The sequence below is a fragment of the Ovis canadensis genome, chromosome 3, assembly GCF_042477335.2.
Source record: "Ovis canadensis isolate MfBH-ARS-UI-01 breed Bighorn chromosome 3, ARS-UI_OviCan_v2, whole genome shotgun sequence".
Taxonomy (NCBI): domain Eukaryota; kingdom Metazoa; phylum Chordata; class Mammalia; order Artiodactyla; family Bovidae; genus Ovis; species Ovis canadensis.
In genome coordinates, this window is record NC_091247.1 from 153,690,733 (window position 1) to 153,978,082 (window position 287,350).

Here is a 287,350-nt window from a genome sequence, read left to right on the forward strand (position 1 = left end):
ACGTCTTGAGATAAAATTCTTTCTTTTCATGGAAACCTGGGTTTTCACTCTTAAGACTTCTAATTTAAGATTGGATCATGTCCACCCACATAAATAATGATGTATCTTCTTTATTTAAAGACTAATAATTGTAAGTGCTGATCACATCTACAAAATACCCTCTTGCGCTTTTTACTCATTTGTTATGTGAGGAAACCAAGGTTTGGTAAAGTTAAGTAACCTAAGTAAATCATACAGGTATTGAGAGAAGCCACATTAGATTTCATGTTCCACCTGCTAGATTAGGATTTCACCACTCCACTCTATTCAGTTTAGTCGCTCAGTCGTGTCCGACCCTTACCAGCATACCAGGCCTCCCTGGTCATCACCAACTCCCGGAGTTTACTCAAACTCATGTCCATTGAGTCAGTGATGCCATCCAGCCATCTCATCCTCTGTTGTCCCCTTCTTCTCCCACCTTCAATCTTTCCCAGCATCAAGGTCTTTTCAAATGAGTCAGTTCTTTGCATCAGGTGGACAAATTATTGGAGTTTCAGCTTCAGCATCAGCATCAGTCCTTCCAATGAATAGTCAGGACTGATTTCCTTTAGGATTGACTGGTTGGATCTCCTTGCAGTCCAAGGGACTCTCGAGTCTTCTCCAACATCACAGTTCAAAAGCATTAATTCTTCAGCACTCAGCTTTCTTTATATTCTAATTCTCACATCCATGTATGACTCCTGAAAAAACCATAGCCTTGACTAGTTTTTCCAGTGGTTAGGTATGGGTGTGAGAGTTGGACTATAAAGAGGGCTGAGCACAGAAAAATTGATGCTTTTGAACTGTGATGTTGGAGAAGACTTGAGAGTCCCTTGGACTGCAAGGCGATACAAGTCCATCCTAAGGGAAATTGGTCCTGGGTGTTCATTGGAAGGACTGATGTTAAAGCTGAAACTCCAGTATTTTGGCCACCTGATGTGAAGAGCTGACTCATTTGAAAAGACCCTGATGTTGGGAAAGATTGAAGGCAGGAAGAGAAAGGGATGACAGAAGATGAGATGGTTAGATGGCATCACCGAGTCAATGGTCATGAGTTTGGGTAAACTCCAGGAGTTGGTGATTGCCAGGAGCCACCATGGGAGATCCTACCCATGACAAAGGTCATGTGAAATAGAACTGTTAAGCAAGGCTTCAGAACTCAAGGGGCTCTTTAGGCTTTCTCAAGCATCTACCCCAAAACCAGAATCTGTCTGTTTTACTATTTCATGACTTCCACCAACTCCTCTGACATTAAGAGGGGGCTATTCCTGACCACCTTTCTCTGGAGAAAATTAACTTAGGGCTATAGCTAATAAGTCTCTTGGACATGAGAGGAATATTTCAAATCAAACCCCCTCTGTTAGCATTCTAGCTTACTTGGCAGGTATATCCAGACTCTTGCAGCTACGCATATGATTATTTACAGCCTCCCAACTGTGAGAGGCACAAGAAGCCTAAACCACAGAGCCTTTCAAAGAGTTAAAAGTTATTAGAGTAGTGCTGGTGTAGGATTTCATTATTGGGCCAATGCTTGTTGCTAAGTTCCCATATCTCTTATCCACTGTGCACCTGGGAGTGCATTAGTTAACATAGTTGGAAAATAAGAAAAATAAGTGTGTAGCCTTGAAATTAACCACATCAGACTTTTGAGCTAATTGGTTCTTTCTTGTAACTCACTGCACCTTTGCTCTGTGAGAAATGTAACTTGTTTAATACTTTCTGAGGCTGACATAGATTAGAAATATAAGAAAAAACATTTCAAGGGAAAATAAGTTTTCTGGTTGAACAGCCTTTATCAAAAGAGGGTCATAAAATGTTCACAGGCCTCCAAGGCCAGAAGATAATGTACACGATATTGTTTTGGGGAAAGGTTTGCAGAAAAAATCCTGGTTTCGATAAAGACAAAACAGATGTAATGTTTGGGCTGACTCTGTATGACTTTGCATCTTTCATTTCCCTCTATGTATAAGACAAGGTATAAAAGTACCTTTTAAAATAAAGCTAGAAGAAGCTTGGTTACCCCGTGTTTTTCTTTTTTTCCTCTTTTTTTCTCTCTTACTTTCTTTTTCAGGCTGATCCCTTGGAACACAGAGTCTCTCTGCATTCACTTTTCTGCCTAGGCTTCTAAGACTTTATTAGCTTTCTATGTAAATCAAGGAATATCAGCCTCTTTCTCTTCTCTATTTTCTTACCTTCAACATTCTTTCCTTATCTCTCTCTAAATCAATCGCTGATGCCATTTTTCCTTCAGGTTCCCCTGGATCCTGCAGGGGCTGGACCCCGGCAGGTGATGGACAGGGAGGCCTGGCGTGCTGCAGTTCATGGGATCGCAAAGAGTAGGACACGACTGAGCAACTGAACTGAACTGAACTCACTAGACGGACCTTTGTTGGCAAAGTAATGTCTCTGCTTTATAATACACTGATAGGTTTTTCATACTTTCCTTCCAAGGAGTAAGTGTCTTTTAATTTCATGGCTGCAGTCACCATCTGCAGTAATTTTGGAGCCCCCCCAAATAAAGTTTGTTACTGTTTCCACTATTTGCCATGAAGTGATAGGACCAGATGCCATGATCTTAGTTTTCTGAATGTTGAGCTTTAAGCCAACTTTTTCACTCTCCTCTTTCACTTTCGTCAAGAGGCTCTTTAGTTCTTTGCTTTCTGCCATAAGGGTAGTGTCATCTGCATATCTGAGGTTATTGATATTTCTCCCGGGGAATCTTGATTCTAGCATGTGCTTCATACAGCCCAGTGTTTCTCATGATGTACTACTCTGCATAGAAGTTAAATAAGCAGGGTGACAATATACAGCCTTGACGTATTCCTTTCGCTATTTGGAACCAGTCTGTTGTTCCATGTCCATTTCTAGCTGTTGCTTCTTGACCTGCATATAGATTTCTCAAGAGGCAGGTCAGGTGGTCTGGCATTCCCATCTTTTGAAGAATTTTCCACAGTTTGTTGTGGTCCACACAGTCAAAGGCTTTGGCATAGTCAATAAGCAGAAATAGATGTTTTTTGGAACACTTTCTTGTTTGATGATCCAACGGATGTTGCCAATTTGATTTCCAGTTCCTCTGCCTTTTCTAAATCCAGCTTGAACATGTGGAAGTTCACAGTTCACATACTGTTGAAGTCTGGCTTGGATAATTTTGAGCACTATTTTGCCAGTGTGTGAGATGAGTTAAATTGTGCAGTGGTTTGAGCATTCTTTGGCATTGCTTTTCTTTGGGATTGGGATGAAAACTGACCTTTTCCTGTCCTGTGACCACTTTTAAGTTTTCTAAATTTGCTGGTATATTGAGTGCAGCACTTTCACAGCATCATCTTTTAGGATTTGAAATAGATCAGCTTGAATTCCATCACCTCCACTAGTTTTGTTCATAGTGATACTTCCTAAGGCCCACTTGACTTTGCATTCTGGAATGTCTGGCTTTAGGTGAGTGATCACACCATTGTGATTATCTGGGTCATGAAGATCTTTTTTGTATAGTTCTTCTGTGTATTCTTGCCACTTTGTCTTAATATTTTCTGCTTCTGTTAGGTTGATACCATTTCTGTCCTTTATTGTGCCCATTTTTGCATGAAATGTTCCCTTGGTATCTCTAATTGTCTTGAAGAGAACTCTAGTCTTCCTCATTCTATTGTTTTCCTCTATTTCTTTGCATTGATCCACTCTATTACCTCACTTGAATGCCTTCAACAAAGCTCATATCTAGTATCTACAAAGGAACTTATTTCCTCCATCACAAGGATTTTTTTTAAAAATTGAAATGTAGTTGATTTTCAAGGTTGCCTTCATTTCAGGTGTACAATAAAGTGATTCAGTGATACCTATTTTTTTTTTCAGATTCTTTTCCTTTACAGGTTATTACAAAATATTGAATATAGTTCCTGTGCTATATAGTAAGTTCCTGTTCATTATTTGTTGTATATATAGTAGTGTATTTATGTTAATCTCAAACTCCTAAATTATCCCATCCCCCACTTCCATTTTGGCGATCATAAGTTCATTTTCCTAGTCTGTGGGTCTACTTCTGTTTTTTATTTAAGTTCATTTGTATCAGTTTTTTTAGATTCCACATATAAGTGATATCATATGATATTTGTCTTTCTCTGGCTTATTTCACTTGGTATAGTAAACTTAGGTCCATCATTCTGCTGTGATGGCATTATTTCTTTCTTTTTATAGCTGAATGATATTCCATTGTGTATATATACCACATCTTCTTTATCTATTCATCTGTCAATGGGCGCTTAGGTTGCTTCCATGTCTTGGCTATTATAAAAAAGTGCTACAATAAATATGCATATATCTTTTTGAATTATGGCTTTCTCCAGTTATATTCTCAGGAATGGGATTGAAGAATCATTGTAGCTCTATATTTAGCTTTTGAAGGACCCTCCCTACTTTTCTCCATAGTAGTTGTACAAATGTGTATTCCCACCAATGTTTAGGAGGGTTCTTTTTCCTCCACACCATCTCCAGAATTCATTATTTGTAGACTTTTTGATGATGGCCATTCTGACTGGTGTGAGGTACCTCACTGTAGTTTTGATTTGCATTTTTCTGATAATTAGCAATATTGAGCATCTTCTCATGTGCCTTTTGGCCATGTCTATATCCTCTTTGGAGAAACATCTATTTAGAACTACTATCCACTTTTTTTATTGAGTTTGATTTTTTTGATATTGAGCTGTATAAGCTCTTCATCTATTTTGGAGATTAATCCCTCACCAGTTGCATCATCTGCAAATATTTTCTCCCATTGTATAAGCTGTTTTTTCATTCAACTTATAGGCCTTTTTGCTGTATAAAAGCTTTTAAGTTAATTAGCTGTCATTTGTTTACTTTTGTTTTTATTTCGATTACCCTAGGAGATGAATTTGTAAAGATATTGCTGCAATTTATGTCGAAGAGAGTTCTATCTGTGTCTTCTTCCAGGAGTTTTATAGTATCCAGTCATACATTTATGTCTTTAATCCATTTCATAAAGGTCATCTAAAAGAAATCCATAGCTAACATCATTCTGGATGATGAAAACCTGAAAGCATTTCCTCTAAGATCAGGAACAAGATAAGGATGTTCACTCTCATCACTATTATCCAACACAGTTTTAGAAGTTTTAGCCATAGTAATTAGGCTTCCCAGGTGACTCAGTGGGTGAAAAATCTGCTCACAGTATGAGAGACACTGGAGACATGGGTTCAACTCCTGGGTTGGGAAGGCCCCCTGGAAGAGGCCATGGCAACCCTCTCCAGTATTTTTGCCTGGAAAATCCCATGGACAGAGGAGGCTGGTAGGCTACAGTCCATAGGGTTACAAAGAGTTGGACACATCTGAGTGACAGAGTACATGCACACACACAGCCACAACAATCAGAAAAGAAAAAGAAATAAAAAGAGTCCAACTTGGAAAGAAAGAAGTAAAACTGTCACAGTTTGTAGGTGACATGACGCTATACATAGAAACATTCTAAAAATGCTACCTGAAAACAACTGGAGCTCATCAATGAATTTGGTAAAGTTGCAGGATACAAAATTAATGCACAGAATTCTGTTTCATTTCTATACTCTAACAATGGAAGATCAGAAAGAGAAATTAAGGAAACAATTCCATTTACCATTGTATGAAGAAGGAGAAAATATCTAGGAATAATCTTACTGAAGAAAATAAAAGACATATACACCAAAAATTTTAAGACAGTGATGAAAGAAGTCAAATATGACACAAATTGATGGAAAGATATCCTTCATTCTTAAATTGATGAAATCAATATTGTCCAAATGACTGTGTTACCCAAGGCAGCTGCAGATTCAATGCAATGCCCATCAAATTGCCAAGGCATTTTCCACAGAATTAGAACAAAAAAGTTTTCTAATTTGTATGGAAACACAAAAGACCTCAAAGAGCAAAAGCAGTGTTGAGGGGAAAAAAAAAAACAAGCTGGAAGAATCAAGCTTCCTGATTTCAGACTATACTACAAAGCTATAATAATGAAAACAGTACGGTACTGGCACAAAAACAGAAATAAGTATCAATGGAACAGGGTAGAATGGTCAGAAATAAACCCACAATCTCTGACAAAGGAGGCAAGAATGTACAATGGAGAAAAGACAATCTCTTCAATAAGTAGTGCCAGGAAAATTGAACAGCTACAGGTAAAATAATGAAATTAGAACATTCCCTAACATCATACAGTGACTTTTATTTAAAAGTTTCATGAATATTTGGCTAACATAAATGTTTTGTTCTTAATTGAAAAGATTATCTTCTTGGCTCATATATTTCCTCATTTACTCACTTCACCTGAAAAATGTAATCCCAAAGAATCCAATAGAACCTACAATCTTATTTGTCACAGAGGAAATTGTTGTTGTTGTTCAGTTAATAAAGTGAAAGTGAAAAACATTCAGTCATGTCCAACTCCTTGCAACCCCATGGACTATACAGTCCATGGAATTCTCCAGGCTAAAATACTGGAGTGGGTAGCCTTTTCCTTCTCCAGAGGATCTTCCCAATCCAGGGATTGAACTCAGGTCTCCCGCATTGCAGGTGGATTCTTTACCAGCTGAGCCACAAGGGAAGCCCCAATCAATCACTAACTCACGTCCAGTTCTTTGTGACCCCATGGAATGCAACATGCAAGGCTTCCCTGTCCTTCACTATCTCATGGAGTTTACTCAAATTCATGTCCATTTATTTGGTGATGCCATCCAACCATCTCATCCTCTGATGCCCCATTCTACTCCTGTCTTCAATTTTCCCAGCATCAGAGTATTTTCCAGTGAGTTGACCCTTCACATCAAGCGGTCAAAGTATTGGAGCTTCAGTTTCAGCATCAGTCCTTCCAATGAATATTCAGGGTTGATTTCCTTTAGAACTGACTGGTTTGATCTCCTAGCTGCCTAAGAGAACTCTCAAGAGTCTTGTCCAGCACCACAACTTGAAATCATCAGTTCTTTAGTTCTCATTCAACAGTAGCCCCCAAGTATACTACCAGACAAGCTATCTCAGTATTCAGAAAGGTCCCTGTGTCCCATGGAAGAGAAAGAATCTTAGAAAAGAACAAAACATAAGTGCAAGTTAAATTTAATTAAATAATTTTAAAATATTAATGTGAAACCAGATAAAAGAGATGGACTAAGTTAGCACACTTAGAAAATGTTACAAGGGGGAATACCACACTACATAAATCCCTTTTGCAAAGTTCTTATGGCTGTTCTCTCTCTCTTTGCTGCAGCATGTCTCCCAGCTTAAGATACAATTATGAGAATCATAGCTGAGGTTTGAATAAAGGGGCCCACAGATGAGAAATGTCTAGGGTAATGATACACACTTGCTGTATCAGAAAATGAAGGTCAATTAGCCTGATGAGTAACTACAATTTTTATTTGTGTTTCTTGGATTGAGAAGAAAAACAACTTGGGACCAGAATGGGACCATACTGTGTGCTATCATTGTCCAGAGCAGTCATGTTCATTAATTGGTTTTTACACTTATTTCTATTTTAAAGTAACAATTTTTCCATCACCATATTCTCTATTGATTCTACCCATTTGGGGCATGACATAGATTATTAATTTACTCTTGATAATTCTATATATGAGTTTGCATATATCAACATACTCTATTTAACATATCCTAAATGAAGATCATGGCATCTGGTCCCATCATTTCATGGGAAATAGATGGGGAAACAGTGGAAACAGTGTCAGACTTTATTTTGGGGGGCTCCAAAATCACTGCAGATGGTGACTGTAGCCATGAAATTAAAAGACGCTTACTCCTTGGAAGAAAAGTTATGACCAACCTAGATAGCATATTCAAAAGCAGAGACATTACTTTGTCAACAAAGGTCCATCTAGTCAAGGCTATAGTTTTTCCAGTAATCATGTATGGATGTGAGAGTTGGACTGTGAAGAAAGCTGAGTGCTGAAGAATTGATGCTTTTGAACTGTGGTGTTGGAGAAGACTCTTGAGAGTCCCTTGGACTGCAAGGAGATCCAACCAGTCCATTCTGAAGGAGATCAGCCCTGGGATTTCTTTGGAAGGAATGATGCTCAAGCTGAAGCTCCAGTATTTTGGCCACCTCATGTGAAGAGTTGACTCATTGGAAAAGACTCTGATGCTGGGAGGTATTGGGGACAGGAGGAGAAGGGGACAACAGAGGATGAGATGGCTGGATGGCATCACCGACTCGATGGATGTGAGTCTGAGTGAACTCTGGGAGTTGGTGATGGACAGGGAGGCCTGGTGTGCTGCAATTCATGGGGCTGCAAAGAGTTGGACACGACTGAGTGACTGTACTGAACTGAACTGAACTGAACTGATACCACACTATCTGAATCTTTTATGCAATCCCTTGGTTTACATCATGTGAGCTTCAACTATATACTGTAAACTAATAATTTATTTACTACCTATGCTTGACATTTTTCATGAATTTCACCATTTTTCTTATCTTTTATAGAATAATTGCACGTTCTTAAATAGTTTGCACATTATTAGGAGAAATAATCACAAGTTTTATAAACCAAAAGATCACTGAAGAACCAATTTGCTGTAAGAGTGGAGCTTTGATGTTCTCATTATAAAAACAACAAAATGGTAATTATGTGGGGTGAAGGATATGTTAGGCTGCCCTGGTGGCTCAGTGGTAAAGAACCCACCTGTTAAAACAGGAGATATGGGTTCAATCCCTGGGCTGGGAAGATGCCCTGGAGAAGGAAATGGCAACCCACTCTAATATGCTTGCTTGGGAAATCCCATGGATAGAGGAGCCTCTCAGGCTATATTCCATGGGGTTGCCAAACAGTAGGACTTTAAGTGTCTAAACAACAACAACAACAACAAAGGATGTAACTAACCTTATTGTGGTAAACATTTCACAATATATATGTGTATCAATTCATCACATTGTACACATAAAAGTTCTGATGATTCTCACACCCAGTTCCAATGTCTGGGAGGAGGGATCCCACACACCAAGTAATTCTTAAACATCTGGGTGTCCTACAATTTAATGAAATTCAAACACTGTATAGCATCAGATTCTATAGGTTAAGGGATCAATCCTTCAACATTTCTCATCCCCTCTTCAAGAATCAGTTGCAAGTCCAGGTTGTCACTTGTGCCTCTCACTAACTAGCTGTAAGATCTGAGGTTCCAAAATCTCCCTCCCCAGGTTTGATTAATTTGTTAGACTGGTTCACAGAACTCAGAGAAACATTTCACTTAGCAGACCACCAGTTTGTTATAAAAAAAAGTTTGCACCTCAGGAACAGCTAGATGGACGACATGCATAGGGCAAAGTATGTAGGAAGAGCTTGTGCCACTTTCCCCAAACCTCCACATATTCATCATCACAAAAACTCTCTGAATATCATCCTTTCCAGTTTTTCTGGAGGTTTCATTACATGGGCATAATTGATGAAATCATCAAGCCATTGGCTATTGATTCAACTTCCAGTTCCTCTCCCCTCCCTGAAGTCGGTGGGGTGGGATGGAATGTTCCAGTGCTCTAATTTCAGAGTTGGTTTCCTAACAATGAGTCTCAATTTTTAACTGTGTTCTGAACTTACCTCATCAACATAAAAAATGACATTTTTATGTTCTCATTGCTTAGAGAGTTCCAAGGATTCAATGAACTCTGTTAGAAACATAGAGACCAATTATATATTTCTTATTATAACTCACAATGTCACAAATTCTTAAACTTATACAATGCTATATATCAGTTATGACTCAATAAAGTTTGAAGATAGAATAAATAATATATTATAATTCCATTTTAGAATTTTGCCTTTAATATCACATCAAATTAGATTGTTATATTGAGGAGGGCTTGTACCATTAGACTAGCAGAAGACAGTCGGTCCTGCCTTTGAGACTTACCTTAGGAGAATCCAAGTTATAAATACAGCTTCTCATGGACTAATCCAATTTCTCTGATATTTGTTTTTTTTTTTTTAAGGGGAATATTATAACTACCAATACAGAGCTCTTTCTATCATATGACTTGGATCTAAAATCTATAGAAATACAAACATGAATATGATGTGGTATCTGAGTTTGAGTAGCTCTAAGTAGATGGGGAGGAAGGTCCATAAAAAGTAATTACTGGGACTTCCAGGGTTTTCTGGGAAAAACAATCCACTTTACAATGCAGGGGACACCAGTTCAATCCCTGGTGTGGGAAGATCCCACATGTCTCAGGGAAACTAGGCCTTTGAGCCATGATACTGAGCCCATGCACTACAGTCCACTAGTTGAAACTACTGAGGCCATGTGCCACAACTACTTAAGTCCACATGCCTGGAGCCTACACTCTACAACAAGAGAAGCCACTGCATTGAGAAGCTCATGCACCTCAATGGAGAGTAGCTTGTACTCACCACAACTAGAGAAAGCCTGCATGCAGCAAGAAGATCTAGGGTAGCCAAAAATAAATGTAAAAATAAATGTAAAAAATTTTTAAAAAGCATTACTACCAGAATGAACACTGTCACAAAATAATGGAAGAGGAAATGTTATCATAATAGCATAAACTTTCCAAGAGGAGCCATTAAAGTTGGATTTGATGAAATGAAGGTTGCAAAAATTGCCAAGATAAAAGCAGACATACAAACTATGCAGGAAAAACATGGAGGAATAAAAGAACATAGCATGGACAAGGCATGGAGCAAATATGGAATGAATGGAGTACAGGTTTTCTTAGTATTAGAAGATAAATACAGTAAGGTTACTTGTATCCATAGTATGAAGGACCTCATAGGACTTTTTTATGGAGTTTGGAATTCATTATCAGACAGTAAGGAGTTATAAAAGAAGTTTAAACTTGGGTATGAAATAATTTGATTTGTCTTCCCAGATACCACCCAATTTGGGTCAGACAGCTCAGATTCTGATTTTGGTTTTCACTTCAGGGCTTTGAGTAGCCACTCTTTGCCTCCAGCCTCTATAGTTTGGCCTCCATGACCTGCCAACACCTTCATGTAATCCCTTCAGCCTTCTTCCTCCAAACACACAGAAAATCACACTTTCTACTTTTTGGTTGTACATTGAACTGAAGCTTTCTCCTGTAGTTTTCCATGTGTGTAAGTTTCAAGTATCCCTTTACCTATCCTAAATTCTGTTTTTCTATAAACCCCTCTTTTCTTTTCTGTGCTGCCAGACCTGTGGGTTCTTCCCTGACCAGGGATCAAGCCTAAAACCCTTGCAGTGGAAGCACAGAGTCTTCTATTTGCCAAGGAAATCCCTATAAAATTCCCTTGAATTAAAAAAAAAATTGTACAGCATCAGGTTAGAAATCATTCAGTTCAACCTCCTCATTTCATTCTATACTGATTTACTATAAAACTTTTGAAACTGTTTTGCCCTATTTAGCTCTTAGTTGTATGACCCATTATTATGCACAGTTCCCTTATAGATTCATTTCCAAATCTTATTGCCATGAAGATTTTTTTAATAACTATATGTCTTTAATACAATTGTTTAATTTTAGAAGCAAAACTCTGAAAAATGGTATCACTAACTGCCTATGGAGTTCAAAATGGCATTATTAATAACCAAAAGTCAAACTATATTTTTGTAAGAGTAATTCCAGGGTTTTGGATATATGATCAAGAGTACAGAAAAATGTCTGTTGTTATTTGTGACACAATTTTGCAGACATAAAAGTAAGTCACTCACTCATTTCCAACTCTTTGCAACCCCGTGGAATTCTCCTGGCCAGAATCCTGGAGTGGGTAGTTGTTCCCTTCTTCCCAACCCAAGGGTTGAACCCAGGTCTTCCACTTGGCAGGTGGATTCTTTACCAGCTGAGCCACTAGGGAAACCTGTTGTAACAAAAAACAGCAAAGAGACTTAGTAGAGTTCCAGTAATAGTTAAACTAATTGAACTCCAAACTGAAGACACTTCTGTTCATTACTAAAAAGTTTCTCCAGTTAATCTCTTGCCTGAACATATTGAAACTCTCTTTTTGCTGTGAATGATATATATTCAGGTTTCACTCATTTTTAGAAAACACCCTTTTGACTGATGCCTAGGAACCTTTGAGGACTTCTGGAACTAAAGAGTTCTCTCCAAATATGAAGGTTCAAATATCACAGCTGAGTTAAAGAGCCAAATAATTGATGCTTTTGAACTGTGGTGTTGGAGAAGACCCTTGAGAGTCCCTTGGACTGCAAGGAGATCCAACGAGTCAATCCTAAAGGAAATCAGTCCTGAATATTCATTAGAAGGACTGAAGCTGAAGTTCCAATCCACCTGATGTGAAGAGTCAATTCATGCAAAAAGACTCTGATGCTGGAAAAGATTGAAGGCAATAGGAGAAGGGGAGGACAGAGGATGAGATGGTTGAATGGCATCACTGACTCAATGGACATGAGTTTGAGCAAGCTCTGAGAGTTGGTGATGGACAGGGAAGCCTGGCATGTTGCAGTCAATGGGGTTGCAAAGTACATGAGTGAGCGACTGAACTGAATTGATACATATATATATATCACTAGAGATAATTTGGTAGTACTTCTCGACATTTTAAGTGCAAACACTCTTTAAACCAACACTCTTATAATTAGAAGTACACTACATGTACACATATGTATATAATAATATACACATTTTTAGGAATGTTTGCTCTAATAGCAATAAGTTGCAAAAAACTAAAAGTCCATCAATGAAGAAATTGTTAATTACAGCCATAAAATGATAATCTGAAGTCTTTAAAAATATATATTATAGATAAAGAGATAGAGATGACAAGGAGGTAGAGAGATATGAAAAGATGCCCAAGAATTATGGAGACATAACGAGTTGAATAATTCTGAGTATACTATGGTTTTACTTGTGTGGTTTTTTTTTTTTTTAAAGATAGTGCAAGCAATGAAAGAAAAAAATACAGACACAGAACTTCATCAAAATGAAGAGATTTGGGGTTCCAAAGGACATCACAGAGAAAGTAAAAAGGCAACACATAGAATGGGAGAAAAGACGTGAAAACTATCTATATAATAAGGGATTGGCATCCAAAATATATAAAGAACTCTTACACCAATAATAAAGGCAACCAGTTAAAAATGGGCCAAGGACCTAAATAGACATTTCTCCAAAGAAGATATATAAATGTCTACTTAGCACACAAAAAGACATTCAACATCATTAGTCATCAGAGAAATGCAAATCAAAATCATAATGAGATACTGCTCCCAGTAGAATGCCAAAAATAAAAGATGAACAACAAATGTTTGGGAGAATGTGGAGAATTGGAATTCTCAAACACTGCTGATGAGGTTGTAAAATTATACAGTCACATGAATTGTTAAAAATAGTTTACCATACGTTACAGTAATTCCACTCTTAGGTATATACAAAAGAGTATTAAAAGTAGAAGTTCACACAAAACCTTATGAATTTTTGATCATAGTGGCATTATTCGTAATGGCCCAAATGTGGAAACAGAAATGTCTTTCAACAATAACTGAATATGGTATAGCTGCACAATGATATCCTATATAGCCAGGGAAAGGATAGAACATGATGGATATTCTATAACATCGGTGAACCTTGAAAACACCTTGCTAAGTAAAAGAAGCTAGACACACAAGGCTGCATATTGCATGATTCCATTTATATGAAATGTTCACAATAGACATTTTCCATAGAAATAGAAAATAGATTAGTGGTTGTCACAGGTGGAATTGATAATTTTATAATGTCTTTTTGGGGGGTAAGAAAATATTCTGGAATTAGATAATGATTATGACTTTACAACTTTGTGAATGTATTAAAAACCACTGATCTTTTTATACTTTAAAAATTGAATATTAAATTATATGAATCCTATTTCAGTAAAGCTATTATTTTAATAGGTAATGGGATAGTGATTTATGTATTATTCAAATTTGTTAGTTTATTGAACTTGGTAAAGTGCAAGAAGGAAACAAATTTATTTATTCTCCCCAGTAGACTTCAAACAAGCACTGCAAGATCTTCCATTTTGGAAAATATCTCAGACAAAGCCCCTTAACTTTTCCCTGTCATTAGCTTGAATTTCCAAAAAGCCTCACTTGTAAGCATCATAAAGTCCAGGCCAATCTAATATCAAAAATAATCTTATCCAGTTCAAAGCTTCTCTCCTCTGCCTTCAATTCTTTACTCTTCTGCCTTATGCTTCTACCTTCATCTCTTCTCTCTTTACTACCTCTGCCACCTGGTTTTGTGATGCGGTTATAGTCTGGCAGAAGTTCAGATGCCGGCTCTTCTCTCTCGGGCTGTCTTTGTGAGCTCTCTGGGCACCTCTCCCTATTCCAACTGCCCAGTGCCCTCATTACATTGTCTTCCCTCAGACAGGCCACAGCTTCTCCTATCCTACCCACTCACCCTCTTTCTGTTGGGGTTCCCTCACCTTGCATGGCTGTCCTCTTGGGTAGGGTTCTTTCAGGATAATTCAGTCTTCTTTGGCAAAGGCTTAACTCACAGAAAAGTTCTGAAAGTACAGATTTCTACTTCACTTCAAGGACCCTCTGTTCAGGATCAACCTCTCTCTTTTAACCTTTTTTAAAATTGAGAAGTATGACATACTGAGAAATACCATATATAATGTATATGTATAGTTCAGAGAACAGTAATAGTAATAATAAAATTGACAACCATATACACACCTCCCAGATGCTCTCTTAAGAAACAAAATATTGCTACAAGTTTTCACCACAAGGAAAAAAAATTCTTTTTCCCCCCCTTTTTTTTCATATCTGTAAGAGATGATGTGTGTTAACCAAACTTATTGTGGTAATCATTTAAGTAACATAAGTCAACTGATTACACTGTATATGTTAAACATATTACACTGTAAATGTCAAACATATTAAACAGTGTTGTTATGTCAATTTTACCTCAATAAAACTAGAGGGAGAAAAGGAAAGAGAATATTGACAACTTCCTTGACTCTCTTAATGTTTTGTGTTAATCTTTCTTTTAACATTTTGAAATAGTTATATATATATATTATATATATACATATGTATATATATTATATATATAATACTCATACTCTATTTAGCTGTACCTGCTTTTGAATTTTTCATGAATGGAATGATACTCTAGACCCTGGAACCACATTGCCCATTCCCATGACTAGATATGTGATATTGAGTAGTTACTTAACCTTTCCATGCCTCAGTTTCAGCATATGTAAACTGAAGCCAAAAATACAGTTTATACTGTTGAATTGCTTATAGGATTAAATAAATCAATATTCATAAAATGACTAGTCTAACATGGTAATTACATGTTAAAATATTTGTTAAATAAAGTAAAACTGTGTATATTCCACTATATTAAAATTTTTTTATTTGACATCATTGCATTGAAATATTTACGCTATATCCAAGGTAAAGGTTAATTTTTAAATTTCCCTGTTTAACATCCTAGTGTACCACAATTTATCTATTGTACTCTTCATTCATTGCTATTTGAAATGTTTCCAAGACTATTTCCAAGACCAGATGTTTATATTTCAGACATCTTTATATTTACCATGTTCTGGCTTAAATATGCCAGTGGATTTGGAAAACACAGCAGTGGCCACAGGACTGGAAAGGTCAGTTTTCATTCCAATCCCAAAGAAAGGCAATGCCAAAGAATGCTCAAACTACCACACAGTTGCACTCATCTCACACGCTAGTAAAGTAATGCTCCAAATTCTCCAAGCCAGACTTCAGCAATACGTGAACCATGAGCTTCCAGATGTTCAAGCTGGTTTTAAAAAAGGCAGAGGAGCAAGAGATCAAATTGCCAACATCTGTTAGATCATTGAAAAAGCAAGTGAGTTTCAGAAAAACATCTACTTCTGCTTTATTGACTATGCCAAAGCCTTTGACTGTGTGGATCATCACAAACTATGGAAAATTCTTCAAGAGACAGGGATATCAAACCACCTTACTTGCCTCTAGAGAAATCTGTATTTGGGTCAAGAAGCAACAGTTAAAATTGGACATGAGACAACAGACTAGTTCCATTTTGGGAAAGGAGTAGGTCAAGGCTGTATATTGTCACCCTGCTTATTTAACTTATAAGCAGAGTACATCGTGAGAAACGCTGGGCTGGATGAAGCACACACTGGAATCAAGATTCCCCAGGAGAAATATCAATAACCTCAGATATGCAGATGACACCACCCTTATGGCAGAAAGTGAAGAGCTAAAGAGCCTCTTGATGAAAATGAAAGAGGAGAGTGAAAAAGTTGGCTTAAAGCTCAACATTCAGAAAACTAAGATCATGGCATCTGGTCCTATAAATTCATGGCAAATAGAGGGGAAAACAGTGACAGACTGTTTTTTTGGGCTCCAAAATCACTGCAGACGATGACTGCAGCCATGAAATTAAAAGACGCTTACTCCTTGAAAGAAAAGTTATGACCAACCTAGAGAGCATATTGAAAAGCAGAGACATTACTTTGTCAACAAAGTCCGTCTAGTCAAGCCTATGGTTTTTCCAGTAGTCATGTATGGATGTGAGAGTTGGATTATCTGAGTGCTGAAGAATTTATGCTTTTGAATTGTAATGTTGGAGAAGATTCTTGAGAGTCCCTTGGACTGCAAGGAGATCCAACCAGTCAATCCTAAAGGAAATCAGTCCTGAATATTCATTGAGAGTACTGATGCTGAAGCTGAAACTCCAATACTTTGTCCACCTGATCCAAAGAACTGACTCATTTGAAAAGACCCTGATGCTGGGAAAGATTAAAGATGGGAGGAGAAGGGGACTACAGGGAATAAGATGGTTGAATGGCATCACTGACTCAGGGGACATGAGTTTGAGTAAACTCCAGGAGTTGATGATGGACATGGAAGTCTGGCTTGCTGCAGTCCATGAGGTCTCAAAGAGTCAGACACAACTGAGCAACTGAACTGAACTGAACCGAATAAGAATATGTTATGTATACCTACTATTGGAATATGGTATCCTAATTCATTGTCACCTTTATGTGAGCAAGTCACTTTTCCTAGGTTTTTGCTTATCTTTATGTTTCTGATAATGTGTTTGAATTTAACTAGGCAATTTTTAAAAAAACTTTATTTTGAGACAACTACAGATTCACTGATTCTGTATTTTCAGAGAGAAGTTCTATTTTAATGTAGTCAAATTTATCAATATTTACCTTTATAGTTAGTGTGTTTTTAAATTCTTATTTAAGAAATTCTTCCCTGAGATCTTAAATACTGTCTCCTATATAACTTCTAAAATGTTTATAATTTTGCCTTTTATATTTAGATCTTTACTGTGCCTAAATTAACTATGTTTTTTAGTACTGAAGCTGGAGCTCATTTTCCTATTTTTCTTATTCACATTTTTCCAAATGCCATTTATGAGAAAGTTTGTCCTTTCTTCACTTTCTTCCAGTGCCATCTCCAGCACAGATTAAATGTCTACTAACTGTGGGATTTTCTCTGAGATTGGTACTCAAATCATTCTTTCTCTTTAATAAAACTTTATCTGTTACTGGTATGTGGAGATGTGATTGACTTCTCAATGATGATTTCTAGTTGACAGTCATGTTAATACTAATAATTTGCCCAAAGATTATTTTGTTTTCAATAGTGACAGTCATTTTCAAATAATAACAGTTTAATTTCTTTCTTGCCTACTTTGATACATTTTATTTATTTTTCTGTCCGGATTGCAGCTGCTAGGATCTTTAGGACAATGTTGAAAACAAGAGTCATTGGGAGGAATGGCCAAGATGGTGGAGTGTGAAGACCCCTTCCATGGGCACACCAAAATTTCACCTCCAGAGCAACTACTGATGAGAAAAACTGGAATACCAGTAGAAAAGGCTTTCTGCAAGTAAAGCTTTTGTAAAAAGGAACCACAACCTGATGGTAGGAGATGTGGAGGCATGGTATGGTTAAGATGCATACACTCAAGTGGGCAACCCACAAATAGGATATTTACAACTGCAGAGATTCTCCCCAAAGAGTGAGGAGTCCAAGCCCTGCATTGGGCTCCCCAGCCCTGAAGTCTTGCACTGCGGAGTTGAAAACCAAGAATGTTTGTCTTTTAAGGCCAGTGGGGCTTATTTTTAGAAGAGCCAGAGAGCTTTGGGAAACAGAGACTCAGCTCTTAAAGGATACACATGAAATCTCACACACTCCAGGACCCAGGGAAGAAGAAGTAATTTGAAAGAAGTCTGGATCAGACCCACCTGCTGATCTTGGAAAGCCTCTTAGAGAGGTAAGAGGCAAAGGATACTGGCAGCAGTATTTTGGGGAGCTTGTTCTACCAAATGGATATTGGTGCTGCCAAGTGCCATTTGTGGAATTGTTCCTCTAGTTTATTGGTGCCGGACCCTCTCACTAGCCTGTGGGGCACAAGTGCTGGGACACCTCAGGCCCACCTACCAGACCTAGTACTTTTAAGAGCTGTATTGAGACCCAGCCCTGCATACCAGCACCCTGACACTAGCCCCAAGACCATACTCATCCACCAGTGACCCGGCACTAACCTGTAGACCCTTGGGACTCAGCTCCACCCACCAGTGGGCTAACACCAGTTCCAGGACCCACCAACTCGGACACCTGAGGACCCTCAGTCAGCCACGCTAGAATCCAGCCTTATCCACTGGTTGGCTGACACCAGCTCCAGAACTCCCAGAGCCTTGCAGCAAGAGACCCTGGAACAGGGCTCCAATCACCAATGAGCCTACATTGGCTCCAGGACCTGCCAGAACCCAGCCTCACCAAAGAGCAGGCCAACACAAGGGTTAGGACCTTCTGGAGCTCCAGGTCCACCCACCAGCAGTCCAACCCCACCTCTGAGACACCCTGGGTTCTCAGCCCCATCCCAATGTTCAATTTCCCAGCTTTGGGACCTACAGACACCATAACCAGTGGCCTCAGGAACTAGCCCTAAGCACAAGCAGGCAGACACTATATCTGGGACCTCCAGCATTGCAACCACACCAGAACCTGTGTTTGCCCACCAATGAGCCAGCAATAACCCTGGGACCACTGAAACTTCTCAGCCAGCAGTATTGGGATCCTACCCAATCCATCAGTAACCAGCAGCTTTTACACAAGGCAGGGCCTGGAAACCAAAGGGACAAAGCCAGCCATACCTAATAAACTGCCTACAGTAGTCAACCTGCCACGACAGACTCATGCAGCCCCAGTAGGGAGTACCCTTAGAGGTGATAGCTCTGATGACCAGAAGGGAGTATGCTGTTGGGACACATAGGATGCCTCCTACAAAAAGCCACTTACCCAAGGTCAGGAAACATAACTAACCTACCAAATATATGGGAGAAAAACCCAACAAATCAGGCAGAAGGAGGTAACAGAGGAATATGTCTCAAACGAATGAACAAGATAAAACCCCAGAAAAAGAACTAATGACATGAAGTTAGGCAGTCTAGAAACCTTAACAGATCAAGGTGGACATTGTGAAGATATTAAAAAAAAAAAAAAGCTTGGCAGAAAACTGGAATAGAGTGAGAAATTAGAAACTTTTAACAAAGAGTAAGAAAATATAAAGAAGAACAAAACAGATAAAAATATAATAACTGAAGTGGAAAATACAGTAGAAGGAATCAACAGTTCAGTTCAGTTCAGTCACTCAGCCATGTCTGACTCTGCGACCTCATGGATTGCAGCACGCCAGGCCTCCCTGTCCATCATCAGCTCCCAGAGTTCACTCAGACTCACGTCCATCGAGTCCGTGATGCCATCCAGCCATCTCATCCTCGGTCGTCCCCTTCTCCTCTTGCCCCCAATCCCTCCCAGCATCAGAGTCTTTTCCAATGAGTCAACTCTTCCCGTGAGGTGGCCAAAGTACTCGAGTTTCAGCTTTAGCATTATTCCTTCCAAAGAAATCCCAGGGCTGATCTCCTTCAGAATGGACTGGTTGGATCTCCTTGCAGTCCAAGGGACTCTCAAGAGTCTTCTCCAACACCACAGTTCAAAAGCATCAATTCTTTGGCGCTCAGCTTTCTTCATAGTCCAACTCTCACATCTATACATGACCACTGGAAAAACCATAGCCTTGACTAGACAGACCTTAGTCGGCAAAGTAATGTCTCTGCTTTTGAATATGCTATCTAGGTTGGTCATAACTTTTCTTCCAAGGAGTAACCGTCTTTTAATTTCATGGCTGCAATCACCATCTGCAGTGATTTTGGAGCCCCCAAAAATAAAGTCTGACACTGTTTCCACTGTTTCCCCATCTATTTCCCATGAAGTGATGGGGCCAGATGCCATGATCTTCGTTTTCTGAATATTGAGCTTTAAGCCAACTTTTTCACTCTTCTCTTTCACTTTCATCAAAAGGCTTTTCAGCTCCTCTTCACTTTCTGCCATAAGGGTGGTGTCCTCTGCATATGTGAGGTTATTGATATTTCTCCTGGCAATCTTGATTCCAGTTTGTGTTTCTTCCAGTCCAGCATTTCTCATGATGTACTCTGCATAGAAGTTAAATAAGCAGGGTGACAATATACAGCCTTGACGTACTCCTTTTTCTATTTGGAACCCGTCTGTTGTTCCATGTCCAGTTCTAACTGCTGCTTCCTGACCTGCATACAGATTTCTCAAGAGGCAGGTCAGGTGGTCTGGTATTCCCATCTCTTTCAGAATTTTCCACAGTTTATTGTGACCCACACAGTAAAGGCTTTGGCATAGTCATTAGATGAAACAGAGGATCAGATTGGCCTGATGAAAGAGAGGGAAGTGAAAATCACTGAAGCTGAAAAGAAAAATGAATAAACAGAAAATATTCCTCAAAAAATTAAAAATAGAACTACATGTGATCCAGCAATTCCATTCTCAGATATTTGTCCAGAGAAAACAAAAACACACTAGTTTCAACATATATGTGCATCATTATGTTCATTGCAGCTCTATTTAGGATAGCCAGTATGGAATCAACCAATGTGTTTATTTACAGATGAATGAATATGGAAGAGGTGGTATACATATATAAAACAGAATATTACTGAGCCATAAGAAGAATGAATTTTTGCCATTTGTGATAACGTGAACGAACTACAAGGCATTACACTAAATGAACTAAATCAGACAGAAAGACAAATTCTGTATGTTTTCACTTACAAGTGAAGCCTAAAAAAATAAAACAAACAGACAAACATAACCAAACAGGAACAGAATTATAGACACAGAGAATGAAACAGGTGGTTGCCTGAGGAGAGTGCAATAGGGGAGGAAAGAAATAGGTGAGAGAGTTTAAGAGATATATACTTCTAGTTGCAAAATAAGTGAGTCACAGGTATGTAATGTACAGTGTGGAGAATATAGCCAATAACTATTTCATGTCTTTGTATGGTAATATATCCTAACTAGACTTATTCTGGTCAATAATTTGGAATGTATAGAAATACCAAATCACTCTGTTATATAACAGGAACTAACGCAGTGTTGCAGGTCACTATTTCAAAAATGAATGAACAAATAAACTGACAAGAAAAGAGATCAGATTTGTGGTTACCAGGGTTAGGAGAGGTGAGATCAGGGTGAATTGAATGAAGACAGTCAAAAGGTATAAACCTGCAGTCATGAGATAAATAAGTATTAAGGATGTAATGAACAAAAAGATAAATACAATTAACTTTTATATATGTTAGATGTGAAGTGAGAGTAAACCTTAAGAGTTCACATCAAGAGAGAAATTTTTTTCTTTAATTTTGTAGCTATATCATATGATGGGTTTCACTAAACTTATTGAATATGATAATCATATTATGATGTGTATAAGTCAAATCATTATATTTTAAACTTACACAGTGCTGTATGTCAATTATATCTCAATAAAACTGGAAGAAAAAATAGAAAAAGGAACCACTTCTTGCTTCTGAGGCATCACTGTTAAGTAGGATACTTGTTACATTTTGTGTGTTTGTGTGTATGTGTGTAGATATCTTTCATAAAATTAAAGAAACTCCTATTTCAATAAGAACATTTATCAAGAATTGTTGTTAAATATTATGCAATGCTCTTTTCTGCATCTATTGCAATAATAGTTTTTCTACATCAAAATTTTAATGCAGATGTTTAGATATTCTAATTCTGAACAAACTTTCTATTCCTCTAATTAATCCAATTTCAATTTGATATATTGCCTTAATAGTATGCTAGAGGGCTAATCTGCTGATATCTCAGTTAGAATCGATTCTTTAGTCAGCAGAGAGATTCTACTATAATTATCTTTTTTTTGTGTTCTTGTCTGAATTTGATATAAAGCTCCTTTCATTTTTATTAAAGAAGTTGGCAAATGTTCCTCCCTTTATACTATCTGAAAATAGATTAAAATCAAAATTATATGTTTCTTAAATTATTGGTGGGACTCATAAAACTATCTGGGCCTAGGGTTTTATTATAGTACCATTTCAATCTAGGGGTTCAATTTCTTTTATTCCTAATGGGCATATAGATGCTCTATTTCTTGCTTTATAAAGATACAGATTTCTATTTTACATTGATAATTTCTATTTTTCTAGAACTTTGTCTATTTTACATATATTTAAATCTTTTGTGATAAGATTTTTGGAATATTTTAAATATTTGCTGTTTTTATTATTCATTTATTCACTCCTATTATTTTTCAATTGTGAGTCTCAGCTTCAGTCCTTCTAATATTCAGGACTGATTTCCTTTAGGATTGACTGACTTGATCTCCTTGCTGTCCAAGGGGCTTTCTAAAGTCTTCTCCAACATCACAGCACAAAGGCTGATGCCTTTTCATTGGCATTCAACCTTTTTTATGGTCCAACACTCACATTCAAACATAACTACTGGAAAAAATATAGCTTTGACTAGATGGACCTTTGCCAGCAGAGTAATGTCTCTGCTTTTTTAATAGGCTGTCTAGGTTTGTCAGAGCATTCCTCCAAGGATCAACCGTCTTTTAATTTCATGGCTCCAGTCACCATCTGCAGTGATCTTGGAGCCCAAGAACATACAGTCTGTCACTGTTTCCATTGTTTCCCCATCTATTTGCCATGAAGCGATAGGACCAGATGCCATGATCTTAGTTGTTCAAATGTTGGATTTTAAGCCAGCTTTTTTACTCTCCTCTTTCCCTTTCCTCAAGAAGCTGTTTAGTTCCTCTTCACTTTCTGCCATAAAGGGTGGTATCATCTGCATATCTGAGGTTATTGATATTTCTCTTGGCAATATTGATTCCAGCTTGTGCTTCATCTAGCCTAGCATTCTGCATGATGTGCTCTGCATATAAGTTGAATAAACAAGGTGACAATATACAGCCTTGTTGTACTCCTTTCCCACTTTTGAACCAGTCCATTTTTCCATATCTGGTTTCTAACTATTGCTTCTTGACCTGCATATAGGTTTCTCAGGAGGCAGGTAAAGTGGTCTGATATTCCCATCTCTTTAAGGATTTTTATGGTTTGTTGTGACCCATAGAGTTAAAGGGTTTAGTGTAGTCAATGAAGCAGAAGGAGATGTTTTTCTGGAATTTGTTTGCTTTTTCTATGATCCAACAAATGTTACCAATTTGATCTCTGATTCCTTGGCTTTTTCTAAATTCAGCTTGAACATCTGGAAGTTCGAGGTTCATGTACTGTTGAAAACTAGCTTGGAGAATTTTGAGCATTACTTTCCTAGCGTGTGAAATGAGTGAAATTGTTTGGTAGTCTGAACATTCTCTGGCATTGCCTTTCTTTGGAATTGGAAGGAAAACTGACCTTTTACAGTCCTGTAGCCACAGCTGGGTTTTCCAAATGTGCTAGCACATTGCATGCTGTACTTTAGCAGCAGCATCTTTTTGGATTTGAAATAGCTCAGCTGGAATTTCATCACTTCCACAAGCTTTTTTCATAGTAATGCTTCCTAAACCCACTTGACTTTACACTCCAAGATGTCTGGCTCTAGGTGAGTCATCACACCATCAAGGTCATCTGGGACATTAAGATCTTTTTTGTACAGTTCTTCTGTGTATTCTTGCCACCTCTTCTTAATATCCTTTGCTTCTGTTATGTCCATACTGTTTCTGTCCTTTATTGTGCCCATCTTTGCATGACATGTTCCTTTGGTATCTCTAATTTTTTTGAGGAGACCTCTAGTCTTTCCCATTCTATTGTTTTCCTCTATTACTGTGCATTCATTGTTGGGAAGCTTTCTTATCTCTCCTTGCTGTTCTTTGGAACTCGACATTCAGATGGATATATCCTTCCTTTTCTCCTTTGTCTTTAGCTTCTCTTCTTTTCTCAACTATTTGTAAGGCCTCTTTAGACAACCATTTTGCCTTTTTTTCCCTTGGGGATGGTTTTATTCATGTCCTCCCATACAATGTCACAAACCTCCATCCATAATTCTTCAGGCACTCTATCAAATCTAATTCCTTGAATCTATTTCTCACTTCCACTGCATAATCGTAAGGGATTTGATTTAGGTAATACATCTATGATCTAGTGGTTTTCCCCACTTTCTTCAATTTGTCTGAATTTTGCAATAAGGAGTTCATGATCTGTGTCACAGTCAGCTCCCAGTCTTGTTTTTGCTGACTGTATAGAGCTTCTCCATTTTGGCTGCAATGAATATAATCCATCTGATTTTGGAATTGATTTGATGAAGTCCATGTGTAGAGTCTTCTCTTGTGTTGTTGGAAGAGGGTGTTTGCCATGACCAGTGTGTTCTCTTGGCAAAACTCTGTTAGCTTTTGCCCTTCTTCCTTTTGTACTCCAAAGCCAAACTTGCCTGTTACTCCAGGTGTCTCTCGACTTCCTACTTTCGCATTCCAGTCCCCTATATTGAAGAGGACTTTTTTTTTTTTTTTTTTTTGGTGCTAGTTGTAGGATGTCTTGTAGGTCTTCATAGAACCATTCAATTTCAGCTTCTTCAGCATTAGTGATTGGGGCATAGACTTGAATTACTGTGATATTGAATGGTTTGTCTTGAAAATGAACAGAGATCATTCTGTTGTTTTTGAGATTGCACCCAAGTACTGCATTTTGGACTCTCTTGTTTACTATGAGGGTTACTCTATTTCTTCTACAAGATTCTTGGGCACAGTAGTAGATAAAATGTTCATCTGAATTAAATTCACCCATTCTGGCCATTTTAATTCACTGATTCCTAAAATGTCGATGTTCACTCTTGCCATCTCCTGTTTGACTACTTCCAATTTATCTTGACTGATGTACCTAACATTCCAAGTTCCTATGCAAGCTCTAGCTATGGAGGCATCTGCCAAGCCCCTCTGCAAGAGTGGGCTTTGTAACATCTCCTGCCCTGTCTACCAATAATTATTTGGCTCCTATGCCAATAATTATACATTTTATTATTTATTTAGCTTTAATTATATCTACTTTTTTTCTTTGTTCATCATTCCTCTAGCATCTCTGGGATATCTGGGATTATTTCCCCCCTCAAATTTCTTTATTGAATTTCTGTAGAATACCAAACAGATGATATTAAACATATAGGAAAGAGAGATGGGTATGGAAGTAACATCACAATGGCTGCTCAAGGAGAACCCCAAGTTCAGCTCAAGCTTGTATTGATTGATGATGGTGGTACTGGAAGAACTACATTCATGAAACAGCATCAGACTGGTGAATTTGAGAAAGTGTATGCAATAGCTACCTTGGGTACTGAAGTTCATCTCTTTGTGTTCCATTCCAACAGAGGACCTATTAACTTCAATATATGGGTTACAACTGGTCAGGAGTAATTTGGTGAACTGAGAGATGGCTATCATATCCAAGCTCAGTATTCCATTATAATGTTTGATGTAACATTGAGAATTACTTGCAAGAATGTGCCTAATTGGCACAGTGATGTGATAAGACTATGTGCAAACATCCTCAGTGTGGTGTATGGAAGCAAAGTGGATATTAAGGATGGAAAGATAAAAGCAAAGTCAATTGTCTTCCACTGAAAGAAGAATTTTCAGTACTATGACATTTCTGTCAAAAGTAACTACAACTTTGAAAAGCCCTTCCTCTGGCTTGCTAGAAAACTGATTAGAGACAGTAACTTGAAGTTCATCTCCATGCATGCTCTTGCCACACCAGAGATAGTCATGGCCCCAGTCTTGGCAGCACATGAGCATGAGCTGGAGGTTGCTCAGAAAACAGCTCTCCCAAATGAAGATGATGACTTGTGAGAAAGTAAAGCTGGAGCCCAGAGTCAGAAGTTTAGTTTTATGGCACTCCAGCATTTGCCACATTATTGAATAGCTAAATAGAACATGTGCTTAATCTTTGGGATGCTAAAGGAGATGAATGGGCTTCAGAGTGAATGTGGCAGCTAAAATACCTTCATTTTTTAGATCTGCATATTGAGCTACTTTGGAACAGCGTTTCCTCCTTGCTACAGTCACATCACCGTATTCAGTGGTGGAGTCTTGTTTGTTACTGCTATTCCTATTCTTTTTTATTTAGAATCAAAATAAAGTTGTATTTCAAATATCTTTAAAAAACAGAGGAAAGAAAATTCAGTACACCTGCAAAATTCAGCACACCATTAGATTGACAGCTGCCCCAAGAACAATACTAGTTATGAAAAAATATTGAAATGACATTTTCAAAATGTTGAGAAGAAATACTAGCAAATTTAAAATTCTCTAACTCAATGAAACACTCTTTTAAAAGGAAGGAAAAACATTTTAAGCAAATAAAAACTGAAAATATTTACTATCATCATGCTGAAATTTGCTGTCATGTCTGACTCTTTGTGACCCCATGGACTGCCAGGCTCTTCGGTCCATGGAATTCTCCAGGCAAAAATACTGGAATGGGTAGCTGTCCCCTTCTCCAAGGGATCTTCCCAACCCAAGGATCAAATCCAGGTCTCCTTCATTGCAGCAGGCAGATTCTTTACCAACTGAGCCACCAGGGAAGACCACTATCAACATAAGCAATATTTTAAAAGATGAAAAACATAATTTTCATGAATGATTGACAGTCATACATTATGAGATTCAGGAAGCTGAAAGGTTATAAGCAAGATAAGTAAAAGTCAATCCATAACTTTCTCGTTCTCTTTAATCATTCTGGGCCTTAGAATGAAACATATAAAAGGTCTTTTCACCATGTCCTTCATACATTTTTAAGATCTCTTTAACTTTGTTTCATCTTTTGTCTTTCTGTGCTACATTTGTGTTCTTTTTTTAGATTTAATTTCCAGGTACATACTTTTATCTTCAGTTCAGTTCAGTTCAATTCAGTTGCTCAGTCATGTTCGACTCTTTGTGACCCCATGAATTGCAGCACGCCAGGCCTCCCTGTCCATCACCGACTCCCGGAGTTCACCCAAATTCATGTCCATCGAGGCGGTGATGCCATCCAGCCATCTCATCCTCTGTCGTCCCCTTCTCCTCCTGCCCACAATCCCTCCCAGCATCAGAGTCTTTTCCAATGAGTCAACTCTTCGCATGAGGTGGCCAAAGTATTGGAGCTTCAGGTTTAGCATCAATCCTGCTGCTGCTGCTAAGTCGCTTCAGTCGTGTCCGACTCTGTGTGACCCCATAGACGGCAGCCCACCAGGCTCCTCCGTCCCTGGGATTCTCCAGGCAAGAACATTGGAGTGGGTTGCCATTTCCTTCTCCAATGCATGAAAGTGAAAAGTGAAAGGGAAGTCGCTCAGTCGTGTCCGACTCTTATCGACCCCATGGACTGCAGCATAAGTCTATATGCCTAACAAGTTTCTGAAAGACTAAGCATAAATCAGCTAATCTGGGAAATGGAAATCATGAGATGATGAAGAAAGATTTGTTTTCCTTTATATTGTTTTATATTTTCCTCTTTTTTTTTACCATGAAAATATATTCCAAATATATTATTTCCAATATCTTGAAAAATTCTTGGCTTTTCAAAATTAGTGTTTACGAAGAAATGGATCAGTTTTATTCAGGATATAGGAGAAATAAAGGAGCAAATGTAGATTTTCAATACATGTTTTACTCATAAAAGTTTACATAGCAGACATCTGTTGTCTACGTACTAGCATATTCAGTTCAGTTCAGTCACTCAGTTGTGTCTGACTCTTTGTAACCCCATGAATTGCAGCACGCCAGGCCTCCCTGTCCATCACCAGCTCCCGGAGTTCACCCAAACTCACATCCATCCAGTCGGTGATGCCACCCAGCCATCTCATCCTCTGTCGTCCCCTTCTTCTCCTGCCCCCAACCCCTCCCAGCATCAGAGCCTTTTCCAATGAGTCAACTCTTTGCATATTAAGCACTGGCAAATGTAAAGATAAATAAACCTTTCAAGGACAACTGTAATTTAGTAGGAGAAATAGACATGTACATAAAAAATTGAAGAGAGTCAACCAAGGCACTGAAAATGGAAAAAATTGTGTGTCTGAGATTCTAAATTAGAAAAAAAATAAAAATCTATTCTGCACTAAAATTCTATTCCACTAGCAAACTTCCTATATCATAAATATGTTGAATGACAATTTCCACAGCAAAAGGAAAATCTCTCCACTAGTGGTATAGGTTTTCCATAACAAAATAAAATTATCAAGCCTTTCTCTCTCATATATGTACCACACAGATATCAATATTTGCTTTGTATTCAGCACATAACTAATTTTACTTGGTTATCCAAATCCATGTTCATTCAGGGCTTCCCTGGTGGCTCAGATAAGAAAGAATCAGCCTGCAATGAAGGAGGCCTGGGTTTGATCCCTGGGTTTGGAAGATCTCCTGGAGAACCTACTTCAGTATTCTTGCCTGGAGAATCCCTTTGGACAGAGGAGCCTGGTGGGCTACCGCCCATGCGGTCACAAAGAGTTGGACATGACTAGGTGGCTAAGCACACATGGCACATATTCATTCAACTATATATCCTTTTCCTTTGTGATAATATTGATGTTAAGTGACAAATATCTTTGTTATTCATAAAATAATTTCCCAGTATTTCAGTGTTTATTGTAGCTAATTTTAGGTTTCTCAGCCAAGGTGTACACAAATATTTTGTTTTAAAAAAGGCAACTTTATGAAAGAAGCAAAACTATGAAGGCAGTTATGAAAAACTAGCCATTCCTATGGGTTTATAAAGGGTAAAGATGAGTATGTGAGAGATTTTGAGGGCAGATAGAGTACTCTGTATGACATTATAATGGAGACACACATCATTATACATTTATCAAAATGCATAGAATATACAATACAGAGAATGAATCCTAATATTGTATAAACTCTGTACTTAATAACAATGTATCAATACTGGCTCATTGATTTTAACAAATGTATCCCACTAATGCCAAATGTTATTAATACAGGAATCTGGGGAGGATTGAGGAGGTATGTGGGAACTCTGTACTTTCCACTCAATTTCCCTATAAACCTAAAAATGTTAAATAAATAACATCAGTTAATTAAAAAAACACAAAACTTTGAATTCAAGTTTCATCTAAAGTTTTACTTGGGTCTTCACTTGTACATACAAATAAATGAAAGACATGGATGCCTGGAGTGCAGCAGTTCATGAGGTCACAAACACTCGAACCCAACTTAGAGACTGAACAACAACAACTTCAGTTAAATAATGGAAGATGTCACTGTTGCCTTTTTTTCTGTAAAACATGATTTTTTTTTAATCAGAGAGGTTGCTATACTTTTTCATAAAGTGTGACAAATTTTGTATATCTATTTTTTAATTAGAAATTAGCATTCTATTCATACTAAGTCAAAGTAGTGGAAACAAAATGTCATAGAAATTTTAGGCAAAAATTCATAATTTTTCTAATATATATATATAATACCTACTATTTACATATATGCATACAAAAACTTTACTACTACACTTGATAAAGGCTTGAGAAAGAACGTCAAAAAAAAAAAGAAGAAACAGAGAAATTGGAGAATATAAAGTAAATGAAATGGAAGCAATGAATATCAAATAGAAAAAGTGAAAGAAACCGGATAAAAGTAAAAGATCATCATAACTCAGTTGTTTTTAAAAATGGCTGCTTATTAGAAACATATCTGGAACTTTGGAGAAAGAAAACAATACCTGGACATTTGTATTTTTCAGAAAATTCCAAGATAATTTTGATATGCATCTGGATTTTAAAAAGTGATTACAGGCTTTCCTATTAAAAGGTAGTTTTAGTGATATAGAATTCTATTGTTTTTCTGTTGACCAACCATATACAATTGTATTAAGTGAATAACAGTTACATAGTCACAATAGTAAAAGATGTTTACCAGTTTTCACAATCAATAGTCAGACAAAAAATAAAAGATAATTATAATTGCAAGCTATGATAGGAATATGATTAACCTAACAATACAAAATAATTACATACAGTTTGGGGGATAGTCAAGCAGAGTGATGTGGTATGTTTTCATTTGCCTAGCCAGTCTATGTCTTTTGGTTGGTGCCTTTAATCCATTTATATTTAAGGTAGTTATCCATATGTATGATCCTATTACCATTTTCTTAATTGTTTTGGGTTTATTTTCTGTAGATCTTTTCCTGCCTAGTGAAGTTTCTTTAGTATGTATTGTAAAGCTGGAGTGATGGTGCTGAGTTCTCTTAACTTTTGCTTCTCAGGAAAGCTTTTGATTTCTCCATCAGAAAATTTCTCTTTGGTTGTAGGTTCTTCCCTTTTATCACTTTAAATATATTGTGCCATTCCTTTCAGCTGATAACATTATGGGAGTTCCTTTGTATGTTATTTGTCATCTTCCCTTGCTGCTTTTAATATTTTATCTTTGTCTTTAATTTTTGTCTGTTTGATTACTATGTGTTTGATTACTGTGTTTGATTCCTCCTTGGGTTTATCTGCCTGGGACTCTCTGTGCTTCCTGTACTTGACTCACTATTTCCTTTCCCATGTTAGGAAAGTTTTCAACTTTTATTTCTTCAAATATTTTCTCAGGTCCTTTCTCTCTCTTCTACTTCTGCTGCTGCTACTGCTAAGTCACTTCAGTCGTGTCCGACTCTTAGCGACCCCATGGACTGCAGCCTACCAGGCCCCTCCGCCCATGGGATTTTCCAGGCAAGAGTACTGGAGTGGGGTGCCATTGCCTTCTCCACTGGGACCCCTATAATGCAAATCTGGTGCATTTAATGTTATCCCAGAAGTATTGTAGGCTCCTTTTTTTTTCATTCTTTTTTCTATATTTTGTTCTACAGCAGTAATTTCCACCGTTCTATCCTCCAGATCATTTATTCATTCTTCCGCCTCAGTTTTTCTTCTATTGATTCCTTCTTGTATGTTATTCATCTGTGTTCACTTGTTCTTTAGTTCTAGATCTTTGGTAAACACTTCTTGCATTTTCTTCATTGTTTTTCTGAGTTCCGGGGTCATCTTCACTATCATTATTCTGAACTCCTTTTCTGGAAGGTTGCCTCTCTCCACTTCATTTAGTTGTTTTTCTGGGGTTTTATCTTGTCCCTTCATCTGGGACATAACTTTCTGCTTTTCCATCCTGTTTAAGTTTCTGATGTCTTTTGTTCTAACCACTGTGGAACTGCGGTTCTTTTTGCTTCTTTGTATGCCCTCTGATGGATGAGGCTAAGGGGCTTGTATACGATTCCTGAAGCGAGGGACTGGCATTGGGAAAAACTGGGTCTTACTCTGGTGGGCAGGGCCTTGCTCAGTAAAGCTTTAATCCAATTATCTGTTGATGGTTGGGTTGCACTCCCTGTAAGTTGTTTGGCCTGAGGTGACCCAGCCTTGGGGTCTACAGGCTGTATGGTGGGGTTAATGGTGGCCTCCAAAAGGGCTAACACAAAAGGAGTCCTTCCAGGGCTGCTGCTGCCAGTCCCTTTGTGCTGTGCTATGCCTCTGCTGACAGACGCTTCCATAGGAGACCCTCCAACACAATTAGGGTTTTTTTGATTCAGTCTCCTATGGGGTCATTGCTCCTTTCCTCTGGGTTTTGGTGTGAGCAAGATTTTGTTTATGTCTTCCAAGACCAGAGTCTCTGTCTATTCCAGTCCTGTGGAAATCCTATAATCAAATCCTACTGGCCTTCAAGGTTAATTCCCTGGGGATTCCCAATCCCTTAGCCAAATCCCCAGGCTGGGAAACTTGATGTGAGGTTCAGAAGCATCACAACTGTGGGAGAACTTCTTTGGTACTATTGTTCTCCGGTTTGTGGGTCACCACCTCGTGGGCATGTGATTTGATTTTATCATGACTGCACCCCTCTTACCGTCTCACTGCAACTTCTTCTTTGTCTTTGGACATGGGGTATCTTTCTGTGTGTGTGTGAGTGTGTGGTGGATTCTAATGTTGTCTTGCTGATTGTTCAACAGGTAGTTGCAATTTTGGTGTTCTCACAGGAAGATATGAGCACACATCCTTCTACTTGGCCATCTTAAACCAGAAGCCTAAAGTGTGAGAAATTTTGTAACAGCTTATGCACTGCGATCTAAATGTAAATGAATAGGTGGAGCAATATGATTTTATATTTTCTATTATTCACCAAAATTGCAATTCTCACATTTAAATTTTAGCTGCTGGTGCTGTCTTCACATTCTCAGATTCATTTGTTCCAGTATGTAAAAATTTCCATTCTAAATGAGAGTAGCATTTTGAAAAATATTTCTACTTTTTCTTTCTTAAAGAATATTTTAAGCACATTTCTTCTAGAATACCTTTTTTGAAAGTACACTTTACTGAATCCCTATTTGATTTTTGAAGAGTGCTCATTCTTCTACTTTTATTTCTGACTACTCTTTGAAGCTAGAATTAATAGCATAGACACTTACTTTATGCCAGGGACTGTGTATAATAAGCATTTTACTTATGCTAAATAATCTTCAAGATAACCCTTCCTTGTAGGTGGTGCTATTTCTATTTTAAGAAACTAAAGAAAACTAGATATGAATTAGGCCTTGTCTGACACCAAATAACCTTTTACTTTCAAGAACTTTACTGTAATTTTGTCTTAATGTTAACTCCAATATTTTGGCCAAGTCATGTGAAGAGTTGATTCATTGGAAAAGACTCTGATGCTGGGAGGGATTGGAGTCAGGAGGAGAAGCGGACGACAGAGGATGAGATGGCTGGATGGCAATACCAAGTCGGTGGACATAAGTTTGAGTGAACTCCGGGAGTTGGTGATGGACAGGGAGGCCTGCTGCTGCTGCTGCTGCTGCTGCTGCTAAGTTGCTTCAGTCGTGTCTGACTCTGTGTGACCCCATAGATGGCAGCCCACTAGGCTCCTCTGTCCCTAGGATTCTCCAGGCAAGAATACTGGAGTGGGTTGCCATTTCCTTCTCCAATGCATGAAAGTGAAAAGTAAAAGTGAAGTCGTTCAGTTGTGCACGACTCTTAGCGACCCCATGGACTGAGGAGCCTCCAGGCAAGAGTACTGGAGTGGGGTGCCATTGCCTTCTCTGAGGGAGGCCTGGGGTGCTGCAATTCATGGGGTCGCAAAGAGTCAGACACGACTGAGCGACTGAACTGAACTGAACTGAATGTTAACTCTGTTACATGTTGCTGTACTATTTTGTAAATGTTCATTCACAAAGGTGCAGGTTAAGTAATCCTAAGGCAAAGACAAGTTTTGAAGTGAAATCATTGTGAGTCCTTTTCCTCTGTTTGCCACTTCTTGTTGCAAGTGAATTCTCATGTTAGTATTTAGTTTTGAATAAATACTGATGACCAAGTCCAAAAAATTTTTTTAATTAAAAAAGAAACTATAGGAATCATCAAACAGGGAAAAACTACTAGTTTTCCATGAAAATATTTTTATTCAGCAAACTCAAACACTCAAACACCAAGAAGAGATGCTTCCCTAAAGAACAAAAAATCAGTAAAATGATGAGAACATCTTACAATGCTTTCAGTTTGAAAAATGCTTTAATATACATTATGTGCTTTAATTCTCACAATACACTTACATAGGAAAAGTTATATAACCATTTTAAAGATAAAAATTCTAGTACTCAGATATGTAAACTGACTTGTTTAGTAATTAGTGGGGTTCAGATTCCAACCTAAGTTGGAATTTAAGTTGGAATTTAATTTAGTTTCAGACCCCAGACTACTCAAGACTCAACAGTTTGTGTGTCCATTTAAAAATATTCATTACAGCCAAACTGCCATCCAGAGAAACCACTACCAGCTTATAGGAAGTCTAGTCTAATGGTCAGAAGTGTTGAATAGAGAGGCACTTACAAACTCTGAGATCTTGGTATATGTCACTAAAACGTGTTCCATCAGGTAGATAGCACTTACAAACTCTGAGATCTTGGTATATGTCACTAAAATGTGTTCCATCAGGTAGATAGCATCACTGACTCAATGGACTTGAATTTGAGCAAACTCTGGGAGATAGGGGAGAACAGAGGACTCGCATGCTACAGTCCATGAGGTCACAAAGAGTCAGATATGACTTGGCAACTGAAGAACAACATGTCCCTCAGTTCAACTGTAAAGTGAAAATGATAATATGACAGTTACCTACAGGGTTCTTATGCGAATTAAATGTTTTGATATAGGTAAAATACTAGAAAGAGAGCGTGGTACATTGTAAGAAGTCCTTAACAGCACCAAACCTTTGTTGGCACTGAATATTCCACCAGAATGTCATTATTATTATTGTTAACAAACTGAAGGATAAAAAATGCTATTGACTGTTTTACTTTGCGTTTTCCTAATTATTAGTAAGGGTATCTTCTTGAGTGTGTTTTTTTGTTGCTGTTGTTGGTAGTGTTGTTGTTTTGTTTGTTTATTTGTTTTTTGGTATTATCTCATCTGATGGGTCAATTCATATCCTTTGATCACTTTATACATTTTCTGGGTGTTTTTATGATTTATAGAAGTTTTATAACAACCTGGATATGAACCCATTGTAATATAGAGCAGTATTTTCCCTTAGTTTTTATTTATCTTTTAAATTTGTTCAAGCTATCTTTTTGTTCTAGTTTAAAATTTTTATGTACTCAAGTTTGTCAAGATTTTTCTTTATGGCTTTTATGTCACATGTTTTACATTTTCATCTGATATCTACATACTTTTGGTTTTTATATGTGGGTATTTAATATCCTAGAAGTTTATTTTTCTGTATAGAATGAGAAATGGGTCTCCCTTTTTGTTCCCATAAGAATAGGAATCTTCACACGAATAATCTGGAATTTGGTCATCTGTCCAGGTTTGAGCACTTGCACTTCACATCCCCTCAAATTTGCCTCTTATCTATACTCTGGCCTCTTAAAAAAATAAGAGTAGATAATCTGATTAATTCTTTTCCAATCTTAGTTTTCTACCCTGCATATGGAAGCTAACCCTGGGGCAGTACATGGACATCCAGATGAGTACCATTGAGAGGCAGTGAGATGGAAGAGTGGTAATCCAATGGATAAGCGGGTTACTTTCTTATGAAAGTGGCTCAGCTGCCATAACAAAATGCCACAGACAGGGAGGCTTAAACAACAGCAATTTATTTCTTACGTTTCTGAAGTCCAAAATCAGTGTGCTGGCTGACTTATGTGCCTGGTGAGAACTCTTCCTGGCTTCCTATGGCTGCCTTCTTGCTGCTTGCTCATATGACCTCCTCTTTGCGCACACTGGAAAAGAGAATGCTTTCTGGTGTCTCTTTTTAAAAGTCACTAACTCCATACTTTGGCCACCTGATGCGAAGAGCTGGCTCATTTGAAAAGACCCTGATGCTGGCAAAGATTGAGAGCAGGAGGAGAAGGGGATGACAGAGGATGAAATAGTTGGATGGCATCACCAGCTCAATGGACATGGGTTTGGATGGACAGGGAGGCCTGGTGTGCTGTGGTTCATGGGGTCGCAGAGTCAGACACGACTGAGCGACTGAACTGAATCTCATCATGGGTGTCCCAACTTTGTGAGTTCATGTAAACCCAAACTTCTTCTAAAGCTCCATCTCTGAATACTGACACACTGGGGTCTAGGACTTCAGTATATAAATTAGAGGGGGACACAATATTCATCCTATAACAGTCACTATTCCTGGGCATTAGGTCATATTTTCCTCCTAAATAACCTTCAGGGCTGGGTTGAGCAGAGATGGTGTCATCATCTGCCTTTCAGAGGCTTGTTGTTTAGTTGCTAAGTAGTATCTTGCAACTCTGAGGTTAGCCCACAATAAAGCAGAAGCTGTGCCACTTCAGTGTGTTCACAGTGGTTGGCCCAGTGCAGGCAGTAGCAGCCCAGTGTATTGGGGCACACCATTTGCCTACCCTTTCTAGAAAGAATGATACATAGAATAGTGCCAATTATCGCTGGGATGACAAGGAGCCTTATAGCCATTGTCATTCAAGGTTATCAACTGGATTCTTCTTTCAAAGTCTATGTCCTTCAGCATCTGATGCATGCTGGATACCACAACTCTGGTGATGGCAGCAAAGACTTCATGCACGTGGTCTTGGTACTACTGTCCTGGCCTTGGCCTTACCTTAGGCTTGGAGTTCCACATGGGAAGTGCAGAGCCTGGACTTGGAGAAACAAGACATTTTAAAAGCATTCCACCCACTAGGAAAAACCAAACAAAATAATTTTGTATTTAGATTAACTAAGAAATTAAAATTATTTTAAATAATCAGATAGTGTTATTATGTGTTACTAAATAAAAGCATCAAATATGTATTAAGGAAGGGTATAAGAAAATATGAGAAGCAAAAAATTACTAATGCACCATAGTACACATGTGAGTGCTTTTTTCCTATGAAAACTCACAACATTTTGTTTATATTTAGCATCTGAGTCCAACCTCTCAGTTCAGAATATGAGAGATATTTGGCATAATAAAAAACACCCCACATCTTTTTTTGTATGTTGTCCTGAGCTGTTTTTCAAATTAAAAAATAGCAAGATCAAAATAAAACCCCTGGGCACATCTGCATACCCTGGATGTTCAGTAAAAGTGCTGCAACTTAATTGGTATACCTATGCTCCATGAATAGCAGCTTTTCCTTAACTAAAGTTTGTATCAGTTAATGTTTGGGCTTAAAGAAAGTGGTGTTCATTTATCCTTTTATTGAGTAAATATTTCTTGAACATCTACCTTGTGCTATTGCACCATGGTAGACATTGGATGCAAAGGAGTGAATAAGACACAGGATTTGCTGGAAATTACAGTCAAGTGGAAGAATACTGGCGTGGGTATCCGTTTCTTTCCCCAGGGGATCTTCCCAACTCAGTCATTGAACTTGGGTCTCCTGCACTGCAAGCAGATTCTTTATGTCTGAGCCACCAGGGAAGCCACAAGTAGAGTTTTCAGTCAAATGATAAGGAACAAAATACATGAAGAAGACAAAGATTTGATAGAGAACATGTAACATGGATGTGATCAAGGTGGAAGTTTGAACAGGAGGCTTAAACTGTTAAGAGGACAGAGAACTCTGAAAAGGGCAGGGAAATCTCCGGGATGAAGATAACAAATAATGTGTCTTAGAAACATACATATAAAACTATTCTTTGATTTTCTTTTTATTTATGCATAATTATAACTGATTGATTTATTCATATGCCTGCATCAGGTTTTACTTGCAGAATGAGGAATCTTTGTGGCAACATGTGGCTCTTTTGTTGTGGTGCACAGACTGTCTCTAGTTGTGGCATGCAGGCTTAGTTGCTCCAAAGCATGTGGGATCTTAGTTCCCTGACCAGGGATAGAACCCTCATCTCCTGTATTGCAAGGCAGAGTCTTAACTGGATCATGAGGAAAGTCCCCCAGACTGTTCTTTGATCTTAATTTGGAAACAACACTATTCTGTGGAATCTTTATCAGGTTCATAGACATAGTAAAAAATGATTATTTGGGGAAGTATTCTTTTAGAAAAATGCTTGTGTATACATCACATTACACTATTAATGTTTTGATTTGCTATGTTAATTTTTTTAACTAAGCACTCAAATATTTCCAAAATCTTAATAACAAATTAATTTGAAGATAATTTGACAGCTGTTTTGGTGTTTCAACAGTGTTGTGTGGAATGAATTGCTTGAGGTTGATTTTGTAAATCTTTTTCTTTCTCTTGTATTTCTTGACTATATAAGTCCCTTCAACATTTGTTGTAAAGCTGGTTTGGTGGCACTGAATTCTGTTAACTTTTGCTTTTCTGTAAAGCTTTTTATTTCACCATCAATTTTGAATGAGATCCTTGCTGGGTACAACAATCTTGGTTGTAGATTTTTCCCTTTCAGTACTTTAAATATAGCCTGCTATTTCCTTCTGGCCTGCAGTTTCTGCTGAAAGATCAGCTGTTAAATGTATGGGGTTTCCCTTGTATGTTACTTATTGCCTTTCCCTTGCTGCTTTTAATATTCTTTCTTTGTGTTTAGTCTTTGTTAGTTTGATTAGTATGTGTCTTGGAGTGTTTCTCCTTGGGTTTACCCTGTATGGGACTCTTGGACTTGATTTACTATTTCCTTTTCCACGTTGGGAAAATTTTCAACTATAATCTCTTCAAATTCTTTTCCCATATCCTTTCTTTTTCTCTTCTTCTTCTGGGACCCCTATAATTCAAATATTGATGCATTTGATATTGTCCCAGAGGTCTCTGAGACTATCCTCAATTCTTTCCATTCTTTTTACTTTATTCTGCTCTTCAGAAGTTATTTCCACCATTTTATCTTCCAGCTCACTGATTCGTTCTTCTGCTTCAGACATTCTGCTATTGATTCCTTCTAGAGTGTTCTTAATTTCAGTAATTGTATTGTTTGTCTCTGTATGTTTATTCTTTAATTCTTCTAGGTCTTTGTCAATTGATTCTTGCATTTTCTCCATTTTCTTTTCAAGGCTTTAGATCATTTTTGCTATCATTATTCTGAATTCTTTTTCAGGTAGTTTGCCAATATCCTCTTCCTTTATTTGGACTTCTGTGTTTCCCATTTGTTCCTTCATTTGTGTAGTATTTCTCTGTCTTTTCATTATTTTTTTTTAAACTTATAGTGTTTGAGGTCTTCTTTTCCCAGACTTCAAGGCTGAATTCTTAGTTCCCTTTGGTTTCTTCCCTCCTAAGATTGGTCCAGTGGTTTGTGCAAGCTTTTTGTGCAAGATTTATGCTGAGTTCTTGTTTGTTTTCCTTCTGATGGGCACGGCTTAGTGAGGTGGTAATCCTGTCTGCTGATGACTGGGTTTGCATTTTTGTTTTGCTTGTTTTTTAGTTGAGGCGTCCTGCACAGGGTAATACTGGTGGTTGGGTGATGCTGGGTCTTGTATTCCAGTGGTTTCCTTTGTGTGAGTTCTCACTATTTGATACTCCCTAGGGTTATTTCTCTGATAGTCTAGGGTTTTGGAGTCAGTGCTCCCACTTCAAAGGTTTAGGGCTTGATCTCTGGTCAGGAATGAAGATTCCACAAGTGGTTTGTTATGGCATTAAGTGAGATTAAAACAAGTACCCAAAAATGAGAAACCAAAGATGAACCCCAGAAAAATGGCAGTTACAAAATCAAGCAAATAATAATTAAAATAATGGAATATACACATATACATGTATACCCATAAGCAAAGTCAAAGAATCCAACAAAAAGTGCAGTAGATTGACCTGATGAACAAAGGAAATCAAATATTATATTTACCAGTTAAGAATAAAACTAACTAAAGCACAAACTGGAAAACAAAACTAAAGCAAGGTGCCAACTGGGGAATAAATGAAAGAAAACAAAACTAACAAATATGTTGAGAGGAAAGGAAAGAAAGAAAAGAAAGCAAGAATAGATATGCAAAGTTAAACAGAGGTAGATGAAGAAGACATATACATTAAAGATTAACTGCAAGGGAAAAAGAACAGGAAAGGCAAACAAAGGAATAAATGTAGAAAAAATGTAACGGTTAAAAAATTAAAATTATAAAAAAGAGAAAAGAAATAAAAAATAAAGAAGAAAGAAAAATAGGAAAAAGAAAAAGAAAACTCCACAGAACTGCAAAAAAGCCCAAAATAGAGGCAGAGTTTTATAACAACAATAAAAAGTGTGACCGAATATACACATATACATATACACCCATAAGCAAAATCAAAGCAGTACAACAAAAATAAAGTACCATAGGTTGGCCTGGCTAACAAAGGATACCAAAAATTATACCTACCAGTTAAGAATAAAAGTAACTAAAGCACAAACTAGAAAACAAAATTAAAGCAAGGTGTCAATTGGGGAATAAAGCAATGAAAATAAAACTAACAAGTATGTTTAAAGGAGAGGAGAGAAAGAAAAGAAAGAAAGAATAGATATGCAAGTTAAATAGAGGTAGATAAAGAAGCTTTATATACATTAAAGATTAGTTGCAAGGGGAAAAAGAAGAGTACGAAAAGCAAACATAGGCATAAATGTAGAAAAAATAATAACAGGTTTTAAAAATTAAAATTAAAAAAAGAGATAGAGGAAAAAAAGGAAAAACACAGTACTGCAAAAGCCCAATGTAGAGGCAGAGGTTCATGACAGTACAAAATGTGAGTGGAAAAAAAAAATAAAAAGCTCAAAAGCTTAATCAGATTTCATAGTGCCAATAAAATCGACAACTACAACAGGGGTGGGGCAGGGGGAGGAGGGAGGAAAAAAAATCCAAAAGAATATACAGAACAAATGAAAACAAGAATAATAAATATTTTTCTTGAGTCACTGCTGTCAGAGTCCTTTCCTTGCTGAGAGTCACAGTCCACCTCACCTCCCTAAGATGCCCTCCAACACTGTGCTGATCTCTGGACCTGTTGTGGGGGCAGCTCAGTTTCTAATCTGGTCCTACCCCTATCTGTTCTTACCTCCAGTGTCCACAGCTATCTGAACTAGTGTGTTTTCTTTTGTGGGAGCTCTCAATGTCCTTTTATATATTCCATAGACACAGAGTCTGCCTAGTTGATCATGTGGATTTAATCTGCAGCTTGTATAGCTGGTGGGAAGGTTTGGGGTCTTCTTCCTTAGCCACATTGCCCCTGGGTTTCAATTGTGGTTTTATTTTCACCTTTGCATGTGGGGTTTGCACCTGAGGCTGCCTTCAAGGACTTGGGTTTGCCCCCGTGAGGGCCAGGAGTGGAGGTGGTGAGGGTTCTGGGTCACAGGGGTTCTGGCAGCACCAGGTACTCAGGGGAGTCGGTGGCTAGGGCAGCAGGAAATTTAGTGCTCTAGAAGGGTATGGCAACCAGTATTGGCCAATACACTCCTGTATCTTTGCCTGGAGAACCAACCTGACAGAGTAGCTTTGCAGGCCACACTCTACAGGGTCCCATAGAGTTGGACATGATGGAAGTGACCCTGCACGTATAGACACAAGAGTTGTGGTTTTTTGTGTTTTTTATTGCCTATGGCAGCTCTGCCCCAGTGAGAGTTGAGCATGAAGGTGGCGTGGCTGCTTGGCTTCTGGGGACCCTGGCAGCACAACGTGTGCAGGGACACGGACTGCCTCTGCCCCAGGAGTTATGGCCCTATCTAAGTCTATTTTTCAAGCCTCTTGTATCTGGCGATCAAAAGGCCTCTTTGACGAGTCTTTCTCTGTAGCTCTGTCCATTCAGGCAGAGCTCCCTTAGAAGGTTCCCTTTCCCAGGGTCCTTCTCTGTTGTTCGGTGCATCAGGCACATAGAGGTCTCCCCGCCCCCACCCTGACTGGGGTCCTACTCTGTAGACTGGCGCATCAGGCACTTAATGGGGCACCCTGGGTAGGGTCCTACTCTGTAGCTCTACGCATCAGTTACTTAAAGGAGCACCCTTGGTCATGTCGCACCCTGTAGTTCAGTGCGTCAGGAGTTGATGGGCCAGCCTCTCTATTGTTCAGCTGCCAATGCTGGCATGTAGGGAGAGAGAGGATATAGTGATGGGTCCACTCCCTACATGTGACTCAGCAGTATTATCTTGCGTCCATGGCTCCCTGACTTTCCTCCACAGGCATTTCACACCACAATCTCCTCCCTCACATCCCTTTGATTTGTCTCTCCGCAGTCAACAGCATCCCATCTCTCTCTCCACAGTCAACAGCAGCCCTCACCCTGGGATTGCTCCACAATTCCTAAATTCCAGCTCCTAGCTGCTGCGCCTTCCAGAGGACCTGCATCCCTGTTTGGGATATATATGGCTGCAGCAAGGACTGTCTGATTCTTATTCCATTGAGGCTTACACAGATCAGCTGTTTCACTCCCAGCCTTAAATGTTTCTCTTCTGACTCAGACAATTGCTCCAATGTGAGGATCGGACCCCTGCTTCAGTTCCCCCACCTGCTGAGGGCAGGCCCAGTCCTACTAATACTCCTGTTTCCCCCCACCCTGTCCCAGTTCCTTCATCCTACTGAGTTTTGCATGGTTCTATATATTCGTTTCCACTGGTCAGTTACTCCTGTCCATTCTCAGCTGGTGTTCTGCATGCACTTCTGTGACTGAAGGTGTATTCCTGATATATCCATGGAGAGAGATGTACTCCATGTTCACCTACTCCTCTGCCATCTTGTTCTCCCTAACTTATTTTAAAAAGAGTATTTCAAGTATGTAATATGTTAATACTCTGGTTTGATAATTATGGGATATTTATCAGTTAAGTTCAGTTGCTCAGTCGTGTCCAGCTCTTTGCGACTCCATGGACTGCAGCACAGCAGGCTTTTCTATCACCAATTCCCAGAGTTTACTTAAACTCATGTCCATTGAGTCGGGGATGCCATCCAACCATCTCATCCTCTGTCGTCCCCTTCTCTTCCTTCTCCTTCTCCTCCTGATCTACAGGGATATTTATATATGTTATTGTATTAAGGGAGCTGAACGTAAGGGAAATCTTTCTTCTACTTTCACAACTCTTTTTAGGCCTAAAATTATTTCAAAATAAAAAACTATAAATGAAACGGACATTCATGTGTGTATGTGTATATCTCCAGAATCTGACCAGTTCTCACTCCCTATACTGGTACTGGTCAGATCATCTCCTGCTTAGATTACAGAAATAGCTGCCTAAACATCTCCCACATTCTATTGCTAGCTTCTCTCAGTTTATTTCCAACCCACTGTTCATAGTGACTCTATTTTTTTATATATATACATTTATTTATTTTAATTGGAGGTTAATTACTTTACAATATTGTATTGGCTTTGCCATACATCAACATGAGTCCACCACAGGTATACACGTGTTCCCCATCCTGAACCCCCCTCCCTCCTCCCTCCCCTTACCATCCCTCTGGGTCGTCTCAGTGCACCAGCCCCAAGCATCCAGTATCATGCGTCAAACCTGGACTGGAGATTTGTTTCATTTATGATATTATACATGTTTCAATGCCTTTCTCCCAAATCATCCCACCCTCGTCCTCTCCCACAGAGTCCAAAAGACTATTCAAATCATCTGTGTCTCTTTTGCTGTCTCGCATACAGGGTTATCGTTACCATCTTTCTAAATTCCATGTATACGCGTTAGTATACTGTATTGGTGTTTTTCTTTCTGGCTTTCTTCACTCTGTATAATCGGCTCCAGTTTCATCCACCTCATTAGAACAGATTCAAATGTATTCTTTTTAATGGCTGAGTAATACTCCATTGTGTATATGTACCACAGCTTTCTTATCCATTCATCTGCTGATGGACATCTAGGTTGCTTCCATATCCTGGCTATTATAAACAGTGCTGCGATGAACATTGGGGTACATGTGTCTCTTTCAATTCTGGTTTCCTCGGTGTGTATGCCCAGCAGTGGTATTGTTGGGTCATAAAGCAGTTCTATTTCCAGTTTTTTAAGGAATCTCCACATTTTTCTCCATAGTGGCTGTACTAGTTTGCATACCCACCAACAGTGTAAGAGGGTTCCCTTTTCTCCACACCCTCTCCAGCATTTATTGCTTGTAGACTTTTGGATCGCAGCCATTCTGACTGGCGTGAAATGGTACCTCATTGTGGTCTTGATCTGCATTTCTCTGATAATGAGTGATGTTGAGCATCTTTTCATGTGTTTGTTAGCCATCCGTATGTCTTCTTTGGAGAAATGTCTATTTAGTTCTTTGGCCTATTTTTTGATTGGGTCATTTATTTTTCTGGAATTGAGGTGCATAAGTTGCTTGTATATTTTTGAGATTAGTTGTTTGTCAGTTGCTTCATTTGCTATTATTTTCTCCCATTCTGAAGGCTGTCTTTTCACCTTGCTTATAGTTTCCTTTGTTGTGCAGAAGCTTTTAAGTTTAATTAGGTCCCATTTGTTTATTTTTGCTTTGATTTCCAATATTCTGGGAGGAGGCTCATAGAGGATCCTGCTGTGATGTATGTCGGAGAGTGTTTTGCCTATGTTCGCCTCTAGGAGTTTCATAGTGACTCTATTAGAACATAGTGAGTTATGTCATCGCTTAGCTCAGTGTGATCCTATGGCATTCTATCTCACTCCTTTATTTTAGTGGCATACAAGATATACCTTGCATGACAATTTGATGACACTTTGGCCTTTTCTACCTTGTACTATCACCATCCTCCACTTCTGTAATCTCATTTCCCATTCTTCCTGGATCCAGTCATATTGGCCATTTCATTGCCCCTTAAAGAAACATCAGATGTGTTTTCACTTGCAGGTCTTTGCATTTACTGTTCCCTCTACCAGGGATGTTATTCTGGTTTCCTCATGTGTCATCCTTTCACTTCTTTTCAGATCTTTACTCAATGTCATCCTCTTATTGAGATTCTTCCTGATTATTTTCCTTAAAATACAAAACATTACCATCACCCATGCATTCTGTATACTCCTTTTGTTTGTATAGCATTAATCATCATTAAACATGTATTGTGTTGTGTTTATATTGTTTATTGTCTTTCTCTCTCCTAAAAATGCAAGCTGCGTGAAGGCAAAACTTTTTGTGCATTTGTTTTCTGTTGTATTTCCAGTGTGTAAAACTGGTTTACACACTATAGATACTGAATAAATGGTTGCATGAATGAGTAGTAATCACCATACAGATTGAATTTAAGCAGTGGAATAAAGTATAAAAAGAAAAGAGAAAAGGGCCCTGGACCAAGACTTTCGAGTTTCAAACCTTACAAGCTGGGAAGTGAAGGCCTGTAAAGAAGTCCAAAATACAGTCATCTGAATTACTGGTTTAAATGTAGCAAGTATTTCAGGAATAAAAGAGCACAGTCAACTATTAATTGCTATTTGGAATTCAAGAACAATAAAGGTGGATGTTTAGTCATTTATGAACATTTACTAAGCATCAAATAATATGTATTTGGAGACACAAATATAGTGAGCTTATAATCTAGTGGGAGAAACACTGTTAAACAGATAAATTCAAAGAAAATTAATAACTTTAATAATGCCCATGTTCAATGTGAATATATAAAGGGGGTCTCTTTGATCTAATTTAAGTGTGAGGGTTTTTAAAGAAGAGCCTCAGAACACTTTCAAGATTGGGCAGAATTTGGCCAAAAACATAAGGGTTAAAATGGCGATAAGCTAATGAAAGTCGTTTTAAATATGATGTCATTTAAGTACTAAAACACTTTTTTAACTGATTTAATGACTTATAAGTAGAAATAAAATTTAGTTCAAATTCTTTTTTATCTTCATTACAAGCTCCTCAAGAGAATAACTGTCCTCTTGCCTTCCTGTCAACAATCCTTAGCTCCCTGGACAGCTAGCTCTCCATTCCCCTGTCCTTCTAAAGCTACCCTCTATGTTTACAACTAGCTGTGTTGATCTGATAGATCCATTGATTGTTCCTCTGTTCTCTTTCCCTGTATATCTCCACTGCTTTTATGCTTGTGTTCTGCCCACCATTTGACATTGTCTCTACATTTATTTTTGTCATATTTCTTCATCCCAAGTCTTTTGACTATTCACTTTTTCTTTCTGCTTTCTTCTACCAGATGAGCTCTCTCTTCCTTCCACTCAATTATTAATAACACTGCAATTATTATTTCAGCTACCTAGGATGAAATAAAAACTCAACTATTAAGGCAAGACAAGAAAAATTTAAACATAAAATATTTTCTTTGTCCTTTGTCCTTTCCCTCCCTTCTAATGTGCATTATGATTCTGTATTATGTATTAACCAGACTTCGCCAATGGCAGAAATACCTTCTCAACCATAAAGATCAATTTTTCTACTTCTGGTGCCAGCCATGTAATTCCTCAGAAGGTGACTTTCCTTTCTCAATCTTATGAAGGTAGGAGCCCGGCAGGCTACAGTCCATGGGGTTGCCAAGAATACGCATGCACACAACATGACCTAGTCCAGGAATAGAACACTGAGTGTCCTATTATTGAAATTCTTCCCTAATTTGAGAATAAGCATTCTTAGTGCCTTGGGAAAAATTGGTTGTGAGATGTCTCCTAAAGTTTGATCGAAATTAAGATAAAAAGGGAGGGGAATGTAAAATAAAGAATGTTGCCCACCATCCAGTTCTACAAGAATCCAGTCATTAGGCACTGCAGTTGCTGACCTACAATACCTCCTGAAAGGAATTCAGAGTGAAGATCAGGATGAGACACTCTGTGCTCTGTGAAAAATGACAGAACTGGCCCTCAGATAGATATTTTTCAGAGAAAATTTTTGATCGTGCCTCTTCCCAATATTTAGAAAACACTAAAACCATTAACTAACGTGAATGTTCCTTTCAAATAACTGTGACATTCTAGCAAGATATGTGCTTTATTGCCCATTCAGTTCAGTTCAGTTGCTCAGTCATGTCTGACTCTTTGTGACTCCATGATTGAACATATTCCCTTCACAAAAATCACATACACACTGGCCTCTGCTTTACCTCTTCAGAACAATTCTCAGAGCTCTCTGTTAGACTGTCTCCTCAGTTATAATCCTGAGGTTGGAGTAAATAAAATTTTCCATTTCCTTCTAAGACTATTAATTTTTCATAGACACTGGCATTTATTGATATTTTTGAACTACTTTATAAATTCACAGTATTTGATTGAAGGACTCTCTTGTTCAGTCGCTCAGTCGTGTTTGACTCTGTGACCCCATAGACTGCAGCATGCCAGACTTCCCTGTCCTTCACTGTCTCCTGGAGTTTGCTCAAATTCATGTCCATTGAGTCAATGATGCCATCCAACCATCTCATCCTCTACATCCCCTTCTCCTCCAGTCTTCAATCTTTCCCAGCCTCAGGGTATTTTTCAATGAGTTGGCTCTTTGCATCAGGTGGCCAAAGTATTGGAACTTCGACTTCAGCATCAATCCTTCCAATGAATATTTGGGGTGGATTTCCCTTAGGATTCACTGAATTGATCTCCTTGATATCCAAGGGACTTTTAAGAGTCTTCTCCAGCACCATGGTTTGAAAGGATCAGTTATTCGGCGCTCAGCCTTTTTTATTTTTTTTTATCTGTGCATGACTACTGGAAAATTGACATATCTCCCTTGTTCTATCCAGTTGATGCATTTTTTTGGCAATCTCTTTATCCAGTCTTTTTCTTGCTTATGCTGGACATTTAATATCAAATCCACTTTTATTCCTCAATATTGCTAATTCCTATTATCCTTCCCTAAGGATGTCTTTCAATTCTAAGTCCTACTTCTGCATTTTCACCATAGTTTATTAAGATGCCTAGTTTAGGTCCTTACCATATCATAATTTATTTAGTATGATATCATTTATTTAGTATGAGTAAGCCTCCCAAATTCATCTCACAGACTTGGGTCAGACTCAGAATACTTTTTAAAATTTTATTTTACATTTTATCTATTTAAAAATTTTAATTTTAAAAATAAAATAAATGTTTATTATTTTAAAATACTGCTTCTGTCTTATTCAGTGCAGTCAGTTCAGTTGCTCGGACCACATGACTGAGGTCTTTGTGACCTCATGGACTGCAGCACACCAGGCTTCCCTGTCCATCACCAACTCTCTGAGCTTGTCCAAACTCATGTCAATTGGGTTCGTGATGCCATCCAACCATCTCATCCTCTGTCATCTCCTTCTCCTCCTGCCTTTCAATCTTTTCCAGCATCAGGGTCTTTCTAAGAGTCAGCTCTTCTCATCAGGTGGCGAAACTATTGGAGTTTCAGCTTCAGCATCAATCCTCCCAGTGAATATTCAGGACTGATCTTTAGGATTAACTGGTTTGGTCTCCCTGAAGTCCAAGGGACTCAAGAGTCTTCTCCAACACCACAGTTCAAAAGCATCAATTCTTTGGTGCTCAGCTTTCTTTATAGTCCAACTCTCACATCCATACATGACTACTGGATAAACCACAGCTCTGAGTAGATGAAACTTTGTCAGCAAAGTAACGTCTGCTTTTTAACATGCTGTCTAGGTTTCTCATAGCTTTTCTTCCAAAGAGCAAGCATCTTTTAATTTCATGGCTACAGTCACCATCTGCAGTAATTTTGGAGCCCAAGGAAGTAAAGTCTGTCACTATTTCCATTGTTTCCCCATTGATTTGTCATGAAGTGATGGGACAAGATGCCATGATCTTAGGTTTTTCAATGGTGAATTTTAAGTCAGCTTTTTCACTCTCCTCTTTCACTTTCATCAAGAGGTTCTTTAGTTCCTCTTTGCTTTCGCCCATAAGGGTGGTGTCATCTGCATATCTGAGGTTATTGATATTTCTCCTGGCAATCATGATTCCAACTCTTGCTTTGTTCAGCCTGGCATTTCGTATGATATAATCTGCATATAAGTTAAATAAGGAAGGTGACAATAAATTATATAAATAAGTATATAATTATATTAAATCTTGTCATACAGATTTAAATGTCATCTTATATTCTACTTTCATCAGTCTAAACTCCTCTGCTTTCCAGATCCTACCCATGTTATTTCTCTTTGATATTGAAACATACTTTTTTATGCTGAATGCATAAGCAAATGTATTTAGGGGCTGCCATTAACTCGCTGCTAATTTACTGTCCATTGACATCTTACTGTGTACATATCTCTGTTGCCAATGTCAGAAGTAGAAAGAAGTCTTTTAAATTCTTATGTTTGGCTAAAAAGAAAGTTTAACAACAATTTTCTTAACAGAAATAATTTTTCCCTTTTGCACTTCTGCAAAAATTGAAGAGGTGGCTTGGGAACATAAAATAAATACAAATGTCACCAGTTCCTCCTGTCTGAGAGGCTTTTCTTGGTGGAGTCTACTGTGAAAACTGATCAAATCAAGGAAATAAAAACAGAATTGATATTGATTTAGGTAAAGTTTCATGACATTTAACTTGTGTGTTTTCCCTTAAAAAGCTCTAATTCTATCAAATGGATACTTTTATTGAGATAAATCTAAGCATTTTTTTTTGCAAAAGTTGATAAAATATTTACCATATAGCTATAAATTATAATTAACTTTAATGTTATATTTTTAATTGCTTTCAGTTCAGTTCAGTTGCTCAGTCGTGTCTGACTCTTTGCGACCCCATGAATCACAGCACATCAGGCCTCCCTGTCCATCACCAACTCTCGAAGTTCACCCAAACTCATGTGCATTGAGTCAGCCTTCTCATCCTCTGTTGTCCTCTTCTCCTCCTGCCCCCAATCCCTTCCAGCATCAGGGTCTTTTCCAATGAGTCAACTCTTCGCACGAGGTGGCCAAAGTATTGGAGTTTCAGCTTCAGCATCAGTCCTTCCAATGAACACCCAAGACTGTCTCCTTTAGGATGGATTGGTTGGATCTCCTTGCAGTCCAAGGGACTCTCAAGAGTCTTCTCCAACACCACACTTCAAAAGCATCAATTCTTCAGTGCTCAGCTTTCTTCACAGTCCAACTCTCATATCCATACATGACCACTGGAAAAACCATAGCCTTGACTAGACGGACCTTTGTTGGCAAAGTAATATCTCTGCTTTTGAATATGCTATTTAGGTTGGTCATAATTTTCCTTCCAAGGAGTAAGGGTCTTTTAATTTCATGGCTGCAATCACCATCTGCAGTGATTTTGGAGCTCCCCCAAATAAAGTCTGCCACTGTTTCCCCATCTATTTCCCATGAGGTGATGGGACCGGATGCCATGATCTTCGTTTTCTGAATGTTGAGCTTTAAGCCAACTTTTTCACTCTCCTCTTTCACTTTCATCAAGAGGCTTTTTAGTTCCTCTTCACTTTCTGCCATAAGGGTGGTGTTCTCTGCATATTTGAGGTTATTGATATTTCTCCCGGCAATCTTGATTCCAGCTTGTGCTTCTTCCAGACCAGTGTTTCTCATAATGTACTCTGCATATAAGTAAGCAGAGTGACAATATACAATCTTGATTAGGTCTTTTAAAAATAGATTAAGGACGAAAACACAGAACTTCATTAATCTTTTGGTTTCAGGGTATTCAGAACTATGAGAATTTGAAAAATAAACATGTAGAAGTATAAGAAAAGAAAATGTTTAGAAAACAGAAAATAATCTACCAACAATAAATGCTGGAGAGGGTATGTAGAAAAGGGAAGCCTCCTGCATTGTTGGGAATGTAGATTGATACAGCCACTATGGAGAACAGTATTAGGGTTCCTTAAAAAAATAAAAATAGATTAATTAATTAAAAATATAAATAAATAAATAAAAACAGAACTACCATATGACCCATGGAAATACCCTGAGAAAATGCTAATTGAAAAGACACAACACATCATAATGTTCATTGCAGCACTGTTTACCATAGCCAGTATGTGGAAAAAATCTAAATGACCATTGACAGATGAATGGATAATGAAGATATGGTACTTTTATATACAATGTAATATTACTCAGCTATAAAAAGAACAGAACTGGGTCATTTGTAGAAACATGGATGGATCTATAGTCTGTCATATGGTATGAAGTAACTCAGAAAAACAAGTATCATATATTAATGCATGTATGTGGAATCTAGAAAAATGATACAGAAGAACCTGTCTGGAGGGCAGGAGGAGAGATGCAATCATAGAGAATAAACATGTGGACAAGGGGGAAGGTAGAGGGTGATGAACTGGGAGATTTGGGATTGATGTACGTGCCTGCCATGTGTAAAACAGAGCTAGTGGGAACCTGCTGTATTGTGCAGGGAGTTCAGCTTGGCGCTCTGTGGCAACCTAGATGGATGGGATGGGGGTGGTGGAGGGAGGTCCAAGAGGGAGGGAGTATATGAATACACATAGCTGATTCACTTCATTGTACAGCAGAAACTAACACAACATTGCAAAGCAACTGTACCCCAATAAAAATTAAATGAAGGCAGTAATTTCAATCAACAGATATGGGGTTGGTGGTATTGATGAATAAGTAAAAAAGGATGGGCTAGTAAATAGTGGAATGTTTACAATTAAAAACTAATAAAATTATCTTTTGGTGATTGAGTTCTATATTTCCAAATTTAAAAACACACACACACACAAAGAATGAGGTTTTAGTGAATGATGATCCAAATAGCTTATCAAGTTCTGTCCTGCACAGTTAGAAAAAACACACTCCTCTTACTAGCTTGGCACAAGATGTTGGCTCAAGACCAGCATGACTTAATAGCTGTAATTTGCATTTGAATGCAATTAACTGGGCCAGTACTTTGGGGTAATCAAGTTGCATGCAATACACATATGCTGAAAACTCAACGAAAGTCCAAACCCTGGAGAGACTGGAGAGAAGAGTCTTTATTTGAATTTCTCTTAGATTTGGAATTCAAGTCCAAGACTTTAAATGCAATTTTAGATTTCAAATTCTGATTTAAAGTGTAAACAATGAAATATAACCTCTATCTAATCGTTTATTCTTAATAAAGAGAAGTTTACCTACTTGCCATTTTTTTCTTTTAGAAGAAAAATTTCACTGTTTCTGAAAAAGTGATTTATGTTATTTTTAAATTTTCAAGCAAGATACAAAGAAAGAAAAAAATCACTTAAAACTTTGTTTTCCACGCAGAAATAATTCTCACCAATATTTAAAATGAACATACATGGAAAAAGTGTATACAGGTAAAAGTTTGATCTTTTAGTCATTAAAATAAGTTTACAAGATATTAAACTTCTTTTATCATGAGGGAAACTACTATGATAAGTATTTAAGCTCTCCTTGTGTCACTTTTCAATAATATATTCTTCATATGCAAACACTTGTAGTTTAGGCTGAGATTTTCTAAGTCTCCAAAATAAAACGTATAATGAAATCAAGAGTGAAAACCAAAGAGTCCAGAACAGAGAGTGAAGATGCTTGGATTTTTATTTAGCTCTGCTAGTAATTTACTGTGTAATATGTGTTTGTGTTGGGAACAGGGGGAACTGGTGTGGTGATCAATTCTCTCAAGAACTGTTTCCTTATTTGTAAAATGAAAGAGGCGAACTAGAATTGTAAAGTGTCCTCTGTTTCCAAAATTAACGAAATCTTGCTTACATTTTCTCTGCTCAGGTGCTCTAGTTTCCTTCCTGATAGTTTGCATGCCACTTCTAATAGACACTATGGTCAGGACACAGTCTCTCTGAGGACAGTTACCAATGGGCAGCAGGTGATCTACAGTGAAAACTTGTTCTGTACTGATGCATACCATGTCCTTCTGGGAATCACTGATTTATACAAGGAAGCATTGGCTGCACTCTAGAATTTTCCACAAACTCCACCCATTAGGAATTCATGATTTAGTTGAGGAGTTAAAAAGTAATGATTACAACAACAACAAAGATATATATGAAGTACAAAGGAGATATGGAAGAAGAAAAATAATATATATCTGGTCCAGAGGAGGAGTGAAATCAGGAAAAGTCTAAAGAAGGAAGTGATTTTTGAGTTGGGCCTGACACATGGACAAGATTTTAATAGAGATTTTTGGGGAAGCTTCTGTTTACTCATTTGCAAAATGGAAGTGATAATTGTACCCATCTACTAGAATCATTGAATCAAGTGAAATAATGCATGTCAGTCACTTAACACATTCCACTAGCATGGTGGAAAAGCCCTATACATGCTTAGCATTGTTATTAATAGGGACAATGTATAAAAAATCTAATCATTGAAGGAAAATTGATATTTCTGATTATGGTATTAAGGATTAGTCTTCTAAAGGTTTTTTCCAAAAATATTTCTGAGGAGATATTTGTCTGGGCATGCTCTTCCAAAGCCTGCTGTTTGCACATAGAGTTGTAATCAGTAGTAGTTCTTTTAATCTTTCTGCTAGAAGCAAATAAATTTTAATGACTGATTAGAATGTGGAAACCAAAAAAAAAAAAACAAACAAACAAACACAGAGTAGACAGTCTAGAAGGAGAAAACTGTTGATGGTTGTTCTCAGGCATGTTGTAGCTTTCTTTTGGATGCTCGTTTAGGGTGTGCTGGGCTTCCCTGACAGCTCAGCTGGTAAAGAATCTGCCTGCAGTATAGGAGACCTGGGTTCAATCCCTGGGTCAGGAAGATCCTCTGGAGAGGTGAATGGCTACCCACTCCAGTATTCTTGCCTGCAGAATTCCATGGACAGAGAAGCCTGGTGAGTTACAGGATACTGGAATGGGTTGCTATGCCCTCCTCCAGGGGATCTTCCCGACCCATAGTCTCCTGCGTCTCCTGCATTGGCAAACAGATTCTTTACCACTGTGCCATCTGGGAAGCTTGAAGGTGTCTTTCATCCAAATACACCTCAGGCAGGTGCAGCTAAAGCATCAGTACCTGCTTTGTAAAACAATTTATATTTATAAATATATTTACATTGTATATTAAATATGTATGTAGCCCTTTTTATAGCTAACTTTATTGTGCGCTTATTGTGTTAGTGCTGTGATTAAGATGTGATAAGCAAAGCTCTCAATCTACAAGACAACTTCATAAGGCCAAAAATACATTCAAGAAGCATCTTGCCCAAAGTCACATAGTCACTCAGCTAACATTTAATGACCTGTACTATATGTCAGACACTGTTGTAGGAGCTACAGATACAGTAGTGAATAAAATAGAAAAGATCTCTGCCATCTTAGAGGAATTGTATAATTTATAATTCCACAAGTGTGTTAAGTGCTTTCCTATTCACATTTAAAAGTTGGCATTAATATAAAGATGAATAGTAAATTTTGCCAATAATTAAAATTTTTAATTTTTCTTTATGGAAAATAACATTAAATACTAAGTTAAAAAAAAAAAAGAAAAACCATGACAAGTTGAGTGGGAAAGCTCAGAAGAAAAGAAAAAGCTTTTATTTTTTACTAACATTAATAACATTATTGCATTGCTTTTATAATAAGATACTCTGCATTTTCACTTTGCACTGGATCATGCAAATCATGTGAGCTGGCCTTCTGGGAGTGCTACTTTAGACTGAATTATCAGGAGAGGTCCCTCTGAAGAGATTGCACTTAAACTGACATCTAAAAGACCAAAAGAAGCCAACCATAGGAAGATTCAGGGAAAAACATTTCAGGTAGAGGGATCAGTTAGAGCAAATGTCCTAAGGCAAAGAAATTGTTTTCAAGAAACAGAAAAAAACTAATTTCACCAAAAAGCAGTTTTTAAAATTTGGAGTGGCATAAGATAAGGTTAGAGTTTGGAGAGGCCAGAGTGTGAAGAGCTTTGAATCTAGAAGAATTCATGCTATTTGTGTTAGTTAGCTATTGGTATGTTTCAGGCAGAGGAATAACATAGATGACTTATGTTTTAAGCGATCTTTTTTTTTTTTTGCAGTGCAGATACAATAGTGGACTCAGGGAGATCATCCTGAGTGGTCTATACCTGAGGAACTCTTCACCCTTCCAGATGGAATTTGTCATAATTTCTATTATTGCACTTCAGTTCAGTTCAGTTGCTCAGTCGTGTCCGACTCTTTGCTACCCCATGAATTGCAGCACACCAGGCCTCCCTGTCCATCACCAACTCCCAGAGTTCACTCAGACTCACGTCCATCGAGTCAGTGATGCCATCCAGCCATCTCATCCTCTGTTGCCCCCTTCTCCTCCTGCCCCCAATCCCTCCCAGCATCAGTCTTTTCCAATGAGTCAACTCTTCCCATGAGGTGGCCAAAGTATTGGAGTTTCAGCTTCAGCATCATTCCCTCCAAAGAAATCCCAGGGCTGATCCCATTCAGAATGGACTGGTTGGATCTCTTTGCAGTCCAAGGGACTCTCAAGAGTCTTCTCCAACACCACAGTTCAAAAGCATCAATTCTTCAGTGCTCAGCTTTCTTCAACAGTCCAACTTTCACATCCATACATGACCACTGGAAAAACCATAGCCTTGATTAGACGGACCTTTGTTGGCAAAGTAATGTCTCTGCTTTTCAATATCCTCTCTAGGCTGGTCATAACTTTTTTTCCAAGGAGTAAACATCTTTTAATTTCATAGCTACAGTCACCATCTGCAGTGATTTTGGAGCTCCCAAAAATAAAGTCAGCCACTGTTTCCACTGTTTCCCCATCTATTTCCCATGAAGTGATGGGACCAAATGCCATGATCTTCGTTTTCTGGATGTTGAGCTTTAAGCCAACTTTTTCACTCTCCTCTTTCACTTTCATCAAGAGGCTTTTTAGTTCCTCTTCACTTTCTGCCATAAGGGTGGTGTCCTCTGCATATCTGAGGTTATTGATATTTCTCCCGGCAATCTTGATTCCAGCTTGTGCTTCTTCCAGCCCAGCGTTTCTCATGCACTTACAGCTTTTCAAATTTGTCTTTCTGAACTAAACTGTTAGACAGTCTTAATTCTCTCCATATAACTAGTGCCCAGCATGGCGTGCATATTGTAGTCACTTATTAAATATTTGTTGAGTGAATCATTAGGAAAAATAACTACTCCTATGGTAGAAGCTGTTTCCTCAGAATCTTTTTCAACTTAAGATAATTAGAAGATTCAAAAGGAAAGGGGTTATAGCAGACATAAGGAATCTGAAGCAAATAAAAAATATATAGTTGATTTAAAAATGTTGAAATTTGGGAGAAAAATACTGACTCAATTACAATAGGAATTTCAATTTTTATGTTACCTCTTCCTGAATCCATATGCAACATGTATCCAAAGACACAGCTATTACAGGTGTTAATATTTTCACTGCAAGTTCCAAACTGATGTGGGCTTCCCTGATAGCCCAGTTGGTAAAGAATCTGTCTGCAATGCAGGAGACCCTGGTTGGATTCCTGGGTTGGGAAGATCTGCTGGAGAAGGGATAGGCTACCCAGTCCAGTATTCTTGGGCTTCCTTTGGGCTCAGCTGGTAAAGAATCTGTGAAGTGGGAGAACTGGGTTTGATCCCTGGGTTGAGGAGATCCCCTGGAGAAGCAAAAGGCTACACACTCCAGTATTTGGCCTGGAGAATTCCATGCACTATAGTGACTTTCACTCTTCCAAACTGATGGTCTGGGATTGAAGTTGGCCCCAGACCTATTTTGATTGATTTGCATAGAATACAAATATAGTGCTGAATTAGTTATTAATGTTTAAAACTAAGGACTTTTCACAAAAAAGTCTTACTTTTCTCTATCTCTTGAGAAGTAACAAACATGTAAGCAAACACAAAGCTTGGCAACATTGGGTCTGCATTCCAGTTGACCAGAGCCAAGGAGGGTCGTTGCCTTTGTAAGAAGCCTATGTTCTCTGTTTTAGCACAGTTCTCACTCTGCTTGCTAAACTCACTTAAATTATTTGTCTGGCTCCTGGTGACACTTGTGTATGTGATATGAATGTACTACTGCTATTTTAAATGAGAATTTTTTTTTAATAAAAAATTTTAAATTATACTTTTTTTTCTCAGTTTTCTTGCTATATTTGTTTGGCTTTACTTGCCTACCTTGTAGCTTTTAGAAGCAAGGTGGCCAGACCAGATCCACCCAAATGTGGGACTGACAGGGAAGGAGGAAACTGTGCTCTGATTTGTTGACAGACAAAACAGTGAAGGAAAGGAGGCTCTCCAGAGGGCAGCCATTGGAGAGCTTTGCCACCAATTTGACCTGCACAAGATACCACTTCTGCCCTCTTTACTTCCTACTTATTAGTCTGTTAGGACTCAGAAGAGTATTGAGGTTAAGGGATGGAATAAATTTAAAACTTCTATTATTACATATCACATAGGCCTTCACTTAAGATCACTGAACATTTATTGTATGTCCCAATGTGTGCCACTGCCCCTGACCCACACTGCTGTGTCTCTGATATGGATGATTACAAGTGCCATTGTTGGTACTTGGGTCAGTGTCTTTATTTGGATGGAGCCATTTAGTGTATTATACTTTCACATGAACACACACACACACACACACACACACACACACACACGGGGCAACCCACAAAAGATACTCTGTGGCAAAGTTAATAAAGAGCTAACTGAGCAAAGTTTCCACAGAGCTATCTGAAGGCATGGCGAAGAACAATAGCCGCAAGCAGAAATCACAATGGGTCAATGTTGATATAATCACGGGGTTTGGAGGTGCTTTTTGAAGGCCAGAAGGGAAAGTCAGTTGAGAAGGATGTACTACACAGCAGGTCTTGGTGGATATACAGTTCTGGGGAGTCTTGGCAGTACCAGGGTGCGGTTGATTTACCAGTGTACAAATGATTTAACAGGAAGGCATTCAAGGGTCTCAAGAGTCAATCATTACCACATCCCACAGGCGATGGACTGCAGAACAACCCAGCTGCCCAGAGGCAGTGGCCAAACCAGGGAGCTGGGTTTGGTATGAATGGCTGACTCCTGGGAAGGAGGGCGTTCAGAGGGGGCTGGGGATAAGGGTCAGAGTCCAAGCTGGAGAGAGGACAATAAGCTAAGGGTGGAAACAAAGGCGAACCAGAGCGGCAGCGGGCAGACTGCAAGCTCTGCACTGGGGAATCAAGCTTTGCTTTTAGAAGGCTCAGGCTGCAGCAGGGCGGGCACTAGCCGCGGCGTTCTCACAGCCTGGCAGGGGTCCGGGCTCGTCACCCCGGGGCGTGGGCAACCCGCGGCCAGCATCCCTCCCCCGTGCGCCTCCCGGCAAGCAGCGCCTGGCAGTGCCCACCGAGGGCAGGGCGGGGCGCAGGCTGGTCAGCGCTATAGGTGGGGCCGGCAGCTCGGCTGCCGCTGACGCAGTGCGGGCCAGCAGCGGGAGAGTCCAGGCAGGCGTGGAGGGTTCAGCCCGGCCGCCCGCAGGCCGCGTTCCCATCGGAGGGGGCAGGGCGCGCTCACCCGGCCAACAGCAGGCCGCCGGCGGCCTGCTGGCTCCGCCGCCACCGCCGAGCTCGCCATTCAGCGCGCCTCGTCTCCGCCCCAGTCTGGGGGCTGAGCTGGGGAGAAGGGGCGGGCGCCCGCGAGCAGTGAATCACCACCTCCTCCTCCTGCCTCAGCCGCCGCCACCTTTCCATTCAGTCGCCCAACATGGCTGGAGTGCGGCGGAGGTGAGCCGACCGCCCCCTGCAGCTCCAGCCTCCTGAGCGCGACCGCCGCGGCTCCAGCGGCGCCTCAGTTCTGCGGTGCAGAGGCCCAGGGACCCGGCTGTCGCCCGCCGCCGGCATGTGGGGCGCCCCGGACGAGAGCTCCGTGCGGGTGGCTGTCAGGTAAGGACGGACGCGGCGAAGGGCAGGCTGCGGGCTCCCTGAGAGGATCTGCGCTGAGCTCTGGAAACCGAGCCCGCGGGTCCCCGCCGGCCTGGCGCGCGAGGCCGGGTGCTGGCCGGGAAACCTGGCGCCCTCGGCCCCCTGGCGTTTGCAGGTGACGGGCGGCGCCGGGTCCCGGGGGGCGTCCTATCTCCTCAGCGGGAGAAGCCATCGCCTTCTGCCCGCTCCGGGTCGCGCACGTGAGGAACAGTTGCCTCAGGTTTGGCCGCCTTGGGCGATCGTCTGTCGGGCTTTGCCCAGAGGAGCTGCCTCTTTCCAAGGGTTGTGGTGCGCTTCTTGTATTTGTAACGTGACTGTCTGTAAGGATACCTGCAACTCCGGCCTTCGTAGGCAGGAGACAAAGCCTCAGCACAGCGCTGCCAACCGCGGGGGTCTAGATCTCTGTGCAAATAAATGGACGTATTGTTAAGCACTGGCGGGGACTAGATAGCAGCAGCTTGTGGGTGATGAAGACATTTCTGGCGTTGCAAGAGATATTATATTTTAGGGAAACTTCATTGGTGATCAGTCTGTAGAAGCAAGAAGACTCTTCAGTAAGTGGAAGGGTTAAATGAGGGAGTGGTGAAAAAGAAACATCCTGCGGTTCAGCAGGGTGGTTACAATATAATATTACACATTCCCGAGTGTGAGTTTTTAAATACTAGATACATCAAAATTGTAATTTGGTCAAGGACAGATACATGAGAATCGAACGTAGTTTGGATTGTTTTGATACGTATCGAGAAGCGGAGCTCTGACAGTTGCTCATGGAAAATTGCAACATCATCACTGAAATATTAATGAAGGCTTCATGGTAGAATAAGTGCGTTTCTTTCATAGCTCTGATACTTTACTGTGAGTTAATTTCTCTTTATGTACACCTTATAGGATTATAAAAATAATCGGTTTTCTCTGAGAAATTATTTTTTTAAAATTCTCCACCCTTGTAGTCTTTCTGAAAAGCTGTTCTTACCCTATCATGTCAGCATTTCAATATAGTGACAAACTAGTGACAATTAATTTTCTGTGTTAAACAATATAGTGACAATTTAGTGACAAATCTTGTTAGTTATAGAAATGGTAGTTTTATATATACTTTGTATTTTAATCACTCTAAAGAATAAGATTAATTTCAAAGATATTTGTCATTCCCTTTACAGACCAGGAGATAACCACCCATGGAGGTGACATTTTTATGACTGTTTAGAATCACCTATTATAAAACTTTTGAAGTTTTAATTTGGCCTCTCTGGTTATTTTAGGGCTATTTATTCTGTTGTTGGATTAGCTGTTTCTCCTGTTTACTGTTGCTATCTCTCTTTTAGCCTTTTAACACTTACTAGTGACTCTACCACCACAGAGGAAGGGAAAGGAAAAAGCAGAAACTCAATAAGAAGCAGTCTTGTTAATTAGCAGATCTGGTCAAAGAAGGTGAAGGAGCATAAAATAGTAATGAAAATTTAAAAAATTGGCTATCAGAGAAAAAAGCTGTTGTTACAAAGTTAATATTTTTATCTGTGAATTCTGTAGAATATCATAGGGTAGTTTATTGACCATGCAGTTAAAACTGATGCTGCTTGCAATGGAGATAAACAGAGTAATGAATCACCGCAAAGTGATATTGACGGATAAATAACTTATATTTGCTTTTGATATGCATATTAGCTTTTTAAAAAGGAAATATGTGTGGGTCTGTTTGTTGGAGAAAGGCTTTATAAAAACACGTTGTGAAGTAAGCCATATTTTGAGGGTCTGTTTTATTTTTATTAAATACATTGAATAGATTCACTGGTTAAACTTATTTTGCATAGGATAAGAATAGCTTAGATAGCACTTCTGTATTTATAAAATATATGGGCATTAATTTCCATTTACAACAGATACTTATTGAAATTAAGTTCTATCTTTTGTCCTAACCTCTGAGCTAAAAATAGAAATAATTATTGGACACACAGTATGTGCCAGGATCAGTGCTGTGTGTTAAGATGTTTTATATGCTGTGAATTTGCATTTATTTCTCATAACAATCTTTGACTTAGATCTGTTATTACTATGGCCATTTTACAGGTGAGACACAGAAGGATTAGGTGATCTTCCCCAAGTTAAACTGGTAGCAAGTGGCAGAAATAGCGTTCTAACTCTAGACAGCTTGATTCTAGAGCTCAAATTCTTAACCATTAAATCTATACAGGTGAGAGACAAGAACATCCTTTGCAAACCTTTACTTAGCTTAAGGTCGCTTGCCTCTTCCTGGTTCTGAACTAGTTTAATTAAAAATGAATGACTTTGACAGGATTTTTATGCCTTATATTTCTAGAAAAGATAGAGCTCAGAAAGGGAAACCTGAACTTACCTAAACTGTTCTCCTGATTTTTAAATCTCTGCAGTGACCTCCAGTCTTACTTTCCAGTTTGTGATAGACTTTATCAGCAGGGTAAATAAATCAACACATAGACACAAATGTTCAGAACAGTTGATTAACTTTTACCCTTCAATGAATGTAATGACAAGTAATAGAAAGTTGGCTGTACTTGTGTAAATGCACAGTGTCCTAGAGGTCTTTGTATTTTATCAGATATGGAGATTTACCAATGTGTTAAAGTTGATGACTGTATTTTAGGTTTCTCAAAATAAGCGCGTGGGTCATATTATATGACCTTTGGAAAAAGAAGTTAAATAGAAAATTTCTTATTTCAGGAGAACATTTTAAATTCAATTTCTAAAAATGCCTTTGGGTAGAGGATATCTGAGATGTTGGTGGCACTGGTGATAAAGAGCCTGCTTGCCAATGCAGGAGACCTAAGAAATACAGGTTCAATCCCTGGGTCAGAAAGATTATCTGGAGAAGGAAATGGCAACTCACTCTAGTATTCTTGCCTGGGAAATCCCATGGACAGAGGGCCCTGGCGGGCTATAGTCCATGCAGTCGCACAGAGTTGGATACAACTGAAGCAATTTAGCATGCATGGAGGTGTTCTGTAGGGTATCTCTCATTGTGTAGATGTGGATTTAGGACCCCCCTCCACCACTATGCAACCCCATGTGACTGTTGAGCACTCAAATGATGATTAATGCTGTAACCAAACCAAACTTGGTTTCACTCTCCCATCATACAGCAAAGCCAATCTGTTGACACCAGGCTGTGGTAAAGTAAAGGATAGCTTATTGAAGGCTACCCACTGTGGGGCCAAGCAAGGAGAATGGGCAGTTCATGCTCAAAAGATGCAAATTCCCTGATGGCTTTGGGGACGGCTAAAACTTTTCTGCAAACAAGAGCTTGGTGACATAGGGTGGGGTCCCCAGGATGTCCCCCATCTGTTCCCAGGATGACCCTGAAGGGTTGCTTGGTTTCAGCACTACTAAGAAGATAAATTTTAAATTTTATTTAATGTTAATTAAATTTAAAAACTATCCATTTAGTTTTTGGAAAGCTTGTAGGTATGTCTGAAACAATGTAGTTATATGGACCTATTTTTTAACTGTAAAGTTTATCAAATCTAAATACTTATGAAGTATTTCTGATGGAAATTTAGTCTCCAGATTGACATGTATTTTCTGTGTTTTACATATATATATATATATTTGACTTTAAAAACAGTATGAGAAAATGGATGTAAATATATCAATGATTTTTATATTGATTATATATTAAAATGATGGTATTTTGATATGTTGAGTTAAATAAAATATTAACATTATAATAATGTCATCAACTTTTCCTTTTTTAAAACGTGGCTACCAGAAATTTTAAAATTAAATATAATGTTGTTGCCATGATATTTCTATTGAATAGTGCTGCTCTACAGGTTTTTAAAAATGTGAGAAAGAGTATAGAAAAAAAATTGTTCACAAATATTACTTAGCCATAAAATGGAATGAAATTGTGTCACTTGCAGAGACATAAATGGATTAGAGGCTGACTTCATACAGAGTGAAGTAAGTCAGAAGAGAGGAAAACAGATATCACATATTAATGCATATATGTGAAATCCAGAAAAATGGTACAGATAATCTTATTTGTAAAGCAGAAATAGAGACATAGATGTAGAGAACAAGTATATGGATACCAAGGGGGAATTAGGGGGTGGGATGCATTGGGAAATTGCGACTGACAAATACACATTGCTATGTATAAAACAGATAACTAATGAGAACCTACTCTATAGCATGGGGAACTGTACTCAGTGCTCTGTGGTGACCTAATTAGGGAAGGAAATCCTCGAAAGAGGGGATTTATATGTATGGCTGATTCACTTTGCCGTAGAGCAGAAACTGATACAGCAGTGTAAAGCAACTAGGCTCCAATAAAAAAGTGAAAAACCAAAAAACTGTTCATAGCCACCATCTGGTATTTTCTGTAGATTAAAAAAATACCAAAATATTGGGTGTCTGTTTTAGAGTGGTTGTATATATAAATACACATACATATGTATCTATGTATGTACGTATATCCATGTAAGATTTGATTTAACAGTAACATTTTTCCCCTCTGGGTTGCATAGGTATAGAAAGTTATGGGTAGTAGGTTGATGGTAACTGACTTCCTAGAAAATGTAGTAAGCTGATAGATGCCATCTACAAAAATGAGCAATGAGGTTTAGTGTATATTCTATTCTTATTACCTAATAGTATACTGAATTGAACCATTCAGTTCACATTTTAAACTCAAACATTTTGAATTCTAAATCGGGAACTTTATGAAATGATGTGAAGGAAAGTACAGTGCTTGCTGCAAGGCTCCGTTCATACTTTCCAGGTCTGATGCTGATATAATATTTGAAACTTTTTCCCCAAGAATTTTAGCTTTCAAAATACGAGAGGAACTGAAGGAAAATGGAGATGCAGAAAGGACCATTGTGTTTTTATGTCATTGTCTATGTGGTTGTGAGCTAAGATTTTTTGCTTAGCTTTGGCAGAGAACAGGATGTATCCTTGACAGCAAGTTCGGATTAGTGTGTAATGTTGTTTAATTTGCTGTGTTTTTTACCTTACTACAGCATTTTTAAGAAGTGACATTGCTCAGCTAGCTTAAGTGCTGATTGGATTGTAAATGCTGTTTTGAGTCCTTCACTGGCACTGATTTGCAATGTGACCTCCTCGAACTTTTCTTTTTCCTCATGCTGAGGTATTAAGGGTTGTAAGAACTTTCCATATGCAGTATATTAAATGTATGGTTTTTTTTTGTTGTTAGCTAAACTGTTGGCACTAGTGCTGCCTCTTTATTGATAGGAAGGAACTATTTTAACATTTTAAACTTGACTTTCCCATAATATATTTATTGTAGGTACTGCTCTTACTTAAGAGGAAACTTTTCAGCTTTTGTGGTCTCTTTGTCCAGTTCTGGCTGTAATACAAATATGCAATATTTTATTTAATATGCATTAAAACCATATGAGATGGGCTGGACAGATATTATCCCTATCTTACAGATGGAGAAATGAGTCTCAAAGATACTAGGTGTCTGTCCCCAGGAAGGCCCTGAAGTGTTGCTTGGTTTCAACACTAGAAGATAAATTTTAAATTTTATTTAATGTTAATTAAATTTTAAAACTGTCCATTTAGTTTTTGGAAAGCTTGTAGGTATGCCTGAAACAATGTAGTTATATGGACCTGTTTTTTAACTGTAAAGTTTATCAAATCTAAATACTTATTATTTAGATTATCTAAATTATTTCTGATGAAAATTTAATGTATTTTCTGTGTTATATATATATATATATATATATATATATATATATTTGAAAAATGTTCAAGGTTTCTCAGCCACTAAATACCAGAAATGGAACTGAAACTCAGGCCTCTGGTACCTGTTTCTTTATTCTTAAACATATTTCCAAATGTTTTCAAAGTATTTCACATATTAATGTCAGTATAATAAGGATCTTTCCAGCTAAAATACAAATATACATGTGATGTAACTTATTTGAAACAATTTAATGTCTAAAGAATGTGGAGGCAGATAAGCAAGGCTTTTAGAAATATTTTGTGGAAACAGATGGTTATCTGCTGTTCGATCATTTGTTTATTCCTTCCTTCATGCATGAAGTATTTATTATGTGCCTACTATGTGCAGAACACATCCCTACTACTGAGGATATAGAACATACATGAGAGATGTGGTTCCCACTTTCATGGAGCTTAGACCTAGCAATGTGAGGCTCTAATTTTAGTGCACAAACTCTTGAATCTAACATAAAACATATCAGTAACACAAACTAGAAATTAAAGAAAGTTGTTGCAGTTTAATTTTTATCTGTCACTTATTTTCTTCAATAGCATTTTTTTAGTTCATACTTTCCTGAAGGACAGTGACTTAAAAAACAGAAATTGTGCCCCGCTTACAAGCACATGTCATACAAAGTTTGGACTCCAAAGCCTGTGCATTAGAAAGATATTTCCATTTTTGTATGTGTGGCAGGTGTACCCTACTTGTATGCCTTTGTATTTGGATCATAAAGTAAAGGAAATGAAACAGAGGAGACTAAAGAGCTTGTGGATGATATGAGCTTAAAGTCAGTGAAATTATTTATTTAAATATGAGTTGATACTTTTTCTTCAGATAAGGTTTATTAAGTTTATAGTGTGGGAGGCCTGATTGTTATTTGGAACTCCACAGAAGTTCAGATTTAATGTCTAATTATTACTACCCCTTGAGCTCTTACCCTCTTACCTGCTAATTAGTTAATATTTTGATGCATAATTATGGGTTTGTAAATGATGCACTAGAAATTCCAGTTTAGTGAAGCCATGAAAGCTTTGTAGTTAATTTCATAATGTGACCAATCTTCCAGTTCTCATCCATTTCTCTTCAAAGAAATGAACTTGAAATATCCATTATTATGGATAGTTTCTCCCAAGACATGTGATAGCTCACCTATGTGACCTTAACTTATAAATTGTTATTTTCTGTCAACATTAGATATGAAACTATCTAAGTTTCAGATTTAGGAAGGAAGACACATCAGTGAAAATGCATGCTAGATGGTATCATTTGTATTTGGTGTGTCATTAAAATGATTTTATTAAAAATAAAATGTATGGTTGTTATTTTTAATGCTTCTCTCTGGAGAGTGGATTTGTGAATTCTGTCTTTGAACTTGGTTTCCCAGTGGATTAACTATTTAATCTTCTCAGGGTGTTAAAATAGTTTTCTCGTGGCTCAGGCTTTATTTGAAGCAAATGACACAGCCAATGGGACCATTTTTATGAAGTTCTACAATTATTATGAGATAGTTCTTAATGTTTAAGAATTATATTTGATTCCTTTGTTTTGAAATTATTAGACATTTATATATTGAGTATAACTTTTCAGTTCAGTTCAGTCGCTCAGTTGTACCCAACTCTATGCAGCCCCATGATTTGCAGCACACAAGGCCTCCCAGTCCATCACCAACTCCCGAAGTTTACCCAAACTCATGTCCATCGAGTCAGTGATGCCATCCAGCCATCTCATCCTCTGTCGTCCCCTTCTCCTCCTGCTCCCAATCTCTCCCAGCATCAAGGTCTTTTCCAATGAGTCAATTCTTCACATGAGGTGGCCAAAGTACTGGAGTTTCAGCTTCAGCATCAGTCCTTCCAATGAACACCGAGGACTGATTTCCTTTAGGATTTAGTACCTCTGTAATTCTTGGATTTGAAATACATTTTAAGACTGAAAGGGACTGTGAAGGAACTAGCTGGTTGAAGCCCCTTCAAGATAATTGAGGTAACAGAGACCCAGAGCAATTGAGGGAATTTCTCAAGGTCCCTGCAGTTATCAGCTCAGGTCTTCTGTAAACTGTTGCTTTGGATTTTTTAGGATTTCATGTTTTGCTGGCAAACATCCCAGAAATATAATAAATTTGTATTTTGTAAACTATAGTTTTAATCCCTCAAGTGCCCTTTTAAAAGTTTAACATTTAAATGAGTGCCTCCAATCTCAGTGCCCTTTATTTTGGCTTTATGATTGCCTCAATTCTAGAAACTAGACCAATGATTCTAAGAAGGACCTCTCTCTCTCTCTCTCTCTCTCGAGAGGGATCCCTAGAGTAGAAATCCAGGTTATATTTTAAGGTTCCTATTATATTAAACTGTGAAAAAATGCCAACAGTAGGTTATAAAAATTGGTAAAACAGACTGATTTCAGCATATGCATGTACCACATTAATGCTTTAACAACCACAGAAATACAATATCCTGGTAGCTTAATTTGGAAATAGTATTAATCATGTAAATAGAATTTTTTTGAATGCTAGGCCTGGGACATGTGACCTCCCTTTGCCGTCACCTTGGTTCTTAAATTTTTTCCCCTACCTCAGTAGATTTGATGATTAGAGCATGTTCCATTAATAGTGACAACCTCACTGTCAGGGGGGATGATTGGAAAGCGGGGAAAGGTGGAGATAGAGTAGGATCAGTGTGGTATATTTACTGGGATCTGAAAGTGGAGCTGGAGGTAGACATCCAAGTGGTTTAAAAATAAAACACTTTGAGAATTACTTCACTAGAAAGGTGGTTCTTAAACTTTCAAATAACATCAGTCCCTTCTATCCTTACTTTAGAAGGATGTAAGGATACAACACATTTTGGCCATACACTTGGCCTTGCATCCAAAAAATACCCTAAATCCCATCTCTGCTTGAAGCCTTTCTAAACTTTATGCAGGGAAACTTCTGCCTTCTGGGGCCTTATTTATTTATTTATCTGATTCTCTCTCTTTCTCTCTCTAAAATTCCGGTGTGAGAGGTATACACAATATGATGATTTTCACTGTTTGGTTTGAAATGTCCCCCAACCTGAGAGAATATTTGACTTTTTTTTTTTTAAAGATGCTAATATACTGAAAGCACTATTAGAACATTTGAAGGACATTGGATTTACTGAATTGAAACAAGGTGGTATTTGCCTGTCCAGATTTGAAATGGAGGCCATTCAGGATTTAATCCTAGGCTCAACTTACTTGGGCACTGTACACTTCCATCTACTTCTTCAATAAGAGCAAGAAAACAAAGAAGTTGTTCAAACTTGGGTGTAGTGAGGTGGGCATCATGAGCCCACCCAGGGGCTAAATCATGGATACTTTAAAGTTTATTCCCTACTCCTTGGATCTTAGTGTGTAGTAAAATTTTAGTTTTTGAGATTGGATTTTACCTTATTCTCAATTTGGGGGAGCTATGTCTGTCACTTAGGCATCACAATATCAGTTCTTCTGAGTAGGATGAATGAATTATATTTTTCACAGTAGCTATTCACATTATTTGACATAGCTCCATAGAATAGAGACTTTTTCTTTCAGCAAACAGAAACAAGGAGCCTTGGAGAGGGTCAAGCTATAGTAACTGTTATGAAGTGGTATGTTGAGCACATGGTGTACTAATAAGGCATGAGGTACCTCTGCTCTAGGTTATATTCTTTATAATGTTATTTACATTTTTAGATCAACATTCATTCATTTATTACATAATTATTGAATGTCTGTTTTGCATTAAAATCACATAAGTTAGAGGCATTAAAGCTGCTGGAAGCAATAGGATGTAATAGAATGAACTTTGCATATTTAGAAAACTGTTTCGGTGTTCAGTTTGGCTCAGTTCAGTTCAGTCGCTCAGTCACGTCCGACTCTTTGTAACCCCATGGATCGCAGCACGCCAGGCTTCCCTGTCCATCACCAGCTCCAGGAGTTCACTCAAACTCACGTCCATCGAGTCAGTGATGCCATCCAGCCATCTCATCCTCTGTCATCCCCTTCTCCTCCTGCCCCCAATCCCCCCCAGCATCAGGGTCTTTTCCAATGAGTCAACTCTTCACATCAGGTGGCCAGAGTATTGGAGTTTCAGCTTTAGCATCAGTCCTTCCAATGAATACCCAGGGCTGATCTCCTATAGGATGGACTGGTTGGATCTCCTTGCAGTCCAAGGGACTCTCAAGAGTCTTCTCCAACACCACAGTAGGCACTCAGCTTTCTTCATAGTCCAACTCTCACATCCATACATGACCACTGGAAAAACCATAGCCTTGGCTAGATGGACCTTTGTTGGCAAAGTAATATCTCTGCTTTTTAATATGGTATCTAGGTTGGTCATAAATTTCCTTCCAAGGAGTAAGCGTCTTTTAATTTCATGGCTGCAGTCACCATCTGCAGTGATTTTGGAGCCCAGAAAAATAAAGTCTGACACTTTTTCCACTGTTTCCCCATCTATTTCCCATGAAGTGCTGGGACCAGATGCCATGATCTTTGTTTTCTGAATGATGAGCTTTAAGCCAACTTTTTCACTCTCCTCTTTCACTTTCATCAAGAGGCTTTTTAGTCCTCTTCACTTTCTGCCATAAGAGTGGTGTCATCTGCATATCTGAGGTGATTGATATTTCTCCCGGCAATCTTGAGTCCAGCTTGTGCTTCTTCCAGCCCAGCGTTTCTCATGATGTACTCTGCATATAAGCTAAATAAGCAGGGTGACAAAATACAGCCTTGACACACTCCTTTTCCTATTTGGAACCAGTCTGTTGTTCCATGTCCATTTCTAACTGTTGCTTCCTGACCTGCATGTAGGTTTCTCAAGAGGCAGGTCAGGTGGTCTGGTATTCCCATCTCCTTCAGAATTTTCCACAGTTCATTGTGATCCACACAGTCAAAGGCTTTGGCAAAGTCAATAAGGCAGAAATAGATGTTTTGGTCTTAACCAGTGATAAACATGGCTTTGTGTATTGATATCCACTTACTTCAGTGGACTTGGGAGAAGATCAGCAGAGACAACCATGTGAAAGCATTTGGAAAATAGTTTTTATACAAACACAGGCAATAATATAATTAGTGATAAGTTGGATGTATAACCAACAATGAGTGTATTGGTTAAATTCAAAGTCTAGCAATTAGATTGCTGCTGCTGCTGCTAAGTCGCTTTAGTCATGTCCAACTCTGTGCGACCCCGTACACGGCCGCCCATCAGGCTCCGCCGTCCCTGGGATTCTCCAGGCAAGAACACTGGAGTGGGTTGCCATTTCCTTCTCCAATGCATGAAAGTCTAAAGTAAAAGTGAAGTCTCTCAGTCGCGACCCCATGGACTGCAGCCCACCAGGCTCCTCCGTCCATAGGCTTATTCAGGCAAGAGTACTGGAGTGGGTTGTCATTGCCTTCTCCCTAGCAATTAGATTAGTCATTCTCTAATATATAATCCATAACTTCAATTTGTGAAGTACATTATAGGTGTTGTCTCTGTTCTTTTGCTTTTTAAGTGCCTATTCCTTATATCACTATGAATAGAGCAGAAATGTATATAAATAGTTAAAAACCTTTCGTTACAACAGTCGCTTAGTTTTCATTTTGTTTTTAACATGTAAATCACATACCATCCCTCTCTAGTTTACCAAATTCCTTTTATATAGTTTAGTATAATCCACCATTTTTATTCTTTCTTTTCCCACACAAGACTTTCAGTTGGCATGGTGTTTAGTGTTTGTAAAGTTACAGTTAATACAACACACTTTGTGAGATTAACAATAATATTGTTGTATTTGCTGTTAGTTGCTTGACCTGATGTAAGACACTGATGACTGAATTGGTTAGTAATAATGTGAATTTTCTTTCTGAACTGGCTTGCACCAGATTTTTGCAAATGTTGCCAGTGCTTGTCTTGCTTTCTCTCATCAACCTTGGCAGCAATACACTAAACCAAGCTGTGGATTAAAGAGCATCTTAAGGGGTAAACTAAGTAAAAAGACCTGAAGTAATAATGACATAGAATTTTGAAAATGAGTTTAAATTTTCTGTATTTTTTTTCTCATACCTAGAGCTGATGGGCAATGCTCCTGCAGAGTTCATTGACAGATCTATATGAAAACTTAGCTGAAAGCATTTTTTTTAAAGGCTAATACTTAGAAGCAGAAAATAGATCTTGCAGGCATAGTCTATCTTCAAAATCAGCTTTTAATTTCATGTTATTTTTATTTGATTTCTTTTCCTGTTAATGAAATAATGTAATCAAATTAGAAAAAAAAATACCTGAGAAAAGATGAGAAAAGCAATCAATTATAGGTTACCACCCTGTTATAATTACTACTAGCATTTTGGTATATTTATTTTTAATCTGTTTTCTTGTTTGTACTTATATATTTTTTTAAATTGCTGCAATGTGTATACACTTTTATAGCTTGATATTTACCACTTTATAAGGTTGAATCTAATATTGTACCTGTGCTGCCAGTGATCAAACCTGGGTCACTCTGGACCTTACTTCACTTCCATGTCACCTAGGCCTCTGGCCAGGCTAGTTGTCCAACCTTCTTTCTCCCTTTATCCATGCCAACCTGGAGGCCCCAGTATGTTTTGAAACAGATTTTACCTGAAATCAACAAACTGTGATTTTGGTAAGCGATTGACATGAAACACATAAACACACATATATACACACCCCTGCCTCCCACAAAAGATAAAAGCTACTAGAAGTTGATGAATCTGGCCAATATAGTATAAAATATATTTATGTTCATAAACAAAATAAATTGATATTTATTTTTTAATCTAAGTTGATGGCAAAAATTCTCAACTTGTCTTTATGATACTTTGGTCAAAAATGATACATTGGGATTGTTAGGAAACTGAAGTTTTGAGTCCTCATTTGTGGTCCTATTGCCATCATTTTGAAATGGAAAATTATAGTCACGCCTGAACTGTACCTACCTTCACATCAATATGAAAATGTTTCGTGGCTTCTGCTGTGGCCATGTAACATATGTACACTGATGGACTGGCATCTCAGTTTGGGTAAAGCTGTCCAAAGACTGTGTGCTGAGCTAGGCCAGGCCACTTGTAGGCACTCTGCAATTGCTCTGTGTGGAACTAGCGAATCTAGGTGAGTCGGCCATTGCTTTTTTTAATAGCAGATTTCCTGACAATGAGATAGGGTAGGCAAGAAGAATAATGTTGAAGGGATCAAGGGCACTGATTCTTGAAATCAAATAGCCGTTCTGGCTTCTGACAGCCCTGCATTCTAGTTTAAAAGCATCATAGCTCTGTGACAGTAGTGCTCTGTCTTATCCCAGTATCCATCAAAGAACTTCTAAAAGCTGGTTTATCTCCAGTCTTTTTTCTGGATTTGCATTCTTTATTATCCCTTTACTCCATCCTTGCCTTAATTTTATTTTCCTTTACAGCATGGCTTATTGAAAAGAGTTTGGATTTTAGTCACAAAGATTGGAGTTCAAAATTTTAGGACAGCCACTTAACCTTTATGACCCTTATTTTTTCATCTGTAAAATGGAGTTAATACATTCTTGATAAGACTATTAAGATTATATGAATGTTATAAATGCCTTGCATTTAAAAGTACTTGGGAGATGTTAGATTCTTTATTTCTTTTTTAGTTATTGCTCCTTCCTTCACTTCCTGCTACCTCTTATCTCTGCGTGTGTGTACACACACACACACACACACACACATACACATCTCTTTAAATCTCACTCTTTCCTCTTATGGATAAGACTTACAGTGACCAACCACAATTTCTGTCTATTCACCTCAAGATCTGGATAATTTCTTTGGTGAGCTCTTGCTCTCCTTAGTTTCTCTATGAGATGGAGAAATAACAGTACTAATCTCATAAGACAGTGAGAATTAATTGACATATTTATAAAGCACTCAGAATAATGCTTGGCATATAGTCATTTTGTGTGTATGCTCACTTGCATCTGACTCTTTGCAACCCCATGGACTGTAGCCCATTAGGCTCCTCTATCCATGGAATTTTCCAGGCAAGAATACTGGAATGGGTTGCCACTTCTTCTCCAGTGGCATATAGTAGGCCTTGATAAATGTCAGTTATAGTCATTAACTTGCAAAAATTTATTTCTTTAGCAGGGATTCTTTTGAGTCTTTACTTGAAGCCCCTTTTTACAATGTATTATATCTGTTTCTAAAGACAAAGCAAAGGGATAATGGGGTATGGAAGAAATAGGAAGAGATCGGTAAAAGGGCACAGACTTTGAGATGTAAGAAGAAGTCTTGAGACCTTAATATATAACATGGCAGTTATAGTTGTTAACACTGTGTTGCATAATTGAAATTTGCTGGGAGAACTTAAATGTTCTTTTTAAAATAATGGCAAATATGTGAGGTAATGATTGTGTGAATTGAAGGGAGGAACCCTTTCACGTGTTTATATCAGGATCATCATAATGTAAATATCTTATGATTTTGTTAATTATATCTCACTAAGGGCTTCCCCATGGCTCAGTGGTAAAGAATGCACCTGCAATGCAGGAGAGATGGAGACTTGGGTTTGATTCCTGGGTTGGGAAGATCTCCAGAGTAGGAAATGGCAAGCCGCTCCAGTGATCTTTCCCAGAAAATCCCATGGACAGAGAAAACCTGGCCGGCTAGAGTCCAAGGGGTCTCAAAAGAGTCAGACACGACTGAGTGACTAAACGAAAGCAACAACAAAATATTTCAATAAAGCTGTAAGAAAAGATGGTAAGAGTACATTTATATTAAATAATAAATTGCCTCTGTGTTATCAGCTGATGTTATCAGCATTGTATTTATATGGTAGAATGAATACCATTGTTTGTCTTTATGAATGTATTGAGTTGTGAAAGTCAAGGCAGATCATTATGCTTTCTTGACCAGGTTAAATAAAATATTTTCTCAATAATCTTTGTTCTCTTTTGTAGATAAAGAATTACATTTCTTTCCTGTTTATCTTTAAGGACATGGGAATACTAATTGATTTCCAACTGCTCACCTGGTAAGGTGAGCTGACTGACACCTTAATCCTTAAACTCTTAAGTATATTCCTTGCTATATTGTTAACGTGAGCACGTTCTATTTATGCCAACAGAAGTTTTACTAAGACCTCAAAAGTGATCAGAAATACACACATGCTCATGTCTTCAGTTCACATGTACATAGGCACACATGCTTATACACATGGATACACACATGCATGCTCATACACATATACACACATATGTACACACTCACTTTATAAATGATCTCTAGGTAAACATCTCACTATTTCCATGCCTGATGTGAGATAATTGAAAAATTTGAGGTGACAGAGTTCCCTTGCTAACTTAAAAAGACATTGGCTTAATTTTAGCCTTCCGTTTTTAGTAATTCATATTATGAGATGTTATTTTGCAAAGTTTTAGTTTAATTACTGTGATTAAAGAAGAAATAAAATCAACTTGTGACTCTTTTTTTCTTAGGACCTTATTCAAAATCCAGGTCTTCTTTTTATATAATAGTAGCCACTGAAACCTTTGAGTAGATGGCTAGTTTGGTTTGCATTGAAAAACAGGTTTCTGAGTGATACAGGATCAACAAACCAAGTCAGAAACAGAAATGATCTTGAAAACAAGTTTCACTTATAGAAACGAACCTATTTAGAAGACAAAATTGATTGAACTGGTGAAATAAATACTTTTTGTGTCCTTCACACATTGGTTTACTGTGAAAGAAAAGCTTCCCTGATACCTCAGTTGGTAAAAAAGATAAAAGTGTGATGAAAATATGTAATAGAAAGTTAAGTGAACTATTGAAGATGATTTAAGACTGCCTTAACGCTTAAGACTAGTCCCACTTGCTGTCTTTGACAAGCAGAAAAATACTACAAATATCAGTTATCAAAATAATAAACACAGCAGTAGAGGATGAGTATTCTGCAAAATCATCCAGTAGATTCCCTGCCCTTGCTTATATGTTTGTTCTCTGTACATTCTGATAAGAACCATGCTCTCTATTTTATGTGAAAAAAGAATGCAGTAACAGGAACTTCTGTTTCTGAAAGCAGTCATCTTTGTGCCTTTTTTTTGACTATCAAATATGTTTATTTACATATTACATAATTTTGCTTTTATGATTGAATCTTTTAAGATAAACTTTGGTGAGGAAAGTAATGCTTTTGGAGTTTGAGTTCAGATCTCTTTTGTTCCACTGACTCACTTTTATGTGGCAGTAATATAAAAGTAATCCTGTGGAAAAATAATATGATGTCTCTCTATGACTCAATTTCATCTATGTATAAAGCGGATTATACTTCTGCTATGTACATTACAGCCTCTTTGTAAAGTATAGATAGTAAAAGTGTAAAAAGAGGGCTAAGCTAAGCTCATTGTAAGTAGAACAGAAGTTACTTACATAAGTATATTTTGGTATCTAAAATGGAAGAATAAAAGTGCATTTGTGAGGGTAATTAATAGTTTCCATTCCTGACCATTCTAATTCAATTTGACTAAGTAAATTCAATGTATCTCAGTTTAGTCCTATTCAATTTGTTAGTTATTGCACCCCTATAATTAAGTACATTCAAACCACTTTGCTAGGCACTGGGAAATGAAAGATGAATCAGATGTGGAACTTGCCCTTGAGAAACTCAGTCCAGTTGAGTTATAAGGTGGCTTTCCCATGAACCGTGCCAACAATTAAGTTTAAACACATTACATGCAAGTTATTAGCGTGGTATACCTCTAGAGACATTGTGATGACATTAGCATACTTTCTAACACAGAAAAATGACTCTTTATTTTGCAAACAGCAACATAAAGTCTTAGTAATCTGTCCCATGACATCTAATCTTTCCATTCTCCTAATCTTTAACTTAGCCATGTTCATCTATTTGCTTATTTTCCCTCTGTTACTTATCCTTTCTCATCTTTCCCAATTTTCATGCTCATTCCATTAAAAAATCCCTTTCCATAAATTTCATCCTATTTTCATCAGATATTAATTGCAAAAGTTTATTGACAACAGCTCATTTGCTCCTAAAAAGACTTGTATACATGCACATCTGTGGATACTCATACATAAACACACATTTTTTTCCTGTATAATTAATAAATAATTCATTCAGAGTGGCTAGCTTGGATCTTAGTGAGGCAGGAAGCTTCTATGGAAAGTTTCCTAAAACATCTCACTTCTAAGGATAGTTTGAATAAAATTTAAAAATCCTTTTGTTAACTGTTAATCTTTTTACTTCATCAGTCCTAGTGTCCTGTGGGTAATAGGCTCTGTTTTTTTTTTTCAGGGAACTGATGATCTGTTTTATATTTCAAGACTCAAGGACTCAAGTCTTTTGGGAATTTAATATTGGTGGAGTTATAGACTTCCAGATGTCCCTGACAGATATTATAGTCTTCTGGTAGATGTATCTTTTGTAGTAGCCAGCTCTTGTTATAAGGACCTGACCGAAACAGGTTCCTATGAGGAGAATGGGTTTTGACATCAAGAGGTGTGTTTGAACTTGACCTCTTTCCTAGTTTTTTTTTTTTAAATTAATTAATTTATTTTAATTGGAGGCTAATTACTTTACAATACTGTAGTGATAGTGTTGTCTTCCCTAGTTTTTAACTTTGGGTGAATTGTTTGAGCTGCCTGAACCTCAGTTTCCTCATCTATAAAATGATATATACTCATATTAATAGAATTATTTTTCCCTAAGGATTCCTCTCTTGCCGATTTCTACTGTGTATACATATGTAAGTCTAACATATGGAACATGATAGTTTGCTTTGTAAATACAGCTGATCCTTGAACAATACCAAGGTTAGAGGGGCCAGCCTTCCCCTCCATGCAGTCAGAAATCCTCATATAACTTTACAGTCAGCCCTTTCATCTGTAGTTCTGCATCCATGGATTCAACTGATCTTGAATTGTTTAGTACAGTAGTACATGTTTATTTTTTTAAAAGTGAATTGACAGGTGTAGTTAAAACCTGTGTTGTTCAAGGGCCAAGTGTAGTATTTTAGTGACATGGGTTAGTAGCTCTTCTTCCTTAAATGGATCTTGAATTATTTAAAAGCAGGGGTATTTTTATTTTTCCTTTCTGTGAAATGCTTAACCCATCAGTAGACATGTCAGTGCATGCTCAGTTGTTCAGTACTGTCTGACCTGTGACAGCGTGAACTGTAGCCATCAGACTCCTCTGTCCATGAAATTTTCCAAGCCAGAATACTGGAGCAGGTTGCATTTCCTACTTCAGGGGACATTCCTGACCCCAGGCATGTCAGACCTGGCCCTCAATACCAGAGAAGAAAAATATAGTCTACTCCTGATTATTATGAGGATTTTAATCAGTCTGTCAAGAAATATTTGACCACCATTGATGTTCCAGAAAGGGTGTCTGGGTGTGGAGGATATAGATATAAGACAAGTGTTTCTACTTTCAGGAAGTTAACATTGGGTAAAGATAGAGATAATAAACATTAAAAAAATAGCCTCAGATGTTGATAAGTGCTGTGGAGAAGATGAGACTGTATGCTTGAGGGTAGTTAGTCATGACTGGAAAGGAGACATTTGAATTAAATGTGAATATAGAAAAGTGAGCCATGAGAAGATCAGAGAGAACATCATTTTATGCAAAAGCAAATGCAGAGCCATGAAAAATAAGGTGATATGGTTAGTGCAATGGTAAGAGGAGCAGGTCCCATCACTTCATGGCAAATAGATGGGGAAACAGTGGCTGATTTTCTTTTTCTGGGCTCCAAAATCACTGCAGATGGTGATTGCAGCCATGAAATTAAAACACGCTTACTCCTTGGAAGAAAAGTTATGACCAACCTAGACAGCATATTCAAAAGCAGAGACATTACTTTGCCGACTAAGGTCCATCTAGTAAAGGCTATGGTTTTTCCAGTGGTCATGTATGGATATGAGAGTTGGACTGTGAAGAAAGCTGAGTGCCGAAGAATTGATGCTTTTGAAGTGCGGTGTTGGAGAAGACTCTTGAGAGTCTCTTGGACTGCAAGGAGATCCAACCAGTCCATTCTGAAGGAGATCAGCCCTGGGATTTCTTTGGAAGGAATGATGCTAAAGCTGAAACTCCAGTACTTTGGCCACCTCATGCGAAGAGTTGACTCATTGGAAAAGACTGATGCTGGGAGGGATTGGGGGCAGGAGGAGAAGGGGACGACAGAGGATGAGATGGCTGGATGGCATCACCAACTTGATAGACATGGGTTTGGGTGGACTCCAGGAGTTGGTGATGGACACGGAGGCCTGGCATGCTGCAGTGCATGGGGTCACAAAGAGTCAGACATGACTGAGCGACTGAACTGAACTGAAATGAAGAAGAGCAGGATAGCCAGATACAGTAAATGAAAAAGAGGATGGAAATAATGACAGAGATATAGGCAGGAGCCAGACTGTTTAGAGCCTTGTTGTCTAGAATGGGAATTTTGGACTTAATTTTAGTGGGAAGGCTTTAGGAAGCTTTAAGTGGAGATATGATTTACATCTTAGTAAGATAACTTGTTGCTATATAGAAGATGGATTGTGTTATAAGAGTTAAAAATGGAGGCGGAAGACCAATGAGAATGCTGTTATTTTGTTCCAGGAGACAGATGGAAGCAGCTTGGACTAAGCAAGAGCAGTACAGGTGGTAAACAGTAGATCTGAGGTATATTTTGGAGGTAGAACTGTTAGGGTTTGCTGATAAAGAGTGCAAGGGAAAGAGAGAAATCAAGTAAATTGTTTAGATGGGTGGTATAAGAAAAAGAGGAGATATTTGTAGGAGTAAAGTCCTTGGGACGGAGAATAGGGATGAGATTGAGGAGAAAAAGTTGAGAGAGTGGCCTTAAATAGAATCAGTGACACTTATATTATAACAGAAAAGCCTCCCAGAATTTGTGAATATAGATGAAATATAGTTTGGATCTGGAAGCATGAAGATGAAGATGGAGTAGATCTCTTCTGACTGCATCATCATCTTCTTCTTTTTCTTTTTTTTTTTAACAAAAATGAAATTGGTTTTAAGGAGGCCAAAGAATTGTGAGAAAATAGTTGGATGTATTACCTAAGGGGTTTGAGGTTACTAAGAATGCTGAAAGAAGTAGTGGTGATAGAAGTAGCTGATAGAGTGGCCCATAGGTGAGATCAGTGGATGAGGCAGTATGGCAAAGAGCAGCTTGTAGCAAGATCTGACTACAGGTGCTTCAAAGAAGATGCGATCTTTGGAAGAGGAACGATAGACTGGAAACTGCACTCAGAAGCAAGAAGAAACCTCATCTCCAGGCAGTGTCTTATACATACATGATGTGAAAGAAAAAAATAGCCTTACTTGGGAGCACTTCAGGAAGAGCCACGTCCTCAGGATGAACATGTAAGGCTTAGGTTGAGAGTAAAGGTGCATTTTCTAATAAAAATAAATGAATTATCAAACACTCATTATGTGGGAGAAGCAAATGTTCTAAACTCTAAATACACATTAACTCACATAAACCTAATGATAATCTTATAGGTACTATTATTAATTCCACTTTATGAATGAGAAAATTGAGAATTTAAGCAATTTGCCTGTGGTCACATAGCTTTAAGTGACAGGGCTGGTGAACTTGGTTTCAGCCAGTGAAAATGAAGTGAAAGTGACCGTTAAAGTCACTTGGTGGTGTCCAGCTCTTTGTGACCCTGTGGACTATACAGTCCATGGAATTCTCCAGGCCAGAATACAGAAGTGGGTAGCCTTTGTCTTCTAGAGGACATCTTCCCAACCCAGGGATCAAACCCAGGCAGATTATTTACCAACTGAGCCCCAAGGGAAGCCCAAGAATACTGGAGTGGGTAGCCTGTCCCTTCTCCAGTGGGTCTTCCTGACCCAGGAATCAAACTGGGATCTCTGCATTGCAGGCAGATTCTTTACCAGCTGAGCTATCAGGGAAGCCCTTGTTCCAGGCTTACTGACTGGTCTATACTGTTGCTGATGGAGTGTAATTTCTAACACACAGCATTTAGAAAGGAAGTGAAGGACAGAGGGTGGGACCAAATTAGAAGCTATGCAAGGTAGTATTGAATGAGCATTTTTATACTGAAGGATGATTTGGAAAGCTTGGACTTCTGATGGCTAGTTTGGTGAACAGAGGTTTGATGATCTTTTTCTATATTTTGGACCAAAGAGCAATTTGAAGATCTTAGATGGCTGGTGTTCCTGGGGGCTGGTAGAAAGTGAGTAATGAAAATTTTGAGTTAGCCAGTGACACCACTGAGAGGAGGTAGAAGGGCAATTGATTATATTCTGGTAGCAGTGCTCTGCCATGTTATTGTCTTGTAGAGAGCTCATTTGACAATCTTGGATGAACATAATATGGACCAGTTTCTCTTCCTGGCCCTGAAATTCAAGCATTGTTGTATTTCTCATCATCTGATATTATTAAAGCAACTGCTCTTGGCTGCAAGATTCACAACAGTAACTAATGACACTGAAAAGAAGATAGAAGTTGATTTTGATTATAATAGCAAAAATTTCCACATTTTTCCACAAAGTTACTTGTAAGCATTTTAATAGTGTATTTTTTCTGATTATAAAAAGTATTTTTGGTTCATTTTAGAAAATTTATAAGAATTTCATTATCCAATAAGAAAATATATCTAGTTATTATATTTTAATATGTGCTGTGCTTAGTCACTTAGTCATGTCCAACTCTGCAACTGCATGGACTGCAGCCCACCAGGATCCTCTGTTCACTGGATTATCCAGGTAAAAATACTTGGGTGTGTTGCCATGCCCTCCTCCAGGGGATTTTCCCAACTTGGGCATCCAACCCAGGTCTCCCACATTGCAGGGAGCCACCTTTATCATCTGAGCCACCAGAGAAACCCATATTTTTAAAATATAGTGTCATATTATTTATATAAAATAATAAAATTATATCTTATTGCATATATAGTTTTTCATCTTTTTTTTTTTTCCACTTCACAGTTTTAAATTTCCTGAGTATTTTCCTAGGTCATTAAGTGATATTCTCAAATCTGATTCTTTAAGCCTATATATCTGATTTGTTGAGTGGGCTAAATTTGGTAGCTTATAGCTAGGAAACTTTGCTTTATGCTTCACTCAAAATTTGCCTTTCAAGGATGAATGTCAGAATTACCTCTAAAAACCTTGTTACATTTTTTCATTCCAATCTCCTTTTTATTAGATCCCATTACTTTTAGGTTTATTTTCAGTTATAAGAATGGCCTCATTTTTAGGAATTAAAGTACTGCCCAGTCTAAACCAAAAATATCCAATTCACTGTTCTGTTTTCATCCATCTCAGACCTGAGTGCTTATTTCCCTTTGGAAAGGGGGACTCCCTTTGTTCACCTTCTTTGCCTCAGTTAGCTCTTCCATTTTTCCTTCCTTCCTTTGCCTCCTCTGCCTCTTCTGGGCCTTCCAAAGAGGGACGGGGGAGACATTTAATGAAGAAGAACAGATGTTTTTAAACTTCGTATTCTTTGTACCTCTCTTCTCAGTGCTCTTTGTAGTTTTGTTTTTTTTCCTTGGTTTTTACTAACTGACCATTATGCCCTTGGGTTCTTTGTAGAGCAACCCCTTGAGGACAATCTCCTTGCTACATCTGTAATGAGAGTTGCACCCTCTGCTTGACCTTTTAAGGGATGCTCTATCTCCTTTTCCCTTCTATCCTCCTCATACACCTATAGTCTGTTACACTGAATGTCCATTTGCCTTGGTGATAGTCAACTTTCCTTGGCAGAATTCCTGTGAAATGAATTATTGTTTGGCTGCTCTTGTTTTTGTCCACTTGAACAATGAAAAATATCATGTATCTGTGACTTGTTAAATAGCAGATGTACAACTTGCATGTTCGATTGCTACCCTCCCATTTTTTTTTTACCTCCTATCTTCATATTTTCCAGGTATTTATATATAACAGTACCTAGATTCCAAAGGACATACATTAGATTTTCCCAGGAATTCTCTCCCCTCTCCTCTCTGAGTGCTCCTGGGCATTCTGAGATGGGCCTGAACTTTAAGATATGGGCATTTTAGATGGGATACTGTGCATTCTGCAGAAGTGAAATGCTACAGTCCTCTTATAGCTCTGTAAGTAAAGAAAACCTTGGATCACTCACTCACTTGTTTTGATAGAGGAGAAAAATTTTGCCTTACTATATTTTGGAAAGGAAAAGAGAAAACAGTGTTCTCTATATCTGTGAATTCTCTTCAAAGTATCTCCACCATGGATCTTGAATCTTATTTTAAATAACCTGAAGATAAGAGGTTAGGACTGATAGTTGATGGGCTGGTTTGGTCAACTCTTCGTAAATGTTGTAGGGATATGTCTAGAAACTTTTCTTGAGGCTTGTAGTTGAAATTATGAGACCACAAGAAAAATTTCATTCTTTGTTATAACTGCTAGCATTTTACTATATGAATTAGTGGAGTGATATCATAGTAAGTATTGCTGGTCAGTATGTCTCCTTCACAAAGGAGCTCCACTCAGCTCCCAAGGGAGTGGTGAAAAAGAGAAGCTGTTTTTACTACAGGAATGAAAGTTAGAAGACCTAAGGCTCAACCCTGCTTCCCCTAGTAAGTAGATGAGTTATATTAGGCAAAACACATATTTTTTTGTTACATTAGGTAAATCACATATTTTCTCATGGTCTTATATTTAAAATGAAAGTTAGACTATATTCCCTCCAAGATTCTGTCTTTAAAATTGATGAGTCAGTTTCCAAAAACTTCTTACCACTATACCACTCTAGTAACTTGTCAACAGATTATCCATGGATGTGGAATTTTCAGAATAGAGCCATTACTGTCCTATCCTAATATCATATTATCTCCAAGACATTTCATACCATCACCATATCATACCATACCATCCAATTACCATATCATGCTGTACTATACCATGGGATTACCTTATCATTACCATAATGTGTGAAATACTGGGCTGGATGAATCACAAGCTGAAATCAAGATTGCCAGAAGAAATATCAATAACCTCATATATGCAGATGACACCATCCTAATGGCAGAAAGTGAAGAGGAACTGAAGAGCCTCTCGATGAAGGTGAAAGAGGAGAATGAAAAAGTTGGCTTAAAACTCACCATTGAAAAAACTAAGATCATGGCATCCCATCCCATCACTTCATGGCAAAAAGATGGGGAAGCAATGGAAACAATGACAGACTTTATTTTCTAGAGCTCCAAAATCCCTGCTGATGGTGACTGCAGCCATGAAATTAAAAGACGCTTGCTCCTTAGAAGAAAAACTACGACAAACCTAGACAGTGTATTAAAAAGCAGAGACCTCACTTTGCCAACAAAGGTCTGTATCATCAAAGGTATGGTTTTGTACAGATGTGAGATTTGGACCATAAAGAAGGATAAGCACTGAAGAATTGATGCTTTCAAACTGTGATGCTGGAGAAGACACTTGAGAATCCCTTGGACTGCAAGGAGATCGAACCAGTCAGCCCTAAAGGCAATCAACCCTGAATATTTATTGAAAGGACTGATGCTGAAGCTGAAGTTCCAATACTTTGGCCACTGGATGCAAAGAGCCGACTCATTGGAAAAGACCCTAATGCTGGGAAAGATTTAGGGCAGGAGGAGAAGGGGAATGCAGAGGATGAGATGGGTGGATGGCATCATTGACTCAATGAACATCAGTTTTAGCAAACTCTGGGAGCTGAAGGGCAAGCAAGCCAGGTGTGCTGCAGTCCATGGGGTCACACAGCATCAGACATGACTGAGCGACTGAACAACAACAACCACACCATACTATACCATACTGTACCATACCATAGCATACTATATACCATACATTCTATATCATACCATATCATTACTATTACCATATCTCCATTCCTTTCCTTTCTTTCCCTTTTCATTATTTTGTAATTAATTGATTCATTTAACAAATACTATTCTATTTACTCATATGAATCCATTCATCGCATTGATTTCACATACAAGGTAGATAATGTATCTTTTCTCTAGAGAGAGGAGAAAGTAACCACAATTGAAAAAGGTAGTTGAGCAAATAGCAAATAAAGTAACAGAAATAGATTCTAAGTATAGTTTCTGATACATAGTAACTCCTTGAAAAGTATTAAGGGCAATTAAGCCAGTTGAACATGTCCTAAGTTCCCCTGTTTGTACCATATTATTGCTAAATTTTTGATGATTCCTGGGTACTCAGAGTGCTTTATTAATAAAATATAATTATGAAATATCATCATCATAGGTACTAAGCAGTCAGTTCTTATTTCAGAATCAGGCCTTTCTTTTACTTTTAATTCTCACTGATGCTACTGTAAATACTTGTGAATACTCACCAGTCATTGAAGAGCATTGGCTTTGGTTGAAGCCATTGAAGAATTAAATGGCTATGGTTCATATTTTTTCTTGCTTCTGTAGTTTTCTAGTATTTCCAAATGCCCTCATGTTTATGTGTTCAGGTCAGGTATTATAATAAGATAGGGTCAACAGACAATGAACTTAATAGAATATCTCCAGGAAACCCTATATTGTTTTTATGTATCAGGTATCTAAGTTAAGAAAAGAAGAATCAATTGAACTGTTGGAGGAGATTGGTCAACATTATACGCTATGCCTCTCATTACTGAATGTGGCACTTCATGTATGTATGTTATTCCTAGAATTACTAACTAGGTGGTCCTCAAAGCTATTACTAATCATCTTTCTCCAGATATATATTAGACCTTACAAAGCCAGTGTTTTCTGGATGTTATTCTGTCTAGTTACACTTTGCTCATTCAAATGATAGAATTAGGCATTGCACAGAAGGGGCACCTAATTGAATTCACACCAGTGTAATCGAGGTGGTAGAACCCTTGTCATTCCATATTCATGTTTAGATGTGTTGTTTTCATTGTCTTATAGCTATACCATTTTTTCCCCATCCCTTTGGCAACAACCTAGTGTTGAGGTTTTAAATTATGTAATTCCTGTATGATTACAGTGGTGTTTTGATTAATGATGTAGACCAATATGATATGAGCATTCTGAAGAGCAGACCTTCCTTCCATGCTGCTCTGACCATAAAATCTAGAGTTATTAAGGATTATTTTGTTGGCTGTAGCCTTTCCAGAACCAAAGAGTTGACAAGATGAAGAAAGCAATACCTTTTCCTTGTTCACTGCATTTGCAAAGTAATATGAAGAAGTATCTCTGCAGTTTCCCTTTATAAGTTAAAACATGTCCAGCTGAGGAGGTTAACCAAGATGGTGGAGGAGTAGGAAGTCATGGACTTCATCTCTTTCCACAAATGCATCAAGAACACATTTACAGATGGAACAGTTCTCACAGAACACCAACTGAATGCTAGCAGAAGATGTTGGACACTGGAAAGGACAAGAAAGATCCCCACATATCTGAGAAGGATGAAAGAAAGAAGGAAAAAAGAAGAGGAGAGGAAATGAGATGGGATCTGTGTCCCGTTTAAATTATGTAATGCCTATATGATTACATCAGTGTTTTGATTAATAATGTGGACCAGTATGATATGACCATTCTGAAGAGCAGACCTTCCTTCCATGATGCTCTGACCATCCATCATGAAAGTTGAAGCAGAGGAGAAGTGCCTGCATCTGGGGAAGCCTTCTCACCAGCAGAGGATTTGTTGGGACTGAAGGAGAGCATCTGAGGCTGTCAGGGGAGTGTGAAACAGCTGGTCTGTGGCAGACAGGACAGAGTGAGACTTGTACAGAAGGTCATGCTACAGCCCTGCATGCCCCAGACTGGGACATGTGTCTGCCAGTGTACATGGAGGCTGAGAGCCGGAATATGAGGATTGAAGAGTAAACCCGGGAAGAAGACTACTGTTGGCTGTGAGGAGATAGCCAGAGGGGATGGGAGGGAGGAAATCTGCAACCAGGAATGCTTGTGGAGGAAATCCAGACTGCCACAGAAGCAAGGTGCTACTGTTGAGTGACACACGGGGATGGAGCCACCATTGTAGACTCTTTCTCCCCACTCATTGGACACCTGCCCTTCCAGGTGCTAAGAAAAGCCCCGGCAAGGGCTGACCTCACTCCTGCTCCCAGGCACTAGGAAAGGCTCCCATTAGTGCTGGATCTCTCATGCTCATGGCCTGTGGCTTTCCTACACACGTGTCATCACCAGGTCCTTGTGACACAGGCGGTTGTGCCACATTTGTACCCTGTCCTTACAGGGTAGAGATAGGGCACAAATGCTCCAGGGTAGCCTTGGGAGGAGGCTCCTGTGGGTGGCCTACATACAGAGGTGCGGCTAAAATCACAACTGAGACCCAGGGTGGGGTGACTAAGGAAGAGAAACAAAAATATTTCTGTGCAGCTACACAAACCAGATTAAATCCCTGCAATTGGCTTGGTAAGCCCTGCATCTATGGAATATCTGAATGGACAATCAGTGTTCTTACAAATGAAACTGGTATAGCAATAGCAGCAGTAGACTTGGGGGTCTAGTACCCATGGGTATTAGGCCAGCTCAGAGTCTGAGCTACCCACCAAGGTGCACACAGAGGAACCAGAGAACTCCCTAGAAGTTTTAGAGAGCATCCTGGGGGGGTGGAGGTGACTCATAATAGAGAAAATGATACTGGCAGCTGAAACCTTAGGAAAATATAATTATTACTATTTTTTGTATTGTTTTGTTTGTTGTCTTTCTCTTGTTATTTTTTATTTTTATCTTTTGTGTTTTCATTTAAAATATTTAATATATTTTATTTTTGTATTTCTATTTCTACCTTAATTTTTTGTTCTGTGATTTTCCCTTGTTTTTCTCTCTTTGTTCTGTGTTTTTACCTTTTTTCCTTTTATTTGTTCTTTTCTTTATCTTTTTAACATTTTAAAAATAATTTTGTGTGTTTTGTTTGCTTTATCCTTCAGTTTGCATTCTGCTTTTGTTTTTTGTTTTTGTTAGTCCCCCCCCCCCCCCCCCCCCCCCCCCCGCCACCCCCGACCCCTTGGGATTCATTTGTCCAGTTATTCTCTTGTTTTTTGTTTTCTCTGTTTTGTTTCTTATTTTGTCTGTGCATGTGTTTCTTTTGTTTGTTTGTTTGGTTTTCTTTGGTCTTTTACCATTTGTCTGGGCTTTTGTTTGTTCATTTGGTTGGTTTTAATTGTTGTTTGCTTGTTTTTGTCTTTGTTATTTGTCTTAGATTTTGTCTGTTTTCATTCTACCTACATTTTTCCTCCCCATCTTCTTTTATCTTTTCTTTTCCTCCCCCTTGCAGAGCCATGTGGCTTATTGGGTTTTAATTATGACGGCAGGGTAGGCCTGAACCTGTGCTGTGTGAGCTCTCAGTGCAGGATTCTGGAATGCCAGAGAATTTCCAGCCCTAGGCAATATTAATTGGCAAGAGCTCTCCCAGAGTTTGATCTCAGCTCCAAGATCTGGCTCCACCCAACTGGCTGTAGGCTCCAGTGCTGAACATCCCACACCAAATACCAAGGAAGATAGGAACACAACGCCATGCTATTCTAAGGTCACAGACAGCCCAAAACACACCAATTGACACTGCCTCTCCATCAAAAGGAAAAGACATAGCTGAACCCACCAGGATGCAGTCACCAATCCCTCCCTTGAGGATGCTTATACAAGTCATTGGACCAACCTCACCCACCTGGGGCAGACACCAGAAGCAAGTGGAACTATGACCCTGCAACCTATGGAAGGAAGACCTCAAGCACTGAAAGTCAGACAAAACAGGAAGACAAAGAAATATGTTGCAGATGAACAAGCAAGGTAAAAATTTCAAGGCCAAATAAATGAAGAGGAAATAGGTAATATACCTGAAAAAGAATTCAGAGTAATGATAGTAAAGATAATTCAAAAACTTGGAAATAGGATGGAGGAAATACAAGAAATGTTTGGCAATGACCTAGAAGAACTAAAGAACAAACCATGATGAACAATACAATAACTGAAATTAAAAATACACTAGAAAGAACAAATTGCAGAATAACAGGCAGAAGAATGGATAAGTGAGCCAGATGCTAGAACTTGTGCAAAAAAACTGCTCAAAACAGAATAAAAAATTAAAAGAATTCAAGACAGTCTTAAAAATCTCTGGGACAACATTAAACATTGATTATAGGAGTCCCAGAAGAAGAGAAAGAGAAGGGTCTGAAAAAATATTTGAAGAGATTGTAGTTGAAAACTTCCTTAACATGGGGGAAAAAAATAGTCAAATCCAAGAAGTGCAGAGAGCCCCATTTAGGATAAAGCCAAGGAGAAACATGCTGAGACACATATTAATCAAACTATCAAGATTAAATACAGAGAAAAAATATTAAAAGCATCAAGCAAAAAGCAACAGATAGAGGGGAATCCCTGTAGGATTATCAGCTATCTTTCAGCAGAAACTCTGCAGGCTGGAAGGGAGTGGCAGGATATATTTAAAATGATGAAAAGGTAAAACTTACGACTAAGATTACTTTACCAGCATTTAGATTTGACAGAAAAGTTAAAAGTTTTACAGACATAAAGAAAGCTTAAAGAATTCAGCACCATCAGACCAGCTTTGCAAGAAATGCTAAAAGAACTTATCTAAGCAAGAAACACAAGAGAAAAAAAACGACCTACAGAAACAAATCATAAATAATTAATAAAATGGTAACTGGAACATCCCCTTCATGGATCACAGCCTTGTCCTGGTGAAGGGGCTTACATAATTCAGTGAAGCTATAAGCCATTCTCTGTAGGGCCACCCAAGATGGATGGGTCATAGAGAAGAATTCTGACAAAACATGGTCCACTGGAGGATGAAATGGCAAACCACTCCAGTATTCTTGCCTGGAGACCCCCATGAACAGTATGAAAAGGTGAAAAGATAAGAAACTGGGGGATGAGGCCCCAGTTAGAAGGGGTTCAATATGTTATTGGGGAATAATGGAGGGCAGTTACTAGTAAGTCCAGAAATAATGAAGCAGCTAGGCCAAAGTGGAGATGACACTCAGCTGTGGATGTGTCTGGCCTTGAAAGTAAAGTCCAGTGCTATTAGAACAGTATTGCATAAGAATCTGTAATGTTGTTCCCTGAATCAAGGTAAATTGGACAAGGTCAAGCAGAGGGTGACAAGATTGAACGCTGACATCTTAGGAATTAGCAAACCTAAATGGATTGGAATTAATGTTCATCTAATTTAATTCAGATTAACATTACACCTGCTACCGTGGGCAAGAATCTCTTAGAGGAAATGGAATAGTCCTTAGAGTCAATAAAGAGTCTGAAATGCAGTATGGGGGTGCAAATTCAAGAACAATAGAATGATTTTGTTTTGTTTCCAAGGCAGACTATTCAACATCACAGTAATCCAAGTCTGTGCCCCAACGACTGATGCCATGGAAGGTGAAGTTGACTGGCCTGATGAAGACAACAAGACATTCTAGAACTAACATGAAATAAAGATGTCCTTTGCATTATAGAGGGTTGGAATGCAAAAGTAAGAAGACAAGATATACCTGGAATAACAGACAAGTTTGGCCTTGGAGTGAAAAATGAAGCAGGGAAAAAGCTAACAGACTTTTCTCAAGAGAACATGCTGATCATAGAAAACACCCTCTTCCAACAACACATAAGATGACTATACATTGACATCACCAGATGATCAATACCAAAGTCAGATTGATTATATTTTTTGTAGCCAAGATGGAGAAGCTCTCTATAGTAAGCAAAAACAAGATAGGGAGGTGACTGTGGCTCAGATCATGAGCTCCTTATTGCAAAATTCAGGCTTATAATGAAGAAAGTAGGGAAAAACCACTAGACCATTCAGGTATGACCTAAATCAAATATTTTATGATTATGGAGTGCAGGTGAAGAATAGATTCAAGGGATTAGATCTGGTAGGCAGAATGCCTGAAGAACTATGGAAGGAAGATTCTAAAATTGTGCAGAAGGCAGTGACCAAAACCATCCCAAAGAAAAACAAATGCGAAGAGGCAAAGTGGTTGTCTGAGGAGCTTTACAAATAGCTGAGAAAAGAAGACCAATAAAAGGCAAGAAACAAATGGAAACGTAGTCGACTGAATGCAGAGTTCCAGAGAGTAGTAAAGAGAGATAAGAAGGCCTTCTTAAATGAACAGTGCATTGAAGTAGAGGAAAACAATAGAATGGGAAAATCTAGAGAGCTTGTCAAGAAAATTGGAGATATCAAGGCAAAATTTCATGTAAGGTTGGGCACGATGAAGGACAGAAATGATAAGGACTTAATAGAAGCAGATGTCAGGAATACACAGAAGAATGTACAAAAAAGGTCTTAATAACCAAGATAACCACAGTGATATGGTCACTCACCTAGATCCAGACATCTTGGAATGTGGAGTCAAGTGGAACTTAGGAAGCATTACTACAAATCTAGTAGAGGTGACAAATTCCAGCTGAGCTATTTAAAATCCTAAGAGTTTATGGTGTTAAAGTGCAGCATTCAGTATTTCAGCAAATGGAAAAACTCCTCAGTGGTCACAGGACTGGAAAAGGTCAGTTTTCATTCCAAACCCAAACAACAGCAATGCTAAGAAATGTTCAAATTGCCATACAGTGGTGCTGATTTCACATGCTAGCAAGGTTATGGCTCAAAATCCTTCAAGCTAGTTTCAGCAGTACATGAACCAAGAACTTCTAGATGCATAAGCTGGGTTTCAAAGAGGCAGAGGAACCAGAGATCAAATTGCTAGAATTTGTTCAGTCATAGATAAAGCAGGAGAATTCCAGAAAAAAATCTGCTTCATGACTAAAGTCTTCGACTTTGTTGATCACAACAAATTGCATAAAATCCATAGAGATGGGAATACAAGACCACCTTGACTATCTCCTGAGAAACCTGTATGTGAGTTAAGAAGCAACACTCAGAATCAGATGTGGAACAGCTGACTGATTCAAAATTGGGACAGAAGTAAGACAAGGGTGTATATGTTCACCGTTCTTATTTAACTTCTAAGCATAGTATATCATGTGAAATGCTGGGCTGGATGTCTCACAAGCTGGAATCAAGATTGCTGTGAGAAATACCATCAACTTCAGATATGCAGATGATACAACTCTAATGGCAGAATGTAAAGAGGAACTAAAGAGCGTGAAAGAGGGTGATGAGGATGAAAGAGGAGAGTGAAAAAGCTGGCTTAATACTCAGCATTCAAACAGAAGGGGAAAAGATGGAAGCAGTGACAGATTTTATTTTCTTGGGCTTCAAAATTACTGAATGGTGACTGCAGCCATGAAAATAAAAGACACTTGCTCCTTGGAAGGAAAGCTATGACAAACCTAGATAGTGTATTAGTAAGCAGAGACATCACTTTGCTGACAAAGGTTCTTATGATTAAAGCTATGGTTTTTCCAATTCTCATGTGTGGATATGACAGTTGGACCATAAGGAAGGCTCAGTTCAGTTTAGTTCAGTTGCTCAGGCATGTCCGACTTTTTCCAACCCCATGAATTGCAGCACCCCAGGCCTCCCTGTCCATCACCAACTCCCGGAGTTCACTCACACTCACGTCCATCAAGTCGGTGATGCCATCCAGCCATCTCATCCTCTGTTGTCCCCTTCTCCTCCTGCCCCCAATCCCTCCCAGCATCAGAGTCTTTTCCAATGAGTCAACTCTTCGCATGAGGTGGCCAAAGTACTGAAGTTTCAGCTTTAGCATCATTCCTTCCAAAGAAATCCCAGGGCTGATCTCCTTCAGAATGGACTGGTTGGATCTCCTTGCAGTCCAAGGGACTCTCAAGAGTCTTCTCCAACACCACAGTTCGAAAGCATCTATTCTTCAGCGCTCAGCTTTCTTCACAGTCCAACTTTCACATCCATACATGACCACTGGAAAAACCATAGCCTTGACTAGACGGACCTTTGTTGGCAAAGTAATGCCTCTGCTTTTGAATATGCTATCTAGGTTGGTCATAACTTTTCTTCCAAGGAGTAAGCGTCTTTTAATTTCATGGCTGCAGTCACCATCTGCAGTGCTTTTGGAGCCCCCCAAAATAAAGTCTGACTCTGTTTCCACTGTTTCCCCATCTATTTCCCATGAAGTGAATGAACCGGATGCCATGATCGTTGTTTTCTGAATGTTGAGCTTTAAGCCAACTTTTTCACTCTCCTCTTTCACTTCGTCAAGAGGCTTTTTAGTTCCTCTTCACTTTCGGCCATAAGGGTGGTGTCATCTGCATATATGAGGTTATTGATATTTCTCCTGGCAATCTTGAGTCCAGCTTATGCTTCCTCCAGCCCAGCGTTTCTCATGATGTACACTGCCTATAAGCTAAATAAGCAGGGTGAAAATATACAGCCTTGACATACTCCTTTTCCTACTTGGAACCCGTCTGTTGTTCCATGTCCATTTCTAACTGTTGCTTCCTGACCTGCACATAGGTTTCTCAAGAGGCAGGTCAGGTGGTCTGGTATTCCCATCTCTCTCAGAATTTTCCACAGTTCATTGTGATCCACACAGGCAAAGGCTTTGGCATAGTCAATAAAGCAAAAATAGATGGTTTTTTGGAGCAACTCTCCATTGAAAAATCACCTCTCCATTGAAAAAGCAACCTTTTCAATGATCCAGCAGATATTGGCAATTTGGTCTCTCATTCCTCTGCCTTTTCTAAAACCAGCTTGAACATTTGGAAGTTCACGGTTCACATATTGCTAAAGCCTGGCTTGGAGAATTTTGAGCATTACTTTACTACCGTGTGAGATGAGTGCATTTGTGTGGTAGTTTGAGCATTATTTGGCATTGCCTTTCTTTGGGATTGGAATGAAAACTGACCTTTCCAGTCCTGTGGCCACTGCTGAGTTTTCCAACTTTGCTGGCATATTGAGTGCAACACTTTCACAGCATCATCTTTCAGGATTTGAAATAACTCAACTGGAATTCCATCACCTCCACTAGCTTTGTTCGTAGTGATCCTTTCTAAGAAACGCTAAGTTCCTAATAACTGATGCTTTTGAGTTGTGGTGTTTAGGAAGACTCTTTTGAATCCCCTTGGCTGTAAGGAGATCAACATAGTCAATCCTAAAGGAAATCAGTCCTGAATATTCATTTGAAGGAATATTGCTGAAGCTGAAATTCTAATACTTTGGCTACCTGACGCGAAGAGCCTATTCATTGAAAATGACTCTGATGTTGGGAAAGATGGATGCAAAAAGGAAAAGTGGAAGGCAGAGGATAAGATGGTTAGATAGTATTACCAACTCAATATATACGAATTTGAGCAAACTTTGTGAGATGGCATGCTGCAGTCTATGGGATTGCAAAGAGTTGGACATAACTTAGGAACTAAACAACAGCAACAAAATAGGAACATATATTTCAATAATTACTTTAAATATAAATTGATTAAATACTTTAACTAAAATCCTGGACTGGCTGAATGGATACAAAAACAAGACCCAAATATATATATATTGTCTATGAGAGACCCAGTTCAGACCCAGGGACACCTACAGACTGAAAGCGAGTGGTTGACAAAAGATATTCCATGCAAAAGGAAATGAAAAGAATGATGGAGTAGCAGTACTGATATCAGTCAGAATAGTCTTTAAAGTAAAGATTGGTAGAAGGGGATAAGGTAGGCCACTACATAATCATTAAGGGAGCAATCCAAGAAGAATATATAGCAGTGGTAAGTATTTATGCACGCTACATAGGAACACCTCAATACATAAGGCAAATGCTATCAGCCACAGAAAGCGAATTGACAGTAACACAATAATAGTGGGCTACTTTAACACTCCACTTACACCAATATCCAGAGAGAAAATAAGAAGAAGCTTTAAATTACACACATTAGAATAGGTAGACCTAATTGGTACAGAACACACTTTCTTCTGAAGTACATGTGGAACGTTCTCTAGTATAGATCACATCTTGGGTCACAAAGCCTCAGTAAATTTAGGAAAACTGAAATCATTTCAAGCATCTCTTTTGACCACAGTACTATGAGATTAGAATCAATTACTAGGGAAAAAATACATGGAGGCTAAACAATATGCTGCTAAATAAGAAATAACTGAAGAAATCAAAGAGGAAATAAAATACCTAGAAACAAAGGAGAGTGAAAACATGACACTCCAAAACCTACAAAAGGCAGCAAAAGCAGTTCTAAATGTGACATTTATAGCAATACCATCTTACCTCAAGAAACAAGAAAAATCACCTATAGACAACCTAACCTTACTCCTAAAGTAACTAGAGAAAGAAGAACAAACAAAACCCAAAGTTGGCAGATGAAAAATAATTATAATGATCATAACAGAAATAAATGAAATAGAGATGAAGAAAATAATTGTGAGCACCAGTGCAACTAAAAGCTGGTTTTTTGAGAAGATAAACACAGTTGATAAGCCTTCAGCCAGACTTACTAAGAAAAAAACGGAGAGGACTCAAGTTACTAACATTAGAAATCAAACAGAAGTTACAACTAACGCCATAGACATACAAAGGATCATAAAAGGCTACTATCAGTAACCATATGCCAATAAAATGGACAACCTACGATGAATGATGTAATTCATAGGAAAGTACATCATCCCAAGACTGAATCAGAAATAGAAAATATGAACAGACAAGTTGCAAGCACCGTGATCAAAAGTCTTCCAATGAACAAAGGTTAAGAACAAGATGCCTTCACAGGTGAATTCTATCAAACATTTAGAGAAGAGTTAACACCCTTTTGAAACTCTTCCAAAAAACTTCAGAGAAAAGAACACTCCCACTCATTCTAGAAGGCCACCATCACCCTGATACCAAAACAGACAATGAAAACACAAAAAAAGAAAATTTCAGGCCAGTATCACTAATGAACATAGATGTTAAAATTCTCAACAAAATACTCCTAAACAGAATCTAACAACACATTTAAAAGGATCATACACTATGATCAAATAGGATTTATCCCAGGGATGCAAGGATCAGTATCTGCCAACCAGTCAGTGTGATTGTTGCTGTTGTTCAGTTATGTCCAACTGTTTGTGATCCCATGGACTGCAGCACACCAGGCTTATACCACATCAACAGATTGAAGAATGAAAACCATATGATCATCTCCATAGAAGCAGGAAAAACTTTGGACAAAATTCAACACCCATTTATGATAAGAACTTTACAGAAGGTAGGCACTGAGGGAACCTATCTCAACATAATAAAGGCCATATATGACAAAGCTATAGCAAACACTAATCTCAGTGGTGAAAAACTGGAAGTAGTTCCTATAAAATCAAGAACAAGACAAAGGTGATTACTCTCACCACTATTATTCAACATAGTTTTGGAAGTCCTAGCCATGACAATCAAAGATAAAGAAATAAAACAATACAGACTGCCAAAGAAGTAAAACTGTCACTGTTTGCAGAGTGCCATGAAACTACACATAGAAAATCCTAAAATGCCACCAAGAAAACTACTAAAGCTAATCAAGGAGTTTAGTAAAGTCACTGCTGCTAAGTCACTTCAGTCGTGTCCGACTCTGTGCGACCCCATAGATGGCAGCCCACCAGGCTCCCCCGTCCCTGGGATTCTCCAGGCAAGAATACTGGAATGGGTTGCCATTTCCTTCTCCAATGCATGAAAGTGAAAAGTGAAAGTGAAGTCGCTCAGTCGTGTACGACTCTTTGCGACCCCATGGACTGCAGCCTACCAGGCTCATCCACCCATGGGATTTTCCAGGCAAGAGTATTGGAGTGGAGTGCCATTACCTTCTCTGAGTAAAGTCACAGGATACAAAATCAAAACACAGAAATCTCTTGCATTCATTATACTAACAATGAAACATCAATTAGTGAAAGTGAAATTAAGGAATCTCTTTTACCATGGCAACAATAAAAATTACATACTTAAGAATAAATCTACTTAAGGAGATGAAAGACCAGTACACAGAAAATGATAAAATTATGCTGAAAGAAATGAAAGACAACACAAAGAGATAAATCTACCACGTTCTTGGAATAGAAGAATCGATATTATGTAAATGACAGTACCACCCAAAGCAAGGTACAGATTCAAGGTAATCCCTATGAAATGATCAATGGTACTTTTCACAGAACTACAACAAAAAAATTAGTATGGAAACAGAAAAGACCTTGAATATCAAGAGCAATCTTGAGGGGAAAAAAACGGAGCTGGAAGAATCAGGCTTTCTGAATTCAGAATATACTACAGGGCTACCATAATCAATCCAATATGGTACTGTCACGAAAACAGAAATATAGATCAGTGGTACAATATAGAAAGTCCAGAGATAAACCTATGCACCTATGGTCACCTAATCTATGACAAAGGAGTCTAAAATATACAACTGAGTAAGGATATCCTCTTCAATTGGTGGTGCTGGGAAACTGGACAGCTTTATGTAAAAGAATGAAATTTAAATACTCACTAACATCTACATGAAAATAAAGTCAAAATGGATTAGCAACCTAAATGTGAAGGTGGACACTGTAAAACTCTTAGAGGAAAACATAGGCAGAACAGTCTTTGACACAAATTGCAGATTTTTTTTTTGATCCTACAGTAATGAGAATAATGCTGCCCACCCCATCGGGGGAAAAAAAAAGGACCCAGTTAAACTTAAAAGCTTTTGCACAGCAAAAATATCATAAACAAGACAAAAAGACAAACCTCAGAAAGGGAGATGATATTTGCAAACAAAGCAACTGACAAAGGATTAATCTCCAAAATACACAAAGAGCTCATGCAGTTCTCTCTCTATATATAAAAGTTAATCCAATCATAAAATGGATGGAAGACCTAAATAGACATTTCTCCAAAGGAGACATACAGATGGCCAAAAATCACATGCAAAGATACTCAGCATCACTAGTCATTGCCTGCATGCATGCATACTAAGTCTCTTCAGTCATTAGAGAAGTGTAAATCAAAACTACAGTGAGGTATCACCTCACACCTGTCAGAATGGCCATCATCAAAATCTATAAACAACAAATCCTGGATAGGGTGTGGAGAAAAGGGAACCTTCTTATGTGGTTGATGGTACAGCCACTATGGAGAACAGTATGGAGGTTGCTTAAATGATGAAAAATATATTGTTATTTTTATATGAAAAAAATTGAAACAGGATGAAAAGTATTAAAAAAGATGAAAAATAGAGATGCTATTTGACTCAGCCATCCTTGTACGGGCATATACCCAGAGAAAACCATAATTCAGAAAGACACATGCACCTGTTTTCATTGCACCACTATTTATAATAGCCAGAATATGGAAAAACCATATATGGACTCATCTATCCAAACCAGGATATGGAAACAGCAAGTCCATCAGCAGAGGAATAGATAAAGAAGATATGATATATAATAGGATAGTACTCAGTTATAAAAAGAAACAAAATTGGGTCATTTGTGGAGGTGTGGATGGACCTAGAGTCTGTCATACAGAGTGAAGTAAGACAGAAAGAGAAAAACAAATAGCATACATTAACTCATATATGTGGATTTGAACAAGCTGGTTTACAATCTTATTTACAAATCAGAAATAGAGACACAGACATAAAGAACAAACATGGATATCAAGAGGAGAGGGGGTTATGAGATGAATTGTGAGATTGGGATTAAGATAAATACACTATTGATACTATGAATAAAATAGATAACTAATGAGAATCTACTGTATGGCATAGGGAACTCTACTGAGTGCTCTGTGGTGACGTAAATGGGAAGGAAATACAAAAACAAGGGGATATACATATACATAGATGGGAAACAGTGGAAACAGTGTCAGACTTTATTTTGGGGGGCTCCCAAATCACTGCAGATACTCCTTGGAAGGAAAGTTATGACCAACCTAGATAGCATATTCAAAAGCAAAGACATTACTTTGCCAACAAAGGTCCATCTAGTCAAGGCTATGGTTTTTCCAGTGGTCATGTATGGATGTGAGAGTTGGACTGTGAAGAAAGCTGAGCACCGAAGAATTGATGCTTTTGAACTGTGGTGTTGGAGAAGACTCTTGAGAGTCCCTTGGATTGCAAGGAGATCCAACCAGTCCATTCTGAAGGAGATCAGTCCTGGATGTTCTTTAGAAAGAATGATGCTGAAGCTGAAACTCCAAAACTTTGGCCACCTCATGCAAAGAGTTGACTCATTGGAAAAGACTCTGATGCTGGGAGGAATTGGGGGCAGGAGGAGAAGGGGATGACAGAGGATGAGATGGCTGAATGACATCACCGACTCAATGGACATGAGTTTGAGTAAACTCCGGAGTTGGTGATGGACAGGGAGGCCTGGCGTGCTGTGATTCATGAGGTTGCAGAGTTTGACACAACTGAGCGACTGAACTGAACTGAATAGCTGATTTACTCTGCTGTACATTAGAATCTAACACAACATTTTATACTTCAATAAAAATTTTAAAAAGCCAACTGATTCATTGATTGCTTCAACAAACATTCACTGTTTGTTGTTTTGTAATATCATAAAAATAGGTCAAAATTAATAAGATTTGAAAAGCTACAGGTGCTAGTATCATATTACAAAATATAATCATGACTGAACAAAATTGTATCCACTTGAGAATCTTATGCCATCCTAACATGATTTTGGTCTTCCCAGGTGGCGCTAGTGGTAAAGAACCAGGCTGCCAATGCTGGAGATGCAGGAGACCTGGAGGAGGAAATGGCAACCCACTCTGGTAGTGTTGCTGGGAAATCCTATGGACAGAGGGACCTGGTGGGCTACAGTCCATGAGGGTCACAGAGAGTTGAACACGACTGGGCAACTAAACACACGCATATGGTTTTAGTATTATTAGATGTTATATTGATGTTTAATATTTTTTCCACAATTTAATACTGTAATAGTTTTTCATTACTCTGCCTGTTGTCATCATGTCTTCTGGTACTTACGTTTTTAAATTTTCTCTTCTTTTCACCTACCTCTGGTTGTTGCCAAATCTTGCTGCTTCTTTCTCATTGGTGTCTCTTATACTTTTCTCCTTGCCAGTCGTTAGTAATTCACATTGTGATTGCTCTAGTTCTGGTCTTTACTGCTTAATGACTGACCTTTTGCTATGGTTTTTTTCTCTAATGATTGTAGTAACTAACATTTGTATGACTCTTTGCAGATTGAGAGTAAATCCTCATTGCTGTATGTGTACTAAGCCACTTCAGTCATGTTCAACTCTTTGCAACCCTGTGGACTAGAGCTTGACAGATTCCTCTGTCCATGGGATTTTCCTGGCAAAGAATACTGAAGTGTGTTACTATGATGTCCTCCAGGGGATCTTCCCAACCCAGGGATTGAACCAGTGTCTCTTCCATCTCCTGCACTTGACAGTCAGGTTCTTTACCACTAGTGCCACCCGGGAAGCTGATTAGGCACCTTGTAATCAGCTTTTTTTTTTTTCCTAAAGATGACAAAACAAAGATTCTGAAAGTGTCAGAATAATAAAAGAACAGGGACTAGAGCCAGGTTTCCTTAGTTCAATTACATGCTCTTCCTATTATGCTCTCTGCCTTATATTACGCCCCTCTCTAATCTGTTTCATTGCCATCAGATTATTCTTTCTTAAAGCACTGCTTTGAACACATTTGTATTTATCTCTGTCTTCTTGCTCTTGTATATCTTGACTCATAGATTATATCATTAAATAACTGACATTGTTATTGAAAAATTAGTGTTTATACATGTGAAATATTTTTAAAATACTTCAAGATAAGAGGAAACTGAAGGCTAAAGGAGACATGGACAATATTTAGTTTGAAAGTGAGGGAAAGTTGAGATCATTAGGAACTGCTTCATGTAAAGACAAGGTTAAAAGCTGCCATGAAGGCAGACAGGAATTGGTGAAAAGGCAAAAGGGAAGGCTTTATATAGAACAGAGCAGTGTTAAGGACAAAGATGAGTCTGAATGAGGGCAGTGACATTTGAGCAAGGAGAATCATTGTCCCCCTCTTTCTTTGTCCTTTCAAGCTTCTGATATACAAGAACTTGGTGCGAGGGGGAAGGGGAGAGGGAGCTGTGTAGTTGAATTTTCCATATTTAGGAGTTTTAGAGTTTTGTGTTGTTTATTTCTAGTTTAGTTCCACTATGGTCAGAGAATATATAATTCGTGTGATTTCAGTTCTCTGAAATTTGTAGAGACTTGCTTTATGACCCAGCAGATGGCCTGTTTTGGTTACATGCATGTATAATAAGTGTGTATTCTATAATATTCACCTTTAGTATTTTATAAATATCAAATAAGTCAAGATAACTAATAGCATTGCTTAAATCTTCTAATTCTTTGAGTGAGTGAGTGATAGCCACTCAGTCGTGTCCAACTCTTTGCAAACCCCTGGACTGTAGCCTGCCAAGCTCCTCTGTCCATGGAATTTTCCAGGCAAGAATACTGCAGTGGGTTGCCATTTCCTTCTCCAGGGGATCTTCCTGACCCAGGGATCGAACTGAGGCCTCCTGCATTGCAGGCAGATTCTTTAGCATATGAGCCACCAGGGAAATCTCTAATTCTGTACTGTTTTTATTTTTTTTAATTTATTTATTTTTTAAATTTTAATTTTTACTTTATTTTACTTTACAATACTGTATTGGTTTTGCCATACATTGACATGAATCCACCATGGGTGTACATGCGTTCCCAAACATGAACCCCCCTCCCACCTCCCTCCCCATAACATCTCTCTGGGTCATCTCCGTGCACCAGCCCCAAGCATGCTGTATCCTGCATCGGACATAGACTGGCGATTTGTTTCTTATATGATAGTGTACATGTTTCAATGCCATTCTCCCAAATTATCCCACCGTCTCCCTCTCCCTCTGAGTCCAAGAGTCCACTCTACACATCTGTGTCTCTTTTGCTGTCTTGCATACAGGGTCATCATTGCCATCTTTCTAAATTCCATATATATGTGTTAGTATACTGTATTGGTGTTTTTCTTTCTGGCTTACTTCACTCCATATGATCGGTTCCAGTTTCGTCCATCTCATTAGAACTGATTCAAATGTATTCTTTTTAATGGCTGAGTAATACTCCATTGTGTATATGTACGACAGCTTTCTTATCCATTCATCTGCTGATGGACATCTAGGTTGTTTCCACGGTCTTATGACCCAGCAATCCCACTGCTGGGCATACACACCAAGGAAACCAGAATTGAAAGAGACACATGTACCCCAATTTTCATCGCAGCACTGTTTATAATAGCCAGAACATGGAAACAACCTAGATGTCCATCTTTACTGTTTTTAAAAAATGTGCTTGTTTTACTAGTTACTAAGAAATGTGAACTAAGATTCTTCAACTGTGATAATGAATTTATTGATTTTGCTTGTTCTGTCAATTTTTGCTTTTTATATTTAAAGTCGTATTATTGGGTGGAGGCATTCATGATCATTTTATTTTCTTGTTTTATAGAGCCTTTTACTAATTTTCTACTACTGCTGTAACAAGTTGCCACAAACTTAGTAGCTTAAAACAATGCAAATTTATGATCTTCCTGTTCTTGGGATCAGAAGTCCAAAATAAGTTTCACTGGGTAGAAACCAAGGTGCTCCAGAGGCACTAGAGGGGAATTCCTTTCCTTGCTTTTCCTAGCTTCTGCTGTTGTAATCCTTATATTCCTTGGCTCATTGCCCTTTCTCCATCTCCAAATCCAGCAGAATAGCATCTTCAGTCTCTGTTATCTTTACATTGCCTTTTGTCTTAAGACTCTTATGATTAATTATGTCTACATGATGTCTGATTCCTGGTAATGCAGGGAAATCTTTCATCTCAAGATCCTTATTCACATTTGCAAAGTCCTTTTTTGCCACATAAGGTACCACTTTCACAAATTCCAGAAATTAGGCATGGACATTTTGGGGTGGCATTGTTCTATCACACTCCTGTAATTATTATGAAATATTCTTATGTATCTTTAGTGCTATTTCTTGCCATAAATTGTCCTTTATTTGCTTAGGGTCCATTGAGTTCCTTAAATCTCTGAGCTTATGTCTTTTAATAGTTTTGGAAATTTTTTGGCCATTGTCTTCTCTAGTATTTCTATGGTCTCATTTTCTTGTTCTTCTCCTCCTGGGACTCCAGTTACATTTATGTGATATATTGAGTGGGTTCCATATCTTCTTGATGCTTTGTTCTCTTCTCACTCTTTTTTCTTTCTGTGCTTCAGATTGTATATTTTCTATTGATATGTTTTTGAGCTAGCCAAACATGTCTTCTTTGTCTCAGTTCAGTTCAGTCGATCAGTCATGTCTGACTCTTTGTGACCCGATGAACTGCATCATACCAGGCCTCGCTGTCTATCACCAACTCCCTGAGTTTACCCAAACTCATGTCCATTGAGTCGGTGAAGCCATCCAACCATCTCATGCTCTGCTATTAAACCTGTTTAATTGTTTTTTTATTTCAGATATTGTATTTTTTTAGTTTCAGATTATTCATCTATTTTTAAAAATTTGAATTCTCCCTTGAAATTCTCTCTTTTAATCTTTGGTAGATCTTTTCTTTCCTCTTTTATATATATATATAAAATAGTTATTTTAAGATATTCCTAGCTAGCTGCAACATCTTGATCATGTGTTGATTTGTTTCCATTATCCACTTTTTCTCTTGATTATTGGCTACATTTTCCTACTTCTATTCATTTCTTGACATTATCGATTTCATGCTAGGCATCATGTATAAAAAACTAGCAGAAGATTTTTCTTTGAAATGGGCATAGAATTAAGAAAGATTGAGAATCATTGTGAATAGTATAGTGTAGGGACACAAGGACACTGGCTTATTGCTTGTGAAGGACCTGAGTAGGGAACATTTATTAAAATAAATAGTAGAGACAAATTGTGGGATTTTGTCTAAACTTGCTGAGAGATTGAGTAAACCGTGACATTGAGTTAGTTACTCAACTTCATGGTGCTTTGGTTTCTTCATTAAAATGACATAATTACAATATCTGTCCCACAGAGTTATTCTGAGGGTTAAATGAGCATGTGTGCAGGACAGTAAGTGTTCAACTTGTTGTTGTTCAGTTGCTAAGTCATTTCCGACTCTTTGCAACCCCATGGACTGCACCATGCCAAGCTTCCCTGTGCTTTACCATTTCCCAGAATTTACTCAAACTTGTGTCCATTGAGTCAGTGATGCCATCCATCCATCTCATCCTCACCTCATCCCCTTCTCATTTTTCTGTCTTTCCCAGCATCAGGGTCTTTTCCAGTGAGTTGGCTCTTCACTTCAGGTGGCCAGGGTATTGGATCTTCAGCTTCAGGATCAGTCCTTCCAATGAATATTCAGTGTGGATTTCCTTTAGGATTGACTGGTTTAATCTCCTTGCTGTCCAAGAGACTCCTAAGAGTCTTCTCCAGCACCACAGTTTGAGAGCATCAATTCTTCATCACTCAGCCTTCCTTATGGTTCAGCTCTCACATTGGTACATGACTACAGGAAAAAGCATAGCTTTGGCTATACAGACCTTTGTCACAAAGTGATATCTGTTTTTTAACATGCTGTCTAGGTTTGCCATAACTTTTCTTCTAAAGACCAAATTCATGGTTATAGTCACCACAGTGCTTTTGGAGCCACCCTCCCTCCCAAATAAAGTCTGTCATTGTTTCCATTTTTTCCATTATGTGTTGGCTATTATTTCCTTGAGAAATGAGGGTGGAATATTGGCTTTGGTTACATGGTAGTCATTAGTGTATTTGTCAAGTGAGTTTTCAGTGCATGGTGGTGACAAATGCCTGAATGGAGGAGATTCAAGGGAGAATGAGGAATTAGAGACTAGGAATTTGCCACTGTTTTGAGATTGCTATAATGGGAATTAGAAAAATGTGGTAGGCATAGAAGGCATGAAGGTAAGGGATGAATTTAAGATATGATAATCATAATGATAATCACAGTAATCTTCACAGCAACTCTATAAAATAGGTACTATTTTTAATTCCACTTAATCTGAAGCATAAAGATAGGAATGCAGTTATAAAATGTTTGTATGCTGAAAGTGATCTAGTAGGGAGGGAAGAATGCAGGAGTTGAAGGGATATTTTCAGGAATAAAGTTTTCAAGTAGGTGGGAAATGATGGAATGCAGCGTGTATGTGGAGAAATTGACCTATGATAGGAACAAGGAATGTGCATTCATTTTAACAGCAAAGTGTGTGTGTAGCTTTGGGATTGGAAAAATGCTTAAGAAATATTCTGACAGCTTGTGTTTCTCATTGAAATAAAAAACAAGAGGATCAACTTAGAGTAGGGTTGGATATGTTGGAGAAGAAATGGTTATTTTGTATAGTACATGAATGAATTAACTTGGGTATGGATGAGCATGCTGGTAGTGCTAAGGGCTTATTTGAAGACTGTGATAATGATTTAAAGTGAGGATTGTGGATACTGGAGAGAAAAGGGAGATAAGCAACCCAATATCTTTAAGAAGGAATAAAAGGTAAATGAACCTGATGAAGCCAAGAAAAGGATAAGACAGTCTTTTCCCTTGAAAGCTTAAAGTCTACCTACAAAGTTAAGTGATCCATACCTAAAAGAATACATAAGAAAAAGATAAATGCTAGATAGATTACCTAGATCACAGGCTTTGTCCCTTCAAGGGAGAGAGTGAACACTTTGGGCAACATGGGTGGCTTTAGTGGGAAGTGATCATAGGGCATTAAAGTGTGTGTTGATGCCAACAGGATAAACATTTAGCATTTCTGGTTTCAGTGAAAGTGAAAGTTGCTCAGGCCTGTCCAACTCTTTGCGACTATATAAGTCCATAGAATTCTCCAGGCCAGAATACTGGAGTGGGTAGTGTTTCCCTTTTCCAGGGGATCTTCCAAATCCAGGGATCAAATCCAGGTTTCCTGCATTGCAGGTGGATTCTTTACTAGCTGAGTCTTAAGGGAAGCCCAAGAATACTGGAGTGGGTAGCCTATCCCTTCTCCAGCGGATCTTTCCAACCAAGAAATTGAACTGGGGTCTCCTGCATTGCAGGAGGATTCTTTACCAACTGAGCTATTGGTTTTAGTACTGTGATGTATTCACCAAGTCTTTGAATTCCTTGTCTGTGGATTGTACTTCCTGTGTAGTTGGGTAGATAGAAACATTGATTTGTACATTTCCTTCTGAAGAAAATACATTTCAGTCATGCTTAAAGGAAATATAATCATATTTTAATGACCTTGAATTATTTTCATGTTATATACCAAATGTATTGCTTGGAGATTTGTTGAAATTAGAAAATATTTTTTAGTTTTTTTTTTTTTTTTTTTTTTTTTTAGGAGGGCAAGATGATGCTAGGGAGTAAAGGAATAATGTTTTTTAACAGGCTATGTTCTGTAACTTCAGGTTTCTGTTAAAACTTTCAGGAGTTTTTTTTAGTATTCTAAGCCTTCTTTGTCACTTGAACAAGAAGAGTAGCCAGGGAAGAAATATTTAGAAATGTACTTTATATATGAAATAAAGAAAATATCTTTGTATACAAAATGAAATATTAATTACAAAATTAAAATGATGTTTGTACCTGTCTTGTTACTGTTTTGTCTATTATTTGAGTAAATTTATTATTTTTCTAATTGCACATTTTTTTCCCCTTATGGCCTACTTAAGAATGACCAACTCCGCGTTGTTAGCCATTTCAGTGAACAGGAGGCCCTCTGTTTCAAACAGAGAAATGTCTGTTAGTGAGAGACATGCAGAAGTAATATAGGGCCTTTCTTCATAGTTTGTTTTGGAACTTTATATATACTTTTATAAAGCAGCTGCAAGGAGAAGTGTGTATAGGTTTTTGTTTCTTAAAAGTTAATGTAAGGAATATCTTAAGAACTGTATGAAGCTTTTTAGCAATGCTTTTATTCAACTATTTAAATTTTTCTGCATTTCAGTTTTATTAGATGGATACAATTTTACAAAACATCTTGCATTGTTTTACTATATAAATGTATGTTTTATACTGACATCCTTAAAAATGTTATAATTGTTTTGGTATATTTTTTGGACAACAAATTCTATATATTTTTCTAATTAATCTTTTCACTTTTAGAATAGCATTTAATATTAAGACAATTTAAAAAGTAATTCACAACTATAATTTCATTGCATAAATAGCTTTAAATTCTCTATTACATATTTGAATAGCATCCACCATGTATTTTTTACTTAAAGAAACAGCTTTTGAAAAATTAGTTTACATAAGCAGAATTTCTTTAACATTGGTGCACTTGAAATTTGTGTTGGTTCAATAAAGAATGTATAATATTTGGAATAGTGAGTTTTCAGTGCATGATGGTGACAAATGCCTGAATGGAGGAGGTTCAAGGGAGAATGAGGCATTAGAGACTAGGAATTTGCCACTGTTTTGAGACTGCTATAATGGGAATTAGAAAAATGTGGTAGGCATAGGAAGGCATGAAGGTAAGTGATGAATTTAAGATATGATAATCATAATGATAGTCATAGTAATCTTCACAGCAACTCTATAAAATAGGTACTATTTTTACTGCAATAGCAGTAGGTATTACTGATTTTGTATTTAATTTACCAAGAAGAGCTCTTACAATTCCATTACTTTCTTTGTGTGTAAGTAAGTAAGTAAGTAAAGTCACTCAGTCATGTCTGACTCTTTGTGACTCCATGGACTGCAGCCCACCAGGCTCCTCAGTCCATGGGATTCTCCAGGCAAGAATACTGGAGTGGGTTGCCATTTCCTTCTCCAGGGGATCTTCCTGACCCAGGGATTGAACCCAGGTCTCCCGCATTGGAGGCAGACGCTTTAACCTCTGAGCCACCAGGGAAGTGCTTTGTGTGTACTTATAGAAAATTCAATTTAGAAACATGTAAGAATTCTCATTTATCATTGAAATTATAGAAAGCATGCTTGCAGAACTATTTTACTTTGTCATCTATATCATGAACCGTGAAGGTTAGTGTGACATTGCAAGGAGTTGGTAGCATTTATGCTAAATTGTTTTCTTTCAACAGAAAAAAAAGACTTTATATTAATGGCCCAAAATACTTATTGTATATTTCCCAGTTGCTTTTGGATGTAGTTTTTATTTTTAGCACTATTTAAGTTGTGAAACTAATTTATTCTTAATATTATTCTTGCTGAAGCATATTATTTAACACATTTTTAAATAAAATATTTTTAAAGAAGCTGGAAAATGCAGCTGTATTTCTATGTGATCTTTTATTTTTTAATCAAAACACTTTTTTTCTTAATCTTATTGGCTAGTAAAGGCAGAAGGATAGGTGATCTTTCGCCATAGGTTAGTGGCTCTTATATTTTGATGTGTGTAAATAATCTCCTGGGTACTTGATAAACTTGTAGATTCCCAAACTCAGCCCTCTAGAAATCAAATTTACAAGTCAATATGTTTAACAGGCTCCTAAGTGATTAGGATATATCTGCTTCTTTGAGAAACTTTGGCCAAGTGGGTTTTCTGTAGCATTGACTCAAATCTCATTACATCTTCAGCATTATTCTTCAAAGGAATTAAGACTTTTCTATTAAACTGAGATTGCTTGAAAAACTTACATGATGGTATTTAGCAGTTTTAAAAGCTTTGGAAGTAGAAATAAAAAGTTTACATACTTGTATTATAATACATTTTAAATTTGAATAGAGTTCTATAATTTAATTTGTTGTTCTTGTTCAGTCGCTAAATCATATGTGACTGTGACCTCATGGACTGTAGCATGCCGGGCTCCTCTGTCCACCACTGTCTCCCAGAATTTGCTCAGATCCATTGAGTTGGTGATGCTATTTAACAATCTCAACTGCTGCTGCCCGCTTCTTCTTTTGCTTGCAGTCTTTTTCAGCATCGGGTCTTTTCCAGTGAGTTGGCTCTTCACATCAGGTGGCCAAAGTATTGGATCTTCAGCTTCAGGATCAGTCCTCCCAATGAATATTCAGGGTGGATTTCTTTTAGAATTTATTGGTTTGATCTCCTTACAGTCCAAGAGACTCTCAAGAGTCTTCTCCAGCACAACAGTTCAAAAGCATCATTCTTTGGCCCTCGGCCTTCTTTATGGTCCAACTCTCACAGTCATACATGAGTATTGAAAAAAATAATAAAACTACAATTGAATATGCACTGTTATATTTTTCCTATTTAATCTTCATAACAAGCCTGTGAAGTAGGTAAAACAAGTATAATTACTTTCATTTTATGTGTTGAGAAACAGGCTGGTGAAAGTTGTGACCTGCCCTAGGTCATGTAGCTAAGAAACAGTTGAGCTAACTAGAATGTAGGTCTTGACTCCTAGAGCAGAGCTCTTTTCATATCATACCATATAAGCTATCTAGAATTGAAGATTTTTTTAAAAAGCATATGTTAGTGTATGTGTGTGTATGTGCACGCACATGTATACATACTTACGTATACAGGCATATAATTTTATTGCACTTTGCTTTATTGCATCTCAGATATTGTATGTTTTATAAACTGAAGATCTGTGGCCACCTTGCATCAAGCAAGTCTATCAGCATCATTTTTCCAATAGCTCACTTTGTGTTCCTGTGTCACATTTTGGTAAATTTTGCAGTATTTCAAACTTTTCCATTATTATATTTTTAATGATGGTCTGTGATCAGTCTGTGATCTTTTATGTTACTACTATAACAGTTGATGGTTAACATTTTTAGCACCAAAATATTTTTAATTGTGATATTTATATTTTTTGATCATAAATGCTATTGCAAACTTTAGTAGACTGTAGTATAGTGTAAACATAACTTTTAGATGCACTAGGAAGCAAAAAAATTGTGTGATATGCTTTATTGACTTTATTGCGGTGGTCTGAAATGAAACCTCCAATATCTCTGAGGTATGCCTGCATATACACATATATATACATCATCAAACATGGTTGGAGTTTTCTAATAATTAGAAAAGTTAATATACTGACTAGATTTTAGCACAGTTTTAGACAGTACATATGCTTTATCTTACAAGCTCTAGACTGGGCAGTATAAGGACATGGATTGTATATATCTTTTTATTCTAATTGCCTACCTACTCATTTACAAAGAGAATCCAGGTGTTTAACAAGTGTTTGATAAATGAATGGATGAATAAATGAAAGACCTTCAGGTGTTTGTGTCAAGAGGTAGTGTTTGAAGAATTTTGGTGTATATTCTTGTCTTAAAATAGGAAAAGCTCACTATTGGGCTCTTGATTTTTAATTTCTGATGACACATATTCTTGAGTCATGAATACATATATTAAGCCAGTTCTCACAAGCAGATGCCAAATAGTGCTTAATGAAGAAACACAACAATCAGATAATGGTTGAGATTTTATTTTGTAATTCTTCATAGAATGTTCTGTAGATTTCAAGTCATATGCACACTTTTTTCAGTAATACAATGTGTGTTACCAGGGTAGAACTAAATTTTCACTAAATATGAAAAAGATTGCATTCATTTTTTTAAAAATCTAGAACCCCTTAGAGAATATCTGAAGAAAATGTTTCTAAACCTAACAAACCTTTAAGTTACTATTATAATTTTGCCTTTCTTTCTAGAAAGAAATGACTGACCTCTTGCTCTATCCAAGTAGTTTTGGTAGTTCAGAAAGATTTCCAATATTCTGGTATATGTCTACTAGAGATTCTTTTGTGTTATATAAAATAAAATGTATTTGGCGTTCCTTCCTAAGTGAGTAAAATTTCCTGAGACATAATTACCTTTCTTTTCCTAGAATCAGATTATTCCTTATGTCAATTGTTTAGAATGTCCCAATTCACAGGTTTTTTTTGTGTGTGTGCCACTAGTTTTGTTTGATTTTGTTTTTGTCTTACCAATATACAAATGATTTTCTTTTTACTGCTCAAATTTGCAATTCATAACTAGTTTGGCAAGAAAGTGTGTTGACTCAGATGTTTGAAAGATGTTCTGGATCAACTGTGACTGACCCAAATACATTGATTTTCATGTGTCTATATAATTCTCTTTGTATTGCATATAATTGATAAGTACATTCATTATTAAATGAATGTCTATCAAAATACTTTTCTTGAAAAAAAATTGAGAAAAATTTAGAGGAAACACTTTATACAGTTCTTGTGAAGACATGGTTTTGATTGATATTCTAGGCACTGATTTTGATTTAGTGTTTGGCACTTAGACAAGTGTTCCTCCAACAAACACTCAAGTTCTTTGACTTGTCTTAGTATCTGTAGAATTATGGGAACTTGCCTTTTACCGTTGTTGATAAATTTTATTATGAGCATCCTTTTAATCCTTGGAATGCTAAATTTTCATATGAAGCATTTTTTTCAGTGTGAAAGTGAAAATGTTAGTTGCTCAGTTGTGTCCAACTCTTAGCGACCCATGGATTGTAGCCTGCCAGGCTTCTCTGTCTATGGGATTCTCCAGGCAAGAATACTAGAGTGGGTAGCCACTCCCTTCTCCAGGGCGTCTTCTCGACTCAGAGATCGAACCCAGGTCTCCTGCATTGCAGGCAGGTACTTTACCACCTGTGCTCTGGCTATGGTGGTAGTGGTTTAGTCACTAGGTAGTGTCTGACTCTTGTGACCCCATGGACTGTAACCTGCCAGACTCCTCTGTACATGGGATTCTCCAGGCAAGAATACTTGAGTGGGTTGTCATTTCCTTCTCCAGGGGATCTTCCTAACACAGGAATCCGATCCGGGTCTCCTGCCTTGCAGGCAGATTTTCTACCAACTGAGCTACAAGGGAAGCTATGCATTGCAGGCAGTTACTTTACCATCTGTGCTCTGGCTATATTGCTTTGTAAAAACTCACTGTTTCATTTTATCCTCATAATAAATGCAAGAAGTAAGTTACTTTACAAATGAGGTAACTATAGTTCAGAATTTGGGTCACATTGCTAAATGTTTTTCAAATTTTATAAATAGAGCAACTTGGCAAAAAATTTGAAAATTTTGTTTTTTTAAACACTCTACTTTCCATCTATTCTTATTTGTTTTGACCCAGAAACAAGTTTATTATCCCATATTATTCTTGGATCTTTTGGCTCTTCTGAAAATTACAGCTTCCTTACTGTAGCAAATATTCTTTACAAATGTTCTAGTTTTCCTTTTTACTGTACCGTAGTCTCTGCCCTTTTTCTGATTTTCTCCCCTCGCCCCAACTTTTATAGTTTAAAAAGTTTAGGTTTTTAAAAAGTATTTTTATTTATTTATTTTTCATGAGATATAGTTGTTGTGTAATATTATATTAGCTTCAGCTATACAACATAGTGATTCAAAAATTTTATAGATTATACTTCTTTTAAAGTGAATATAAAATATTGGCTCCTGATTTCTTTTTAACAGTAATTCCCCTTGATTCCTGGAACATTTTTGATTCTCCTTTTCAGTACTTATTTTGTCTTTTTTTTTTTTAAAAAAAGGTCTGTGTCTATGTTTTCTGAAATGCATGCTTGGTGAGAATGAACTCTTGTCTTACCTTTATTTCTCACCAGTATCAAACATGGGACTTTTCACAAGGTGGATGCTCAATAAATATTTATTCTCTTAAATTAATCTTTTAGTTTGGTTTCCATTAATATAATCCTATAAAGCCACTTGTTTTCATGATACTTGATAAAACTAATACAAAAGATATTTTACTCCTTTGGTATAATTAACCATTTTCTCTTTAGATTATTTTTGGTTCTGGTTTCTGATGTACCGTCTTTACGCATATCTTAGGTGGTTCATTTCTCTTTTGTTTTAGAGATAAGATATTCTTCAGAATTTTGGAGAATAATTATATTGCAGAGGCACTCCCACAGGAGTGAGAATTCTGAGCCCCACGTTAGGCCCCCCTGCCCAAAGGTCTGGCATTGGGAAGAGGAGCCTCTAAAGCATTTGGCTTTGAAATGAGGCTTAATTGTAGGAGTTCCTCAGGACTGGGGAAAGCATGAATTTAAAGGTACACACAAAATATTACATGCACTGGACCCAAGGACAAAAGCAGTAACTTCATAGGAGCCTGGGTCAGACCTACCTGCTGATCTTGGAAGGTCTGCTGGGGAGCCCTGGGGTAGGAGGGTACTGTGGCTCATGCTGGGGTCATAAAAACTGCTGGTAGACATATTGGGGAGAATCCATCTGCGTGAATTCTCCCAGAGTTGGACATTTTGCTTGACTTATTAGGACCAAGACGTGGCCCCACCCAACAATTTGTAGGCTTCTGTGTTGGGATTCCTCAGGACAAAAAACTAACCAGGCAGGAGCCCAGCCCTCCACCCATCAGCTGCCTAAAGACTTCCAGAGCCCACAGCCATCCCCTAGCCATGGCCTTATCTACCAGAGGGCCAGGGCCCAGCTCTGCCCAACAGGGAGCAGACACCAAAGCAAGAAACCGTCAGTCCGACTGGCCTGACACTGTCCTAGGACCAGATAGTCCCTGACCCTTGTACGATGAGAGGGAGGTATATTGCTAGGATGCATAGGACATCACCTACAGAGGGCCACTTCTCCAGGTTGAGAAATGTAACTATCCCCAAAATACGAATAGAAATTTAGACAAAATGGAAGTGTTAGATGAATATATTTCAGATGAAGGAACAAGATAAAATCCCAGAAGAATGGTTTCATACTAAACCATCTTTTCTCTATTTCTATACCCAGTGAGTTAGCAAGAAATTAGCAGCAGTTGAAGACCCTCCTGATCTAGTGTTTAAAAGATTCCCAGACTTTATTTTCCTATTCCATTACCTAAAGTAGGTGCTGAACATCCAGCACTGTAAAGACAGTTATGGATAGAGGAAAACCACAAAAATCAGGCTTAAATTGAAGAAAGTAGGGAAAACCACTAGACCTTTCAGATATGACCTAAAACAAATCCCTTATGATTATACAGTGGAAGTGATGAATAGATTCAAGGGATTAGATTTAGTAGACAGAGTACCTGAAGACCTATGGACAGAGGTTCATAACATTGTATAGGAAGTGGTGATCACAACCATCCCCAAGAAAAGGAAATGCAAGAAGGCAAAGTGGTTGTCTGAGGAGGTCTTCCAAGTAGCTGAGAAAAGAGAAGCAAAAGGGAAAGATATACCTCACTGAATGCAGAGCTTCAGAGAATAGCAAGGAGAGATAACAAAGCCTTCTTAAGTGAACAATGCAAGGAATTAGAGGTAAACAATAGAATGAGGGAAGACTAGAGATCTCTTCAAGAAAATTGGAGATAACAAGGGAACATTTCATGCAAAGATGGTTGCAATAAAGGACAGAAATGACAAGGACATGACAGAAGCAGAAGAAATTAAAAAGTAGTGGCAAGAATATACAAAAGGACTAAACATTAAGGTCTTAATGACCCGGATAATCATGATGATGTGGTCACTCACCTAGAGCCAGACATCCTGGAGTGTGAAGTGAAGTGGACCTTAGGAAGCATTACTACGAACAAAGATAGTGGAGGTGATGGAATTCCAGCTGAGCTATTTAAAATCATAGCAGATGTTGCTGTTAAGGTGCTGTACTCAATATACCAGCAAATTTGGAAAACTCAGCAGTGGCTGCAGGACTGGAAAAGGTCAATTTTCATTCCAGTCCCAAAGAAGGCAGTGCCAAAGAATGTTCAAACTCCCAGATAATTGTACTTATTTCACAGGCTAGCAAGGCAATGCTCAAAATCCTTCAGGCTAGTCTGCAGCAATATGTGAACCAAGAACTTCCAGATGTACAAGCTGGATTTAGAAAAGGCAGAGGAAGAGGAACCAGAAATCAAATTGCCAACATCAATTGGCTCCTAGAAAAACAAGAGGATTCCAAAAAAACCCACATCTGCTTCTGCTTCATTGACTACGCTAAAGTCTTTGACTGTGTGGATCACAACAAACCATGAAAAACTCTTAATGAGATGGGAATACCAGACCACCTTACCTGCCTCCTGAAATTTGTGCAGGTCAAGAAGCAACAGTTAAAACTGGATATGTAGCAATGGACTGATTCAAAATTGGGAAAAGAATATGTCAATTGTATATTGTCACACTGCTTATTTAACTTATATGCATAGTACAGGATGCAAAATGCAGGGCTGGATGACACAAACTGGAATCAAGATTGTGGGAAGTAGTATCAACAACCTCAGATATGCAGATGTCAAAACCCCTATGGTAGAAAGCGAAGAGGAACTAAAGAGCCTCTTGATGAAGGTTAAAGTGGAGAGTGAAAAAGCTGGCGTAAAACTCAACATTCACAAAACAAAAATCATAGCATCCAGTCCCATCATTTCATGGCAAATGGATGGGAAAAAAGTGAAACAGTGACAGATTTTATTTTCTTGGGCTCCAAAATCACTGTGGATGGTGATTACAGTCATGAAATTGATAGACACTTGCTCCTTAGAAGAGAAGCTATTACAAACCTAGACAGCATCATAAAAGCAGGCACATCACTTTAGTGACAAAGGTCCATGTAGTCAATGCTATGGTTTTTCCAGTAGTCGTGTATGGATGTGAGAGTTGGACCATAAGGGACACTGAGTGCCAAAGAACTGATGCTTTTGAATTGTGATGCTGGAGAAGACCCTTGGACAGCAAGGCGATCAAACCAGTCAATCTTAAAGGATATCAACTCTGACCATTCATTGGAAGGACTGATGCTGAAGCTCCAATACACTGGCCAGCTGATGCGAAAGTCAACTCATTGGAAAAGGCTGATGCTGGGAAAGATTGAGTGCAAGAGGACAAGAGGGCAGCATAGGATGAGATGGTTAGGTAACATCATTGACTCAATGGACATGAGTTTTAGCAAACTCTGGGAGATAGTGAAGAACAGAGACACCTGGCGTGCTGCGGTCCATGGGGTTGCAAGGAGTCAGACATGACTTAGTGACTGAACAACAACAAGAAGGAAGTCTAGGACCACATTTCCCTTAATCTTGAGAGACACAGTTTTGTTGTTTTTTCTCTCTGCTTTAACTTCAAAGAGGACCAGACTTGAAGTGAGGGAGAGGCCTAGCCTTGGTAGTACTGGTGCCATATGCTTGCTCTACAAGAGGGCCCCAGGTCTAGTATGCCTGGCCTTAACTGTAGCTTGCCAATGAGATCACTAAGCAGCTGTTTTCTTTGTATTTCTCAGACAAAGAACATGTGGGATAACCAAATTAAGGCCTTATACATAAAGAATACCTCATGTCTTATGATTATTTAGTATTCATGTATACTGTGAATGGATCTGGATCACATTATATCTAGAGCCTCTTGAATATTTAGTGCTTCATGAATTTAGGTTTCTCTTGGTCCTTCTTACATTCCTATCTCTGTTTAGGGACACATGCTTTACTTACTAATTTCATTTGTGTATTCAAGTTGTCTTATGAATTCTAGCTGTGTCTTACAAGCTATTCATTAATTACTTTTCTTTAAAGGCACACCTTTAAAGCTTACCTATGTCTTACAAACTATACACTTTATTCATCTTTATATATTTTTAGAAGCAAGTACTTGTAGAGTACCTTTACACTTGGCTGTTCTCTTTTGTCTGTTAATGCTCTTCCTCCAGATATCTACATGACTTCGCTTTCTTCAAGCCTTTGCTCAATTGTTATATCAAATATTATTTCACTAACCATGAGACCCTCTCTCACGACCATACATAAAAGAGTAACCTGCTTGCTTCCTCAGCCCTGATCCCCTATTCCCTTTTCTGCTTTAGTTTTTTCCTTTTCACTTATCACCATTGGGTATTTGCTGACTTCCTCCTAACTAGAATTTAAGCTACTTGAGGTTAGATACTTTAATCTGTTTTATTCAGTGTTCATTTTCTAGTGGTTGGCACATAGTAGTTATTTAATAAGTATTTGTTTAGTAAATAAATGAATATGGAGCCAAATGATTTTTGGAGTATTCACTTAAAAATAGTGGGATTCTTTTTCTTCTATAAAAAATCATACAAGCATAAGGAATAGTTGTGGTTATAAAGGCCATGAAGCTACTAACCTGGCTGTCAAGCAACATTTTACAATGTGAGAGAGTTAAAAATGTAATAAATATTAACTTTTAAAAAATAAACAATAACTTTCTTAAATTTATCTGATAGCATAAAGATGATTAACTTTATCATTTTTGAACCTGTGTGTACATGATAAATCAACTAAACAATAATTTTTGCAATAGTTACCATGTATTTCAACAAGTACTTATGGAATTTATGCTTTTTCCAAAACAAGTACAAATAGTGGGTTTGGAGATTGAAGATTTTATATTCTATATGGGAAAAAATTATCATTAAAGAAATAGCAAAGGACAGTGTATGACAAAATAGAGTTTAGAATAAGATGAATTAGAGAGCCAATAAATACATGATATAGGAGTTCAGAGAAGGAAAAATTCAGTATGGCCTAGAATGCTAGGGTGGTCACCGTCTGGACTTTGGAGGATGGATTAGGTTTGTAGAAAGACATGCTGAAGTTGTACATAGCATAATAAAGAATTTGAATGGAAAGTTTTACCGTGAGGAGTAATATAATCAGACAATGTTTTAGAAATACAGTAATGTCTGTTGTATGGGAATGTCTCTGAGGAGAGATGATGGCTCCAGCAAGAAAACAATTAAAGAAAATAGAGAATGGAGTGGCTAATATAAAGGCTATCGTAGCAATTTAAGAGCAATAACAGTGTTTGGTACTCAAATAATGTGGGATATTTTTGCTACCGTTCATTAATATTGTCTGTGAAATGTATAACTCTCTCTTTTTTACCAGGTTTATCATAACCTTCATATATGTTTCTGTTATTGCCACATATTGCACAGTATTGCAATAATTCATTTTTATGCTTCGAACCTCTACTAGTTTATAGTCATCCTGTTCCCCATGCATCTAACTCAGTGTTAAAAAAATGTAGGACAAATATATGAGCTTAATGAACTTCTAAGCTGTTTGGTTGATGTGGCATGTATCTAAGCTGGTTTCTTTCTGAAATTTATCTCTCAGGTGTTTCGAAGCTTTCAGTCTTAAACTGAGGGATCATCAGTGGCTAATATAAATATGTTAAAATATTTCAGATGACTGGCACAAAATAAAGACATTAGCATCTTAATAGTGTCTAAAAAGGCATATTCCCCACATTTCAATTCCCTTAGGCAAGTCTGTTCTCCTTTTTTCTCTTATAGTTCATTCATGCATGATTCCATTTCCTTCATCTTGGTTGTCATAATGAGATGAAAACATTCGTATATAGAGAATCTGCAAAACATAAGATTTGTTTTTTAAATATAATGGAATAAAGATAAGCATCTTGCACTGAGAAAAAGACTTTTTAATATTTTGTCTTAGAATTCTTATTCTACTAAAAATGTTTCTTTGATGGCACTGATATATGGAGAACCCTTAGGCATAGTAGTTTGGTAAATGCTTCGCATTTCAGAGCAAAGGTTAGAGTTGCTGTCTACAAGGAATCTGAGAGGAAGGATAAGAGAACAATGTAAAAAATGTATATTACAAGTACAAAATATATACGTATTTCTTTGGGCTCCTAAGTACCTTCTAATAATTTCATTTTAGTCTCACTGCAATCTGAGTAATAACCAAATTAGATACTACTTATTTTTGTTTGACAGATGAGGAATTGTGATATTGTCTTCTATTACAGGTCTGTTTTTCCTTATTTCTTTATATTTCTATGTAAAAACTTATCCATGAGCTATCATTTGATCTTAAAGATGGCCAGTTCTTGGCTTACAAGAATCAATCAATGACCCTTCCTCCTTAAGATGGTTTCTTTAAGCATGGATTGTAAATTTCCCAGAGTCCTCTACAGTGCATATTTTGAATAGTGTGTAAAGTATTGTTGGCACCATGGATAAATAAGAATCTGTCAGTTACTTTGAGTTTACAGCTAAAATTCCAGTTAGAAGAATCCTTTTTAGTTGTTAGTTTGACTTGTGGCTAAATAAAAGCACCTTGGGATACAATTTAAAAATCCGTCTAATAGTAGTATGTTAGATTTGTGTGGGTGGCTGCAGGCTGCAGTTGAGGCAGAACTTTGTATGTCATACTCCAAAACTGAGGAATTTCGTCACTTCACCTAACATTGTGTTAAGTCTATAAGCTCAGTCTACAGCTATTTATATCATTGTGGGCAGTGTTTGCTGCTAGATTATTTTTCCCATCACTCAAGTTGGTATGGCCATGAGTAAAGGGCTGGGCTGCCCATGGGCCAGTAGATCCCAAATGTTAATTTGCCCCCCTTTTTTTTTCTTTTGAGAACTAGGGAAGATGTACACTTCAGGGTGGTCTACTTGGCAGATTTGCAGGAACCTAAATTTCATTTATTCAGCAAATATTTGAGTGACTATAATATAGATGGTCCCCAACTTACAGTGATTTGAATGATTTTTCTACTCTATGATGGGGTGAAATCAATATGCAGTCAGCAGAAACTGTCCTTTATTTTGATCTTTTCCTGGGCTAATAACATGCAGTAGGGTACACTCTTCTGATGTAAGGCAGTGGCGTTGCTGCACAGCTCCCAGTCAACCATTTAATCAGAGGAGGGAGCAGTTGTTATACTTAGAACAATTCTGTTTTTTACTTTCAGTATAGTATTCAATAATTCACATGAGTTTTTCAATAGTTTTCTATAAAGTAGGCTTTGTGTTAGATGTTTTGCCCAACTGTAGGCTAATATAAGGGCTTCCTAAGGTGGTAAAGAATCTGCCTGCCAGTACAGAAGATGCAAGAGACGTGGATTTGATTCCTGGGTCAGAAAGATCCCCTGGAGTAGGAAATGGTACCCTACTTCAGTATCCTTTCCTGGGAAATCACATGGTCAGAGGAGCCTGGTGGTCTTTAGTCACTGGGGTCCCAAAGGAGTCAGACATGACTTAACGACCAAACAGCACTGTAATATGTTAGAAATTATGAAGTGCTATGAAAAAGAGTTGGTTAAAGTGGATTAGCAGTGTTGTTGTTGTTGGTTTAGTTGCTGAATCGTGTCTGACTCTCTGTGACTCCACAGACAGTAGCTCACCCAGCTGTCCATGAGATTTTATAGGCAAGAATACTGGAGTGGGTTGCCATTTCCTTCTCCAGGGGATCTTCTCGACCTAGGGATGGAACCCACATCTCCTGCATTGGGTGGATTCTTTACCACCAAGCCACCAGGGAAGCCTGTTCTGTCTCTAGCTTTGCCTTTTCTAGAAACGTTTAATAAAAGGAATCGTAACATATTTAGTCTTTTGAGGCTGAGGTGTTTCATTTGTAATATGTTTTTGAGTTTCATCCATTTTGTTGCATGTGTTAATAGTTCCTTCCTTTTTATTACAGACTAATAATGTGTTTGCTGGCTATACTGTACTTTATCTCTTTACAATTTGGTTGGATATTAGGATTGTTCTTAAGTTTTAGGCTATTTTGAATAATCCTGCTGTGTATATTTGCACATGTCTTTGTATGGACATATGTTTTTGTTTTTGATGGGTTATAAGCAGAGTACCCTGCTTATTTAACTTATATGCGGAGTACATCATGAGAAACGCTGGACTGGAAGAAACACAAGCTGGAATCAAGATTGCCGGGAGAAATATCAATAACCTCAGATATGCAGATGACACCATCCTTATGGCAGAAAGTGAAGAGGAGCTAAAGAACCTCTTGATGAAAGTGAAAGAGGAGAGTGAAAAAGTTGGCTTAAAGTTCAACATTCAGAAAACAAAGATCATGACATCTGGTTCCATCACTTCGTGGGAAATAGATGGGGAAACAGTGGAAACAGTGTCAAACAAGGTGCAAAAATTTCATGATCTAAAGGTGTTGAAATCATGCAGTCTGTTCTGTTATCACTGTGGAATTGTCTTAGAAATCAATATCAAAAGATGTTTGAAAATAACCCACATATTTTCAAATGCAATGTGACATTTACCAATAGAGATCTTCAACTTAGCCATCAAAAGCCTCAATAAAATTAGACTGAAAAAATAAGAGGGTGATTTCACAGAAGAAAGAATTTAAATAAGCAATGAGTATCAAACTGAGAAATTAATATTAAAGATACTTTAAACAAAAGCCAGGGATTTGGAAATTAAATGTCCACTATTAAATGATGGATGTATCTAAGAAGACATAACAAGGAAAATTAGAAAATAATTGTAATAGAATAAAAATGAAAAGAATTTACCAGAATTTGTTGCATGCAGCTGAAATTGCTCAGTGCAACTAAACACAATGTGAAGTTCTATGAAAACAAATAATGGACATAGCATAAAACTTTGTGAAATTTGAATAGTTAATAAATAATACTGTTGTTGCTCAGTTGTGTCTGGCTCTGTGTGATCCCATGGACTGAAGCATGCCAGGCTTCCCTGTCCTTCACAATCTCCCAGAATTTACTCAAGCTCATGTCATTAAGTCAATGATGCCATCCAACTGTCTCATCCTCTGTTGTCCCCTTCTCCTCCTGCCCTCAATCTTTCCTAGCATCAGTCTTTTCCCATGAGTTGGCTCTTCAAATCAGGTGGCCAGAGTATTGGATCTTCAGCATCAGTCCTTCCAATGAATATGCAACTTTGATTTCCTTTAGGATTTACTGGTTTTATCTCCTTGCTGTCCAAGGAAAGAGTCTCCTCTAACACCACAGTTTGAAAGCATCACTTCTTTGGTGCTCAGCCTTCTTTATGGTCCAATTCATACATCTGTACATGACTGCTGTAAAAACTGTAGCATTGACTATATGGACCTTTGTCAGCAAAATGATGTATCTTCTTTTAAATATGCTGTCTAGGTTGATCATAGCTTTTCTTCCAAGGAGCAAGTGTCTTTTAATTTCATGGCCACAGTCACCATCTGCAGTGAGTTTGGAGCCCAAGAAAATAAAGTCTGTCACTGTTTCCATTGTTTCCCCATCTGTTTGCCATGAAGTGTTGGGACGAGATGCCATGATCTTTGTTTTTTGAATTTTGAGTTTTAGGCCAGATTTCCCACTCTCTTCTTTCACTTTCATCAAGAGGTTCTTTAGTTTCTCTTCAGTTTCTTCCATTAGGGTGTTATCAACTGCGTATCTGAGATTATTGAGATTTCTCCCCACAAGGTAGATTCCAGCTTGAGCTTTGTGCAGCCTGGCATTTCCCATGATGTACTCTGCATATAAGTTAAATAAGCAGGGTGACAATTACAGCCTTGATGTACTCCTTTCCCAATTTTGAACCAAGTCTCTTTCTAATCGTTGCTTCTTGACCTGCATACAGGTTCCTCAGGGGGCAGTTAAGGTGGTCTGGTATTCCATCTATCTCTTTAAAAATTTTCCAGTTTGTTGTGGTCCACAAAGTCAGAGGCCTTAGCATAGTCAGTGAAGCAGATATTTTTCTGGAATTCTCATGCTTTTTCGATGATCCAACAGATGTTGGCAATTTGATCTCTGGTTCCTCTGCCTTTTCTAAATCCAGTTTGAACATCTGGAAGTTCTCAGTTCATGTACTGTTGAAGCCTAGCTTGAAGGGTTTTGAGTATTACCTTGCTAGCATGTGAAATGAGTGCAATTATATGGTACTTTGAGCACTCTTTGGCATTGCCTGTCTTTGGGATTGGGATGAAAACTGATCTTTTCTAGCCCCATGGTCACTGCTGAGTTTTCCAAATTTGCTAGCATATTGAGTGCAGCACTTTGACAGCATCATCTTTTAGGATTTGAAATAGCTCAGCTTGAATTCTATCACCTCCACTAACTTTGTTCATAGTAATGCTTCCTAAAGCCCACTTGATTTCACACCCCAGAATGTCTGACTTTAGATGAGTGATCATAGCATTGTTGTTATCCATGTCATTAAGACCTGTTTTGTACAGTTCTTCTGTGTATTCTTACCACCTCTTCTTAATCTCTTTTGCTTCTGTTAGATTCATACCATTTCTGTCCTTTATTGTGCCCATCTTTGCATAAAATATTCCCTTGATATCTCTACTTTTCTTGAAGAGATCTCTAGTTTTTCTCATTTTGTTATTTTCCTCTATTTCTTTGCATTGTTCACTTAAGAAGGCTTTCTTATTTCTCCTTGTTATTTTTTGGAACTCTGCATTCGGATGAGTATGTCTTTCATTTTCTCCTTTGCCTTTTGATTCTCTTCTTTTCTCAGCTGTTTGTAAGCCTCCTCTGGCAATCATTTTGGTTATTGCATTTCTTTTCTTAGGGATAGTTTTGGTCACTTGTTAATTAATTTTCTGTTTTGTTTTCTTTCTTTCTTTTTTTTTTTTTACAATTTAGTATTTCTTTATATTCTCAGAATTGAATTAGAAATTTCAACCCTCATTTAAGTTTTTTTCTTTAAATCATGAAGGTAATAAATTTTCTAGTTTCTTTAGCAGTAACACTAAGTGTGAAAATACATGGAAGTATATCAAATTTTTTAGTGAATATAAATTAGAAATGTAGCATTCTATTCATACTAACTCAAACAGGTGGAATCAAAATGTCAAAAAGTTTTTTAGCTAGGCAAAAATTGATAAATTATCTAATATATATATGCATATATGCATAGAATAGCTTTTTTGCAGGTTTGATAAAAGCTTGATTAGGAACAACAACAACGAAACAACAAAAAGAGATGGAGAAGTTGAAATACATAAAGTAAATGAAATGGGAGTACTGATTATGAAATAGAAAAAAATGAAACAAGCTAGATAAAACTAAAAGATAATCATATAGTTCCATTGTTTTTAAACATGGCTGCTCATTAGAAACATATCTGGAACTCTGGAGAACTGTAGCAATATCTGGGCATTTCTATTTTTCAAAAAATTCCAAGGTAATTCTATTTTGCATCTGGATTTTAAATAGTGATTGCAATTTTTTAAATTAAATGATAGTATTAATTAAATAATAGAGTTATATTATTTTCCATTAATCATTCATGATAGAATGGTATTTAGTGTATAATAATTACATAATCACAGTAGTGTATGATGTTTATCAGTTTTCACAATCAATAGCCAGAAAAAAATTTAAAGATAATTACAATTGCAGCCATAATGGAAACATTGTTAACCTAACAATATAAAATAATTACATACAATTTGGGGGGTTCAGTAGAGATGCTGTGAGTGGAAGTGCAAACCTGCACGTGTTCTAATCCATGCAGTCAGTCTATGTCTTTTGGTTGGTGCATTTAGTTCATTATAGTTAAGAAAATTATTGATATGTATGATCCTGTTATCATTTTCTTATTTGTTTTCTGTATGTCTTTTCCTTCTCTGTGTTTCCTGCCTAGAGAAATTACTTAAGTATTTGTTGTAAAGCTCGTTTGGTGGTGCTAAAGTCTCTTAACTTTTGCTTGTCTGGATAGCTTTTGATTTCTCCATCAAATCTGAATGAGAATCTTACTGGGTAGAAGATTCTTGACTGTACCTTCTTCGCCCTCATCACTTTAAATATATCATGCCATTCCCTGCTGGCTTGTAGAGTTTCTGTTGTGAAATCAGCTGATAACCTTATGGGAATTCTCTTATATGTTATTTGTTGTTTTTCGCTTGTTGCTTTTAATATTTTAATTTTCATCATTTTGATTATTGTGTGTCTTGGTGTTTTCCTCTTTGGATTTATGCTGCTTGGGACTCTCAGTGCTTCCTGGATTGGTTGAATTTTTTTTTGCCATGTTAGGGAACTTTTCAGTTATTATCTCATTGAATATTTTCTCAGGTCCTTTCTCTCTGTTTTCTCCTTCTGAGCCTCTATAGTGTGAATGCTGGTGTGTTTAATATTGTCCCAAAGGTCTCTTCATTTTTCTTTTCATTCTTTTTTCTAAATTCTGTTCTGTGGCAGTGATTTCCACTGTTCTGTCCTCCAGATCACTTTTCTGTTCTTTTGAATCAGTTAATCTTCTAGTTTCCTTCTAGTGTATTATTCATTTCTGTTTGTTCTTTAGTTCTTCTATATCTTTGGTAAACATTTCTTGTATCTTCCCCATTGTTTTCTGAGATACTGAATCAACTACACTATCATTATTCCGAATTCTTATTCTGAAAGATTATCTCCACTTCATTTAGTTGTTTTTCTGGGGTTTTATATTGTCCCTTCATCTGGGACATAATTCTCTGCTCTGTCATCCTGATTAACTTTCTGTAATGTAGCTTTTTGCTAGCCACTGTGGAATTAGCATTCTTCTTACTTCTGTCTGCCCTCTGGAAGATGAGGCTAAAAGGCTTGTATAAGCCTCCTAAGGGGATGGGACTGCTGGTAGGAAAATCTACATCTTGTTCTGGTAGGCAGAGCTGTGCTCAGTAAAACTGTAACCCAATTTTCCACTAAGGGTTAGGTTGTGCTCCTTCCTACTAGTTGTTTGGCCTGAGTTGACCCAGCCCTGGGGGCTATGGGCTCTATGGTAGCATTAATGATGACCTCCAAGAGGATTTATGCCAAGGGGCCCATTCTAGGAATGATGCTGCCAGTGTCTCAATCCCCATGGTGAGCTGTTGGCAACCCACACCTCTACAGGAGAACCTCCAACACTAGTAGGTAGGTCTGGTTCCTTCTCCTGTACGGTCACTGCTTCTTTCCCCTGTATCTTGGCACACTCAAGATTTTGTTTGTGCCCTCCAATAGTGTCATCTAGATTTCACCCAGTCCTGTGTAAGTCCTGTAACCAAATCTCACTGGACTTCAAAGTCAGATTCCTTGAGGATTCCCAGTCTGTTTGTCACATCCCCAGGCTGGGAAGCCTGATGTGAGGTTCAGAACCTTCACAACTATGGGAGGACTTCTTTGGTATTATTGTTCTCCAGAATGTGTGTTGCCCACCCTCTGGGTATGCAATTTGATTTTATCATGTTTGTGCCTCTCCTTCCATCTTGTTGCAGCTTCTTCTTTGTCTTTGGACTTTGGGTATCTTTTTTTGGTGGGTTCCAGCATCCTGCTGTTAATAATTGTTCAACATCTAGTTGCAGTTTTTTGCTCTTGCAGGAGGGGATGAGCAATAGTTCTATTTTTACTTTTTTTTAGGAAATTTCCAAGTATATGAGAGTTGTCCTTTTCATCATAGGGGACTGAAATGCAAAAAGTTGGAAGTCAAGAGATACCTGGAGTAACAAGTAAATTTGGTCTTGGAGTGCAACATGAATCAGGCAAAGGCTTATAGAGTTTTTGTTAAGAGAATGCACTAGTCATAGCAAACATCCTCTTTCAACAACACAAGAGACGATTCTACACATGGATATCACCAGATGGTCAATACCAAAATCAGATTGATTATATTCTTTGCGGCCAAAGATGGAGAAGCTCTATACAGTCAGCAAAAACAAGACCGGGAGCTGACTGTGGCTCAGATTGTGAACTCCTTATTGCCAAATTCAGAGAAAGTAGGGAAACCCAAAGTAGGCATTCAGTTCGGTTCAGTTCAGTCGCTCAGTCGTGTCCAACTCTTTGCGACCCCATGAATTGCAGCACGCCAGGCCTCCCTGTCCATTACCAACTCCTAGAGTTCAGTTAGACTCATTCCATCGAGTCAGTGATGCCATCCAGCCATCTCATCCTCTGTCATCCCCTTCTTCTCCTGCCCCCAATCCCTCCCAGCATCAGAGTCTTTTCCAGTGAGTCAGCTCTTCACATGAGGTGGCCAAAGTACTGGAGTTTCAGCTTTAGCATCATTCCTTCCAAAGAAATCCCAGGACTGGTCTCCTTAAGAATGGACTGGTTGGATCTCCTTTCCAAGGGACTCTCAAGAGTCTTCTCCAACACCACAGTTCAAAAGCATCAATTCTTCGGCACTCAGCCTTCTTCACAGCCCAACTCTCACATCCATACATGACTACAGGAAAAACCATAGCCTTGACTAGACAGACCTTAGTCGGCAAAGTATTGTCTCTGCCTTTGAATATGCTATCTAGGTTAGTCATAACTTTTATTCCAAGGAGTAAGTGTCTTTTAATTTCATGGCTGCAGTCACCATCTGCAGTGCTTTTGGAGCCCCCAAAAATAAAGTCTGACTCTGTTTCCACTGTTTCCCCCATCTATTTCCCATGAAGTGATGGGACCAGATGCCATGATCTTCGTTTTCAGAATGTTGAACTTTAAGCCAACTTTTTCACTCTCCTCTTTCACTTTCATCAAGAGGCTTTTTAGTCCTCTTCACTTTCTGCCATAAGAGTGGTGTCATCTGCGTATCTGAGGTTATTGATATTTCTCCCAGCAATCTTGAGTCCAGCTTGTGTTTCTTCCAGTCCAGCGCGTCTCATGATGTACTCTGCATATAAGTTAAATAAGCAGGGTGACAATATACAGCCTTGACGTACTCCTTTTCCTATTTGGAACCAGTTTGTTGTTCCATGTCCAGTTCTAACTGTTGCTTCCTGACCTGCATACCAATTTCTCAAGAGGCAGGTCAGGTGGTCTGGTATTCCCATCTCTTTCAGAATTTTCCACAGTTTATTGTGATCCACACAGTCAAGGGCTTTGGCATAGTCAAATAAAGCAGAAATAGATGTGTTTTTTTTGGAACTCTCTTGCTTTTTTGATGGCCCAACTGGTATGGGAAATTTGATTTCTGGTTCCTCTGCCTTTTCTAAAACCAGCTTGAACATCAGGAAGTTCACGGTTCACATGTTGTTGAAGCCTGGCTTGGAGAATTTTGAGCATTACTTTACTAGCATGTGAGATGAGTGCAATTGTTCGGTAGTTTGAGCATTCTTTGGCATTGCTTTTCTTTGGGATTGGAATGAAAACAGACCTTTTCCAGTCCTGCGGCCACTGCTGACTTTTCCAAATTTGCTGGCATATTGAGTGCAGCACTTTCACAGCGTCATCTTTCAGGATTTGAAATAACTCCACTGGAATTCCATCATCTCCACTAGCTTTGTTCGCAGTGATGCTTTTTAAGGTCCACTTGACTTCACATTCCAGAATGTCTGGCTCTAGATTTAGTGATAACACCATCATGATTATCCAGGTCATGAAGATCTTTTTTGTACAGTTCTTCTGTGTATTCTTGCCACCTCTTCTTAATATCTTCTGCTTCTGTTAGGTCCATACCATTTCTGTCCTTTATTGAGCCCATCTTTGCATGAAATGCTCCCTTGGGATCCCTAATTTTCTTGAAGACATCTCTAGTCTTTCCTATTCTGTTGTTTTCCTCTATTTCTTTGCATTGATCGCTGAAGGCTTTCTTATCTCTTCTTGCTATTCTTTGGAACTCTTGCTATTCTTGGAACTCAGATGCTTATATATTTCCTTTCCTCCTTTGCTTTTCATTTCTCTTCTTTTCACAGCTATTTGTAAGGCCTCCCCAGAGAGCCATTTTGCTTTTTTGCATTTCTTTTCCATGGGGATGATCTTGATCCCTGGCTCCTGTACAATGTCATGAACCTCATTCCATAGTTCATCAGGCACTCTATCTGATCTAGGCCCTTAAATCTATTTCTCATTTCCACTGTATAATCATAAGGGATTTGATTTAGGTCATACCTAATGGTCTGGTGTGACCTAAATCAAATCTTTTGTGATTATACAGTGGAAGTGACAAATAGATTCAAGGGATTAGATTTGATAGACAGAGTGCCTGAAGAACTATGGACAGAGGTTCATAACATTGTACAAGAGGCCATGATCAAAACCATCCCCAAGAAAAAAGAAATGCAAAATGGCAAAATGGTTGTCTGAGGATGACTTACAAATAGCTGAGAAAGGAAGAGAAGCAAAAGGCAAAGGAGAAAAGGAAAGATATACCCATCTGAATGCAGAGTTCCAAAGAATTCCAAGGAGAGATTAGAAGGCCTTCATAAGTTGACAATGCAAAGAAATAGAGGAAAATAGTAGACTGGGAAAGACTAGAGATGTCTTCAAGAAAATTAGATTCCAAGGGAACCTTTCATGCAAAGATGGGCCCAGTAGAGGACAGAAGTGGTATGGACCTAACAGAAGCAAAGGGTATTAAAAAGAGGTGCTGCTACTGCTACTGCTGCTGCTAAGTCACTTCAGTCGTGTCCCACTCTATGTGACCCCATAGATGGCAGCCCACCAGGCTCCCCCGTCCCAGGGATTCTCCAGGCAAGAACACTGGAGTGGGTTGCCATTTCCTTCTCCAGGATACACAGAAGGACTGTAAAATAACTATCTTAGTTACCCAGATAACCACAGTGGTGTTATCACTCACCTAGAGCCAGACATCCTGGAGTGTGAAGTCAAGTGGGCCTTAGGAAGTATCACTACAAACAAGGTTAGTGGAGGTGCTGAAATTCCAGCTGACCTATTTCAAATCCTAAAAGATGATGCTGTGAAAGTGTTACAGTCAATATACCAGCAAATATGGAAAACTCAGCAGTGGCCACAGGACTGCAAAAGGTCAGTTTCATCCCAATCTCAAAGAAAGGCAATGCCAATCAATGTTCAAACTACCACACAACTGCATTCTTCTCACACTCTAGCAAAGTAATTTCTCAAAATTCTTCAAGCTATGCTTCAAAAGTACATGAACCAAGAACTTCCAGATGTTCAACCTGGATTTAGAAAAGGCAGAGGAACCAGAGATCAAATTGTCAACATCCACTGGATCATAGAAAAAGCAAAAGACTTCCAGAAAACCATCTCCTTCTGCTTCGTTGACTATGCTAACTCCTCTCACTGTGTGGATCACAACAAACTTTGGAAAATTCTTAAAGAAATGTGAATACAAGGCCACCTTATCTGCTCCTGAGAAATCTGTATGCAAGTCAAGAAACAGTGAGAACCGGACATGGAACAATGGAATGATTCAAAACTGGGAAAAGAGTATGTTAAGGCTGTATATTGTCACCCTGTCATTATTTAGCTTATATGCAGTGTGAAATGCCATGCTGGATGAAGCACAAGCTGGAATCATGACTGCTGAGAGAAACATCAATAATCTCAGATATGCTGATGACAGCACCCTTATGGCCTAAAGTGAAGGGGAACTATAGAGCCTCTTGATGAAAGGGAAAGAGGGGAGTGACAAAGTTGGCTTAAAACTCAACATTCAAAACATGAAGATCATGGCATCCAGTCCAATCCCTTTATGGAAATTAGATGGGAAACAATAGGAATAGTGAGGGATTTTATTTTTAAGGGCTCCAAAATCACTGTACATGGTGACTGCATCCATGAAATTAAATGACGTTTGCTCCTTGGAAGAGAAGCTATGACAAACCTAAACAGCATATTAAAAAGCAGAGACATTATTTTGCTAACAAAGGTCCATATATTCAAAGCTATGCTTTTTCAGTCATGTATGGATTTGAGAGTTGTACCATAAAGAAGCCTGAGCACCAAATGGATGCTGTTTAGTGTTGCAGAAGACTCTTGAGAGTTCCTTGGATTGCAAGGAGATCAAACCAGTCAATCCCGAAGAAAATCAATCCTGAATATTCATTGGAAGGACTGATGCTGAAGCTGAAGCTCCAGTATTTTGGCCACCTCATGTGAAGCACAGACTGATTAGAAGACCCTGATGCTGGGGAAGATTGAAGGCAGGAGGAGAATGGATTGACAGAGGATGGAATGGTTGGATGGTATTACCGACTTAATCGATATGAGTTTGAGCAAGCTCCGAGAGACAGTGAGGGACTGGGAATCCTGGCCTGCTGCAGTCCATGGGGTCGTGGAGTCAGACATGGCTGACTGACTGAACAATAGCAAAGGAAATTCCACATTTTTCCCATAGTAGTTACATAATTTTACCTTCCCACCAACATCCTCTCCAGCACTTATTATTTGTAACTTTTTGATGATAGACCATTCTGACTGTTGCGAAGTAATTTGTGGTTCTGATTTACATTTATCTAGTAATAATGATATTGAGCATCTATTCATATTCTTATTAGCCATCTGTATGACTTCTTTTGTAATATGTCTAGTCAAAAGTTCTCCCAATTTTTTTGTTTGTTTTTGGTATTAGTTCTGTAAGCTCTTTGAATTTTTTTTTATATTAACCACTTGTCTGTTCCATCATTTGCAAATATTTTATCCCATCACATAGGTTGACTGTTTATTCATTATTTCCTTTGTTGTGTAAAAGTTTTTAAGGTTGATTAGGTCCCATTTGTTTATTTTGCTTTTATTTCTTTTGCCTTGTGAGACTGATTTAAGAAAAATATTGCTACTCATTATGTCAAAGATGGCTTTACATATGTTCTTTTCTAGAATTAGGTCTTTAAACCATTTTGCATTTATTGTTGTATTTCATTATTTTATACATAGCTTTCTAAATTTCTCAGCATCACTTATGGAGGAGACTTTTTTCCATTGTATATTCTTACCTCTTTTTTCATAGATTATTTGATCATAGGTATGTGGACTTCTTTCTGGGCTCTTGTCTCTATTCTGTTGGTCTATGTGTCTGTTCTTGTGCCAGTACCACACTGTTTTGATTGCTATAGTTTTGTAGTATAATCTTGAGTTCTGGTAGTATTATAGTCCAGCTTTGTTCTGTTTTCTCAGGGTTACTTTGACAATTCTGGGTCTTTAGTTATTCCATACCAACTTTAGGATTATTTTTTTCTAGTTGTGTGGAAAATGCTATGGGTATTTTGATAGGAATTGCATTACATTCGTAGATTGCCTTGAATAGCATGGCCATTTTAACCATATTCCAGGCAAGCAGCATGGGGTGTGTTTTCAGTTTTTGTTATCTGCCGGAGTCTAGCTCCAGCAGCCAGGGAATCAGCCTGAAGGGAAGAGCGGTGTCGGTGAAGAACGATGTAGCCTCTCACTCGAGGTCCGGGACTACATGTTTATTTTAAACATCAGGTCTTATTTTATACTTTGACAAAAGCATTAGGTCAGAGGTTTGACATTTTCAGTTCCCCCTCACCCAGATTTATTGTCTCATTGTTGCCCTTTAAACAGAGTTTCTGTTTCAGGGATTCTCTCAGAATCATGTTTACTTGTGATTACATTGTAACTCATGTTTATGTCTGGGCCCTATACCACATTTCTCAGTTTATTTTTTAACTTTTTAAATCCTCCTTGCCCCTAGTATCTTAAGCTCATGATCTCTTGAAAAGGTTTTTAAATATTTTAAATTATTTTTAAACCCTAAACTCAGCAAACTTTCTTTGCCATAAACAATTCCCTCACAAACAGGTCTCAGATAACAATCCTTCCCATGGCCTCAAGCTGTGGCCTATGTGCTCATCCTGGAACATTCTTTGTAAAGATCCTTGAACAAATGTCAATGGTTACTTTATAGATTATTTTCTGGGCACAACTGCAGAAGGCTTTGTGTTTTTTCATGTCTCTCTCAGGAACAATAAGCACCTTAGCATACTTTCCAGCCAACTCAACTGAAGAAAGGAAAGAACAAGTCAGAATCACAGGACCTAACTCCTTCATCCTGGGACCGAGCCTGTGGGATGAGGAGAGGGGGTTGGAGCCATGCCTCCATTTTGTCAATAATGCCTAACGCAGCTCCCGACGGTTATCATCTTCAATTTCCTTTATCAATATAACTTACAGGATATAGTTCTTCACCTCCTTTTGTAAATTTATTCCTAGTTATTTTAATTATTTCTATTTTGCTGAAATTTTAAACTTATTTTTACTTTCTGATATTTAATTGTCAATGTATAGAAACACTACAGATTTCTGTATATTAATCTTGTTATTTTGCTGAAGTCATTTATTCATTCTAATAGTTTTTGTGTATGGACTTTAAGATTTTCTATATGAAGTGTCCTGTCATCTACAAGTAGTCACAGATTTACTTCTCTTTCAATTTGGATATATTTTATTTTTCTTGTCTGAGTACTGTGGTCATTCTAGTACTGTGTCAAATAGAAGTGGTTTGAGTGGCCATCCTTGTCTTGTTCCTGAATTTAGTGTGAAGGCTTTCAGCTTTTCACCACTGAGAGTAATGTTTGCTGTGTGTTTCTTGTAAATGGTGTTTGTCATATTAAGATATGTTCCCCCTGTCCCTGTTTTGAGGAGACTTTTTAAAATGAATGAGTATTGAGTTTTGTCAAATGCAGTTTCTACATTTATTGAGAAAATCATGTGGTATTTTTTTCTTTCCTTTTGTTAATGTGGTGTCTCACATGGGTTGATTCGCATATTTAGAACCATCTTTGTGACCCTGGAATAAATTCAGCATGATCATAGTGTGTGATGCTTTTTATGTTTTGTCAGATAACTTTTGGTAATATTTTATTGAGGGTTTTTGCATCGATAATCATCAAAGATATTGGTTTGTAATTTTCTCTTTTGTATTGTCTTGGTCTGTTGTTTACATCAGAATCATGCAGGGCTCATCAAATTAAGGGTGTGTTCCCTTGGGTGTGTTCCCTTATTTCATTCTCTGTGATAGTTTGGAAAAGACAACTTTATCCTTGTAAATGTGTTGAGGCTTGTGTTATGACCTAGGATGTAGTCTCTACTAGAGAATGTTCTGTGTGAGCTTGAAAACAATATGTATCTTCCTTTTTGGGAGATGTAGTGTCCTGTAGGTACCAAGTAAGTCCAGCTGGTCTGTCGTGTCATTTCAGACCTCTGCTGCCTTATGATTTTCTGTCTGGGTGATACGTCCATTGACGTCACTGGGATGGTAAAGTTTCCTTCTATTATTGTATTATTGTCAGTGTCTCTTTATGTTAGTATTTGTTTTACATATTTGGGTGCTCCTGTATTGGATGTATATATGTTAATGAATGAAATACCTACTTTTTGTATTGATTCCTTTATTATTATTATATAATGCCCTTCATTGTCTTTCTTTAAGGCCTGTGTTTTAAAGTATATTTTATCTGATATAGGTATTGCTACCCCCACTTTCTTGTCAATGTCTATTTGCATGAAATATCTTTCTCCATCCCCTCACTTCCAGTGTTGTGTGTGTCTTTTACCCTGAGATGAGTCTCTTATAGGCAACATATTACAGGATCTTTTATTTTTCCATCCAATTTGCCACCCTATGTCTTTTGATCAGAGCATTTAGTCCATTGACAATAAAGTAATTATTGATAGGTATGTACTTATTGCCATCATTTCCCTTGTTTTCCAGTTGATTTTTCCAGTTCTCCTTTCTTCCTTTCTTCTTTTTGTTCTTCCTTTTGCAGTTTGATGAGTTTCTTTTGTAGTATATTTTAGTTCCTTTCTTTTTTTTTTGTGAATCTGTTGTAGGTTTTATTTATGGTTACCATGGAGGTTCATGTATACTGGCCCATAACTGTATCTACTTGCTTCAAACTGATAATCATTCAAGTTCAAACAAATTCTAAAAGAGCTTCATTTCACCCCTCCCCCACATTTTGTAATTTTGATGTCTTGGTTGTTTTTTTTTTTTTTTACTATCTATTGTAGTTATAGTTGCTTTTATTTTTTTTGTTTTCTAATCTACATACTGACTTATATGATCTTTAATCCTTGCCATATATTTGCCTTTCTTAATGAGATTTCCCATTTCCTATAGATTCTTGCTTCTTTTCCATTTAGAGAAAACCCTTCAACACTTCTTTTAGGGTAGGTCTACTATTGCTGAATTCTTTTTGTTATTGCTTGTCTGAAAAATCCTTTATCTCTCTTATTCTAAATGATAATCCTCCTGGGTGGAATATACTAGATTGCATTTTTTCTTTTTAAGGATTTTGAATATATCATGCCACTGCCATGTGGCCTGCAAATTTTCTGCAGAGAAATCTGCTGTTAGCTTTACAGTGGTTCTTTTGTAAACGGTTCTTTTTTTTTTCTTGCTGCCTTTAGAATCTTCTCTTTAACTTTTGCCAGTTTAATTATGATAATTTTTGGTGTGGGTTTGTTTGGTTTTATCTTGCTTAGGACCTTCTGTGCTTTGTATACCTAAATCTGTTTCTATCTTTGGTTTTGAGAAGTTTTCAGCTAAAATTTCTTCAAATTCATTCTTGTCTCCTTCTCTCTTCTCCTTCTTGAACCCTTATGTATTTATTGGGATTTTTATATTATCCCATAGATTTTGTATACTTGTTTCATTTTTCTTCATTTATCTTTCTGTCTGTGGCTCTGAAAAATTGCAAGCTAATAATTTATTTATATCTGATTGTTTGCAAATTGGTTTACCAATAACAGTTATGGAGATTGCTTGGATAGAAACACAGGTTGTTCCTTTAAAGTGAAGTGAAGTAGCTCAGTCGAGTCCAACTCTTTGCAGCCCCTGGACTGTAGCATACAAGGCTCCTCCATCCATGGGCTTTTCCAGGCAAGGGTACTAGAGCAGGTTGCCATTTCCTTTTCCAGAGGATCTTCCCAAATCAGGGATTGAACCCAGGTCTCCCACATTGCAGGCAGATGATTTACTATCTGAGCTACCAGGGAAGCCTTATTCCTTTAAAGACCTTGTTAAAGAAAATGAAGTTGAATTAGTTGAAGCTCAACAGATTCTGTCCTTAACAAAGGCAGGTAGACAAAGACTGTGACGTTTGATATGATGATGACATTTGTATTGCATGCTTTGCTGAATTTACAGAATTGGCTTAGTAAAAGTGCTATTTGGCTACCTCTGAAGGCAATGGCACCCCACCAGTACTCCTGCCTGAAAACTCCCATGGATGGAGGAGCCTGGTGGGCTGCAGTCCATGGGGTCGATAAGAGTCGGACACGACTGAGCGAATTCACTTTCACTTTTCACTTTCATGCATTGGAGAAGGAAATGGCAGCCTACTCCAGTGTTCTTGCCTGGAGAATCCCAGGGATGGCAGAGCCTGGTGGGCTGCCTGCCATCTACGGGGTCGCACAGAGTTGGACACGACTGAAGTGACTTAGCAGCAGCAGAGCTTTGATTAGCATCTGAATAGTGAAATGAAAACGATGAAACCACACATTCAGTATGAGAGGAAAAAGAGGACTAAAGGATTTCCTGCAGTTTGGTTTAGCATTGCAGATTCTCAACTTCTGGAATACACCTGGACTCATCTGAACACTGAACAGTGTTAGTCACTCAGTTCTGTCCGACTGTTTGCAACCCCATGAACTGTAGCTTGCCAGGCTCGTCTATCCATGGAATTCTCCATGCAAGAACACTGGAGTGGGTAGCCATTCCTTCTTCAGGGGATCTTCCCAACCCAGGGATCAAACCCTGGTCTCCTGCACTGCAGGTGGATTCTTTAGTATCTGAGCCACCAAAGCAGCTGACTGACTATTATACTGAATCCAAGCTGTGATGTCTGTACTGCTGTGCTGAACTCAGTATTATATACAAGTTAAAAACTTAACCTCTTTTCTTATATTCCCTTGTTTTCCAGTGATAGAGTTACATGGTATATTGTGAAGATTAAATGAGATTATATGAAATAACTTGAAAATCCATTATAGTTCTAGGTATATTGCAAATGTTCAACCTGTATTAATTCCTTTTCTCCTTACTCTACTCTATGCACAGTGTTAGTTAAACTGCTATTCCTTCCCTCTTATTCCTTTGGGGAAAATGTAAAAAAGATGCCTCCATTAGTTTAATGCTGTTTATTTTACCCTGATTTCCTAGACAACAGAGCTGAGGCAAAGCCTTGTAGCATGCTGATGCTTTGCCAGGAGTACAGTCTGAGGGTAACAAAACTGAGGGGGAAATTAAGCAAAGCTTTGAAAATGGGATGGTACATATAAAGTATATATATTGAATTGAAAACATAGGCATGTGTTAAAGATGTCTCTGGATAAGCTGTGTGGAAACACTCACTTTACAGTAGTCTTTTGGAGGGAGAAAGTGGAATAATTTATCTGCCTCTTCTTTCTCTCTCTTGTCATTTATTGATCTGTATCTGCCTCCTGTTCTCCTGGGTTCTTCCTCTCAGCCCTTTGGGCAACTGTTGGGAAGCCAGATCCTACAACCTATGGAGCAGTTCATCTTTTGAGTCTATAAGCAGTGGTAGGGGCCAGGGCCTCTGAGTTTTGTCAGACCATGTCTGGTTCCATGCTGCTGCAGTTCCAGGGTAGCACCAGGAGCCCAGCCCTCTTTCCAGGTAAGGCTGGGATAGGTAAAAGTATTAGGAGATGATGCTAGTGCAGCTGAAACATCTGCAGAAAATCAAAAACAGAGTTTAGTACATAGCAGGTTCTTTATTGCTGTTTATTTCAGAAACATTTTCTTTTGAAATGATAATCCTTGCATAAATAATATCTAGTATAGTTCCTGTATAGTATATATTTTCTCATGATCTGAATTTTATTTTATGCTCTTTTCCAATGAGAGCCAGCCCAGCAGATGGTGGTGAATTGTTCCTTGAATGTGATTACACTGTGCTGCAATTCGTTTTAGCTAATGAGAACACCAGCTTCCTCCTTGAGCTGAGGGAACTGTGCCAAGTGTCATGCACTTTACTTTGGCTGAATACTGCCATTTATTTCACTATCTGGCCGATACAAATGATTGATAAAAGGTGTATAAGTGCTGAGCTTTCCACAAAGAAACAGTGGAGTAACTGTTGGATTGGAATGCAAGTATTCAGTGAGGGTCTTCAAAGAAATGCTGAAGGGTAACCTTCAAAACTAGGGTAACCTTCTTTATGTACAACAAAATGTACATCACTGCAAACTGAGAGGACCAGCCAACAGTTGTATGAACAGAAACTGGAAGAAATGATGGTAGAGGCATGCTGTGGGTGCAGGCACAAAATATTATATGTAAAGTGACTGGCATATAGAGTGAACATGATAAATATTATCTCCATCAATATTGTTAATCATCTCACTAAATGCTTACAAATTGTTTTCCCCTTCTTTAAGACAACCAGTCAGCTATTTATTGAATAACTGTCATGAAAATGTAGGAGGAATTAACTGAATACCATACTGTATAAAGGTTGTATCATGGGTGGATTACACAGCTGGGAGAGAGCTCACTTTTTGCCATTTTGAATTGTTTCTGTAGTCTTCCCTCTCTCACCCATCTAAGAACCTGTACGGTGGAAAGCATAGTTCTAAATGAGAGAAGAGAGACACAACAAGATAAGTGAGAGATATTATAGGTTTTAACATCCCCTAAAGCATAATTTGCCCTGGAGAAGAAAGTGGCAACCCACTCCAACCCACTCCCACTGCCTGGGAAATCCCATGAACCGTGGAGCCTGGCTGGCTATAGTCCATGGAGTTTCAGAGAATCAGACACAACTTAGCGACTAAACAGCAGCAGCAAAGAATATTTTGAAAAGTATAATTTGAGTGGAAATTTGTGTGGGATAAAGACAGATGTACTGCATGAAGGTAAGGTATGTGGTGGGGGTAGGTAGAATAAGGGAAGAAGAAAGTGTTAAGTCTTCAAATCCTAGACTGCATGACATCCCACAAGATCTAGCAACAGAGGGACAGGCTGCATGGTGGAAACCACTTATAAATCTTTACAACATGTAATCATCAATTGAAATGGTATTAAATTATTTAAGCTTCTGTGAATTTCTAATTTAAAGGATTTTCATCTTTTCATCATTTTCATCCTTGTAAAAGGATTTTACTTTGCTTTACAATACTGTATTGGTTTTGCCATACATTGACATGAATCAGCCACGGGTGTCCATGAGTTCCCAATCCTGAACCCCTCTCCCACCTCCCACTCCATATCATCTCTCTGGATCATCCCCGTGCACCAACCCCAAGCATCCTGTATCCTGTATTGAACATAGATTGGCGATTCGTTTCTTGCATGTTAGTATACTTGTTTCAATGCCATTCTCCCAAATGATCCCACCCTCTCCCTCTCCCACAGAGTCCAAAAGCCGTTCTATACATCTGTGTCTCTTTCGCTGTCTCACATACAGGGTTATCATTACCATCTTTCTAAATTCCATATATATATATATTTTTATTTTAAAGTTATTTTTTTTAATTGAGGAGATGAACTGATGAAAAATTTCCGTTCTAATGACTCTAAAACATGTATGTGCTAATACAAAAATTGTATATTAAGAATTGTCACCTTGACAAGTTATTTCCTAAATTTTATAATTCAGGGCATTCTTATTGTGCTTACCAATTTCTAATATAGAATATATTTCATTTCAGTGAGATTTTAGACTGTTTAGTGTTCTTAAATTTTTAAAGTTTGGTAACTTATCACTGTATTTTAGTCACTATTATTATTTTGTAGCACATGGTTTTAGAAAATACAGAATTACCATAGTGATAGCTTAAAGTGAACAATGTCAGATTTGTGTTCTCTGAGGAAGATTTAGCTTCAGGACCAGGGACCAGGCTTGATCATTTGGAGCTTTCGTGTGGCAGAAGTTTTATTACAGTGAAAAAGAACAGGAAAAGCTTCTGAAATAGACAGAGAGGGGACAGAGAGCACCCCACTCACTAGTCTTATCAAGCATTATATACTTTTACCAGACCCACCCCCACAACATACATCTTAAATTAACAAGATTAGAACTAACAATAGAAAGGTCTTACTAGGCACACTCCCACAACATACATCTTAATATAACAAGATTTGTCAAAAGTTTCTTGTTAAGAAGAGGAAACATGTCCTTGAGCAAGATACATTGTTATTATTTAATCATTAGTACAGAGCTTAAGAAAAAACTCCCTTGAGCAAGATGAGTTTTTTTGTTGAGTAATTGTTAGCTCTGGGCTTAAAGAAAGTTAGTCTTAAAAATTGTTGCCTAACAACTCAGAGTTTAAGAAAAAATATCTATGTTACTAAGATAAAGCAATGTAGCAAAAAAGTTTGTCCTTTTTTCCTCCTTTCCTGGACCCCTTTCTCCTCCTTGAAGGCCACAGACTTCGTATCAATCTACAAGATTTAACTCTTTCAGTACTGAGTCATGATCTAAATTACCCAACAGTTTAGCTGGAATAGGCTTTTAAATCTATTCTATGTGTCTCTACATGTATCTATACAATGTGCTGAAAAGTTTCATGGTATAGTTTTATAAGCAAGTATAAGGATACAGGCTTGGCTGCTAACACAGAGATCCAAAACCTCAGTTGTTTAGATACGATAGAAATTATTATGCTACTCCAAAATTAGCAAGGAATCTGGAGTAGCAGTCCCCAACCTTTTTGACACCAGAGACAGGTTTTGTGGAAGACAGTTTTTCCATGGACTAGGGAGGGTGGGATGGTTTGGGGATGATTCAAGTGTATTACATTCATTGTGTATTTTATTTCTATTGTTATTACATCAGTTCCTCCTCAGATCAGTTTCAGTTCAGTTCAGTTGCTCTGTCGTGTCCGACTCTTTGTGACCCCATGAATCACAGCAGGCCAGGCCTCCCTGTCCATCACCAACTCCCAGAGTTCACTCAGACTCCCATCCATTGAGTCAGTGATGCCATCCAGCCATATCATCCTCTGTTGTCCCCTTCTCCTCCTGCCCCCAATCCCTCCAAGCATCAGAGTCTTTTCCAATGAGTCAACTCTTGGCATCAGGTGGCTAAAGTACTGGAGTTTCAGCTTTAGCATCATTTGTTCCAAAGAAATCCCAGGGCTGATCTCCTTCAGAAGGGACTGGTTGGATCTCCTTGCAGTCCAAGGGACTCTCAAGAGTCTTCTCCAACACCACAGTTCAAAAGCATCAATTCTTCAGCACTCAGCTTTCTTCACAGTCCAACTCTCACATCCATACATGACCAATGGAAAAACCATAGCCTTGACTAGACAGACCTTTGTTGGCAAAGTGATATCTCTGCTTTTGAATATGCTATCTAGGTTGGTCATAACTTTTCTTCCAAGGAGTAAGCGTCTTTTAATTTCATGGCTGCAATCATCATCTGCAGTGATTTTGGAACCCCCCAAAATAAAGTCTGACACTGTTTCCACTGTTTCCCCATCTATTTCCCATGAAGTGATGGGACCGGATGCCATGATCTTCGTTTTCTGAATGTTGAGCTTTAAGCCAACTTTTTCACTCTCCTCTTTCACTTTCATCAAGAGGCTTTTTAGTTCGTCTTCGCTTTCTGCCATAAGGGTGGTGTCATCTGCATATCTGAGGTTATTGATATTTCCCCCTGCAATCTTGATTCTAGGTTGTGCTTCTTCCAGCCCAGCATTTCTCATGATGTACTCTGTATAGAAATTAAATAATCAGGGTGACAATATATAGCCTTACATACTCCTTTTCCTATTTGGAACCAGTCTGTTTTTCCATGTCCAGTTCTAACTGTTCCTCCTCAGATCATCAGGCACTAATTCCCAGAGGTTGGAACCCCTGGAGAAGACCCAGTCACCTACCATATTTTCACTTTGCTGTCCCTTGAATGTTGATCTTGTTTATGGATGGAGACCACCATGGTTACTTCCCATCAAGAAACTAAAAAGGGAGGACTTTATCCTTTCTTCAAAGTAATTGAGCCTGAAGTAGCACACATCAATTTTCTTGCACTGTATTAGGCAGAATTCAGTCATATCACCATATGTAGCAGCAAAGGAAGCTAGACAATGAAGAATGCTATATACCTAGCTAAAATTCTCATTACTGTGAAAAAAAGAACATGGATTTGGGGAGACATCTAATAGTTTCTGCTATGTGCACTCTTATCTCCTGAGCATGAAACTTATCTAGTCCATCTCTAAGTCTCATTCTTCTCATAATTCATTATATCTGTGTAATGTGAGGTCAGTTCTTTTTCCCAGTCCCTGATATTACTTCCTATATTTGGCACATCTGATCTGAAAGTAGATTTATGTGCCCTCTGCTCCCCCTCCCCCCTCCCCCCACATAGATATCCAATATACAGTGGTAAATATGAAGCAAGGTAACACATACAAAAGACAGAAGTAGAAGAGAAGCAGAATAAGACACTCCCATTTGGAAAAGGGGAAGATGGGAAACCTAATAGTCCCTTAGCAGTGGTCAAATCCTGTGTGTAGGAATCACAAAGATTTTTATCCTTGTAGTAGAAAAGTTTCTTTGTTAGTCCTCTTGACAAACTTGTCCCTCTGCCTTGGGGGGGAATAATTTTTCTCCATGGTTCCTGACCTTGTCCTTTGGGAAATTCTTTATTGTCTGTTATTCTCCAAGTGTAGATCTAAAGTGGGCCTTAAAAAAGTATACCTTTTGTAGGGATTAGATGGCTTTCAAAGTTGACTTCCTGCTAGTGCAGGTAAGAGAGCCTACAGGGTTGTCTTTGTGTTGAACAATTATAAGCTTTTATAGTCTGTGTGTGTGTGTGTGTGTGTGTGTGTGTGCGCTCAGTTGCTCAGTCTTATCTGACTCTTTGCGATCCCATGGACTTGAAACTGCCAGGTATCTCTGTCCATGGGATTTCTCAGACAAGAATACTGGAGTGGGTTGCCATGCCCTCCTCCAGAGGATCTTCCCAACCCAGGGATGGAACTCACATCTCCAGCATTGACAGGTGAATTCTTTACCACTGAGCCAACTGGGAAGCCAGTGTGTGTAGTACATCCCCTCAAAACCTTACTGCATTTTCTGCCTATTTATACTGATTAATTTCAAGTGCAAGTAAACGTAGCCAAACATTAATCAATTCAATTTTGTTTCTTGGATAACTAACTGGATTTTAATTGTTGGCCTTTGTGTTCAGCAAATCCTTCAGTGTCTAAATCAAGGCCAGTTATCTTGAGGCTTATATGAGAGGAAAGTTCTCTTAATATCTTCCTGATTGCTGGGCTGAATCTCATTGACTGTTGAACTCTTGGAATCTCAGGTTCATATCAGCTTAAGCAATACTTTCTGAACCTTTTGTTTTAACTATATGTGACTGGAATATAGAAGAATTAGGTAGCAATACACTCACTAGACACTCAGTCAATTTAGGCTTCAAACTACAGGTGGGATGAGCAGTACTGAATTATCTTCCATATCTGCTTAAGACTTCCTTATTTAGGCTGCATTTATATCTTTTAAAACCTGTTGTTGGAAGAACCAAAAAGGTAGCCATGCATACTACCATTCATACTTTTTCCATTCACTTTTTCTCAAGCTGGAGGCTTAGTTATTACCTTTAAAGTACTAACTTTCAAGATGACAGTTCTACTAAACATTTTGCTGTGACATAAGCAAGAGTCAGCAAACTTATCTTCTTGCTTTCTGTTCATCATCACCTACCATTCAATCTCCAAGTCAGTACCACATATTGTAGGTTCCTATAGCATGTGTGTGCATGCTCTGTTGTGTCTGACCTTTTGTGACCCTATGGACTGTAGCCTACCAGGCTCCTCTGTCCATGGGATTCTCCAGGCAAGAACACTAGAGTGTGTTGTCGTTTCTGCCTTCTGGGGATCTCCTAGACCCAGGGCTCAAACCCACGTCTCCTGCATTGGCAGGCGCTTCTTTACTGTTTAGCCACCTGGAAAGCCCAGGTTCTGATAGGGCAGCTATCATATTCTGTGTTAGTTAGGAAATGGATTCAGCTGCTCTAACAATGACCCTAAATTACAAAGGCTTAATCAAAATAGAGCCTTCCACCTTACAGCCTGGGCATACACAGCCCAGAGCTATATTCCATTGTATTGGAGATCCAGGATACTTGTTTTGTTGCTCCACCATCCTTTGAGTGTTGCTCTTGTCCACAGGAGTCAAGATGATACACCACCATCACTTCTGCATTTCAGGCACTGGGAAGAGGGGGAAAAAAAAGAGAGAGAGAGAGAGAAGGCCATCTATTCTATTTAACTGCTCACATTAACCCAAACTTAATCATATGGCCACATCTAGCTGCAAGGAGCGGAGAAGGGAATGGCACCCCACTCCAGTACTCTTGCCTGGAAAATCCCATGGATGGAGCAGCCTGGCGGGCTATGGTCTATGGGGTCGCTGAGAGTCAGACACAACTGAGCGACTTCACTTTCACTTTTCACTTTCATGCATTGGAGAAGGAAATGGCAACCCACTCCAGTGTTCTTGCCTTGAGAATCCCAGGGATGGGGGAGCCTGGTGGGCTGCCATCTATGGGGTTGCACAGAGTTGGATATGACTGAAGTGACTTAGCATAGCATAGCTGCTAGGAGGCTTGAAATATGCAGGGTATTCAGATAAAAATTTTATTAATAGCAAAATATTTTTAAAGAGAAAAGAAAGAATAGACTTTGGCCTATTGTCAAAACTTTATGCCACAAAACATAGGATATGCATTTGGATCTTCAAGAACAAAAACAAAACCAACCAACCAGTGAACAAAAAGCTTTTAGTACAATGCCCAACATGGAACAACAGACTGGTTCCAAATCAGGAAAGGAATGTGTCAATGCTGTATATTGTCACCCTGCTTCAGTTCAGTTCAGTTCAGTCACTCAGTCGTGTCCAGCTCTTTCCGACCCATGGACCGCAGCACGCCAGGCCTCCTTGTCCATCACCAACTCCCAGAGTTTACCCAAACTCATGTCCATTGAGTCCGTGATGCCATCCAACCATCTTATACTCCCTCATCCCCTTCTCCTCCTGCCCTCAATCTTTCCCAGCATCAAGGTCTTTTCAAATGAGTCAGCTCTTTGCATCAGGTGGGCAAAGTATTGGAGTTTCAGCTTCAACATCAGTCCTTCCAATGAACACCCAGGACTCATCTCCTTTAGATGGACTGGTTGCATCTCCTTGCAGTCCAAGGGACTCTCCAGAGTCTTCTCCAACACCACAGTTCAAAAGCATCAATTCTTCTGTACTCAGCTTTCTTTACAGTCCAACTCTCAAATCCATACATGACTACTGGAAAAACCATAGCCTTGGCTAGATGGACCTTTGTTGGCAAAATAATGTCTCTGCTTTTAAGTAGTCACCCTGCTTATTTAACTTATATGCATAATACATCAGGTGAAGTGCCGTGCTGGATGAAGCACAAGCTGGAATCAAGATTGCTGGGAAAATATCAATAACCTCAGATATGCAGATGACACCACTCTTATGGCAGAAAGCAAAGAACTAAAGAGCCTTTTGATGAAAGTGAAAGAAGAGAGTGAAAAAGCTGGCTTAAAACTCAGAATTCAGAAAACTAAGATCACGGCATCTGGTCCCATCACTTCATGGCATATAGATGGGGAAACAATGGAAACAGTGAGAGACTTTATTTTCTTGCGCTCCAAAATCACTGCAGACAGTGACTGCAGCCATGAAATTAAAAGACACTTGCTCCTTAGAAGAAAAGCTATGACCAAACTATACAGCATATTAAAAAACAGAGACATTACTTTACCAACAAATGTCCATCCAGTCAAAGCTATGGTTTCTCCAGTAGTCATGTATGGATGTAAGAGTTGGACTATAAAGAAAGCTGAGCACCGAAGAATTAATTTTTTTGAACTATGGTGTTGGAGAAGACTCTTGAGAGTCCATGGACTGCAAGGAGATCCAATCAGTCAATCCTCAAGGAAATCAATCCTGAATATTTATTGGAAGGACTGATGCTGCAGCTAAAACTCCAATACTTTGGCCCCCTGATGTGAAGAACCAGTTCATTGGAAAAGACCCTCATGCTGGGAAAGATTGAAGGCAGGATGAGATGGGGATGACAGAGGATGAGATAGTAGGATGGCATCACCGACTCAATGGATGAGTTTTAGCAACTCTGGGGGTTGGTGATGGACAGAGAAGCCTGGTGTGCTGCAGCCCATGGGATTGCAAAGAATTGGACATGACTGAGAGACTGAACTGAACTGAACAATGCCCAAGACTCCAGTGTGGATGACTGCATGATATATACATTTAAATGTCTTTTTTAACAATTTAGTCTGTAGCTTGTCCTGTAAAGACTGCAGTAAATATGCTCCTATGTATTACATTTGAGATTATGTGCTGAGAATTTTATTTCTTAAGATTTGTAAATTTCCCCCTCATTAATATTTAATGAAGTTTGAAGTAGAGACCAGAAGCAAAATAGCATTGAGTGTCAAGCATTTCCACCAAAGTTCCCCTAATTGCAGAGAGAGAAAATGTGTAATACCCTCTCAAATTGGAAATTTCTTGGTGGGAGTTTTATCTAAAAAATTAGTTTATACTCCATTTCATATACTCATTCTATAAATATGTTTGGTTTTTAACAAGAGTGCATTACTTTTTTATAAAGTTGCCTCTCCAGGAAGACATACATCATTTTTTCTGTGTCTCTTACATTAATGCATACCTCTTGGGGTATGAAATTTTTAAGAACTTGGATAGTTGGATTTACAAAACTCACACTGTATCTTTATTTGCATTCATTAGCACCAAGTGATGAAATGAAAAGATAACTAATATGGCTATGGCTAGGAGTCATTTTCAGTTCTGTCTCCTTCCTTATCCCATTTCCCCTTCCCTGTATTCCCAGTGGATGCCTCCTTAGCCCATTGCTTTCACACAGTTGATTCCTCATTCTTAAAGTGTCTAATCAAATATCACATTCTCTGAGAAAGAACTTTCTTGACTGTGGCAGACAAACTCTAAGGTGGCATTCAGTGATCCTTGCCTGGATCATTGGATCAACAGTAAAGGGATGGTGTTCATGCCGTTCTGAAATCTCTGCTTCAGTGTGTGCAGTATCTGTGACTTGCTTCTAATCAGTAGAATTTGTCAAGAGTGATGAGAAGTCACTCTCATAATTGCATTATGTTATATAAGACAGCTTCAGACTGGAGCAGGAACTTTTTCTTGGTAGCTTTGAAGCAATCAGATGTCATGTTCTAAGAGGGCCGTACAGCTAGAACCTGACAGTGGAATGTGGGAGTTGAGAGCTCCTCATGTGGCAGCAGGGAGAAAAGAACCTTAGTCCTACAACTGCAAGCAGATGAATTTTTTCATCAACTTGAATGCACTTGGAAGAGAATCCTGAAACTCTAAGAATGCTGCCCAGCTGATGGCTTGATTTGAGCCTGATGAGACTTTGACCAGAGGTCTCAGCCTGAATTTCTCATCTATAGAAAATGTGAGATAATATATCTGGATTCTCTTAGGCCCTAAGCTAATAGAAATTTGATACATAGCAATAGAAAATCAATTTAGATGTTAGGAATCCAGTGTTGTTTGAGGGGAAAAAACCCATATTCCACATCTTACCTCCCTTCCTCCTGGTTGTGTCTGTCCATGTTTGGGGTAGTCTTGTCCAGCAAGAGTGGAGTGGGGAATGCAATCCAAAATCAGGATTATAAACTTCAACTTCTGTCAACTTCTGTTGAGTTTTCTTGTCTGAACACATCCTGTGAACCACTGATTATACTGCTATAGTGTGAGGAAGGTTAACTGCAATGACTAGAAACCAAAGTTACTAGGAATGGCACTTTAGTCTAGTTCTGTCTAGTGTATCTCTACATGTAATATAAGATTGCTATAAAATAATAGATCTAATACTTGTTATTAGGCTTTATTTTAAATGGAAAACACTATTAGCAAAAAAGCATCAATTCTTTGGCACTCAGCCTTCTTCTGAACTGTGGTGTTGGAGAAGACTCTTGAGAGTCCCTTGGACTGCAAGGAGATCCAACCAGTCCATTCTGAAGGAGATCAGCCCTGGGATTTCTTTGGAAGGAATGATCCTAAAGCTGAAACTCCAGTACTTTGGCCACCTCATGCAAAGAGCTGACCCATTGAAAAAGACTTTGATGCTGGGAGGGATTGAGGGCAGGAGAAGAAGGGGACAACAGAGGATGAGATGGCTGGATGGCATCACTGACTCAATGGATGTGAGTCTGAGTGAACTCCGGGAATTGGTGATGGACAGGGAGGCCTGGCAGGCTGCAATTCATGGGGGTCACAAAGAGTCGGACATGACCGAGCAACTGAACTGAACTGGACTGATTAGCAAAAAGCAGGTTTCTGTTTTTGTATGTGAAGTATAGTTAGCTAGTTGGCATACAATAGTATACTAGTTTCAGGTGTACAGCATACTGATTCAACATTTGAATGCATTATAAAATGATCACGATGATAAGCCTAGTTGTTTGTCCTCAGAAAAAGTTGTTATAGTTTGTTTGTCCTCAAACAAAGTTATTATAGTATTATTGACTGTATTTTTTATGCTATATAACCTTGTGATTTATTTATTTTATAATTGTAAGTTTGTTCCTCTTCTATCTATTTTGCCCAGTCTCACTCTCCCTTCTGTCTGACAACTGCCAGTTTATTCCCTGTATCTATGAATATCTTTTCATTTTATTTTCTTTGTTTAGATACTACATGTATGTGAGATCATATGGAATTTATCCTTTTCTGTCCAATTTATTTCACTTCGCATAATGCCCTCTAGATCCATCCATGTTGTTGCAGATGGCAAGATTTTATTCTTTTTTATGGCTAAAGAATTTTTTTTTTCTTTTAGGTGATTTCTAGTCACATACCATTGTGTCTAGAAAAGATACTTGATATGATTTCAGTCTTCTTAAAGTTATTGAAACTTGTTTTGTGGCCTAACTTGAGATCTATCCTGGATAATGCTCAATATACTTTTGAAAAGAATGTATTCTGATGTTTTAGGATGAAAATATTTTTTGTATATCTGTTAATTCCCAGGCTGATTTAATGTGAAATTTAAGGCCAATGTTTTCCTTGTTGATTTTCTGTCAACAGATCAATGGGTGATCTGTCCATTGATGTAAGTGGGGTGCTAAAGTCCCCTACTTTTATTGTGTTACTGTGAATTTCCACTTTATGCTTGTTAACATTTGTTGTATGTAGTTAGGTGTTCCTATGTTGAGTGCATATGTATTTGTCTTTGCTATATTTTTTAGTTGGATTGATACCTTTATTTTATAATATATTTGTCTCTTAAAGTCTGATAACAGTATTGCCACCTTCATTTTCTTTTGATTTCCATTTGTATGGGATACCTTTTTCTATCCCCTCACTTTCAGTTTCTGTGTGCCTTTATATCTGGAGTCTTTTGTAGGCAGCATATAATAGGTCTTTTTTAAAAAATCAAGTTAGCCATTCTGTCTCTTGACCAGAGCATTTAGTCTGCTTACATATAAAGTAATTATTACTAGATATGGTACTTATTGACACCTTTAAACTTGTTTTCTGGTTATTTTTGTAGTTATCTTCTGTTCCCTTTCTCTTCTTTTGCTCTTTTCCCCTGTGATTTGATGGCTACCTTTAGAGTTTTGTTTAGATTTTTTTCTCTTAATTTTTGTGTATCTTTATAGGTTTTTAACTTGTGGTTACCCTATATATTACAGTCTATGCAATAGTTGTCTATTTTAAGTTGATAATCTCTTAGTCTGACACATTATAACAGGTCTTAATTTTTACTATCCCCTACCCATTTCAACATTTTGTGTTTTTGACATCATATTTTATATATTTTTGTTTTGTGAATCCCTTAACTACTGACTGTAGTTATTAATGATTTTACTTTTCAAGGTAGTACTTTTACTTCTTTTGTCTTTTAGCCTTCTTACTAGCTTTATGTTTGCCTTTACCATTAGATTTTTCCTTTCGTAACTGCTTTATTTCTAGTTGTGGCTTTTTCTACTTAGAGATGTTTCTTCAATATTTCTTATAAGACCAGTTTATTGGTGACACAGTCTTTTTTTTTTTTTTTTTTGCTTGTCTGTAAAATCTTTATCTTCTCTAATTTTGAATGACAATCTTGTCAGGTAGAATATTCTTATAATCTTTGTTGTATGTTTTTTCTTTCAAAGTGAAAAAATATATTCACTTTGAATATATTGGGCCATTCTCTCCTGGCCTGCAAAATTTCTGCTGAAAAGTCAAGTATCTTATAGGAATTTCCTTGTTTATAATGACTTGCTTTTTCTTGTTGCTTTGCAGATTCCCTGTTTATCTTTAATTTTTGCCATTTACTTGTATCTTGGTGTGGACCTCTTTGGGTCCATCTTGTTTAGGACTCTGTGCTTCCTGGACCTGAATGTATGTTTCTTTCCTCAAGTCAGGAAAGTTTTCACCTATTATTTCTTCAAATAGAAATTCTCTACCCCTTCCTCTTTCTTCTCCTTCTGGAACCTTAATAATGCAAATGTTAGTATTCTTGATGTTGTCACAGAGGTTCCTTAAAATATCCCTCATTTTTAAAGTCCCCCTTTTCACCCTTTCAGCTTGGCTGACTTTCACTGCTTTGTCTTCAAGATTGCTGATCTGGTATGTGTGTGTGTGTTTTAAGAATCAAATGGGAGACATTTCTTTCCCTACATTAAAGCTTATTTTCAATATGTAATATAGTAGATTTAATAAGGAACCTCTAGCATAACCACTGGAGAAGGCAATGACACCCCTTTCCAGTACTCTTGCCTGGAAAATCCCATGGATGGAGGAGCCTGGAAGGCTGCAGTCCAAGGGGTCTCTGAGGGTTGGACATGACTGAGCAACTTCACTTTCACTTTTCACTTTCATGCATTGGAGAAGGAAATGGCAACCCACTCCAGTGTTCTTGCCTGGAGAATCCCTGGAACAGTGGAGCCTGGTGAGCTGCCGTCTATGGGGTCGCACAGAGTTGGACACGACTGAAGCAACTTAACAGCAGCAGCAGCAGCATAACCACACTTATCGACATTTTTGATCCAGTGATTTTCTCGAAAATAGGCAAAGAATTTAAATATTGACCGATTTGGAAACTACTTGGTATGCCAAGGTCATGTAATATACTGTTGTTTCCTACTAGTGTATTTTTCACTTCAGTTATTATATTCATCAGCTCTGATTGCTTCTTTTTTATATTTTCTAACTCTGTTGAAATTCTCACTGTGATCATCTGTTTCACCTTTTCTCTCTAATTCAGTGATCATCTGTATGATCATTATCTTGAACTCTTTCTCAGATAGATTGCTTATCTCTATTTTGTTTAGTTCTTTTTCTGAGATCCTATCTTGTTCCTTCATTTTGACATATTCCTCTGCCTCCTCATTTTTTTCTATTTTCTGTAAGTTTTTTTTCTGTGTATTAAGGAGGTTGGTTATGTTGCCTGAGCTAGACGTAGTATATGTACTGTGCTTTAAGTATTTTCATTGAAAATCTATGTGTCTGAGCATATATTTTGGTGTTCCTAACTAAGAAAAACACTTGAGTCAGCTGGACCACAGAGAGATGAGGCAATAGGATACATAGCTAATCATACAGGTTAGGATAAGATTTCTGAGTAATTTTAAAAAGTGATTCATCATTAATATATTAAAAAGTATGTTCTTCTCACCATCTCTGTTATTCACAGAAGCGTATACTTCCTGATCCCTGGTACACATTGTTGTTCTTTATTGTTCTTAGGCTTTTTTCAAAATTAATCTCTTTAGTGGAATTACTGAGGTGTGCTTCTTTTGTGAATGTCTTGAAGAAACATGTTTCTTCCCATCAACCTAATTGTAATTAAAGGTCCACTTAGGGGAAGATTTTTGTGGATTTGTGTTACTTATGATTAAGGCAGTGCCTGTTCTTTTAGGAAAATAAATCAGCAAGGCCACAAATGTGTAGCAAGTTCCTCTTGTGTGTCAGAATGTCTCTTCTAAAATAGAAGGTAGAGGGTTAAAGTAGTGAAAATTCTTAGTGGTGTCTACTAACTGGAATGAACTAGGAGAGAATCAAACAAGGGACAAAAAGTTCAGTCACTTATAGTTGTGGTGATAGAATGCCCTTACTTTTAAGAAATCGAATGGAGGAAATTAGTAGGATATAATTCACATTAAGGTATCACATTGAATACTAATAAGTATTGTTCACTAATAATGATCATCTACTGACAAATGAGATTTAAAAAAAGGCAAAAGATCTGTTCAGGGAACAGATTTATTGGTGTCCTGTAAGAAGAACGAAGGTGTTCACAAGGTGCCAAATGGGCTAGTTACAGATAGCTGCAAGTAAGAGAGACACACAAAATAGGAATCAGGTCAGATTATAGAGTAAACTAGACAACTACCAAAATCACATGGGGATGAGATCAGAATAACTCAAGCAAAAAAGAGAAGAGACCATTTATAAAGACATTTAGGTAATGGAAAATTTTGTCACGATTATGAAACAGTAGATTAAGGACTATGGTGTTTTCTAACAGGACAAGAGATTAGCAATGGCCTGCGGCAAAAAGCATTACATTTTGTGTGCTATTCCTTTTCTATTTGTAGGGAAAAATGAAAATAACTTGACCCACATGCTGCAACTAAGGTCCAATGCTGCCAAATAAATAAAATAAAACTTTTTAAAAGACCTGTACAGAGTCTGGGATTTTATCTTATTTACAAGTAAACAAGCTAGTCTTTCCACTGCTTCATATATCATGGCAGAAGATAGAAGATTCCTGAGTTGGGGGCAAAGAATTTTTATTATTCACCACACACTAAGCATCATGAGTTTCCTGGTGATTGGAACTGATTCCCCATCTCTGAACCCCTAATCCAAAAGAGGCAATGCAGGCAGACCTGTTCCATGGATGCTATGCAAACAGTGGGATATCAAGAAACAGGAACCTATTCATCACAAGAAAAAAACATATTTTCTATTTCTTTAATATCTGTATCTTTAGTACCTATATGAGATGATGAAAGTTCATTGAACTATTGTGGTAAGCATTTCATAATGTATGTAAGTCAAATCACTATATTGTATACCTTAAATTTATATACAGCATGTGTGTGTGTGTTCACTTGTGTTCAACTCTTTGCAACTCCATGTACTGTAGCCCACCGGCTCCTCTGTCCATGGGATTTTCCAGGCAAGGCTATTGGAGCTGGTTGCCATTTCCTCCTTCAGGGGATCTTCCCAACCTAGGGATTGAACTTGCATCTTTTGCATCTCCTGCATTGACAGGTGGATTCTTTGCCGTTAGCACCATGTGGGAAACTCTCAGATACAATGCTGTATATCAGTTACTGTGCTTCCCAGGTGGCACTTGTGGTAAAGAACCTGCCTACCAATGCAGAAGGCATAAGAGAAACAGGTTTGATCCCTGGGTCAAAGAGAAACAGGAAAGATCCCCTGGAGAAGGGCATGGCAACCCCTTCCAGTATTCATGCCTGGAGAATCCCATTGGACAGAGGAGCTTGGGTGGCTGCAGTCCATAAAGTTGCAAAGAGTTGGACACAACTGAAGCAACTTGCATGTCAATTATATCTCAATGAAATAGGAACAAAAAGAAACACTGAACTTGGGAATTCACTGTTTTTATTATTTATTCATTGTTTCCATTGTTTTGCTGAAGCAAACTCTTTGTCAGGAGCAAGACATTATCCCTAATGGTTGCTTGCTGCAAATGCACCCTTGAGAAGTGATCCATGAGAAGAGCTGCCAGGATTTTGCATTCTTGGCATATTGAACAAGAACTTTCAGGGATTCAAGAGGGAGAGGACATACGTATACTTATGACTGATTTATGTTGTTGTATGGAGAAACCAGCACAACATTGTAAAGCAACTACGCCTCAATTAAAAATTAAAAAAAAGAATGTATAGGTATGCTAAGATCTCATGATAGGATGCTTCTTCCAAGAATATGTGGCAGAATTAGACCTTAAATATTACTGGGCTTCCCTGGTGGCTCAGATGGTAAAGAATCTGCCTGCAATTTGGGAGACCCAGGTTTGATCTCTGGGTCAGAAAGATCCCCTGGAGAAAGGAGAGGCTACCCACTCCATTATTCTTGCCTGGAGAATGCCGTGGGCAGAGGAGCCTGGCAGGCTACAATCCATGTGGCCACAAAAAAATCAAATGTTACTGAGCACATTGTGTGCAATTCTGCCAAATATGCTTGTCTTATATTTCTCTATTATCTAGGACATCTTGAACTAGTCCTCTTAGCTTATTTGATAAATGCAGGTATGATTATTATTTGGGCAGAGAACAGAAAATAAGGCCCAATTTAAGGAAACTTACTGGTCTTATTCTCAGATTCTCTTCTAGTCTTCACTAGATACTGCCACTGCAAAGAGCCATCATAATGTTTTTATGAAGGAAGTTCTTTGTCCCTGTGGCCACAGTAGTAATTACTATAAAAACTGAAGAGAATAATAGGAACTATAAAGAATGTGGAATGAGTAATGTGACTAATGGTGGATACAAGGTGTGGCAGAAGAAAATAGTTGTTTGTTGATACCTTTTAAAGTCAGCATTTTGCTTTTCATAGGGGAATAATTAAAATACAACTTAAAGTTAGAACTTTAGGAGTATTAAATATAGGCTCCTATATTCATCTTATAGACTGGGAAATTAATACATACATTAGTTAAATGATTTCTCAAGATCAAGTTTCTAGTAACAGAGTAGAGTTGATGGGGAAAAAGTTAAGTTACTGTGATAGTCACATGCACAGTATTGGAATATTCCTCCCCTGTAACTAGAGCAGTTTATAGGAGTCAGTAAATCAACATCTGTTGAATTAACTTTATGCCTAAATAACCTATATTCTCAGTTCTCAAATAATTCATTTGCTAGTGATCAATAAGAATTCAATTTGATATCTGTTATTCTAAAATCTCCTCCCAGTTGGCTCAGTGGTAAAGAACTTGCCTGCCAATGCAGGAGACACAGGGAATATGGGTTTGATCCCTGGGTTGGGAAGATGCCCTGGAGAAGGTAACAGCAGCCCACTCCAGTATTCTTGCCTGGAGAATCCCATGGACAGAGGAGCTTGGCAGGCTACAGCCCATGGAGTCACAAAGAGTCAAAGATGACAGAAGTGATTTGGCACATTCTAAAATCTTGTATAAACTGCATAGACTAATTCAAATTTGGGAGGAAGGGGAAAGCTTTATAAATGTACTGATATTTGAATTAGGTCTTAAAGAATTACAGAGAAGTTGCTATGCGGAGACATAGAAGTCCAGCGTTCTAGGTAGAGAAAAAAGCATGTAGGTTGGCACAGTGACTGAAAGTATGTAGTTAGTTGATCAAAAAATGATCAGTGGTTTGATGTAGCTGAGTAGTGTAACTAGATCTGAGAGTGGAATTGTAGGCAGAATTTAGATTAGGAAAAGCTTAGAATAGATACCATGCTAAATAATTGGAACGCTTTGGTGGCAGGGAAAACACTGATATTTTAAGGCAACTTGGCATATGAGATACAGGAGGAAAAGATAAGTTCAGAAGGAATGTCACAAAAGCTAACTACTGAGAAATGTGTTTGTAGGGGAGCAGAAAATGCCACCCCATTATATGCCATTTTGACATAAGAATTGTTTTGGGCTGTGAAAAGGCAATGAAAAGAAACAGATATTTGCCCAAAAGCAGGACCTAGCTTTTAAAAGGTTTTCTCCCTCTGCTCTGCTCCAAGGACAGAAGTTAATTACCAGAGACTGCACCAAAGTATCCTACATAATAAAGTTTACTTAATTAGCCTTTATTTTCCACTAGCTCCTACACGTATTTATATGCTGACAGTTTGTTGTACAAGAAACTCAAAGCCCTTTTTCTTTTTGTTAAGATGCTATATAAATTCAAGTTGCAACCACTCTTTGATTTACTCAACACTGAATATTTCCATGTATATGCACGAAACAAAAGTTAATAAATTTGTTTGTTTTTATGTTGTTTATCTGTCTTGTCAAAAGGGTCCTAGTCAGGAGAATCTAGAAGGGTAGAGGAAAACAGATTTTTTCTCCCTTACTGGTTGTGAATAGGATCAAATGTGTCAGGTAAGAAGAAGACTAAAAAGGATCCATTGTATTTGGAAATAAGAAGGTCATTGGTGCCTTCTGTCTAAGCAGTTTAAATAGAGTGTGAGAACAGAAACTAAAAAGCTGCTATAAGCTGATGGAAAGATTCAGAACATGGATACATTTGTTCATGTCCTTTTATCTTAAAACTGAATAATTGACAGCTTGTATCATATTTTGTTTCAAACCTTCAACCTTCAAAAACTGGTTATAACAAAGTATATTTATTTCTGTATGGCTCTCCATGGATTTTTCCCTTTCAGATCCCACCCTATTGGTCAATAGCCCACAAAGGATAAAAGGTTCCAAATCTCATGCTAAGAAACAGGGCATATTCTCTAGTGAAACTGTCACTATTTTCCATAATGGCCCTACCTTGCCTATATTCATGTCCACTGTAACATCTGAAAAAAACCCATCTCCATTAGCAAATTACTGTTTTAGATAGAACCCACATTGTTGCCTTTTTAAATATTGCTGTGTAGTATTAAAATATCTTAAATATTTATGACATGTTTTATGCATAATTGTTTTTCTTTAAGAAGCAGTTTCAAATATTAATATATCTAGTTGTTTGATTATAAACATTTTAAAAAGACTGCAAGGCTTTTTATTATTTCTTAATGTTGGGATTAGATGAGTATGTTTAATGTTCTTATTTTTATATAAAAAACTAAGAAAGAAGGTATTTCAAAATATATAAAATAATAAATATCAGATTTTAGTTTTAGTCTTGTTTTTCCCAGAAGAGTGGTATATTTTGTCTATATATAACATCAAATTATAGTTTCTAAATGGAAGCTTGTTGCCATGTAAATTTCAGACTCTACATTATTAAAGTAGGTTAATTGATTTGGGTTAAGACTATCTGAGAATTCCTGACGAGTATAATGTTAGAGATTTGGAAAGTTTATAATCTGAATTTTCAAAAGGAAATTGAGAAGGTGAATGAATATATCTCTGAACTTTGAAGTGTAGTCAGCTTCCAGTTATCTGCTTGTGCCAGAGACCATCCCCTTATAGATGGGAATTTCTCAGACTGCTGGGAAGCTGCCATTGCCTGTTTTGGGTAGAAAAGGGTTCCACCCATCTTTTTGGTTTTTAAAGTCACTCTCCCCACCCATGCAGATGGTATGAATGCATATTATCCATCTTTCAAATGCACTCCTCCTTGCCATTAGCAAGGATAATAAGCAGGTGAGTAGAGGTTAGGTAAATTTTGAGTGACACTGGCATTCTAAAATTGGCTGTAGTAGCTGCAATTCAAATAGTGGTTATTCTTTATGTTGAAACTAAATTAAAAGTATTTTAATAGCCAAATAAGATGGCCTGTGGTCATAGTCATTTACTTAAAATTAATGAGGCAGTGATTTTAAACAGTAGCCTAGTGCTGATTTTCATTTAGTTGTTTTTATGTTTATCTGTTATATTACATGGAGTTTATTAAATTTCATAGTGCAGCTATAAATCAGGGAGAGAGCAGAATTTGGGGATAAATGGAGTAGCTCTCAGGAGACACAGCCTCAGCTCAGATATGACTTTATGGTGGAATGCAGAATTAGGTGAGTCCTTCTGAAAGAAGTGAAATCTAAACAGAGATTGAAAACAAGATGTTCAGGCTGGAAAAGGAGTTGGGAATTGAGAAAGAGGAATGTCCAGGAGAGAAAATCATATTTGAAAGCATAGATGCTAGAGAGAGCTTAATTTGTTAGTGAAACTAGCTGAAAATAAACCATCACCACAACTACCATCACTAACAAAAGTCCTTTGATGGGAAGGTTAACCATGGCAAGAGGAGACTGCAGAGTGATTTAAGGGTATACTAGAGGGTCTTTGGGCTTCCCAGATGGGTTTAGTGGTAAAAGAACCTGCCTGCAAATGCAGGAGACATAAGAGATGTGTGTTCAATCCCTGGGTCTAGAAGATCCCCTGGAGGAGGACATGCATCCCACTCCATTATTCTTGCCTGGAGAATCCCATCAATAGAGTAGCCTGGTGGGCTATAGTCCACACAGTTGCAAAGAGTCGGACACAACTGAAGCAACTTAGCACGCACACAAAGAGTTTTAGGCAAGGCAGTGATCAACCATATTTTACAAATATCATATAAACTTCATATTTTACAAATATACCAACTTCATATTTTATAAATATCAGTACCAATCTGTGGAACAGATTGATAGGGGGCAAAATTTGACGCAGGCTCTCTGGTGAGAAGACTTGCAATAACCCAAGTAAGAGATAATGGTGGCTTGATTAGGTGAGGAAGGGAAGAAAATGGATGAACTATTTCTGAGATAAGTAATAGTTCTTAGAGATAGGTTAGATAGATGGAATAGGGAGTAATTGAAGTTGACTCTTCTAATTGGCCAACAGACAGGATGGTGATTCTTCCAAGGAGCATGGGGGATTTGTTTTTCTCCTCTTGACTCTCCTGAGGAGGATTGTATTTATCATATTTATCCCCATGAATGGATGGAGTGTGACAGGAAAAGGGGAGTTTGGAAAAAGGGAATGTTAACTTTGAGAAAGACAACTCTTCAAGAAAATGTGGAACCAGAAAGTCAAAGCTGCTTACTACAATGGGCTGTTTTTATAGTCCATGGATATAGTTTCTTGTAAGAAACATTTGTTTTATTTCTTATAATTTTATCTTTATAATAGTATATAAATATTATTACTCAGTGTTCTTCAGATAAATAATGTTAGATCTGAAAGGAATCTTGAAAATGATAGTTTCTGTCAACTGGTGAGGAAATTGGAGCTCCAAGAGAAGACCACATGATACCTATAGAGTGAGAGAAATATTAGAATCCAAGTCTCCTATGGACACTTCATTACTCTTTCCACAGCACCTAGCCAGCTCCCCATTGATTATTGCATGCTATTAAAACAAATCATTGAAGTTGAAGACTTTATGGAAGAAAAACATCATTATTACAGAAGAAGGGAAAATTGCATAAATAAATAATATTCTCTACTTAACACGTTTATGCTAGTACAGAATTCTGTTTAAGATAACCAGGTTTACAGAAATTCAGTCCCTTCTCAGTACTATCAAGGATTAAAACTCAGGTGATCTGGACTTCAGCTTGGCTTTATTTCTAACAAATAGATGAACTCATTCCACTTCTATAGATCTCTATTTCTGAAAATGAGATTTCTTTAAAATCCTGTTTTCTGTCTATATTATTTTATATTTTCTATTACTGGTTGTCTTTACTTTCTTCCTCAAATTGCTTCTCTTTCTCCATGGCAAATAGGAACCTCTTAAAAACCCAAGTAGAATAAATCAGTGACATGTATGTCCTGATGGTCCTGTTTATGGAGTGAATAAAACAGGGCCAGATTTTGCTTTGTTCTGTTAGTAACATATCACCATATTTACTTTCCTTCTTTGAAAACTTGGCCTTGAAAGCAGAATGCTAATGCATATGAGGAAGATCCTAGAATCTGAAGTATGAGAGTTGGGTGTAGGTCAAGTATAATGTTGTGATGTAAATGCTGATTCGATAGTTTTGGAGAGAAAATATTTAGAAATTTTTTGTTTTTATTTTTAAATTCTTTTCAAAATTCTGCTTTTATATATATCATATAACAAATCAATATGGTACATGCATATATTTATAAGTGAATATACAATGTGGGATTATATATTCTGGGGTTATGCTTAAATATGTTAAGCTAACAGAAGGTTATGTTCAAATAAGTTTGGGAAACATTAGTGAAGAGTTTGCAAAAAATGGTGAGTCATGGGTATCAAAATAAATGCTATGTATGTTCTTAATTTCTCACTTTTGGATATCATCCTCTTTGGAAATAAAGAAAAAAATCTAAAACGAAGATAACAATAAATAGCACTTTGGTAGTTGAACTTACTTAACTGAGTCTTTACTTCTTAGGGAGTTGAGAAAAGATATTCACTCGCAAAAGTATTTAATTTTAAGTTTAATTTTACTCTTAGTCATGATTTTTTTGGATTAAGTAACTCATATTGAAGTTAACTCAGTATTATTTACCTTAAACTTTTCAGCTCAAGGTGTAAATACTAGATTACATTTGTGATTTAAAAAGATTTGGCTAGGCTTTTCAAAATCCTACTTCTTCACTTTTTTTCCATATACTGTATCTTATTTTATTTCTTCCTGTTTTTTGCCTTACAGAATAAGACCACAGCTTGCCAAAGAAAGGATTGAGGGATGCCATATTTGTACATCTGTAACACCTGGAGAACCTCAAGTCTTCCTAGGCAAAGATAAAGCTTTCACTTTTGATTATGTGTTTGACATTGACTCCCAACAAGAGCAGATCTACACTCAATGCATAGAAAAACTAATTGAGGGCTGTTTTGAAGGATATAATGCTACAGTTTTTGCCTATGGACAAGTGAGTATCAAATTATTTTCATAGAAGCTGTAACTTTTCAGAAGTGTTAGTTCAGTTCCACTTTCATTTTTGTTGCTTGAGATTATGTTATTAAGATCAAGCATCTATTTTTCTCTATTCTTTTATTCAGACTGGAGCTGGCAAAACATACACAATGGGAACAGGATTTGATGTTAACATCATTGAGGAAGAACAGGGTATTATTTCTCGTGCTGTTAAACATCTTTTCAAGAGTATTGAAGAAAAAAAGCACACTTCCATTAAAAACGGACTTCCTCCTCCAGATTTTAAAGTGAATGCCCAGTTCTTGGAGGTAATGGTTTAACTGTGTCATTAGTTTCCTTTAAATCTTATTTCTTAAGACCATAGCCCTATGACTTTATAGTCCAGCTTCCATTTTAGTGCTTGGCATATGGTATTCAATAAATATTGTTTGAGTAAATTAACATAGGCACTAATAACAAGAGATAATAGGTAATAAGTATTCCTTATTTACTGGCATTTAAATTATAGATATTTGACCAGCATCCATAGAGTAAAACAATTAATATTGTTGATTTCAGATTTCTTTTTCTTTTCTGAGAATTACTTTTGTAATGTAGTTAGGTTCACAAAGTGCTGGGAATTCAGTAACTAATACCAAAAGGGAAGGAGAGAATATGAGGAATAATACAATTAATGTTGCAACACTAGTCTGGCTGCAGAAGCTGGTATTACTACAAGAATGTGCGGATATTTTAATGAAGTATCTAAAGATTAGGGCAGGTTTGGATTAATTTAGGGCAGTCTAGGCTGGTAGGAAGGTCATGCTAGTAAGAAGACATTTGAGATTTGAGCAGTATTGCAGTTGGGTAGACAGTACCATTATAATTCTGTACGCTTGGTCCAATGAGCATTCTAGTCTAATTGTAGTCTACATCACCTAAGCAAATCATTTTGACAAATGATGAAACATTTTATTCAGCATTATATAGCACAAAATAGAAAACAACTCAAATTAATACCAGTTATCTCACTGCTAGTTTTAATTGACATTCCAATTGAATAAAAAGAAAGAAGAATATAATTATATGTTTCTACCAAAAGAAAGGTAACTAATGATGGAAAAAGGAAAGAAACAGTGTTCTTTTATCTTCCCTTTCACCCTGTAAATGTTATTAGGCATTGTGGCTTTAAGCATATTGATAGAAAAATTGGTATATACATCCTCTTAGAAGGTGGTAGCACAGTCTCATCAGAATCTATTGATATATTGCACATCTTGCAAAAATACTAAGTATTAATTTTTAGACACACTAAGGAGGGTTGTAGGGCCAAAGGAAATATACTTTTAGTTCAAACACTAAAAACTCTTAAAACCTTCCCTAAACTTTCAAGCTTAGGATTTGTGTACATTTGATACATATTTTTTTATAATTTACTTGTATTTATAAATATTTATCTCTTGCAGAGGATTAATGGATCATTTTATCTAGTCCTTAACTCATTAGTCATGATTAAGTCTTCTACTCTTCTTACCCTTGTAAAGAAATCTGGCATTGATTTTTATCTGTGGTCATTTTTATGTGTTAGTTTGAATAAATATGTCATTTAGAAGAGCTTTTAAGATATGTTTCAAAGATAACATGCAATATGTGTTCTTAGAGCCATGAGGCAATTTTGGCTAATGTTAAACTTACTTCTTTTGATAGCTATATAATGAAGAGGTTCTTGACTTATTTGATACTACTCGTGATATTGATGCAAAAACTAAAAAATCAAATATAAGGATTCATGAAGATTCAGCTGGAGGAATTTATACTGTGGGAGTCACAACACGTACAGTGAATACAGAATCCGAGGTGACATTTATGTTATAGTTAAAATAGAGCATGTTTGGGGGAATTCCCTGGTGATGCAAGGGTTAGGACTCTGCACTCTCAATGCAGAAGGCATGGGTTCCATCCCTGCAAGCTTCAAGGCACGGCCAAAGGAAAAAATTAGAGCACATTTGGCTTTGTTTAATAGCTTTGCTGCTCACCATATGAAATTTGTATCCTAAAGAGTAGCATTGAGGTAAATTTTTATCTTCATCATTTTTTCCAGGATTTTATTATTAAAAATGTCACAGTTGTGATAAAGTCAGTGCATTTATCATAACATCTAAAGAATGTAAAGCATTGTATGTATGGTTTCCTTTCACACCTAGAAAAAGAGGGTTAGATAATTCAAAGTGAAGGATGAGACCGCAGCCCTTTGTGCTTTCTGCTATATCACATGGAGGCTGTGGGGCTTCCCTGGTGGCTCAGTGGTAAAGAAGCTACCTGCAATGCAGAGAAGCGGATTCAGTCCGTGGGTTGGGAAGATCCCCTGGAGAAGGAAGTGGCAACCAGCTCCAGTATTCTTGTTTGGGAAATTCCATGGACAGAGGAGCAGCCTGGCAGGCTCCAGTTCATGGTCGCGAAAGAGTCAGACATGACAGTGGCTAAACAATACCGTGTAGTCCTGTATTATGGCTCCTAAAGAGGGACTGTTAGGAAAACTTACTCTGGGGGGTTTTGTGGCAGCCCAGTGTTTTGGACTCAGTGCTTTCAGTACCTTGGCCCTGAGTTCAGTTCCTGGTGGGGAACAAAGAGCTGCAAGTCATATGGAGTGGTCAAAAAGAAAAAAAGTTACAAATAAGAAAATACAGAAGAGCCTGAGTAATTCAGGTTATTGCTTAGTTTGTTCCAAAGTGTTATACTGTAATAGTTTTGATAGAAGCTGCAGACAGCAGCAAATGGCAAACAATGGAATCTCAGTGTTTTCTCCTATTTACAAAAAACAAACACTATTATACTTTCTGGTCAAAAAGTGCCGGTAAATAAAATAATAAGATAGTCTACCTCTTGTACATCTTTTAATATGATGAATTTTAACCAGTAGCTCAGACTTATGATTATGTAGATTTAGTTTAAGTATTGTTCAAGTAAAACCCCTCTTTCTTTCCCTTTTCCAGATGATGCAGTGTTTGAAGCTGGGTGCTTTATCTCGGACAACTGCTAGTACCCAAATGAATGTTCAGAGCTCTCGTTCACATGCCATTTTTACCATTCACTTGTGTCAAACCAGAATGTGTCCCCAAATAGATGCTGTGAGTTAGTTCTAATGTCTTAAACTTTCAGATTTCATTTCTATAAAATCACATGATATCAAAGAGAATATTTGTGTCAAATTTAGTTTGTTTAATCATTCCTTTTCCTAACGAGATATCCCTGGATTTATTTAAGCTAAAGCTGGCCAGCCGTCTAAAATTTTGAAATTAAAAATTAACTCTGTGTCTGCAGTAGCCAGAAAGTACGGTGATGGATTAGTTACTTGAGACCCTTTTTGGTTTTGAGGGCTGTATGCTACAAATTTCTCTTTGATATAAGCAAAGCCTCAGTTGATAGCTCTCTTTGATCTAACTTTGTCTAAGCTTCTAGTTGCAACAGGCATTTTTGTGCTTATATTTATTTGACTACAGGCCTGTACTTGGCTATAAGAATAATGAAGGCAAGATGGGGTTGAAGGATATTTAGTGTCACATTAATAAAGTATTTTCAATTATTTCCCTCAATTACAGGAAAGTGCAACTGATAATAAAGTGATTTCTGAATCATCACAGATGAATGAATTTGAAACTCTGACTGCAAAGTTCCATTTTGTTGATCTGGCAGGTTCAGAAAGACTGAAGCGTACTGGAGCTACAGGCGAGAGAGCAAAAGAAGGCATTTCCATCAACTGTGGACTTGTAAGACTAAGACTTTGTGCTGGGAATATATCATGGTTATTTTATTATCCTTTTCCATTTTATAATATATAATACCCAAGTGGAAATCCTTCATATACTGAGCTGAAAAATGAAAGTTACTGTAAACTTATGAGTAATGCATTGAATTTTGATGTCAGGCTTTCAACTTTTTTTCTCCTTTTCACATTGTAAGTTTTCTTCAAGTATAAAAAATTAATTGGATTAAGTTTTATGATGTGTGCATAAGGTATATATATATAATAGAAATGATTTAAAAATTCTCAAATTTAAAAATATACTCAATACTAAATATTATGTGGGATGACCTTTAAAGTAGTTTTATGCTAACATTTTTATGACAGACTTTATTTTGGAAATTATAATAACATGTTATTTAATAATGATTACTTCAGAAAGATAACTTTTCTCATTTTAGGAATTAACTTTAATACCCTGCCATCTAGTGGTGTTTTTGATTGATTGGAACACATCTTGTGTTGGAGTTAGCCTAAAGTTTCTATTATCTGAAAGAAAATGTTTTGAACCAAATTTTTATGTAATTTTTTTCTTATTGATTTCATTATAAAAGTGGTTCTTTGTTTCTGCTTAAAAGTAATGGCATTGTAAATTTCTGTGATGCATCAGGACAGGTGTTTTCTGCTTTGCCTCTCTCCCTTTCTTCCTAAAGCAGGGGATCCAAGCATATGGTCCTTTTTTTGGTCATTGCCCAATGTTTGCTGTTACATGATTATAACTCTTCTGTGGGGGAATTATCAGCTGAGACTGATTAGAGAGAGCCAGTCTTTCCAACCATGCATCCTGATGCTTCCACCATATGGTTGAATACTGTGGTCAGAGGAGTGAGTGAGCAGGATCCTGGACTTTGTGTATTGTTTTGAATTTCTTGAGATATAAAATCATGATATGGTATTTACATTTGTGCTGTTTGGAAAAGACAAAAGCCATTGCTCAGTTTTCTTGTTCAGGCTATTGAAACATGTTCAGACACGTGGTAGAGGTACAGTGTGACCAGTGGCTAAAATTGCAGACTCTAGAAAAGGGGACTAAGACACAGTGTGATGCTGATGCACTCTCTGCAGCATCCATTAGCTCTAACAAAAATATGGTTATGGGCGAGTATGGCAAGCATTTAGGAAAATGCTTATGCTGTGGGTGCTAGTTCAGTGACTAGGAAAAGTAGAAGCGTGTGGCAGGAGGAGGGACTAAAGAGTTCTACAATTTGACTTAATTTCTTAAATATTGGATGCTTAGTATATAGATTCATTGAATTTCTAAGTGCTGCTATACTTAATAATACTTTATTCAGAGATACCATACTAATATGTTTATTGTGGTTAAAAGAAATTTTGTTTTCATATAAGGAAGCTATAGTAAAAGAAAGTTCCATGAAATTGTGAAACTAGCAGTTTATTTCATCATAGAGCTGAGGAGAAGAATTTGCAACATGAATTGGCAGTTTTGTGAGAGACGCTTCATGATGCTCTGATAATTCTAAGAATGGTTTAGAAGTCATCAATCTTATAACATTCCTATTTCTAAAGAAAATCTCTTCATAGATGTTTTAGTATTTGTGAGTTATAGATATCTATATAGCACTAAATTTTGATTGGTGTCAGTTTTTAGTAGTTATATGGAAAGCTTCAAGTTTACTTTGTATTTCAAAATACAAATGTAAAGTAAAACCAAACAGAACTGGTCTCAATTCTGCCATGTCTTCGTATTATTTTCTATAAGATTTCATTATTTTAAAATGTTATAATTAGTACATTTTGATCATGTTCCTCTCTCTCTTTCTACCTTTTAGTTGGCACTTGGCAATGTAATAAGTGCATTGGGAGACAAGAGCAAGAGGGCCACTCATGTTCCCTATAGAGATTCTAAGCTGACAAGACTACTACAGGATTCTCTTGGGGGCAATAGGTATGTAGAAGTGTTTATCCTCCATATTCTTGGATTTAAATTATTTTTATTTTTAAAATGTTTGAAAAGTGATTTATAAGAATTGTTTATTACAAAATAAATTAATGACCAATAGTAGTTATTAAGTGCCTCGAATGCATGAATGCTTTTGCATGTCATTTCACATATTTCTTGTAACATCTCTTGAGGTAGGTATTGTTATTCCTATTTTATAGATAAGAAAATTCAGAGAGATTAAGTATTTTATTCAGTCACTTGGCATATGAAATCTTTGGCATACATTCTCTCTACTATACAGAGTTTCAGTTTTGAGTGCTTGGCACATACTTGATGCCTAATAAAATTTTGTTGAAAAATGCTATCTTCTATGAAATTGAAAAAAATAAGTTAAATATTATTAATTTTTTTACAAGTCTCCTAAAAATTAAACATTTTTTTACATTTTTAGAAAACTTTAAAAATATTAATTGAATGAAATATAGGGTGTTTGCTGGTTATTAACTTTTCCAGAATCGCTGGTATTCCTCCTCTTCTGTATTTTGCATCATCCTGATACATTTCATTAGCTAAATGTATTCTTTTGGTAATGTATTCCTCATAAACATCAGCATATTGGCTTTAAAAGTGAAAACATTTTGGCTTTTAAATTCAGTCTTCGCATAGTTCATCGTTACATACAAACTGATCCTGTAAAACAATCCAGTAATTAAAGTTGTCGATTTTCTCTTTGAACAACTATTATTCAAAGAATTTTGATAATGTTGAATTTATTTGAGCTGAGATTGGATGGATTTGGAAATAATGCTTTGTTTTATAGAATTTAACAGTATCATTTTTATATTGCTTCTTTTGTAATATTGGCATTGTCTTGACTCATCTCTCTTCTAGCATATCCTTTGTATTGCTTCCATTTGTCCATATTTCTTCTGTTCTATATTTTCATTTGACTTTCAATGTCAATCTGAATCTTATTGTAACTGGACAAGAATTTTTGTTTTTTAAGCCAAATATAAATTATTAAAGTTTGCTAAATTGTAACCTTTTACTGTGTGTATTTCTTTACTTTATAGTATAGCTTCGTTTTGTAACAAAGAAGAGAGAGTAAACATATTCCCCTTACCAGTATCAATACTTTTGTATACTTCAGTACTTCTGAGACTTTGCTTGCCCTGTAATAATCTAAGATATTTGCACTATGGATTTTGTATTCCTCTTGAGGTTTATCTAAGCTACAGCTAAAGAATCTCAGATGTTCCTCACCCATTTCCTAGGTAAAGTAAGGTGTAGTCGCTCAGTCGTGTTGGACTCTTTGCGACCCCACGGACTGTAGCTTCCCAGGCTCCTCCATCCATGGGATTTCCCAGGCTAGAATACTGGAGAGGGTTGCCATTTTCTTCTTCAGAGGATCTTCCTGACCCAGGGATCGAACCCAGGTCTCCTGCATTGTAGGCAGATGCTTTATCGTCTGAGCCAACTGTGTGGGTGGTAACGCCTTTCTTCTAATTCCATTCTCCTCTGTTCGCTAAGGGCTTCGCTTCCCTGGTGGCTCAGAGGTTAAAGCGTCTGCCTGCAATGCGGGAGACCTGGGTCTGATCCCTGGGTCGGGAAGTTCCCCTGGAGAAGGAAATGGCAACCCACTCCAGTATTCTTGCCTGGAGGATCCCAAGGACGGAGGAGCCTGGGGGCCCCCAGTTCACGGGGTCGCAAAGAGTCGGACACGACTGAGAGACTTCACTTTCACTTTCTTTCTGTTCATGGAATTCTCCAGGCAAGAATACCGGAGTGGGTAGCCATTCCCTTCTCTAGGGGATCTTCCTGACCCAGGAATCGAATCTAGGTCTCCTGGATTGCAGGCAGATTCTTTACCATCTGACCAGCGGGGAAGCTCAGTCCCATTTTCAATCACCCTCTTAAAATTGTGAGATTAGTCTCCTCTTTCAAAAGCATTGTAGTTCGTATAAACGTTAGAGAACAAAACATTTTCATTTTGTGATGTTTGTACAAATTACTCTTAAAGAAAAATTAAAGACAATTTGTGGAAACAAGTTGCATATATTTATATGAACAATTTGGTGACTTTTTTAAAAAACCAACCTGGTTTTTATATGTTTATAATGTTTAATACATAAAAAGTTTATAGCAAAAACTCTGAAAAATATAAAATATGAATAAAAACTAATCATATTTCTACTACCTGTAGGTAACTATTGTTAATATTGTGATGTATTTCCTCCCTGATGAATAATATAATATGATATTATAACATATAAGGTAAATAACTTTATTTATTTATGCCATATGGCATGGTTTATGGGATCTCAGTTCCCTGACAAAGGATTGAACCTGGGCCACATCAGTGAAAGCACTGAATCCTAACAATTAGACCACCAGGGAACTTCCTAATACTGGGTCACCAAAAGGTTTGTTAATTCCATAAGATGGCTCTAGTAGTGCTTGGTTGTCTTTACTTCATTTGAAATAATTTTATTAGACTGTATCATGCATTAAAAAACTTATCAAAGTTAGTGAATTTTTGTGTAGTCATTTTAATATTGAATATGGAAGGAAAAAAGCAACATTATTGGCATATTATGCTTTATTATTTCAAGAAAGGTAAAAATGCACCTGAAATGCAAAAAACAATTTGTGCACTATATGGAAAATGTACTGAGACTGATTGAATGCATCAAAAGTGATTTGATAAGATTTGTGCTGGATATTTCTCTCAGGATGATGCTCTATGGTCAGGTAGACTAGTTGAAATTGATAGTGGTCAAATCAAGATATTAATTGAGAAAGATCCATGTTATACCATGCAGCAGGTAGCTTACACACTGAAAATATCAAAATCGAGGACTGAAAATCATTTGTACCGTCTCGGTTATGTTAATTGCTTTGATGTTTGGGTTACACATAAGTTACATGAAAAAACCTTCTTAACCACATTTCTGCATGCAATTCTCTACTTAAACATAATCCAAACATTGTTTTTAAAACAAACTGTAATGGGCAGTGAAAAGCAGATACTGTAAAATGATGTGAAATGGAAGAGACCATGAGGCAAGTGAAATGAACCATCACCAACCACATGAAAGGCAGTCTTCATTCAAAGAAGGTGATGTTGTATATATAGTAGGATTAGAAGGGAGTCCTTTTTATGAGCTCCTCTGGAAGACCAAGTGATTAATACTAACAAGTACTGCTCCCAACTGAAAGTAGCACTCAAAGAAAAGCACCTGGAATTAGACAACAGAAAATGCATAGTCTTCCACCAGGATAATGCAAGACCATATGTTTCTGTGATGATCATTCAAAAACTATTATTGCTTGTCTAGGAAGTTCTATTCACCATATATTGAATCTTCAGATTTTCATTTATTTCAATCTTTACAAAATGCTTTCAATGCAGAAAATTTCAGTTCCCTAGAAGGATTATACAAAGCATCTGGAACAGTTCTTGGCTCAAGAAGATTACAAGTTTTGGGAAGGTGGAATTATGAAGTTGCATGAAAAGTAGCAGAAGGTAGTGGAACAAAATGGTGAATATGTCGTTCAATAAAGTTTTTGGTGAAAATGAAAAATGTGTCTTTTAATTTTTACTTAAAAACCAAAGGATCTTTCTGGCCAACCCAATATATTTAAGTTATATGACTTCCTTTAAGACAGTTATGATTTTATATAAAAATAAACCACTTTCATTTAAAAAACATTTTTCATAAAACTGTTCTTGAAATTTGTACATTTTGGGTTTTATTTGATATGTGACCTTTTTCCTATGTGATAGATGTTAGCTCCTCTCATTCCTAATTTCACTATTCTTAAGCACTTGAACCCAGTACTTTTTGTAAAGGAGAGTTCTCTACTTTTCCCACTTCCCAGTCATGGTGGATTGGTATTGTACGTGACTGTATTCAGCTTATCCCATTATGTGAGTTTGAAAACACTTGAACTGCTGTATATGCTATTCAATAAAATGAGTTAATTGATTATAGCAAGTTCAAATGTTGTAAAAGTTTCTAAAATGCTTACTCTCAATTTCTATACTTGTCATGAATTTCCCAGACTGGCACTGGACTGGAGACTACACTTTGAGTAGTGCTACTGCTAAGTCACTTCAGTCGTGTCCGACTCTGTGTGACCCCATAGACGGCAGCCCACCAGGCTCCCCTCGTCCCTGGGATTCTCCAGGCAAGAACACTGGAGTGGGTTGTCATTTCCTTCTCCAATGCATGAAAGTGAAAAGTGACAGTGAAGTCGCTCAGTCTTATCTGACTCTTCGCAACCCCATGGACTGCAGCCTACCAGGCTCCTCCATCATGGGATTTTCCAGGCAAGAGTACTGGAGTGGGGTGCCATTGCCTTCTCCGACTTTGAGTAGTACTGACATCTAATTAGTGTGCATAATCATCACTTTTATTGGATTACCTTATCTTCTTCATCAACAGAGGTGCATGAATTATTTTAACTTCTCACTTCAAATAAATAAATATACACATGATACATGAATAATTATTAGGGACCTAATATGCTAGATCATGGAAAAAGCAAGAGTTCCAGAAAAACATCTATTTCTGCTTTATTGACTATGCCAAAGCCTTTGACTGTGTGGATCACAATAAACTGTGGAAAATTCTGAGAGGGATGGGAATACCAGACCACCTGATCTGCCTCTTGAGAAACCTATATGTGAGTCAGGAGGCAACAGTTAGAACTGGACATGGAACAAAAGACTGGTTCCAAATAGGAAAAGGAGTATGTCAAGGCTGTACATTGTCACCCTGATTATTTAACTTATATGCAGAGTCCATCATGAGAAACGCTGGGCTGGAAGAAGCACAAACTGGACTCAAGATTGCTGGGAGAAATATCAATAACCTCAGATATGCAGATGACACCACCCTTATGGCAGAAAGTGAAGAGGAACTAAAAAGCCTCTTGATGAATCGAAAGTGAAAGAGGAGAGTGAAAAAATTGGCTTAAAGCTTAACATTCAGAAAACGAAGATCATGGCATCTGGTCCCACCATTTCATGGGAAATAGATGGGGAAACAGTGGAAACACTGTCAGACCTTATTTTGGGGGGCTCCAAAATCACTGCAGATGGTGACTGCAGCCATGAAATTAAAAGACGCTTATTCCTTGGAGGGAAACTTATGACCAACCTAGATAGCCTACTGAAAAGTAGAGACATTACTTTGCCAACAAAGATTCATCTAGTCAAGGCTATGGTTTTTCCAGTGGTCATGTATGGATGTGAGTGTTGGACTGTGAAGAAAGCTGATCATGGAAGAACTGATGCTTTTGAACTGTGGTGTTGGAGAAGACTCTTGAGAGTCCCTTGGACTGCAAGGAGATCCAACCAGTTCATTCTGAAGGAGATCAGTCCTGGGTGTTCTTTGGAAGGAATGATGCTAAAGCTGAAAATCCAGTACTTTGGCCACCTCATGCGAAGTGTTGACTCATTGGAAAAGACTCTGATGCTGGGAGGGATTGGGGGCAGGAGGAGAAGGGGATGACAGGGGATGAGATGGCTGGATGGCACCATTGACTCAATGGACATGAGTTTGAGTGAACTCTGGAAGTTGGTGATGGACAGGGAGGCCTGGCATGCTGCAGTTCACGGGGTCGCAAAGAGTTGGACATGACTGAGTGACTGAACTGAACTGAATATGTTCCAAATCCTAATATGTTCCAAACAAATAACAGTGACCTAATATGTTCCAAATAGATGGGCAAATACATGGGGAAACTGGAAACTGTGAGAGACTATTTGGGGGTGGGGGGAGGCTCTAAAATCACTGCAGATAGTGACTGCAGCCATGAAATTAAAAGACATTTGCTCCTTGATAGAAAAGCTATGACCAACTTAGCATATTAAAAAGCAGAGACATTACTTTGCCAACAAAGGTCCTAGTCTAGTCAAAGCTATGGTTTTTCCAGTAGTCATGTATGGATGTGAGAGTTGGAATATAAAGAAAGCTGAACACCAAATAATTGATGCTTTTGAACTATGGTGTTGGAGAAGACTCTTGAGAGTCCCTTGGACTGCAGAGAGATCAAACCAGTTATTCAAGGAAATCAGTCCTGAATATTCATTGGAAGGACTGATGCTGAAGCTGAAACTCCAATGCTTTGGCCACCTGCTGCAAAGAAATGACTCATTTGAAAAGACCCCGAAGCTGGGAAAGATTGAATGCAGGAGGAGAAGGGGATGACAGAGAATGAGTTGGTTGGGTGGAATCACCGACTTGATGGACATGAGTTTGAGTAAGCTCTGGGAGTTGGTGATGGACAGGGAGGCCTGGCGTCCTGTAGTCCATGGGGTGTCAAGGAGTCAGACACAACTGAGCGACTGAACTGAATTGAATATGTTCCAATTATCTTGTATGAAGTAATCTGATGAATAAAAAATATTTGATGATCCTTTTCCTCTCAGTTTAGTGTCTAAGAGTTTGGATCTATTAAATTTTAATATAGTCATAATCATTATCCATAAAGAAGAGGTATGCAGAGGGTATGAGGAAACAGAGAGAAAAAAGTATAGCTAAGCTCAGGGTTGGATTCTTAGCCTAGAAGATCTCTAAGTTCAATTGTGAATAATAGTAAAACTAAGGGTAAGGATGAGCAAGAGTTCACAAAGGAATAAAGATAGATGGAATGGGACCCTCTTTGAAAGGGTAACTATGAGGGGCTTTCTGCTAAATGAAAAGAGACAAATAGTGTATGATATCACTTATATGTGGAATCTGAAAACTACAACAAATTTGTGAATATACCAAAAAAAGAAACAGACTTACAGTTACAGAGAACAAACTAGTGGTTACCAGTTGTGTGTAGGGGAAGGCAGTATAAGCAGTATAAAGATGGGGGAGTGGGAGGTGCAAACTGTTGGGTATAAGATAGGCTCAAGGATATAGTAACTAAATGGAAAGTAACCTTTAAAACTTGTGTAAACATTTTTACAAATTAGGAAAAAACACAATGAGACATTACTACATATTCTCTAAAATGAGTAAAAATAAAGCTTGAAAAAAATAGAAGGGATACTATGAATGTTTTGTTGAAATTTTTGGGAGAAGGCAACAATGGAACAGGAGGATGGGAGGCCATAGATTAGAACTGATAGGTATAAATTGCAGAGCAGCCCGGGTAAATTACATCCTTAATTGTTAGTATGTTTAAGTGCCTATTAGAATTTCCACGTCTGATTCATTGACAGAAATTTCTTAGGCATAATAAGGATTTTATTAAAATATTCTTTGGTTGATAAAGCAATTCATCATGACTGTAAAATAATGTTTCACATTTTTCCTGTGTAATCTAACCAGAAATTCTGGAACTTTGACCACTCAGTCACAAATGGTATTTCATATTGTGAAGCATATGGATATACTAAGTACTTTTTCTTCAGCAGGTGATAGAATTTTGTGTGAAATATTTTGCTAAGAAAAATATCAGGATGCAAGTGATTTAAAAAAAGAAAACATTTAAATCCTGAAATATTAAGCAGATAATGAAAGCAATGGGTTTTGAATTTCAACATTTCATAGGTATATTAAATTTTAGAATTATTCTCTGTATATCACTTCAAAATTTTTTTGTAAAGGGATGAGAAATAAATGTATGCACTTTTGCTTTCTCAAGGTATTAGGTATCAAAAAGGGACAATATAAAAAAATTTTTTTTCCTTAAGGTAGCATTGTGGCTTTAAAATTTGCTTTTATTTTTATCTTTGGTAATATCAGTCTTTTGGTATCTTGAAGAGTAGATATTATTCAAAAGACAGGTATTTAAAATGATTATTTTGCCATTATATTTGCTTTTATCTAGAAACCTAATTATTTTTTTGTATCTTTCAGCCAAACAATCATGATAGCATGTGTCAGCCCTTCAGACAGAGATTTTATGGAAACTTTAAATACCCTGAAATATGCCAATCGAGCTAGAAATATCAAGAACAAAGTGATGGTCAATCAGGACAGAGCTAGTCAGCAGATCAATGCACTCCGTAGTGAGATCACACGACTTCAGATGGAACTTATGGAGTATAAAACAGTAAGTTAATGATTTTGATTTTGCATTTTGTGTACACAGTGATACCTTTTTGTGATGGCTTTCACGTATGTCTCTGGAGTCTGTTGTCATAATGGTGGCATCTTTCTTTTTAGGGGTAGAATTCTATAGTTTTCTTTGTGGGTAGCCTTTAATAATGTTCAGTCTAACAACTTGATCAGCCGCTTGTTTCAGAAGACTACTTTCTCAATCAAATTCTTTAGTGACATGCTCAATGAAGTGATGTAATAGAGGGAAAATGAATTCTTGCCTTGATGCTTTAAAGGCAAAAGGGCTCTTGGTTGTAGAATTACACAGTCCTGCAGTATTCTTTAACAAAACTCTTGCGTGGTTAGCACATCTCAACCAACAAGGAAATAACTTTTCTAGGGCAAAAGAATAATTGACGAAGAGGGAGTGGAAAGCATCAATGACATGTTTCATGAGAATGCAATGCTACAGACTGAAAATAACAACCTGCGTGTAAGAATTAAAGCCATGCAAGAGACAGTTGATGCACTGAGGACCAGAATCACACAGCTTGTTAGTGATCAGGCCAACCAAGTTCTTGTCAGAGCAGGTACGTGTGTAGGCTATGGAATGAGTGAGGGATTACTTTTGGAGGGCAGGAAATATTCTTCATGTTTCTTAATTTCATGAAATATTTGAAGTTAAAATATCAGTTTCTGTGATTTTAAGTTAATGTTTGATTTGTGAATGATCCATTCTTATAGAAATGAAATGTGTCTTTGCTTCATCGTATTATCTTTCTGCTCATGGAATTAAGGGCAGGAAATTTGCTGTTTAAATTATGTTTCAAAGCATTATTGTTTGTTTCCATAACGTTGTTTTTCTCTTACTCTTTTCTGTTGAATTTTAAAGGGAATTCTTTGTTTTTTTATTAACTTTTATTGGAGCATGTAGTTGATTTACAATGTTGTGTTAGTTTCTGCTGTACAGCAAAGTGAATGTTACACATATACATATATTCACTCTTTTTTAGATTTTTTCCTGTATAGGTCATTACAGAGAACTGAGTAGAGTTCCTTGTGCTATACAGTAGGTTCTTATTATCTGTTTTTAAATATAGCAGTATATATATATATATATATATATACATATATATATATATATATATGTCAATGTCAATCTCCCAGTTTATTCTTTCCCCTTTTCCTTATTTTTTCTTGCAGGTGAAGGGAATGAGGAGATTAGTAATATGATTCATAACTATATTAAAGAAATTGAAGATCTCAGGTATAGTTTATATTCTGCAATATATAATGCACATATTTTGGTTTTTCAGTGAAGTATTATTGCTGCTATTTATTTGTTGGGCTTATTTTGTGTCGGAGAAGGCAATGGCACCCCACTCCAGTACTCTTGCCCGGAAAATCCCATGGACGGAGGAGCCTGGTAGGTTGCAGTCCATGGGGTTGCTAAGAGGCAGACACGACTGAGCAACTTCACTTTCACTTTTCACTTTCATGCATTGGAGAAGGAAATGGCAACCGACTGCAGTGTTCTTGCCTGGAAAATCCCAGGGACGGGGGAGCCTGGTGGGCTTGCCGTCTATGTGGTTGCAGAGTCGGACACGACTGAAGCAACTTTGGTTGGTTTTATTTTGTGTAGGACTTCCCAGGTGGTGCTAGTAATAACCCACCTTCCACTGCAGGAGACGTGAGACGTGGGTTTGATCCCTGGGCTGGGAAGATCCTTTGGAGGAGGGCATGGCAACCCACTCCAGTGTTCTTCCCTGCAGAATCCCATGGACAGAGGAGCCTGGCGGGCTACAGTCCATAGGGTTGTAACTATTCACAATGATATGTCAGCTCTTTGGCCAGGTTAACTTTAGGGGAATAGGTATTGCCTATAATGAAACATATGGGAACATAATGTCACAAACTACTTTCTTCTTCTCACATTATCTTCCTGTGTTCTACTGCTCTAATTGTATCCTTAATTGGAAACTTACCAAACTTTATATAAAGATAGGCATAATTCATGTCGATGGAGTTGTCTCCTTGTGCTCCTCACCCTCCATTTGGGAATGCTCATTATTAATAAGTCATTCCTAATTTTTAAAATCTCCCATTATTCCTGTTCCTTTATACTTCCCCAGCTGTCTTTTATGGGTAAGTTTATTTTGCCTGCCTATAATTTGCCTGCCGTTGGTACATATAAAGCTCATTCATCACTCACATTTCACACACGTACAGCAAATAGTCACTGTAGGCCAAGCATCATGCCGTGGATTGAACAAGTATGACATAAACAAGGAGTTCACAGCCTAGGTGGGTCAACTTACATAAATAGTCACATGTAGTAAATGGCATGACCAGAATTGGTAAATGGAACACCCACACCTGTTGTGGGAATGTGGAGGGGACCACTGAGCACAGATTGTGAGAATAAAGGTCAGAAAGATGATCAAGAACACTAATTATTTCTGTAATATTTTCAGGTTCCATGATTTGCCCTGTTGGCTGAGCTGCTTTCTCTTGAAGTAAAACTACAGTCAGCTCCATCAGGGCATCTAAATAACTCAGAACTCACTTCTGCTATCCATATGCAGAAAATAATCAAGTGAAAGATCATCTTTCACAGCTACCCTAACAATTCTCTATCTTGTGTTTGTCTCTCTTTCCCTTTCTCTTCCTGTGGCTATTTTAGAGATACTTAAACAGAGATGAGTAGTTTTTCTACTATTTCTGCCTCCATAAGGCAGAAAACATCTGATGTAGCAATAAAGATACACAAATTGTTGTTGTTCACTCAGTTATGTCTGACTCTTTGTGACCCTGTGGACTGCGGCATGCGAGGCTTCCCCATGTCTTCACTATCTCTTGGAGTTTGCTCAGACTCATATCCATTGAGGTGATGATGCCATCCAACTATCTCATCCTCTGTCACCACCTTCTCTTCTTGCCCTTAGTCTTCCCAGCATCAGGGTCCTTTGCAGTTTGTTGACTTTTTGCATCAGTTGGCCAAAGTACTGGAGCTTCAGCATCAGTCCTTCCAATGAATATTCAGCATTGGTTTCCTTTAGGATTGACTGGTTTGATCTCCTTGCTGTCCAAGGGACTCTCAAGAGTCTTCTCCAGCACCACAATTGGAAAGCATCAGTTCTATGATGTTCAGCCTTCTTTATGGTCAGACTGTCACATCGGTACATGACTACTAGAAAAACCATAACGTTTATTATATGGACCTTTGTCAGCAAAGTCATGTCTCTGCTAAATTTTAATAACACTGCTTCGATTTGTCATAGCTTTTCTTCCAAGAAGCAGGCGTCTTTTAATTTCATGGCTGCAGTCACTGTCCGCAGTGATTTTGGAGCCCAAGAAAATAAAGTCTGTCACTGTTTCCATTTTTTCCCCATCCATTTGCCACGAAGTGATGGGACTAGATGCCATGATCTTAGTTTTCTGAATGTTGAGTTTGAATTTATTCTGTTTGTATATTTCTAAACTTTACCTTTTTGATGGAGAATTTTGGGGCCTTAGGTTATAGTTCTGGTCAGCAACCCAACCTGGGCTTATAATTTCCATCTTGGACTGGCAATGATCTTTCTTGCCCATTGCCAAAAACTTGTTCTCTGACCAGTTTCCAGTCCTTACTGACTCTTTAAAGTGCATCTTTACCATTCCTTCTGACAAAGCTAATCTCTTTTAGTTCCTAAAGATTCTTTTTCTGCTCCTGTTTGCTTCTTTTTATCTTCTTGGCATTGGTCAGTTGTTAGGCTGGTCCATACTCTGGTTCTTAGGCTACATTTCCTGTCTTCCATCCTGCTATTCTAAGACTGGATCTAAGCTGGATCTCACTATTTGATGAATGGCTTGACTAGTGTCACTATTTCCTAGAAAACTGACTAAATCATTTCTGTTCCTTCTAGTAGCTAACAGAAGCATCTTATATCTTTTTTTTCTTCAAGTTCTTGAGTTAAGACTATTGCCTAAGTCAACAATGATGACTCTTAGGCCTTGAGTTCAGTTGGTGATCAAATCTTCTGTGATATGGGTTGAGTTTATTCCACTTTCCCAACTTTTATTTGGTACACTCATAAGGAGTATTCTTCTACAATCTCAGTACTGTAATTTGTCATGTAAATGTAATTTACATATGGAATAAACTTAAATAAGCTTTAAATTTAAATTGAGTTATCTGATTGAAAATTTTATTCTGTTTATTAAGTATAAAAAATTATTCTGTTTATTATTATCTTCTGTTTATTAAGTATATGAACTTGGACAAATCACCTAACATCTTTGATCTTTAGTGTTCATCTGTAAAAATGAGATAATGCCCACTAGTGTCAAAGAATTTTTGTTGTTATTGTTGTTCAGTCACTAGGTCATTTTCAACTCTTTTTGACCCCATTGACTACAGCTCGCCAGGCTTCCTTGTCCTTCTCTATCTCCCAGAGTTTGCTCAGATTCATGTCCTTTGAGTCAGTGATACTATCTTGCCATCTCATGTTCTGTTACCCCCTTCTCCTTTACCTTTAATCTTTCCCAGTATCAGGGTCTTTTCCAGTGAGTTGGCTCTTTGAATCAGGTGGCCAAAGTATTGGTGATTCAACTTCAGCAGCAGTCCTTCTATTGAATAATCAGGGTTGCTTTCCTTTGGGATTGACTGGTCTGACTTCCTTGTAGTCCAAGGGGTGATCAAGGGTCTTCTCCAGCACCACAATTCAAAGGCATCACTTCTTCAAATCTCAGCCCTCTTTATGGTCCAGCTCTCACATCCATACATGACTACTGAAAAGACTATAGAATTGACAATACAGAACTTTGAAACTTTGTTGGCTTTTCAATATGCTGTCAAGATTTGTCATAGCTTTTCTTCCATGGAGCAAGTATCTGTTAATTTCATGGCTGCAGTCACCATCTGCAGTGACTTTGGAGCCCAAGATAATAAAATCTGTCACTGCTGCCACTTTTTCCTCTTCTACTTGCCGTGAAGTGATGGGACTGGATGCCATGATCTTAGTTTTTTGAATATTGAGTTTTAAGCCAGCTTTTTCACTCTCCTCTTTCACTTTCATAAAGAGGCTCTTTAGTTCCTCTTTCCTTTCTGCCATTAGAGTGGTATCATCTGCATATCTGAGTTTATTGATAGTTCTCCTGGCAATCTTGATTCCAGCTTGTGATTCATCCAGCCAGGCAATTTGTATAGTTCTGCTATGTATTCTTGCCACCTCTTTTTAATCTCTTCTGTTCTGTTAGATTCTTGCCATTTTTATCCTTTATTTTACACATCTTTGTGTGAAATGTTCCCTTGTTATCTCCCATTTTCTTGAAGACATATCTAGTCTTGCCCATTCTATGGTCTTCCTCTACTCCTTTACACTGTTTAGTTAAGAAGGCATTCTTAACTCTCCTTGCTATGCTCCAATTCTACGTTCAGCTGGGTATATCTTTCCCTTTCTCCCTTGCTTTTTGCTTCTCTTCTTTCCTCAGCTATGTGTAAATCTTCCTCAGATGCCACTTTATTTTCTTGCATTTCTTTTTCTTTGGGATGGTTTTGTTTACCATCTCCTTTACCATACTACAAACTGAAGTTCTTCAGGCACAGTCTGACAGATCTAATCCCTTGAATCTATTCATCACTTCCACTGTGTAATGATAAGGGATTTGATTTAGGTCACACCTGAATGGCCTAGTGGTTTTCCCTACTTTCTTCAATTTAAGCCTGAATTTTGCAATAAGGAGCTTATGATCTGAGCCTCAGTCAGCTCCAGGCCTTGTTTTTACTGACTATGTAGAGCTTTTCCGTCTTCGGCTGCAAAGAATGTAATCAGTCTGATTTCAGTATTGACCATTTGGTGATGTCCATGTGTAGAGTTGTCTCTTGTGTTGTTGGAAGAGGATGTTTGTTATGACTAGCATGTTATCTTAACAAAACTCTGTTAGCCTTTGCCCTGCTTCATTTTGTACCCCAAGGCCAAACTTGCCTGTTACTTCAGATATCTCTTGACTTCTTACATTTGCATTCCAATCCTCTTTGATGAAAAGGATATCTCTTTTTTGTTTTAGTTATAAAAGGTCTTATAGGTCTTCATAGAACCATTCAACTGCTGCTTCTTCAGCATCAGTGGTTGGATCATAGACTGGGATTATTATGATTTTGAATGATTTGCCTTGGAAATGAACTGAGATCATTCTGTCATTTTTGAAACTGCACCCAAGTACTGCATTTCAGATGCTTCTGTTGACTATGAGGGGTACTCTGTTTCTTCTGAAGAATTATTGCCCACAGTATAAAGGTAATGGTCGTCTGAATTAAATTCATCCATTCCCATCCATATTAGTTCACTGAATCCTAAGATATTGATGTTCACTCTTCCCATCTCCGCTTGACCACATCCAATTTACCTTGATTAATAGACCTAACGTTCCTGGTTCCTATGCAATGTTGTTCTTTATAGCATTGGACTTTACTTTCACCACCAAACACATTCACATCTGCGCATCATTTCTACTTTGGCCCTGCCTCTTCATTCTTTCTGGAGCTATTAGTAATTGCCCTCTGCCCTTCCCCAGTAGCTCACTGGACACCTTCTGACCTGGGAGGCTCATCTTCCAGTGTGATATCTTTTTGCCTTATCACACTGTTTGTGGGGTTCCTGTGGCAAGAATACTGGAGTGATCTGCCATTCTCTGGTGGCTCAATTGGTAGAGAATCACCCTGCAGTGTGGGAGACCCAGGTTTGATCCCTGGGTGGAGAAGACTCCTTGGATAGGGAAATGGCAATCCACTCCAGGATTCTTGAGTGGAAAATCCGATGGACAGAGTGGCCTGGTGAGCTACAGTCAATGGGCTACAAAAGAGTCAGACACGATTAGTGACTAAACCACCACTTGTCATTCCCTTCTCCAGTTGACCACATTGAACCATGAACTATGAACCATGCCTCTTGGGTGGCCCTGCACAGCATGGTTGCTTCATTGAGTTACACAAGCCCCTTTGCCATGACAAAACTGTAATTCATGAAGAGGAAGTAATTATTATGGGTCTCTAATAAAAGGACAGGATGTATAAAATCTTAAATTGAAAAATGCTATAAAGGTCTCATGTGTTATTACTATTTAGTTATAAGTTCTCACAGCATGTTTTTATCTACCAAATTCTACTCTAATCCATATTTTAATCAATAATTTCTCTTAGGAAAGCATTCATTCACAGCTTCTTAATGCAAATTATGTCAATGTATTGCCCCACATGCAAATGTTTATATTTTAAGTCTTATCATTTTAATTATAAAATAATAACTAGTTACCTTTTTTTTTTACTTTTTAAGAATACTATTTTTTTTTATTTTTTTTTATTTTATTATTTTTTTAATTTTTAGTTTTTTATTTTTTAAATTTTAAAATCTTTAATTCTTACGTGCATTCCCAAACATGAACCCCCCTCCCACCTCCCTCCCCATAACATCTTTCTGGGTCATCCCCATGCACCAGCCCCAAGCATGCTGCATCCTGCGTCAGACATAGACTGGCGATTCAATTCACATGATAGTATACATGTTAGAATGGCATTCTCCCAAATCATCCCACCCTCTCCCTCTCCCTCTGAGTCCAAAAGTCCGTTATACACATCTGTGTCTCTTTCCCTGTCTTGCATACAGGGTCGTCATTGCCATCTTCCTAAATTCCATATATATGTGTTAGTATACTGTATTGGTGTTTTTCTTTCTGGCTTACTTCACTCTGTATAATCGGCTCCAGTTTCATCCATCTCATCAGAACTGATTCAAATGAATTCTTTTTAACGGCTGAGTAATACTCCATTGTGTATATGTACCACAGCTTTCTTATCCATTCATCTGCTGATGGACATCTAGGTTGCTTCCATGTCCTGGCTATTATAAACAGTGCTGCGATGAACATTGGGGTACATGTGTCTCTTTCAATTCTGGTTTCCTCGGTGTGTATGCCCAGAAGTGGGATTGCTGGGTCATAAGGTAGTTCTATTTGCAAATGAAGCAACTGACAAACAACTAATCTCAAAAATATACAAGCAACTTCTGCAGCTCAACTCCAGAAAAATAAACAACCCAATCAAAAAATGGGCCAAAGAACTAAATAGACATTTCTCCAAAGAAGACATACGGATGGCTAACAAACACATGAAAAGATGCTCAACATCACTCATTATTAGAGAAATGCAAATCAAAACCACAATGAGGTACCACTTCACACTAGTCAGAATGGCTGCGATCCAAAAATCTGCAAGCAATAAATGCTGGAGAGGGTGTGGAGAAAAGGGAACCCTCCTACACTGTTGGTGGGAATGCAAACTAGTACAGCCACTATGGAGAACAGTGTGGATATTCCTTAACTAGTTACCTTTTAATAAACTTATACATCACATTATTTGTTGTGAAATGATAATCGTTACTAATTAATCCTAGTTTTCTGAGGTTTAAAGTTTTTGTAGAAATTTCTGAAAATATAGGAAAGTATTAAAAAAGTTGAAATAATCCAGAGTCATCATTCTAAGAACTGATGTTTCATTTTTGTATATCACAAAAAATTTATTTTTTTCAATGCATACTTTTGTAAAATTTTTATCACATTGTATATATTTCTTTGCTATCTATTCTTTGAAATGTAATAAGATATTAGGAGCATTTTAAAATGCTATTAAATATTTTTTCTAACATGAGTTTTGCAGGGCTCCATGATTATCTCATGGTTGTAATTGATTTAACCAAACACCTACAGTTAGATAATTATATTTTTTCAACTTTTTAATAATAGCTACTATTTTTTAAAATATTCCTTGATAAATTTTAAATTCATTGTGTATCATCCTCATAACTGTGCTAGGGAAGTATATATTTTCATCTCTTTTATGGAAGAGAAAGTGGAAGCTTTAACAACATCATGTTTTAGGGTTCAGTGAGTGATAAAGCTGAGATGGAACTGTCAGTTTTCCTGTGTACTTCTCCTTATGCCTCACTGATTGGTCTCCAATTTAACTAAATGCAGACAGCAACAAATGTGTGGGTGGGTGAGTGGAAAGAGAAGAAATTGCAAAGAGAGAGAGATGTTATCTCTACAGCCCTCACAGAAAGCAGGAGTGTGGTGTGGGGTTAGTGGAGTTGGAGGTGAGCCCTAAGGGTCTCAGCTTTTGTTAGCACCAGGACTGAAGCATTAAAAATATGCCCTTACCAAATGCAACTGTTAAAATCTGGTACTAATAAACACAGATTATCTGATTATTATATAAATGAACCAATTAAAACAGGTCATTATTGATACCTAATTTGAATTTTCAGTCATTCTTAGCATTCATTATTATGTACTCAGGCTCTAGCTAGATATTGAAAATATGAAAAAGTGTAAATTTTGACTTTGAGTTTTTATCATTAAGCTGAGTTTTTATACTTAGGTTGACTTCTTATTAAAAAATAACAGCATTATATTCAGAATCTTCTTTAAATTGATTTTGAAATCATTTAACTTAGAAGTGTGTACATTTAACACTTTTAAACATTTAAATTGTAAACAACTGTAAACATTTAAATTTTAAAATATTTAACAACTTTAAAACATTGTAGCTGTTGCAACACTGAATATAAAGTAAAACAATTTCATTAAAGAATGTATAGAACACATAAAATACATTCACTGATTTGTGTATATTCTGTCTCTAGCTGATTGCAGCAGTGTCAGGAATAATTTTGGTAGACAGTGAAAAAACACAGAGCTGACTGTGTCTTCTAGAGCTCAGTAGCTGCGAATAATCTAGCATCTTCCTCTGAAACATTTGAACTTATGCAAATGTCCATAGTAATATAGTTTTGAGACAGAGATGAGTGCATGCTAGTAGTAATAGGTAGTACTAGTACGTTGCATTTTCTCCTTTAGCTCTGCCTCAATCACTCTTGGCCTTCCCAGGTGGTGCTTGTGGTAAAGAACCCGCCTGGCAATGCAGGAAACGTAACAGATATGGGTTCTATCCCTGGCTTGGAAAGGCCCCCTGGAGACGGGCATGGCACCCACTCCAATATTCTTGCCTGAAGAATCCCCTGGACAGAGAAGCCTGATGGGCTACAGTCCATAGGGTCGCATAGTGTTGGACACCACCAAAGTGACTTAGCATATGCGCAGTCACCCTCGCACCAAATTGACCTGGGAAATGTATTATATTGAGGTAGATAATCATGTTTATGGTGGTTTAAATTAAATGGACTTAAGGAACTGGCCTAGAGTAGTCTCTGAATCCCTTGTAATCTCAAGAATCAAGGCTCTTTTAGGATCTCATCATTCAGTGTTTTTGCATTTTACTAACAGCACATGCATTATTCTCCTGTCATTGTGAGGACCACTTGAGCAAACAAAAGAATGTTTTCAATTATCAGACTCAGGTTTCCTTGGTGATTTTTGTCTTTTTCCTTACCATATTCAGGAACCAGATATCTTTCAGCCAGTTAGGGGTATGTTTGACTAGCTATTTGGAAATGTTATTATAGTGTGATCAATAAGGAATGGAAGGAAGGGAACCATGCTGCTTGTACATTTTAAGTTTAAATGATGGGTTTACAAAGCCAGAATACCTAGTGTGTATTGGCCAGAATGCAAGTAATCTAATTATCACTGGCACTTTTGAGCACAGAATGTTACTTCAAATTTATAATGATTTAATCAGGAAATTTTTAAAAATATCTCAAACACTAATGTTTATGAACACGTTTGTTAAAAAAGCTGTACCTCGTAGCAGTGTTGAAATACGTTTTGGGAAATGTTTTAGCTTGCAAAACAACTCATTTAATGTGTTCTCCATTTATTCCTAGAGTTGTCCAGTTTGTAAAGATAAAAGGTAGAATAGTAGTTGCTGGGGACTGGGAGGAGAGGGGAATGAGAAGTTAAAGTGTATTTTATAAAATGGGTGCAGAGTTTCAGCTGGAGAAGATGGAAAAGTCTGAAGGTAGATGGTAGCAGTGGTTGTAAAACAGTATGGATGTACTTTGTGCTGTAGAACTGTACACTTCAGAGACAGTTAGGGAGGTAAATTTTATGTATTATGTACCACAGTAATAAAATGTTTACAACTGAAATATGTTTTTATTCACTAGGGCAAAATTATTAGAAAGTGAAGCAGTGAATGAGAATCTTCGAAAAAACTTGACAAGAGCCACATCAAGATCACCATATTTCAGTGGATCATCAGCTTTCTCCCCTACTATAGTATCCTCAGATAAAGAGACCATTGAGATTATAGACCTAGCTAAGAAAGATTTAGAGAAGCTGAAAAGAAAAGAAAAGAAGAAGAAAAAAAGGTAGTATTATAAAATCAGTTCTATATAAATCTCTATTCTTCTCACTTTTAAGGATATTTTTAATTTGCAGTTGCAATGAGTATATATAACCTCATATTAAAAAATGAAATGTCATTTAACGTAGATTATAATTATATACTTTTAAAGATTTATCTCTTCCTTATATGTAAAAAATTAATTACAATGATACGGTAGTGAATTTTATTTAGACTATGGCAAGGTAAAATTACTATTAGAAATTATTGTCTTATTTCTTCAAATAGCTGCCTTTGCATTCCATTCATCTTTTCTGCAAAGTTTGTTCTATCATTACTTAGTATTTTCATTTTTTTCCATTTTCTAATGCAGTTAAATAGTCTCATTGATATATTTTGCTTCCTGTCTAGATTAGTTCAACTAAAGGCTAAATTAATTCATCAGGCTGTCATTTAATGTCATTTGGTCTCTTAAGTATTTTCAACAGGACTTCTAATTTGACTATGTCAAAGTTATTTATGTTATTTCAGACTTTCTGACTCTTCCAACAAGGAGTTACTCAGCTTTTCACCACTGCTCTAAGTTTCCTTTTCCTTGCATCCTGATAGTATCTCCCTCTGAAATCAACTGGATGCAAAGAAGAGGAGGAAAATTAAAATATAACCACTTGTAATGTGCGAGTGGTTAAGACCTCATAAATTGTGTACATGTTTACATATTTATTCTATGGTGCAGTCAAATTACTTACATAGAATATATTTTAAACATGCTGGTCAAATTAATTTTAAGCATTTTTGGCTAGATATTCCAAAGGGGAATAGGATATCTTATTTGTTAAATAGCTTGTTACAGAAGTGTACTTTTTATAATTATTATTGACATTTAATCTAGTGCAGCTTTGCTCTGTTTATTTAGACATTTATTTTGGCAACCAGGCATATCTTCCTTGAATAGTTTGTTGACTAAAGTTGTTAAAGATTCAAACTCTCAGAATTAATTCTGCTGTGTGTCCTTGAGTTAAGCAGGGATTATTAGAACAATTAAGATCAGGAATTGCACATCTATGGTCTTAGGAGCATTGTAATTGCAGTTGCATCCTTGAGATACTAATGTCTTAATAGGTATTGCTTGAGTGGTTGATTATGGCAGCATTAGAAATATATAATGATTAGTTTTTATGTAGGGCACTTAAAACTGTAATAGTGTTCACAGAATTATCAAAACTGGTGTGACTCAACATACTGTGGAAATGAAAATGAGACCTTTGCATACAACTTATCATTTATTTATAAAATTTAGATGTGTAGTTGGTCAAAATGTGAAATGGTATGACTTGTTTTTAAAGGTGTAGGTAGTTTGGGTTCATGAACAGTAAGCAAGGATATATTTCTCAAGGTCATGAGTTGATTCTGCTCTTTCCTTTTGAGGTAAATTTAGAGATGTTACCATGGTCACCTGTTGGATATGAATAATAAATAATAGGAATCCCATTAGAAACCTAGGCTCTTTTGACATTTTTATAGTGATTATAGGTACCATAAATTAATACCTTTGATACAGGTTGTTTTTGTAACAATGCAAAGTTGTAAGCTTTTTGATTGATAAATATTACTATTTTAGTCAGTTTGATAAAACATTTCATTTATCAACAGTAACTTTTAGCTGTATGTATATATAATATAAATTCTTATTTTAAAAATGTTAGTAAGCTCTCATTTTAGCTAATGGGTCTTTTGTTACTGTTGAAACAAAGAGAATGATAGCAGCTTTGCTGAAGTTAATGATTAATCTCTGTAGGAACTCTTTGGAGGCAGTAGGTCCTGTTTAGATGTGTTGATTCTGGTTGAGTTGTCTTACATGCTGTCTATTTATTTATTTATCAAATAGAGCATTGCAAGATTTGGTGCTACCTCAATTTTGCATATACAGTGAGTTCCATTTAAAATTGTTTGCAACTTGGAACTAATTTTTCCCTAGAAATTGTTACAAATGTACGATGTCCAGATTTCCTCACACACATAAAACGATATTTATTCATTTTATAGTATAATACAAGCAATTCAAAAGGGAATAGGAAAAGGAAAGCAGAGGGAAAAAATGAATTTCTGCCTTAGCCAGTCTCTCTTATTCCTACTTACTGATCTCCTGTGTCCCAATGGTGCCTTGATTCATTCCACCCTTATGAGGTCAGTTCTCATGTCATTCTTCCCTAGCCCAAAGCACTCCCAACTTCAAAATCATCTACTTCTCTCATCTCCTTAAATTCAAAGTTGGAAACAAAGCCATTTAACTAAAGGAACTCATGCCAATAGAAATGACTTATTACTAATAAGATTCCTCTAGGGAGATTTGTAATTTTGAAAGAGAAAGCATTAATCCAACTATTGAAAATGTGGGCAGAAATCTCATGAGGAAAAAAAAATTAAATGGTATTGGGAAGATTTTTTTTTTTTACACCCCTTTTTGGCTGAGACTTTCCAAAACCTATCTGGAGTTTGGCCTTTGGGTTCAGTTTTGCTCAGCTGTCCCAGTTCTCATAGCTGCTTTCATTCCTCCCACTGAATCTGCAAAATTTTTAGAAGCTCCATGTCTTTTAATTTACTTTGTTTTGTGTTGTTAGCATTTGGTTGTAGTTACTACAGGGCCTCTGACACTGTAAGTGTTGGTTGGAAGAATGGTAACTATATCATTTTTAAGTCAGAAGCTGTTTGTTTTCAAGGAGTATGCCCTAAATCATGTTTTATGTGAACGTTTCACCCTCTTCCGCATCAAAGTTTTTATCTAAACTACAACCAATTGTTAATATGTGTGGTTTAAGGTTGGCTCTTCTGCCTTTCTGTGCTTATTTTCTGTTGAACTGTAAAATAATCCAAGTATAGATATTAAGCAGGTAAGGAAGAATAATTGAATAGGCAACATTGCCTATATTTATTATTTAGTTATACAAATGTTAGAATGGTTAGCAAGATTTGTCACAGGTCCCCCACGCCATTTAACTTTGGAAGAAACATAATAATGGAACTAAATGAAATAAAGACCGTACTCCTTTAAATTATGGAGAATTATCAGATTATTAGTTTATATCTCTGCTCCTCTACTGTCTTTTGGAACTATTGATTGCAATTTTTTTTTAAAGAAGCAATTGGGAAGGCATCTAAAGTTTACCTGTTTATTAGCTCTCATCATCCATATGTTTTAATATAGCTGTCTTATGTAAGGTTAACAAAATTTCTTCCTGTTGAAAATAGAAAATTAGGGCTGTGTGCCAGAGAACCATATTCTTTGAGCCATTATAGCTCATTGTAGTCAGCATAAGCCTAAATTAGATTTTTTTTTGCTTTTTTGTGTATGTGGATAAATAAAATTTGCCTTTCACACAGTAATCCCCATATTTTGGATATCTAGCTTTAAATGATTTGCATTATATCAATAAAAAAATCACTCATTCATCAGACTGCATTATGTTTGTATTTAGTGGTGTCAGGTTGAAACTCTAGAAACTCTAGAGATTTCTTAAGCAATGGCTTTTCTTTCCCTTTTTTAGCCATTGTACTGGACATTTTGATCCCTGATGAATATCACTCTGAAATTTTTTTTTCTCAGAAAGATTGCTAGTCTCTTCTTGCAATAGCAGTTTATACGTTGATTGTGAAAACATTCACAGACCTGCGAATTAAAATCACATTATAAAATTAAAATGAGAAATGCCTTGATGAAATAATGTATTACTAAGACTCCATCTCTTTATTTAAAAACATTGATGATTCTGAAAAGTACTTTTGGAATTGCAAGCAGAAGTGTACTATGTAAAGATTGCTATATGCTTAATCAGAGCCTAGCACATCTATCTATATCTTTTTGTCTACATGAGAGACAATGGATATTCAGTACGTTCCATTGAGTAAAGATTCCCAATTCTGTGTATTGAATATTCTTTAAACTTCAAACTTCTAAATACATATTTATAGTTTTTCTCATAGAAAACTGGTTAAAAAATAATCTTACTAATGAAAAGTACTACATTTCCCATTTTCCTGCTGCCTTTGCCTTAGATATAACCTTTGATAGTCTAGTAATTAATACAGTGATATTAATTTCAGTTAATAAAATTATAATTTTCCACTGATATCATAACAACCATATTCATTTGACCATAATACCATTTCACATATAATTCTGAAATAGAATTTTTAGTGATGTTCATGTGTAGTATATTAAAATTATAAACAAGTTTAAAAATTAGTATCCTAGTATATAGTATTAATGGTATTTTCATATTATGGTATAAAGGCATTACTTTTTGAAGCTCTTTAAATGATGCCATAAAAAAGTCTTTTGTAAAGGTTTAAAAGGAAGACGGTATCATTGAAAGTGAGCTTCCCCACCCCCACCCCCCTTTGGAAGCTGAGAAAATTGATCCATTTCAGGTTAAGAAAGCTATGGCATCCAAGTACTTGTACTGTTTATCAGCTTCATAAGTTGAGAATGTACATCTTACTGCTGAGTGATTTCAACTAATAGTCTATATACTCTTCTTAGATATAGTGCTGCTTGTTTTTCTACTTACTTTTTATTTATACAAAATGTATTGCCTTTTTACTGTGTATTGTCCTTTGATGATATCTTTTAAAATTTATTTTAAAGTCTTCAAGCTCATGTATCATTTTTACCTTCTTATCACTTTCGCTTTTTACTGTCTGGTTTGTCCTTCATTGGCTTGGCCTTCCAATACTGTGCCTCGTGATTTTGAAGGCTACAGAAACTTGAGGAAAGCAATCGAGAAGAAAGAAGGTTGGAATATTTCCCAGGTTTTTTATTAAAATGTCATTTAAATACTTAGTTGCCATTCACAAGGATATGTGTTGTAGAATTATATTTCAGACTATATTAGCTGGGTGTTCCTAAAAATAATGATGATCTTATAAAATTAACAAAAACATTGAAAATGTGAAAATTACTTTTTGAGAAAAAAACCCACACCAGTTATGTGAGTTAAAATTCAGGCAATTTCATGTGAATTTAATATTGACTGTTATAATTTTTGTGACTAAAAATGACCCAAGAATCCCACCATTAGACTTTTAGAACATATCTTTTGGAAACCTGTGAATAGACAGAGATTTGTTGATTTGGTGGGAACTGACATTTTATTGGAGCACATGCTAAGTTATGGGTGGACTCTTTCTCTTCACTTCCTTATTTTATGTATCTTTGTTGGGAAAACAACATTAAAATGGCAACAGGCAAAAGGAAACTGTGGCCTTGCTACAGACAAGATTTATAAGGCATATTTAAGGTTGAATAAGAAAAACAAGTTTTGCTATTTAAATGTATCTAAAGTGAACATCAAAAGCAGGATCTTTTCTCTTTTTTTTTTCATTTGATATTTGAGCAAAATTTAGAAGCACAGTTCTGAACTCTCAAAATAATAAAAATTTGCAGTTTACTCATTTAGTACTATGATTATTTAACCATGTGTCAAGTACTGTTTTACTTATTAGAAATTCTATTGATTTTACTAAACATCTCCTGATTACATAATCAAAATGATGAACATAAACTGATTTCAAAATAATATTAAATATTTTAGAAGCACCACTTTATAAATTTTCTTACTTAAAATAAGCCTTTTGAGAACTTTTATTTTGCAACAATTAGTTAAACTAATCTCTTAATTTAAATAGCTAGCACCTTAAAATTATATTTTCTTTAAGTTATTTAATAATCTACATTCCACAATTATATTCTACATATTGTATTCTAGTGAAAGTCGCTCAGTTGTGTCCAGCTCTTTGCAATACAGTCCGTGGAATTCTCCAGGCCAGAATACAGGAGTGCCTAGCCTTCTCCAGGGGATCTTCCCAACCCAGGGATCAAACCTGGATCTCCTGCATTGCAGGTGGATTCTTTACCAGCTGAGCCACAAGGGAAGCTTGTATTCTAAAGTTTCTATAATTTATTCTAGAACTTATTTAATATATTCTGTAGTTAGAATGAACTGCCCCAGTGGCTTTGATGGTAAAGCATCTGTCTGCAACGCGGGAGACCCAGGTTCGATCCCTGGGTTGGGAAGATCTCCTGGAGAATGAAATGGCAACCTGCCGGGGTCCAGCCCCGGTGGATCTAGGGTGATTTGAAGGGGAGACAGAGTAGGCGAGGAAAAAACTTATTTATTTATTTAATCAGAAATATAATATTAGATTAGGAAGAAATTAGTAGGAAAATTAAGTGGAGAAAAGACTCTGAATAACTTGGTTTACGTGGAAAGCCAATAAAATCTCAGGACAAGAGATTTGCACCATCTACATTAGGCCACTGGCATCTGTTTGTATATCGGAGAGTGCCCTGCCTTGGGCTCCCTCGCTCATGGATCTTAGAAACTGGGCCAAGTAAGTAGACATGGCGAGCCTCCAAGCCCCAGATGGGAATTCAGCCTGAAATTAGAGTAAAGAGGAGACACGGGGGAAACCAGTCCTTCCAATGACTGGCCCAGCCTCTATTGTCTAGAAAGGCCTTTTATATATCTTTTTGATAGTACATAGAGACCAATGGGTAATACAAAATTATGCAGCGTTAGCAGCCCAGACTCTTATCAAAACCAGGCTTTTTTCTCTGCATACCTAGTTGTATACACAAGTCTTAGGTGATTTACATCATCTTCCAGCCAGAGGGCCAGTTAACATTTTACAGCCTTTTTTCTGATAAGGGTTTGTCAACCAGAAGACTTATTTGTGTTGATCTTCCCAAAGTCCGGTGCCACTCTCAGAAAAACACTAAATAAAGTTACATTCTTACATAGCAAAGATACAGCAATTTATAACAAGTAAAAGGAGTACAGTGATTTATAACAAAAGAAAAGTAATTAACTCAAAAGTCTAGTGTTGCTAACATCAAAACTACTATATACCTTTTTCCATATCCCGATTACATTGATTAATATCCTCCCAGGTGCCTAAAAGATAAAGAATATGGAGGCCTGGTGGCAGTCATTGAGTCAACAGTGAAAACCCATCACCAATATGATTTTTAGCTCTTTAGAAAAGGCTCTGTATCTTTAAGATGCTTAAGCTTTGTGCCTCTCATGGTTGGGGGGCTGTAAGCAATTCTCAAGCTGTAAAAAGTCCAAGGGAACCTGTTAGGCAAGCTAGAGAGTTATCAGAGGGGGTTTGAACTGAAACATCCCTTTTAAATGCAGAAGACTAAAGCCCTGAGTTAACTTTTTCCAGAGTGTGTCAGAAGAGTGGAAAAGCACAGTACAATAAGGCAGGCAGATTCTGGTTTTTGGGGTACATGCTCAGGAAATTCCAGGGGGAACCCTGAGGCCTGACTTGCCTTGCCCATCAGGCCTCTCCACATGACCTTATCATGGGTGGGATTCCTCACGCTGGCTCCCAGCAGCAACCCACTCCAGTATTCTTGCCTGGAGAATCCCACAGACAGAGGAGCCTGGTGGGCTATAGTCCATGGGGTGGCAAAGAATCGGACACTATTGAGCGGCTTCACTTTCACTTTCACATAGTTAGAATATAATTCTATCTGTAAGTTATCTTAGGACTCATCTAATTAGTTTATGGTTAGGATATTATGTTTATCATTGGGATTAAATTAGGGCAATAAAATGTGAAAAATTTTCTGTTTTGAAAGATCAAAATAAAATGTATAGTTAAAGTAGTGTAATAGAAACATTTTCCCACCTTCAAGTAGTTAAGTCCTTTAAATGTACTTAATGAACAGAGTTTGCTTCTAATATTTATATGATCCCTAATGGATAACAAAAGCAGAATTATTTGGTGTTTTAGGACAAGGCTTCTTAGACATGAATGTGCATGTAGATAACCTGGGGAGTTTGATAATACGAAGATTCTAACTCAATAGGACTGAGGTGGAGCCTGAGATTCTACATATCTTACAAGCTCCTGGATGATGCTGATGCTTCTCTCTCTGTGAACCAAACTTTGAGGCAATGTTCTAGAATATTGGCCTTGGAGTCATGACACCTGGTTTTAAGTCCCCTTGAGTTGATAAACTTCCCCATGGCAAAGTTTCTTTTTTCCATTGTCAACAGAGATGTTGACGTTGGTGGTCAAGATGTCAAAGGTTTTAAGTCACTTGATCACTAGTCTTCCAGATCAAAGATTCTGATTCTATGGCAAGTGAAAACTTACATATTTTTCATTGCTGCTTAGACAGTTATTTTAGATATAAAATTTTCCCAGTTTATTGAGGAAAGCATGAATATTTGCTGTATATAACCGTTAAATATCAAATTGTACTTTAATAGCTGAAGCTTTAAGTGATGTAGGGTAAATTAATAACGTAAACTTACTGCTGATTTTTCTGCATCAGAATTGGTGCAAATAGCTTATAATGTATGAATTAATTTCATATGTAAGAGGAAGTAACATTTGTTGAGCTGGACTCTGGTGACTTGGAGGAAGTAGGAGAGTGTGTTAGGTCAAGTATCTGGAACAAGGCTATAAACCTGAATAAAAGGAAATTTGTGCTGGAACCTGAAGTAATGAAGGAACTGATAATAACAAAAATTGTATGTTGCAACAGCTGCAGATGAAAAGGGAAACTGCATAGAAGAGGGGGTAAGAAATATCTCCATGCATATGCTTTTTTCCTAGCTCTAAGCCTTAGGTCTATCTCAAGTATAGCACTGCTTGACTCAAAGGTGCTGGCCTTTGAGTCAGATGACTGGATGAGGGGGAATTTCTTTCTAAATTTCCATCTTGAAATGCATGATGATGAAAAATCAACATCCTAAGTGATGTATGATAAACATTCAAGTATATTCAGCATTTTTCTCTAACAAGTGATTTAACAAACTCTTGGAACCTTGCTGTAGTTTACTTGGTTCCTCTCCAGTTAATTGATATTCTTGCTAGTAGTTTCTACTCACTCTAAATATGTGCTGTATTCCATGCATTTTTATGCATCTTTTAATTTATACAATTTTACTCCAACATAATTAGTATGTGAGACTCAGTCAGGCAGAGGTACCAGGCAGAGGTGCCAAACAGAGGTGCTCATGCACAGTCATAGGGATGAATATGTTTAATAAATCCTTCATGTGCATTTATTATGCACATACCATGGGTACTGGGCATGTAATGCTAAGCCAAACAGACATGATCCCTACCCTCATGAGACTTAAACAATCTAGTGGGGAAGATAGAAATTAAAGAAATAACTACCTAAATAAACATAAATTAAGAATTATGAAAATTAAGAATTTTCAAAGGAAAAGTATTTATATTCATCTTTTCTGAGTTCAGAAATGTCTCTGAGAATTGGGAGCTAGAGTTAAACATTACAGATTAATAATAATAGCAGGGCCTACATAAGATTAATTTTTTAGCCTAGAAGCTAAAAGTAAGTCCATGTATTAGGGCAGTTATTTAATGGACCTGAATATCTGAAAGAAATGATAGCTGTTATAAAGACATTCTAATAAAATTTTAAAACTGTTTCTAAGGAAATTTTATTTCAAGAATATTGCTTTATTCAAATATTCTTTTTATTCTTAATGATTTAAAAAAGTTTACTAAAGCACAAGAAGAAAATATTCACATGTAGATTCATTTGAAATTCATTTTCTTAATATTATCTAGCTTGATAAAAATATATGAGTCTGACAAACAGAAATATAACTTCTGTGCATGATTAATCATGGTTGCTAAACCAAGAAGGATCAGAGTGATTTTAACTATTTAAAATTTTTTCTTGTTGGGGACTCTTCTTTTTCTCATGGGCTTCTACTAGGGCTTCCCTAGCTTCTACTAGGGCTGAAGTAGTTTAGCTATAACATTATTTGACATCAGTTTGGAGAAGGCAGTGGCAACCCATTCCAGTACTCTTGCCTGGAAAATCCCATGGAGAGAGGAGCCTGGTAGGCTGCAGTCCATGGGGTCGCTAAGAGTTGGACATGACTGAGACACTTCACTTTCACTTTTCACTTTCCTGCACTGGAGAAGGAAATGGCAACCCACTCCAGTGTTCTTGCCTGGAGAATCCCAGGGGACAGGGGAGCCTGCCCGTCTATGGGGTCACAGAGAGTCGGACACGACTGAAGCGACTTAGCAGCAGTAGCAGCAGCAGCATGCAGTTAGAGCTATTGTACTGATACCTGAAAATGAGACTTTTGTTCAGTTGGTGAATCTTGTGGCAGATCCTCGAATTTCCTATTAAATCAGTGGTCAGGCTGAACTTCAGACAGTTTTGATGTGTGGAGATCCATTTCTGTGAGAACATTATGAAAAATAGCCCTGTGCTACAGGGATGACCTAGGAGAAAGGAGCCAGTGCTATTACCAGGGGAAATCTGAACACAACGACAGATGCAGATAGTGTAAACAAACCTACCGTGGGCAGATTTATCCTTAAATGTATTAGGACATTGATAAAAATGAAGTTTCTATATCTTTGTATAAAGATGAGAAAAAATTTATATATTTAGATGAGAAAACAAAACTATTTTAAATTTCCACTGAAATTAGTTTGCCTGCATTCTAGCTTATTGAATGTTACTGTGAGTAGCTCTTAGATATCTTATCAGGTGTCATGCTCCAGGGTATAATCTATTCCTCGGTGTTTCTAGAAAATAAGATTTTCTCCAATTATATAAATTCATTACACTATGAGTTGAATGGCAGTTTCTATTTTCCTCTGAAGCATCAGACATAACTTTGCTCTTTGTTAAATGATGAACTCTTCTCATTTGTTTTCAGAAATAATTGATGGTTTTTAAAAATCTGTAAGGAGAAAAGTGAACAGTTTTCCTCTTTAATACTGTACGCTTTTGTTTCTTTTTTTTGAAGTGTGGCTGGTAAAGAGGACAATACAGACACTGACCAAGAGAAGAAAGAAGGAAAGAATATTTCAGAAAGAGAAAACATTGAATTAGAAGTTGTAAGTATGAAAGAATGAGCCTGGAATTTTGAGTTCCTGGATTAGGTTATTCTTGGTTGCTAATAACTATGCTAACCTGTATGTAGAAAAGAGAATCAGTTATCATGCATCCATTTTAAACTGTTTTCTTGAGGATTTCTTTTCTTCAGAAATGTGAGCTATGAAATATTAGCAACTTATAGTCTTATGCATTATGAAAACATTTTCTATGGGATGATAGAGTACTAAGAGATAAAGTACTCTTTGATTTAAGACAAAGTTATTATAAAATAACCTTAAAATTGTGTATTGATTTATTTTACCAAGAAGTAACATTTTTATGCTCTTATACTTCATAATCACACAGTCTCTCTTTTTTGTATTTATTCAGTGAGACTTGATTGCAAATTTTAATATGTGAAGTATCATAATAGAGGTGGGGCAAAATTAAATCATACTGCTAGGCACACTCCATAATATTGAGGGAAAAAGAAAAATTCTAACTGATTTTTATTTTTTTGTTTTTTCTTTATTTTATTTTTTTACTAAAATGTGGTTGCTTTACAATGTTGTTCATTTCTGCTGTACAGCAGAGTGAGTTAGTTATATGTATCCATATATCCACTCTTTTTTAGATATCTTTCCCCTGGTGGTTTAGACGGTAAAGCATCTGTATACAATGCGAAGACCTGGGTTTGATCCCTGAGTCAAGAAGATCCGCTGGAGAAGGAAATGGCAATCCACTCCAGTGCTATTGCCTGGAAAACCCCATGGACAGAGGAGCCTGATAGGTTACAGTCTATGGGGTCGCAAAGAGTCGGACATGACTGGGAGACTTCACTTTCACTTTCCCTTTCCCATTTAGGTCACCATAGATCATTAAGTAGACTTCCATTTGATATACAGTAGGTTCTCATTAGTTATCTGTAGTATATATATATGTCTCTCCCTATCTTCCAAATCATCCCACCTCTCCTCAACCTCCTTGGTAACCATACATTTGTTCTCTTCATCTGTGATTCTATTTCTGCTTTACAAATAAATTCATCTCTATCATTTTTCTAAATTCCATATACATGTATTAATATACTATATTTTTTCTTTCTAACTTACTTCACTCTGTGTGATAATCTCTAGACCACCCATATCTCTGCAAATGGTACTATTTTGTTCTTTTTTATGATTGAGCAATATTCCATTGTATATATGTACCACTTTTTTTATCCATTCCTCTGCCAATGAACGTTTAGATTGTCTCCATGTCCTGGCTATTAGATATAGTGCTACAATGAACAGGGAGCATGAATCTTTTTGAATTATGGTTTTCTCCAAATATATGCTTAGGAGTGGGATTGGTGGGTCATGTGATAGCTCTATTGTTAGTTTTTTAAGGAACCTCCATTCTGCTCTCTATAGTGCCTCTACCAATTTACATTCCCACCAATAGCGTAAGAGAGTTTCCTCTACACCTTCTCCAGCATTATTCTTTGTAGATTTTTTTTCATGATAGCCACTCTGACCAGTGTGAGATTTTGCATTCTCTTATAATTAGTGAAGCTGGGCATCTTTTCATGTGTTTGTTGACCTTCTGTATGTCTTCTTTGGTGAAATTTCTATTTAAGTCTTCCATCCATTTTTGATTGGATTGTTTGTTTTTCGATATTTATATTTAGCTTCATGAGCTCTTTGTATATTTTGGAGATTAATCCTTTGTCAATTGCTTCATTTGCAAATATTTTCTCCCATTCTGAAGGCTGTCTTTTTGTTTATGGTTTCCTTTGCTGTGTAAAAGTTTTTAAGTTTAGTTAGGTTTCATTTGTTTATTTTTGTTTTTGTCTTCATTAGTCTAGACAGTTGATTGAAAAAGATCTTGCTGTGATTTATGTCAGAGTGTTTTGCCTATATGTTTCTCTAAGTGTTTTATAGTATCTGGCCTTGCATTTAGGTTTTTAATCCATTTTGAATTTATATTTGTATATAGTGACAGAGAGTGTTCTAATTTCATTCTTTCACATGCTGCAGTCCAATTTTCCCAGCACCATTTATTGGAGAAACTGTCTTTTCCCCATTGTATATTCTTGCCTCCTTTGTCATAGATTAAGTGGCTATAAGTGTGTGGGTTTATTTCTGAACTTCCTGTCCTGTTCCATTGATCTATATGTCTGTTTCTATGCCAGTACCATACCGTTTTGATGACTGTAGCTGTGTAGTATAGTCTGAAGTCAGGAAGCCTGATTCTTCCAGCTCTGTTCTTTCTTAAGATTACTTTGGGTATTCGAGGTCTTGTGTTTCCATACAAATTGTAAAATTTTTTTTCTAATTCTGTTGTGTAGTCTCTCTTAATGAGGTAATCAGTTTACTTTGCCAATATTGTGCTATTAATGGACACTTTTTACATCACATTTTAGGAAGAAAGTCAAGAAGTGAGTGATCATGAAGATGAGGAAGAGGAAGAGGAGGAGGAAGAAGATGACATTGAAGGGGGTGAAAGCTCTGATGAATCAGATTCTGAATCAGATGAAAAAGGTATTTGTCCTTTGGTGCAAGGACAAAAATTTATTTTGGGAAATTTGTTAAAACATGACTGAAAAATTTAAGCACTCTCCATCTCATCCTTGTATGCCCTCCAAGACTCATCTTTTATTGTAGTTAGTCATTATGTGACTTCCATTTTTATTTGGAACCAGTGGTATTTCTTGTCTTTGACCAATGTGAACACTCTTTATCTTGTTGCCACTTTTTTAGTTTTTGGTATACTCAGGATATTTTCCTTGCAGCTTTCAAGTGAATACTTGAAGTAGAGATGATTTTCATGCTTTGATTATAGCCTATCCAGTGTTTTTGTTTTTTTCTTTTATACCAGCCAATTATCAAGCAGACTTAGCAAACATTACTTGTGAAATTGCAATCAAGCAAAAGCTGATTGATGAACTAGAAAATAGTCAGAAAAGACTGCAGACGCTGAAAAAACAGTATGAAGAGAAGCTAATGATGCTACAACATAAAATTCGGGACACACAGCTTGAAAGAGACCAAGTGCTTCAAAACTTAGGTAAGAATTATATTTAATTCAAATTAAAGTTCAGACTAAATTGTCACATTGGATTTTTATCTTATCTTCCTTTACAGGAAAAAAAATTATATTAGAAGTCACATTAAATGCTAATTTATCTGATTATGTTCAATATTACTGTTCATTTCGTTATTTCATGCTAGTATCTGTCTAGGCTATTTTTTTTTTTCCCCAAAGTTGTGGCTAATTGTTTTAATGCCTTGATTTATGCTGGGAATGTTTTTTAAATTAGAAAGATAAAAATTCAATGGCTGTTAAGTAAAAATCAATATTAAAAGAGAGAGTAATTAAAAGACACCCTGGCCTCCTGAGGTTTGTATTTGGGAAGTAGTTCTTCTCTAAGGTCATGAATTATAAATCTGTAAAATAAATATCTGTATCTCACAAAAACAAATACAAGTATTGTTTGGTCATTTAGGCTCAGTGGAATCTTACTCAGAAGAAAAGGCAAAAAAAGTTAGGTCTGAATATGAAAAGAAACTACAAGCCATGAATAAAGAACTGCAGAGACTTCAGGCAGCTCAGAAAGAGCATGCAAGGTTGCTTAAAAATCAGTCCCAATATGAAAAACAATTGAAGAAATTACAACAGGATGTGATGGAAATGAAGAAAACTAAGGTATTGATTATATTTTCAATTAATGTTTGATGGTAATATTTGTGTCATTTGGGACCAAAAAAAATTATTTTGGTTCTTTCTGTATTCCTTATTCTTTCTGTAACCTAGAAATGATGCACTTCCTTCGGCAGTTAGTAGTTGCTTCCTATAGTTATCCATTATTGGAGTCTTGCTTTGAAATGGCTGAAAATCATGTGGTCAGTAGGACTTCTCTGACTTTAATGGATATTTATCTTTATTTTCTTAAAACTGTTACACAGATTAGCAAAAGTAAAAATATTTCAAACATGCAAAAAGTCAGAGATAATAACAATGAACAATATATTCAGTGTCTAGTTTAAGGTATTAAATATTACAGATGTGTACAAAACCTCCTATATATCCCTTCCTGATCATAGTCTCCTTTCCCTTAGAGGTAACAACTATCTTGAATTTGGTGGTTATTGTTCCCATGTATAAAAAACTGCACATTTTTTCCCCTTGACCAAAGAGAGTATGTGAATTTTTGTCTGTTATTGTTTTTGTTTTAGAATAGATTATTCCTAACATTTTGCCATGAAAATCAACGTAGTTTCCTTAAAATAGAAAGTATGGAAATGATCGAAAAAGTAGTTAGGTCATTATGTTGTATAGTTGCTGATGACAGCAAAAATAGCTAAAATAACAAGTGCTTACTATGTGCCAGGCACTGTTATAGGCACAGCGTGCATATAAACTCATTGAATTCTCAAAGGAATCCAATTCCATAGAAATATTACCTCCATTTTATACATTAGAAAACCAAAGCCTGGAATGGTTAAATAACTAGTTCAAGGTCACACAACTACTGATAATAAGTTAAATGCCAAAAACTTATTCTAGTAATAAAACATCTGGACATTGAATATAAAAAGCTTAGAACAGTAAGTAATTTGGTAGAAGTATTAATATGTTAAAAAGGGCTTCCCTGGTAGCTCAGAGGGTAAAGTGTCTACCTGCAATGTGGGAGACCTGGGTTCAATCCCTGGCTCAGGAAGATCCCCTGGAGAAGGAAATGGCAACCTACTCCAGTACTCTTGCCTGAAAAATTCCATGGATGAAGGAGCCTAGGAGGCTACAGTCCATGGGATTCCAAAGAGTCAGACTCGACTGAACAACTTCACTGGTTCACTGAATTAATATGTTAGAAGTGTTTTCAAAATATAAATACATTAATCTTACAAAAATAAGAACTGACCATTTAACATGTTGCAAAACTCCACATTTTTTCTGGTTCAATATTCAGAATCCAGAGTATACATGCATACATATGATTTATTTAATGAATATTGTAAAAGGGTAATCACAGTAGATATATTTACCTAATATTTTAGGTTCGCTTAATGAAACAAATGAAAGAAGAACAAGAAAAAGCCCGATTGACAGAATCTAGAAGAAACAGAGAGATTGCTCAACTGAAAAAGGATCAACGTAAAAGAGATGTGAGTGGACTCAGTTATGTAAAAATACTGTACGTCAATAATATTGTTCAATAAATGAAGACTTTTTTGATAACTTTATGAAAAAGAGGGACAATAAAGCATTTTTATATGTGGCATTTATTATCATATATAGATTATCAGAGAAGGCAATGGCACCCCACTCCAGTACTCTTGCCTGGCAAATCCCATGGATGGAGGAGCCTGGTAGGCTGTAGTCCATGGGGTCGCTAAGGGTCCGACACGACTGAGCGACTTCACTTTCACTTTTCACTTTCATGCATTGGAGAAGGAAATGGCATTCCACTCCAGTGTTCTTGCCTGAAGAATCCCAGGGACGGGGGAGCCTGGTGGGCTGCCATCTATGGGGTCACACAGAGTCAGACACGACTGAAGCGACTTAGCAGCATAGTATGTAGATTATAGTAATTCAATATAAAAGCTTATGAAAAACAGTATAATATTCTTAAAAGTTTTACTGGAGGCTTATTTCCTAGATGATCAGATGGAAGAAAGTGGCAAATAATAACCGATTATTTCTGGGGAGACCAAGGAAGTAGTTGCAGTAAAATAGTGATTTTTAAGATGGTTCCAAAGACAGAGATTCTTATGAATGTTCCTTAACTAATAACCAGACTTCACTAGAAGAGACTTTACAAAGGGCTATACAAATGTTTGTATTCTTTGACCCAAGAATTATGTTTCCATGAACTGAGACTAAGCAAATAATTTAAACTAAGAAAAATTACATTACAGTATTTTAAAATCTTCACTTTAGGTTATTTGTAGTAATGAAAAATGTAAAACCAACTAAGATATGTGATGGTAGGGGTAACAGTTAAATAAATTATAATTCATTCCATTTAATGAGTATTTATTCATCTGTTAACAATTAGGATTTGGAAACTGCATAGTAAAATGAAAAATGGCTATGATTTAACACTAAGTATAGAGTAACATTTTATATATGAATGCTTATTTACAATGACAGAAAAATTTAAAAGATGCATATCAATATGCTAAATTCAGTTGTATTAAGATTATAGGTTCTAGTTGATTGGATTTTTTCTTTCCAAATTTTTGACAATATAGTTATTTATGACTTTTTTTTTTTTTTTAAAAAGGAGCCATCACCTTCTTTACCACAATATCAATTAGGTTCCATTTCCCCCCCCACTTTTTCTAAATTCTCCCTAAATAAAACATGAATATACAAGATATTTTAGAAAACAGAAATCTGTTTTGTGAGCTAAAGATAAAATCAGGGAGCTAGAGAATGACTAATGAAATAGGAAAATAAATATGTTAGTCAGATGACTCCCATATTTATAACTATATGTATTTATTAATTTTCCCAAGATATTAGTGTATTTTAATAATCAGCCTATTTTATCATTTTTAATACCTGGTGATTTTAGATCTTGTTTATGTCAGTACATTGTTACTGAAATCAGGTGGAAGCACACTCTAGCATATGGTCTGTTCTTTTTTTTCCTGCTTTTTAAAAAATTGATAAAACTCATATACCATAAAATTAAGTTTTAATTCAAGTATTTAGTATGTTCACAAATTTGTACAACAATCACCATTCCATAACATCTTCATCACTCTAAAAAGCAACCCCAGACCAATTAGCAATTACTCCCATTCCTCTCTTTCCCTGGCTCCTGACAGCAACTAATCTACTTCCTGCCTATGTATCTGCCTATTCTAGACATTTTATATACATGGAATCATATAATATGTAACCTTTTTTGTCTGGCTTCTTTCATTTAGTATATTTTGAAGGTTTATCCATATTATAGCATATATCAATAGTACATTTTTTTTAAATGACTATATGTACAGAGCACATTTTGCTAATCCATTCTTTAATTGTCGGGCATTTTGGTTGTTTTGACTTTTAGGCCATTTATTTCATTTTTAATGAAATTTTTGGATGACAGGCATGATTTCCTTACAGTGTATACTACCTACTTCCTTATTACTAAGTTGGATACAACGATTAAACAACAACAGCATATGGTGTATAGAGAGATCAGTATTGAACAATTAATTCCCAGGACTGGACTTTTGAATTTTATCCACACATATGATGTCTCTTTTCTGGCTAATCATATAAAAAGCTACCATTTCAGACTTTTTCCTCTCTTTAATTTGTTGCTTTGTGTGCATATTCTACTCCTGTCTAAAGTGTTTCTTGTAATATTCAATTTGAATCCTTAGAGAACCAAATATGTTGCGTATGCTATACAAAAATTATGAATGAGCTTGAGATTTGATTTTTAATATGAAGAAATTAAATTTAGTAACAAGCTTGAAACTATAGGTTAATTTTAGTTTTAGATAGTTCATTAATTTAAAAAGATTTATTAGCTTTTCTTCCATGTCTATTATTGTATAGGCAAGGTGTCACAGTGATGACAGAGTCCTTTTCTCAATGAATTCCTGTCTGATAAGATAAGAATATATATAAACTTGAGATGAATCATCTGCTTGAATTTGGGATGCACAACATAGAGAGCTATTTGTTACATTACAGAGTTAAAGTCCTAGAAGAGATGTTTGTGATCAAATCCAACTCCAAACTTTGCCCATGATCACAGAGTTAAATAAATGACAGAACCAGAACATGTTTTATTTTTAGTCCAAAATTATTTCCTAAATTATATCCCTATAAAATGGCTTAAAATAATTAATAATCTTCTTTATCATATAGACATCTAGAAACAAATTGGTAGCCAGTTAATTTTATTAACCAACATAGTATTTCCAAAGTTATTATAAAGTGCTAATACAATTAATATATGTTCTCTCTCTATTTAAGCCAGAGTTTATAATTATTGTATACCTTGTAATGTACCTCTATTGAAAATATTCTAAACTGTGTTTCTTCCTGTTCATGCCTCAGCCAGCAACCAAAACAAAAATGAGATATTTGTGAAGTGTTTAGGAAGATATTTGCATATAGTAAGCCCTTTATTACTGCTGTGTTGTGTTTAGTCACTCAGTTATGTCTGAATCTTTGTGACCCCATGGACTGTAGCCCACCAGGCTCTTCTGTCCATGGGATTCTCCAGGCAAGAATACTAGAGTGTGTTGCCATGCCCTCTTCCAGAGGATCTTCCTGACCCAAGGATAGAACTTGTGTCTCTTTATGTCTCCTGCAGTGGGAGGTGGGTTCTTTAACTCTAGTGCCACCTGCGAAGTCCATAGTAATGGATGCAAGGTGATTATTAGCTCAGATGCTGCTGAGAATTCTTAGAGTTCTCAGTGAAATGGGACAGTAAAAATGAAGAGGTAAAAAGTATTTTATTTTTCAGTTTACTATTTTAACTTATTCAATATTATTTTATAGCATCAACTTAGACTTCTAGAAGCCCAAAAAAGAAACCAAGAAGTGGTTCTTCGACGCAAAACAGAAGAGGCAAGTTGACCATTTGGAAGAAACATTCTGGCTTTGAAATAAATGATGTATTTCTATAGACTGAGAATGAGTCATTCTCCATTGCTATTCCAGGTTACAGCCCTTCGTCGGCAAGTAAGGCCCATGTCAGATAAAGTGGCTGGGAAAGTCACTCGGAAGTTGAGCTTATCTGATACTCCTGTTCAGGACACAGGTTCCAGTGCAGCTGCTGTAGAAACAGATGCATTAAGGGCTGGAGCCCAGCAAAAAATGAGAATTCCTGTGGCAAGAGTCCAGGCCTTACCTACACCCACAGCAAATGGAACCAGGTAAGCATGTTCTTCTGTTCCTACTGATGTAATCTTTCCATCACTGGATGTTGGACTTACATGAAAAACAGCTCATCATTTGGTGTCACATAATCAAACAAGCACATAAGTAACTATGTTTGTATGTTTTTATATGATTATAGAAAAAAATATCAAAGGAAAGGATTGACTGGCCGAGTGTTTACTTCTAGAACAGCTCGCATGAAGTGGCAGCTTCTTGAACGCAGGATCACAGACATCATCATGCAGAAAATGACTATTTCCAATATGGAGGCTGATATGAATAGGCTGCTCAAGGTGTGAAAAGTAGAAAGCAGATTTGCTCTCTCTTAGCTGTTTATTTTTTGTTTTCTACATTTGTTTGCTGGATAAATTGAATATTTGCCAAGCTGTGTTTTTTTGGGCAGTGGTGATTGCATTGTGTATGAATAGTGAACATCATTTTTTTTTAATTGTAGTAAGAACAAATGCCATGAGCTCTGCCCTCTTAATATACATTTTAAAATGTATAGCACAGTGTTGTCAACTATAAGCACAGTGTTGTAAAGAATTCTATAACTTACTCATCTTATATAACTGAAACTTTATATCCACTGACCAGCAATTCCCCATTTCCTCTTCTAAATCCCTGGTAACCACCATTCTATTTACTGCTTCTATGAGTTTGACTATTTAGATGCTTCCCAGAAGTGGGATCCTGGAGGATTTACCCCTTCTGTAACTCACTTATTTCATTTGGCATAAAGTTCTCAAGATCCAAGATGAACATAATTTCTTAAAGTCTAATCTGTTTTCTCAATAGCAACGGGAAGAACTCACAAAAAGACGAGAGAAACTTTCAAAGAGAAGGGAAAAGATAGTCAAGGAGAATGGAGAAGGAGATAAAAATGTGATTAATATCAATGAAGAGATGGAGTCATTAACTGCTAATATAGATTATATCAATGATAGCATTTCTGATTGTCAAGCCAATATCATGCAGATGGAAGAAGCAAAGGTTTGTAACTAAGAAAAAATGTTTAATGAGAAGTATTTTTATATTTTTGTCATTAAAAGCACTTTGAATTGTTATATGAAGGGATTTTTTTAATCTATGATTTAATATAATTCTCAGCTTTTGCATGTATACCCTTCCTGCCTGCTTTCTATATTTCTCTGCTGATTGTGTGATGTTATTTATCATTAATAAAACATATATATCATTTATTAATCCATCTTGAATTCTTAACTGCTTAAATGTTTTATCTTTTAAACTAGACCATATGTTTCTTAGAGTAGGGATTTTTTTTATGCTTTTCTGAGAAATCTCATTAGCTAATCCAATAATATCAAATAAATGCATGAAGCAATAGGGTTTGTCTTCTGTTAAATACATTCAGCTCAAGGTAATGATACATCATATGTTGGTTTGATGCAGGAAGAAGGAGACACATTGGATGTCACTGCAGTCATTAATGCTTGCACACTTACAGAAGCCCGATACCTTCTAGATCACTTCCTGTCAATGGGCATCAATAAGGTAAGATCTAACTACGCCATTATTGAAAAACCTAAGCTTTTGTTAATTCATTACAGTTTTGTTTATCTTTTTCTAATGACCCTTTCCTTTGTAATAAGGAGGGAGATTATTTTACAATGAAAGGTGTTCCTTTTATCTTTCTCTAGAATTAAGAAAAGTCAGCAGTATTTACATCAATTCCGTTAGCTTCTCATCTATTTTGCTTGTGTATTAGAACAGGTAAACAACTTAATCATTTCTTTTTTGCTTTAACAAAGGAAAAGGTAAAAGAAAAATCTCTTAGTGTGCAAACAAACTCAGTGTTATAATTTTGATTTAATAATGATTCTTTACAACTCAAAAAGTCAGGAACAAATACAGTTGCACTCTCTTTATCTTAGGCAATTTCTGCTTAAATGTTAAAGATGATAATGTTAAAGATGATAATCAAGGTCTATCTAATGTCAAAGTCCGACATCATATGCATTTGCCGTTTGATACAGATCTTCATGTAGTTGATTCTGTTTTGTGTGATCTAAGATACATTTTTTTTCTGCGGGGAAATGTTATAGGGTCTTCAGGCTGCCCAGAAAGAGGCTCAAATTAAAATACTTGAAGGTCGGCTTAAACAAACTGAAATAACCAGTGCTACACAAAACCAGCTCTTATTCCATATGTTGAAAGAGAAAGCAGAATTAAATCCTGAGCTAGATGCTTTACTAGGCCATGCTTTACAAGGTAATTTGGATTAAATTTTAGTTAAATAAATTGCATGGTAACTTTGCTCTTTGAGTATGCTGTACTCTACCTCTTCCCTCTATAGCTTGATTGAATAGATGCTGTATTTACTTATGCTTTTAATAATTATTCCTTTTTTAATTTGCATGTATAAATTTGGGGGGATGTAATTATTGTCATTACAGGAAATGATTAGTAACTTAAAAATACTTACTTAGCATTATTAAGCACATAATTTTTATGAATTAAAAAAGATCAACAATGTTTCTAAGTTCGTTGTTTAAATTATTAACCGTTTCATTACTTCATTCTGTATATCTGTCTTAAAAATAAATGTATAAGTGTTTGCTATGGCATCTATTCTACATATCTTATAAATGGTACATAATCTTGTTTTATGTGGGAGTTCTTAACATTGGATCTGTTTTGATTGGAGTATTGCTTTTTGTTTCCTTTTTGCTGTTATTTATACAGATCTAGATAGCGTACCATTAGGTAAGTATGTTTAGCTTTCTGTGTACACTACAGCTGCATGAATTACTAATTGTTCATGTACACTAATTGTGGTACATCTTATTTAAAACATTTTTATTGACAGCCAGCTGGTTTTTGCATGATCTTCTTTGAAATGTATCTGTGACCACAAACATACTAAGTCTTTTGTCTTACACATTTCTTGATTTTTAAATTCTTAGATGTTTAAAGAAGTATAGTTTTCTGTTTTATTATTTGAACTTCAGTTTTGGCTCTAGTTTCATAAGCCCCTCTTTCTGTTTCTTGTAGGAAAAAATAGGATATATATTCCTTTTTAGTTTTTAAATCTATCTATGCATTTGTCATTTTACCCTCATAAATATCTTTCTGTGTTATATATCTTTTATATATAATGTCTTTGGTTTATTTTTGATAGATTCTCAGTTATTCTTAAATTTTATAGAATTAAGTACATATATTTTAATATTTTAAGTTGAATAAAGCTATGCAAAGAATTTTACATGAATGGAATAAAATAATGTTTATAATTAATATGTTTGAGTTAGAAAGAGCTTAAGAGATACTTGAGTATTGAGATTTTCAACCTCTTGCCTCTACAACATTTATGTGAACTATGCTCACCCATGAATAATATCTGAGCTTCTCCTGGCAGATATATATATATATATATATATATATATATATATACATATATATATATATATATATAAGATGAGGAGTATCAGGGTAATTTTATTGCTTGCAATTCTCCTGAATGATTATTTTTGAACAGTTTTTATTTAAAATTATTTCAAAATCTGATCCTAACTTTTTTTCCTAATCACACAGCTGTCCAAAGTTTTCTAAAATATTTTTCTTGAAGGAGAAGAATGTAGCTAAAAGATGAATGTAATTACCTCTCTGGGTCCTTAAACAGTCTATGAATCTGAATTTATTTTAAATGGTAGAATGTTACACAAATAAAATATTTGAGCTGTTTGGTATTATTAGATCTTTCTTAATTTGCCCTGTGTGTTAAATCTCAAAATATTATTTCCTTGAGATCAACTCAGTAATACAGATGTGAACTTTTAACCTGCTCAAGCTATAGCAAAGAGGTAGAAAAATTTTTGATTATATTAAAGAACCATGTTAAGGCTGCCAAAATTCCTGGAATATAATGAGAATTTTTGCTATTTCATATGTTATTAAGTATATTTCCTCTCCTCTTCCTCTTCACTCTCCATCCTTTTGTTCTTCCCACCCCCTCCTCTGCCTTTTCTTTGAGCTTCTTCATCTTAGTGGCTCAACTTGTCGTAATAAGTAAATTCTTATTTAAGTCTATTATCTCTTGTAACTTGGAAGAAAAAATCAATGCCCTCTTTGATGTCGTTTTGTGCAGAAAATATTACACTGTTATTTGATGAGTGTTGTTGCTTTTTCACAACTTTCAATTATCTATAGCTTAAAGAAGGGTCAAAACAGAGAAGAGGAACCCATTCAACTGATAACAACCTGTTACTCATGGCATAAATTTTCCCTAAGGCCATAATCTAGACCCAGAAGTGCTTGCAAGAAAAGCATAGACGGAGAAAAACATGGAAGTAAATACAGACAACCTAGATGGTCATATGTACCTTGCTTTAAAAAAAAATTGTTTAATTTCAATTTATCTTGAGCTTTGGGCTGAGTGCTGGGATTCAGAGATAACTAAGATACAGAATCTTGCTCTCATGGACTATACCTTACTGAGAGTGACAGGGAAGAGACGAGATATGTACAGGGAGTTATGGGATCACAGAATGGGGCTACCTAAAAAACATGGAGGAGTTGATGAAGGCTTTCTGGAACCGGTAAAATTTGAGTTGAAACGTAAAGGAAGGAAAAGATTTAGCTAGGCAAGAGACAAGGTAGAAAGGGGCTAGGCAGAAGAGACACTCTTGGCAGGGAGCAAGGTAAAGCATGGACATTTAGCCACAACATTATATGTAGGAAGACTTCAAGCAGGTTGGTGCCCTAGAGCAACAAGTATGTGGCTTGGGATGATGAACATAAGGTTAGAGGCCAGTACTCCATGCTAATAGGTGTATCTTATTGTAGCCATTGAAGAACATCTTTATTTTCCCCCTTCTTATTCCTCTACCTTGTTTATGTTGTTCTTCCTAGGATCTTTCCCTACCTTTAGGGATTTGCTAGAAGATTCAAGGGGCTCAGCATACAATGGTATTCATGGTAAAGATTAATGAGAGCAATGTAGGAAAGATAAACAACAGTATTATAAAGGAAAAGATGCAGATGGAGTAAGGAAGAATCCATACCCAGGCTTTCTTATGCTCTTCCTTCCAGGAAGCATCACACAGGGTATACATTTCTCTCTGGAATGAAAGTGCAGCAACATGAATGCATTGTTCACATCCAGGGAATTGCATTAGACACTCAGCACCTGAGGTTTTTACTGGGTACTAGTCACATACATTCCTTTTATATAGTAGTACCAGAATTCCAGATTCTGGAAGGAAAGCAGGAATTCTCAGCATAAGCCATATTGTTTGCACAAATATCCTAGGTGTTACAAACTATATTAGTTAACTGGTGACTAGAGAAATTCTGAGAGCCAAGTTTCCAGATAACAAAGTCCAACTTTGCAAGAACGCCTTTCTAAGGATAGTAGTCTTGGGCTGCTATTGTTACCCAGTCCAGACTCCCTCTGATCGCTGCACAACAGACCAATTAACTAACAGATGAGATGTTGAGGCAAGGAATACGACTTTACTCAGAAATCTGGCTGACTGAGAAGATGGCAGACTAACCTCTCAAAATAATCGTCTTATATCAGGATCTGGGTGCCAGGTTCTTTTGTAGAACAGAAATGGGGAGAGGTGAGAAAATAAAGTGAAAAGACCATTAACCTTACAAACATCACCTGGAATGGCCAGTCTTGGGGAGGGGATATGTTAATTTCTTGCTTTCTATAGGCATCCACAGGTGGACAGGCTCCTGAATAAAGGCATTTTGGTTTAACATTCAAACAGAGGGGCAGGATTCCCTGAGGCAGGCCATTATGTATGGCATTAAGTATACTTTTAGTGAACAAAATCAACAGTAAGCAAAGGTTAAGGTAAAATAAACAGATCTAATGTGGAGTCATAATTGACTCTTCCCTGAAACACTATGTCAACTCTTCTCCATAATAACTGTTTGGTTAGCTTCTAGTGACGTGAGATTATGCAACTATGTACTGATATGGATGCCTTTAAGACATTTTGGAGTTTTAAATCTCACTGCTTTTAGCTTTAATGCTTAACGATGAGAAAAGAAGCTGGCACTGGGCTGGAATTATGTTCTTAAGAGTTGAAAGTAGAGCAGTGAGATGATGGCATATCCTGCTGCCCAGATGGATATAGTGCCACAGACAAAGCTCAGTCTTGAAGAGGTGTGTGATTTGGTGAATGTCTCGGTGAAGGGCTCTATCTTCTGGCTAGGTTAGTTATGCCAAACTGTAATCATCTCTAAATAAAGCATACACGCATATGCGGGAGCTAAATAGTTTTTACTAAGCACTTATATGATGTTTGATTTTCTAGCTGGTTTCATCATTCCCTACAAGAAAATTACAGTTAATCTTAGCCTGCTTTTATGTATGGGAAAATAAAGACTAGATTTGTCATTTCTTTCTATTTCTGTGTTATTAACTAATTCAGTTACATTAGCACTCAGTATCCTGTCTGTGAAGCACATCCTCCAGCCTTTAAGTATGGGCTTTGAGATACACATTGCCCTAAAGACCACCATTTTCCTCATTTCAAAAAGTAAACTCCTTTTTTGTGGGTCCTATGAGATGGGCTCCATTTTAGATAATGCTATCATTTATTACAGAATCTCTATCCAGTTGTCTGCTAAACAGTGAGGAAGAATGGAAGCATCTGAGAAAGGAATTAAGAATATGACTTATGAGCATAATACACCTGTATGATATAAAAGTAAAAGTTAAAGGAGATTAATCCTACATATTTAAATTAACATATATTGTTGAAAATATTGCCTTTAGTTTTGTGAAGTGGCTTTATAATAAATTGTATAAGTTTTGAAAATTTGCACCTGTGTTAGGGGCTCACTGATATTTTAAATTATTTACTTTAAGTGAATGTTTTATTTACTGACTTCCTACTAGTTTTATATGTTTGCCCTTTTCTCTCTTTTCATCAGTGTGCTACTGTTCTGAAATAGCAGTGGTTTGTTTGTATTTATTTATAAAACTATTGCATGGAAACCTGTAGTTTTAGTCTTTTATGTACATGTGAATGAGCTGCATGCTGATGTGTAACTTCGGAATACCTTCACACACACATACTCTCGTTCTACTTGAAAACAAAAATAAAAATAGAAGACAATCTATAAGTACATTGGAATACTGATAAAATACAACGTATATGTTTACACTTATGTATTTTTTGATGTTGCCTCAGTAGATTAAAGGGAGCTTGTGCAGTATTCACTTTAATCTTTCATGTTTTACTCAGTTGTTTTTCATACATGGAATAAATGGATGGTGTGGGATAAATACATACTCTGAAAATATATTTAAATAGTTACACATAGTCAGATAAATACATGATCTCATTTCCATCCTGTGAACACTGTTCTTCCTTATTTTATCATTCAACTCACGGTTTTCCTATCTTAAACACAGTTTTCTCATCCTAGGACATATAATAAAAAGAGTTTCTTAGATTTTTTTTTTTTACATTTCTATTTTGACTCAGTTACTGAAACCAAAGTGCCCATGTTGAGAGACCTCAGACTGGTGTTTATTATAGCATAGGCATACAATCATTCAAAGTGTGACATGGATAATGCTTACATTTTGGACTTTTTTTTTTAGAAAATGTAGAGGACAGCACTGATGAGGATGTACCTTTAAACAGTCCAGGATCAGAAGGAAGGTAAGAGAACCTTTAGAAACTTAATGAGTTGACTTGTTTCTGTAATATTTTTAATAATTTTATCTTGTTGAATCAATTAACATAAAACAAATAATTTTATATTTTATGGCTAAGTGAAGAACAGTAGAAATAGTAATATGGAAGCCAAACTAAGTAATGCTTAACCATCAAAAATTTTAAAATAAAATACTGAGATATTTAAGGAAGGAAAATGAACTATTTTGATTAGTTTATTTTTATTTTAAATTTGTCTTTCTGTGTTTTCCATAAGCTTATAAATTTTTTCCATACTTAAACTCATTTGAAGTCATATAGTTTCCTATATTGTTTCCTTTTATACATATGATTAATTATTTTTTTGCACACAGCTCACTGTCTTCAGACCTTATGAAGCTTTGTGGTGAAGTGAAACCAAAAAGCAAGGTAAGAATAGAAAATACCAGGTAAACATTTTTTCTGATGTTCTTTATTAACACTATTAAATGCATAGGCCTTGGGCATAGGCAAAGATTTCATATGATATAAATTTAGTTCTTTATCATATTCTCCCTTGTAAAAAATTTATATTGACAAATTTCTCCTCTGCGGAAATTGTTATTTACTATATTCTTGTACTTTTTCCGTTAGGTAAGATATGATTATGGAGAACAATGCTTAAAATAATTTAGAATGACAGGAGATTTTTGAAATTTTAACATTCTAATATGTTGCTAAGTTTCTTATTTATTTTAACATATCTTGAGATGGTTTGAATAAACCAACTCTTAATCATCATATTGTATTAAAAATTGAGACTATAATGCATATTTGTAAAGCTTAAAAAAAATAAAGTGTACATGCTGTTACAGGTGTGAGAAACAACATGGTATATTTCAGATTGCATGTTGATAGCATTTGTTACTAGATGAGTTAACTATCCGTTTTAAGATGTTTGAAAACAAAGAATTCTTACAGTGCTTAGTAAATATTTGTTGGATGAATGGATGAAATCAAGACCTGAAAGAATAGTACTGTACTAATGCACAGGATGGATATAAGGCCTGCAGTGGTTAGCCAGGTAATATAGATAAATAATTTGGCTAGATATAAGATAATTAACAGGAATCATTATGATTACCTGAGGTGGACATGGCCCATCTAAAGCAAATAGGCATCACTAACTAATGCTTATTTTTGCCGTCATGGAATATGGGCCTAAGACTACCAGATCCTTAACTCTTTAAAGAGTAGCTTTAAATATAGATTTTAATGGAGAATTTCCTTCTCTTTAAAATACTGAGCTAGCCAATTGAAAAACATCTCCAGGCTTTATATATGGTCCTTGAACTACCAGTTTGGTGCCATGTGGTTTGAGTTTGATTATTCTAAATGACCAGAAATTACCCAATCTCAAAGAAAACATTCTAATATAGTTTGGATTGAGTCTTAACGTGAAGGAGAGAATCTCTTAAGGTAACTTGGTCTTTCAGGCCCTGTGAAATCCAGAGAGAGATGTGAAGTGGTAACCTGAAGGTCATCTCCTTAAAAAAACCACTGTGATTAGGAATTCCCATGAAAATGATTCAGTTGGCAATAGGGAAAACTGATACAGTGAAAAGCTGGCCTACAAGGCTTCCTTTTTCCAAGTTTTCTGGTAATATCTATTACTCCTTTTGTACTGCATGGATGCCTAGTCACTCAGTCATGTCTGACTCTTTGTGACCCCATGGACTGTAGCCTTCCAGGCTTCTCTGTCCATGAAATTCTCCAGGCAAGAACACTGGAGTGAGTAGCCATTTCCTTCTCCAGAGGATCTTCCTGACCTAGGGATCAAACCCCGGTCTCCTGCATTGCAAGCAGATTCTTTACTGTCTGAGCCACTAGGGAAGCCCATAGATGCCTAAAAGGATTGAATATTGTTTATTTTTCACTCATTAAAGAAATGAAATTGATTATATATCTTAAATAGACTTGTACCAGCACTACATTAAATGCAAGCCATATAAAGTTGAATAAAACAGGGTGTCTACCATTTAGAGGTTTATGATCTGGTAAACACTTTGATTATCTTTTAATATATTAGTGATAATAGCCAGCTCTAAGTATTAACAACAAGGTAGTCTCTTTGTTTTTTTAGGAGTATGGAAGGGAGTGCTTAAATAAAATAACCTTCACCTGCCTTACCATGCTGCCAAAAACTGATATGGACTGGTGTTGGATATCCATCAGGGAGATTAAACAGCCAGTTAGGACATCAGGGGAGCAGGGTCATAAAAATAGAGAAACAGATGTAAAAATTGATATGTAAAATTTAAATTTATATTAAATAAACTTATATATTATATAATATATATTAAAATGTATATTAAATAAGTCATCTAAGCCTGGGAAAGAACAGAATTTAGTTGAATGCCACTGCAACTATCTTTTGGTTTAATTTCTTTATTCCTTCTTTTTTTTTTTTTCCTAAAATGATATAACGAGAAAGCTGGCCATGAGTATCAGGATAACATAATAATATTGAGGCAGACTGTCTGGTTTTGAATCTGACTTTGCCATTTACTAGCTGTTTGACTTTGGACTGAGCTATCCTGTGCTTTAATTCTCTCATGTTGTGAATTGGGATAATAATAGTATATACTAATATAGTAAATTATTTAGAATTTCTGGCATACAATAAGTATAATACAAACATTAGCTATTATTATGACCTCTAAAGTTCTCAGCTGGCTGTATCTCTGGCTTGTCACTATCTTACATATTGTGTTCGACACACTTGCTAAGAAAGACACGCTGAATGTTTTACCTATTTCAAACTAATATTAAATCTCTATTGCCTAATCATCTTCTCTGCAGAAGTTTGCATATGATTGCTTTTCCTTCCGTTCTCTGACTAGGCCCGAAGGAGAACCACCACTCAAATGGAATTGCTGTATGCAGATAGCAGTGAACTAGCTTCAGACACTAGTACAGGAGATGCCTCCTTGCCTGGCCCTCTTACACCTGTTGCAGAAGGGCAAGAGATTGGAATGAATACAGAGCCAAGTACTTCTGCTAGGGAAAAAGAGCTCCCTCCCCCATCTGGCTTCCCTTCTAAGATAGGCAGCATGTAAGTCTGGTCCAGCTACACTAACTTCCTTTCTTTTGCCTTTTCTTTAAAAAAAAAAATATATATATATATATTATGCATGTTACTAATTTCTTATTTCTATTTTTAAAAACTTATGTAAATAAGATCTCTAGTTTTCCAAGTAATTTCTGTTAGGTGTTGTATCCCCTAATTTTTGCACATTCAAAATAATTTAAATGAGATGTTCTTTGTTGAATTGTTTGTCTGATATTTAACTTTTAGAGTCTTTCTTAAAGATTATAATTTTATAAAGGCTGAGCTATAAATTACAGGCAAAATTTATTTAGAAACACCTAAATTAAAGTTGTAACTATAAAAGTACTATATAAACAGAAGCTTTAAAAGACTTTTAAATTTGCTCTTAATTGTGTTAAACCCTAGTTCTAAGAGCCTGATCAAGATAATAAACCTTGGCTGAAACTGTTGAAGAAAAGTACAAATACCAGTTAAAAACAATACATTTTGCAGCTTCCTAATTCTTTGCCTTGAAGTACATTGTATGTCTGGGATGAGTGTACACACAAAGTGTAAATACTGTGTGATTAAAGATGTGAAGGAGGGACTGTTTCCTCTCTCCTCTATGATAATCTTAACAAAAAACATTCCTTTCAAAATAAATCTTATTTAGAAATTTTTCATAATTATCTTGAGAACAAAGATTTCCCTACATAGGCCGGCATGTGTTTGTGTATATGTCTTTTCTTAGTTATATTAAAATTATATCAATCGTTCACTTGGTAAAGATTTTTAATGCCTTATTTCAAACTAATTCTCAAATATGATCTTGCAAATGATATATTGGATGAGCGCATCACTGCATTGAGAAATATTGCCAAAAAATGGTATACACTGTATGACTCTGTAAATATAAAATATAACAAACTTCCCACCCCAACCTGAATATCTGTTTCCCATAACTTTCTTCATCCGATATTTTCATTGTCTTCCATTCAATAAGCCCATCTGCTACCTTTAGTTCCAAAATTAATGATGACAGAGCTATCCTGCATGTGCTTGAGGTGACTTATGTAATTAATAATTGGATTTGCTACTAGAGATTGCTAACCAGTATAGCTTATGGCTTCAGTGCTTTTTTGATAACAGTAGAAAAAATGCTTTTGGTGAAGGTAGTGATATAGAGCTGAGAACAGATTTTAGAGACTCCTATGTGTTCAGCATTTAGTCTATCAGATGAATAGAGACTTTTGGAACTTCAAGACTAAATCTATGACCTGGATTCCAGAATGCAGGTAATACCTCCTTGTTGCCTTCCCCCCTCCCCCGTCCCCCCGTTTTAAAAATGTATCATTCATGACAGGTTGTAGAAAATATCTTTTAGACACTGTCTCTTCACATGATTTATTATCAAGTTTTCATAAATTAAGATGCTTGTATACTTCTGTACAAATTTAACAGTTGGTCATTTGCTTGGTACAATGACTCTTATAACTCATTAGTACATGACTTCCATTGCATGAAGTAAAATGATTTACTCAAGTAGGCCTTATGATTCAAATAATGCAGAACTTCTAAAATATGTTTTCCTCTAATTAAAACAGTCAGGCACATAAAGTTTAATTATATTTAGTTTTCACTCTCAAATAGGAATCATTGTAAGCCCATTCTAGGGATCCCACTTGCTAATTCCTTAGTGTTTTGTTTTTTTTTTTCTTTTCTTACTAATATAACTAGTCAAAGATAGCAAAAGTTCATTTTTTCAATTAAAATTCATTACCACTATGCACAGAAATCATAGTCTTAAATTATTAATTACATAGCCACTACTCAACATTTAAAGTCTATAATAAAACAATGGTATTTTTAGTACTAAAATTTATATAACCAATGCTTAAATACTAGTTAACTAAAATAATTGTGGGTTCTTTGTGATTACCTGTAGTATTCTTTTGTGAGTGTGTAAATATTAATTCATTAAATCTCATTGTTTCTCATACTCTGATATTCTAATATTTTTGTTCTTGCAAAACTGTAAAGACAATTTTCCCTCAACTGAAGCAATTCTAAGTAAACTTATACACTTATGTTTTTAAACACTTGTATTTAAAGTGAAAATATTATTTTAGCTATTTGGCAATATAGCATTGATGTTTACATTCAAAGATAATGGTCATGTATATTTGACAAGATTACCAATTTAAAAATTAAAATATACAATTGTCAAGATCCGATTAATTAAAAATTTGTGATATTTTCCTATCCTAGTTCTGTTTCATTTCCAAATAATCTTTCTCAAATTCCAGGTGTTAATCTATTAAAAATTGAATATCTGCCAAAATTATGTGTATGTATTTAAAATTAGACAGTTGAAGAATCTTCTTCTCTCTTAGTTCCAGGCAGTCATCCATGTCAGAAAAAAAGCTACCAGAGCCTTCCCCTATAACAAGGAGAAAGGCATATGAGAAAGCAGAAAAATCAAAGGCAAAGGAACATAAGCAGTAAGCTATTCACGCTCTTTATCTACTAGATTATGTGAAATGTCTGTTGCCCTTAGATGCTAAGGGACAATGGTGAAATTATTTTCCATATTTAGGCTTACTCTGGGATTGTGACTTGGTCTTATAGAAAAGTTTGAAGTTAATTTTGACTGTTATTTGATAAAACTGGCATTGATTTCACCTCTTTAAAGTGATTAACAAAAATCTAGTATTAGAAGATATGTGCCATTGTGCCATTTTATTTCTGTTCTTTTATGTTTAAATTGATAACTATCCTCAGTTTTTTTTGTTAAACTATTTTAATAGCTATTTGTATGTTTCGTAAGGGTTAGCTTACTTAACAGTACAGAGTATAATCTGATGATCCACTTACCTGGACATTTGTAAATCACAGTAACACAACAGACAGAAAGTTTTAAATGGGTTAGAACCACTGTCACCTTTCTACTCTATGGCATAGTGAGAGCTCCCTTAGGCCACCTCAGGAGCTACATATGGCAGGTAGATCCCTGACATATGTCTTGAGTAGGAATATCAATGCTAATCTAGAGTTAAGTACTGGTAAAGCAAATTTCTTTAACATAAAAATAATTATAAAAAGAAGCTTTCATATATTTTCTGTACCTGCAAAGATGATCTTATACCTTCCTTCTCCCTTGTACCAACATGTACACTCTCTACTTTGGCCACTGGTTTAGCTGACTTGAAGATCATGGAAATTACTCTTCTAATTAACCTTCTTCCTGTATTTAGAGATGAAATTTACCTGTTTCTACTGAATTGAATGTCATAATTATAAGCAGGAGGTAGGGGATAGGACAAGTATGTAATTTAAAAATAAATGAATATATCAGCTGAATAGACAAATTCTTCTTAAACTCTCAGGGTCTGTTTCCCCAACTGTAAAGTGAACAACTTGGTCTCAACTCTCAAATAGTATAATTTTAAATTTGGTTTGCTTTATTTATACTGACTTCAGATTTTAGCAGACATTTTATTTAGTGCCATCATGTGTCCAATGCGACAAAATTCAGTGGAAAAAAATTTCAATGAAATTGTTTGGAGAAGGAAGAGAGGATGAAAGGAAGGAATTCTATAATGAAAAGCTTTTTAAAAAATAAAAGCATGTTTCTTATAACATTTCTAACAAATTAAAGCCAATTAAAGCCACCTATGTAATGTTCTTTTTTTCTTGTAGCTCAGATTCTGGAACCTCAGAGGCTAGTCTTTCACCTCCTCCTTCCCCACCAAGCCGGCCCCGTAATGAGCTGAATGTTTTTAATCGTCTTACTGTTTCTCAGGGAAACACATCAGTTCAGCAGGATAAGTAAGTCATTAAGTAAAAGAGCCCCAATTATTTGTTATAATATTCTGAACCTTTCAATACAGTCTGCAAAAAACATTTAGCCTCTCTCTATGTTGGAGATGGAGTCTGACTTGTAAACTCTTCCCATATTTCATGTATTTTTCTAATGGAAAATGAACCATACAGACAAAATTAGAGAAATTTATTTTCCTGCTGAACATTATTCCCTGCTATTGATTTGCATTGCTGTACTTCCACATTTGTCTTGCTTTTTTTTTTTAACAAGTAAATTAGAATTGAAAATCTTTGAGATCACTTGAAGTTTAAATTTCTTGGGATTCTTCAGCTTTATTGAGTCCATAAAAGCCTCTAATCCAGATAGCCTGCACTGAAAAGAGGCAAATTATTTTACTTTTGGTGCATGTATCATCTTCTAAAACCATTGTCATAAGTGTATGGGTAAAAGAGTACTTTGGCGGGTGGAGAACATAGAACTCTGGGTTGTTGGGGAAGAGAAGTTGGAGAGGGATGGAAAATATAATTTTCATTAAATTTAAAGTGAAAAAATATTCCCACATTGAGCCAGAATCTCTTTTGCAAGAATTTCCTACTAACAGTGTTGCCGTAAGGTATTTATTAACTGACTTCTCTGCTTTGAGTTTGAATGATAACATTGTGGATAATATACATACTAGATATTCAGTATCCCACACCAGTTCTTTGTCTTTTATGGTATAATCTCCCTGTATATATCAGTTTCTGAAATTTATAAGGTATTGTTTAAGATCCATCTGGCGTGTTTAGGTCATGCTAAATGGCTCTATGTGTAAGCACATCATCATTTTGAAAGATTGTTTAATCTACTTAATTTATGGATACATTTTTATTAGATTTTAATATAGTTTTAGCAGTAGATACAGACATGTCCTTTAAAATGATCTAGCTGGTTTTTTAAAAAAATATTTAAAAGAGAACATTGTTATTGTTAAATCCTATCTCTTATTTAATTGAGAAAGAGTAGAACATTAAGAATGTCTTTAGGAAGTCCATTTTCACAAGCAATATGAAGAATTACTCTCCCTTGCAGTCAAAGTCATAAAATTTTTGTGTCAGTCTTTTGATAATCTTGACAATCTAATCATAGTTCCATATTTTCTGAAATTGTTTATGAGCTACCAATCATTTGACTCTGTTGTCATCTCTATAAAGTAAAATTTAGAATAACTGACTACACTTTCAAAAATCTCACCTAACTTTTGAATCACTTTCTTTGGGCTCCTTTTTGAGACTAGCATATTTTACCAGATAGAATTAGGTCCTACACATTGTTTCTGATTACATACTATGCAGTATTATGTAATCACTTTATCATCATTCTTCCCAAGTATTAGAATGACCAAAAAGTTTGTTTGGGAATTTTTCATAAGACGTTATGGGAAAGCCCAAATCAACTTGGTGGTCAACCCAAGATAGTATATAATAATACAAGCTAAATAGATTTTCATAGTAACTAGACTTATTGTCAGTCCTGGAGGTTTCAGGTTAAGGCTGACAAGAGTAGCTCATCTATTTTTAAATTCCAGTAAAACCTCCTAACTATTACTAAGGGACTGCCTAGTCAGAAGAACTCCATGTTTTTGAGATGAATTAAAATCCAAGGTTATTAAATTTTGAATGATTTGCTTTCCATATATACGTATGATGTATTTGTGCAACTTCCACATGAAGAGTCTAAATATAAAGTAATTATCAAGAGGAATAAAATTCATTAATGACTATCGAGACAGAAAAGGTTTCTAGTACTAGTCAAATTAGAGTCTTGAGGTGATGTATTTCACTAGCTTGATGCTGTTCCTTTTCAGGGCCTGTATTTTAGAAGGTGAGAGTAGATTAGGTTCTGCGGATCAGTAATAGAAAGTCCCCACCAAAAAAAATTTTGGAAGAAAACATAAGCACAAAATTTTAACTTATTTGGCTATCAATGAATTTGCTGACATTCTGCGCAGATAGAAAAGGAATGCACTATAAAGGAAATGTTTGCTGTATTTCTGTTATTCATAGTACTGAATCCGTTCAGTCTCAGTGTCTACCTGTTGACATCTGTTTTCTTTTTCCTCATAATTCTAACTCTTTCACTGTAGGTCTGATGAAAGTGATTCCTCTCTGTCGGAGGTACACAGGTACTTTCTATCTTTCCTACGTTCTGGCATTTCATTGATGTTCTAAAATGCCCTCCAAGAAACTTTAAACAAGTCTCATTTTTGTTGCACTCATAACTTGTAAGCCATAAAAATGCACTAATATTTTTAAACATTAATTTTAATATACTTTTATGAAGTCATAGCTTTCAAGGTAATGGCAAGCTTTTTTAATATAATAGTATAAAAACTTGTGCCATTCGTATTCTGTCTATAATCTAAAACTTTTATTTAAAAGAAATGAAGTTTTATGAAAATTAATGTCAAGGTTTGCTCATCAGACATTTTTTCCACCCCAAACTGTAGGAAGTGAATAAGGTATTTTTTCATGTTGATTTATTGATTTTAAATAAAATTTTATGGCAAGCTCTGTGATTTTAAAACAAAAGGTATGCTAGGGGAAAAAAGTATACTGTGGTACATAAAATATAGAAAGTAAAGAATTTTTAAAACATAATATTTTAAGCATTTTAGATGCTGTTTTTAAAATAATGTTGCATTTTTTCATGTTATGGATTTTTTGGACCCTTAACTTCTCTTTTTTTCCTTTCATTTCCTGTCCTTACTAATCAATTTGTCTCCTTCTTTCTCTTTGCACTACTTTCCCATGTTTCATGACCATTTTCCTGATCATCAGTAGATCCTCCAGAAGGTAGGCAGGGGAAGGGAGAGGAAATCAATATCATTCATAGTATTACAAGACTTTACTGGTTTTTCATGGACCAAAAAGCATTTTTTTCCCTTTCACATCAGATCTGTTGTATAAGTTTGCAATATTAAAGTTGAGTTATATATTTCATAATGTAAATAGGTTTTTAATAAATACCTTTGACTTATGTTTCCAATTACTATATTTTTTCTATTAATATTATCTTTTGTATCAGGTTAAGGCTATAAAAATTAACCCCAATATTCTGAATATTTGAGAGTATTTTTCAGTATCTAATGAATATAATATTATATTTAATGTTGAAATTATTTTATTCAGAAGTCTGAATAAATAAAATACATAAGAATGAAAAAGAGACATCCTGGTCTCTAAGGCATGCCATACATACGTTATTGAAAGTAGATACTTACCTTTGTAATTTTACAACCTTTCATATGGCAGAATTGTGTTGAATGTTATGTCATCAAGGGAACATTAGTAGATTCTTAGGATAAAGATAGTAATTTTAAGGAAGGAAATCTTTGGAGACATAGTGTTAAATAACCAAGGATACTGTTTTAACTTTTTTCTTAGGATGATTTGTGTCATTTAGTCTGCATTTGCACAGATCAAAGCAGCTCTAAGAGTGTTAAAATGAATTCTTTTATTTATAATCAGCTTGTTAAAATATACATACATATATATGTAGTGTTTTGGAAGTAAGTATTATAGTAATAGACTATGCATTAGATCATAACTTTTCAACATCTGAAGCAACAGTTAAAATTTGATGGCTTCAGTTCATAACTATAAACGCCACGTAATAGGATTTCAAAATCCAATTTTAGACTTTTGAGGAGGTTTTGCTACCATTTCTATTTCAATCTGTTAAATTTCTAGATAACCCACAAATTACTGAGCATTAATTTCAAGGATCTCAAATTAATGTGTATATACAAATAATGCTTTGGATTTTGTAGTTATTCATCCATGTGGTGGATGATCTATGTGATCCATCCATGTTCCTGGTCTTATTTCTGCTGAGAAACTCCCTTTACTTTTTGAAATCATTATAACCTAAATCCTAAAAATAAATATTTCTTAATCCTGAGCCTAATTTATTAGCTCTTTAAATAGTTTGTTCATTGGTCTGTCATCAGCCCTCTTGAGCTATACTAGCATTAATCCAGTACATCTTTTCTGCATGCATATGACAGCTCTTTAAATATTTAGTACTTTTGTATGGTCTCTCCAATGAAAGTTCTTTTATCAGCTCAATAAATTTAATCTGTTTCTAATGTGGTATAGTCTGCAGATCCTTCTTGTTTCTACTGTTTTGGAAAATTTCCAGGTTTTCAAAGCTCTTTTTAAAATGTGGCCTCTAGAATTCCACTTCATTCTAGATGTAGCCTTGGCAGAGTATAGTAGTTCTATTGATTTCTTTCTCCTGAAATATTTACTTATATTTCAGAAGTTACTGAAAATAGTGTTAGAGGAATCATACATTGTTGATCCGTTAATCTTATATTCAATAAACAAATTTCTTTAGCTTTTAAAATCTAATTAAGCCCCTTTCCTACTTGGAGCATTCTGTTCTATCTTCAACTTAAATTTCATGTTTAAATTTTATCCAGTGAATGTTTTAGTGCTAAGTACATACTTAAACAGATTTTGGGAATAATTTTGTAGACAATATAGCTCGTTAATATGTCAATTTAGAAAGCATGCCATATCTGTCTTCAGTTCAGTGGAAAGACTGACTAGATATTGAAGACCTTTTTCCAGATTGAGAGGAACATTGATTCTAGGGGTAATTTTACCGCCACTGATGGAACTACCTTACTACAACAATTTCAAACTCACCCACCATGAATGTAGGGATATCACTTGAAAAGCTTTTTGTATGGACTTTATTGGAGTCGATATACATTATGAATATGACATTACCCTAGTTTGCTGCCTATTAATTAAAAAAAAAAAAACTCCTCATGAGATGCGATCGCTTACTCATGAGCAGTTAGGTGTTTGTAGTTTTTGTAATTATTTATTTAATAGTCAGTTCAGTTCAGTTCAGTTCAGTCGCTCAGTCGTGTCCGACTCTTTGCAACCCCATGAATCGCAGCACGCCAGGCCTCTCTGTCCATCACCAACTCCCGGAGTTCACTCAGATTCACATCCATCGAGTCAGTGATGCCATCCAGCCATCTCATCCTCTGTCGTCCCCTTCTCCTGCCCCCAATCCCTCCCAGCATCAGAGTCTTTTCCAATAAGTCAACTCTTTGCATGAGGTGGCCAAAGTACTGGAGTTTCAGCTTTAGCATCATTCGTTCCAAAGAAATCCCAGGGCTCATCTCCTTCAGAATGGACTGGTTGGATCTCCTTGTAGCCCAAGGGACTCTCAAGAGTCTTCTCCAACACCACAGTTCAAAAGCATCAATTCTTCGGCGCTCAGCCTTCTTCACAGTCCAACTCTCACATCCATACATGACCACAGGAAAAACCATAGCCTTGACTAGGTGGACCTTAGTCAGCAAAGTAATGTTTCTGCTTTTGAATATGCTATCTAGGTTGGTCATAACTTTCCTTCCAAGGAGTAAGCATCTTTTAATTTCATGGCTGTAGTCACCATCTGCAGTGATTTTGGAGCCCCCCAAAATAAAGTCTGACACTGTTTCCACTGTTTCCCCATCTATTTCCCATGAACTGACGGTTCCCTCTATGAAACTCAACAAGTTTTACCCATCTGTAATTTCTGAAATCCACTTTTTTTTTTTCTCCTTTCTGGAATATTGGATCTACATATTTTCTCCCTTTTACTGATTCTCTTAGCATACCAACAATGATTTTTGCCTCCACAATGGTATATACTTTCAAAATCTTATGATGTAATAATTTAAAAATAGAAATACTTGAACTCATTGAATGTCCATTGTCAGTTCTAACTTATGTTGGGCTCACATTTCTTCTGAATTATTTCTGTCCCTGGCATCTTAAAAGTTGTTCTCATTCATCAAGAATGTGGATACAGACAGCTTTATCTCTGAATCTGTTCTAATATTAGGCCATCTGTCTTACATAATGGACACACGTGCATGTGTGCTAAGTCACTTCAGTCGTGTCTGACTCTTTGTGACCTTATGGACTGTAGCTTTCCAGGCTCCTCTGTCCGTGGGATTATCCAGGCAAGAATACTGGAGGGGGTTGTCATGCCCTCCTCCAGAGATCTTCCTGACCCAAGGATTGAACTCGCATCTCTCATATATCCTGAATTGGCAGGTTCTTTACTGCTGATGCCTCCTGGGAAGCCCATAAAATGGACATATTTCAGCATAACTTTTCTTCCTGCTCTGAGCAAAGATATGTCTAACTTATATATGTATTTTTTTTCCTTAATTCACTCTCATTTTTAGTCTTTCCAATACAATTATTTCAATTCAGATTCTGTCTTAAACTCCTTTAGGATAGGGACAGTGTTTGGATAAACTTTACATTTCCACAGTTCATAGTCCACTGGCATAAAGCAGGAATTCAAAAAATGTTAAACAGGAGAAAGCTCCAAAGAGCATCACTATTCTTTTAATATCTTATGCTTTTTAAAAAAAATCTTCTTTGAGATTGTTAGAATTTTAAAAGCTTTTTTTTTATTTTTGAGCCATTGTCCCTTTAGATTTCAATTTATGCAATCATTTTTGTATTTCTTCAAATTTGTTTGAAATCTGCTTTCTTAGTATTTTAGGTAGTATGTATTATGCCGTCCTTAAAATGTCTTTTTTTGACATAGAATTCCAGTGTGATAGTTACATCTTCCAATTTTCCATCATTAATACATCTTCTTTTTCATAATTTACTATATTTGAATAGCTCCCAATATTACTTCACTAAACTTTGAAGGGATAAAATTGTTAGTGAGAAAATTCAAAGGTATTGTTGACTTCGCTCTTTGCAGAATACAGCTGCTAGAAGATTCCTAAATAGTTGATGTACTTCATCACTACTATTATAATTTCACACTTTGTCCCTTTGCTTTAAAAAAAGACAAGGAGCAATCTGGTTTTTCAGTTCAGTTTAGTTGCTCAGTCGTGTCTGACTCTGGTTTTTATATAGTACCAATTATTTAGAACAACTTCTTAAAGTCAGAGAAATAAAAAATAGTTTCATGATATAGCTACTGAAAAAAATCTTATTTTTCCCCCACCTCAGGGGCATAATCAACCCGTTTCCAGCTTCAAAAGGAATCAGAACTTCTCCACTTCAGTGTATTCATATAGCTGAAGGGCATACAAAAGCTGTGCTCTGTGTGGATTCTACTGATGATCTTCTTTTCACTGGATCAAAAGGTGCTAATAGTTGTGTCATGTGATTATTTAGCAGATCTTTTTAATGATTACATTTAACAGGTTTTGAAAAATTTCAAGCTGCTTAAGACTCATAAGAATCTGAAAGATGATATTGTTCAACTGCTGAATTATATAAAATATAAAATCATTACATAGTTGAGAAGAAAGTAAAATCTCTGTTGATTTTATGTGAATAGAATGGTGAAGGAATACATCTCGATTTGGTAATTGAGCACCTAATGCATGCAAAGCCCTGAGCTTAGTAACGCAGGCTGTATAAAAATCCATAAAAGGCCATTACAATGTACAGTGTGGTAAAAGAATAAAATGGGTAGCAACCACCATTTCTTGAGCACTTAATAAGTGTCTGAAACTATACTAGCCACTGTGTAAATTTTACCTCATTTAATTCTCACAACAACGCCAATGTTGCATCTTCATTTTACAGATCAAGAAGCTGAAAATTCCAGGAATTAAATGATTTTTCCAGAAAAGCTTAGCTAATAAGTGGAAGAGCCAGGATTAGAAACCTAGGTCAGCACATCACCAAACCTGCACTTGCAGGCAACTAGAAATTAACTATAAATGATTTAAAGAGTTATACCTAAATATTTGGGGTTTCAGAAGAGAAAGAGATTATGCTAAACTGTGAAGGAAGGCTTTGATGAGGAGGCACTTAGGGTGAACCTTACTGGATTGTTTGGATATTGGCAAATAAAAATTGGCAACCAAGATTAGAGAGCAGTGTAAGCAGAGACATGGAGGTAGATGGTTTTGGAAACTAAATCCAGTTGGCTTGAAAAGTAGAATATATGTAGTAGTAGTGGATAATGAGGCTGGAAAGATGAGAAGGAAACATGTGCAGGAATTTGGGAAGCTAGTCAAAGCCTTTTAGCATTTAAGGATATTACAAGATAAAGGGAAAAATCTTGTCAGCACTTGTAAATAATAGCAAGCAATTCCCCAATTAAAAAAAAATTGCTCTGTTAAAGTATAATTTTCCAATAACTCAAATTAAATTTATTTCTCCAGGATAATTAGATACTTATGTCAGAAAGGCAAAGTCTTGAACAGAATAGTTTAATGATCATGTGTATGATTGTGTTAATGAAGTCAATTAGTGATCTCTGGAAAAGAAATGTGTATGTAGTTCTGCATGTGGAGTGTTATGAGAAGGGAAGAGAGTATCAAAACAAAATATTTTGAAGAGGCTGATTTGGAATGGCCATTTTAAACTCAGGGGCAATTTGAAATAAGACTATCAATATGTCTATTAAAAAATTTTGTATAATTATTCTTTAATACCACTTGATACATACACCAGATATGCTAGCTTTCATCTAATCCTTATACCTACTTTGCCCTTGAACCTGCTGCAAAGTGTCAGGATAGAGTTGGGATGCTATTGCAAGTTAATTAAATAATTACCATTTTCTTATCTCATTTTTTCTCGTAGGAGAGAAATTGTTATTGCTGAGAGAATCTATTTTAGTTCTTATTGACAATATTTCCTCTTTTTTATTTGCTTTTAGATCGTACTTGTAAAGTATGGAATCTGGTGACTGGGCAGGAGATAATGTCACTGGGAGGTCATCCCAACAATGTAGTATCTGTAAAATATTGTAATTATACCAGTTTGGTCTTCACTGTGTCAACATCTTATATTAAGGTGTGGGATATCAGAGATTCAGCAAAGTGTGTTCGAACGCTGACGTAAGTAACTTAGAGACAAATACCATAAGGGGCAAATAGTTCTTGTTTATAAAATATAAGAAAAGATAGGTCTATATATGCATTTTTGTTTATTTATACCTGCCCACTTGCAAAGAATATTAAAATGCTTACAATAAGAATGTATATAACATAAGGTGAAAAAATATTGAGAAAATAAAATATAATAGTTTAATATTAAACAGAAAAGGAGAAGTCATATTTAATCTGTGACTCAATACACATTTCATATTTCCTTCCTCCCCAAAACTAAGGAGTTGAATTTTCATTATTACTTGATGTAGTAAAATGATTTGCATTACTTGTTTCAAATGAATGCCACTCCTTGGAAAATGGCTGAAACCACCATTATAGACCATTAGGAAGTACTTGCAAAGTTCCCTTAACATCTATTAAATAATTAAATAATTGAGGAGTGTTTTTCTTAAGACACACTGATTTGATGTTAGCCTGTGTTTCATAATTGTAGATTGGACAATTGGAAAATGAGTTTATTTTCTGCATCTGTTTATTATATATGTCTTTAAAACGTACAGCAAATGATTCTTTTTCCCATAAGATTAATGAACTATTTCACATAATTAAAATTTTAAATAAAAGGTGAATTCTATTGGTTTAAATAAGAGAAAGGAGCTTAAGGATGGTTAATTTTTACTAATTTGTAGAGTGAAGATTATTAACACTTAAATGCTATTTTATATGTTGAGACTACTAAGTATTTACTATGCTAAATACAGGTCTCTTGAGGGAAATTTTATAGGAAAAAACACTATCTTAGAAATTTACCAATCCAGTTGACTCATTAAAATCATTGGAAAATGTTAATTTTAACTTGATTTTTTAGAAGTTAGCTAATAAAATGATTCAAAATTGAAAAATATATTTGCTATTTAGAATTTAGCTGAGGAAATAAATCATGTTTAAGTCTTTTCCACATAGTAAACAGTCCATATATGATTGGGTTAAAGTATACAAAAACTCTTATTCAAAAGGTCATATCTTATATATGAAAGAAATATTGGTTTGTTCCTCGGTGGACTTCTGCAAGCTGCAGGGAAATGAATTAACTTTGTGGCACTGTATCATTTGTTGAGCCTGGTGGGCTACAGTCCGTGGGGTCACAAAGAGTTGGACATAACTGAGCAACTGAGCACATTCACACATCATTTGTTGAGTTTTGTTATCTTTGTCATCTAGTCTTTTCTGAATCATGTTTAAGTCATCTCTAATAGAGCCCAGAGCCTGGATACCCAGGTAGCTTTGTGATAAAGAGTCTGTCTTTCGGTGCAGGAGATGCAGGAGACGTGGGTTCAGTCCCTGGGTTGGGAAGATCCCCTGGAGTAAGAAATGGCAACCCACTCCAGTATTCTTGCCTGGAAAATTCTATGGACAGAGGAACCTGGCGGGCTACCGTCCATAGGGTAGCAAAGAGTCGAACATGACTGAGCATGACACAGTGACTAATATAGCCCCAAATTCCTAGTGTTATAACTTGCAAAGTAAGAGTTTTAAGCCATGTCATCTTATTTTCTTCATTCATTTTTTTTCACTTATCTGTCAATGAAGATAAATGAAAGGTGGCACAAAGGTGGCACTTTCATTTATTAGTGCCACCTACGTGCATGTGAAGTGCTATGCTAGATGTAGTGCATACAGTGAAGAACACGGATGTTGCCTACAGTCCGTTTCCTGGGCATTTAAGAAATTCTATGACTAACTCTTGTCCAGAATTGTGACTTACTTTGTTTCGTCTCTGTTAAGGTCTTCAGGTCAGGTTACTCTTGGAGATGCTTGTTCTGCAAGTACTAGCCGAACAGTTGCTATTCCTTCTGGGGAAAACCAGATCAATCAAATTTCGTTAAACCCAACTGGGACTTTCCTCTATGCAGCCTCTGGAAATGCTGTCAGAATGTGGGATCTTAAAAGGTAGAGTTTTAAAGAAAATGTATTTCCTGTATATGGCAAATGCAATTTTCACACATTGATATTAGTGCTGGTGCAATCTAATTTATATAACCCCAGAAGTTGATATAAAATCCTAGATTTTTCTGTTTGATTCAGCATCCCTAAATGTCTCCTCTGTCCTCATTAGCACACTCAACATTTTTCTTTCTTTTAATCTCCATTGCTGGGGAAAAAAAACAAAATAGACTTTATTAATATTTGTCAATAAGTCGTATTGTTTACTAAGAAGAGAACAAGATTCTCATGCTAGTTACATCAGTAACTTTGAAAGAATTATTTTTTTGTAACATCACTTATATATCTTATATTTCAAAATTTTCAATTTATAAACCTTAAAAGTTTGATCATAAATCTTCACAGGATTTTTATGAATATAAAATTATATATGTATATATGAAGAAGTATTAAGAAGATGAAGTGAGTAAAAAGAATACCATGCATTACATCTTTGATTTGATTTTTATTTGCCATGAAGTAGGAGCTTTCATCCTTCATTTGAGTGTTTATTTTAGATTCTTTTCTAGTTATTAAAATGTTGGCAACAAGGGAATATTTATTTATTAGTTAACAAATATTTATTCAGCATCAACTGTGGCAGGTATTATACCAACGCTATGGTAGATACTGGAGATATAGATTGCACAAGACAAATTTGATGTCCGCCTTCTTAGAACTCATCTTGTAATGGATAATAAAGGCCACTAAATAGGCAATTACAAGATTCTGAGTAAAGTTGGTAATTCAGGTAATAATCCCATTTAGAAGGGTTTTGTCAGTGGGCTTCCCTGGTGGCTCAGATGGTAAAGCATCTGCCTGCAATGCGGGAGACCTGGGTTCGATTCCTGGGTCGGGAAGATCCCCTGGAGAAGGAAATGGCAATCCACTCCAGCACTCTTGCCTGGAAAATCCCATGGACGGAGGAGACTGATAGGCTACAGTCCATGGGGTCGCAAAGAGTCGGACACAATTGAGCGACTTCACTTTCACTTCACTTTGTCAGTGGTAAATCAAAGGGAAATTTATTTTAGAAATTTTGAGGGTAACTATTTATTACTTGTAATATTTTAATGGTTGGCTGAAAAAGTATAATAAGCATAATTTATAGATAAATAAATGAGAAAGAAGAAACATAGTCATGACTACCGTTTTAGAGATAAAAAATAGAAAATTGAAAACAGTGCTTGTTTAAGAAAATTTGGAATGTGATGAGAACCAGGTTTATTCTTAAAGATATTAAACTTGACTTGTATTCAGAGTACCATGGAAGAAGATACTCAGCATCATGACATGAGGCAAAAAAGATACCAGCTTCTAAAAATTTCTACACTTTCTTATCTGCTGAAAAGTTAGATCCTTTGAAACTTGCTTGCTTTCAGCAACATAATTAAGTACAGATTCATCTCAACAAATTAACTATAAAAAAGAGTTACAAGAAATAGTAATATTCTAGAAGCCAGATATATCTCTGTATTACAGCAGCTTGATTTGAGGTAGGATTATGAAACAAAGGTTCATTGCCACCTCCTGACAACGGACATCACACTTTTCTACCAGTCATATATATTCCTGGCCATTTTAATACCTTTGTAATAACTGATGAAATGGACTATATTTTCTGTATACTATATGTATACTATATGTATACTTTCTGTATACTATATGTATACTATATGTGTAATACGTGTGTACTTATGATGTACGTGTGCATATATATACGTATATACATATATGTATATATATGATACTATATGTGTGTGTAATAAAATAATCTTACTTTCTTCAAATTGTTATTTTCTAATTATATCAGTGACATAGTTGTTTTAGTCAAATTTAAAATTGATGCTAATATGTCTATAACATGTTGAGACATTTAACAGATTAAGGTTTATCTGGACTTAGGTTGGAGTTAAAATTAACCCTAAGCAAGTTTTTGGACTTTTGATGCTTTTTTTTTTTACTATCTGAATGACATCAGTCACTTTGGAATAACTTATTTAGGATTCCTAAACTTCCATCAGAGAATCAATTAGTTTGGCTATTTTTTGACTCTTAATTTGAGGATAGTTGCATAGAGGTGGAGTTAAATCAAAAAAGAACAGTTTTAGCAAAGACTGTTATTTTTGTTGAGACTTAGCCTCAGCATACTAAGAAATATTTTTAAACAAAATTATTTTTCTTTCTTTTTAAAGGTTTCAGTCCACAGGAAAGTTAACAGGACATCTAGGCCCTGTTATGTGTCTTACTGTAGATCGGATTTCTAATGGACAAGATCTAATCATCACTGGCTCCAAGGATCATTACATCAAAGTGTGTATAATAAAGCTGTTGAATTATATTCTCCTATTAAATGATAAGTTTGAAGTATTCAGATGTACCTAGGATGCTTTTCTCTTAATCAGTCCTTTTTTCTCATTTCTAGACTTTACTTTTTCTTCCTGATCTTTTCCTCACTCAGTTCCTGATTTTGTTATCTTATTTAAAAATGTATTCTCACTTTTTCATAGAGGATAGGTTGGGAGGGATTTTAAAGACGTTTTTTACCTCAGTCATCTAACTAATGCTTAAAGCTCATCGTCACGATCCCCCATCTTTTATACTGAGCGTATTATGGTCTTCATGTTTGTTTTATGCCAGTAGCAGATAAGATGAGGACAGATGAAAAGTTTGATTCTGGCGATGTTAAATTTGAAATACTAATAGAGGACCTCTTCATGTAAGCCAATATGCCATTTGAAAGGCAAGTACAAAGTCCATGATAAGTTATGACTAGACACATATGTTTCAGAGCCATTCAAATAGAAGCAGATGTTTAAGGAGTAGTTGATATGGCCAAAGGAGAGAGATTGATATGACTCAGCCTTGGGGAATCCTGTAAGGACCAACAGAAACAAAAAGAGAATATAGTAATAAAAAGAGACAGAAAGACTGTAAGTAATCTTCTTTTAGAAAGTTTTGTTACGATGAGAAGTGGGTTAATGACTTGAAAATGGAATGGTTAATGCAAGAGGGTTTTGTATTGGTAGACTTGAGCATGTTTATATGGTTAGAAAATGGGCTTAGTGGAGAGGGAAAGTGTGAAGAGTGAAGTAGTAGTAATTGGTGAATCAGATCAAAAAAGAATCAGATCAGATCAAAGATGTGTACCTTGAGAGAAAGTAAGTACACTTTAGTATCTTGAAAAGAAGGGAAGGATAAGAGAATGCTTGAGAATAAAAGGAAACTTTTGTAACTGTGAGGGGAAGGGATGGTCCAGAAAGTCTATTTTTGGTTATACTAGGCTTTTTAAAAACTCACAAGTTCGGTAGTTAAGAGAAATGAGGGCAACTGAGCAGAGTGAAATCGCATAGCAGCTTTGGAGAATTTGTGATGACCACCAAGATTGCAGAGCTGCCTGACTGTGTTTAAATAACAATCATATCATTTATCTGAGTTTCAACTGGATTGTTATATGTAACCTTTTTATTGTTTAACATATCATTTGTGCACTTACACATGAAAAAATTGGTTGTCTTTCTTAAGAGGTTACAAACATGTAAGCATGTGACATGTGAAAATTAGGGCTCAGGTTCATCCTGAGTCACTCAAAGCAAGTCATTTTTGTTAGTAAAATATTTATAACAAGTCACATTTGGTTAATATACATGTGTACATGTTTCTATGAATGAATACCTAAGGTGCTTATTTGTAAGTTAAATAGGATGACTACTTTCATTTTGCTTTTATTTAGATGTTTGATGTAACTGAAGGGGCCCTTGGAACTGTGAGTCCCACCCACAATTTTGAGCCCCCTCATTATGATGGCATTGAAGCATTAACCATACATGGGGATAACCTATTTAGTGGGTCCAGAGATAATGGAATCAAGAAATGGGATTTAGCTCAAAAAGATCTTCTACAGGTAATTCAAAACCTTTTCATGAGATGGAGTGGGTACTTCAAAGTCATCAGTATTCTAATAAAAACACAAAGAGTCTCTATGTAGATTTTCAGCATTTAGGGATGGTATCAATCAGGGCTTTCTCTTAAAAAGTGTTTCATTATCACCTAACGGAGTTAGTAATTATGAAAAGGGCAACATTAGACCTTTAGTGATATCTCGTAGATAAGAGAAGAATAGACTCTGATAAGAATTGGAAGCTCTGGGATTGCCCTGTGCATCAGTTCAGTTCAGTTCAGTTCAGTCGCTCAGTCGTGTCTGACTTCGCGACCCCATGAATCGCAGCACGCCAGGCCTCCATGCCCTGTGCATGTGTTTACTAAATACAGGCCTGAAGTGAAGAAGTCAGTTTCTCATTTTGTTTTGTTTTTATGTACACATATTCCAAGGGCTTCCCTGGTGGCTCAGATGGTAGGGAATCTGCCTTCAATGCAGGAGATCCAAGTTTGATCCCTGGGTTGTGAAGATCCCCTGGAGAAGGGAATGGCAACCCACACTAGTATTCTTGGCCTGGAGAATTCCATGGACAGAGAAGCCTGGTGGGCTACTTTCCATGGGATTGCAAAGAGTTGGACATGACTGAACAACTAATGCTTCAATACTTTCACACATATTCCACAGAGTACCAAGTTTTGCTAAGGACAAAGCAGTCTAAATGATTCTTCATCTCATTTTCATACATCCAAGAATGGTGGTTCTCTCATTTCCTATAGAATGATAGTTGGGTTGAAGTGTTTTTTCAGTATAATCAAATATCAGTAGCTTTTCCTAATTCCCAGAAGACTTGTTCTCAATTTCAGGCTTTTTCTTATAAATGTATGAGTGTGTATGTATGTATTGCAGTTGCTCACACTTTCCTGCTTACAATCAGATGAAAAAAAAATGAACAAGTAGCATGAATGTTAATGAAAAAACTGGCAACAGGCACATACATTGCACTCAAAAGCTTTTCTTTTATAGATATACATTCTAGGATGTCTTTTATATTATATATATGAATATATATATGCATAAAATGTGGTCATATAGTCTGAGCTTATAATTATTGTTTGTTGTTGTTTAGTCGCTAAGTTGTGTCTGACTCCTTTGCGACCCTGTGGACTGTAGCCTGCCAGGCTCCTCTGTTCATGGAATATCCCAGGCAAGAATACTGGAGTGGGTTGCCATTTCCTTCTCCAGAGGGTCTCTCTAACCCAAGAATCAAACCTGAGTCTCCTGGATTGGCATGTGGATTCTTTACCACTGAGCCACCAGGAAAGCCCATAAGTATTGTTTACACATTGTGAAACATGTGGGTTAGCTCCAGCCTTCTTCAAAAAGCTTTAGGCCTCTATGTTCTCTTCCAAAATTTAAGGCAGCAATTTTAGGAGACAATCCTTATATTCTATATACCACGTGTAGTTTTCAAACTTGTTGTGTGAGATACATTTTCTAGAAAGGTGAGATATTTACTCCTTTGAAGAGGAAGTGGTGTTTGAAAATTTCAGTATACTTGCCATGTGTTTTAGATTCTATAGAGTTTTTAACATTGTAGGCCTTTAATACTGATAACACTGATGATAACTAGAGAATTAAATTGAGGAGCAAATTACAGATTATCTGTTTAAATCTCTAAGAGTTACTTAATAGAAAATAATTTTTATGGTTTCCAGACCAATTCAGTGTTCCAAAATTTGAATTTGTCAATAAAAACTTTGGTAACTTATTTTGGTGCGAAAATGTCAGTTTGAAAGGCTTCCCTTAAGCTGCTAATTTTTCTTTTTTCTCTCAGCAAGTTCCAAATGCACATAAGGATTGGGTCTGTGCCCTGGCAGTGGTACCAGGCCACCTAGTTTTGCTCAGTGGCTGCAGAGGGGGCATTTTGAAACTCTGGAACATAGACACCTTTGTGCCTGTTGGAGAGATGAAAGGCCATGAGAGTCCTATCAATGCCATATGTGTTAATTCCACCCACATTTTTACTGCAGCTGAGTAAGTTTTTCCTATTGGTTACTTGTGTTCAGATTTAATAAATAATGTAGGTTGTAAATATTTGGCAATGTAGAACATATGAAATCTTTCTTTTATTACAGCCATTCCAGGTCAATTTATGATATTTTATTTATATTTTCTGAGATGCACTGTGGTCACGGAGTTTGGGCTCCCCAGGTTATATGATAATAGTGTAACTGCTGTATCAGCTCTCTGCTTAGACTAGGAAGTCTGCTACCAGATCTTCTTGTAGCAGTTTTAATTTTTAAAAAATCATTCAGAAGTGATTAATTTCTAAATTGTCTTTCCAGAAAAGGTATAAAACTTGCCTCATTCTTCACATTTAGACCAAGTCATAAAAAAAACCTCTTTTATGCCTCTTCCACCTCCTTTAAAATCTAAGTACATAATAATAATATATACTCCCTCTTCCTTAGAATGACTGAATTGATTAATTTATTTGCTCATTTGCTCATCATTATGAATCTCCTGTGTGCCAGGCACTGTTCCAAAATCTTGGGAATAGAGAATTGAACAAAACAGATATAAATCCTAATTTCATTCTAAGGAGAAGAAAAAATGAACAAGTAAAATGTGTTACATGGTAAGAGATACTATGGAGAAAAAGCAAGCAGGGAGGGGAGATGAGAGCATCGCTAGGAACTGGGGTTGCACAATAGAATGGACAATGAAGATCTTACTGAGAAAGTGACATTTAAGAAGATGCTTGAAGAAGGTGTAGAGATGTGACCATAAAAATGACATAATATGTATTATATCATAATACATTATGTATAAGTACTTTTGGAAAGGAAATCATATGTACGATAATGTGAGGTGTTCATCTCATTCAAAACGTAATTTCTCATGAAAATCTCCTTATGTCATTTGTTTACCGATTATGTTACTTAATTTATTGAGCCACTTCTTGATTCATCTGTCCTAAATACACAATTACCCTGATTTTATTTTGAAACTTCTGCTAAATTTCTGTGGTGTCTCTTTTTATTTGTGCTGTTTCCACTGAATCCCTCATCTCATTTAAATTTACTTTCTGTCATCTCTAAAATGCATCAAAGATTTCCTTTGTGTTTTTCTAAGATGCTTATCTTAAATGCTTCGACAGCACTTATGCTATTGCATAAATAGCAAAGAGCATTGATGCTATTTCTGAGATACATTACTTTCTTAAGTTTCATCACTTTTGTTTATTCCCTTAGAAACTTATTTGTCCTTGACCATTTATGGGAGATAATACCCCTTATAGCTGTGGGACACTATAAAATTATTATGATTCACTGAGGTCTGATCACTGAGGTATGATGTAATATTTTTCTTCCATGATACAGGTTTATTTTTGAGAAATGGAAAATGTCCTCAGTTTACCCACGGTGCATGAGATGCAGATGTACTTACCATGTAACATAAAATCAGGAAAATAACCAATAAAATCAGAAGGCCTGTTTTCAAATTAGTTCTACTTATTCATTACCTAACAAATATTTATATGGGGCTTCGTATCTACCAGACATTGTTCTAATGTTTTCAGGCATTAACTCATTTAGTCTTCATAAGAACTCTAGAAAGTTATTATTGTAATCCCTATTTTATAGGTGGGAAGACTGAGGTACTTTGTAATTCACAGTCCTTGTATAAGTAATTCTGTCATATATGATTTCTGAATCTGTTGCATTGATTGATTTTTCTTATGATATAGGTCTTATTTTTTTCTGATTTTATGTCATATATTTTATTGAACGCTGAACATTGTAATGTTGTGTTTTGAATATCTGGATTTTGTTTTATTCATTTAAAGACAGTGGGTTTTACTTAAAGTTATGTAAGTTACTTGTGGTTCAGCTCATCTTTTTGAGACTTCAACTCTTGGGTTTTTACTGAATGTTTTGAATGTTTGATGCTATTCTCTACTTCACTGGTCAGAACTTGACTCTCACAGCTGTGTTTTGGTCTGGCAGTGTAGTCTGACTCTACTCATGTGCAGCTTAGCCTTCAGTCAAAGCCATTAGGGGGCCCCTATGTATGTAGATTGGTGGAATGTTTTTCCCTATAACTCCATAGTCCTTTTTGCATAGCTCTCCCCTCTTCTCTATTTGGTTTTACAAATTACAGCTATTTCACACTTCCCAGATTTTTATTACTGTCTTTTCAACTCTGATCCTGTGGTCTTCTGTTTATTTCCCCTCTTGCTTGCTGTAGTGTGGCAAGTGCCTCCAGACGGAAAGCCAGGGCTGTCACAGAGCTCACTTTCTCTGTTTCCCTTTTCTCAAGAATTACAGGCCTAAAGTACCCATCCCCCAGTTTCTGAAAATAGTTGTTCCATGTATTTTGTCAAGTTTTCACTTTGTGTTAACTCACAGAAGTGTTAACCTGGCATAGGTTACTCCGTCATGACTAGTAGTGGAAGTTTGCACATCTTAGATTTTGTATGTCCAAAACTAAACCCCCAGCCTCCCTGAGAAACCTGCTCATCCTATGCCCTCTTCCGTGTCAGCTGAAGGCTTCTCTTTTTTTTTCTGTTGCTCAGTACAGACACCTTCATTCCTCCCTTTCTTTCATACTCCATATCCAATTCATGAGCAAACTATGTTGGTATTCTACCTTTACATTATATCTAGAATCTGACTACTTCTCACCCTGCCTTTTGTTACCTCACTGACCCTAGTTACCATCAGCTCTTGGATTACTACAATAGCCTCCTAAACAAGCAAGGTCCCTTGCCCATATGTAGTCTATTCTCAACACGGACGCCAGAGTAATTTTTAAAAATTTTTAAAAATTATGATCATCTTGTTCTTTCTCTGCTCAAAAACTTGTATTGGTCATCCATTTTATCTAAAGTAGAAGCTGTACTTGATCTAAACCCTTTGAGCATTTGTCATCTCTCATCTTAACCTTCTAATACCCTCTGGCATGTTCCTTCTCTTACAGCATTGATAATATCTTTGCTGGACTTGAACATATCAGGCTTATTCCAGCCTTAAGACACATGCCCAAAGTGCCTTCAGAGATCCTGATCTTCTAACATTTTTCTTTCTCAGTAAGAATAACCCTGTGATTTTATTTAAAATTTAATCTCTCCTATCACCTACCACTCCTGATCCTGATCCCCTTTGCCATACTCCTTAATTTTTCTGTCACATTTATTACTTTCTAATAAACTAATAATTTTTATCATGTTTTATTGTCTGTCTCCTTTTGCTAGAATATATGATCTGCAAAGGCATAGGATTCTGTTATTTATTTATTTATTTTTAGTTGATCCCAAGCACCTAGAATAATGCCTGGGACACTGCAAGTTCCCAATAAATATTTGTTGAATGGATGGTTGAATGAATAAATGAAATGGGTAAATGGGTGGACAAGTGAACATATCCCCTTGCTATTTTCAATTATCTGTGCTGTGTGGGCTGGTGAAAGATTATTATTTCCCCCAGTTTTATTGAGATATAATTGACATATAACACTGTTTAAGGTATAATAGTAGAATGACTTGACTTACACATATAATGAAATGATTACTGTGGTAAGCTTAGTTAATATCCATCATCTCATGTAGATTTTAAAAATAGAAAAAAATGTGATTTTTTTCCCCCATGTGGTAAGAATTAGGGGTGAGGAGATTATTGATTACACACTAGAAAGCCTGGATTCTAGGCTCAATTCTGTCTTCTGTAATGTTACAATGACAAGTCACTAAACTTTCTATATCCTTAAAATATGCTACATAATCTTTGAAATGCTTTTAAACTATACAGTTTCATGGCAACTCTTTCTTTTGGCTTTGGGTTTATTAAGAAATTGGAGAAAAGCAACACTGTCTTTCTAGAGCCAGGAGAAATGTAACTGTCTAATGACTAGTACCCAGAACCCACATGTTAGGTGAATAAAAGTGTTTTCTCAGAAATGCATTGAATCGTCTATGTTCTATGACAGGTAGAGTGTTTGTCTGATTCCTAGTAGCTGCCTGCTTTTTCTGTGGGCTTATGCTGATTTCACCTGAATATAATTCTTCCTGAATATTGACAGATTCACCAACTCTCTGAAATCCCTGCCCAGGCCTCCTCACTGTGATCTTACTCTGGGCTTTTATGCCTGAAGACCTCTGACCATATATACGGACTATATCAATATAGCCTTAAGAGATGGGGCCTTGGAGTCAATCTGCCTGGTTTCAAATCTTGGTGCTGTCACTTTGTGATCTTGGGCAGATTTTTTTTTTTTTTTTTTGGCTGCACTGTGCAGCATACATAGTGGAAGGGCGAAGTCTTAACTAATGGACCACAAGGGAAGCTTGATCTTGGGCAAATTAGTTAACTTCTTTGGACCCCAATTTGCTCATCATAAATAGGGTATAATAGCATTATCTATATCTCATGGTAGGTAAAGAGAATAAAATGCATTAATGGTGTGAGGGGAACATAGTAACAACACCTGGCACATAGTAACTCTTTGATAATATAAACTATTTTTATTTTCATTATTATGGGTACCTATTTGATATACCTATGGGAAAATGTATATTTTTATCTATATCTATTAAATACCTTTTCTGTAAATGTTTCTTGATAAGTATTTCTAAGAACAGTATCTTTCTACCTGTTTTCACATATTCATTTTTAATTTATTATTTTGTAGTGATCGAACTGTAAGAATTTGGAAGACTCGAAATTTGCAAGATGGTCAAATCTCTGACACAGGAGATTTGGGGGAAGATATCGCCAGTAATTAAACATGAATGAAGATAGTCAGAAACTGAATACTGTGATACTTTATCTTCTTTATGGAAAATGTTGTCCTGAATTTATTAGGCGAAAACTTGTGAATGGAGTTAACTGGAAAATATATATGAATCCAACTACTGAATATAAATGGTATTCTAATGAAATTGTGTACTCTGTGCTAAATTTTAATATCTACCAATGCATATATAACCTATAATTGATACACTGCTTGATTCTCACTTTTACCATGGCTGGATTTTTGTTCCTATCTATAAAAAAAATCTTCAAATTATCTGAAATGCAAAATGTCTGCTTTTGTGACAGAAAATACACTTAGAATATAATGCCACCCACTGTTATCTCATTCATGTAGTCTGTTCAGCTGATTTACATATTTAAATCATATGGGAATGTTAGTCAAACATTGGTTTGTCTGGTATTTATGTCAGTCTACAGAGGGTTCCCAAATTTAAAAGCTCTTTTAATGTAATGAAAAAGATGTGAGAATATTATTGACAGTGATTTTTCATAAAATGGATTTGACTTTTATCTACTAACAAAGAATGTTAAACAGATTGTGTTAGATTTTGACATTTACTTGTATTGACCAAAGTTTTGCTGTGCTATTTTGTGTGCTCAGGACTAAATGCTGGTAAATTATTTTATTAGTGCTGTGCATACATTCTGTGATGGGAAACATTTTTGATGTCCTAACAGAAATACATTTTGATCTATTTTCCTATGGAGTTGTTTCTATTATCCACCTTTTAATTTCATTTTTATTTAATAGTAGTATTTCTTTCCCTTTTAATCTAATTTTTATATGCTGCTAAATATATTTTAATTATACTGTGTTTGCAAACCTTGGTAGCTATGATGAGAACTTTATCATCTGCAGTGGGAAAAGCTATGTAAATAGGTAGACTGTAAAGAAAGAATGTCTTATGTTGTAACTATGAATTTTAAATGCTGTAGATTGGATTTTGCAAAAGGATGTATAATTTATGTCTGCTCAGAATATTAATTTGTAAATTCTGCAAGTTTAATTTTTATGTGAGTGATATGACACTTGAAAATATTGTCTTGTGATCTTTCCCCCCAAAATATTTGCTTGTAAATGAAAACTTTGCTAGGGCTTAAATAAACATGTTGCTATGAATAATTTTTATTCTTTTGTTCTTTTCCTAATAGTATGAAAATGGGCAGTGTTTGTAAAAGTTTATTTTATCTGTGTGATTTAAAGAAAGGCATCTTTTTGTTATTCAGCATTACATATGCATTCCTTTTTTTTTTTTTTTTTTTGCTCACTATTAAAAAATCCACCTGAAGTGCAGGAGACCTGGCTTTGATCCTTAGGTCAGGAAGATCCCCTGGAGAAGGGAATGGTTACCCACTCTAGTATTCTTGCCTGGAGAATTCCATGGACAGAGGAGCTTCGTGGGCTACAGTCCATGGGGTCACAAAGTGTTAGACATAACTGAATGACTAACACACACAAGATGTGAAATATTCTTGAAAAGTGTAAACCATAACCTAATCTGGAGGAACCAAGGAAACTTACTATTTAAAGGAATTAAACTATATAGTACAGGGATTTGAACATAGATGATTAAACAAATAAAAATATTCCCATAATGATTAGGATAATAGCAACCTTGGTTACTTGGAGAGGAAATGTAAGGCAGGTATTGCAGGAGGTGAGCTAGGAGTGTAGAGGGATATGGTGATGGTGGTTCAGGTGTTAAATTATGTCCAACTTAATGGGTAGTTACCCACTACCAGTTATTGCCTCTCTTACTTTTTAGTAATAGAAGTCTGAGGATTTTTGCTGAGCACATGGCTGTGCAGACAGATTACATTTCCCCCTAACCTCGTAGTTCACCATGGCAAAACACCATGTTTCTGGCCATGTGATTCAAGAGGGTGTGATACATGAAACGTCTGGTCTTCTTTTAAAAAACGAAGTGCTTGACATTTACTCTAACTGCACCCTTTGCAGTGACTAGGATGTGGAAATAGTGGTAATGTACCAACCTTGACCATATAGATGAAGATGACATCCTGGTGAGGGATAGTAGAACAACATGATAGAATAAATCTGAGGAGTGACCTTGTGGCACAGGGCTTCTTTCTCGTTTGGAGCGTCCAACAGCCTTTATGCTGCAGTTCAGTTCAGTCGCTCAGTCCTGTCCAACTCTTTGCGACCCCATGAATTGCAGCACACCAGGCCTCCCTGTCCATCACCAACTCCCGGAGTTAAGTCCATCGAGTTGGTGAGGCCATCCAGCCATCTCATTCTCTGTCGTCCTTTTCTCCTCCTGCCCCCAATCCCTCCGAGCATCAGAGTCTTTTCCAGTGAGTCAACTCTTCATATGAGGTGGCCAAAGTACTGGAGTTTCAGCTTTAGCATCATTCCTTCCAAAGAAATCCCAGGGCTGATCTCCCGCAGAATGGACTGGTTGGATCTCCTTGCAGTCCAAGGGACTCTCAAGAGTCTTCTCCAACACCACAGTTTAAAAGCATCAGTTCTTCAGTGCTCAGTTTTCTTCACAGTCCAACTCTCACATCCATACATAACAACTGAAACAACATAGCCTTGACTAGACGGACCTTTGTTGGCAAACTAATGTCTTTGCTTTTCAATATGCTATCTAGGTTGGTCATAACTTTCCTTCCAAGGAGTAAGCGTCTTTTAATTTCATGGCTGCAGTCACCATCTGCAGTGATTTTGGAGCCAAAAAAAAATAAAGTCTGACACTGTTTCCACTGTTTCCCCATCTATTTCCCATGAAGTGATGGGACCAGATGCCATGATCTTCGTTTTCTGAATGTTGAGCTTAAGCCAACTTTTTCGCTCTCCTCTTTCGCTTTCATCAAGAGGCTTTTTAGTTCCTCTTCACTTTCTGCCATAAGGGTGGTGTCATCTGCATATCTGAGGTTATTGATATTTCTCCCAGCAATCTTGATTCCAGCTTGTGCTTCTCCCAGCCCAGCGTTTCTCATGATATACTCTGCGCATAATTTAAATAAGCAGGGTGACAATATACTAGGGACAGCAATTTTTTTTTCTGTAAAAGGCCAAATAATAAATATTTCAGGTTTTGTAGGCCATATGTTTCTCCTGTCATACATTTGATTTTTTATTATTTGTTTCTTTACCAGTCATTTAAATATGTAAAATTCTTAGCTTGAGGACCATGCAAAAAGAGGCTGGGCACCAAATTTGGCTCATAGGCAGTAATTTGCTTAACTGTTATATCAGAGAAAGATAACATATCTTTTTTGAGTCACTGAATTTTAAGATCCTTTGTTAAAGCAGTCCAACCAATAACATATAGAGTTACACATATAGCTACATAGAACTTTAAAAAAATAAGCTCTAGAAAAGGTTTTCTGCACAGAGGGAGTGTCTCAGGGCTACCAAACATGGTTGCACAGATTGTGCACTGCACCACTAAAGAAATACCATTCACTTTTAGAAATGATCAATTTATACATTTATTAAAAGTTTACATGACATTAAGTCACTTGTTATTAAAAGTAAAAGAATACATGATAATTTCAGCATATGGAAGAAAAACTATGATAAGAAAGGCATCTTTTTCTAATTTGAACAAGGGGTGCCTATGGCCTAGTGCCTTTTGATGTCCATTCCTTGTTATGTAAGGCCACTAAAAAATAATGAATTTCTTTCCTTAAAAATTATTAGTAGCTCAGGAAACTGGCTTCATGTAATTTTTCATTAAAAAATCAAAATTTTAAGTACCACAATATTTTCCTTCTCACACCTTTTTTAAAAATGATGAAAATAACTATTTGAAAGGAAAGATTTGGATGAGATGGCATACTAATAGTTTATCTGTGGCTAGTAACCAATTGTTCTGTGAATAACTGAAATTTTTGATCAGAATTTTATTTAACACAGGTTTTATATTGTCTCTGGATCCCACGTGGTGGCATGGCAGCCACTGGGCAGGACACTTGCTGCACTTGCTTTCTATCATCGCCACTAAGACGCTAAAAAGTCCGCAAATGTGCACTTGGACAGTGTAACTTTTGTACTTGCTTGCCTCCTCCATACATACCTAAAGGCCAAAAGGAAAGTAAAAGCTGAGTATAAACACATAAAGGATCCTAAGTCTGGATCTAGTAGTTACCACTGTTTTTTCATTCTTGCAGTTTAACTGAGATATAATTGACATTTAGCACTGTATAAGTTTAAGATGTAAGCATAATGATTTGAGTTTTACATATCATGGAGTGGTTATGACAGTTTAATGAGCATCATCCACAATTTCATACAGATACAAAATTAAATAAATAGAAAAAATGTTTTCCTTGTGATGAGAACTCTTAGGATTTGCTCTCTTAACAATTTTCATACATAGCATATAGTAGTTTTAACTATCAGTTGTACATTGCATCCCTAGTCTTTATTTATCTCATAACTGTATCCAATTCCTCCTCTCCCTAACCCCACCTCTAATAATCACAGATCTGATCTCTTTTCCATTGTTTGTTTCATGGGGAATATAATTGACCTACAACACTATGGGTGTGTGCGTGCTAAGTCACATCAGTCATGTCCCAGCTCTTTGTGACCCCATGGACTGTAGAATCTGTCAGGCCCCTCCGCCCATGGGAATTCTCCAGGCAAGAATATTGTAGTGGGTTGCCATGCCCTCCTCCAGGATATCTTCCGGACCCAGAGATCAAACCTGAGTCTCCTAAATAACCTGCTTGACAGGCAGGTTCTTTACCACTAGCACCACCAGGGAAGCCCCTACAATACTGTACTAGTTCCTATTACACAATATAGTGATTTCATATTTGTATATACTTCAGAATGATCACCGTGATATGTCTAGTTGCAATCTGTCATCATACTAAGATATTACATAATTATTGGCTATCAGTTCAGTTCAGTTCAGTCACTCAGTCATGTCCGACTCTTTGCGACCCCATGAATCACAGCACACTAGGCCTCCCTGTCCATCACCAACTCCTGGAGTTCACTCAAACTCACGTCCATTGAGTCGGTGATGCCATCCAGCCATCTCATCCTCTGTCATCCCCTTCACCTCCTACCCTCAATCCCTTCCAGCATCAGAGTCTTTTCCTTTTTTTATTTTTTTTATTTTGTTTTGTTTTGTTTTTTATTTTTTAAATTTTAAAATCTTTAATTCTTACATGCATTCCCAAACATGAACCCCCCTCCCACCTCCCTCCCCATAACATCTTTCTGGGTCATCCCCATGCACCAGCCTCAAGCATGCTGCATCCTGCGTCAGACATAGACTGGCGATTCAATTCACATGATAGTATACATGTTAGAATGGCATTCTCCCAAATCATCCCACCCTCTCCCTCTCCCTCTGAGTCCAAAAGTCCGTTATACACATCTGTGTCTCTTTCCCTGTCTTGCATACAGGGTCGTCATTGCCATCTTCCTAAATTCCATATATATGTGTTAGTATACTGTATTGGTGTTTTTCTTTCTGGCTTACTTCACTCTGTATAATCGGCTCCAGTTTCATCCATCTCATCAGAACTGATTCAAATGAATTCTTTTTAATGGCTGAGTAATACTCCATTGTGTATATGTACCACAGCTTTCTTATCCATTCATCTGCTGATGGACATCTAGGTTGTTTCCATGTCCTGGCTATTATAAACAGTGCTGCGATGAACATTGGGGTACATGTGTCTCTTTCAATTCTGGTTTCCTCGGTGTGTATGCCCAGCAGTGGGATTGCTGGGTCATAAGGGAGTTCTATTTGCAATTTTTTAAGGAATCTCCACACTGTTCTCCATAGTGGCTGTACTAGTTTGCATTCCCACCAACAGTGTAGGAGGGTTCCCTATTCTCCACACCCTCTCCAGCATTTATTGCTTGCAGATTTTTGGATCGCAGCCATTCTGACTGGTGTGAAATGGTACCTCATTGTGGTTTTGATTTGCATTTCTCTAATAATGAGTGATATTGAGCATCTTTTCATGTGTTTGTTAGCCATCCGTATGTCTTCTTTGGAGAAATGTCTATTTAGTTCTTTGGCCCATTTTTTGATTGGGTCGTTTATTTTTCTGGAATTGAGCTGCATAAGTTGCTTGTATATTTTTGAGATTAGTTGTTTGTCAGTTGCTTCATTTGCTATTATTTTCTCCCATTCAGAAGGCTGTCTTTTCACCTTGCTTATATTTTCCTTTGTTGTGCAGAAGCTTTTAATTTTAATTAGATCCCATTTGTTTATTTTTGCTTTTATTTCCAGAATTCTGGGAGGTGGATCACAGAGGATCCTGCTGTGATTTATGTCTGAGAGTGTTTTGCCTTTGTTCTCCTCTAGGAGTTTTATAGTTTCTGATCTTACATTTAGATCTTTAATCCATTTTGAGTTTATTTTTGTGTGCGGTGTAAGAAAGTGATCTAGTTTCATTCTTTTACAAGTGGTTGACCAGTTTTCCCAGCACCACTTGTTAAAGAGATTGTCTTTACTCCATTGTATATTCTTGCCTCCTTTGTTAAAGATAAGGTGTCCATAAGTGTGTGGATTTATCTCTGGGCTTTCTATTTTGTTCCATTGATCTATATGTCTGTCTTTGTGCCAGTACCATACTGTCTTGATGACTGTGGCTTTGTAGTAGAGCCTGAAGTCAGGCAAGTTAATTCCTCCAGTTCCATTCTTCTTTCTCAAGATTGCTTTGGCTATTCGAGGTTTTTTGTATTTCCATACAAATCTTGAAATTATTTGTTCTAGTTCTGTGAAAAAATGTGGCTGGTAGCTTGATAGGGATTGAATTGAATTTGTAAATTGCTTTGGGTAGTATACTCATTTTCACTATATTGATTCTTCCGATGCATGAACATGGTATATTTCTCCATCTATTAGTGTCCTCTTTGATTTCTTTCATCAGTGTTTTATAGTTTTCTATATATAGGTCTTTAGTTTCTTTAGGTAGATATATTCCTAAGTGTTTTATTCTTTTCGTTGCAATGGTGAATGGAATTGTTTCCTTAATTTCTTTTTCTACTTTCTCATTATTCGTGTATAGGAATGCAAGGGATTTCTGTGTGTTGATTTTATATCCTGCAACTTTACTATATTCATTGATTAGCTCTAGTAATTTTCTGGTGGAGTCTTTAGGGTTTTCCATGTAGAGGATCATGTCATCTGCAAACAGTGAGAGTTTTACTTCTTCTTTTCCAATTTGGATTCCTTTTATTTCTTTTTCTGCTCTGATTGCTGTGGCCAAAACTTCCAGAACTATGTTGAATAGTAGCGGTGAAAGTGGACACCCTTGTCTTGTTCCTGACTTTAGGGGAAATGCTTTCAATTTTTCACCATTGAGGATAATGTTTGCTGTGGGTTTGTCATAGATAGCTTTTATTATGTTGAGGTATGTTCCTTCTATTCCTGCTTTCTGGAGAGTTTTTATCATAAATGGATGTTGAATTTTGTCAAAGGCCTTCTCTGCATCTATTGAGATAATCATATGGTTTTTATTTTTCAATTTGTTAATGTGGTGAATTACATTGATTGATTTGCGGATATTGAAGAATCCTTGCATCCCTGGGATAAAGCCCACTTGGTCATGGTGTATGATCTTTTTAATGTGTTGTTGGATTCTGATTGCTAGAATTTTGTTGAGGATTTTTGCATCTATGTTCATCAGAGATATTGGCCTGTAGTTTTCTTTTTTTGTGACATCTTTGTCAGGTTTTGGTATTAGGGTGATGGTGGCCTCATAGAATGAGTTTGGGAGTTTACCTTCCTCGGCAATTTTCTGGAAGAGTTTGAGTAGGATAGGTGTTAGCTCTTCTCGAAATTTTTGGTAGAATTCAGCTGTGAAGCCGTCTGGACCTGGGCTTTTGTTTGCTGGAAGATTTCTGATTACAGTATCAATTTCCGTGCTTGTGATGGGTCTGTTAAGATTTTCTATTTCTTCCTGGTTCAGTTTTGGAAAATTGTACTTTCCTAAGAATTTGTCCATTTCTTCCACGTTGTCCATTTTATTGGCATACAACTGCTGATAGTAGTCTCTTATGATCCTTTGTATTTCTGTGTTGTCTGTTGTGATCTCTCCATTTTCATTTCTAATTTTATTGATTTGATTTTTCTCTCTTTGCTTCTTGATGAGTCTGGCTAATGGTTTGTCAATTTTATTTATCCTTTCAAAGAACCAGCTTTTGGCTTTGTTGATTTTTGCTATGGTCTCTTTTGTTTCTTTTGCATTTATTTCTGCCCTAATTTTTAAGATTTCTTTCCTTCTACTAACTCTGGGGTTCTCCAACTCTTCCTTTTCTAGTTGCTTTAGTTGTAGAGTTAGGTTATTTATTTGACTTTTTTCTTGTTTCTTGAGGTATGCCTGTATTGCTATGAACTTTCCTCTTAGCACTGCTTTTATAGTGTCCCACAGGTTTTGGGTTGTTGTGTTTTCATTTTCATTAGTTTCTATGCATATTTTGATTTCTTTTTTGATTTCTTCTGTGATTTGTTGGTTATTCAGAAGTGTGTTGTTCAACCTCCATATGTTGGAATTTTTAATAGTTTTTCTCCTGTAATTGAGATCTAATCTTAATGCATTATGGTCAGAGTCTTTTCCAATGAGTCAACTCTTCGCATGAGGTGGCCAAAGTACTGGAGTTTCAGCTTTAGCATCATTCCTTCCAAAGGAATCCCAGCGTTGATCTCCTTCAGAATGGACTGGTTGGATCTCCTTGCAGTCCAAGGGACTCTCAAGAGTCTTCTCCAACATCACAGTTCAAAAGCATCAATTCTTCAGTGCTCAGCTTTCTTCACAGTCCAACTCTCACATCCATACACGACTACTGGAAAAACCATAGCCTTGACTAGACGGACCTTAGTCGGCAAAGTAATGTCTCTGCTTTTGAATATGCTGTCTAGGTTGGTCATAACTTTCCTTCCAAGGAGTAAGTGTCTTTTAATTTCATGGCTGCAGTCACCATCTGCAGTGATTTTGGAGCCCCAAAAGATAAAGTCTGACACTGTTTCCACTGTTTCCCCATCTATTTCCCGTGAAGTGATGGGACCAGATGCCATAATCTTCATTTTCTGAATGTTGAGCTTTAAGCCAACTTTTTCACTCTCCTCTTTCACTTTCATCAAGTCCCCTATATTATTATTTGAAATTATTGATTTCAAATTAATTTGAAATATTAATTGATATTATTTGAAATTAATTTGAAATTGGAAGATTATACCTCTTATATCTCCATCGCCTATTTCTTTCCTCCCTGATCCACCTGCCCTCTGGCAACTGCGTTTTTGTTCTATATACCTGCAGCTGTTTCTGATTTGTTTTGCTTGTTCATTTGTTTGTCTTTTAGGTATGCCATGTAAGCAAAATCATACAGTACTTGTCTTTCTCTGTTTGACTTATTTCTCTTAGCATAATGCCTTCTAGGTCCACTGAAGTTCTTCCAAGTGGCAAGGTTTCACTCTTTTATGTGGCGAGTGTATATGTATACAGACATTCAAATGCCATGTCTTCTTTACTCATTCATTTATCAATGGGCACTATAGTTGCTTTCATATCTTGGTTACTGTATATAGTGCTGCAATGAAAATCAGTGGGCATATAAACTTTCCAATTAATATTTTCATTATCTAGATAAATACCCAGTAGAATTGTGGCATGATATGGTAGTCTTATTTTTAATTTTTTTAGCACCTTCCATACTATTTTCCATAGTGGCTACATCAATTTACATTATGACCAAGCATTCCCTTTTTCCCACATCCTCACCAACCAACACTTTTTAGTTGTTATCTTTTTGATAACAGTCATTCTGACAGGTGTGAGATATCATATTGCAGATTTTACTTTACACTTATTTAATGATTATTGATGCTGAGTATCTTTTCATGTGCCCATTGACCATCTGTATTTCTCTTCACAAAAAATGTCTATTAGATAGATCCTTTACCCATTTATTAATCAAGTTATTTGTTTTGGTGATATTGAATAATATAAAAATTTTTGTATTTTTTTTGGATATCAACTCTTTATCAGACATATTGTTTGTAAATATCTTCTCACATTCAGTAAGAGGTCTTTTCATTTAGTTGATAGTTCCCTTTGCTATGAAAAACATTTTTTGTTTGATGTATTCCCATTTTTTTAATTTTAGTTTTTGTTTCCTTTGTCTGAGGAAACATCCAAGATTGATGTCAAAAATATACTTCCTGTTTTCTTTTAGAAGTTTTATAGTTTCAAGCCTTACATTTAAGTCTCATTTCATTCTGAATTTATTTTTGTGCATGATGTGAGAGAGTGGTCCAGTTTGATTCTTTTGCATGTAGAAGTCCAGTTTTCCCAGCACCATTTATTAAAGAGACTTTTCCCCATTACCAGCCAACCCCACCAGTGATGCTAGTGGTAAAGAATCTGCCTGCCAGTGCAGGAGACATAAGAGACACTGGTCCCATCCCTGGGTCAGGAAGGTCCCCTGGAGAAGGAAATGGCAACCCACTCCAGTATTCTTGCCTGGAGAATCCCATGGACTGAGGAGGCCACAGGGCTACAGTCCAGAGGGTCTTGGATGGCCCTACATGGCATGGCTCATAGTTTCATTGAGTTAGACAAGGCTGTGGTCCATGTGATCAGATTGGTTAGTTTCCTGTGATTGTGGTTTTCACTCTGATGGAGAAGGATGAGGCTTATGGAAGCTTCCTCATGGGAGAGACTGACTGAGGGGGAAACTGGGTCTTGTTCTGATGGGTGGGGCCGTGTTCAGTAAATCTTTAATCTAATTTTCTGTTGATGGGGCGGGGGGGCTGTGTTCCCTCCCCGTTATTTACCCTTCACTTTAACATGATTGATTTCCTTTCTTTGCAGCTTTAGAAAAAAACTCATTTAAATTTTTAAATATATCTGAAAAATAGTTGCCATATCATGAGGTTAAATTCACCCATTACAGTCCATTTTAGTTTTAGTTTGCTACTACTGTGGGCAGGAATCCCTCAAAAGAAATGGAGTAGCCATCATGGTCAACAAAAGAGTCCGAAATGCAGCACTTGGATGCAATCTCAAAAATGACAGAATGATCTCTGTTCGTCTCCAAGGCAAACCATTCAATACCACAGTTATCCAAGTCTATGCCCCAACCAGTAACGCTGAAGAAACTGAAGTCGAACGGTTTTATGAAGACCTATTACAACTGACACCCCAAAAAGATGTCCTTTTCATTATAGGGGACTGGAATGCAAAAGTAGGAGTTCAAGAAACACCTGGAGTAACAGGCAAATTTGGCCTTGGAATACAGAATGAAGCAGGGCAAAGACTAAAGGAGTTTTGCCAAGAAAATGCACTGGTCATAGCAAACACCCTCTTCCAACAACACAAGAGAAGACTCTACACATGGACATCACCAGATGGGCAACACCGAAATCAGATTGATTATATTCTTTGCAGCCAAAGATGGAGAAGCTCTATACAGTCAACAAAAACAAGACCAGGAGCTGACTGTGGCTCAAATCCTGAACTCCTTATTACCAAATTCAGACTGAAATTGAAGAAAGTAGGGAAAACCGCTGGATCATTCAGGTATAACCTAAATCAAATTCCTTATGATTATACAGTGGAAGCGAGAAATATATTTAATGGCCTAGATCTGATAGATAGAGTGCCTGATGAACTATGGAATGAAGTTTGTGACATTGTACAGGAGACAGAGATCAAGATCATCCCCATGGAAAAGAAAGGCAAAAAGCAAAATGGCTGTCTGGGGAGGCCTTATGAATAGCTGTGAAAAGAAGAGAGGCAAAAAGCAAAGGAGAAAGGAAAGATATAAGCATCTGAATGCAGAGTTCCAGAGAATAGCAAGAAGAGATAAGAAAGCTTTCTTCAGCGATCAGTGCAAAGAAATAGAGGAAAAGAACAGAATGGGAAAGACTAGAGATCTCTTCAAGAAAATTACAGATCCCAAGGGAACATTTCATGCGAAGATGGGCTCGATAAAGGACAGAAATGGTATGGCCCTAACATAAGCAGAAGATATTAAGAAGAGGTGGCAAGAATACACGGAAGAACTGTACAAAAAAGATCTTCAAGACAAAGATAATCATGATGATGTGATCACTAATCTAGAGCCAGACATCTTGGAAAGTGAAGTCAAATGGGCCTTAGAAAGCATCACTATGAACAAAGCTAGTGGAGGTGATGGAATTCCAGTTGAACTGTTTCAAATCCTGAAAGATGATGCTGTGAAAGTGCTGCACTCATTATGCCAGCAAATTTGGAAAACTCAGCAGTGGTCACAGGACTGGAAAAGGTCAGTTTTCATTCCAATTCCAAAGAAAGGCAATGCAAAAGAATGATCAAACTACCACACAATTGCACTCATCTCACATGCTAGTAAAGTGATGCTCAAAATTCTCCAAGCCAGGCTTCAGCAATACATGAACCGTGAACTCCCTGATGTTCAAGCTGGTTTTAGAAAAGGCAGAGGAACCAGAGATCAAATTGCCAACATCCACTGGATCATGGAAAAAGCAAGAGAGTTCCAGAAAAAATATCTATTTCTGCTTTACTGACTATGCCAAAGCCTTTGCCTGTGTGGATCACAATAAACTGTGGAAAATTCTGAAAGAGATGGGAATACCAGACCACCTGACTTGCCTCTTGAGAAATCTGTATGCAGGTCAGGAAGCAACAGCTAGAACTGGACAAGGAACAACAGATTGGTTCTAAATAGAAAAAGGAGTACTTCAAGGCTGTATATTGTCACCCTGCTTATTTAATTTCTATGCAGAGTACATCATGAGAAACGCTGGGCTGGAAGAAGCACAAGCTGGACTCAAGATTGCTGGGAGAAATATCAAGAACCTTAGATATGCAGATGACACCACCCTTATGGCAGAAAGTGAAGAGAAACTAAAAAAGCCTCTTGATGAAAGTGAAAGAGGAGAGCGAAAAAGTTGGCTTAAAGCTCAACATTCAGAAAACGAAGATCATGGCATCTGGTCCCATCACTTCATGGGAAATAGATGGGGAAACAGTGGAAACAGTGTCAGACTTTATTTTGGGGGGCTCCAAAATCACTGCATATGGTGATTGCAGCCATGAAATTAAAAGAGGCTTACTCCTTGGAAGGAAAGTTATGACCAATCTAGATAGTATATTCAAAAGCAGAGACATTACTTTGCTGACTAAGGTCCGTCGAGTCAAGGCTATGGTTTTTCCAGTGGTCATGTATGGATGTGAGAGTTGGACTGTGAAGAAGGCTGAGTGCCGAAGAATTGATGCTTTTGAACTGTGGTGTTGGAGAAGACTCTTGAGAGTCCCTTGGACTGCAAGGAGATCCAACCAGTCCATTCTGAAGGAGATTAGCCCTGGGATTCCTTTGGAAAGAATGATGCTAAAGCTGAAACTCCAGTAATTTGGCCACCTCATGAGAAGGGTTGACTCATTGGATAAGACTGTGATGCTGGGAGGGATTGGGGGCAGGAAGAGAAGGGGACGACAGAGGATGAGATGGCTGGATGGCATCACGGACTCGATGGACGTGAGTCTGAGTTAACTCCAGGAGATGGTGATGAACAGGGAGGCCTGGCGTGCTGTGATTCATGGGGTTGCAAAGAGTTGGACACAACTGAGTGACTGAACTGAACTGAACTGAACTGATCATGAGGTTATGATGTAAATTTTAAATTTTCATTGATTGAAAGATCAATTATAGTATCAAAGGCTGAACAAGGTGTTTTTAAAAAAATATTCTTTGAAGAGCTCTGTTCCTCCCATGTTCAAAGGAAACTAAGGTTGTGTTTTTCTAACAGTGGGTTCCAACATTTAGTGTGTTCTGACATAAGTTCAGTGGCTTGAAACCAATTTACTATTTTTTAAATGAATAACAAATAGTAGTATAGAAAACATGAAAATATCTTTATTGGTAAGGGTAATATTTTTGGTGAAGTACGTATTTGTTTTTTCGCCTCTGAGTCGAGGTGACATGTTAAAGGTATTTCTTACAGTGGGTCATGATCAAAATTTTTGTCAAACTCTGGGCAAGTGGATACTGTGAATTGCACTAAGACAGAGATCAAACTACCTGGGACAAGAGGAAACCTAATCAGAGAAATTACTGATGATACATCTGATGATATTAAGTTTTTCAGCTATCTGGCTTAGAGAAGATCCTTAGTCAAGAGTCACTTCCATATCTGTGGAGCTGACTTGAGACTTCCTTCTCTTATAGGATTTTCCTACTATAATCACCACGAATGATAACACAAACACAAAGTCATATAATATCTGTGCCACTGGGCAGTAAAGAGAATGCTCTGATTAAACAAAAAATTTTAAATAATTTCTTAATTTACAATCTTGTCATGTACATCAAGAAGCCTATTCAGAATTGAAAACAATAAAACTTAGATTCATGAAATCTTCAAAATATTAAAATGTCACCATGCAAGGAAATTATCAATGTCATACTCTATTAATGTTGCCTAGATAACACTTGACATTCACCTGTGAATTTTGATACTCTTGACAATTGTCTAGCACAGAAAAGAATATATATTCCTATCAATTTGTCATTTTATTGAAACCAAATAGCTCCATAGGAAAAGATACCAATTACATCTATTTTGTAGTTATTTAACACAAGAAAGAATGCTGGTGTTTTGCTGCTGAATAAAGATTATGACACAAGATAACTAGAGTGATACAGTGGCGCCTCTGTATAGAGGACAAACACTATTATTAATTTTGGGTTTGTGTATTCTTTTATTTATGTTATTATTTGAGAACACCCAGGATTTGCTTATTAAATTCTGCTGCTAGGATAACTTAGACATTGTATTATTGTATCTGTGGGAACTATGACAAGGCACATTTATCAGAGCTAATCTATTTGAGGCATCTTTTCCCTTTTGTAGCCTTGCTACTTATATCAGATGATAATCTTAATTGTAAGTGTAAACATATTAGGAGAACCCCATGACACTGATGGGAAACATCAAATACAGATCTGACCTTTGCATGGAGAGGTCTCCTGCTGGGTTAGAGTCAGATGAGGAAGTACGTGAAATGTGAGCAGGGTTTCAACTCATTCATTTTATGGAGAATTCTTGTAAGTCAGTGTTCTCTGATAGAAATATGATGCGAGCAACATACATAATTAAAAAATTTTTAGCAGTTAGATTAAAATAAAGTAAAAAGGATAAGTGAAATTAATAAAAAAAACAAATTTATTTGGCTCTGTTGAGTCTTAGTTGCAGCATGAAGGATCTTCATCGTGTCATGCAGGATCTTTCATCGTGGCACGCCATCCCCCTCACTGCAAGGCAGAGTCTTAACCACTGGATCAGCAGGGATGTCTTGGTAAATTGTTTTTAATATTATATTTTATTTAGCATAATCTATCCATGGAAAAACAATGGATGGTTGTTCTGGTTCCAAATAGGAAAAGGAGTATGTCAAGGCTGTCTATCGTCACCCTGCTTATTTAACTTATATGCAGAGTACATCATGAGAAATGCTGGGCTGGAAGAAGCACAAGCTGGAATCAAGATTGCCGGGAGAAATATTAATCACCTCAGATACGCAGATGACACCACTCATGGCAGAAAGTGAAGAGGAACTAAAAAGCCTCTTGATGAAAGTGAAAGAGGAGAGCGAAAAAGTTGGCTTAAAGCTCAAAATTCAGAAAACTAAGATCATAGCATCTGGTCCCATAACTTCATGGGAAATAGATGGGGAAACAGTGTCAGGCTTTATTTTTCTGGGCTCCAAAATCACTGTAGATGATGATTGCAGCCATGAAATTAAAAGACACTTACTCCTTGGAAGGAAAGTTATGACCAACCTAGATAGCATATTCAAAAGCAGAGACATTACTTTGCCGACTAAGGTTCGTCTAGTCAAGGCTATGGTTTTTCATGTGGTCAAGTATGGATGCGAGAGTTGGACTGTGAAGAAGGCTGAGTGCTGAAGAATTGATGCTTTTGAACTGTGGTGTTGGAGAAGACTCTTGAGAGTCCCTTGGACTGCAAGGAGATCCAACCAGTCCATTCTAAAGGAAACCAGTCCTCTGTGTTCATTGGAAGGACTGATGCTGAGGCTGAAACTCCAATACCTTGGCCACCTCATGCGAAGAGTTGACTCATTGGAAAAGACTTTGATGCTGGGAGGGATTGAGGGCAGGAAGAGAAGGGGACGACAGAGGATGAGATGGCTGGATGGCATCACTGACTCAATGGACGTGAGTCTGTGTGTACTCCGGGAGTTGGTGATGGACAGGGTGGCCTGGCGTGCTGTGATTCATGGGGTCGCAAAGAGTCGGACACAACTGAGCGACTGAACTGAACTGAATCCAAAATATTATCTCAGAATAAAATCAAAATAAAAATTGATGAGATATTTTATATTATTTTTTCACTGTTTTTGTAAACCTAGGGTAATTTAACACTGATAGCACATCTCAATTCAGACACTAAATTTTCATTTTCAGACACTAAAAATTTTTTTTTGGTTTTTATTGTAGAAACCATTTGAAGATGAATTAATTAAGGTGACTGAGGCTAAATCAAAATAGATGCAATGTATGATTCCCCAGGCAAGAATACCTGGAGTGGGTTGCCATGCCCTCCTCCAAGGGATCTTCCCAATGTAGGGATGGAATCCTGGTCACTCACATTGCAAGCAGATTCTTTACTGTCTGAGCCACATGGAAAGCCCAAGAATACTGGAGTGGTAGCCTATTCTGACTCCATGATATCTTCCAAACCCAGGAATCGAACCAGGGTCTCCTAAGGAACTTGATTGGCTGCAGTCCGTGGGGCTGCAAAGAGTTGGACACGACTGAATGACAACGCGGAGCACAGAGGCTAAATCAGTGGTTGAGAGGTAGGTGAGGGGAAAAAAAGAAATCGAATAATAGTGACTAAGCTCCTATAACCGTTTTAACTTGTAGGTTTCTAACGGGTTAGTTTTTGTTTTTGTTTTTTCCTGTTGAGCGTGCAGTTTTTGTCCTTAGATTTTGAACTTTATGAGAACAGTCTCAGAAACAGATTTTAGTTTTTCCACCAGGGGGCAGCGATGTCCTCTAAAATTTGGTGATTATGGGTGAAAAGCAATATTTACTTATCTCTGACTTGAAGTTGGTGTGACTGGGAAAAACTGATTAAATCTGACTGCCCATGAACATTAGGGTGGATTTGGAACTGAATTCCAACAGAAGATAAGAGTTCAGTTCAGTTCAGTAGCTCAGTCATGTTCGACTCTTTGCGACCCCATGAATCGCAGGACGCCAGGCCTCCCTGTCCATCACCAACTCCCGGAGTACACACAGACTCACGTCCATTGAGTTGGTGATGCCATCCAGCCATCTCATCCTCTGTCGTCCCCTTCTCCTCCTGCCCCCAATCCCTCCCAGCATCACAGTCTTTTCCAATGAGTCAACTCTTCACATCAGGTGGCCACAGTACTGGAGTTTCAGCTTTAGCATCATTCCTTCCAAAGAAATCCCAGGGCTGATTTCCTTCAGAATGGACTGGTTGGATCTCCTTGCAGTCCAAGGGACTCTCAAAAGTCTTCAGCATCACAGAAAAAAGTATGAATTCTTTGGCGCTCAGCCTTCACAGTCCAACTCTCGCATCCATACATGACCACAGGAAAAACCATGACCTTGACTAGATGGACCTTTGTTGGCAAAGTAATATCTCTGCTTTCGAATATGCTATCTAGGTTGGTCATAACTTTCCTTCCAAGGAGTAAGCGTCTTTTAATTTCATGGCTGCAGTCACCATCTGCAGTGATTTTGGAGCCCCAAAAAATAAAGTCTGACACTGTTTCCACTGTTTCCCCATCTATTTCCCATGAAGTGATGGGACCAGATGCCATGATCTTCGTTTTCTGAATGTTGAGCTTTAAGCCAACTTTTTCACTCTCCTCTTTCACTTTCATCAAGAGGCTTTTTAGCTCCTCCTCACTTTCTTCCATAAGGGTGGTGTCATCTGCATATCTGAGGTTCTTGATATTTCTCCCAGCAATCTTAAGTCCAGCTTGTGCTTCATCCAGCCCAGCATTTCTCATGATGTACTCTGCATAGAAGTTAAATAATCAGGGTGACAATATACAGCCTTGACGTACTCCTTTTCCTATTTGGAACCAGTCTGTTGTTCCATGTCCAGTTCTAACTGTTGCTTCCTGACCTGCATATAGGTTTCTCAAGAGGCAGATCAGGTGGTCTGGTATTCCCATCTCTCTCAGAATTTTCCACAGTTTATTGTGACCCACACAGGCAAAGGCTTTGGCATAGTCAATAAAGTAGAAATAGATGTTTTTCTGGAACTCTCTTGCTTTTTTCATGATCCAGTGGATGTTGGCAATTTGATCTCTGCTTCCTCTGCCTTTTCTAAAACCAGCTTGAACATCAGGGAGTTCACGGTTCATGTATTGCTGAAGCCTGGCTTGGAGAATTTTGAGCATCACTTTACTAGCATGTGAGATAAGTGCAATTGTGTCGTAGTTTGAGCATGCTTTGGTATTCCCTTTCTTTGGGATTGGAATGAAAATGGACCTTTTTCAGTCCTGTGACCATTGCTGAGTTTTCCAAATTTGCTGGCATATTGAGTGCAGCACTTTCACAGCATCATCTTTCAGGATTTGAAATAGCTCCACTGTGATTCCATCACCTCCACTAGCTTTGTTCATAGTGATGCTTTCTAAAGCCCACTTGACTTCACATTCCAGGATGTCTGGTGGTGAGTGATCACACCATCATGATTATCTTGGTCATGAAGATCTTTTTTGTATAGTTCTTCTGTGTATTCTTGTCACCTTTCCTTAATATCTTCTGCTTCTGTTATGTCGTTTTCTGTCCTTTATCATTTCTGTCCTTTATTGAGCCCCATCTTTGCGTAAAATGTTCCCTTGGGATCTGTAATTTTCTTGAAGAGATCTCTAGTCTTTCCCATTCTGTTGTTTTCCTCTATTTCTTTGCATTGATTGCTGAAGAAGGCTTTCTTATCTCTCCTTTCTATTCTTTGGAACTCTGCATTCAGATGCTTGTATCTTTCCTTTTCTCCTTTGCTTTTTGCTTCTCTTCTTTTCATAGCTATTTGTAGGGCCTCCCCAGACAGCCAATTTGCTTTTTTGCATTACTTTTCCATAGGGATGGTCTTGAACCTTGTCTCCTGTACAATGTCATGAACCTCATTCCATAGTTCATCAGGCACTCTATCAGATCTAGGCCCTTAAATCTATTTCTCACTTCCACTGTATAATCATAATGGATTTGATTTAGGTCATACCTGAATGGTCTAGTGGTTCATCAAGCATAGTGTTGACTAAAAAAAATGCACAACCTAAAAATTGAGAACTATGTTTTATTTGGTGGTCAAAACTGAGGGCACAGTCTCTCAGATAGTTCTGAAAGACTACTCCAAAGAGGTAAGGAAGGAGCCTTCATATGTAGGAGTTTTGTAACAAAAACCAGGTAGTCAAAACATCAAAAGATTACTACTAATTTAAGAAAATGAGACATTTCAAGTTAATGAATTTAACCCTTTCCTATGTATGAGAAGATATAGGGTCTGGGCTTACTCAAATCATTTCTTTGATATGCACCTCAGCCATTTAGGGCTGTTGAAGACCGTGTTTTCTCTTCCTAAGTCTCCTCAGAATGTGTCTTTGGGGATGGCTCCAATGCCAACTGCTTGATGGTGGTCATCCTGTTTCCATCCTGAGTTTCCTCAGGGCTCACTGTTAAGGATGGCTGTAATGTGATGGCTTGACAGCTGCAACATCCTTTGTTAACTGATATAGGCAACATTTTTCCATTTACAGTTCCTTAATTTGGTTATAAATTTGACCACTATTTGGGAAACAAAATCCCATGGATGGAGAAGCATGGTAGGCTACACTCCATGGGGTCATAGAGTCAGACACAACTGAGTGACTTCATTTTCACTTTTGGAAACATTTCATGATCAATTTTTGTCACATGGTGCTAAGAAATTTCATTCCTAGATTAGTCAAAGACTCTGTTGATATGCCACTCAAAGTGTTCATTTCTGGGTTATATCTGATTGATAATTTAAGGTTCTCTGGATCTCCTGTCTTGGTAGTTTGTTAAGATTCAGTAAATGTTTTCCTTGTTGCTTTTTCCCATACATAGAATCACACTTTAACAATTATTCTGTGTAGAGTTATAAATGTGATCTATTTCCTCAAGATATTAAGCCATCACTAATTTTGTGGAGGCCTGCTTATACATAGGACAACTTAAGAGACAACAGATAAAATATACAGGATATAAGTAATATAGCTAGTAGTATTAATAAAGTCATAGTCAGCAGAAGAAACACAAAGCATGAATACTTCGGAAACAAAGAGCAAATTAAAACAATGGTTAGTATAACTAACCATTTCCAGTGGCCATAGGATTGGAAAAGGTCAGTGTTCATTCCAATCCCAAAGAAAGGCAATGCCAAAGAATGTTCAAACTACTGCACATTTGTACTCATCTCATACAGTAGCAAAGTAATGCTCAAAATTCTCCAAGCCAGGCTTCAACAGTACCTGAGCTGTGAAATTCCAGATGTTCAAGCTGGATTTAGAAAAGACAGAAGAACCAGAGATCGAATTGCCAACATCCGCTGGATCATAAAAAAAGCAAGACAGTTCCAGAAAAACATCTACTTCTCATTTATTGACTATGTCAAAGCCTTTGACTGTGTGGGTCACAACAAACTGGAAAATTCTGAAAGAGATGGGAATACCAGACCACCTCCTGAGAAACCTGTATGCCGATCAAGAAGCAACAGTTAAAGCTGGACATGGGACAATGGGATGGTTCCAAATTGGGAAAAGAATACGTCAAGGCTGTATATTGTCACCCTGCTTGTTTAACTTCTATGCAGAGTACATCGTGAGAAACGCTGGGCTGTAAGAACCACAACCTGGAATCAAGATTGCCAGGAGAAATATCAATAACCTCAGATACACAGATGACACCACCGTTATGGAAGAAAGTGAAGAAGAAGTAAAGAGGAGAGTGAAAAAACTGTCCTAAAACTCAACATTCAAAAAATGAAGATCTTGGCATCCAGTCCCATCACTTCATGACAAATAGATGGGGAAACAATGGAAACATTGACAGACTATTTTTCTGGGGCTCCAAAATCACTGCAGATGGTGACTGCAGCCACGAAATTAAAAGATGCTTGCTCCTTGGAAGATAAGCTATCACCAACCTAGACAGCATATTAAAAAGCAGAGACAATACTTTACCAACAGAGCTAGTTGGTAAGGTCAAAGCTATCTAGTTAAAGCTATGGTTTTTCTAGTAGTCATTTATAGATGTGAGAGTTAGATTATAAATAAAGCTGAGAACTAAGAATTGATGCTTTTGAACTGTGGCATTGGAGAATCCTCTTGAAAGTCCCTTGAACTGCAAGGAGATCCAACCAGTCAATCCTAAAGGAAATCAGTCCTGAATATTCATTGGAAGGACTGATGCTGAGTCTGAAGTTCCAATACTTTGTCTACCTGATGCGAAGAACTGACTCATTGGAAAAGATTCTGATTCTGGGAAAGATTGAAGGCAGGAAGGATTGAAGGGGATAACAGAGGATGAAGTGGTTGGATGGCATCACCGACTTGATGGACATGAGTTTGAGCAAGCTCTGAGAGCTGGTGATGGACAGGGAAGCCTGGCATGCTGCAGTCCATGGGGTTGCAGAGTCGGACAAGACTGAGCAACTAAACTGAACTGTTACTTTTCAAGCTGAGTTTTGTTGGTTTGTTTTGTCTTTATGGTAGTATTCAAAACCCTTCTAAAGCTAAACTATTATTTATTAGTTTTCTGAAACTGCTAAGCCAGCAAATAGACTAAGTAGAGAATAAGACAACTGTGAAAACATCTGTTAATTATCTCTTAATCATTTTCTACTCCTCTAGTGTTTAATCTCTAATTATGAGATATGCTTATTACACCTAAGTAACTTTTTTTAGTTATGTAAAAAATTTTACTTTAAAAATAAATTTTAAAGTTTCTATAACTATATACAATATAAATATTTTAGATTATTTCAAGTGAGATCACTGAGCATGTTCTATTGTTATTTACATCAGTTCTTCTCAAACCTTAATTTTCATAAGAATCATCTCAGAATCTTATTAAAATGCAGATTCTGCATTTCTAACAAATTTCCAGGTGTTACTGATATTGCTAGTTCATGGAACACACTTTGAGTAGCACAGATTCAGGTAAAATAGACTAAATTAAAAATTTGCATCAGTTCAAAAGAAAAGCCAAAATTTGCATCAATTCAAAAAATGTCCTATTTTGGAGCTATTTGAAATAATGAAGTTAAAAATGGAGAAATCTGAAAGGTGTACTGTTTAAAAAAAAATAAAGTGAAGAACTCAGTGTGATTTTTTTTCCCGTCTAAATATTTATAAGTTCATTGGTTTCACAAAATTTGTTTTTATCCTTAGCACGATTCTAGGAGATGGCAAGAATACACAGAAGAACTGTACGAAAAAGAGTTTCATGACCAAGATAATCACGATGGTGTGATCACTCACCTAGAGCCAGACATCTAGGAATGTAAAGTCAAGTGGGCCTTAGAAAGCATCACTATGAACAAAGCTAGTGGAGGTGATGGAATTCTAGTTGAGCTATTTCAAATCCTGAAAGATGATGCTATGAAAGTGCTTCATTCAATATGCCAGCAAATTTGGAAAACTCACCAGTGGCCATAGGACTGGAAAAGGTCAGTTTTCATTCCAATCCCTAAGAAAGGCAATGCCAAGGAATGCTCAAACTACCACACAGTTGCACTCATCTCACACGCTAGTAAAGTAAGGCTCAAAATTCTCCAAGCCAGGCTTCAGCAATACATGAACCATGAACTTCCAGATGTTCAAGCTGGTTTTAGAAAAGGCAGAGGAAGCAGAGATCAAATTGCCAACATGTGCTGGATCATGGAAAAAGCAAGAGAGTTCCAGAAAAACATCTATTTCTACTTTATTGACTATGCCAAAGCCTTTGCCTGTGTGGATCACAATAAACTGTGGAAAATTCTGAAAGAGATGGGAATACCAGATCACCTGACCTACCTCTTGAGAAACCTATACACAGGTCAGGAAGCAACAGTTAGAACTGGACATGGAACAACAGACTGGTTTGAAATAGGAAAAGGAGTGCATCAAGGCTGTATATTGTCACCCTGATTATTTAACTTCTATGCAGAGTACATCATGAGAAACGCTGGGCTGGAAGAAGCACAAGCTGGACTCAAGATTGCCAGGAGAAATATCAATAACCTCAGATATGCAGATGACACCACCCTTATGGAAGAAAGTGAGGAGGAGCTAAAAAGCCTCTTGATGAAAGTGAAAGAGGAGAGTGAAAAAGTTGGCTTAAAGCTCAACATTCAGGAAACGAAGATTATGGCATCTGGTCCCATCACTTTATGGGAAATAGATGGGGAAACAGTAGAAACAGTGTCAGACTTTATTTTGGGGGGGACTCCAAAATCACTGCAGATGGTAGCTGCAGCCATGAAATTAAAAGATGCTTACTCCTTGGAAGGAAAGTTATGACTAACCTAGATAGCATATTCAAAAGCAGAGACAGTACTTTGCCAGCAAAGGTCCATCTAGTAAAGGCCATGGTTTTTCCAGTGGCCATGTATGGATGCGAGAGTTGAACTGCGAAGTAGGCTGAGCACCGAAGAATTGATGCTTTGGAACTGTGGTGTTGGAGAAGACTCTTGAGAGTCCCTTGCACTGCAAGGAGATCCAACCAGTCCATCCTAAAGGAGATCAGCCCTGGGATTTCTTTGGAGGGAATGATGCTAAAGCTGAAACTTCAGAACTTTGGCCACCTCATGCGAAGAGTTGGCTCATTGGAAAAGACTCTGATGCTGGGAGGGATTGCGGGCAGGAGGAGAAGGGGACAGCAGAGGATGAGATGGCTGGAGAGTATCACTGACTCGATGGACATGAGTTTGAGTGAACTCCGGGAGTTAGTGATGGACAGGGAGGCCTGTAGTGCTGCGATTCATGGGGTCGCAAAGAGTCGGAAATGACTAAGCGTCTGAACTGAATTGAACTGAGACCCTCTGATAATCATGTTTCATCAGAATTAAAATTTCATTAATTGTAACATGCATCTTTATTTTTATGTACCATTAACGGCAAAACAAATGTGTCAATTAATCCCTATCACAATACCTTCTTATTTATTAGAACTAGCACTTTGTATTATTGAAATTGTATTTTCTAGGCTTATTTATACTTTTTTGGTCATACATTATGTTGTGCAACAGCAATGGAAACCATGAATGAAATAAATTGGTATTCCTAAAACTTTTTCAAAGTTAGAGTCCATTTCTTCCGAATCATTGCCCTAATTGCTTACCATGAGAGGCCCTAGCCTTGCATTCTAGGTCCTAAGCAAACAATTTACTGCTGTAATTTAGAGTGGTGTAACTCCAATATTGAAGTTATAGCCATTATCTGGTAATTTTTCAAGAAAAATTCCAAATGCTTTATATGTACTTCATTTGATTTATTCATGGTGGGCATGCCCTAATACGTATCTTTCAGCTAAGGAATTATTCTATTTTTAGAGAGGTGAATAAGACAAGGCCAACCAAAGCCTAGTCCAGAACTGTAACCCTTTATTAATATTTCCAATGAATTCCTATAATCTACACCTGGATGAGCCACAGACTATTCTATCACAGTAATTTTCAAATTTTGGGTGCTTCAGCATTATGTGTATTGCTTGTTATTATAAAAACAGAATGATAGGCTCATCTTCAGAGTTTCTGATTCAGCAAGTCCTGAGAATCTGTTTCTAAGAGGGTAGATATATTACAGATGACTCTGAGATTATTAAGCTTTCTTGATTAGCTATTAGGTCTCTTAAGCTTCTTATTTCTCCAAATTTTTCTTTTTTCACAACTAATCAAATTCAGTGATAGTTACTGTAATATATATACTGTGGTCATCAATAGAATAATAAACTTTTAGGTAAATAAAGGTTTCTCCTTGTGAAATTGTTTTCCACTATTTCTTTTGAGTGATTATAGCTCTTTGCTTACATTTCCTCAGCAATTATAGAAATTCACAAGTGCTGTGGTTCAGTTCCCACTGAATCATGATAAAAAGGAAAGCAAAACTGAAAGAACAAAACTAAAATTCTAAAAATGATGTTACTATATTTCTCTCAGGCTTTCGGAGATAAAAGGATCTTCATCTCTCCTCATTAGATGATACAAAGAAACAGGAAATGGGATATGAAAGCTACCCTGTGCTTTCCTCAGTAGAGGAAAGTGAGGACCAAGAGAGATGGAAAGTCAGCTTAGCCATCTAAAGCAATGTGCTTAAAGCTACTGGGAGCTGGGAGCTGAAGAAGACTCACCAGATCACTCACCAGTGATATCCAATCATTCTTCTAAGAGGGAGCTTCTAGTAAGAGGATGGAAAGCAGGCTCTTGATGCCATCAAGATGACATTTATAGTGGTAATGTGGAATAAGGGAAAAAGCACAGGTTTTGGAGAAAAACATGCTTGAATTGGGTTTTTGTTTCAGTCACTTATCAAGTGTTTAAGGTAGAATAGACTTTTCAAAAGGCTTTTCATGCTAACATGCTGAGAATAAAAATTCAGGGAAACAATAGAAGTTTCCAGATTCTCAAGGCTATTTTTCACTGTCACAAAAATGACAAGGCCAATTCCTTTTTTTTTTTTTTTGCAGGGGGTAGAACATTAATACAAAATGTCCAGATTACTCTGCCATTGTTTTCCATTTCTAGGCACATCCTTCAAGTGGTTTTAACTTGAGTTGAAGATTTCATGACCAGATGAAAATTTTAGTCAAGAAGATATACATGATAATGTGTTAAAGAGCTGTTTAATACATAAAAATTTAACCATTTCATTATATTTTATTTCTGTTTTGAGAGGGCAATTTTGAAAACTAACTGGCAATAGGTCAAATTTAAATTTTTCCGAATTAACTTCTAAAAATCTTAGAGTAACTCATTTTCTTCATAAATAATCAAGTAGAATTATCATTTTTTCACTTTATTCCTGCTTTTGTAAGTAATTCAGAGCAATTTTTGAATAAATGGGATGATTTACCCTCAAAACTTCCCTAGAATGCAACTAGGGAAATGCCATCATTATCTCAAGTTTGAATACATATAATAAAAGAGAGAAAATTTACCGGACTAGACTTAGATGCCCTAGATCTTTCTAGTTATCTTGCTCTCCTGCCAATGAAGGCTATTGGTTCAGCTAAAAATGAGATTTTTTTTCCCTGAAAGACATTAACTGCCTTGATTCTGCAAGATGGCCAAAATGGTAAATTAAGTAATTTTAAAAATTAAACACATTTTTCCTATGTGGCAAGAATTATGAACGATATTGGGATAAAATGAACAGCAGCAAATCAACATGATTCTCATCCTCATGAACTCTATAGTCTAGCAGGACAAAAGAGATATGTCAACAAATATTAGATCAGGAGATTAGAAGCAAGGATGGACCAACGATCTAATTTTGGATTCAGTATAAATAGTAATTGAAGCTCTAGGTAACAATAAGATTGCTGGATGAGTATTCCTCCACACTTGATTGCACATTAGAGTAACTTAGGGAGTTTGGAAAAATTCTGAACCTTAGATTCTATCCTAGACCAATTAACTCAGGCCATCTCCTGGGTTTGCACTCCCATACTGGTACTTTAAAAGTTTCCCAGTAATTGCTAATATGCAACCAGAATTGAGAACCACTTGTCTAGAGAGGACAAAAGAGACAGATAAAAAGAACCTGTGGGAATACATAAATTCCAGTTACTAATTAGATTCTTAAAAAAAATCTATTTTAAAAGGAGTTGGCATATCAAGTTCCTAAGTGCTGAGGAAAATGATTTGATCTGCATGTGTGTGTAATTTTGAATTTTTATGATTTTCCTAAAGCATCAGCATGATAAACCAGTCTCACAGCTTCCCAGAATCAGCATCATTTTGACAGCTGTGGAATTGGCCCTGGGTGTAAACTTTGACCAATGAAAGAGTCAAAATAGACCTGGAAATAACATTTCTATGCTTGACCATTTCTGTTCTTCTACTACATAAAGATTTCTGGACTTACATGTGTCTGATTATAATACATTATCTTATAATACATTATCTTCTGGTGTGTTTCCTCCTACTTCACAATTCAGATTTTATACCATCCACAAAAGGCTTTGGTAGGTTTTTATTTCAGGATTAATAGGTATTATTACCTATGTACAAAATCCACAGTGGAACATAATTCATGTCTGAATTTAAATAACTTCATGTTCAACTTGGTAAGTATCTTTGTTTTGCATGTTTACCACTGTAATAAGTTCAGAAAGTGGAGAGGGAAAGAAGGAGCATCTGACTCCGCATTCTCAAGGAGCTTACCAAAATCATTAAACAGCAAATAAGTGCCACATATTATAATAAATGTGTTAGAAGAGTTATAATGTATATGAAGAAGGTATTTTTCCCTGTGCTGTGGTAACAACTGTATTCAGAGAAGGGCAGAGATGGCATGTCTATCTTTTACTTTGGGCTTAACAGAGGGCTTAAAACATTTCATCTCCTAAAACAGTATGACTCCCTCTCTTCTGCTGTGTGCCCATTTTGCTTTATCCAATTACAAAGAACTCTGACTATTACCATCTAGGATCCTGTCATTTTGATAAAGTGTTTCTTCAAACCATTTCTTCAAAAACAGAATGATTCCCTAACTTGGGATTCCACCTCATGGAAGTACCAGCACATTGTGTAGTTTATATGTTTTTCTAAATTGCTTTTCTCTCAATAGTAGGTCATGACATTTTTCTAACTAAATGCAATCACCATCTTTGCTTTGAAATGTGAGTGGGCAGGATCCAGGGTGTCAGGCAAACTGAAGGACAAAGCCAGAGTCCTAATGGATGGCTGAGCCTGACACTCATAGTATAAACTGGGCAGGAAAATCCATCTCTTTGTTGACCTTACCAGGCATCATGCTCAGTGCTTTTTATTTATTGTACCATCAAGTACTCTCATGATTCCTATTGAAAAGGCCCTCTTAAACTCCATCTTAAGCATGAGATATAAAATATCATAAAGAATAAGGTCCCATAAATTCTTCATTGCAAAGCTTAGATTTAAATCCAAGTCTGAGTCCAGAGTACCTCATACATCCTACAGTCAAAATACGTGTCAACTCAATATCTAGAAATCTAATCTGGGGATAGGAGACAGGATCCATAGCTGGAATTTGTGTTGCAATCTCAGCAAAATGTGGGTGTTGTAAAATCCAACAGATATGGGCAGACAACTCTTATACAATTAAAGTATGCCTATCTTCTATTTAACACACAAGTATATTTTCCCCTGACAAATGAAAAACTTCTTTTTAATACTATCCTTCACTCAAATATTTCAGAAAAAAAATGACAGACACATATATCCTAGTCATATAACACTTGGTAAACATGGTGCACTTGGCTTAGCACTAGGTATAATATAACTTCAGGCACAGAAAAGAGAAATTTTCAAAAAATAATGACACATCTCTAAAGTTGAATGAAGAATGATAAAATGTTTTCCTAAATAATTATTTTTGTGGTAACTCAAGGAGCCAACTTGCCTGGAGAATTCTATGGACAGAGAAGACTGGCAGACCACAGTCCATGGGTTTGCAAAAAATTGGATATGACTAAGCGACAAACACACATAGTCTAAAGAATATTCACATAGAACTCAATGCATTCCTCACTAACAAGGACATGATTATGAAGGAAGATTGTCCTTATAGTAATCAGTCAGTATTTTACTACCCTTCAGATCTTGAGCATTTCAGTGATTATTTTAGCCTTGTTTGGAACACTAAATCATATATTGGCATTTTCCTTGGTGGTGACTAGAGTATATTTCATCATCAATAAACACAGCCTAGATAAGTTGCAAAATTCTGGGACCTATTAGGTCTAATGTAAATGGAATGATTTTGGTTATATCAGCCTTCACAATCATGTACTTGTTAGTGAGGAATGCATTGAGTTCTATGTGAATATTCTTTAGACTATGTGTGTTAGTCGCTTAGTCATATCCAATTTTTTGCAAACCCATGGACTGTGGTCTGCCAGGCTTCTCTGTCCATGGACTTCTCCAGGCAAGAATACCGTTTGTATTTGTAGGTTGCCATTCTGTTCTCCAGGGGATCTTCCCCACCTAATGATTGAACCTGGGTCTCCTGCATTGCAGGCAGATTCTTTACCATTTGAGGCATTAGGGAAGCCCAGAGTAAGATTTTATTGAGAAAAAGAAAATCTATAGTTAAAAAAAAAAAAGCCCCTCTGAAACTCACTAATATAGATTATATTGATACATATTCCTTTCCCAATGTGGAAACAGTCTGGTTCTAGCTGTAGCTTCTTGACCTGCATGCAGATTTCTCAGGAGGCAGGTAAGGTGGTTTGGTATTACCATCTCTTTAACAATTTTCCAGTTTGTTGTGATCCACACAGTCAAAGACTTTAGCATAGTCAATGAAGAAAAGGTAGATATTTTTTTTGGAATTCTCTTGCTTTTTCTGTGATGCAATGGATGTTGGCAATTTGATCCCTGGTTCTTCTGCCTTTTCTAAAATCCAGATTAAACATCTGGAAATTATCGGTTCACATACTGATGAAGCCTAGTTTGGAGAATTTTGAGCATTATTTTGCTAGCGTGTGAGATGAATGCGATTGTGCCGTAGTTTGAACATTCTTTGGCATTGCCTTTCTTTGGGATTGAATGAAAACTGATCTTTTCCAGTCCTGCGGCCTCTGCTAAGTTTTCCAAATTTTCCAGCATATTGATTGCAGCACTTTCACAGCATCATCTTTTAGGGTTTGAAATAGCTCAGCTGGAATTCCATCACCTCCGTTAGGTTCCTTCATGGTGATACTTCATTAGGCCCACTTGACTATGTACTCCAGGCTGTCTGGCTCTAGGCGAGTGATCACAACATCATGGTTATCTGGGTCATTAAGATCTTTTTTGTATAGTTTTTCTGCGTATTCTCGTCACCTCTTAATATCTTCTGCTTCTGTTAGAACCAAACTATTTCTGTCCTTTATTGCACCCATCTTTACATGAAATGTTCTCTTGGTTTCTCTAATTTTCTTGAAGAGATCTCTAGTTTTTCCATTCTATTGTTTTTCTCTATTTGTTTGCATTGATCATTTAGGAAGGCTTTCTTATCTCTCCTTGCTATTCTTTGAAACTCTGTATTCAGATTAGTATATCTTTCCTTTTTTCTTTTGCCTTTTGCTTGTCTTCTTTTCTCAGCTCTTTGGAAGGCTTCCTCAGAGAATCATTTTTTCTATTTTACATTTATTCTTCTTGAGGATGATGGTTTTGATGATAACCTCCTGTACAATGTTACAAACCTCCATGTTTCTTCAGGCACTCTATCCTTTAGGTTCCCTTTTTCTCCTTCTTAAGAGTGAAGTACCAGAAAATACAATGAAAGATCTATGATCTACAAGTGGGCTTCATTGCAGGAAGGTCAAGCAACTTGCCAGCCTTGGGGAACTACTAAGTGTCTGAGGTAGTTCAGTTTCTGAAAGAATGAATCCGGCTCATGCACATGTTTACAGTTTTCTGGGAACAGGTGTGAGAAGGAGGCTGAAATATTCACTGTTTATGGTGGAAATACTCATTCCATTTCCTGTTTTTCATCTTGTCACCCCACTTCAGTCATAAATGCTGCCTGGAGTCCCTGGACATGGTGATAAGTTTCTAATCTCCTGTAAGGAATATGGGGATCAAATGGGGGAAAAGGAAGTTTCTCTAGCTGGGTACAATAACATGGTTGATAAGTGGTTGATAGATTCAGATATTTTCATTTTGATAGGGAAGAACTACAAATATTGATCCTGGAGTCACATTAGTTAGTTGTAGTAATTAAGATGAAAGTGACTTTGGGGCATACAAATTAGAATTCATTTTTCTATAATGACTTTTGTGTATAATCATTATCAAGAGCTATATGTTTGGAGAATTTCATATATTTATTCTTTGTAATCAAAATGAAAGAGAAATAGAGCTTGGAACATGATTAAGGAAATTGATGCTGCTTCAATTCAGTTTAGTTCATTCGCTCAGTCAAGTCTGACTCTTTGCGACCTCATGAATTGCAGCACGCCAGGCCTCCCTGGCCATCACCAACTCCCAGAGTTCACACAGACTCATGTCCATCAAGTCAGTGATGCCATCCAGCCATCTCATCCTCGGTCGTCCCCTTCTCCTCCTGCCCCCAATACCTCCCAGCATCAGAGTCTTTTCTAATGAGTCAACACTTCTCATGAGGTGGCCAAAGTACTGGAGTTTCAGCTTTAGCCTTATTCCTTCCAAAGAAATCCCAGGGCTGATCTCCTGCAGAATGGACTGGTTGGATCTCCTTGGAGTCCAAGGGACTCTCAAGAGTCTTCTCCAACACCACAGTTCAAAAGCATCAATTCTTTGGTGCTCAGCCTTCTTCACAGTCCAACTCACACATCCATACATGACCACTGGAAAAACCAAAGCCTTGACTAGACGGACCTTTGTTGGCAAAGTAAAGTCTCTGCTTTTGAATATGCTATCTAGGTTGGTCATAACTTTCCCCAAGGAGTAAGTGTCCTTTAATTTCATGGCTGCAATCACCATCTGCAGTGATTTTGGAGCCCCCCAAAATAAAATCTGACACTGTTTCCACTGTTTCCCCATCTATTTCCCATGAAGTGATAGGACTGGATGCCAATATCTTCGTTTTCTGAATGTTGAGTTTTAAGCCAACTTTTTCACTCTCCTCTTTCACTTTCATCAAGAGGCTTTGGAGTTCCTCTTCACTTTCTGCCATAAGGGTGGTGTCATCTGCATATCTAAGGTTATTGATATTTCTCCTGGCAATCTTGATTCCAGCTTGTGTTTCTTCCAGTCCAGTGTTTCTCATGATGTACTCTGCATAGAAGTTAAATAAGTAGGGTGACAATACACAGCCTTGAGGTACTCCTTTTCCTATTTGGAACCAGTCTGTTGTTCCATGTCCAGTTCTAACTGTTGCTTCCTGACCTGCATACAGATTTCTCAAGAGGCAGGTCAGGTGGTCTGGTATTCCCATCTCTTTCAGAACATTCCACAGTTTCTTGTGATCCACACAGGCAAAGGCTTTGGCATAGTCAATAAAGCAGAAATAAATGTTTTTCTGGAACTCTCTTGCTTTTTCCATGATCCAGCAGATGTTGGCAATTTGATCTCTGGTTCCTCTGCCTTTTCTAAAACCAGCTTGAATATCAGGAAGTTCACGGTTCACATATTGTTGAAGCTTGGCTTGGAGAATTTTGAGCATTACTTTACTAGCATGTGAGATGAGTGCAATTGTGCAGTAGTTTGAGCATTCTTTGGCATTGCCTTTCTTAGGGATTGGAATGAAAATGGACCTTTTCCAGTCCTGTGGCCACTGCTGAGTTTTCCAAATTTGCTGGCATAATGAGTGCAGCACTTTCACAGCATCATCTTTCAGGATTTGAAACAGCTCTACTGGATGGAATTTCATCACTTCCACTAGCTTTGTTCGTAGTGATGCTTTCTAAGGCTCAGTTGACTTCACATTCCAGGATGTCTGGCTCTGGAAGAGTGATCACACCATTGTGATTATCCGGGTCGTGAAGATCTTTTTTGTATAGTTCTTCCATGTATTCTTGCCACCTCTTCTTAATATCGTCTGCTTCTGTTAGGTCCATACCTTTTCTGTCCTTTATCGAGCCCATCTTTGCATGAAATGTTCCTTTGGCATCTCTAATTTTCTTGAAGAGATCTCTAGTTTTTCCCATTCTGTTCTTTTCCTCTATTTCTTTGCATTGATCGCTGAAGAAGGCTTTCTTATCTCTTCTTGCTGTTCTTTGGAACTCTGCATTCAGATGCTTATATCTTTCCTTTTCTCCTTTGATTTTTGCCTCTCTTCTTTTCACAGCTATTTGTAAGGCCTCCTCAGACAGTCATTTTGCTTTTTTGCATTTCTTTTCCATGGGGATGGTCTTGATCCCTGTCTCCTGTACAATGTCACAAACCTCGGTCCATAGTTCATCAGGCACTCTATCTATCAGATCTAGGCCCTTAAATCTATTTCTCACTTCCACTGTATAATCATAATGGACTTGATTTAGGTCATACCTAAATGGTCTAGCTGTTTTCCCTACTTTCTTCAATTTGAGTCTGAATTTGGCAATAAGGAGTTCATGATCTGAGCCACAGTCAGCTTCTGGTCTTGTTTTTGCTGACTGTATAGAACTTCTCCATCTTTGGCTGCAAAGGATATAATCAATCTGATTTTGGTGTTGACCATCTGGTGATGTCCATGTGTAGAGTCTTCTCTTGTGTTGTTGAAGCGGGTGTTTGCTATGACCAGTGCATTTTCTTGGCAAAACTCCATTAGTCTTTGCCCTGCTTCATTCCGCATTCCAAGGCCAAATTTGCCTGTTACTCCAGGTGTTTCTTGACTTCCTACTTTTGCATTCCAGTCCCCTATAATGAAAAGGACATCTTTTGGGGGTGTTAGTTCTACAAGATCTTGTAGGTCTTCACAGAACCGTTCAACTTCAGCTTCTTCAGCATTACTGGTTGAGGCATAGACTTGTATTATGGTGATATTGAATGGTTTGCCTTGGAGACGAAGAGAGTTCATTCTGTCGTTTTTGAGATTGCATCCAAGTACTGTGTTTTGGACTCTTTTGTTGACCATGATGGCTACTCCATTTCTTTTGAGGGATTCCTGCCTACAGTAGTCAATGGAATGGTCATCTGAGTTAAATTAACCCATTCCAGTCCATTTTAGTTCGCTGATTCCTAGAATGTCGACATTCACTCTTTCCATCTTTTGTTTGACCACTTGCAATTTGCCTTCATTTATGGAGGCAGGTTCCTATGCAGTAGTGCTCTTTACAGCATCAGACTTTGTTTCTATCACCAATCACATCCATAGCTGGGTATTGTTTTTGCTTTGCCTCCATCCTTTCTTTCTTCTGGAGTTATTTCTCCACTGACCTCCAGTAGCATATTGGACACCTACTGACCTGGGGAGTTCCTCATTCAGTATCCTATTATTTTGCCTTTTCATACTGTTCATGGGGTTCTCAAGTCAAGAATACCGAAGTGGTTTGCCATTCCCTTCTCCAGTGGACCACATTCTGTCAGACCTCTCCACCATGACCCACCCGTCTTGGGTTGCCCCTCAGGCATGGCTTGGTTTCATTGAGTCAGACAAGGCTGTGGTCCTAGTGTGATTAGATTGACTAGTTTTCTGTGAGTATGTTTTCAGTGTGTCTGCCCTCTGATGCCCTCTTGCAACACCTACCGTCTTACTTGGGTTTCTCTTACCTTGGGCTTGGAGTATCTCTTCACGGCTGCTCCAGCAAAGCGCAGCCACTGCTCCTTACCTTGGAGGAAGGGTATCTCCTCACTGCCACCCTTCCTGACCTTCAACGTGGGATAGCTTCTCTAGGCCCTCCTGCGTTACACCATTAAATTTTTGAACAGTATTACATTTTAATTTTTCACTTATTTGTCTTTGATTTATCTGGAAAGAATGATTGCAAACTTTGACCAAATATTCATACTAATAAAAACAAAAATGCTGCACAAAGAAAAAGACTTCTCAATTTTATTTTAGGGTGAAATGATTTTATGTATTTCAAAGTTTACCACATGAAAATAATTTAATACTTTCTACTACACCATAAAAGACAAAAAAGCTATATTTTCCATAATTATTTCAAGACTTTTCCATTAATATACTGTCTCAAGTTTCACAATAAAAATGCAAGAATCCTATTCTTATTTCCAACTCAACATTAAAAACCCTCCCTTTAGACACCACTACTTACATATATCCAGGTGAAGGAGGAGACATACAGAACAGGCTCTATCTTGAAAGCAGGACTCTATCTTGGGCCATGCTGTAGGCTTTGAGCTATGTGCCCAGTATCTATGGAAAGGATATACCAACTGGAACACCAGACCCCCTAGATGGAAGAGCCCCAGGGCTCATACCTTCACCTAAAAGAATACCCTAATTATCTGTGTAACTGAATAGAATCATAAATTCTATTATGCTTATTGTGGTATGACCACAGGCCTATTGATAATTGTCTGCTGTAAACTACCTAGGTTTAAGGCATATGAATTACAGGTTTAAGGCATATGAAACACAGGTTAACTTTAATTGTATCTTTCTTTTCCTTTGTTCAAACTAGTTTCAGAGAATTTGGGGAGGTGGGTTTGAATACATACACTTAGGGTATATACGGTTTTCACAAAAACTGGTTGGGGTCCTTGGCTAAGAGGAGACTTTGCCTTGGGCCAGCCAGTGTAATAAACTGCACTTCACTATCTGCATTGCCCTTCTGAGTGAGTTGGTTTGCCAGAACGTGTGGCTACAACACTTGGTGCCTTGGCCAGGAAACTCCTCACTTTGAGGAGACAAGTCCCATTTAGGACTACTCCAAGGCCTTGCAGCTTGAATCTTCTAGACGGGGGGAAGGCCTTTCGCTCTTCTGGAAGGATTCTGCTTCTGAACGCCCTGACCTTTCACATTAGCAGGTAGGGAACAGAAGCAGGGGAACTGAGCACTCAGGTGAGGAGAAACCCACCTGGTAGAATAGAAGAGGGGGCCTACAAAGGAGTCTTTTGGGCCTAGAAAAGAAAACAACAGTCTCAAAGGCCCTTGTTGAATCATTTAACTTCGGAGAAAACAAAACAGAACTTTAGGTCCTGCCCTGATGCTCTAGGCCAATTGCATCTATCTGGGACTTATCACTCCCTGTCCAGAAACCTTCCACCCCTACACCTGCCCAGAAGACTTATCACCCGCTGCCCAACTGCAAATGCCATCTCAACTAAAGAATACCCCAAATATCCCACCTGGTTAAAGTTTACAAACCTCCCTATAAATATGGAGCCTCCCTGATCCCTCTCCACACTAAGCTCGATCATTAGGCTGACAGTCACCCCTCCTTGCCGGAATAAAGATAACCTACTTCGGTCCATTTGAAACAACTTAACTGGAATTCCATCACCTCCACTACCTTTGTTCGTAGTGATGCTTTCTAAGGCTCAGTTGACTTCACATTCCAGGATGTCTGGCTCTAGATGAGTGATCACACCATTGTGATTATCCGGGTCGTGAAGATCTTTTCTGTACAGTTCTTCCGTGTATTCTTGCCACCTCTTCTTAATATCTTCTGCTTCTGTTAGGGCCATACCATTTCTGTCCTTTATCGAGCCCATCTTTGCATGAAATGTTCCCTTGGCATCTCTAATTTTCTTGAAGAGATCTCTAGTCTTTCCCATTCTGTTCTTTTCCTCTATTACTTTGCATTGATCGCTGAAGAAGGCTTTCTTATCTCTTCTTGCTATTATCTGGAACTCTGCCTTCAGATGCTTATATCTTTCCTTTTCTCCTTTGCTTTTTGCCTCTCTTCTTTTCATAGCTACTTGTAAGGCCTCCCCAGACAGCCATTTTGCTTTTCTGCATTTCTTTTCCATGGGGATGGTCTTGATCTCTGTCTCCTGTACAATGTCACAAACTTCATTCCATAGTTCATCAGGCACTCTATCTATCAGATCTAGGCCCTTAAATCTATTTCTCACTTCCACTGTATAATCATAAGGGATTTGATTTAGGTCATACCTAAATGGTCTAGCGGTTTTCCCTACTTTCTTCAATTTCAGTCTGAATTTGGCAATAAGGAGTTCATGATCTGAGCCACAGTCACCTCCTGGTCTTGTTTTTGCTGACTGTATAGAGCTTCTCCATCTTTGGCTGCAAAGAATATAATCAATCTGATTTCGGTGTTGACCATCTGGTGATGTCCATGTGTAGAGTCTTCTCTTGTATTGTTGGAAGAGGGTGTGCAGTGCACACCAGTGCATATGACCAGTGCATTTTCTTGGCAAAACTCCATTAGTCTTTGCCCTGCTTCATTCTGCATTCCAAGGCTAAATTTGCCTGTTACTCCAGGTGTTTCTTGACTTCCTACTTTTGCATTCCAGTCCCCTATAATGAAAAGGACATCTTTTATGGGTGTTAGTTCTACAAGGTCTTATAGGTCTTCATAGAATCATTCAATTTCAGCTTCTTCAGCATTACTGGTTGGCGCATAGACTTGGATAACTGTGATATTGAGTGGTTTGCCTTGGAGACGAACAGAGTTCATTCTGTCGTTTTGGGGACTGCATCCAAGTACTGTATTTTGGACTCTTTTGTTGACCATGATGGCTACTCCATTTCTTCTGAGGGATTCCTGCCCGCAGTAGTCAATGTAATGGTCATCTGAGTTAAATTAACCCATTCCAGTCCATTTTAGTTCGCTGATTCCTAGAACGTCAACATTCACTCTTGCCATCTCCTGTTTGACCACTTCCAATTTGCCTTGATTCATGGACCTGACATTCCAGGTTCCTATGCAATATTGCTCTTTACAGCATCAGACCTTGCTTCTATCACCAGTAACATCCACAGCTGGGTATTGTTTTTGCTTTGGCTCCATCCCTTCATTCTTTCTGGAGTTATTTCTCCACTGACCTTCAGTAGCATATTGGGCACCTACTGACCTGGGGAGTTCCTCTTTTAGTATCCTATCATTTTGTGTTTTCATGCTGTTCATGGGGTTCTCAAGGAAAGATGATGCTGTGAAAGTGCTGCACTCATTATGCCAGCAAATTTGGAAAACTCAGCAGTGGCCACAGGACTGGAAAAGGTCAGTTTTCATTCCAATCCCAAAGAATGGGAATGCCAAAGAATGCTCAAACTACTGCACAATTGCACTCATCTCACATGCTAGTAAAGTAATGCTCAAAATTCTCCAAGCCTGGCTTCAGCAATATATGAACCATGAACTCCCTGATGTTCAAGCTGGTTTTAGAAAAGGCTGAGGAACCAGAGATCAAATTGCCAACATCTGCTGGATCATGGAAAAGGCAAGGGACTTCCAGAAAAACATCTATTTCTGCTTTATTGACTATGCCAAAGCCTTTGCCTGTGTGGATCACAAGAAACTGTGGAAAATTCTGAAAGAGATGGGAATACCTGATCACCTGACCTGCCTCTTGAGAAATCTGTTTTAGGTCAGGAAGCAACAGTTAGAACTGGACATGGAACAGCAGACTGGTTCCAAATAGGAAAAGGAGTACCTCAAGGCTGTGTATTGTCACCCTACTTATTTAACTTCTATGCAGAGTATATCATGAGAAATGCTGGGCTGGAAGAAGCACAAGCTGGAATCAAGAATGCTGGGAGATATCAATAACCTCAGACATGCAGATGACACCACCCTTATGGCAGAAAGTGAAGAGAAACTAAAAAAGCCTCTTGATGAAAGTGAAAGAGGAGAGTGAAAAAGTTGGCTTATAGCTCAACATTCAGCAAACGAAGATCATGCATCCGGTCCCATCACTTCATGGGAAATAGATGGGGAAACAGTGGAAACAGTGTCAGACTTTATTTGGGGCGGGGGCTCCAAAATCACTGCAGATGGTGATTGCAGCCATGGATTTAAAAGACGCTTACTCCTTGGAAGGAAAGTTATGACCAACCTAGATAGTATATTCAAAAGCAGAGACATTACTTTGCTGACTAAGGTCCATCTAGTCAAGGCTATGGTTTTTCCAGTGGTCGTGTATGGATGTGAGCGTTGGACTATGAAGAAGGCTGAGCGCCGAATAATTGATGCTTTTGAACTGTGGTGTTGGCGAAGACTCTTGAGAGTCCCTTCGACTGCAAGGACATCCAACCCATCCATTCTGAAGGAGATCAAGCCTGGGCTTTCTTTGGAAGGAATGATGCTAAAGCTGAAACTCCAGTACTTTGGCCACCTCATGCAAAGTGTTGACTCATTGGAAAAGACTCTGATGCTGGGAGGGATTGGGAACAGGAGGAGAAGGGGACAACAGAGGATGAGATGGCTGGATGACATCACTGACTCGATTTATTGAGTCTGAGTGAGCTCTGGGAGTTGGTGATGGACAGAGAGGCCTGGTGTGCTGCTATTCATGGGGTTGCAAAGAGTTGGACACGACTGAGCGACTGTACTAAACTGAACTGAACTTCTGTTGAGGTCATCTTTCCTCTTTCTGCCTCAGCCTGAACTATACCTTATATTCTTGGTGCCAAAACCCAGGAAGGGGCGAGGCACTCGGCACACTGTCTCTCACTCTCCCTCTCTCTCATTATTTTCTCTTTTCCCCAGAGTCTGGGAGCAGGAACATCCCCTGAGCTCACTTTTCTGCCAGGGCTCAAGTTCCCCTCGGGGATGCCCAGTGCCTTCGTGAGGTGCAAGCTTTGTGCTAAGGCTTTATTGGTGCTTTGCATACCCCCAGGCCTAGGCTCAATCCGCTTTCCCTCCCTCTCTCTCTGATGACCCCCGGAATAGGGAACTCTTGCCATTCTACTGCTCTACATGCAACACTCCACTCAAGCTGGCCCCTAGATTTAGGTAAGATCTGGACGGTGTTCTAGAGGCACCCTAGAACTCAGTCCTCTCTGGGTCCTGGGGACCCCCTGGCCAGGGCCACTCTGTAAGCAATGGTGGGGGATGCTCCACCTCAACACAGAGCTCTCTTCTCATAACTCCTATTGCAACTATGGGTGATGACTCTAGCTCTCAAAAGGAGCCTCTGCTTGCCTTTCAGTTATGGGATCTGGCCAATCTGTCCCAAAAGATTCCCTTCTGATCTGTGTTCTCAAAAATCTCAAACCACTCCCATTCACTGAACTCAAAGCTAACCGTTTAAAACAACTCTGTATACAGATTTGGCCTCAGTACCAATTAGATAATCAAGACCGCTAGCCTAAAGTGGCACATTTGACTTTAACATTCTTCAAAATCTCACCGACTTCCTTAAATGGAATGGCAAGTGGTCGGAGCTCCCATATGCCCAAGCCTTTTGGGCCCTTCAGAGCAGGCCCTCGCTATGCAAGGCCTGCTCCACCCACGAGGTCCTTCTATGCATCTTGCCTCCCAATCAAAAGGGCTCTTCTTCCTCAACTGACCGCAGACCGCGACCTTCCGCACCCCCAGAGTTCGACCCCGTGGACGAGCCCCTTCCTACCTCCCACCCCACAAATCCTCTCTTTCCTGTTCATCCAACTCACTTACTGGCCCAGAAACCTCTCCTGACTCCCCCTCGACCTCGCTACCCCATCTCCCCGACTCCCCCTCCCCACTTCCTTCCCCTCCTGCCACATGGTCACATACCCAACACGTTTCCCCTGAGAGAGGTGGCAAGACCAGAGGGCCCCACCCGAGTCCATGTGCCATTTTCATTGTCAGCTATAAGCCAGATAGAAGAAAAGTTGGGATCATTTTCTGAAAATCCTACCAGATACAGAAAAGTATTCCTGAGACTCTCCCGGGCCTATAACCTCACATGGAAGGATGTATATTATACCCTAAATGCCACTCTCACCCCTGATGAAAAAGACCATATCTAGCAAGTGGCAAAAGCCCATGCTGATCATTTACATAACCAAGACCAGGATAGCCCAGGTGCTGATGAGGCAGTGCCTCAGCTAGATCCCCACTGGACTTACCAGCCTGGTGACCCAGGTATCAGGAGACTCAATGATATGATTACCTGCATTCTAGAAGGAGTGCAGAAAAATACTCATATCCATGTCAATTATGATAAAGTCAGAGAAATCACCCAAGGGGCAGACGAAAATCCAGCCTTATTCTTGGCACGCCTCACAGAGGCAATCCAGAAGCATACCAACCTAGATATCACCACCCCTGCTGGCTTACTCTACCTTCACACTCGATTCATCAGCCAGTCTGCCTCTAACATCAGACACAAGCTTCAACAACTAGAAGAGGGCCCTGAGACCCCCCAAAGAGATCTTCTAGAAGTAGCCTTCAAGGTGTTCAATAATAGAGAGGAGGAGGCTAAGAGAGAAAAAGAACATGAGAGAAAAGCTAAATATGCCTTTTTGGTGGCAGCAATTAAGGGATGAGATCAGCCTGGCCCAAGTCATCCCAGAACGGGGCTTAATACCACCCCGGATCCTGCTTCCAATGCAACCAGTCAGGACACTGGGCAAAGGCATGCCCAAACCCACAAGCCATCACAAAAGCATGCCCAACTTTTGGCCAGTGGGGACACTGGAAGATGGACTGTCCCCAGGGACAATCTGGCACCCCTGGGGACGTCCCCACCTCCCAGACCTGGAGAGTAGAATGTCCACAGGGATGCCGTGGTGCCTCTGGGGGAACTCCCCCTTCTCACCAGAACCCCAGTCCAACCCTACAAGAGTTGTTCCAATGATGGGGCCCGGGTTCCAGCCCCCCAGCCGGTGTCCTGAACACGAGCTCAGAACTTAGGGTAGACCGGGTAGTGGCTGGAAAAAAGACCTCTTTTATAGTAGACACTGGAGCCACTTTCTCTCTCTTAACTTCCTACTCTGGCTCAACTCAAGACTCAAAACTCACAATCAAGGGGGTCTCTGAAGTTTCCGTAAGGCCAAAAATCAGCCCTCCATTACTCTGTCAATTTGGAAAATCGACCCTTATACACTCCTTCCTCATAATGCCTCAATGCCTGATGGCACTCCTGCTGCTGCTGCTGCTAAGTCACTTCAGTCGTGTCTGACTCTGTGTGATCCCATAGACCACAGCCCACCAGGCTCCCCCGTCCCTGGGATTCTCCAGGCAAGAACACAGGAGTGGGTTGCCATTTCCTTCTCCAGTGCATGCAAGTGAAAAGCGAAAGTCAAGTCACTCAGTCGTATCCGACTCTTAGCGACCCCATGGACTGCAGCCTACCAGGCTCCTCCACCCATGGGAATTTTCAGGCAAGAGTACTGGAGTTGGGTGCCATTGCCTTCTCTGATGGCACTCCTAGGGAGACATTTGTTATCCAAATTGGGGGTCTTTATTACCATACCCCCTCTTGAGTACAGTCTCTATATTCTGCATGCAGATGGCACCTGGATGGTCCCTATCCCTTACCCCTGACCTTCCCTTGTATCTACCTGCCTAAGACCCCCAAGTCTGGGACACTGATCACCCATCCATAGCCAAATATCATCCCCCAGTCCATATTACCCTAAAAGACCCCTCGATTATAATCACCCAACAACAGTACTCTCTCACCCCAGAGGCCCACAAGGGTCTTAAGCCTATCATAGACCGTCTTCAAGCCTCTATCCTAATTCTTACCCATTCACCACACAACACCTCTATTCTGGCAGTAAGGAAGGGACCAAACTCTTGGAGACTGGTCCAGGATCTGTGAAAAGTCAATGAGGCCTTCACATCGACATTCCCAATAGTCCCTAACCCTTACACCCTTCTGTCTACCATAACCCCAACTGCAACCCACTTCACGTTATTTGATCTCAAAGACGCCTTTTTCACCATCCTCCTCTACCCCCTCCCAATCCCTTTTCGCCCTCACCTGAAAAGACCCTGAGACTCACATTTCCCAACAACTAACATGGACAGTTCTCCCCCAGGGGTTCAGAGACAGTCCCCATTTTTTTTGGACAGGCTTTACAAACAGACCTATAGACATTCGACCTAGCCCCGAGTCATCTCCTCCAATATGTAGATGACCTCCTCCTTTGTAGCCCAACCCCAAAACTCTGCCTCCAACATACTGCCAAACTTCTTGGAGCCCTAGGATCCTGGGGTTATTTGGTATCCCAATCTAAGGCCCAAATAGCCCAGACAAACGTCACCTATCTGGGGCTCTCCATATTCCATCAACAAAGAACTATTTCTCCAGATAGAATCCAGGCCTTAATTAACTGTCCACTTCCAAAAACGAAAAGAGAACTGTCTATCCTCGGCCTCCTAAACTTTTTCCATATCTAGATCCCTAACTTCTCCCTCATTGCAAAGCCACTCTATGAGGCAACTAAAGGATGTTTGGGTGAGCCCCTCTTTAATTCCTCCTCACTTGCCAATCCTCTTTGCCAGCTCACCCAGAGCCTCCTCCGAGTGCCAGCTCTCCACCTGCCAGATTACACTAGACCATTCTTTCTTTTTGCACATTTCAACGAAGGACAGGCCCTGGGACTTCTGTGTCAGTGGGCCGGAGACACCTGGGCTCCCATAGCTTATCCATCAAAACAGCTTGACATGGTGACCAAGGGGTGGCCTCCCTGTATACAGGCCATGGCTGCTATCACAGCCCTTGTACTTGAAGCAAATAAACTCTCTAGACATGCCCCTTTAACAGTCTGTTCTCCACACACCCTCTGAGACTTACTATCACATCAGGCTTTCCTCTCCCTTCCCCCTTCCAGGGTATAGGTCCTACATGCCTTTCTCCTCAACCCTCAGCTCTCATTCTCCCCCTGCTCTCCCCTTAACCCCACCAGCTTATTACCCATGTCCTCTACAACAGACTCCCTCCTAAATGGCTGCAGCCTAACAGTCATGTATGGATGTGAGAGTTGGACTGTGAAGAAGGCTGAGCACCAAAGAATTGATGCTTTTGAACTGTGGTGTTGGAGAAGACTCTTGAGAGTCCCTTGGACTGCAAGGAGATCCAACCAGTCCATTCTGAAGGACATCAACCCTGGGATTTCTTTGGAACGAATGATGCTAAAGCTGAAACTCCAATACTTTGGCCACCTCATGCAAAGAGTTGACTCATTGGAAAAGACTCTGATGCTGGGAGGGATTGGGGGCAGGAGGAGAAGGGGACGACAGAGGATGAGATGGCTGGATGGCATCACTGACTCGATGGATGTGAGTCTGAGTGAACTCCGGGAGTTGGTGATGGCCAGGGAGGCCTGGCGTGCTGCAATTCATGGGGTTGCAAAGAGTTGGACATGACTGAGCAACTGAACTGAACTGACCTGAGCTGAACAGTAGATCTTATCCCAAACTCCTTCCAACATTTAACAGATCAGCCCATCCTAGACCCAGACACCCCACACAGCTCTCAAAAATCCCCACCCTTTGCAGCAGGATATGCCATCATCCAGGGGGATTTTGTCACAGTCACGGAACCCAGACAATTGAAGCTTCATCTCTGCCACCTGACACGACCTCCCAACAGGCAGAACTGATATCTCTCACCAGAGCCTTAACTCTGGCTAAAAATCTAAGGATTAACATCCACACAGACTCCAAATATGCCTATAACATGCTTCACTCAAGCATCCTAATATGGAGAGAAAGAGGGTTCCTAACCCAAAGGGGATCCCCCATTATTAATTCAGACCTGATCCACAAACTTCTAGAGGCAGCATCCTTACCAAACAAAGCTGCCATCCTCCACTGTAGGGGACATCCCAAAGGAAGTCTCATATTAGCCTACAACAATGCTGCAGACCAGAAGGCAAAGGAGATAGCACTGTCCCATCCTTCCCTCCAGTCCCCTGTCGTTTTAGCTCTGACTCCATCCTACCCTCCCAATACCAGAGAAATCCTCTCTTATCTACACTCACTTTTTCATCCCTTCTCCAAGACAGTCCAACAGTTCCTCCACAACCACTTCCCCATATCCAATGCTGATCAACAATATTTAGATAACCTTACCCACTCCTGTCAAACATGTCAACGTACTAACCCCAATTCCAACCTTAAACCGACATCCTTTCCAACCCATCAAATGCGAGGCAGCCTCCCAGCACAGGACTGGCAGATAGACTTATGCCCCCAGTCCAGAGAGTCAGATACTTCCTGGTCCTTGTGGACACCTTTTCGGGATGGGTTTCCCACTACAAACAAGAGCCCACACCGTGGCCCAAATCCTCCTCACAGAAATTATCCCCAGGTTTGGTCTGCCTTCATCCCTACAGTCTGTAATGGCCCAGAATTTACGTCCAAGGTCACCCAACAGCTTGTCCAGTTCTTACAGATACCCTGGAAATTTCACATTCCATACCATCCTCAGTCCTCAGGAAAGGTAGAAAGAATGAATAAAATAATCAAAGAAACCCTTACCAAACTAACCCTCGAAGTACATCTGGATTGGACTATACTTTTGCCAATTGTTCTCTTCAGAATACGGGCCTTGTCCAGAAAGGCCCTGGGGCTGAGCACCTTTGAGGTGATGTATGGAAGGCCCATGCTCCCTCCTGGACTCCTCCCTGAACCTCCTCCCATACCAAGCTTCTTACACTCTCCTCTGCTGGTAGAACTCCACAATGCATCTGGAAATACGTCAACCACAACTTGCCTGCCCCTGACCCCAAAGCCGACCCCAAAGTGGCAGGGACCATTCAAAATCATCCTCCTTACCCAACTGCAGCTAAACTCGAGAAGGTCACCTCCTGGGTACACCTTTCTCACCTAAAACGGGTCACCTCCAATTCTGCGCTGCCCTCCTTAACTGACACCTATCATGTCTCCCTCACAGGACCCACCTCCTTAAAATTCACCTGGTGACAACCTCTTTCAACTATCCAAGAAGACACTGAATGACCTGGACTTTCTTCAACCTACAACTGTTCCTGACCCAACTACTATAAGACCTCTGGACCAGCGCCCCTACAGGAACCTCCTTCAAAGATCTGACTACACTGGTGTCTCCACCGTGGCTCCAGGGAACCTTCTACAACCTGACTGCAGAAGAAATTGGTTTCTTTACTCTCATTCTCTACATCATTCTACATCCTAATGAACACTGTTCCTCCTCAGATTCAAACAACCACCAACATGGGGCCTTTTCCCCCTCGCCCTGACCAGCCTCTCCTTGTCTCTGTAACTATAATAGCACTCTTAATCTTAACCCTTGCTATAGGCCTAGTAACTGTCTTCCCTCAGGACTGGCCACCTATCCTTCATCTTTGCGTGGGTATCGGCTTACATTGCTAGCTGGGTTCTACTCCTAGGGTGCTATTTCCTCTGCACTGCCTAACTAACAGCCCCATGACTCCTCGGCTCTTTATCCTTGCTGCACTCCCCAGCCTTCTGGCTACTCCCTGCCCCTGCTGTGACATTTATTCCTATGTACATTCCTCGTGTTTTAATACAGCTGCAAAACCATGCACAATGAACCGTGGGGGCGGGAAGTTCAAATCCCTACTCACTGTTAAAGTACAAAAGAGAGGGAGTTTCATGAGTACTTGCCATAAGCCAAATGGAAGAGACATATGTTTCTATGCCATTACCCAGTGGGGGTACTCAGATGGGGGTGGGGTACTAGATCAAAATTGGAGAAAGAAACAAGAACAAGTCATAAAGAACATAATTTCCTGGTTACAGGCGACCCTTGAGCCTTGTAAAAGCCTAGATCTCCTTTCCCAATTATGGCCTCTCCTAAAACCTCCCTCTGGCAACCAACACCTCACCCGCCTTCTCAACTCTTCCTTCCAATTCTTCCAGTACACACAACACACATCCCAGTGTTGAATATGCATGTCACTGTCTCCCTCACCGCACAAAGCAATTCCTTTACCTTCAACCTGGCTGTTACAGGGCAACTACACCTCCCCTTCCCAACAAAAAACTGCACAACTCATTGGGCCTGTATCTGACAATGTCCTACTCTCAGCCTGTTCAAACCTAATCTGTATTAACTACTCTAGTCCCAACTACACTGATCTTACAAACTCAGCTCCCTCCTTCTGTTCCACTTGGGTTCTCTGGAACAGCACAAATAATTGTACCAATCCGGGAATCTTCATTTTCTGTGGGACCTGTGCATATTCATGTCTCCCCTTGGACTCCCCTGGACCTTGCATCTTGGTCTTCCTGACCCCGGGCCTAACATTCCTCAAAGAAGAAGAGGTAGAACAAATAGTCTACTCCCAAGGGGAACATTTGCATAGGAAAAGACGAGCTGTCATAGCCCCCCTCCTGATTGGGACTGGCATAGCAGCAGCCCTAGGTACCAGGATTGGGGGCATCTCGACCTCTGCCCATTTCTACTGTAAGCTGTCCCAAGAACTTAATGAAGACATGGAGCAAGTAGTGGAGTCCTTAGTTTCAATCCAAAGACAAATTAACTCATTAGCTTCTGTGGCCCTACAAAATAGGCGAGCCCTGGACCTTCTCACCGCAGAAAAGGGAGGGACCTGCCTTTTCCTGGGAGAGGACTGCTGCTATTTTGTTAATAAAATGGGGGTAGTCCAGGGCAGAGTCAAAGAACTTAGAGACAGAATTGAATACCGCAGAAAAGAGTTACAAAACCTTTACAGTCCCCAAAACCTGCTCCAACAGGTCCTCCCTTGGTTGCTCCCTTTCCTTGGACCATTGGTACTTATCATTCTATTCCTCTTATTTGGACCCTGTCTCTTCAATGTCTTTCAAAGGTTTCTCCAAGAACGGATTTGGGCCATCTCTCGAGATCAGGTCAAGACTATTCTTCTTCTTGAGAGCCTCACCTCAAGCTCAGAAAAAGGAGACCCTGGGCCCTAGGACTATCCTCCATTCCAGACCCCAAATCGTCGCCCCTATCCAGCAGGAAGTAGCCAGAGAGATATGGCGCCTTTTTCCCCATTTTTTTACGATTTTAGGGTCTGGAATGAAGAAGTCTTTTGGGCTAAAAAAGAAAACAACAGTCTCAAAGGCCCTTGCTGAATCATCTAACTTCGGAGAAAACAAAACAGAACTTTAGGTTCCTCCCTGAAGCTCCAAGCCAGTTGCATCTATCTGGGACTTATCATCCCCTGTCCAGAAACCTTCCACCCACTACACCTGCCCAGAAGACTTATCATCCCCTGCCCAACTACAAATGCCATCTCAACTAAGGAATACCCAAAACATCCCGCCTGATTATCATTTCCCTTATCGCTTCCACAAACCTCCCTATAAATATGGAGCCTCCCTGATCCCTCTCCACACTAAGCCTAATCATTAGGCTGACTGTCACCCCTCCTTGCCTGAATAAAGGTAACCTACTTCTGTTGAGGTCATCTTTCTTTTTTCTGCCTTGGCCTGAATTATACCTTACAGCCTGATCACCCCCCTGGGAGGGACTAGAAGGGGCATGGACCCACAGGAGCCTGGAATAGGAAGGTGGCAGTGATTGCTTGGTATGTAGGTCGACGAGTGTGTTAGGGCTTAGGAAGGAAATTTGTGAAGGTCATTTAGGAGGCGTGTCCACGCCATCTTGGGGAGTTATTGTCAAGCAGTCACCAGGGGATTTACACGAAACTTGGTCCTTGTGTGCTCGTATCCTACCCTCCCCTAGGTGTCCCGTCTGCTGTGAAGTTCTTGACCCCCTCAGAACTGTCAGGCTAGAATGAGGGGGATACATAAGTGAGTACGAATTGGCTTTTCCAGAGAAGGCCTGAACGCGGGATATTTAACCCATCTGTGTTTTCATCTGCACCTGATCAAGCCCCCCAAGGCAGAACGGACTTTAAGGGAGAAACAGTATTGGACCACGTGGTGCTCTGGTTCAGCAGTGCTGCCCCACGGGTGAAGACATGCCAATCCCCTTTCTCCCTCTGGGATCTGACAGGACTTGGACAAGGATGACCTGCCCCTCCCCCATACTGGACTATGATGCACCCACCGCCCAGTGCTCCACCAGGACCGGAGGCTGCCTCAATGCTCGATCCAGGGCCAGGTGAAGTTCCTGCAGCAGCCACTGCTCCTCTACCAGCTCTCTCGGAGGTCATAGAGCCGCAACTTTGGCAGGTGTCAATCCCAGTGGCTGAGGCCTCTGGCCAGCACTTCCAGGATCTGGCTCCAGCCAAACCACCCAAGCTAGACCTGCCTCTCCTGGTGAGTACTGACAGGAAGAGGAAAGGAGACACCAGAATCAAACAGAGGCTGTGCTCCACTAAGGAGCCAGAGGAAAGGACCTGCTACAAATGCCCCTCAGAGAGTTATAGCAGCTTCTGGTTCAGGGGGCAGATGGCCGC

General features: G+C 37.5%; 1 protein-coding gene and 1 pseudogene across 18 annotated transcripts; both read left to right on the forward strand.

The window, feature by feature from the left end:
• Window positions 1–25,498: 25,498 nt before the first annotated feature.
• On the forward strand, window positions 25,499–26,149 carry LOC138438225 (GTP-binding nuclear protein Ran-like; annotated as a pseudogene).
• Window positions 26,150–57,348: 31,199 nt separating this feature from the next.
• Window positions 57,349–239,648, forward strand: KIF21A (kinesin family member 21A). Of its 18 annotated transcripts, XM_069584617.1 has the most exons (38): window positions 57,349–58,266; window positions 157,422–157,644; window positions 157,775–157,957; window positions 159,336–159,485; window positions 160,622–160,756; window positions 161,228–161,395; window positions 163,221–163,336; window positions 171,196–171,391; window positions 171,779–171,968; window positions 172,582–172,645; window positions 182,478–182,681; window positions 187,410–187,448; window positions 193,480–193,570; window positions 195,958–196,075; window positions 196,413–196,601; window positions 197,041–197,240; window positions 198,593–198,700; window positions 202,056–202,124; window positions 202,218–202,432; window positions 202,576–202,729; window positions 203,235–203,429; window positions 203,850–203,951; window positions 204,503–204,668; window positions 205,143–205,163; window positions 210,025–210,085; window positions 210,454–210,508; window positions 212,962–213,173; window positions 215,543–215,650; window positions 216,849–216,977; window positions 219,098–219,136; window positions 219,792–219,806; window positions 224,004–224,140; window positions 225,673–225,853; window positions 227,633–227,797; window positions 230,026–230,143; window positions 231,564–231,734; window positions 233,545–233,744; window positions 238,401–239,648. In XM_069584617.1, exons 1-38 carry the CDS (start codon window positions 58,223–58,225, stop codon window positions 238,492–238,494), a joined length of 5,025 nt encoding a protein of 1,674 aa, XP_069440718.1. In that variant the 5' UTR covers window positions 57,349–58,222; the 3' UTR covers window positions 238,495–239,648. The 18 variants fall into 18 exon arrangements, with proteins under 18 accessions (XP_069440718.1, XP_069440719.1, XP_069440727.1 ...); XM_069584618.1 differs by lacking the exon at window positions 219,792–219,806; XM_069584626.1 differs by lacking the exon at window positions 215,543–215,650.
• Window positions 239,649–287,350: the final 47,702 nt, after the last annotated feature.

What these genes read in the sequence shown, in the direction of transcription:
- KIF21A (XM_069584617.1), top strand. Translation starts at nt 58,223, where the DNA reads ATGTGGGGCGCCCCGGACGAGAGCTCCGTGCGGGTGGCTGTCAG. An exon ending in AACTTATGGAGTATAAAACA is followed by an intron (nt 171,392 to 171,778) that starts GTAAGTTAATGA and finishes TAACTTTTCTAG; the next exon opens with GGCAAAAGAATAATTGACGA. An exon ending in AAGTGAAACCAAAAAGCAAG is followed by an intron (nt 210,509 to 212,961) that starts GTAAGAATAGAA and finishes TTCTCTGACTAG; the next exon opens with GCCCGAAGGAGAACCACCAC.